The sequence below is a fragment of the Tamandua tetradactyla genome, chromosome 2 (assembly GCF_023851605.1).
Source record: "Tamandua tetradactyla isolate mTamTet1 chromosome 2, mTamTet1.pri, whole genome shotgun sequence".
NCBI lineage: Eukaryota > Metazoa > Chordata > Mammalia > Pilosa > Myrmecophagidae > Tamandua > Tamandua tetradactyla.
Genome location: NC_135328.1, coordinates 117516921 through 117805278, shown reverse-complemented (window position 1 = coordinate 117805278; position 288358 = coordinate 117516921). Strand labels below are relative to the sequence as shown.

General features: G+C 41.9%; 3 protein-coding genes, 3 long non-coding RNA genes and 4 pseudogenes across 19 annotated transcripts; 6 read left to right on the top strand and 4 right to left on the bottom strand.

Moving 5' to 3' along the window:
- Positions 1–26537, bottom strand: part of LOC143657166 (transmembrane protein 132B-like) — a 42138-nt pseudogene extending 15601 nt beyond the window's left edge.
- A 9829-nt stretch (positions 26538–36366) lies between these two features.
- Positions 36367–69926, bottom strand: LOC143657161 (voltage-dependent N-type calcium channel subunit alpha-1B-like). The gene is given in 5 exon segments (XM_077129230.1): positions 36367–36652; positions 37353–37460; positions 37462–38243; positions 38384–38471; positions 69919–69926. Coding segments are annotated over 5 exon segments (1272 nt in total).
- Positions 69927–72698: 2772 nt separating this feature from the next.
- LOC143661735 (ral guanine nucleotide dissociation stimulator-like) lies at positions 72699–76966 on the top strand. Of its 2 annotated transcripts, XM_077135120.1 has the most exons (6): positions 72699–72760; positions 73096–73199; positions 73436–74567; positions 75359–75574; positions 75915–76018; positions 76473–76966. In XM_077135120.1, exons 3-5 carry the CDS (start codon positions 74505–74507, stop codon positions 75918–75920), a joined length of 285 nt encoding a protein of 94 aa, XP_076991235.1. In that variant the 5' UTR covers positions 72699–72760; positions 73096–73199; positions 73436–74504; the 3' UTR covers positions 75921–76018; positions 76473–76966. The 2 variants fall into 2 exon arrangements, with proteins under 2 accessions (XP_076991235.1, XP_076991240.1); XM_077135125.1 differs by lacking the exon at positions 73096–73199.
- Positions 76967–77024: 58 nt separating this feature from the next.
- Positions 77025–83440, top strand: LOC143661709 (ral guanine nucleotide dissociation stimulator-like). 3 transcript variants are annotated; one of them, XM_077135116.1, is made up of 7 exons: positions 77025–78221; positions 78749–78908; positions 79131–79438; positions 79773–79965; positions 80162–80326; positions 81576–81690; positions 83037–83440. In XM_077135116.1, exons 4-7 carry the CDS (start codon positions 79918–79920, stop codon positions 83087–83089), a joined length of 381 nt encoding a protein of 126 aa, XP_076991231.1. In that variant the 5' UTR covers positions 77025–78221; positions 78749–78908; positions 79131–79438; positions 79773–79917; the 3' UTR covers positions 83090–83440. The 3 variants fall into 3 exon arrangements, with proteins under 3 accessions (XP_076991231.1, XP_076991229.1, XP_076991232.1); XM_077135114.1 differs by having other exon boundaries at positions 78749–79438; XM_077135117.1 differs by lacking the exon at positions 83037–83440 and adding an exon at positions 82446–82604 and having other exon boundaries at positions 78749–79438.
- Positions 83441–95167: 11727 nt separating this feature from the next.
- On the top strand, positions 95168–95356 carry LOC143661700 (cytochrome c oxidase subunit 7C, mitochondrial pseudogene; annotated as a pseudogene).
- Positions 95357–101165: 5809 nt separating this feature from the next.
- Positions 101166–109680, top strand: LOC143661689 (uncharacterized). 2 transcript variants are annotated; one of them, XR_013164776.1, is made up of 5 exons: positions 101166–101271; positions 102888–103092; positions 103421–103474; positions 103621–103726; positions 109560–109680. It is a non-coding gene; the product is annotated as an uncharacterized LOC143661689 (long non-coding RNA). The 2 variants fall into 2 exon arrangements; XR_013164778.1 differs by lacking the exon at positions 101166–101271 and adding an exon at positions 102242–102325.
- A 16882-nt stretch (positions 109681–126562) lies between these two features.
- LOC143673730 (uncharacterized) lies at positions 126563–248259 on the bottom strand. 10 transcript variants are annotated; one of them, XR_013170558.1, is made up of 10 exons: positions 248047–248259; positions 246442–246551; positions 143056–143375; positions 142375–142458; positions 140895–141007; positions 138957–139934; positions 136255–136330; positions 134078–134314; positions 130604–131196; positions 126563–130377 (listed from the first exon to the last, which is right to left on the bottom strand). It is a non-coding gene; the product is annotated as an uncharacterized LOC143673730 (long non-coding RNA). The 10 variants fall into 10 exon arrangements; XR_013170562.1 differs by having other exon boundaries at positions 126563–130853; positions 130946–131196; XR_013170563.1 differs by having other exon boundaries at positions 131083–131196.
- On the bottom strand, positions 149117–154856 carry LOC143673729 (retinoic acid receptor gamma pseudogene; annotated as a pseudogene).
- On the top strand, positions 213357–225517 carry LOC143675114 (uncharacterized; annotated as a pseudogene).
- A 56-nt stretch (positions 248260–248315) lies between the features above and the next one.
- Positions 248316–258683, top strand: LOC143661681 (uncharacterized). Its single transcript, XR_013164775.1, has 4 exons — positions 248316–248431; positions 253016–253139; positions 256118–256341; positions 257325–258683. It is a non-coding gene; the product is annotated as an uncharacterized LOC143661681 (long non-coding RNA).
- The last annotated feature ends 29675 nt before the right edge of the window (positions 258684–288358 follow it).

The following is a 288358-nucleotide window of genomic DNA, read 5'->3' as shown; positions in this document are numbered from 1 at the left end:
ATCCAGTTTAACAACCACTCTTGATTAAATCACATCTCCGGGGAGATGATCTAATTACAGTTTCAAACATTCAATGCTGAATAGAGATTAGAAGAAACAGCTGCCTTTACAAAATGGGATTAGGATTAAAACATGGCTTTTCAGGCTGGCCATGGTGGCTCAGCAGGCAGGAATGCTTGCCTGCGATGGCAGAGGACCCGGGTTTGTTTCCTGGTGCCTGCCCATGTAAAACAAACAAACAAACAAAAAAACATAGCTTTTCTAACCAGTACAGGGACAAAGGAGCTCTTCTGTGTGATTGACACAAACCTGCTCAGTGGACTGTACTCTGAGTCCCCAGATCATCTGCATCATAACCATGGACCCCTGGAATGGACTGCCAAGGAATACAGGGTGTGTGATGCCTAGAAAGCAATTTGGAAATGTAAAATCCTAAATCAGAAAGAAAGACAAGGATTATGAAAATGAATTTGATTAGAATTGGGGTGGTATATTTGCAATGTGCATTCCAGGACATTAATGTGCTCTCTCATTTTGTTGACCAACATTGACACAGTAGTCATAACTCAATTGAACCTTGTTGAGGGAAGTTTACCTAGAACTATTGGCCACATACTTGGAGTTGGTTCAATGGTTCAGTGTGCAGGAGGTGGTACCAGGAACACTTCTGAGTGCAAGTGGACTCATTCATGTTCAGTTTACCCAAAATCTGGGTTCAGTTTCTTGGGGAATGGATTATATTTTTTATAGGATCTTTTCAAGATCTCCATTAAATATTTCTGCCACCTCTAATGTCACAAATATGAAAATCAATTGAAGCTTAATATGAAAAAATCTAACTACCCCCATTATTGCACAAAACTATTATTTTCTCTTAATCATTACCTTTTCTCATAGGTAAGTGAGTGAAATCTATGAAAACATCATTGTCATTAGCAGTCTTCATTCTTTTGCAGGAGAAACATTTAAAGAAAATGGACTCTATGGAAAACAACTCAGAAACCACCAAAATCTAACTTAAGAAACTAGCAAAACCAAAGAAGTAGAAATATGTTGAAACTTTTTTTTAAATGCAGATTGTATAAGGCAGAGATATGTTTCCTAACTAGCTAAGGTCAAGTTATCAGTTAAAGGATATTGCATTCTTGGCTAGAAAATTAGTAAGTTCAAATATGTATCAATAATCATAAGTACAAAATCCTTTACATACTAGTGTAAATAATGCCAATATATGGGAAAGAGGGGGCATGATAGATATTTCAAGTCCAAACTTGATGGTTTGAATAGAGCTTCTCAGACACTGCAAAATATAGCTTTACACCTATGGCTTTGAATGAGAGGAGAGAAATGGTATAGTAGCTGGAGGAAAAAAAACAGACTTTATCCTTCATTAATCTGATTTTAAAATATGGTATTTACCTAAATATATTGAAATATGTAGGAAAGCCAGGTAGATGTAAAAGAAAATGTAAAAGATTCAGGTGAGGAAGGAAATGATTTGTGGATAAATTGAAAGAATGATGGGGAAAGGAAACAAGCAAGCAAGAAAGCCTGGTTCACTTTAGAGGGCTCAGTTTAAACAAGGGAGAGATGTGACCCCAGAGATGGATAGAAAGGACTAGCAAATATACAAGACAATTTGTGGCTGTTGGGCTGAAAGTATTGATGATGCCAAAATAATAATATTTGAAGTTTACTGGTAAGAATCAGGGAATGTGATCCTTCTAATCCAATATCCCTGCTCTTAAAGAAGATGATGATCAAGGCTCAATACCAGATGATACATCTATTTCTCTATGGGGAGGATCATCTCCATCTGGTGAGACTGAAAAAAAAGGAATTTTCCAACTACTCAAAGATAGTGAAACTATAATTGCAAAAGAATGAGGAATCCCCAGTGAAATATGCAGAGAGCTGACTGAGACCTGCCCCAAGTCCAACACAGACCTGCTCCAGGTGAGAGAGCCAGGTCCATGCTCAGAAACAGGAATCCTTTTCTAGTCAGCTTTGCCATGACAGTGTAATGTTACCTGCACGTGCCATCCCTCTCAGCTGAGGGCTACATGCCCTTTGACTTCCATGATTATGCTTGACCAATTGCTTTTTTCTCCATATCCTGGTAGCCTTTGAAGTATTTGCATTTTTTGATAGCATAGGATTTATTTTATCTAAATATTTCAGTGTGATCAGGAATAATATCCACACAGGCTGATTTTCTGAAATCAACAAAGTCTGTGATCAAGGGATCTTCAAGATCTTTGGGGGCATGTCTCAATTTTTGTTTCCCTAATCACTATCACCTTTGTTGGCCAATAAGAACAGATAGCTGAGGACATTAAGGCTTTGCCACTTGCCTTGGCAAGATGGTAAGAATTTGATAATGTTTCAATAGCTCAATATACTCCAGAAGTACTTTATTATTCACTTTCCTGTTTTGTTTTAACTATTGTCCAATAGGCAGGCAGCTCCCTGGGAGTAAGAAGGGGAAATGACACTGGAAAGCTGGTCATATGACTTCACTAGGCAGGGTCATTTGAACCCTTGCTTCTTATTTTCACCCTGACAAGGTCATGTTTGTAATTTTTTTTTCAGCTTTTGGTAGTAAAATAGTGTGATTGTTCCTCAGTGAGGACTAAGAAATGTATATTATTTCAGCTAAAATACAAAACAACAAATGAACTAGAGTATAAGCAAAAGTGCAGGAGAACTCTCATGATTCTGATTCTGATTCTGCTCTTTTTTTTACCCCTGCAGGACTTAGAAAACATACTGGAAAGGTGAGTTCATAAGACAATTTCTGATGTTTCAGAAAGTCCATCTTTGTTGATTAAGTGAACATATTCCCTTAGAGTGAATATCATTAATATCTCTGTGACTGTTTCTGATTTTGCTGCTAAAAAGACCCTAAATTCTTTGGGTCCTTGTTTTCAATTGTTTCCTTCTTATGAGGCTGAATTCAAATGTGTTGCAGTGTGGGATTTGTTCCTCTCCTCCTCTCCTTCCCCACACTCCACTAATCTTACTGAAGGGAAGAGGCTAATACATGGCAGAGGATGAAATGCCCCAGAGAGGTGGAAGTTTCTCTTGCTCACTCTTGCTCACATACAGTCCATCTGTCACTAAATAATGTTCTTTCTAGAGTAACAATAAGATCATGTTATTATTTAAAACCTTCCCATTAAACTTATAATAAAATTCAGACCAAAGCTCACATGCTCTAGCTTTCAAATCTCATCTCCCTTCAAGGAAAGACCACCCCCAGAAAGCACATGCAAATCAAATACATGGAAATCAGTAGACCATGATATCAGCTGAGATCACCAGCAAAACACAGGACCAGACTAATCAAAGGGAGGACTTTCTGTACTAAACTCTCCTAATGATATTCAATAACTGCATATGTCTACAGATGGAGGAGGCAGTGTTACATGGGTAATGGCCGAGAAAGCCTCTGGCCCTCTTCTATAATGTTATCCAAGGGTCCCTAAAAGGGAAAACAGCAAAAAAGTAGTATTAAACAATTTTATAATTGGAGGCAGTTATTGAAAAAACTAAAATTATATCATGCTTGCATTCAATGAGATGAGACTCTTTAACTGCTTACTCTTATGGTGCTGATCAAGGACAGTCTAATTCATCATAAGAGCAGTGTAATCCCTATCCATAATCAAACAAACCCCATAATTCCATAAACTATGCTACCAATATTTGTGATCCAGTGTTTATTCTCTGCTCTCTAATTCTCAGATCACCTTGAAAAATTGTTGCCCAGCACATGTCAGCTCTTCTAATGTGTTGAGAACAATTCATCACTGTGACCCTCTAGAGGAACTTTACCTCAGTGCCAATTTTTCTCAAGAAAAGAAAGCAAACACACTGTCATTTAGTTGTTTATTTGTATTGGCTAGATCTCAGGTGTCCTGCTTCCCAGTTTTCTGGAAGCATAACAGAGAACTGAGAATGACGACTTGTGTGAGATCTCCTCATGTAAGAAACATTCCATCTGTCAGTCCAGAACATTGACTCTTACCTCAGACCCAGTTGAGCATCCGTGATGGCCCATTCACTTAGCTGTGATTCTTACTTTGGGGCAAGTACATTGGCAGAGACATAATCCTGTGAAGAAAAATACATCATTACAGGGTCTAAAGATGTCTTTAGCAATCCACTTAAGAGGCTTCATCAGAATCCTCATGATAAGGTTTTCTGTGGTGAATTTGCTGCATAAATTGAGAAACGCAATATTAAATGCAAATGCAATTATTGTTTTCTAACTTGAGTCTCATTACACATCAGATGTACACATCAAGAATGCATCATCTTGATCATAAATGCATTGAGGTGGTCATTTGTTTTCTGTCCACTATTGTATCTTACTTTGTTGAACTACAGCAATGATCAAATTTGATAGATCCTCAAAAATGAAAGACCATTAGGAAATCAATCCTAAAGCATCAAGATTATTTTAGTGTCCTCCTTTGGCATTTTCATAGCACCATTTTTAGATTCGAAGTAAGGAATTAATATTTTTAAATATTGTCTCATTAAATGCCTCCTTATGAAGAGTTTGAGTTCTTTGAAAATATATGTGTGGTTTAATCACTTCTTCAATTTATAGAATTCATGTTTTGTGTTAATGAATGATAAAATTTTTTTAAAATTTAGGCTTTCAAACTCTTGATCTGCCACAATTTCATTTCTAACCATACTTTGCACTTACTGCCTCATATTTCATGTCATCAAGGATAGGAACCACTGTCCCTCAGAAATCTCTGCAATTCTATATTCTTGGAAATCCATAATCTACTTTTCTTTAGATCAAATTTTAATGGATTGAAAAGCTCTTTGCAACATTCAAAGTTTGTAAAGCTCCAGGAAAATCCAAGATTTGCCTTGTTCAAAGGATCATTTCATCACCTTTGTCCTAGTGATTTTTCTTGTGTCTGCTGTTTTAGTGCTTCACATGTATTTGTGGAAAACATCACTAATTTGTTTTAATTAATTCTTAAATTTTGCTAAAAATCATGTACTAAATTGCATAATCTTCAATAATGAAAAATATGAACTCCTTTTCTGTTCATTTTACTCAAGGACATGATTTATCTCAGGATGATCCACCATCAGTTACCATAATATCTACCCATGCTGGTTCTGATGTTACTGGGTCCTCTGCTTTACCTTCCCTACACTGCTTATGGTGGTCTCTCTATTTAGGTTTATTTAAAGGTTTTGGTTTTTTATTTCCAAAAAAATAGATCTAATTTACATTAAGAAGCTCTCTTCCAAATAACTATAAACTGGATATTAGTAGAGTAAATCTTATAGACTTCAAAATTGAAAGTCTGGAGGACATGGGGAAAATGAGATGAAGGAGCACTAAAAAAGCTGTGGTGGCATTGATTTCCCCTGTGAGCATTAATTCTCAAATTTGAGACCCTCATCCAACAAAATGATATTTCCTGAATTTGGAAAATTTGATCAACTTTCTGATGATCCTGACATTGAGTTTATATGTAATTTGGTCAATTTTTAGAAGTGAATCATGTTTCACAATTGATTTTGAAATGCTAGCCCTCATCTGCACATGTTATTTACATCCATCTCTATTTTCACAGTTTTTTAAAATGGAATGAATCATATCATATGTGCACATTTTACAAAGATAAACACAAAATTCACAAAGTTTAGTTTGCCTATATAATGTAATTTTTGGAGAGTTTAGATAAATAATGGCTACAGACAACATTTATGAATGTTAAACTTTGAGTAAGAAAAAGTTTTAAACACTTTGAAGAAATTGTACACTAAAATTTTAATGAAATAAAGCTTTAGAAGAACTATGTTTAGTTCTTGTGTTTGGCAAATATTCTTAGACCCCATTTCTCCAAACTGGCAGACTATTAATCTATCAAGTGTAGTTTACAATACTCTGTTAACTTAATAAACCAGCCCAATCCCCCTTTCTTTGTAATCTAATCAATCGTATCCACATCTATTAGACAATGGCTAAAACTTAAAATAACATATGCCCTGTTACTAAAAGTGATGGTTCTTTTACAGGATAAACTTCTAAAGAGAATAGGAACTTTATGGAAAATGACTCAGGAGGCACAAAACAATTTAAATCAAGAAACTAGCAAAATCCAGGGCTTTGAGGTAAGAATGAAGCTACTTTACCCCTTATTTTTAAAAAAGACTTGCAAATTGTTGAGTAAACTTACTAGCTAAATCCAGGTTACAGGATAATTGCTCCTTCTTTAGAACAGTAGTGGTTTTAAATGGTATAAAGTAATCCTAAATTTACAATCCATCACAGGCTAATGCATAAAGCTATATACCTGGTCTAGAAACACTGTAAATATAGGATCTAGCAAAGAAAACTTAGAGAAATCAGCCTCTCCAAGATTATCAGCCAATTATATATACCCCCTTATCCTTTAATGTTGACACCTCTTCTCATCATGAAAACATCAGAATGTGCATTGCCTAAAGATACCTATTGACTGGGAGAAGGATCAAAGGAGAAGGGGGAGATATAACAAAGAAAAAAGGATTTAACAAATGAATATGACTGCTGAGCCATTATAATGATATTTCTTCTAAAGCCTCCAGCATTTTGGAGCAGCTAGAAGGAAATGTGTAAATAGTAGAATGGTAACCCATAACAAACTCTATAATTTGTTCTATATCTACTTGTTGAAATGTACTTTGAAAATTATTGCTTTTTCTTTCTTTTCTTTACATATGTGGTATATTTCATAGTAAAAATCCTTTTAAAAACTATGTAAAGTATAGGTAGGGCATAATAAATATTATTATACCAACTTTGAAGGTTTAGATAAACTTTCCCAGACACTGAGTACAAGAAACCTTTCCACAAAATTTGCCTGTGAAGTGGTAGCTAGAGGGAATATAGCGTAAAATTTTCCTATTTACTTGAGTACTGTGGTGCATACCTAAATAGTTGTAAATACATAGCAAAATGAGGCTTAGGAAACAGAGCAAAAGAAAATATTTCAAGTGAGCAAGGTTAATAACAGATGCAGAAAAACTCTGAATCAGCATTTTAGGCAGTGAGACTGGGGCCACTGAGGGGGCTTGGCTTCAGCAGATGGGTCAGGAGATGTGACCTTAGGGAAAGGATGGATTTAATTGACTAGGTAATTTTTAAGAAAATCTGCAGGTATCAGGCAAGATTCTTTAGAGTATTTGTTCAGTGATGCCAAAGAAACAATATATGACACTTGAAGTTTCCCACTGGGAGCGAGAATACCTGATCATTCTAATCCAATATCCCTACAGGATTATTTAGATCTAAGGAGGATGAGGATCAAGGCTCAGTGTCAGCAGTTGAATTTATTTCTACATGAAGAAGAGCATCTCCAACTGGAGAGACTGAATAGGGAAGAGATGCAATTTTCCAACAACTCAGGGACCAAGCACAAGAAAGCTAGAATGACTAAACACACAGAAAGCCTGGGAGAAATGTACAAAGAAAGGTCTGAGGCCTGCCACATGCCAAGATGGAGCTTTTTCAGGTGAGATGGGAAGTTCACGCTCAGGGAGATGAATTATTTACTCTTCATGATTTTCAAGGCATTTAAATGATTCCTGTATGTATCATCACTCTCAGCTGAGAGATATATGTCCTTTTATGCCTATCATTCTGTTTGTCCAATCACTTTCACAGCAGGACTTGGGAAAACTACTGGAAAGGTGAGTTTATGCTGACAGCTCCTGATTCTTGGGGAAATCACTCTTATATTGATGAAGAAGATGATTCTGTTTTTAGCCACCAACTTCTTTTTTTTTTTTTAATTTTTTTTTTATTAATCAAAAAAAAGAAAAGAAATTAACACAACATTTAGAAATCATTCCATTCTACACATGCACTCAGTAATTCTTAGTATCATCACATAGATGTATGATCATCATTTCTTAGTACATTTGCATCGATTTAGGAAAAGAACTAGCAAAACAGCAGAAAAAGATATAGAATGTTAATATAGAGAAGAGAATTAAAATAATAATACTAATAAAAATATATATATATATTAAAAAAGGAAAAAGAAAAAAACAAAAACAAAAAACAAAAGATACAAACAAACAAACAAACAAAAAACTGTATTTCAGGTGCAGCTTCATTCAGTGTTCCAACATAGTTACATTACACTTAGGTATTATTGTGCTGTCCATTTTTGAGTTTTTGTTTCTAGTCCTGTTGCACAGTCTGTATCCCTTCAGCTCCAATTACCCATTATCTTACCCTGTTTCTAACTCCTGCTGGTCTCTGTTACCAATGATATATTCCAAGCTGATTCTCGAATGTCGGTTCACATCAGTGGGACCATACAGTATTTGTCCTTTAGTTTTTGGCTAGACTCACTCAGCATAATGTTCTCTAGGTCCATCCATGTTATTACATGCTTCATAAGTTTAGTCTGTCTTAAAGCTGCATAATATTCCATCGTAGGTATACGCCACAGTTTGTTTAGCCACTCGTCTGTTGATGGACATTTTGGCTGTTTCCATCTCTTTGCAATTGTAGATAATGCTGCTATAAACACTGGTGTGCAAATGTCTGTCTGTGTCTTTGCCCTTAAGTCCTTTGAGTAGATACCTAGCAGTGGTATTGCTGGGTCGTAATCCATTCTGCCATTCTATGTCTTTTGATTGGGAAATTCAGTCCATCAACTTTTAGTGTTATTACTGTTTGGATAATATTTTCCTCTACCATTTTGGCTTTTGTATTATATATATCATATCTGATTTTCCTTCTTTCTACACTTTACTCCATACCTCTCTCTTCTGTCTTTTCGTATCTGACTCTAGTGCTCCCTTTAGTATTTCTTGCAGAGCTGGTCTCTTGGTCACAAATTCTCTCAGTGACTTTTTGTCTATAAATGTTTTAATTTCTCCTTCATTTTTGAAGGACAATTTTGCTGGATATAGGAGTCTTGGTTGGCAGTTTTTCTCTTTTAGTAATTTAAATATATCATCCCACTGTCTTCTAGCTTCCATGGTTTCTGCTGAGAAATCTACACATAGTCTTATTGGGTTTCCCTTGTATGTGACAGATTGTTTTTCTCTTGCTGCTTTCAAGATCCTCTCTTTCTCTTTGAGCTCTGACATTCTAACTAGTAAGTGTCTTGGAGAACGCCTATTTGGGTCTATTCTCTTTGGGGTGTGCTGCACTTCTTGGATCTGCAAATTTAGGTCTCTCATAAGAGTTGGGAAATTTTCAGTGATAATTTCTTCCATTAGTTTTTCTCCTCCTTTTCCCTTCTCTTCTCCTTCTGGGACACCCACAACACGTATGTTTGTGTGCTTCATATTGTCATTCAGTTCCCTGATCCCTTGCTCAAGTTTTTCCATTCTTTTCCCTATAGTTTCTGTTTCTTTTTGGAATTCAGATGTTCCATCCTCCAGTTCACTAATTGTAGCTTCTGTCTCTTTAGATCTACCATTGTAGGTATCCATTGTTTTTTCCATTTTTTCTTCTTTGTCCTTCACTCCCATAAGTTCTGTGATTTGTTTTTTCAGATTTTCTATTTCTTCTTTTTGTTCAGCCCATGTCTTCTTCATGTCCTCCCTCAATTTATTGATTTGGTTTTTGAAGAGTTTTTCCATTTCTGTTCGTATGTTCAGCATTAGTTGTCTCAGTTCCTGTATCTCATTTGAACTATTGGTTTGTTCCTTTGACTGGGCCATATCTTTAATTTTCCGAGCGTCATCCATTATTTTCTGCTGGTGTCTGGGCATTTGATCAGATATCCCTGGGTGTGGGACCCGGCTGGTTGAAAGGTTTTTCTGTGAAATCTCTGGGCTCTGTTTTTCTTTTCCTGCCCAGTAGGTGGCGCTCGTGGCACTCGTCTGTCTGCGGGGCCCACCAGTAAAAGATGCTGTGGCTCCTTTAAATTGCCAATCCGAATCTTGCAGTCGGCCCGGCCTGGGAAACCATGCAAGGAGGGGGGGTTGCCGGCGGCTGCGGCTTGGGGGAGTGCCAGTCCAAATTGCCCAGCTAGCCCGAGACGCCAAGCGTGGCGGGAGGGCCCCGTTATCCGACGTTCCCAGTCAGACCGGGGAGCCACGTGCGTGGAGGGGACCCCAGTCGCCAGCCGCCCCGGCCGGGAAAACGCGCGCCCCTTGGGTATCTCACCGCAGCGGATTCTCCCTGCCCGTTCAGCCGTTCCAGAATGGGGTACGCTGTCTTTTTGGTCTCTGTCGTGGCTCCGGGAGCTGTTTTGTATTATTTCTGTTTCTTTAGTTGCTTTTCTGGAGGAGGAACTAAGACCCGCACGTCTTACTAAGCCGCCATCTTCTCCGGAAGTCTCGCCACCAACTTCTTTTTCTGTGGCTGATTTGTTTTGTTTTCCATAAGCACTAAAAGCTTATACTGCATTTTTTCAGATGTTTCCTACTTAAGAGGCCACATTCAAATATACCTAAAATCAGTCTGATATTCTGGGATATTTACAGTATTTTTTCTGTCTCCCCATTATACTTATTGGGCAGATGTTAAAGTGCTTCAAAGGAGGCATTTGCCCTAAAGAGACACAGGAAAGAGGCATGTTTAATAGGAATTGGAATGAAGTGGGATTTTATATCCATGAGACCCAATGACCAGTTTCTTTTCCAACACTTTGTCTCTCACTTATAGGTGCAGCCTCAAAGAGTGGCTGACTACATTTTGGGGCAAGACACTTGGGGCATGTCTTCCACAGTAGAATTGGACTCCATTGCTTGATAGAGAAAAGCAAAAATGACTAGCCTAGAGGACTATTCTCTTAGTTTCAATGATGATGCCTGTAGACCCAAAGGTATGGCCTGAAGTTGACTCTCTCTTTAAAGTTCCCCAATTTTTTTCTTTGAAGTGTGGGATTAGAGGGAAAAAACTATCCCTGGTAATTTTCTAAATTGCACGAATTTTGCTGTGTATGATTTCTTATTTCCCATGAGTATAAGGTAAAATTTATTGCCAATTTAACCAAAACGGGAGAATTCTGATGAAATATATTGTGGTGAAATCCAAGAATTTTGTAACACTGTATAATTAAACCTTGGAAATAAGCATTCTAACTGATGTGTTTCTTCCCAACACTGAACTGTTACAGATGCAGGAGCCACAGTCAGTGCATTCTACCCTCCCTTTTTGGTAATTCCCTGGATCTTTAAATTTCTGAAGGGCCTCAGAGATAAGAGACACCCCTCCTGAGGTTAAGCCTCAATTCCTGTCAGCAGTGGTCTCCTGAGGAAAGGCACTTTCTTGCTATTAATTTTTCTTGCAATTAATTAATTCAAAACCTTCATTGTGAAAAATATGACTAAATATTTGGTCATACTGCAGTGACCAGGACTGAATCCTAACTTAAAGATTGCTAAATATGCAAAACAAGGTAAGTACTTTTAGTTACATCTAAAGCATGGAGAATAGGAGAAAAGCCACAAGTTCCTGTGGTCATAAAGAGATGCAATATTGAGTTTAGGGATTAGCAATCATTTTAGCAGATATTTAAAGAATGCTCCTGTTTGGAAAGTGTAATATTATCACTAGTAGTTTTTAATATGTTTTATATTCTATGAGCATTTATTCATTTTTCAAAAACACTTATGATTCATTAAGTGAGGAATTTTGATGAAAAATAATTGAAATACTACTATTATCAACACATTTTTAAGACAATCTTGTAAATCCCCAAATTGTGTAGACAAGGGGATCTGCCACTTCTTATGATTAGCGACATCCCAGTTTCAAATTAGGTACATTTAACTATGGTAAATGGGCTAGAGGTATTTTTGAATTTATATTTTCCACTAAAGTTTCTTAATAATTGAATTTCTCATAATGAACAATTTAATTGATATTAACTATAGAAAAATTGGTGTGTAAACCAAAAAGACTGTATGCAAATAAAAAGAAAGTTTGTACATCAACTATAAGGCATTTTGGTGGTAAAGGTGGCCTTATCTAGAGCTCCAGTGCAGATCTGAACTTGAAGCATCAGCTTGGTAGACAAAGGAAGATTAGGCCTGAGCTGAAACTAGGTGAAAAGACAAAAAATTCTTAATAGGAAACCTATTTTTAAAAGATATATTCAGATGTTCCTAAATTTAAATTTCCTTGATTAAATGAACTATAAAACTCTAGCAATGCCACACCCTTTATTTAAATCTAGGGATGTTTTTTCCCCTTGAAAGGGGACAGTGGTAAGTTATATTGCTAAGACTTCCTCTGTAAGCACAGGGCTCCAAATTCATTGTATCATGAGTGTAACAATCCAGAGTTTGGCAATATATTCTTCCCCTTTAAAATTATATTTTTTAAAAGAATGTTTTCTGTTGTGCTAAGGAATTTGTTTCATCTGTATGTATACATGTGACCATTAAGTCTGACACTCTCCACCCAGCACTCCCCTTGAAGTCATGGCATTTTTTCCAGTGATACTATTGGCAGTGTCCCTCACATTATAGAAACTTTTAAATTGATTATGAGTAGAACATTCTTTTCTTAATATAAAGAACATTTCCTTCAATAATGAAGGAATCAATCACAGTATCATGCTGTTAGATGATGTGAGAAGCTGTGTTAGATTATCAAGACACAGCTTTTAAATCCAAATGATATTATTTTCCCTGCATGGGGAACACAGGCCTTCATCATTTGCAAGCACTCCTGGGAGCTGGATGTGGGTGACTGTTGGGACTGTGTACTAGTTTGAAAGCTGCCAGAATGTGATATATCAGAAATGGAATAGCTTTTTCAAAGGGGAATTTACTAAGTTACAAGTTTACAGGTCAAAGGAAGTAAAAGTGTGCAAATTAAGGCACTAACAAGAAGTTATCTTCACTCAAGAAAGTCCTATTGGCCTGGAACACCTCTGTCAGCTGGAAAGTCATGTAGCTGGCATCTGCTTGTCCCTTGCATGTTGTCTCTGTTGCTTTCAGTCTTCATCCATGTGGAGGTTCCTCACTGCTTCTCCAAGGCTGGATTCCATCTCTTGCTTTCCCTTGGCTCTCTCCAGTTTCTGGCTTGCTTAACACCTCATGGTGGTGTCTGCTGAGCTCTAAGCATCTCTGAACATCATTTCTCTGTTCTCTCAAGCAACTGTTGTCCAAGTGCCTACATCTGTTCTCTCTGTCAGCTCTGAGGCTTCTGTCATTTCCATAGGCTCTGCATTTCCCCAAAGTGTTTCCTCTTTTAAATTTTCTGGTAACCTAATCAAGACCCACCTAGAATGGGTAGAATCAAATGTCCACCTCATCAAAAGATTATACCCGCAATTGGGCATGTCATGTCTCCACTGAGATAATCAAATCAGAAGTATCCAATATACAGCCTTGAATCAGGGTTAAAGGACATGACTGCCTCCACAAGACTGAATAAGGATTAACGCATGGCTTTTCTGAGGTACATAATATTTTCAAACTGGCACAGACTGGTATCTATGGTTTTCTAGGAATTCCTGGATATGGAAGAATGGCAAACTTGTGGAATTTGAGAGCTTATTTCTTTTGTCTGTGAAGGAGCATAATTGTTCCAGTGTCCTCACCTCTGCTCTAAATACAAAAGTCTCACAGCTGGGTTGGTTTATTGATTTTGAGAGTGGAAAAAAATTGTGAGTTTTAGAATGTCCCCAAATTTCTCTCATTTGGGGCTAACCCAGTGACTCCTTCAATTTCCATGTCATTCCTTTCTTTTACACTGGCCATACATGAGGAGAGATAAGTCAAGAACCTGTGTTTATGTCAAAAATCTTTATATCTGAGAGGGCCCTTTTGAACCCAAGCAAAACAATACAGACTGTGTTGTCCTTTAAGCTTGTTCTAGTTTAATGCAATCACTTTATTTTTATTAAATTTAAGGAGAGTTTGAAAAGCAATATTTGTCTGCTCCATTTTCTTTAAATTAAAATTTTTGCTTTATTCCTGTTAGCAAAAATATATGCTATGATAGTTCAACTGCTTTGGAGCTTGCTGAAATATATGAATATTTATATGTGTGATTCTAACTTAATATTCTACTCAAGGAACAGAGTTTTCACACCACAATCACACATAGTTACCTACAATGTACATGTTAGGATGAAAGATCTTTTTCCTTAAGGAAACCTTCTGGCAACAAACTTCTCTTTTATAGGAATATCTCTTGTGACATGTAGGACAAGTACAGTCCTCTATATAAGTCTAGAGTGGTCTTTTCCCTTTGTAACAACATGAAGTATAAGACATAAAACAAGGGTCTTGTTTTTACTACTGTATACTCAGCAGGGAAAATGATGGCTGTGACAGAGTAGGTACTCAAATTTTAGAAGCATAAGTAAATTAATAAACCAATGAGATGATTACCTTATTTTCAGTAGAATTTGATTAATGCAGCTACTCAAAAATCCCTGTTTTTGGGCTTTCTAAAATAGTATAATTACCAAATCATATTGCTGAATGGGAAAGAGACAGAAAATTAGTTCAGAAACACATTTGTGTTTAGATTTTTCTGATTAATAATTGGCAATAATCATAAGTTGGTAATCCTATAAATAATTGAAAAAGACAAATTACTGGATGAACCACTGGTATAGGAAATGCTGAGGATAATACAGAATTTTGGAAGTTACTTTGGGCAGTAGTTCTCAAAGCACTTTTCCAGTTCTAAAGATCTGAATCATCTGTACCTTGTTAGAAGTGCAAATTCTCTGGTCAAACCCAAGACTCACTCAATCAAAATTGCATGTTGGCAACTGAAATCTGGGGTTTAACAACCCTTTCAGTTAAATCTGATGAAAGTTGAAGGTAGAAAAATGCTCAATTGTATTGATTCCTTTATCCAAAAACCCATTAATTTCTTATATCTGGGGATGAAGATTCAGCAAAAAGCAATGATGACTGAATAATTGTCAATGATGGGCAACATAGTGGACTCTAGGATATTAAAGGTGGAGGATCAAATCAGAAGTCAAAAGTTTGGATATCAGATTATTCTCATGGAAGATATATATAGTCATACATTTTTTGCATTATTCTCTTATCAGTGTAGGAAAAAACCCTTACTTAGAAACGGAAAATATAGGAAACAGAAAATCACCAACCATACAAAACCTACTCCAGTGTAGGCAGAATAAAAGTTAATGCCTTTAATTTGCATTCATAAACATTATCTACTCAGGATATTAATAGGATTTTAGGGGTTTTTTAGTGTATTTAAATCCTTGGGAATGTTATCATATGATGATGAGGTAGCAAGACATTGTTCATTCATGTAAACTTTTTTGCTTAATATGGATGTCAACAATGTTAAAGTTTGTGATTTATGGGTCAAAATATCAAATACAAATTTCAAGCAGAAGCAGATTTGTTCCATAACACCATAGCCAGTCCAGAAATGAAGAGAAATATCACAGATATCATAAAGAAAGCCTGACTAACCTGCTATGTGGATTCACTTTTATGACTAAGCATATAAGCATTGCAAATTGATGCAAAAATAAATAAGTCCTTAGAAATACACTGTGACATCTACCTCACCATACACAAAAATCAATCTTTGGTGTATCAGACATTCAAAATTAAAAGAAAACAGTCCATTTACAACAAATCCAATACAGGAAATATCTTTTGAATTTTTTGCTAGAAAGAGATTTCCTAATGAATACAGAAAACACAAATTAAATAAAGGAAATAATGAGCAATTTGACAACAAAAATGTTAGGGGCTTCTGATAACAACAGATAGCATAATGATAGTGAAATCCTGGTAAAAAATAATCATGGGATGCCTGAAAATTGATCACAAAAATACATCTAGCATTCCTGCTTCCCCCAAAAAACTCTGAAACAATTTCTTCACAAGAAAGGACAGACAATGGGGTGAAAATATGCTCAAACTTATCCATAATCAGCAAAAATAAAAATTATAGGCACATTTATTACAATCAGAGGAACATTTGAGATCTCCTAAATATTAAGCACTGGTGATTAAGGAGAAATGCAGAATAATATTGCATTATTATTCTTATTATTGTATAATACATACCTTATTATTAATATTATGAGACTGGAAATTGGTAACTCCTTTGGAAACTAAGCTCTAATAAAGCTGACGCTGGGCAAAATTCCTCTCATGAATGAATTATCCAGACTAGTTTGGAATAATTCACACCATGAGTGTCTAGTTCAAAATTGGTTATAGCAACACAACTTTACAATTATAAATGTAATTTTTAAATCCTGGAATTAATCTCAAACTGATTTGTAATGAAATGGATACATAAAATTGAGTTATATTCCTCTGAATTCATATATGGCATAAGGAACATGAATACACTATCAGTATACTAACAGTTTGGATAAATCTCAGAAATACATGGTTAAAATATAAAAAATCACAGAAGAATATGTATAATGTGACATACGTATATTTCAAAGCCTGCAAAAATGCATGATACATTGTTTAGGGTTACAAGCAGAGATTCTAAACCACAAGAGCAAGCAAAAAGATGAAAAAAACTTCAGGACAGCTGTTGTTCTGAGCTGGAAGAGAATGTGACATAGAATGGGTAAATACTGTGCTTAGAGTTAAAGCTTATTTATTTTTTAGTGAGAAAAGAACACAGTATTAACTTTGATAATGCTAATTTATAGGTATTCCATAAGTACTTTGTATCTATTAACTACTGAATGAAAATCAGAAACACTATTGTTTTAGCCTTCATAATTTTGTGTTTTATCTCAGCATTCATCTGATGTTGGCTAATCCACTTACCTCAAAGCTGACCTTTGGGCTAGTTAATAATTAGCTTTAGAGCCTTGAGACAAAGTCTCTCCCAGAGTCCAAATCCACATCTACAACCCCTACAAAACCCTCACAACTCAATTAAACCCTTTCTTGGTACCATATGATGAGCTCACCAGACCCACCATCTTCAGACACCCTGTCAGTTTCTGTATCAGGTATGTTTGCTTATAGTAAACAATCCTATGGAAGGGCAGGGAATCTACTAACCTCCACACCTGACCACAATGAAGGCACATGTCAATGGGTCTCTCTCATTCTGACTGTGTGCCCCAGTGGTTGACTGAGCCACCTGAGGTGATTGAGCTTCCCAGTGATCCCTCATGGCACACCTTGTACTCTCTCTTTTCTCATGCGTCATGCCTGACCTTCCAAATTCCTAACCATGCTGCCTATAATTCAATAAATTTTCTATTAAAAAATAAACCACTCAATACTGGCACTGCAGAGATGTCATACCCAATTGATATCATTTCCAAGGATTCCACTTGCTGAGTGGTTATAACCACACTCAAACATCAATTATAGAAACGAGGCTAGGCAATAGCACCCAGTAAAATATAAGGACAATCAAACTGTGTTAAATATGTGGGTATCATTTGGTCTTCAAAAGGCAAACAGATTTCTACCATCACATAATACAAGACCAGCACAGACACAAGGATATGGACAACACTTATTGGGATTATTAATGTTCTATAAGTACTCAGATCATAGTTGCATATATTAGTGGTAAAGAAGAAGTGCCTTTTTGGGGAGAGATTATCAGATTACTAAAAATGACAAGAGATCAAGATACAGATGTTTGAACAATGAAAGGCTTATTAGTTTTAAAATAAAAACTTAGTTTTTCTTTTTAACACAAAAACAGAAAGGGTAATGAAGGAATGATTTAAATAACCAAATTTTTTTGTCAGAAATTTCAGACCCACTGATTTCTATGTGGTTTTCAATATCCCAAAATGGTACAATATGAAGTTATTTCTTAAACACTTCTGAAATGTTTCATTTCCCCTAGGATCATTTTATATTGGTTTTGGTAATTGGTAACAATAAAGTATTGTGAATATTAAGTAAGAGATCATGACCATTAAATAAAAGATAATTTATGAAGAACTTTAAGAATCAAGGAGAGGAATGACATATAAATAGAAAATACACTTTTGGTATCAACTAGGATTCATTCGTTCACACCCACGTTACTATACTGTTTGGCTATACTAATATATTGCATTAATATAGGTATTGTGTGAGTTATAGGAATCATTTCATTAAATCCTCACAACCAATTCCTGATGTAGGTATTAATATTATTAACATTGTACATATAAGAAACCGGGGCATAATAGGTTAAGCAACTTGTTTGGTGGCACAAAAATTGTTAAGTGACAGAGTTAACATTCAAATCCAGGTCTGTGAGCCTGAAAAGCACACTTTTTAAACCACTATGCTACGGTGATTCTGTAAGTTTCTTGTACCAATTGTGATACAATCATTTTCCTTGTCCTGAATTTCACTGGGTGCTAAAGGATTGAGTAAGATCTTTGCTTTAGTAAATATGTTGAGCCACCCCACCAAATAATACTTGATAAATAATTATATGTGCAAGTAAACGCTCATTTTCAAGAAGGGTACAATCTAAAATATTTTGACCTTTATTAAGAAAGAGTGAAAAAACTGGAAATGCTCAGAATCCTATTTTTTTAGTGTAAAATTTAACCAAATAGTGGATGTGGAAGGGTTCTTCTTTATAAAAGAATCACAGCTAATAAATATAAAGCAAGATAATTAGAAAATTATTTTGTAACCCCAATTAAAATGATGGATCTAGCAAAGTCATGAATGACTACTAACTCACCAGGTGAAAAGTTGATGGAAACATTTATAACACACTGATTGCCTCAACTCAATTATGTTAAGTAATCCAAACAAAGTACTAAGCACCCTTTATGAAATATTTTTGACCAAAAAAAAAAAAGGATGTCAAATCTAACCAATCCTCTAGCTCTAACTATCATCAGAGACATACCTACATGTTATAACAACCCAAGGATAAAGTCTTCCTAATCCAGATGTGGGACATTCTACATATTACTGCAGACTTTTCAACAAATAAACAAAACCAAATAGGGAAGACAGTTACTGATTTTAAAGGAACATAAGACATATCCATCAAATGCAAATGACAGACCTCATGTGTATCCCAATTTGAATAAATCAACTGTTAAAGGATATTTCTTAGATAATCAGAAAATATTACATGACATTAAGGGATCATCACTAATACTGCTGGGTATACAAATGATCTTGTGCTAATATTAAAAAAAAGGGGGGAGCTAAATTCTATAATGGTCATACTGAAGAATTTACAGAGGGCTGACATTTGATTTTTAAAAAACATGTTATAAATACTCCAGAAAAAAAGGAGGTAGCAATAAATGAAATAAAAATGGCAGAATGTTAATAAAATATTGAGTCATTATACTGTTCTTTTTACATTTTACATATGTTTGGAAATTTCCTACATATACTGAAGATCAAAGTATGTACTTTGGATTCTGATTCAAACAAGCAAATTGTAAAAGGGCAATTTTGAGACAAATGGGGAAAACTGAATATAAACTGGATTTTAGATTGCTTTAAGGAATTAATAATTTGGGGGGATATATTATAGAATTATGGTTATTTTAAGTCCTTATTAATTAGAGTTAAATTCTAAACTATTTAAGGCAGAATTGATCAAATATCTGGGAATTGCATGCAGAAAAAAAAATGAGACAGAGGGGAAATCTAAGATTTGTTTTAAAATATCCAAGCAAAAACAAATAGAAGTGTGGAAAGAGATTTAATGAGGCAAAAATGGGAGAATGTTTGTAATTGTGAATATGACATAAAACTACAATAATTAAATCAATATAATTATTTCATTTAATAGAATATTTACTCTACTTAACTCTATTATGTTTGAAAAATTCCATAAAAAAATTACCTCCGATATGGTAGAAAAAAATATTAAATATAAGCAAATGATTGGAAACTGCTTTTATCTTCTGAGATTAACACACTTATGAATATGTAGATATATTAACAGAAAAAAAAAGAATGACATGATTTTGAGAAAAGAAATGTATACATTTTAAGACATATTCATCTAATCATGAGAATGAAGAAAGTAGCAATTAAAAGATTCAAAACTGGGTGGGGAGCATAGTAGGCACTCAATAAAAGTTTCTAAATGAATGATACTCTACAAATGATCTTCTCTCTTTCTATTCACAGTATGTAGCAATGTTCAACATCTAAATTTCTCTGAACACTATATTCAATTTTAAAATTTTCTAATTTTGATATACCTTTGAGGTTAAATTGTATACTAAAGAAAGTCGTTATCACAATAAAATCACAAAAACTAAAAGGGAACACCAGATACAATTTACTTCAACCTGCTTGTTGTACATATCAAGATGAGGTCCATAAGATGAGGCACAGAATAATATAGGCTAAACCTCTATTTATATTCAAAACATTTACTCACTTCATAAGACCTGAATTCTTCTTACTAAATGGTCCAATGATTTTTAAAAATCAGTTCCACAACTCCATTTTTCCCTAAGGATACTGAATTCACAGCTGGTAGGGAAATGATGCAAATAATTAAAAACCTCAATAAGTAAAAATCTGTATACTTGATATGCAATAAATGTCACCCGTAAAGTTTTTTTTTTAGCTAATCACTCAAAGAGAGAAATTGTTATGGGAAGTTGCAGGAAAATTCTGAAACAAGTTTTAAAAAAACAAAAAACATATAAAAAATAATTAAGTTGCCCCATTTGTTTATTTGATAAATTCAGTAAACTCCACTAATACCAGATCGAGGGAATGCAGAGACAAAATAAACAAAGACAGTGTAGAAAAGAATGACAGAAACAACAAAAAGATAATTACTAAATTACTTCCTACATAGATTAAGAGTTGTAGGCTATTTAGCCTAAACCATTGAGGAGTCCTTAATACAGAGTAGGACAGAAAGCATTTCTGGAGAAAATGATGCCTGGGCTCACTTTGTAAAAGGGAGTAGGAACTGGCTAGAACAGGGGCCGGAGGAGGTAAGGAGTGGATGTGGCTCTGGAATATCCCTGGAGACAGAGATAACTTGGACAACAAGACAGTGAACACCACGGGTATGAGCAGATACATATTGTTAAAGCATGCAGTGTCAGACAAAGGCATGCTGAGTGGGAAGATGAGGTGGGAAAAGGAGATAAAAAACATTTATGAAGGGCCCCAAGAATTTTAATTCTTTCAGTTAGAGGGAATCACCGAAAAGGAACAAATCATATCTGCATTTTTAAATACCCAGATCAGAATTCACACCACTCTGGGGAAGATGGATTTGAGAGACACACCAGGAGGTTGAAAAAGGGATAAGGAGGACTGTGGTAGGGAAAAAGAGGAAGCAATTTCACTCATTTTCATAGAACATGTAAAAAGTCACCTAATCAGAAAATTCTGCCCAACATTTCGAACTGTTAACAGGCATCATCAAGAAAATTATAAACCATTTGCTAGAATTCTAGAGGATAATTCAATAAAACATTACCAAAAATGTAGGGCCTAAAATTCTAAACATAATTCTAATTTCTACCACTCCATTATTCCTTTTAATTTTATGCTGCGCTATCTTCCTTTATCCTTAATTGGGGAAGGTAGGAATCAGTGGTTTATCTGTTTTATTTTCATCCTATTCAGTTTTATATATACATATATTTTGGTGGGGAGAGGGGGTAAATTACATGGTCTGTGAATTGAACCCGGGTCTCCCATATGGAAGGGGAGCATTCTACCACTGAAACACCCATATACTCCCCAGTTTTATATCTTTAAATGAACATTTTCTGTTTTCTATCACATGTATTGTCATTTGTTCCTTTACTGCATCATTCTTTCTGCTTTTGTTCACTGCTGTTTCTAACTTTTTTTATTAGATGTCTAATTCATTCATTTCCTTGTGTTCTTTTTAATTATATGTGTTAATTACTTGTGTTCAAAATGATTTTCTTCTAGATGGGGGTATAGGGGTATGGGTTTTTCTTTTTGGAGTAAAGAATATGTTATAAAATTGATTCTGGTGAAGAATGCACAACTACAGTGATTACACAGAAAGCCATTGATAGTACACTTTAAATGGACTGTGTAGTGTGAATATATCTCAACAACACTGCTTTAAAAATAAAAAAAAAGCAAAGAAGAAATCACAAAGGACCAATGTAACTGCATAGGAATTTACAATCTATGTAATCTATGTAAGAATTAGAACATAGACACCATGCTGGTTTGAAATGCTGTATGTACTATAGAAAAGTCATGTTTTAATCCTAATCCCATTTTGTAAAGGAAGCCATTTCTTCTAATCCCTATTCAATGCTATATGTTTGAAACTGTAATTAGATCATCTCCCTGGAGATGTGATTTAATTAAGAGTGGTTGTTAAGATGGATTAGGTGACAACATGACCTCCACCACTCGGGTGGGTCTTGATTAGTTTCTGAAGTTCTATAAAAGAGGAAACATTTTGGAGAATGAGAGTGGTTCAGAGAGAGCAAAGCAGAATAACACAACCATGAGAATCAGAGTCCACCAGCCAGTGACCTTTGGAGATGAAGAAGGAAAATGCCTCCCAGGGAGCTTCATGAAACAGGAAGCCAGGAGAAGAAGCTAGCAGATGATGCCGTGTTTGCCATGTGCCCTTCCAGATGAGAGGGGAGCCCTGACTGTGTTCACCATGTGCCTTTCCAGATGAGAGAGAAACTCTGACTGTTTGCCAAGTGCCCTCCCACTTGAGAGAGAAACCCTGAACTTCATCGGCCTTCTTGAGTCAAGGTATCTTTCCCCGGATGCCTTATATTGGACATTTCTATTGACCTGCTTTAACCAGGATATTTTCTCAGCCTTAGAACAGTAAACTAGCAACCTATTAAATTTCCTTTTTTTAAAAGCCATTCCATTTCTGCTATATTGCGTTCCAGCAGCTAGCAAACTAGAACAGGCACTTTACAACAGTTCCTAAAAAAAAAAAAAAAAACTACTCTGTACTTTACAACTTCCTTTTCATCCTACCAAAATTGTAAGGCAGATCCAAGCATGGAAAATGTTTATATTAATATTCTACAAATGTCAGTAAGGAAAACACTAAGGGCTTATAATAAATGGGCAAGGGGTGAAAAAAAAAGGCTTTTCTCAAAAGAGAAAACACAAGTGTGGGAAATATATTCAACCTAGAAATAAAAATATTGACAACACACAAAAAAAGATTTTCTTCTGAGTATACTTTTAGCCTATTGTCAAGGGGTAATAGCAAAGAATCTAAATCCCCATTATCAATCACAGTAAGCAGAACCAGCAGAGATATTTCATATAAATGCAACCCTTACCTTTTTGTCCAATCTTTGCAAGAATAGAATGAATCTGCACCATTAACTCCTCATTTGGGGAAGATTCTTTGCTGGCATTCATAAGTAATTGTAACAGTATTTGTGAACCACCTTTCACAACTAAGAAACTTGATCTTTGGCCACCACCTGTATTTTTAAGAAAAAATTAAAAAGAAAAAATCTTTCCATAACACATTATGTATCACAATTTATTAGCAGCCAAGAAATCTTTAAAGTAATCACTCCCAAAATCAGATTTTGTTTTAGGAAATCAAATTTTGTTTTCGGAAATAGCACAGAAACAGTTGACAGGTTCAAGGTTCTCAAATACATGGGCTGCAGATTAGTATGAGGGATACTCGATACCAAAGAACAGACTCAGTATGAGGTATGACAGTTTAATTGCCAATTTCCAATATACAAAAAAATGTCTATATCAAAAGGACCAGAAATTTTCAAAAACAGTACATATAATACACTGTTGATCACTGTTTATACACAGAAATTAGACCAAAGGAAACAAAAACTTAGCTGACATCAGCTCAACAAGAATGCTTAAGATATTAAGCGCAGTTTGAAGATATTTCATGTTCTGAAATAAATATTTGCTTCACTAAAACATTGTAAATTTGTGATTCCCAAACTTTTTCAACCAACTGGGAACTACCCATATATTATTGTTTTTATTTTTTCTTATTGTATAACATAAAACATATACAAAGCAAAGAAACAAGCAACAGCTTTCAAAGCACTCTTCAACAAGTACTTAAAGACTTTTTCGTGTGTGTGGAAAATGACATACATACAAAAAAGCAATAAATTCCAAAGCACAGCACAACAATTAGTTTTAGAACAGATTTCAGAGTTTGACATGGGTTATAATTCCACAATTTTAAGTTTTTATTTCTAGCTGCTCTAAGATACTAGAGACTAAAAGAGATATCAATTTAATGATTCAGCATTTGTTAAACCCTACCTTCTCTGTATAATTCTATCTTTCTATCTCACTCTTTAGGGATATGTGGGCTATGGCCATTCTAATTTTTTCATGTTGGAAAGGACTGTCAATAACATAGGGTACGGAGATGGAACTGGCTGATGTTCTGGAGAGGCTGGGCCTGGTCCAGGGATCCATCTGGAGGTCGTAGATTTCTGGAAAGTTACCCTAATACATGGAACTTTTGTAGAATCTTATATATTGCCCTAGGTTTTCTTTAGGATTGGCTGAAATGGTTTTGGCTGGCAAGTTATGATAGGTAGAAATGCGTAACTGAAGCTTGCTTAACAGTGACCTCCAGAGTAGGCTCTCGACTTTATTTGAACTCTCTCTGACACTGATGTTTCATTAGTTACATTTCTTTTCCCCTTTTGGCCAAGATGGAATTGTTCATCCCACAATACCAGGGTCAGACTCATCCCCAGGAGTTATCTCCCATGTCACCAGGGAGATTTTCACCCCTGGATATCATGTCCCACGTAGTGGGGAGGGCAATGATTTCACTTACAGGGTTGGACTTAGAGAGAGTGAGGTCACATCTGAGCAACAAAAGAGTTCATCCAGAAGTATCTCTTAGGCATAACTGCAGGGAAGCTAAACCTCTCCACTACCTACATAAGCTTCACAAGACTAAGCCTCAAGATCAAGGGCTTGGCCTACTGATTTGGGTATCCCTAATGTTTGACACAGTATCAGGCAGTTCCCTGATGGTAAAGTTTAACAGGAACTATCTATATTTTACAGATGAGCTTTCAATTTCTCTTAGAGCAAAAGTATTCATGTTTCCACTATTCTCCTTTATCACTCCAGTCTCTTATTCTTGACATGAACAATTTGAGTTACTGTTATTATTTCCTTAGTGTCAATATCATTACAAGAATGAATTTGTCATTTTAATTCATCATCTTTCTATAAATAAATAAGTAAATGAAGCACAGTTTAAAGAGCCCCGTAAAGTGTATGGTGACTCCCCAGCACCCTCTGTGGTCAGTTTCCTGTGTGTTCTTCCAAAAGGACTGTGCACACACACATGCACGTGGACCCTCCAGTGCATGGAACCCTTAGACCTTATAAAATACAGGTTTATTTCTCCAAATGGTCTCTCACTAAAGACACTGTTTGTACCTTGATACTTTGACATATCAATAAATAAAGAGCCTCTCCCTTCTCATCAAGGTCTACATAATAGAAACCATTATATGGCTAGGCCATTGCTTATATAACCAGTTACCGACTGAATGATATCTAGTTGCTTTTAGTCTTTTGCTATTGAAAACAAATTGTAATAAATAACTAAGAATGTATCTTTACGTATGATCAAGTATACCTATATATGGATAAATTTCTAGAATTTCTGGGTGAAAGAATATGAGCATTTATTTTGTTATATATTACCACAAAATTGTCCTCCAAGAAGCTGTTTACATTCCCATCAGCAATGGTGAAGGGTAACTGCTTCTCAAAGCCTGTACAATCTAAAGAAGTGCAAATGATGTACATTCATTACATTTCTTTCATTAAAAGAAGTGTAACTAATAAAGTATCAGTGGCTGGGAGAGGTCCAACAGAGTTGAGAGGCTACCCTGGAAGTGGCCCTTCCACAAAATTCTGTTAGACGTTGCTACCTATCACAACCTGCTAAACCCCAACCACGACCATTCCAGCCACTCCTAAAGAATACCTACGGCAATATATAAGATTCCACAAGGGATCCATGCATCAGAGTTACTTTCCAGAAATCTACAACCTCCAGATGAGTTCATGGACCAGGTAAGTCCTGAAACCTAGAGGGCCCAACCTCTCCAGAACATCAGCTAGTTCCATCTCCCTACCCCATATTACTGACAGCCCCTTTAAACATGAAAAAGTGAGAATGGCAATAGCCCAAACACCCTAAAGAGAAGGATAGAAAAATCAAAGGTGGTGGTGGAGATACACAGGGAAGGTAGGGTTATAGGTAAACACCTAAAATTGTGGAATTGTAATTCATGTCAAACTCTGAAATATGTTCTACAAATAAATAATTGTGCTGCTGTGCTTTGAAATTTACTGCTTTTTTGTATACGTTATTTTTCACAAAAATGAGAGAGAAAAAGTTGATTGTGGTGATAAAAAAAGATTAAAACCTAGCTTCCTGTATTCTGGAGCAGTTAGAAGAAAAAATCTGACAGCCCCGTCCACAGCCCATGAGGAGGCCAGGCTAGAGGAGAAGAAAGTGGCACCCTGAGACGCAGGTGCAGTGCCACCCCATCGGCCACGAGGAAGAGGCAACGGTCAGACAAGGCCACATACACCTGCCAGTGGCCACGACTCTGACCAGTCATGCAGCCCAGGTCAAGAGCAATATGCATGACAAAAACTTGCTCTTAACTCCACTATTAGATGCCAGAGGCATCCAAGTTGTTCTACTTATTCTTTGGGAAGGTACAATAACTCCACAGAGCATTTAAATATAAGTAGTGAACAGCCTAGGGTGACCAGGCTATCTTGTTCTAATTGTAAAATACTTATTTCTTTAATGTACATACAGTAAAGGCATTTTCCCTTCAGTTCAACAGTTCAGGGAGTTGAGACAAATGAAGTCAGGTAATTCAGGCCATAACCAGGATACAGAAGACTCCCTCCCCTGTCCCCACTCTGGGAGTCACTGACCTGGATACTCTCTCTGGTTCTGTCTTTGCCAGAATGCCATATAAACAGAACTATACAGTAAGCAAGCATTTTAGTCTGGCTGCCTTCACTTAGGATAATGCATTTGCGATTCACCACATACTGCTTGTACCAACAGTCATTTTTTACCTATGAGTGGCATTCCACTGCATGAATGCTCCACATTTGTTTATCCATTCACCCACTGGAACACATTTGGGTTGCCTGCAGTTTTTTGGAGATAATAAATAATGTTTCAATAAATATTCAGGTCAGTTTTGTGGGTAGAAACAGGCTTTTATTTCTAAATAAAAGAAAAATTTAGAAATAAATAAATAATATATTAGAATATATAAAAATATAGAAATAAATATATTTTTTATTCCCCCTCATGGGCCATGGCCCCTCATGAGCCATTGACAGGCCTCGATAGAGACGGCGTTTGGCCTGGAGTAGGGGGCCTACCCTGGAGCCCGCAGTGATGCCTGTTCCCTTGTGTGTGGGAGATCTGAGGGTTGGCAGGTCTGTGAGAGTCCTTTTCTCCTCCCCACCAAAGTTATTATTGTGGATCACTTATTTTTCCTTTTGGATTAAAAAACTGTGATAAGCTTAGTCTTGGTGTTTTGTTGCATCTTACTAATTTTACCTGGTATGTGGTGAACCTTCCTTGTTTTTTTACTTTGAGAAACCTTTCCCTGTACATGCCACTTGCTTCTCAGGGGTAGGATTTCTGGATCATATGATGTGTTCATGATTAACTATCATTTAAATTAAGTATAACTTACCTAAGTAAAATTTACCTGTTTCTATGAGTTTGGACAAACACGTACAACCACATAAACAGAACTCCAGTCATGATTCACAACTGTCAAAACACCGAAGCAACCCAAGGGTCCATCAACTGATGAATGGATAAACAAAATACACACGATGGACTCTTATTTAGTTGTAAAAAGGAATGATGTTCTGATACATACAGCAATATCTTGAGCTGAATGAAAACATAACATCAAAACTTGTGATATGCAATGGACAACAGAATGAAAGAGGACACTTACCTTACACCAATACAAAAATTAACTCAAAGTGGATCAAAGAACTAACTATAAGAACTAGCAACATAAGGCTTCTAGAAGAAAACACAGGGAAACATCTTCAAGACCTAGTAATAGGAGGTAGCTTCCTAAACTTTACACCCAGGGCACAAGCAACAGAATCAAAAATAGATAAATGGGAAATCTTAAAAATAAAGTGCTTCTATGCCTAAAAAAGCTTTGCCAAAAAGGTGAAGAAGCAGCCAACTCAATGGAAAAAAATATTTAGAAATCACGTATCAGACAGACAAAGGTTTGTTAACCTACATACATGAAGAAATCATACAACTAAATAACAACACCAAGAACAAACAACCCAATTATAAAATGGGTAAGGCATGAATAGACATTACTCCAAAGAGCAAATACACATGAAGAGATCCTCATTTTCATTAGCTATAATGGAAATGCAGATCAAGACAACTTCACACCTATAAGAATGGCTGCTATTAAACAAACAGGAAACTACAAATGTTGGAGAGGATGTGGAGAAATTGGAACATTTACTCACTGCTGGTAGGAATGTATAATGGTACAGCTGCTGTGGAAGACAGTTTGGTGAGTCCTCAGAAAAATAAATCGAGTTGCCCTATGACCTGGCAATACCACTACTCGGTATATACCCAGAAGAGCGGAGAGCAGTGACACAAACAGACATCTGCACACTGATGTTCATAGCGGTATTATTCACAATTGCCAAAAGATGGAAACAATCCAAGTTCCTATCAAAAGACGAGTGGATCAACAAAATGTGGTTTATACATATGATGGAATATTATGCAGCAGTAAGACAAAATAAGGTCCAAAAGCATATGACAAGATGAATGAACCTTAAGGACATAATGCTGAGTGAAATAAGCCAGACACAAAAGGATAGATACTGTATAATTTTGCTATTATGATCTTGGTAAAGGTAAACTCAGAGGCTTATGATACAGAACATAGGGCACCTAGAGATACACGGAAGCTAGAGGTAGGTGAACGGTTAGCTAATGAGGTTGAACTTAAATGTAAGGGAATGGATAGAAATGTAGGCAAGTTTGTTAGTGGGTCCATAAGTAATATGGCCATATTGAGGGTGAACATGATTGAAAGGGTTTGTATAGACCCATGTGTCCCAACAATTAATACTACAAATGTAAATAAGTTCTTGCATGAATTTCTTCAAAGATATAAATTTTGTAAAAAGAGAACAATAATAGAGAGGTATGGGGGAAAACTACTATTGGATGCTATGGCCTATATTTAGCAGGAACACATCAATAGTATCACAGCAATACCAGGGTAAATAATTGTGAGGAGGGACAAGAATTAAGGGGAGGTTTGGACTTTCTATCTGGTGAGCATGTGTTCATCAGTTACTTTTCTCTTTGGAGCAGTGAAAATTGTCTAAAATTGAGTGTCGATGATTGTACAACTAAGTGAGGATAATGTGAGAAATGGATTGTTGACTTTGCTCATTATCCTTGATGCCCAGTGATGGAGGTAGCTGAAGGATACACTGACTGAGAAGTAAAATGGTGAACTGTGGTGTACACATATGATCGAATACTGTGCAGTTACATAAAGGAACAAAATTGTGAGGCATCCAACGAAGTGAATGTACCTTGGGGACATTATGTGGTACACAATAAGCCAGAAACAAAACAACAAATATTGTATGGTCTCTTTTAGAAGTTACCTATAAGAAAACTGTGGGCCTGGTAACATGGGAAATGACTCCTAGGGATGAGTCTGGCCCTGGTACTGTGGGATCAAAATGCCTTCCTGACCAAATGGGGGAAAACAATTGTAACAAATAAGGTATCAGAAGCTGAGAGAGTTCAAATAGAGTCAAGAGTCTACTCTGGAGGCTATTCTCAGGCAACCTTCCGTTAGATATTGCTATTTACCATGGTTTGCCAACCCCCAACCAACACCATTCCTATTAACCCTGAAGAATACCTACAGCTCTGTTTGAGAGTCTACAAATTTTCATGTACTAAAATGACTTTCCAGAAACCTACCACTCCCAGATGAGTTCCTAGGCCAGATGAGTCCTGAAATGAAGAGGGGTCAGCCTCTCCAGAACATCAACTAGTTCCATTCCCCTACCCCATATCATTGACTGTCCTTTCCAACAAGAAGTTAGAACAGGTATAGTCCAAATACTCCTACAGATTGGAAGAAGGATCAGAGGAGAAGGAGGAGTTATACAGAGAAGGTAGGGTTTAACAAATGAGTACAATTACTGTATCATTATACTGGTATTTCTTTTAGTACCAGTGTCTACAAGCAGCTAGAAGGAAAACCCAAAATTGTGGAATTGTAACCTATACCAAACTCTGAAATCTGTTCTATAACTAATCACTATAACGTATTTGGAATTTATTGTTTTTGTATACATATTATATTTCACAATAAAAATATTTTTTAAAACTTATGATATGCAGTAAAGTTTGTTACCTGCAAACTTAACCCTAAGTTTGGAAGTGGATGAATGTGTAGCCCTAAATTCTTACATTAAAAAAGAAGAAAGCTATATTCAAAGACCTAAATGCATACCTGAAGGAACTAGAAAAAGAATGGCAAACTAAACCCAAAGTAAGCAGAAAAAAATAAATTATAAATATTAGAGCAGAAATAAATTAGAGAATATAAACAATAGAGAGCACCAATAAAATCAAAAGTTGACTCTTTGAAAAGATAAGTAAAATCAGTAAACCCTTAGCTAGACTGGCAAAGAAAAAAAAAGAATACATAAATAAAATAAGAAATGAGAGAAAGACAGCACTATTGACCTCGTGGAAATAAAAAGGACCATAAGAGGATACTATGAACCACCATATGCCAACAAATTAGATAACCTAGATGAAATGGAAAAAATCCTAAAAACACACAAGCAATCTATACCGACTCTAGAAAAAATCCGAAGCTCTGGACAGAGCAATCACAAGAGATTAAATCAATCATCAAAAAAACCTTCCTAAAAAGAAAAGCCCAGGACCAGGTGGCTTCACAGGTGAATTCCACCAACATTCCAAGAAGAAGTAATATCAATACCCCTCAGTCTCTTCCAAAAACTTGAAGATGAAGGAACATTACCTAATTCATTCTATGAGGTCAACATCACCCTAATATCAAAGTTAGAGAAAAATACTACATGAAAATGAAATTACTGACCAATTTCTCTGTTGAATATAAATGAAAAAAATCATCAACAAAAATATTAGCAAATCAAATCCAACAGCACATTAAAATAACTGTACACCATGATCAAGTGGGATTTATCCCAGGTATCCAAGGTATGCAACATAAGAAAATCAATTAAAGTAATACACAACATTAACACAATGAAAGGAAAAAAACCACACGATCACCTTGACTGATGCAGAAAAGGCATGTAGACAATATCCAGTACCTTTTCTTAATAAAAACAGTTTCAAAGATAGGAACAGAAGAAAACTTTCTCATCATGATAAAGGGCATTTAAGAAAAAAACACTGCTAACATCATACTCAATGGTGAAAGACTGAATGCATTTCCCTCTAAGATCTGGAACAAGACAAAGATGCCATGCTCACCACTGTAATTCAGAATTATATTGGAAGTTCTAACCAGAGCAATGAGGCAAGAAAAAGAAATGAAAGCATCCAAATTGGAAAGAAGGAAATAAAACTTTCACTATTTTCAGATGACATGATCCTGTATATAAAGAAAGTCCAGAAAAACTACAACAAAGCTCCTACATCCTGCAAAATGGGGGGAAAGAAGTGTAACAAATAAAGTATCAGTGGATGAGAGATTTCAAATAGAATCAAGAGGCTACACTAGAGGTTACTTGTACGTATGCTGGACTTGGACACTGCTACCTATCATAACTTGCCAACAACATTTAAACAACATATTTAAAGAGAAGGAGGAGTATAACAGAGAAGACAGGATTTAACAAATGAACAAAGTGCTTAATTATTATATTGATATTTCTGCTGGTCTCTAGTGTCTTAGAGCAGCTAGAAGAAAAAATGAAAAATCATGGAACTATAACCTATACCAAACCTTTTTTAAAAAGTTTTTTTAAAAAATCCCCCCCCCAAAAGCTCCTAGAGCTAATAAATTCAGCAAATTGTCAGGGTACAAGATGACCACATGAGAATTACTAGTGTTTCTACACACTAGTAATAAGGAAACTGAGGAGGAAATGAAGAAAAAATTTCATTTGCAATAGCAACCAAAAGAATCAAATATCTACAAACAAATTTAGCCAACAATGTAAAGGGTCTTATATATGGAAAATTACAAAACTTTGCTAAAAGAAATAAAAAAAGAGTTAAGTAAATGGAAGGACATTCTAGGCTAATGGATTTGAAGACTAAATATTATTAATATGTCAATTATACCCAAAATGATTTACAGATTTAATGCAATCCCAATCAAAATGACAACAGTCTACTTTGTAGAAATGAAAGCCAATAATCAAAATTATTTGGAATGGTAAAGGGCCCTAAATAGCCAAAACATCTTGAAAAAGAATAAAAGTGGAAGACTCAGACTTCCTGACTTTGAAGGTTATTACAAAGCTACAGTGGTCAAAAGGATAGACATATTAGACCAAAGGAATCAACTTGAGAGTTTGGAGATAGACCCTCAAGTCTATAGCCAATTGAGTTTGACAAGGCTGCCAGGTCCACTCAATTGAGAAAGAACAGTCTCTTCAACAAATGGTGCTGGGAGAACAGGTTATCCATATGTAAAAGAATGAAGGAGGACCCCTATCTCACACCATATACAAAAATTAACTCAAAATGAATTAAAGACCTAAATGTACAAACCAGGACTGTAAAACTCCTAGAAGAAAACATAGGGAAGCATCATAAGCACCTTAAGGATCTTGTGTTAGGCAATGGTTTCTTAAACTTTAACACCCAAAGCACATGCAACAAAAGAAAAAGATCAATGGTACCTAATCAAAACTTAAAACTTTTGTACATCAAAGGACTTTATCATGAAAGGGAAAAGATAACCTACACAACTTGAGAAAATACTTGGAAATTACGTATCCAATAAGGGTTTAATATTCTGAATATATTTTAAAAAATCCTTCAACTCAACTATAAAAAGAAAACAATCCAATTTAAAAATGGGCAAGAGACTTGAACAGACATTTTTCCAAATGACTTAAAAGCAAGTGAAAATATACTCATCAGCATTAGCTATTAGGGAAATGCAAATCAAAACCATGAGATACCATTTCACACCCACTAGAATGGCTACCATTAAAATAACAGAAAATTACAAGTGTTAGGATATAAAGAAATAGAACACTCATTTATTGCTGGTGGGAGTGTAAAATGGTATAGCCACTGTGGAATAGTTTTGACCTCTTCAGAAAGTAAAGTACAGAATTACCATATGGCCCAGCAACCCCACTACTAAGTATACATACCCCAAAGAATCAAAAGCAGGGACTTGAACAGGTATTTGTATGCCAATATTCACAGTGGAATTATTCACAATTGCCAAAAGATGGAAGAGACCCACATGTCCATCAACTCATGAATAAACCCAGTGTGGTATAGGCATACAATAAAATATTATTCAGGATTAAAAAGGAATGAAGTTCTGATTCATGCAACAACATGGATGAACCTTGAAGAACATTATGTTAAGTGAAATAAGCCAGATACAAAAGGACAAATATTGTATGAGCTCATTGATATGAAATAATTAGAACAAGCAAAACTAGTCAGAATCTAAAACATAGGTTACCAGGGGCTGGAGTGGGGGCAGGGAATGGGTAGCTAATGTTTAAATTTTACAGAATTTCTATTTGGTTTGATTACAAAGTTTTGGGAATAGATGATGCTGATGGTAGCACATCAATTGTCAGTATAATTAACAGCACTGAATTGTAAATGTGAATGTGGTTAAAAAGAGAAATTTTAAGTCATACATATTACTAGAATGAAAATTAAAAGGAAAAACAGGACCATACAACACAATGAACCCTGCTGTGGATGATGAACTATAGCTAACAGTACAAGTATAAAACATTCTTTCATGAATTATAACAAATACACTTCACTAAGGCAAGCTGTTAGTTATAGGGCAGTGTATGAAGACGTCATTTTTGATGTATTTTATGCATGATATTTCTGTAAATCTACAACCTAATAAAAAGAAATCAACAAAAATACATAATTTCTTTAAATGTTTAGCATTTAGACCTTCACCTACTATATGAGACCAAAAGCAGAAAGCTTTATTATGTGCAGAACCTAAATTTTCTGTTACCGTATAATCTAGATCAACCTGTCTGGATAGCGCATTTAAACAACCCAAACTCCTGGAGTCCAGAACAGGGATGAGACCTTGTAATTCTGGACAGTGTAATATAATACCAGGATACATCTCGGACTGTGGTGGACTGATAATTAAAAAGTATTGGTAGAGCCTCTTGAGGTTCTGAAGGGAAAAAATTGAAACTATTAAACCTCCCAACTGGGAAAACCCAGATTCCCTCTCAACCACCGAGGACTCCCTAGAAAATAGGCCAAGCCCTGGATTTTAAGGCTTGCCCTTAGGAAACTTATTTCTGTAGGGAAGAAGCTAAGACCACCTATAACAAGACCTAAGGGTTACTTCTGAAGGACCTCTTTTGTTGCTCAGATATGGCCTCTCTTGAAGTTCAACTCTGCAAGGAGAATCGTTGCTGTCCCCTCTCCGTGGGATATGACATTCAGGGATGAAAGTCTCCTGACAATGTGGGGTGTGACCCCCAGGGATGAGTCTGGTCCTGGCACTGTAGGACTGACAGCACCTTCCTGACCAAAAGGGAGAAAAAAAGTGTAAGGAAATAAGGCATCAGTGGCTAAGAGATCAAATAGAGCTGAGAGGCTATTCCGGAGGCTACTCTTATGCAAGCTTCAGTTAGACAGTGCTAATTGCCATGGTTTGCCAACCAACATGACATCTGTCAACTCTTAAGAACACCTAGAGTGCAAACTGAGACTCTATAAAGGTTTCATGCACAAAATTTTCTTTCCTGGAACACATAATTTCCAGAGGGTTCCTAGGCCATAAATCCTGAAACCCAGAGGGACCAGGCTCTCCAAGATTATCAATTAATTACATCCCCCTATCCTTTAGTGTTGATACCCCTTCTCAATGTGAAAAAGTCAGAACATGCATTCCCTAAAGATCCTATAGGTTGGAAGAAGGATCAAAGGAGAAGGAATTATAACAGACAAAATAGGATTTAACAAATGTGTACAACTGATGAATCACTACATTAACACTCCTTCTAGCTTCCAGTGTTTTGGAGTAGCTGGAAGGAAAAATCTGAAATAGTGGAATGGTAGCCCATGACAAAGTCTGAAAACTGTTATGTTATTTAACTGTTAAAGAGTACTTTGAAAATTATTGCTTTTTCTTTCATTTGTATAAATCTTTTATTTCATAATAAAAAAATTTTTTTAAATGTACAATTTTTATTTGGGATGATGCACAGTGTTGATACTAGATGGTGGTGATGGCAGCACAACGGCGTGAACACAGTTAACACACTGAGTTACCTATCTGAATGTGATTAAATAAGAAATTCTATGTCATATGTACGCAACTAGAATAAAAAATTTTTAGAATCCACTGAACTGACAATGCAAACAGTGAACTATGCTAAACCACGACCTATATTTAATAGTGTGATTTTCTCATCAATTGTAACAAAGGTACTACAACAACGCAAAATGTTAAAAATGGCAGTGAGGAAAAATAAATAAAAAGAAAAAAAATAAATCAATAATGGGGGATAAAGGGTTAAATAAATTAGGCAAATGGAAATACTGGTGGTCAATGAGAGGGAGGGATAAGGTGTATGGTATGTATGAGTTTTTTCATTTTCCTTTTTATTTCTTTCTCTGGAGTGATGCAAATGTTCTAAAAAATGATCATGGTGATGATGTGATGACATTGTGAGCCACTGGCTATACACTATATACAGAATCTCTGTGTGTAAAGATTAATCAATAATTTTTTAAAATATGGGTGAGTATATGGGGACTCTGTATTTTCTCCATAATCTTTCTGAAAACTGACAAGTTCTCTAATAAAACAAATTTTATTTGGGAAGGAAAAAAAGGTTTTTTTTAACAACTTTAGATAACCTTGTAACTCTGGAGCACAACTCTAAAGACCTATGACTGTGGTGCATCTTCAACTAGACTGGACACCCACCTGGCACCCACTGCTCTCTCCTGCTGGGCCCCCAGCACCTCACCATGCAGCTGGCACTTAGCCAGTAACCTACAAATCTTTTGAGAAGAGAAGAATAGAGCCTGAGTTACTTCTGGGCACCTGGAAGCAAAGGACAGAGGAACAGGCGTTGACAGCAAAGGCCTTTCTCTCTCCAGCTGGGAGCGATCACATCAATTCACTGGGTGCCCAGGCAGCTGCCAACGGAGGAGGATGGGGGCCCTGTTGGGGCAGGGAGATACTCACTGGGGACAACAGTACTCTCTCCAGGAGGGCCTGTCAGCATCACTGGGGTGTGTGCGGTAGCACTCGGGTCCAAGGACTGGCTGCCCATCTGAGAGATGTTTCATTGATTGTCAGCATCCTCTGGTTGCTCCATCACCTTCTGAAGAGAGGTGCTGGGCAGCATGTGCACAGGGCCCACAACCATCATCCCATTGGCCTCCATGTCGCAGTGCAGCTCCCTGCAACCAAGAATGACATCCCAGTGTCTGACACTGCCCCAGACTGCTGTTCAGTCTGCAAACCCAGCTCCTTAGTCCCCTACCCAGACTGAGAAAACACTGACTACCTCCTCTGCTCCTCTGGCATTTCGTAAAATTCTTACCATCTGTGCACTTCTGTGCCTTTGCGTGTGGAAGGTGGCAAGAGTGGCATCGTCACACACGTGAGCAGCAAAGCTGTCTGCAGGATGAAGAGGCCTAGAGTTTGATGCTTCCTAAAGCCCAGGTTAGGCCTTGCACTGACCTCCCAGCTATGCCCCGAGCTTATAAGGGCGGCTGGCTTAGCCAGGCCCCCTTGACCCAAAGTGCTCACAGCCAGGACCAGCCCACCGGGGCTCCCTCCCTCAGACTACTTCTTTCCCACCTCTCCCTCCTCCACAGTGTTCCCTCATTTTCTCTTCTCCTGGGCCACTTTATTCTCCTCTCCTACCATTCCCAAGTCAGGGCCTCCCAAGCCAGTCCCAACAATCTCTCCACAAGCCCTCTTTTCCTCCCGGGCTCTTTGCAATGATCAGACCCTTCTGCCAAGCTCCATACCTTAGCCCTGAAAGGTACCCGCAGACCACCGCAAGGGATAGGGCGGGCTGCCTGGAGGTCTCCACCCCACACCCGAGCTGCCCCACTGTCTCCCCGACTCGCCCCTGTGGGCCCAGGGGCTCACCTGGGCTGATGGTTCCGGCCGGCGTCCTGCTCCTCGCCCAGAGCCTCGCCTTCCTTCTCTGCGACCTCCTTCTCCAAGGAGTCATGCGCGGACAACGCCTTGTGCCGGCCGGTGCCGCCGCGCGGACTCCTCGGCGCTCTCGGCCTCCCTGGTGCCCGCCCGCGAGCCGCCGGTGTGCCACGCCTGCCGCTCGGCCTTGGCCCGGGCACCGGGGACATCCTCGCCCCGCTCGGGCGCGTGCCGGTGGGGGCGGTGGCGCCGCGGCTCCTTTTCGGGCGCTTCCTCCGGAGAGCCCCTGCGGTGGTGGCGCCGGCCGCCCTCCAGGCCCGGGCCCGAGCCCCGCGCGCGCTCACCCCTGCGGTCGCGGGAGTCCGCGGCCTCCTGGCTGTGGCTGCGGCGCGGCCGGGGCCGCTCCTCCCGGGCACCGGGCTCCCCGCCCTCCTCCCTGGGGCCTTCGCTCCGCTCCTGCTCCCCCGCCGCGGGGGTCGGGGCCTTGTCCTTGTCACGGTGGCGGTGGTGCCTGCGGGGCGGGTCCGCCGGGGTGCACGGCGGCCGGGCGGGCTCGGCAGCGTCGGAGCCATCGGCACCAGGCCGGGCCGTGCCCCCCATGGGAGCGCGCGGGCCATCGCTGCCCGGCTCCACCACCAGGGGCCGGTCCAGGTGCGTCTTCATGTCGGGCCGCAGGTGGAGCGCGGTGGACAAGCGCAGCCGCCCCTCAGGGTCCAGCTCGCTGTGGAGGCCTCGCAGCTGGCGCGCAGGTTCTGCAGCCGTAGCTGGCTGGCGCGCTGTTCCCACACGGAGCGCGCCTTGGCCGAGTTCTGCTGCCTGCTGTGGGGAGGACGACGGGTGAGCGACGGGCACCTGTGCCTGCCGGCTGCCCCGCCGCTCTGCCTAGCGTAGAGAAAGCCGCAGATGGACACACAGCGATGGAGGGATGGAGGGTGGTGCCAGGGAAGGAGGGAGGAGGGGCAGCAGGAGCCCTCAAGACCCCTCCTCAGAGTCCAGGCAGAAGAAGATCTAGAGAGGCCCACCCAGAGCTCTGGGGAACCGGCTTCCAAATGCACTTTATGGAGTCCCTCACCACCTCCCAGACTGACTGCCTGGCTCGGTGGGTGCAGGCTGTGGGGACAGCAGGCACCAGCAAGATGGCACAGACTGGCTCCCAGGGTTCGCACCCTCAGCCCAGAAAAGACAAAAGGGGGGAAGGAGGGAGAGCACCATGCAAATGGGGCAGAATGATGGAGAGGCGGGAGGCAGTCGCCCTTTCCCAGCCTGCCAGGGCGACCTGAGTGGAAGGGCCCAAAGACGCAGCCATTTCTCCAAAAGGCACTCCCCCATATCCACCCCCCAGGAAAAAAGCCAGCTACCCTCCAGTGCTGACCACATGTGGCAGCTGCTGTGTGACCCACTGACACCAATGCCTGCATCTTATTCTACCATGTGACTTAGTTATTCAGGATCCAACACATGTCCTTACCCTGGGAGGGCACCCGGCCCCTCTGTCCAGGAGCCTGACCCTTCAACCACTCCTCACCTGAGCACCTGGCCTCCTCCTAAGCAGTCAGTCACGGGGGACGAGCCAACTAGGAGCAGCTGCCCAGTAGGAGTGTCTAATCAGGCAGCTTGCCAGCCAGTCTGGGCCATTGCCAGGGGGGCACCCCAGGGCACCTCTGGCCCCAGCTTGTCTAACACTAGCCTCGAAGTTGCCCAGCTGCTCTACACCTCTAAAACAGAGGCTTCCCAAGAACCACAGTTGCAGTTAGGGAAGGAAGGTAGGGCAAGCAGGGCTGGGAGGGCCCACAAGTGTCATCAATGAGCCCCTGGCCAGTGCTATCTGCCACCCCTGCCCTCTGAGGGCCCTTGGCTGGGTAAGCAGGGTCCCCAGTTCCATGTGAGCCACAGAGAGATGATGAGGCCAGCGGCAGCCTAAGCAGTCAACTCAGGAGAGGCAGACATGCTCGAGATATGAGTGATGGCACATGGACAGAGAGCAGACACAGGACAGACAACGCAAGTGAAAGAAGAGGAGGGGCTGAGGCAGGGGGCATCAGGATGCCAGGACGTGGGAAGGCTGCCCGGAAGCCGCCCCGTTAAGCAGATGAGTCAGGGGAGGAGGGAAATGTTTGCAGTGTGTTCACAAAGCCACGTTGGGACATCGCAGCAGAGCGACTCACGGTGAGTTCACGCTGGAGATGGATGAGCTGTGAGATACAGTACCTCAATCTTGCTTTACAAAATTGCACATGCAAGAAATAAAACAGAACACAGGTGAGAAGACAGAGAGAAAGTCCCAGGAAACAGGAGGGGCGTGCGCCATGCTGGGCTGGGCATGTCCATTGGAAAGCACACTGCTGTGTCCTCTAGGCCAGATGCATTCAGAGGGAGAAGGCAGCCAGCTTCTTTCCCCACCTATGCAGAGAAGTTGAACAAAGCAAGTGAGCCCCACATGTGCCAGCCAGCACACACAGCCAGCTCAAGCCTACCCCTGTCTACATGGGACATGACTCCCATAGGTGTGGACCTTCCTGGCAATGTGGGATAGAAATCCTGGAATGAACTGAGACTCAGCATCAAGGAATTGAGAAAACCTTCTTCACCAAAAGGGGGAAGAGTCAAATGAGACAAATTATAGTGTCAATGGCTGAGAGATTCCAAACAGATTCGAGAGGTTATCCTGGAGGTTATTCTTATGCATTAAATAGACATTGCCTTGTTAGTCAAGATGTACTGGAGAGACTGGAAGGAACAGCCTGAAAATGTGGACATGTGTTCCAGTAGCCATGTTTCTTGAAGATGATTGCATAATGATATAGCTTTCACAATGTGACTGTGTGATTGTGAAAACCTTGTGTCTGATGCTCCTTTTATCTACCTTATCAACAGACGAGTAAAACATATGGAATAAAGATGAATAATAGGGGGAACAAATGTTAAAATAAATTTAGAGTGAAATGCTGGTGGTTGGTGAGGGCAAGGGGTGGGAGGGTAATGGTATGTATTCATTTTTTTCTGCTTTCTTTTTATTTCCTTTTCTGAATAGATGCAAATGTTCCAAGAAATGATCATAATGATGAATATGCAACTATGTGATGATATTGTGAATTATTGATTATATATGTAGAATGGAAGATCAAAAGTTACAAATGTTCACATTTGGTGTTTTTTTTTGGTATTTAAAAAAATTAAAAATTAAAAAAATAAACTACAAAAAGTGGTTAAAAAAAAAAAAAGAATTCCTCTCTTCTGAGCAGAGAATAAACATGTATTTGCAAAGTCCCCTTGAGGGGCTTGGGAGAAAGGAGGAAATATTCAACTTCCCCAATCTGGGGAATTTCTGATATACTCACAAGCAGTGGGGACAGCCAATTCAACAGGCTGAGCCCTCGATCTTGGGGCTCACCCTGATGAAGCTTATTCCTGCAAAGGATAGACTAAGCCTACTTATAATTATGCCTAGGAGTCATCCCAAGAAAATCTCTTTTGTTGCTCAGGAGTGATCTTTCTCTCTAAGACAACTCAGCAAGAGAATTCACTGCCCTCTCCCGTAGTGGGTCATGACTCCCAGGAGTATAAATCTTGCTAACTACATGAAACATGATTCTCAGGGAGAAGTCAGGACCCAGCATCATAGGATTGAGAAAGACTTCCTGACCAAAAGTGGGAAGAGAGGAATGAGACAAAATAAAATCTCAGAGGCTGACAGATCTCAATCACTGTCAAGAAGTTATCTTGAAGGTTATTCTTATACATTATACAGATATCCCTTTTTAGTTTACAGTATATTGGATTGGCTAGAAGGAAGTACCTGAAACTGTTGAACTGTATTCTAGTAGTCTTGATTCTTGAAGATGACTGTATAATTACACAGCTTTTACAGTGTGACTATGTGATTGTGAAAATCTTGTGTCTGAAGTTCCTTTTTATCCAGGGTATGGACAGATGAGCAGAAAATATAAGGACAAATATTAGTAACAGAGGGGGACTAGGGGTTAAAAAAATGGGGTGGATTAACATACTAGTGGTAATGAGAGGGCGGGGTAAGGGATATAGGATGTATGAGTTCTTTCACCCAACATTCAATCCACCAGGAAGTCCTAATAGTTGTGCTTTCAAAATACATCCACAATCTGATCACTTCACCACACTTACTACTACAAATTGGCCCAAGCCATTGTTGTCACTAGTCTCCCCCTGAGCTGGTTATAATCTATTCTGTATCCCAGAAAAACCATATTCTATTAATTCTAATCCTATTGTGTGGGGGCATACCCATTGTTTCGGGTAGAACATTTTGATTCGGTTGTTTCCAGAGGTCTACTCAATTGTGGATGTGACATTTTGATTAGATTATTTCCATGGAGGTTTGGCCCCACCCATTTAAGTTAGGTCTTAACTTACTACAGTCATTAAAAGAGCTGACACAAAGAAATATTTGAGTAAAAGCTCGACACAGATACTTGGAGATGCCTGGGATGCCGACAGAGATGCTTACAGTACCAACAGAGATGCTTGGAGAGATGTTAGAAATCACAGCCCAGCAAGGGTCGCTCTATACCTTCCCATGAGATGCTAAGCAAGCCAGAACCTGGAGAAAGCCCATATAGAGTAGCTAAGTGAGGGCCCACAGATGCTCAGAGAGGAAGCCACTGGAATCAGAAGCAAAGAAATGAACAGGGAACAAGAACCTCAGGTGCTAGCCTTATGCCTTCCCAGCTGACAAGAAATCTCTAGTGCCATTTGGCCATTATTTGGAATCAAAATATCTTTCTTGAATGCCTTAGTTTTGACATTTTTATGGTCTTAGAACTTCTTCTAGTTTCCTAGCTGCCAGAATGCAATATACCATAAACAGAGTGGCTTTTAAAAAGGGGAATTTAATCAGATGCTAGTTTACAGTTCCAAGTCTGAGAAAATATCCCAATTAAAACATGTCTATAGATATGTACAATCTAAGGCATCCAAGGAAAGATACCTTGGTTCAAGAAGGCTGATGAAGTTCAGGGTTTCTCTGTCAAGTGAGAAGGCACATGGTGAACACAGTCTCATCTGGAAAGGCACATGTTGAACACGGTCTGGGTTCCTCTCTTATCTGGAATAGCACATGGCAAACATGGCATCATCTGCTAACTTCTTCTTCTGGCTTCCTGTTTCATGAAGCTCCCTGGGAGACATTTTTCTCCATCTCCAAAGGTCGCTGGCTGGTGGACTCTGTTTCTCGCGGCTATGTCATTCTGATCTGCTCTCTCTGACTCTCCCATTCTCCAAAATGTTTCCTGTTCTATAGGACTTCAGAATCTAATCAAGAGACACCCATATGGGTGGAGACATGCCTCTACCTAATCCAGTTTAACAACCACTCTTCATTAAATCACATCTCCAGGGAGATAATCTCATTTCATTTCAAACATACAATACTGAATAGGGAATAGAAAAAACAGCTGCCTTTACAAAATGAGATTAGGATTAAAACACGGCTTTTCTAGGGTACATGCATCATTTCAAACCAGCACAGAACTGTAAACTTCTGACTTAATTAATCCCCTTTATTAAAGCCAATTCATTTCTGGAATATTGCATTCCAGCAGCTTGAACAAACCAAAACAGATTTAAACACATTTTGTACCAGAGAAGTGAGATGCTGTGGTTTGCAAAAACAAAACATGTTGGAAAGGCTTTTGAAGTGGAAAAGGGGAAGATTCTGGAAGAGTTGTGAGGAGCTTGTCAGAGAAGGCCTAGAATGCTTTTAAGAGATTGTTGGTAGAAATACAGACATTGAAGATACTTCTGATGAGGGCTTAGAAATGAGCAATGTGCCACTGTAAACTGGAAGAAAGGCGATCCTTGTTTTAAAGTTGCAGAGAATTTGGCAAAATTGAGTCCTGGTGCTAGATGGAAGGGGGAATTTGAAAGCAACCAGCTAGGATATCTAGTTGAGGAAATCTTCAAACTAAGTATGGAAATGCAGCCTGACTTCTTGTAGCTTAGATTAAAATCCAACAGGAAAGGGATAAATTGAGAACTGAACTCTTGGGTACAAAGTATCCAGAAATTGATGGTCTGAAAAGTTCTGAGTTTTCAGAAACAGACCCCAGCAGCAGCATCAATGGTGCACATGAGGATTTAACCAAACATGGAACCAGTCAGCCATGTCAGGACAAGCCAGGATTGGAGATGGGAGTTAAGCAGAAAAGATCTCTGTTAAGTCCTATGGTCTGACGGCTTTAACCCCTGTATAGTACATGCTAAACCAACATATTTTTTGTGAGATCTGTATAAACAGAACCACTGCCAATCTGGACTAAAAGGGACAAACTGAAGGGAAAAAAAACTTCAGCAGTAAAATCATGGAAGTTAAGGTCTGAAGCCAAGAAATCTTGGACCAGGAGAAAGGACCTGCACATCCACATTGAAAGGGTGAGTTTACCCTGGAGGCAGGTGACAGGCAGAAGAGTTTCATCTCCATGATTCTCAGAGAAAGTAGAGCATGTCTCTGAGCATGTGCTTCAGAGATGGAAGAGAGTCAGAGTGCTGCACAAATGCTTGGAGGGGGTGGAGTTGAGAAAAAGGTGGACTCCCCAATGTTCCCCAAGGTTGCAAGCATCATTCCCACATTGGAGAGAACAGGGCCACTGCAGAAACCCTTGTAAAGGGTAGGACTGCTCCTTTCCCAAGCCCTGAGGGTGATAAAGGGTCTGTAGACTTTGAAATCCAAGGAAGTCTGCCCTGCAGTTTTTTGGAAATGTTTGGGTCCAGTGACCTGTTTTCCTTCCAATTTCTCCCTATGGCAATGAGAATGTTCATCCTATGAGTGTCCCTCCATTGTGTACTGGAAGCAGACAACTTGTTCTAAGCTTCACAGGTCCACAGGCAGAAGAGAATTTTGCCTTAGGACAAATCATGCATGTGGCTTATTTTGATGAGATTTTGCACTGTTTCTGACTTTCTATTATTACTGAAATAGTTTAAGGCTTTTGTGATATTGTGATGTAATGAATATATTCTGTATATGGAAATAACATGCCCTTTTGGGGTTCAGAGGGTGTAATGTGCTGGTTTGAATCTGAGGGTAGAATTGCTGGTTTTCTGTTCTGTTAAAAAAAAAAAAAAGAAAAGTCATGCTCTTTTAATCCTAATCCAATCTTATGGGGTAGATCTAACATTTAGGATGGAGTTTTTCATTGGGTTGTTTCTGTGGAGATATGACACACCCAATTATGGATGAGGCTATTTTAAAGATAGTACATAATTTATTAAAATAGATATGTGATTAATCAAATTTTAACTCATCAACATATCCAAACATTCTTAGAAAACATTTTAAATGCAATGTATAACCATAAAGTCGTAAGACTGACTTTTTTCTTTTTCTCATTTATTTTTTTGTTTTTGTGTTTCTAATTTTAATACAATTTTATTGATAAAAAATAATGTTATATATTTATATATAAATAATATTATATATTCACATACCATGCAACTATCAAGAGTGTACAATCAATGGTTCACAGTCAGAGACCATTTGAGATGAAGAAGGAAAATGCCCTGGGGGAACTTCATGAAACAAGAAGCCTGGAGAGAAAACTAGCCAATGTTGCCATGTTCGCCATGTGTCTTTCCAATTGAGAGAGAAACCCTGAACTTTATCAGCCTTTCTTAAGTGAAGGTAACCTCTTGTTGGTGTCTTAATTTGGTGACCAGTGGCAGTCTGCAAGTCTACACAGTTTGGGTGCCTTAATTTGGACGTTTTTATAGACTTGCTTTCATTGGACTTGCTGACCTGGAAGAATAAAATTGAACAAAATAGTACAGTATTTTCCCTCTCTTTGCAAACAGGTGCAAAACCGGGTAAGAAACCTTCTCTCTGACTCTTCTACTCAGACTAAGAAGAAGGCATCAGGAAGGAAAAACATACACTCAAGATGAGATTTAATGATCTCCTCCTGAAAAAGTTCTGGATTTCTGTGAAACACTAATATCCTATGCCAACCATAGGAGAGTAACGAAATTTTGCAGCAGGTTTTTAACTTCCTATGTGCACAACCAAGTGTCAAGAACCTTGATGCTTCCTAAAACAGCATCAAGAACAAGGTGGAAATCATCTTGCATCAGTTTAATATGAAATCTGTACATAGTTATCTACAAATTCAACAAAGCAAAAACAGGTTAACCTGGAGGTTATTCTTACACATTTTACAGAGTTCCCTTTGTTAGTTTGAGGTGTATTAGAGAGGCTAGAGAGAAGTGCCTAAAAATGTAGAGCTGTGTTCCAGTCGCCATGTTTCATGAAGATGATTGTATAATGATATAGCTTTTGCAATGTGACTGTGTAATTGTGAAAACCTTGTGTCTGATGCTCCTATTATCTACAGTATGGACAGATGAGTAAAAAATATGGCTTAAAAATAAATAATAGAGGGACAACTGTTACTGCTAGTTACATACTAGTGGTCAGTGAGAGGAAGGGGTAACGGGTATGGTATGTATGAATTTTTTTCTTTTTTCTTTTAATTTCTTTTTCTGGAGTGATGCAAATGTTCTAAGAAATGATCAGTGATGAATACACAACTATGTGATGATATTGTGAGCCACTGATTGTATACCATGTATGGAATGTTTGTACACTAAGAATGTTTGTGTTTGCATGTTAATTATCAATAAAAGTAGTAAAAATAAATAAATAAAAAAACAAACAAAAAATAAAAGTAACTATAATTGTTTTCATTTTAGTTTAACTGCTGTCATTTAACTGATGTTACATTTGATGTTTTTATTGGGCTTTGTTATTTTAATCATGTCCAGCATAATATTTTATATATACATATGTTTAGTATAGACAAACTAAACAATATTATTTCTTTGAATCCTCTGGAATTAGATACTGTCCTCTTATTGTGCTTTAGTTGAAAAAAGGTCTAGCAGTTGTTTTGTTTATGGTAGTCTTAGTCTTATGTTTGGTGTTTAGATTTTGTTTTGATTTGGTTTGATTTTGGAAAATAAAGCTCTTAGAAATCATCACTTTAATTAAATATTCTAAATTATAAAAAAGAACACCAAGGGCATTATATAAGATTCTACAAAAGTTCCATTCACTGTGGTAACTTTCCAGAACCTACAATTTCCAGATGGGTCCCTGGACCAGATAAGTCCTGAAATGCAGAGGGCCCAGCCTCTCCAGAACATCAACAAGTTCCATCCTCCTATCCCATACTGTAGACAGCCCCCTATTACATGAAAACATTAGTATGGGCATAGCCCAAATACCCCTAAAGAGTGGGACAGAAAGATCAAAGCAAATGGTGCAGTTATACAGAGAAGGTCAGGCTTAACAAACTAGTATGATTGCTGAATCAGTATACTGCTATTTCCTTTAGTTTCTAGTATCTTAGAGCAGTTAAAAGTAAATACCTAAAATTGTGGAATTGTAACCCATACCAAATTCTAAAATCTGTTCTACAACTAACTGTTGTCACATATTTTGAAATTTATTGGTTTTTTGTATATATGTTACTTTTCACAAAAAAGTTGATTGTGATGATAAATTTCACATAACAGCTATATGGTGATATGAGAATGACTGACTGTATACTTTTGATGATTACATGGTATGTGAATATATAATATATAATAAACTAATTAATTTTAAAAAAACAATAAAATCAAGGAAACAAAAACACCTAAAGTCAAAACTTAACAGAAAATACCGAAAATAACTATTTTTCTTACATTTTGTGTTAACATGTATATAAACACAAAATTTCTCATTTTAACCATTTTCATGTGTACAAGTCAGAGATATTAATTACATTCACACTACTGCTCTACTATTGCCACTATCCATTATCAAAACTTTTTCACCACCCCCAACAGAAATTCTGTACCCATGAAGCAATGACTCCCCTTCTCCCCACAATTATACAGCACCCTGTAATATACTTTCTGTCTCTATGAATTTACTTTTCTCTAGGTATAGTTAATATTTAAAAAATTGTATAGCATTAAGGAGAAAAACAAAAGTATTTGCAACATATCCCAGAAAAATGTGGACAGTGAATAAAGCAGTATTTGTAAAGTCCCTTTGGGAAAATGGGAAGAAAGGAGGAAATGGTCAACTTTCCCACTTGAGGAATTCCTGATATTCTCACAAGCAGTGTGGACAACCAAATCAATAGGCCGAGCCCTCGATCTTGGGGTTCACCCTTATAAATCTTATTTCTTCAGAGCACAGGCTAAGTCTACTTGAAATTAGGCCTAAGAGTCATCCCCCAGATAACCTCCTTTGTTGCTCAGATGTGGTCTCTCTCTCTAAGCCAACTCGGCAGGTGAACTCACTGCCCTTCCCTCTTGGGACGTGACTCGCAGGGGCATCAGGTTCTCTGACAATGTGGGACAGAATCCCAGGATGAGCTAGGACCCGGCATCAAGGAATTGAGAAAGCCTTCTTGGCCAAAACAGGGAAGAGAGAAATGAGACAAAATAAAGTTTCAATGGCTGAGAAATTTCAAACAGAGTTACAAGGTTATCCTGGAGGTTATTCCTATGCATTATATAGATATTCCTTCCTTAAAACTCCAGAGAACAGTTAATGGGTTGCAGGACCTAAGCAAGTGATGAATTAAGAAATGTAGTTTTAAAAGTGGTAGATCATGGTGTCATTCTTGGCTCTTACCCAGTATGTTGTAGAACCAGTGGTTGCTCCCAATGTGGGTCTGTGTAATCCCTATGCATATACTAATTTGCCTGTGTTTGGTGCCAATATATCAGGTGGCAGCCTGATACACTAAACTAGGAAACTATTCTGTGGCTCACCTCTCCAAAATGTGTCCTGCAAGCAAAACAGCAGTTTGCAGACAGCTAAAGCAGTACAAGATTAATTATGTCAAAGTGGCCTGCAGGAAAGAATTGCCTATTTAAGTCCTATGACAGAGCACCCAGGGAGAAACTCTATTTCACAAAGCATAGAGGGGGCATTTGATTTCCTGTAAATGGGGGGACACCTAAGGCCAAGAGCAAACATTTCTGATGCCCAGAACAAGACATCAGAAAAGACGGAGAGGAACCTGAACTTCACATTCACCTCAAGTTGATCTTGATAGGAGAACAACAGTCTGAAGGAGAGCACCAGCCAGCACAGAGTCAAGTTAAAAACACTTGGAGAGGTGGTTTTTTTTGCTTGTTTGTTTGGTTTTTTTTCTTCATTCCTGGTACACAGGGAAATCTCTGTAATTACAGTACCTCCATATAAACTTAAGGAACTGACAGATCAGGGACTACATCCCAGAGTTACACTTTAAAATACCAAGAGTTCCACATTAAACAAGAGTGTGCAACTAAAGATTAGAAGACAAGCAAAGAAAAAGAAAATGACTCATGGAAAGGAACAAGATAAATATCCAAATATCATCAACTTTGGACATACTGGACTATATGTTCAAACAGATCAAAGTAAAATTCAGAAAAAGAACTAGAGGGTACCAGGTAAATAATAAATATGCAATATGAGAATTTCAATATAGAGACAAAATTTAAAAAAGAAAGCAAATACTGGAAATGAACACCATGTTAACTGAAATGAAAAATTCCCTAGAGGGTTTCAACAGATTTGGACTAACACAAAAAATAATCAGTGAACTCAAAGACAAGACAACTGAAATGCTTCAGGCTGAGAAACAGAAGACAAAATCATTTAAAAAGTAAACAAAGCCTTACGAGACATGTGGGACACCATCAAGTGTACCAATCATATGCATGATAGAAATCCCAGGAGGAAAAGAAAGAGAGGGGCAGAAGAAACAGTCAAAATACTCCCAAAAAGAACTTAATTTTTTGGCAAAAAACTTCCCAAATTTAATGAAACACATTCAAGAAGCCCAATAAAGTCCAAATAGGATAAATTCAAAAAGAAACGTACCCAGACATATAGTGGTGAAACTGTCCAATCCCAAGGACAAGGAGAGAGTTCTGAAACCTACAAGAAACATCCAAATCAGAAAGGAAGAAGAAAAACTTTCCCTACTCTCAAATGACATAATCCTTGTTACAGTTTGCTAATGCTGCTGGAATGCAATATACCAGAAACAAATTGGATTTCATAAGGGGGGTTTACTAAGTTACAAATGTAGTTCTAAGACTATAAAAATGCTCAAATTAAAGTATGAACAAGAGGGCGGGCCACAGTGGCTCAGCAGGCAAGAATGCTTGCCTGCCATGCCAGAGGACCCGGGTTTGATTCCCGGTGCCTGCCCATGTAAAAAAAAAAAAAAGTGTGAACAAGAGAATACCTTCACTCAAGAAAGGGAATATTGTCCATCATTTCTTTTTCACATGGGAAGGCACATGGAAACATCTACCGGCCTTCTCTCCTGGCTTGAGGTTTCAAACGGCTATCTCAGCTTCTGATGTCTACTGCGGTATTTCCTTCTGCATCTTTTAAGGAGTCCAATAAACTAATTAAGACCCAACTGGAATGAGAGGGGGTCACATCTCCACAGAAATAATCTAATCAAAAGGTTCCAACTGCAGCTGGGTACATTGCAACTCCATGGAAATAACCCAATCAAAAAATCCCACCCACAATAAATCTGCACGCAGAGATTGTATTAAAAGACCATGGCATAAGAACAAGATGGGGGCTTGGTGAGGTGCAGGATTTAGTGATTTTGCCTCCTGGCCAGAGGGACATCTGTGCCTGGGAATAAAGTAATTCCCCTATTTCCCCTGTCTTGAGAAGTTGCAGGCATTCATGAGGTTAATCTTGGGCAAGTTCTTTTGTAAGTTCTTTTGTAAGCCTTTCTGTAAGCTCTTTTACAAGCTCTGTTGAGCAAACAGCTAACAAATGTTCCAGTTGATTTGCAATTGTTGTTTACCCTCGGGCCAGAGGGAGTAAAACTCCCTGGAATATTGCATGCAGAAGTTTCTGAGAAGATTGCCCCCTGTCAAGGGGGTAGGGAGGAAACGGGTGTGACCTGGGGGTGGTGACCCGCTAGATAAGGGAAGCTCTGAGGATAAAAAAGGAAGGCAAGAAAACATAGGAGGACTACTAAGATGGGGAACTACTAAGAAAGAACTAATAAAGGACTGACTCCCAAGAAGCAGGGAGCCCTGAGTGATGGAACCATACTTGTCTCCTGAGTGCTGATTTTTTAAGTCAACCTCAACGCCCCTCTCCTGACTCGGCTTCAAGAGCCAGACGCGGCATAGTGACACACTATGTACACCAGTCTGGAAAAGCTGGACCAGCTGCAAGCCCACCCAGAACCATGAGTACCCTAAGCTGCCAAGGCTGGTACCCCTTTCACACAGGTTGAATCCCAGAGGGGAAAGGAAAGACATTTTACTAACAGCAAGGGGCTGAGTGCAACCAAGATCCAAATGCAGAATTAATTAACAAATACTGACTAATGAAAAAAAGGCCTCCAGACAACCAAATCAATAGGCAGATCCCCAAATCCTGGGGCTTGTTCAATGAAACTTAACCCCACAAGGGATAGGTTAAACCTACTTAAAACTAGAGCTGAGAGTCACCCCCAAGAGAACTCTTTTCTTGCTCAGATGTGGCCTCTCTCTCCAGACAACACAACAAACTCACCACCCTCCCCCTGGATAAGTGGGACATGACTCCCAGAGGTGTGGACCTTCCTGGCAATGTGGGACAGAAATCCTAGAGTGAGCTGAGACTCAGCATCAAGGGATTGAAAAAAACCCTAGAATGAGCTGAGACTCAGCATCAAGGGATTGAGAAAACCTTTTGACCAAAAGGGGGAAGAGTGAAATGAGGCAAAGTGTCAATGGCTGAGAGATTCCAAACAGAGTGGAGAGGTTATCCTGGAGGTTATTCTGATGCATTAAGTAGACATCACCTTATTATCCAAGATGTAATGGAGAGGCTGGAGGGAACTGCCTGCAAATGTAGAGCTGTGTTCCAGTAGCCATGTTTCTTGATGATTGAATAATGATATAGCTTTTACAATGTGACTGTGTGATTGTGAAAACCTTTTATTTATAAAAAGGATTGTGATGCTCCTTTTATCTACCTTCTCAACAGATAAGTAGAACATATGGGATACCAATAAATAATAGGGGGAACAAATTTTAAAATAAATTTAGCTTGAAATGTTAGTAATCAATGAAAGAGAGGGGTAAAGGGTATGGTATGTATAACCTTTTTTCTGTTTTCATTTTATTTCTTTTTCTGAATTGATTTAAATTTTCTAAGAAATTATGAATATGCAAAAAATATAAATATATTCCTGCCAAATCTAAAGCTTTGAAATTTGACACAACCTTTGATCCTCTTACAGGCATTTATTTACCTTAAGGAAATTACCAGAGAAGCGTGCAAAGATTTAGTTATAAAGATGGTTACCCAAAGTGGTTTATAGTAACATTTTAAGTGTACAGCAGAAAGTACCTGGGTAAAACATAGTACAGTAGATTACTAGGAATTATTAAAAATCATTTTGTTCAACAGGGTTCTTCACCTGGAGCCCAGTGGGTTTACTTTATGAAAAGACATGGATTTACCTTGAAGCAAATGAAATGAGGGATGAAGACAACTCCTTAGTTGAGCAGGCTCCTGTGAGTAGCTTAATTGCTGAAAGTTATTGAATTTTCTAGGGGGGAAGAGGAAGCCAGATTGTAATCATGAAGCATTTCTACATAAGCATTTCTGGTAAATTTCAGGAACAGATCTCAGAAGAAAAGGAAGTGAATCTCCAGATCTCCAGCAAGATACTGTGATTTTCCATTCTAATTATATTTATATGTAATTTTTTGCCTCACCCCCACCCCCACCACAGTTCAAGGGAAAAGAAACTTACTATCATTTTCAGGTCTGGTTCTCAATCCTAGAACCTAGGCAAGAGTTCTATTTTAACAAAAATCACAAATATATACTGCAAGTACTTCCTTTTCCTATTTAACATTCAGCATTTCCAAAAGACTACCTGAATAACTGATACTCATAACAGCTAATTGTTAATTAGGTAAAAGACAAAAATAAAAAGGCAAAATTAAGTTTTTCCTCTCACATGAGAAATACCCTACAATGTCTAGCATATTATTAAAAAGCAAACAAGTCAATGAAATATATGGATTATATGTCCAATGTTTAGTTTTGAAACAATGATACTATAAAGTGCACTTACAATCTCAAACAATTCTGTAAGGAAAAATGTCATGCTAATACTAAAATTGCTTGAGTCAAGGTAGGGTAGGTGCTGTCCACTTCAGTTGTTTAAAATTCTTTAAAGTAATAATGCAAACTAAAAAAAAGAAATTGAAAACAAAAGAATAAACAGTATACCCAAATTATATATCTGCAAGCCCCACAAAACCTACATCTACCTCTGTTGATTGAGTGATAAATTTGATTTGTGTAGCATAGGTGCTGCTTCTTGGACTTAGTGTAGATGGCTTCCATTTTTTAAAAGATGTCCTGATCCAAAAGGACCTAAGAAATATGGTTTAAGAGGAATATCTAATGATGTAAAAACACAACATACTGTTAGTTGCATTAGCAAATTACATTCAACATGATCCCAGTTTTATAAAAACATAGTCTTTAAGTGTATAAAAATATGACTGGAAGGATATACATTAAAGGTTTAATAATAGTTATCACTTGGTGAAATTAAAAGTCATTTAACATTTATTCCTTTGGTTATCAGTATTTGTTAAATTTTCTACAAAGACATAATATTTTAAGAAAACACTAAAAGCTATATTATTTAAATCCCTCATAACTAGCATTCAAAGTTCTTGAATAGATTAAAAGATATAGTCTATGTGAAAGTATGTTGCACATCATAAAGCACTTACAAATGTTAACTATTGTTTTTCTCCAGCTTTGAAACAGTCACAGAACACAGATGGCAATACATTGCATTGGCCTAAAACCAGTGGTGAGTAATGGAAAGCTTCCTTCACACATGATTGCTTCTGTCTGAATCAACATTGTGGATAACTTTTTAAAACAACAGTTTATGAGAGTATAAAATATTTGGATTTTTAAAATGACAACTAAAAGCCATCCAAAATTATCTTAGTTCATTTGGCTTCAGGTGACTAATACAAGAAATAAATTTGCATAAATTCTTGACATAGCATTATTTACTATTTTAAAGTATATAAAATTTGGAGATACCTTCATCCTCTGAGAACTAGACCACACTTGATTCTTGTGATCACAGCAAGATGAAAATTTCAGGACAATATTCAAATCCATGCAAGACTTTATTTGTTCTGTTATTTGTACATCCTTAGGGTTGAGATTTGGAATCTGATAGAAAAAGGCACAGCCATGGTTCACAAGATGGTAGAGAAGACGCTGTGGTGCTGCACCAGTGGAACTTGCTGGAAATTTGTCCTCTGGAACATGCAGAAAATCTGCTCCCCTATGGTGCTGGAGAAAGCTGTTTACAGGGAGGTATCTCATCAGAAGTGCTGGCCACGGGGTGCTGGTAGCCACCGTATATTTCAGCCACTGTATAGATTTCACTGTATATTTCAGCCTTATAAGGATAGGTCCCTGTTGTTGAGTTCATGCATGTCTCCGTCCCTGCCAGCATGGCCACTTTGTTCATGGGTCCATTAACCAAACCAACCACGAGATGTCTGGTGAAAGAAACCAGCATCTGCAGAAAGCATCATTTTGTCCATCTTATTTCTATTATTATTATTATTATATATGTACATGTGTGTGTATATATATATATCTTATTATAATATATATATTCACCACTTCTGGTCATCTTTCATTCCAAAAATGGACAGCCAAATATGCTGTCACCAGCATTCTTGGTGGTGCACTCTGCACACCAGAAGGATTTTCCTTCACCATTGTCCTTCAGGGTCACCCCTGAGTGGGGTGGGAATGCTGCAGCTAGCCACTTTTAGGTGATGCCAGCATATTATGCAAACTGAACTGTAAGCCAGGCTTGATATTTTTCTTCCTCAGTCAACTTATCATATATATGATGTTCCCCAAATATAAAAAATTTCTACAATGCTTTCAGCCTTCCTATAATAGGAATCTTAATTTTCCAAAGGGCTATAGACCTGTAGTTCTCATCTCAGAAATTGAAGTCAGACAACAGCATGGTTTTCCATGGCCTTTCTTTTGAGTCTCTCAGGCCAAACAACCTTTATGTTATATTATTTGTTTAATTCAAGATGTTGTGGGTCATTGGGATTCCCAAGTCAATAGGCCAATTGCTTGATCTTGAGGCTTGCTCTTGTGAAGCTTATTTATGTAGCAGAGAAGCTTAACCTACATATAGTTATACCTAAGAGTTACTTCCAGAGGACTGCTTTTGTTGCTCAGATGTGGCATCTCTCTCTCTCTCTCTCTCTCTCTCTAAGCCCAGCTCTGTGAGTGAAATCATTACCCTCATGCCTATGTGGGACTTGACATCCAGGGATGAAAGTCTCCTGAGCAATATGGTGTATGACTCCCAGGGATGAACCTAACCCTGGCACCATGTAATCAACAAGGCTATGCTGACCAAAAGGAAGGGAAGAATAGTTTAAAAATAAGGTTCAGTGGCTGTATTAGTTTTTAAGCTGCCAGAATGCAATATACCAGTATACCAGAATTGGGACAGCTTTTATGAAGGAAATTTATTAAGTTACAAGTTTACAATTTGAAGCCTATAAAAAAGTCCAAACTAAGGCATCCAGGGACAGACACTTTAATTCAAGGAAGGCCAATGGGTCAGTAACACCTATGTCAGCTGGGTAGTCATGTGGCTGGCATCTACTGGTTTCTTGCCCCTAGGCTCCATTGGTTTCAGCCTCTGTTCTTTTGGGGGTTCTTCACTTTCTTTCTGTGAGGCTGGATTTCATCTTTTGGCTTCTCTTGGTTCTCTCCAGGTTCTGCCTTGCTTAACATCTCTGTGACAATGTCTGCTGAACTCCAAGGACCTCCAGATGTCCATATTTCTGTCCTCCAAGTGTGGGAATCTTTGTCAGCCCTGCTGTGACATTTCTGTCACCACTGTTGTGTATGTCATTTCTAACTCTCTACAAAACATTTCCTCTTTTTTTTTTTTTTTTTTTTTTAAAGAGAGAGGGAGGAAGGGAAGGAAAGACAGAGAGAAGGAAGGAAGGATAGAAGGAAGGAAAGGAAACATCTTTAAACATTTTCTTGTTTTATTGTATTTTGTTTGTTTGTTTGTTTTTTACATGGGCTGGGGCCGGGAATCGAACCGAGGTCCTCCGGCATGGCAGGCAAGCACTTTGCCCGCTGAGCCACCGCGGCCCGCCCAACATTTCCTCTTTTAAAGGATTCCAGTAAATTTATCAAGACCCACCTGGAATGGGTGGAGTCACATCTCCATCTAATCTAATGTCACACCCACTTGTGGGTATGGGTGTCGCATCTCCATGGAGATAATCTAATCAAAAGTTTCTACCCTACAATATTGAATCAGGATTGAAAGAAATAGCTCTGTACAAAGAGTGTATAATTTGGGGGTACAGTGGGGGATATGCTATTGCATGCTATGGGCTATGTTTCACAGGAAAACACCAACAGTTCTGCAACAACACTAGGGTTGTAGGATTGAGAGAGAGACAAAAGTTAGGATGAGGTTTGAATTTCTTGGCTATCTTTCTCTTGGGATAATGAAATTATCTAAAATTGAGAGTGCTGATGGACTGTTTACTTTGGACATTATGCATGAGGCCCAGTAAATGGAAGTGGCTGAAAGATGCATTGACTGAGAAGTAGATTGGTGAACAATGATGTAAATATAAGATCAAACACACTGCTGCTATAAAAAGGAATGAAGTTGTGAGGCATTCACTCAATGATGTGAGTGAACCTGTGGGATGTTTGATGATGCAAAATAAGCCTGAAACAAAAAATGATCTCATGTAGAAAATGCTTATAAGGAAATCTGGGACTATATTGTAAGCCCTTATATCAGTCACATATCCGTCCACAGTGGTAACAGTTATTTATTGATTTTGATGGGCTCTTTTATATATGTATTGTCTGGTATTTAGAGATAAGAATGAAGCTGATCAGGTCAGGATTAAGGTAATTCAGAATACAGGGGTAAGGAAGACATTGTATTTTAAAACTTCACCTATTCTTTGAAACCAAAAGAAGATAGTTTTATTATGTCCAGAACCTAGGTTTTCTGTAGCACATAATCTAACTCAACCTGTCTGGACATCACATTTAAATAATTGAAACACAGGGAGCCCAGAAAAAGAATGAGGGATCTATGTAGTTTAATGTAATGCCTGGATACAGTCCAGAGTATATTAAACAGGTAATCAAAAAGTACTGGCCAAGTCCCTTGAGGGATGGGAGGAAAAATGGGAAGCTATTAAACTTTACCACCGGGGAAACCCTCATACTGTGTAAATCATTAGGGACATCCAAATCAATAGGCAAAGCCCTTGATCTTGAGGCTTGCATTTGTGAAGCTTATGCTGCAAATAAGCTTAGCCTACCTATAAATATGCCTAAAAGTCACCTCTAGATGACGTCTTTTTTTTTAACTCATATGTGGCCTTTCTCACTCTAAGCTCAACTCTACAAGTGAAACCATTGTCCTTCTCCTCTACGTGGGACATGATATCTGGGGATGAAAGTCTCCCTGTCAGTGTGAAAGATGACTCCTAGGGATGAGACTGGCTCTAGCACCATGGGATCAACCATGCCATCCTGACCAAAAGAGGTAAAAGAAGCATAACAAATAAGATATCAGTGGTTGAGAGAGTTCAAATGGAGTCAAGAGGCTACATATGCTTCAGTTAGCTACCTATTATAACCTGCCAACCTCCAACCACAACCATTCCTGCCAATGCTAAAGAATACCTAGGGCATTATATAAGATTCTAAAAAGGTTGCATACACTAGGGTAACTTTCCAGAAACTACAACATCCAGGTGTGTCCCTGAACCAGCTAAGTCTTGAAACCTAGAGGGGACAGCCCCTCCAGTACATCACCTAGTTCCATCCCCCATCCCATATTATCAGCAGCCCCTTCCAACATGAAAAAGTTAGAGTGGGCATAGCCCAGATACCCATAAAGAATGGGAGAAAGATCAAAGAAGATGGTGAAGTTATACAGAGAAGATCAGGTTTGACAAATGAATGTGAGTGCTGAATCACTATACTGATATTTCTTTTGGTCTCCAGTACCTTAGAGAAGCTAGAAATAAAAGTCTAAAGTTATGGAATTATAACCTATACCATCCTCTAAAATCTTCTCCGACTAATTGTGGTGACGTATTTTGAAATTTGTTGCTTTTATGTATATAAGTTTTTTAAAGAGAAAGAGGATTATAACAGAAAAGATAAGATTTAACAAATGAGTATAAAAGAAATGGTTGCCCCCACAAGATTGGATCAGGATTAAAACATGGCTTTTCTGGGATACATAATATCTTCCAACTGGCACATATGCCTGAGGGTCACCCCGGAGAACTTCTTTTGTTGTTCAGATGTGGCCTCTCTCTCTAAGCCAGCTCTGCAGGTGAACTCACTGACCTCCCCCTCCCCCATATGAGAGATGATTCCCAGGGGTGTAAATCTCCCTGACATTTTGAGACAGAAATCCTGGAATTTGCCAGGACCTGGTATCATGGGATTGAGAAAACCTTCTTGACCAAAAGCATGAAGAAAGGATTGAGACAAAATAAAGTTTCAGTGGCTGAGAGATTTCAGAGTCGAGAGGTTATCCTAGAGGTCACTCTTACACATTATTTGTATATATCCCTTTTTAGTTTATGGTGTATTGGAGCGACTAGAGGGAAGTACCTGAAACTAGAGCTGTGTTCCAGTAGCCTTGATTCTTGAAGATGATTGTATAACTATATAACTTTCACAATGTGACTGTGTGATTGTGAAAACCTTGTGTCTGATGCTCTTTTATCTAAGTTATGAACAGATGTAAAAAAAACAATAAGGATAAAAAGTAAATAAATAATAGGGAGATAAAGAGTATAAGTTGGGTAGATGGAAATACCGGTGGTCAATGAGAGGGAGGGGTTAGAGGCATGGGATGTATGAGTTTTCTTCTTTTTTCTTTTTTTTCTGGGTTGATGCAGATGTTCTAAAAATGATCATGGTGATGAATACACAACGACATGATGATATTATGAGCCATTGATTGTATACCATGTATGGCCTGTATGAGTATGAAGATTTCTAAATAAAATATTTTTTTAAAAAGAAGCAGTGCAAGAGTTCATCACATGCCTTTACTGTATCAGTTGCAATGATCGTGTGGGTTTTTTCTCCTACATTGTGTTAATATGATGTATCATATTGACTGACCTTTATGTGGAGCCACCCTTGTATACCTGAGATAAATCTCACTTGATCTTCATTATCATAAGTGCAGGAGAAGGTAATCCCCCCTCTTTTATATATGTCTCTTCTCTCATCTTTGGATCATACATACTTCAGTGGCAGCTAATTACTGATATTAGAAACAGCTATGCTTAGAGTACCTCATGTTTCCTCAAAAAAAAGCATTTTCTGTATTTGGGAAACTAGCCATGTCTTCATCATTCTTTCTCTTTGCATGGGAAGGATGACTGTGTGATGGGCCACTCTACACGTCAAGTCCCACCAAAACTCTTTGGTGTACCCCAGGTTCTTAACCTCCTTTCATGGAAGGACTTACCTCTGCAATTATAGAGAGTCAGCACTTATTAAAGCTTGAAAGCACATTAAATGATGTCTCTGCAAATCCTTCATGTTCCTAGCATGTATTGCTGCATCTGCTTAACAAACCATCCCACAACTTGGTGGCTTAAAACAAGAACATTATTTCTCATAGTTTGGTGGGTTTACTGGATGCAGATAAAGGTTCTCATGTGACTGCAGTCAGATGTGGGCTGGGGCTGCATCTTCTGAGGTCTGAACTGGGCTGAACATCCATAGTGACTCCCTCACATGGTGGGTGTTTGGAGCTGGCTGTCCACTGAAAGTGCAGCTGGGACTGGAGACCTCAGTGACTACGCACCCTTCTCCATGTGGCTTGGGCTTTTCATAGCCTGGAAACTGGGCTGCAAGAGAGAGTGTCCCCACATGATTATGAAAACCTTGTGTCTGATGCTCCTTTTATCCAGGATATGGACAGATGAGTTTAAAAAAAATAAGGAAAATAAATAAATAATAATGGGTAAGGAATAAAATAAATTGTAATTTCATTTTTATTGAAATACTAGTGGTCAATGAGAGGTTGGGGAAACGGATATGGGATGTATGAGTTTTTTTTTTATGTCTTTCTCTGGAATGATACAAATGTTCTAAAAATGATGGTGGTGATGAATACACTGCTATGTGATGATATTGTGAGCCACTGATTATGTACTGTGGGTGGACTGCATGCGTTTGAAAATTTCTCAATAAAGATATTTAAAAAAGAAAAGAGGGAGTGTCCTGAGAGTGAGCTTTCCTAGAGCCCCACACCAAAGCTGCAAGGCATCTTATGACTCAGCCTCAGAGGTCCCAGAGCACCACTCCCACATTGGGGGGGGATCGGTCATGCAAGTTACTAGAGCTGGTCCAGAGTCAAGAGGGGTAGAAATGAGCTCTTTCCTCTTATTGGGAAGAGTAGCAAAGATTCTGTAACCATCTGCAGTCCACCACACTTTGTTTTATAAATAAGGAAACTGAGGCCCAGGGAGGTCTTATCCATACCCACTCAGGCTTTTAATGGTAGATTCTGAACTGATAACTAATTCTAACCTATCCCCACCCACAGCCCAGCAATCATCGCCATTTCTGGTAATGGAAATGCAGTTGTTTTGTTTGCTGATTAACATGGGCATTATTCTAACAAGAAAGAAAAAATCCTCCTGCGGGTTGAAATTCCAACTTGTGTTTTAGGAAATATTCATTGAACTTCATAAAACTTCACCAGGTCCCCCTATTTCAAATCTGATAAAAAGATATGGCTGTTCCTAAAAGTAGATTACCCACCTGTAATAAATATGAGCACTAATAACCTCTTGTGACCCTCAACTCAAAACTAGATCCTAGGTAAACTCCCAAAGTATCTTTGAAAGGTATTTACTGAGCTCCCATATGTTCTGAGTATTTTACAAAATAGACCATAAAGGACTTCTCTACTTTGGGGAGTTTATATTCTATGGCTGAAAACAGAATGGGTAAAGCAGTCTTACAAGGCAGACTGTCTTCACTTACCACATCTTTCCCAGACATTCCAATATCAGCCAAAAGCAATAGAAATGATCATTTCTGCCCAAGTGTTATCCTAGCAATCTGTATGGTAGAGACTGTAAGATGTTCCAAAATCCAGTTAACAATTTTCTGCAAGTTTTGTCTGGTTATATAGCCATTATCATAAAGACTGCAATTCTCAGATTCTCAGGCAGCTAGACTGGATCTGGCACCACATTGGGACCAGTGGATTTTCTTTAAGGTGATGGGTACAATGTCTGAGTCATGAATTTAAAGGGAAAGAGCATGCTCTCCAATTCTCTTTTGCCCCTACTGCTGGCTGGAATGTATATGTGCTGGTGAGAGCTTCAGCAGCCATTGTAGACCTAGAAGGTGGAAGTCTGCTATGAATGGTAGAATATGGTAGCCACTGGTGCTGCTGGCCAGTATTTAGTTCTCATTTCCCTCCTGGCTTACCTGTAGGATTTCACATCCTGGCTCCCTTTTAGTGAGATAGGGCCAGATAACTAGATCTGCTGATTGCGTTGTGTGTGTCACTTCCAGCCTGAGCATTTAGTTGCTGATACGAGGCCTCTACCATGACCACCAGAAATATTCCAGGTAGTGGCTAGTCCACAAGCCTGAGTTTCAGATGAAGACAGCACCCCTTCATTGTTACTTAGAGGACAGGTACCAAAAGGAAGAAAGAAATTTTTGTTTTTTTAAGCCACTGAGATTTGGGGACTGTTTATTATTGCAGCATAATCTAGCCTTTCCTGATTAAAAGACCAAGCAACAAGATAAAAAGATCCTGGGTCCCTGAAATCTTATCATCACCATCACTACGAAATTGCTCACATTGCTGAGAGTAAAACCATCTTTATCTTTCTGAAAGCCACTGTTATTTTCGTGTTTCAGCAGTCAAATCATTTCCTTACAAATATAATCATCTATAAAAGATCACATTTTGGAAGTTTGGGCATCCAGTGATTTAAAATTTTCTTTAAAAATGGTACTGGGAAGGTGAAATTTGTGTTCTAAACACATTTGAATGTGCAAGTTTATGCACATTGGGTTTAATCCCATAGGAAAACTCTGAAAGTCAGTAATGAACACTTCAGTTTTCCCTCTCAAGGTGGCAAAGGAGCTGGGGTATTTAGTCACCCCCTCCTAAGAGTCACTAGTTGAGTGATGCTTTGGGGGCATTAATTTTTTGGCACTTCCAATCTGACATATTTGTAGCAAAGGAAGTTTGAAAGACAAAGAAAGAGCTCATGTGAAGCAGTGCAAATCTGGACATTGTTGAAAGTTGAGGCAGTAAAGACAAGAAGCTATAGATGGAGCATTTGTCCCATGTCTCTGACTCCCATGTTTATCCTGTGTGAGGGTACTGATGGGGAGGGCATCTCAATCAAGCTGGCTCAGCAGTGTCTGGGTAGAAGCCTTATGTGATCAGCCCCTGCTTCCCTCTCCAACCTTTTCCTTTACTCTTTATGCATTCTGCACTAACTAGACTGAGCATTTGTAGGCATCTTCAAAATGCTGTTCCTTGACTCTCCTCCAGAATTTTGCAAATTCTATTTCTATTCCTACACCTCTTGTCTGGCATCAAGTTTGAAGTTCATCCTATACGTCACCAACTACACTTCTCCCAGAAAGACTTCCCTAACCTTTCAAGTCCACTGAGGTGTCCATCCTCTGAGCTCCCTTTGGGTCTCCCAGGGTCCACTCAAGCCTGGTTCACCATTTTTCATTAGCGCTTACCCCCTATTTGCCTACATCAGTGGCCTAAGACTGCTACTCGGCCATCAGGTGAAGCAAGCAGGTCTGGATATAAATGTTAGCTGTAGACAGGAGCATCATTCTTAAAAGAATAGGCCCTTTTCCTACTTCTGCTCAGCACCTGCTTGAATCACTCTGCCCTCAAGCTGCTCCGAAGCACCATGATTGGTCATTTCTGAGACTCTTTCATACAACAAAATCACTGGCCTGTAGCTGCTATATGAGCAGTGAATAGAAGACAGGAGGTAGCTGGGTCTGTTTCTAGATTTTGTATGACAGTAGAGAACTGATAACCCCTCACCCCCACCCACTCTCCCACTCCTGCCCAGAACTGAACCAATGCTCCCCCTGAAAGGAATGGGCAGGTGTGACTTCCTGTTCTGAAAGCAGAGTCTTGTCTCTCCCACTTGGTGCCTGCCTCTCTTCCTTCTGCCTCAAGAGTTTCCTAAAAAGTAATAATTTCCCCCTAAAGTGATCATCAACTGTCTCCAGTCTCCCCATTTTAAACAAATAAAGAAGAAAATCAGACAAGAGAACAAAAGTGAAATAACATTAGAGAACATGATTCTCACAAAGAGGCCCGTGGATGTCCCAGAGGCTCCAAGGCATCCAGTTGCCTCAAACATAAATACCAGAGCAAGTTGCTCTGGGAGTTACTGGCCAAGAACAGTGACCTTCCTCTATTAGGCAATTTACAAGCTAAAATGAAAAATCCGCCCCCAGATTCCCAAACCAGTGCATGGACTATGTCACTTATCTGCCAATAAAACCACCATTTCATGTGTAAAGGTGAGCCATAACTCCCAACGGGAGCAGGAAAAAAATGACAATTATGCTCTTTCCCTCCTGTCCCCACATACTGCCATGACTTTATTTCTTCTGTGTTCTCTTCTTCACTCAAAGGCATTAGGTTAGGAGGTCTTGAGGGGGGGAGGTGTCTTTTTAACATTTATTCCATAGTAAAAAATGTGGGACATAAAATGTGTTCTTCGAAAAGACAAGGGAGAGAAGGGAACAAATATTACTTAATACCTACTATGTTGTATGCACTGCAATAGTAGATTTCATTCGTTATTTTTTTCATTACCCACAACAACCTTCTGAGGTAGGTAGTATTCGATTTTACATATGAGATGATTGAAAATCAGAAAGGTTTAGAAACTTGCCCAAGATCACACAGTAGAGTCAGGAAATCCTGACTAGGATCACTTTAGTATGGCTGGCCTTTTGCTGTTCTGTGAGCAAGTCCATCCCCTATCAGGAGACAATCCCTCCTCCTCTACCACTAGCTCATGCACTTTGATCAAGTCTGTTGGCTTGCAGGAATTTTCACATCTGTTTGACAAGTCACAGGAGACAATGCAGCCCTGGGCACAGTTCAAGCTGCAAAGCCTTCTGGATTGAGGGATTTAAAATTCAACTTTTTTTTGAAAGAATCACAACTCTGAAAGAAACTAATAAAAACAAGAATTCTTCAGCTGTGGTCTGATTGGAATATTTGGACACTCTTGCCAGTATATGACATCATTTTCCTTCCAGACTCTAATGTTAAAAATAGCCCAGCACACATTCTTCAGAGATAGTAATATGTCAGCAGCCCCCAGAGAGGCTGAAAATAAATGAATCAGTGCTAGAAAGTGAGGGATACCATCCGCACTGAATGGTGAAAAGGACTCCTGAACAGTATCTTCATTGATTTTTTCCTGTAATTGGCACAGCATCTTGGTTTGCCTTCAGGCTTCAGAAAGAGAAAACGGGGAGCCCATGTACACAGAGGTTCCTTGTGTTGGAATTTAATTTAAAAAAATCCCCCTGAAAAAAAAAGTAGCCCAGCAAACTCTCTGAACCAGTTGTCTTCTTCAAACACAATATTGATTATATGTTTATTTACTGCTTTAGAGAAATGCTTTGTAACATGAAACCTGCCGACTGGCTGTTTCAATGGCCTGACTGATCTCTAAGGGAGAGCCAAAGATTTGTTGAACTTGCACCAAACACACACACACATACACATGTGCATACAGGCATCCCATCAGGCTGCTCTTTTGTGGTACAGGAATTCCAAACCAGCTGCAAATGCTCTTTTCAACAAACTGTGAGGTGATCTGATCTACCAAAACTCAGTATGAGGCCCCCATTTTCTCTCTCTGATTCGGGTAGATAATCTCTCTGATTAGGTAGAATTTTAAGAAATTGCCATCTTAAAATGTCTGACTGCTTCTCTGTCTAAGCAGACCCAACACATTTTGTTGGAGAGTCACTTAGGTGACCTTTCCCGGTTATGCAAAGTTGAGGTGAGTCGGCCTCCCCTGCCCTGAGGCCTTAAGAAGCACCCTTTGTAATGACCATTTTGCATTATTACTGTAAAGGCAATACTTTCTTCTACCATTTTGCCTTTTGGATTTTAGACATCATATCAAAGTTTTTTTTCTTTTAAGCCCTCCTGAGGGTCTTCATTTTTACTCTCTTCTGAAGACCCCCCACGCCTGCCTTTTCCTATCTGCCTGTAGTGTTCCCTTTAGTATTTTTGGAAAGCTGGTCCCTTGGTCAGAAATTCACTCAATGATTGACTGGAAATGATTTAATTCCCCCTGATTTCTGAGGGATAATTTTTTGGATATAGAATTTTTGGTTGGCCATTTTTCTCTTTTAGAAGCTTAAGTATATCATACCCCTGCCTCCTCGCCTCCATGGTTTGTGCTGATAAATTCACAGTTTCTTTTTAGGCTTTCCTTGTATGTGATGGATTGCTTTTCAGTTGCTGCTTCCAAACTTCTCTCATTCTCTTTAACTTCTGACAGTCTGATTTGTAAGTGTCTTGGAGTATGTCTGTTTGAATCTATTCTGTTTGGGGTATGCTGGACTTCTTGGATTTGTAAGTTTGTGTTTTTCATAAGAGATGAGAAATTTTCCATGATAATTTCCTCCATTAATCTTTTTCTTCCTTTTGCCTTCTCTTCTGCCTCTGGGATGCCCACAACATATATGCTTATGTACTTCCTGTTTTCATTCCATTCCCTGAGATGCAGCTCCTATTTCTCCATTCTATTCCTGTATTTCCTTTTGGTGTCAGACTTCAGATGTCCATTCCTGTAGTTCATTAATCCTTTCTTCTGCCTCTTCAAATCTATTGTTCTAGGTGCCCATCTTTTTTTTCTTCTCATCTCTTCCATTGTGCCTTTCATTCCTGTAAGTTCTGTGAGTTTTTTTCAAACTCTTGATTTTTTCCTTCTTTTGGTCAATGCTTTCTTTATATCCTCCCTCAAGTTATTGATTTGGTTTTTGATGAGATTTTTCATGTCTGCTTGAATATCCTGAATCAGTTGTTTTCACTCTTGTACCATATTTCAGTTGTTGGTATGTTCCTTTGACTGGGCCATATCTTCAGGTTTCTTAGTATGACCCATTATGTTTTGCTGGCATCTAAGCTATTGATTTCCTTAATTAGTTTCTTGTGGAGATTGTTTTCTCTCTTTTCCTGTGGATTTTCTGGCTGGATGGTTTAGTTCTCTATCTGTTCTTTGACATTCAATTCAGCTTATTGTAAACTTCTAGCACTGGTTCTATTAACCTGATCAGAATTTCTTAGTTCTTGTTTTTCTGTTTCTTGCACAGCATATATGGGGCCTTTTTTTTTTTTTTTGAGGACTGTCTACTCAGATACCAAGTCCCATTTTCCCAGACTGGACTGTCCTCCTGTCAGAAGAAGAGAGTCACCTGCATCAGTTATTCCTGAGGGTGAGAGCCAGCAGGTTGACAAATTATCCTATGGAGCTCTTCAACTCTGTGTTTTTCTTATCCTGGCCAGTATGTGTTGCTTGGCTGCCTGAGGTACCCTACTAGGGTAAAGTGATGAGGTGCCTTTATCTTCATCAAATTCTCTCTGTCGAGGTCTTGGTTGAGACAGAGATGAGGTTGTAGGTTGGCATTAATTGCTTCAGTTTTCCAGGAACTGGGGCCTGAGTTTCTTGAGGGAGGGATTCCGCTTGATCTGGGCCCCACCTTTCTGTTGGGGAAGGTACAGCTTTCAGGGAATTAACTCCTTTCACCTGACTTGCTATTTTTTCTCTTAGACAAGCTTAATTTTCCCCTTCCCTTGAACAGTTGTAAGCTGAGCAACTTCTTCTTTCTCCTTTGATGTGCAAAGCTTTGATGCACTTTGTGTTTTGGAACACTGTGGGACTGTGGACCTTGGGAAACCTCTGCTATAACTTGTCAGCAGACTCCCCATGAACTCATATGTCTTTCAAGCCCTTGTAGCACTAATCTGGAGAGACAGAATTTCTTTGTGTTGGGGTTCACTTAATGGCAGGGGAGCAGCATAGACAAGATAAGCAGGGGCTATCACAGGGCTATCCTGGCAGAACAAGAAATCAACCAAAGGCTCCTTGACAGGATGAGAGCCACTTGAACCTCCCCTTCATCTCTCAGAAGCCTCCAAAGTACTGACCATGAGTACCCCTTGGGTAGACAAGAGCCCCTTTCCCACCTGTCTGAAGCTTATGGGCTTTTCCACATTGTTCAAGTATGTCCATTGCCTAAGGAGCTGATGGGAAAGTATGGGCTGCCAAGGACTGGGGTCAAGATACCTGCTGCAAGGAAACCCCAGCAGGGCCAAACTATTCCAAGGATTCTCTTCTCAAAGCCTTAGTTGGGGAGGAGGCCAGGCATGTTAACCTCAGACCCAGCGTGGTTAAACTGTAAAAGTCTAAAGGGTGCCAGTATAATGAGAAACCAAAAATGGTTAGTCAGTAGGGGGGGAGAACAGAAGTGAAGGCTGCCAGGGCCATAACACACATCCTAGAGTGAAGGGCCCTTGGGGTTGAGGCCAGGAAGTTGACGGTCATCTCCAGCAGTCCTCAACATCCTTCCACTTGAGTCCCCACTCTTGTTGCATATGGCCCAAAGAGGCGAACTTGAACATGGATCTCTGAAAGGGATTCAGACCCCTTCCTGTAATTGGAGGGCTCCAGAGAACTGTGAGGCCCCAGGCTACAAATGGCCAGCACTTTGTCCAGGGGCCAGGAATCACCTTTGAAAGGGGCAAGATCTGGACTTTCCTTGGTGTTGAGTCACACCTGCACCCCACGTGGAATTAGAGGCCCTTGCTCTGACCACTGCCTTTGGAAGAGCACTGAAACAGGTTTCCATTTGAGGTCTTAGGCTAGGACAATAAGCAGGGCTTTGTCCACCTCACATTAGAGGGTTTGTTGTGATATGCAGTGGTAGTGCAGATTGCCTGTCTTTCAAACACACACCCTTGCAGGAGGCTGCAGATTCAATAGTTACACAACCCTGATCTCCACAACAGCCTGGGGAACTGACTACTGTTCCTCCAGGAGGACTGGGTGATGTGGAAGCACCCTGATTATACTCACTTCTTGTAAGTGAAAAGAAGCAAAACCCATCAGCTGGAGAACCGTGAAGATTTGGTCTCCCCCTCTCTGAGTGCATACTCAGTGTGCATGGGGGTTATGCTCAGTCCCATAAGGCCACTGGTGGGCAAGACCCTCAGGTGGAGTTGAGAGCTTAGCATAGAGGAGCTGGAGCAGAGGAGAAGCCTGAAGGCACACTGTCTCAACTGTACTCAGTTGAGAAAATCAGCATTCAGTCCCGTCCACTCATCCATCTTCCTCTTCCCACCCTAATCAAGAAATTGGCAGGAGCCTTTGCTTCAGGGAACCATCTACAGTGAGACAAATCCCCTGCCTTGCACTGATCCATCTGATGGACCCCCCACTAAGCACAATCCATGGGGAAAAAAGAAACAAGAGCAGAAACAGGGCTTTATCCATTTATTGTCTGATGTACAGATGAAGCTTCATGATTTGGCTGTCAATATCTTTTGAAATTGTCTTAATCATGTATTTCAACAACTTCAATCATTTTTTATCAGCTCAACATTGCTTTTGTCATGGGGAAGACTTAAACATCTTTGCCTTGGGTTGAGAGGTCTGAAAAGAAGAGGTCAGCAAATGGGTGGGAGGGGATGGGGCAGAATCCAAGGTAGAAGACCTTCAGCCTGTTTCTGGAGGAGAAGGGCAGAAGCTCATAAAACAAAGGTGTCAATCTAACCAGGGCAGGTCAGTGTTTTGTAGTACCTAAAGCTTTCCTCTCTTGGGAGGTACCACTTTAATGAATGTCATGCAAAATTACTCCTCAAATCTTTCTGCCGTACCCCCTGGCAGTGGGTTGCTGCATCTTAATCTTCATGTCATTTCTTTAGGTTCAGTTGAATCCCTTCCTGCCTTTGCAGTCTAATATTGTCACATGAACTCTAAGGCCTGTTGCAGAGCACATGTGCTTACCCGGCCCACCTATCATTCATTGTATTCCCTCGATGTCTGTGTCATTCCCTGAACAAGACTCAGTCCCTCTTTTCTATAATCACCTCTAGAAAGCCTGCTTGGATTTTTGCAGTCCCTGGTGAGGAGGCCTTTCGGTGTCCTCAGAAAATGTCCTTCTCATCACTAGGTCAGAATTTAGCACGTTGATGTGCCTTCAAGCTACAAGCTCAAAGAAGTCATGGATGATGCCCCAAGCCATCTCCATGTTGCTGAACATGCCGAAAGCATTCCATAGTTTTTAGTTGAAAGACTGCATGAATGTGAGACAGCTGAAAGGAAAGAGCTTTGGGTACTGTTCTAGTTTGCTAGGTGCAGGAAAGCAATATACCAAAAATAGAATGGCTTTTAAAAGGGGAATTTCATACATTACTAGTTAACAGTTCTAAGGTGAAGACAATGTGCCAATTAAAGCAAGTCCATAGAAATGTCCAGTCAAAGATATGCAGAGAAAGGTGCCTTGGTTCAAGAAGGCCAATGAAGTTCAGCATTTCTCTCTCAGGTGGAAGGACACATGGTGAACACAGTCAGAGTTTGTCTCTCATCTGGAAAGGCACATGGTGAACACAGTCAGGATTCCTCACTCATCTGGAACAGCACATGGCGAACAAAGTGTCATCTGCTAGCTTCTTCTCCTGGCTTCCTGTTTCATGAAGCTCCCTGGGAGGCATTTTACTTCTTCATCTCCAAAGGTGACTGGCTGGAAGACTCTGCTTCTCGTGGCTATATCATTCTGCTCTGCTCTCTCTGAATCTCTTTCATTCTCCACAAAGTTTTTTCTTTTATAGGACTCCAGAAACTTATCAAGGCCCACCCAAATGTGTGGACATATGCCATCACCTAATCCAGATTAACAACCACTCATGATTAAATCACATCTCCACGGAGATGATCTGATTACAATTTCAAACATACAGTATTGAATAGGGATTATTCTGCCTTTATGACATGGGATTTTGATGAAAACATGGCTTTTCTAGAGGACATGCATCCTTTCAAACCAGCACAGCTGTCAACAGGCTAAGCCATTTTTCTCACCTGTGTCTGATTCTGATTATAATATGAAACCATGTGAAGGTGTCATGCCACAGAGCCATCCTATCTCAATTCCATTTAATTTCAACTTCTTCATGGTGCTGACCCAGAAATGAGAAAAAACAGGAATCTAACTTTCCATGGATGGCAATGCCACAACCAATCCACAAGAGTGTTACTACTTGTAATGCTGTCATGTCTGTTTGCATGTCAGCTACTCGAAAACCAGCCATGGCTTTCACACTGATTATCTCACATCGACATGTTGACCCAGGAAGTAGATGGGAGAATGACCCTGTCATGTAGGTGTGGAAACTGGGGAGACTGAGATGAGAGTAACAATGACTACACCATGGTCACAAGATTTCTAAGAAAGTTCATCTGTGTTAGAATTAAGTTCTCCCTCCTCATGGTCGGGGCCCAGTCTGCACCCAGGCCTTCCCAGGTAGCTGTGGGGAGTGATGTGTTGAGGAAACTTGGTCCAATGAACAGGATAGCATGTTTAAGGAGGATGAGCAGTCAGGAGTCAAGAGGGGCTTTCACGGAGGACCTAACGGTTGAGAAGTTTCAGTTAAGTGGCCTAGGGAGATGACCTCACTTCCCTTGAGCTGCAGTCCAGTGGAACATAGAACCCTGGTAACCAGGCACCTAGATTCCACAACAGCCCACCACCAGGCTCATTTAGACAGAGGCGGTCGACAGATCAACATGTTCTCGTGTTGCATTTGTAGAGCACAAGTTTCTGGCATGAGAAAAGCTAGGAAAGAGACATTTTTCAATAGATGCAGGCGTTGGCTGAACCCTCCACCTCGCCGCCACTGTCAGTTGGTCAGGGAGTTCCCGAAGGTAAGTCAAAGTGGCACAATGTCAGACAATTCAGGAAATACCAGCGTTGTCATCCTGCCTCTGCAGCCCCATATCAGTTCTGCTTTCAGTATGAGGAGGAATGAGGAACGGGTTCATCCACAGCCAGGTTGGGAAACCTCATGGGCATTTTTTGGTCACAACTGAAGTCATAGATGGCTGTTGGGAAGGCAAGTGGTGATGGTGAAGTAATTCCCATGCAACATGTTAATCCTGGGCCCAAGAGTTGCCATCTCCTATCAGTGTGGACTGGGCAAGTGTGCAGACACCTGTCCACCTGATCAGGGTGGCAGGGATGGCTGGGGCACCCCCACGGTGATGGCCAGGAGGCCCCTGAACCTGGGCCAGCAGTGTGATCAAGTGAGAACAGAACCTCTTCTGTGTGTCTTAATGGACTGGGCTCATATCCCACCCCTCTGGTAGGAACCCTTGTACTCAAATGGGTATGTCACACACATACAGGGAATACTAATAGCTGGAGCCACGGAATCTCCATAAGTGTGCAGCAGTTCAGTGGCCACCAACAGTCTCTTACCATAGCTGCTTCCTTGTTTTTTCCTGGCCCTGCTGTGAACATGCTGTTCTTTGGCCAGACTGGTGTCAGGGGGGCTAATGGAATCCCTTTAGTGATTTGATTTCCAGAGGTCCAGTGCAAATTGGATTCCCATCCACATCAGGTGACCATTTGGGATTGCTCTTTTTGAGACTTCTGTTCAAGTCATAGTCTTTGGGGGTCTTTCTCCCACCGGGGTCTTTCTGGCACTTGGCTTTTGCCTGAGCAGGGATCACCATGGTTGCAGGCTCTCAGAACTTCCTTTAGGGAAAAAGACATTCAAATCTGGCTGTTGGTGTGAAAACGAAGGCGTTTCACCATCTCGGTCTTCTCCATGCACTGCCTCTAAAGTGGGGAAGAATGAGAGGGGAGCAGACCCTTCCTCTCCATGTCTGGAGCAGAGCCTCTGCCAGAGGATCGAGGGAAGATCATACACGTCCAGTGTGTATGGTTATGGCTTCTGTCCTACAAAAAGTTGAGTCCCCCCTTGAAGTTTCCTTATCTCATGAATGGGGGTGGTTGGTGAGGATTCACGGGAACAAAGCCCTTTCCACGCATTGCTGCACAGCTTCCACTGCTACTCAGCCCCCTGAATGACCACAACATCTTCCTGACTTCATAATTCCTTCACCAGAATTTTTATTTGGATTGTGGAACCTTTTTCTGCTAGATGAATTCCTGCCCCACTTCTTGTACCAAGGCAGGGGGGCCACGGAAAGGCAGGTCTGCATTCACCTCTGAGCCCTGCACCTCTCCTTGTTTCCCAGTTCCTTGGTTAACCACCTGCTACTGCTCTTCCAGTCTCAGGATGCAAAGGTGTCACCAGCCCAGAGTGACCTGGAGGAGTACACCAGCAAGGTGGGAGCATGGGAGAATTTCCTGGAGCACATGGTGGCAGCTGTCGAGGAGGGCAATCAGGCCGGCGTATCCCTCCTCGTGTTCCATTACCGGCCCTTCCTTTCCACCCAACAGGTCCTGGACCGAGTGTCCAAAAGGTGAGCACATGTTCATCCTCAATCTCACAAGAGCTCTGGATTGTATGAGCTGAATAGCTGAAGGAGGTCATTGCAGCGTCTTGCCTCCGTTTCCTTCTTTTGCTAATGGGGTCATAGAAGGACCAACCTGCTGAGGGCAGAGTCAGAATTGCATGATGCAGACCTTGGAAAGTGCTTCCCCATGCCAGGCTCTCTGGAAAGGAAGCTCGGTGGGGAGGGCTTCTCAACATCTAGAAATTTCCTTTCCATGTCCAGAAGCTCTGCTCCAAAGTGATCTTTGGAGTCCTGTATTCCCATTCGAAGGAGGTTTGAGATTGCATCTCAGTGCATTTGGTCCTCAGTGTAGCCTGAGTCCGGAATGCTGGGGGCTGGCAGAGGAGCCCCAGGCCTCACCAGTTATCTGGGAAGATGGAGCTCAGGGATCATTCATATATCTTCATCAAAGATCTATGGAGAATAGTCTAAGGGCAAGCAATTTGAAAGGCACTTAGCCTACTTCATTGAAGGAAACTGCAAAGTGCTTGTGGCCTTGTGTTTGCCTGAATCGGGGGTCCACAGTAGTGATAGATGTCATCAGTCGGGATGCAGCCAAGAAGCTACATGTGACACACCCATAACCCCTCTAGGTATGGCGATAGCTGCACTTTGCATGACAGGGATGGAGGAGGCCAGGAATGCCTAAAAAAGTGAGTGAGGTCTGGGTGAGGAGAGAGGGGCTCCTTCCTGACAACCCAGGATGGGACGTGGGGGCCGGTGCCAAGAGTGACTGGACAGGTCCCTGAGTCCATCTCATGATTCCCACGGGAGTGCAGAGATCTGGGCTCCATCCCCTGCAGGGTGACAGAACTCAGAGAGATCCATGAGAGAGTTCCTGGGGCACTGGGTGCAGAGTGCTCCCCGGGGCTCAGAGCCCACTCTAGACGCACGCAAATTTGCTGCCCCTCCACCACGCCAGCAGCACACAGACAAAGATCAGGAGGTGTGGGGAGAATGCAGCTCACACATCCACCTCACTCCCCAGTCCTGTGAGCCTGGCTGCAGGTGGCTGCAGTGTGCTGTGCCCGTGCCCTTCAGGGACCATGACAGTGGGAAGAGGAGACCCTCACATGGCTGGCAGAGGAAGAGGTATGACTTCGGGGCATGACTGCAGACTGAGGTGACATGATGGCCCAGGGGGACCTGAGGCAGGGGACATGCTCTGTTCCCTCATCAGGCAGTTGATGAAGCTCCTTCTGTGTACAAGTGCAGTGCCATTGACTGAGCAGACACAACCCCTCCCTCTCTTCATGTCAGTTCTGTTCCAGTGGGAGGGTGCCCAGCAGAGACAGACAGTAATAGAATGTCTGGCTGGTCTTTCCCAGGAGCCCCGCACCCAGGAGGGTGGTCGCCAGAGGACAGTGTGACAGGAACAGTCGTTCCGCACTCTGAGGCCCCGTCCACCCCCAGCATCCTCTGCCTCCTGCTCACCTGGCTCCATGAGTTTCCTGATGATTTCTGCGAGCCCCCGGACTTTCCCAGTCTCAAACAGCTGGTGGCCTTCACCCAGTTGGCACTGCCTGGGTCTACCCTGGAGAGGCAGGCTCAGCTCCTCCTCTCTGAGCTGGAGCTGTCAGAGCCCACTGAGGCCCAGACACAGGGTGAGGAGCATGCTGGTAGGGATGGGTGGGGTGTAGAGGAGGAGGTGGGGGTCTCAGGGGCAGAATCCCTCTTTTGCCTGTGAGCAGGAAGTCAAGAGGGGCATTGGCCCCGTCCCCTGAGCACTTGCAATCTGGAAGACTTTCTGAGAGTGGCGTCCTTGGGGGAAGTGGTGCAGGTAGAGGCGGTACAGGCTCTTCTGTGTCGAGAAAGGTCCAAAGAAAGCCAGTTCTGTTGTTACATCTTCCACCTCTTGGGGCTCTTTTGTGAGACCCAGAGATTCAAACCACTGTAGTGCCCCTTCCAGGGTCAGTTCCATCACTGGCAGCAGAAATCCTGTCACCTACAGAGCAAAAGGCACTTGTGACAGCGCCTCCAATGCCACCTACCGATGTGGAGCCATCGTGGCCTCCAGAGCTATTTCCACCTTCTCTGACAATCATCACTCCAGTTCCAGAGAGGGAGGCAGCTCTGATCCCACCTACTTGGCCATGTCCAGAGGCTGCATCATCCCCAGATTGGGAGCCAAATCTGGAGACATGACCTGCTTTACCAGCAGAGCTGGCGGTGGCTCTGATGCCAACTCAGTTGCCACCCTCAGACCAAAAACCTGTGGCTTCTCTTGATCTGGCACCTGCTGCCTCACCATCTGAGGCACCCACGGAGCAGCAGTAGGCAGACCAGGTACCACCTGCAGTACCATCTGTTGAGCTGCAGTCAGCGCCAGCTGTCGCTCCACCAGAAGATCATTCTTGCTCCTCACGTGGACGCCGAGAGCAGGGGTTGAGGGAGCAGATGGCCCACGTCTTGGCATTCCCTCCCAGTCTGCTGGCAGAGCAGCTCACCCAGATGGACGTGGTGAGCAACTGGGCTCCTAAGGGGGGAATGTAGTGGACCTTTTCTGGCATCTGCTGTCCCTGAAATGCCATTCGCAGACCTGGGGTCCAATGATCTGGGTCCAAATCCCAACTCCACCATTTTCCATCCTGGTGACGTGGGCAAGTTCTCCATTCCTAAGGCCTCATATTCCCAGCTGGAGAGGACATCAGAGGACACTGCCCTGACCATGCATGTCAGAGCATGGGAGTGCAGACAATCAACATCTTAGGACCAAGGGGAGCTGGTCAGAGACTGGCACGTTGTGAGCAAGAGGGGAATATCAGATGTACAGCAGAGTCCAGGGCTAGCCCAGACATCTGTCCCAGTGGCCTCCATGGCCTCCACATGCATCAGACATGATGTGTTCTGGACATGAGGACCGGCTCCACACTAAGCTCTGGGATGTAGCAGCAGCAGGGGACATGCATGTGAATGAGATTAGAGGGAGTCAGGCAGTTGTCAGGAGCACAACGTGCTCCCTGGGCTGCTTCCTCAACATGTGGGGTTGGAGTCCCTGTCCTGTGCTTGGCGGTGGTGAGGGAGGACTTGAAGAAAATATAGCTCTCTCCTGCCAGCCATCATAAGGGTCCTGGGTTTTGCAAATGCTGAGCACCCTCAAGGAGTGGAGAACCAAAGCCAGAGGCCCCTTCATGACCCAAATCACAACATCCACCTGCAAGGCTGCTGCTTAGAACATTGGGCAGTGGCCTGTGGATTGTGCGTGTTGCCTTGGGTGGCTCAAGGCAGTGTGACACTCCTTTTCTCCCCAGGAGCTGTTCAGGAGGGTGGTAGCTTTCGGTTGTGTGCAAGCCTTCTCGACCCTGCGCTCAGAGAAGGGTGAGGAGCACCTGGCACCCACCATCCGTGCTGTCATCACCCAGATGCACCGTGTCTCCAACTGTGTAATAACCACCTGCCTCGGTGACCAGAGCACCACAGCCTCGGACAGGGCCAGGATCCTGGAGCACTGGGTAGAGGTGGCCAGGGTATGCTGTGGGCGAGCAGGACCTCCCAGCCTCCTGGGACTTGGGTGTCACTCTTGGCTTTGATCAGCTCTCAGGATTGGAATCTGTGGTCCAAGTCGCTCCCTGGGCCCCAGCCCTGCTTGTTTCCTGGCACAGTCCTTTCCTTGCCTGTCCCAGGAGTGTGGCACTCACTTTCTACCACTTCTCCTTCCTCAGCTGGAGCTAAAGCTCTCCTCCCTGAATTTTGTCATGGACTGTGCACAGGCTGTGCCCTTGGGGTGTTTCTGCATGTCAGGGTCATCCAGAAGTGGAGATGCCAGCTCATTCCCCCTTCTCAGTTCATTCCTTTCTCCTTCCCCAGGAATGACAAGTGCTCCTGAACTTCGTGGACCTGTATGGCATCCTGTCTGCTCTATGGAGCAACTCCATCCAGCACCTGAAGCAGACATGGGAGGAAGCTTCCAGGTGGACTGGCCCTCTCCACAGCAGCCCCTGGGAGAACCAAGGATCTTGCCAAGGGCAGGGCATTGTCTCGCCAGTGGCCTTAGCCCTGCTGGATGGCAGCACCTCCTGTGGCTGACAATGGCATGGGTGGGGCGTCTGAGTCCCCATGTGACCTCAGCAGTCCTACCTACAAAGAGAGTGACTGACCTGTCCAGTGAAAGCCAAGCTGTGGGGGAATCTTTTGAGGGTTTTCTCCAAGGCACTGCATTGCTTTGCCCAACCAAAATCAAAATGAGATAAGGCACCTCATTTGACATGGGAAATGGGTCCCATATGGTATGGAAGGTTTATAGCCCCTCACTTTCCAACCCATTCATCCAGGCCATCGGGATCCCTGAAGTCTAAAATCAAATGGATTTGCACTCACACCCATTCTTACCATCCCCCAAACATTCTTTCTTTCTCCTCCCCAAAGGGACTGCATTGATCATTTGGAAATGATGAGTAAAACCTCCCAGAAAAGAGAATAGCCAGGCCAGGTAAAGTGGAGGCAGGTGGTGGCGTTATGGTGGGAATACTCCTTGAAAAATTCCAGGCCGGTGTTGTCTAGACTAAGAGGGAGAGGTATTTGTTTGCCTAGCCACTGCTCAGCGGCAGTTCGATGGCAGGGGCACTGGTCCTTGGGTATGGTAGAAGTAACTAAGGCATTTCAGGAACAGATAATAAATGGAAAGGTTTAGCCGGTGTCCTTCTCACCTGTAGGATTCTCCTCTGTTCCCACATGGATGGTGACATATGTCCCAGCTTGGGATGCGAATTGTTTGGAGAATTTATGAATTTATGTCCATTGCTGTGTGGTCATAAACATTTCTGGGCAGAGAGAATTTCCTAAGGGTCTCCTTGGTGAGAACAGTCATCTGGCATGGCCTTTGGGAGCAATGGCAGTCAAAGACTCCATTGGACCCAGGATGGCAGGACTGGACATCCACAGCTCCACCCTTCTCCCTGCATGACTCACCCACTGGGTTGTCAGTCACAAAGCATGAGGGTGGGAAAACCAATCCCTGGGCAGTGGTGCTGAGTGCTGAGTTGACTTCAGCTCGGACCAAGCTGGGCAGAGCCATTCACTCCTCCGACTCCCAGCAGGACCAGGGGCAAGCGACAGCCCTGTGGGGCCTCTGTTCCTCATGTGCAAATGCTGTGAGACCACGCCGTGCTGCCTTCCTCACAAGGGAACCCACAGGGTTTCAAGAGAGCACAGGAATGTGGTTGAGCTTTCCTCTGGTTCTGATGGGAGAAGGTGCTGGAGACAGCATCCTTTTAACGTTATGGAACACTCAGTTATCTGAGTCACAGTTCATGCCTGCACTTGGCACACAACACAGGAGACTCGGGGTGGCCAGTCCACTTGGTCAATGTCACACCACAAGGAGTGCTGTTCCTCAGTTACCTTCCAGTCAGGGCTGACGATTGGTGACAGCAGCATTTCTGTCAACTGACACCTCCAGGCTGCACAAACCCCAGTCAAGTAGGTGGGCTGATGGGATGAAGGGAGGATGGCTTCCCTGACCTTGTCCACCCTGGTAGGAGGGGATCTCTACAGAGTCCAGCAGGGAGGTAATAGCAAGGAGAGAGCAAGAGAGGCCAGTGTGGAAGAGAGTGAGGGTGCCTGAGGACACCGAGGGTCAGGGTGGGGTTGTCATCCGTGACTGTACAGGGCTCACTTCTTCTTTCACCACTGCTTTCTGTGCCACTGAGCCTGGGGAGCCTCCATTAGACATGCCATCATCTGGACCCTGAGATGGAGGCTTGACCAGGTAGTATATAGGAGGCCCTGATTGTTCGCAGTCAAAGGAAGGCCTTGGCAGAGCCCAGTTGAAGGTGGATCTGGGAGAGATGGTTGAGCAACCTCATAGTGTTTTGTGATTTGCCAAGAGCCATCACTGGGAGGTGACAAGCAGTGCTCTTGCGATCCAAGGGGTTGGAGGGAAACTCAGTAGGAGGTGGCTGAGGGCACCAGATGTCGGCTGGGTGAGGTCTGGGTGGGGGAAGAGGACTGAGAGAAAGAGGCTTCAGGGTGGGGGCCTTGGGTGGGTTCCAGCGGGCTTTGGCACTTCATCCCACACCTGATGCCAGTGTTTTCCCCCAGCCCACAGTTCCAGACCTGTGGACGCTCCTGTCAGAGCTGGCCTCCCTTCAGTTAGCTCCCACGGACTCTCGGGAAGTGAGTAGGACTTTGGGCCAGGAGGAGGGAGTCGAGTCCCATTAACATAAGGAAGAGAGCCCCTCCCTGAGCTCTGCACTCTCAACCCAGGGCCTAGCTTATTCATAGGAGCCCTGGGAGCTAAGGCATCATGTCCCCCTTCCAGCCACAGAAGCAAAGGGTTCCCAGAAGTCATAGGCCTTGTCCCTCTCCCACATCCCCTCTAGCTGAGCTGGGCACAGACTGTCCCTCAGGTGTTGGCATGGGGGGAGAGTGGAGTCGGCCCCTCCATTGTGAGACTGCTGCTGAGTCCCTTCCTTCCTGACCCACAGGCTCCCCATCTGCATTCAGAGATGGTTAGGCTGGAAGGTCCCTGTGCTTTTGCCCAGGGCCCGCTGTTCTGGTGCCCATATCCCTGAATAGATCTGAGCCCTGCAAGGGCTGGCCTGGCCCTGGTGGCCCCTCCCAATAGTGCACAGGAGAGAGTGAGGGAGTAGGTCAGGGCCTTTTGGGGCCTCTGCTGATGGACATGGCTTTGTGTCTTGCAGGGGAGATTGAGAAATTATGACAAAGGATTGAAGATGAGGAGCTGGGGGCATCACTGCAGGGTTGAGGTATGGGATGATGATCTGAGACTCACAGGGCATGACGTCCCATTGCTCCATCCACCTTCAGTTTCTCACCAGGAGAGTGTTTCACAGAGATGAGGTAGAACTTCCCCACGGAGGTTGGGGAGGTGCTGGCATCAAGGACATTTCCCTGTAGGAGGGTCTGTGAGAATCCTGGGCTGAGATCAGGGAGGACTTGGATGAGAGTGCAGGGCAGGAAGTGGCTCCTGTGACCAAATCCACAGACCCCAGCTGCAGCTCTGATCCCACCCAAAAAGGCCACCCTGCCCTCTTCTTCATCTTCTCCTTCCCTCTGCCCCAGGAATACAAGGTCATTCCCAAGATTGAGCGCTTCCAGGCAGGATGCATCTATATCTACTTTTGGCCCATGGAGGAATTTAGGGCCTGGTTTGGGGCTGTGGAACAACTCAGCGCTTCTGAGTGGTAAGGCCAGGGCAGAAGGTAGCAGCAGCAGGGTCCCGCCATGAGCTGTGGCTTTCTGTAGCCTCACAGCAGCCCTCTCCCCTGTAGCTTCCATCTGTCTTGTGAGCAGGAGGTCCTGGTCCTGTCGGCCAGCAACATCCTCGATGCCCCAAACCTCCCAGATGTTGGCAAGCCTTGGAGCACAGGGTGAGTTCCCTTGCCAGGCTGGCAGGTGCAGCTGCCTCGGGGCTCAGTGCTTTTTGGACTCAGCATCACCTCAGGGAATCTACACTTTAGTATTGGGGACTCTTCTCCTCTCCTGACCAGCCGTATGAGAGCATCATGGCCTCATCGTACAGGGCCAGGTTGTGCGATGATGGAAATAGGAAATGCTGAGTGATCTCTCTCGTGCCTGGGCTTCAGGGTTCCCGTGGCCTGCAGGAGCCCTTGACAGGGTGGCCAGAGCGCCAAGGGCAGTAGCCACAGGAGGGTGTGGATGGGTCTCTGGCATCAGCCCCAGCTAAGGTGCCCTTCTATCCAGCCCCCAGGAACTCAGCGCTGAGCCCAGCTGCAGTGGTGCCCCCCTGCCCAGTGTCTGGCTCCAGCTTGTGCGTGACCGCAGCAGTGGAGTCACAGCTGTCTCACTCCCCGGACATGAGGCCGATGCCTCCAAGTCTGACCTGGACATGAGTGTGGGCCTCATCTCCAAATGCTCTGATGGCCAGGAGAAGCAGGTGCCTGCCCATTTTTTCTCCCTGAAGGTCTGTCTTCTGGGCCCCTTTCCAGTGCGGGCCTTCCCCTCTCCACACCCACAAAAGGGGTCAGGAGTCCTGACTTGGAAACAGGTTCTCAAAATCCCTAAAGCTCATCTTCAGCTGAAAGTGTCCCACAGGCTCTGGGGTTGACCCTGCTCTCACCATCCTCCCACAGATTGGTGACTCAACCTTCGACGCAGATCACAAACAGCCCGGGGCCCCTCTGAGTACCCACAGAGCCTCGAGCCCCCTGCAGTTCTACAGAAAGCAGGTGGGCAACTCCTGCATCATCCACGTCAGCCTAGATGGGGACCATGTCAACGTGCCAAAGAGCATAGTGGTGAGCTGGGCGGGCGGCTGACCCCGGGGGCCCCTTGTCTGAGAGGCAGGAATGCAGAATGATTGACATGTTCTTTCCCTGCCCTCCTGGAACCACAAGCCTAGTGGGTTGAGAAGGACAGACAGCCACATAGATCCACAAGTAGTAAAGAAAGGTGTTCGGTGTGGGTCAGGGCTGAGGACAGTGGACATAGATGTGAGGCTTCCACCTTGAGGTGGGCCAGCCTGGGAAAACCTCACTGAGGCAGCCCCTGGAAGAAGGGAGGGAAAGGACTGCACGGAGAACCCCAAGCTCCACATGGGCCTGGCCCAATGGAGGACACTCATGGGGTCATAGGTGAAGAAACAGGGCCCAGGGGATATGATTGAGGTCACGGAGGCCTCAGGGGTTGAATCCCATCTAACTGCATGTAGGGAAGAGGTAGGGAAGCCAGTTAGGGTGTGCTGCCACCACCCAGGAATGGAGGGTAGGAACTGATGCAGGGAAGAGGCCATGAGGGGAGCAGATTCTGGAAAGATCTGCTGATGGAGCCACCTCATCCCCGACCTGCACAAAGGCTGCCTGAGGTGCTGGATTAGACATATGCCCAGCTCTGCAGTTCAGTTTTAGACTGGAGTTTGGATGGGTGTATTGAGATGTCGATAGTATGACTCTTTATCTGAGCCCTGCCCAAGCTCAGGGCTTGGCACTGGTGTGGGTCCCCTCAACCACCACATGCCTGGCATGCAGTAGACTTCTGGGCATCCAGCTCCTCTTCCTTGCTGCCATCCAGGCTTAGACTAGATGTCTGTTCTCAGAGTCACTAATTCTGTCATCTTTGAGTGGCCTGTTCAAGAGGACAAATCTCAGGGAGAAAGAGATGCCCAAGAAGTGGTGGGAGGAGCTGGCCCTGAGTGGCCACATCTGTCCCCAACACCCTGTTATAGGGTGACCTCTGGAAGCCAGTAGGAGCTGAGCAGGACAAGGATCAGAGACAAGGGGCTCAGCCCTAGGTCAGTGACCTGTAAGGGAGACATGCCTTTCTTGCAGGAAATGGGATGGAATGATTGGAAAGGGCCCTCCTTCCATGGAGGCCTATGAGGAGAGCAACAGAGGGCAGTGGGGCCACTCTACACCCAGACCCAACTGGGGTGGGTCTTTGAGCCCTGTGCTCCCTGCTGAGACAGCTCCAGCAGGGCCCCTGCCACTGCCCTTGTGGGAGCCAGCTCCAGAACCCATGTCCTGATGGCCTGTCCCCCAACATGCCTAGATCACCTGCCATGACAGGGCTCCGGCTGGGATCTTCAAAGCCCTGGACGAGTACCACCTGGATCTGGAGGCAGCAAAGGAATACAAGCTGGTGCAAATCATCTCACCAGATCAAAGTAAGTCAGGGAGCTGGTCCAGGAGTTTCTCTGTGAGGGTCTGCCTCAGTACTCTCTTCCTAGCCCCTGCCACCTGGGGTGTCTGCCCAAGACAACCTCCAAAAGGGAGATGTTCAGCATTTCGGGGTCCTCAGTGTCTGAAGTGTCTCCCCCTGTGACTTGCATCTCCTTTCCATGTATCATCCCTGGGTGTGGCCCAAGCACTGAAGCCCTAGTGCAGACTGCGGGATTGAGATCCAAGACAAAGGCCTCTCTTCTTGCCCCAGGAGCTCTGTGGGCAGGGCACCCTCTAGCCAGGATGGGCTGAGTTGTGCATCGCAAGCAATCATGGGTCTGTGGACACCAAGAACAAATATTGAAGTCCATGTTTTATGATGCCAAGGCAAAACAAAAGCCTCTTGATTCTCTTTGGAGGCTCCAGGGACCAATTCAATATTCCCAGGAGTGACACGGAGCCAGGCAGCCTGGGGTCTGAGCCCATAGAGAAGTTACTCACGTGCTCTCTGCCTGTTTCTTGTCCCCAGTGGGAGAGGTAAATACTCCATGTGAGAGCACAGAGCCTCCCCATACCCTGTAGGGGTAACTTTATTATCATTATTATTTGTATTTTTATTTTTGGTGAGCGACTCATGGCTTCTCACCGATTAACCCAGGCAATCAGTTCTGACTTCCAGATCATTGTTTCCTATATCCTACCTTATCTTCCATCAGCATTTTGTTGAGATGAGCAGAGCAAGTGGGGCTTTGTCTTTCAGAAAAGGAAATCTGAGTTCCCACAGAAGTAGGCAGACAACTGAGGCCGGAGCAGGAAGTCTGATGAGCGTTATGGTACAGCACTCTCTAGGCTGGAACAGTCAGATGGCAAAGAGGATCAGAGCAGAAATCAGTGTTCGCTTGAGGGACCTCAGGCTGTGGAGGACTCCCTGGCCCCATCAAAGGCCTGTACTTGGTCTGCCATGCCTTGGGTCTCAGTTACCCTTTCCCCAAGCGTGCGGTATTCAGGGACATCTGCATTCGAGAATGCTTCTTATAGCACCTACCTCCCCATCAGGAAGGCATCAAGCACTTGGCCATAAGATGTGCTGGTGGGAGGACCCTCTGTTAGCTCTAGGCTGAGGTTGCCAGGGGTGCAGTCAGAGTCACGTGTTAACAAGATTTGTTGAGTTCAGTGCTTCTTGAGTTTTGCCCTTGGGCAGGCATCAGTCCAAGGACTCTTTGGTGGTCCTGGAGCTAATTGGGGGACTCATGTCTCTGGGAGAGTCTGACTTTGTGTGCTGCCCAAGGGGTGGAGTGGTTTGGGAAACCCCATAAGCACAGCTGACTGTGCCTCTGTCTGTCCCCACCAGGGCTCATCATTCCCGATGACAGTAATGTATTCTACACCATGGACCCTTCATGAAATTACCACTTAGTTCTAACAAAACGGACCTTCCACGTGGTGAAGAAAAGAACCCGCTCCACCCTTTTTCGCAGGAAGAAGACGGGGCTCAAGTGATCAAGGGGCTGCTTCTAAGTGGCCCTGATGCCTGTCAGCCTTAGGGTCACCCTGCCTGTCTCCAGCTGGTCAGGTGGCTTAGCTGACCCCAGTGGGAATAGGCCCGTCCAGGCAGCCTCTTCCCTCCCACCAGTGACACGGGGCCTCCCAGCCCCAGGCAAGTTCCAGCCCTGAGCTTTTCCCCCTGCCTGGCGTGACCCTGCCCCTTGACAGGCTCACCTGGGCTCCAGATATTATATTGCCCCCCAAAAATAAAAGATGTAATTCTATATGAATTTTGAAGTCCATGATGGTATTTCGTTTTCATACTTTTGTCAAAACCTTCCGGGGCATGTTAGCCCGCAGTGTATGGGCATCTTCATACTAGCATAGGGCACTGAATTAGTGTCAAGTAGGGACTAGCTCACAATTTTGCATCATAGTTATCAAAGTAGAGTAGTTGACAGGGATTCCTAATGCCTTTGTCCACCTTTATGCTCATTCTTTTAATGTAATCATAAGGCAATTTCCTCAGCAGGTGTGGAAATTTTGGGCACATACAGGCCAAAATATCTTGTTCTTGGCTGTTAGATGAAGTTGTTCCCGATTTAATGAATTCCCCTGCAGAATATTCCTTTACAATTGTAGTTTCACTTGCTGGCTAAGTAGGGCTTTTAGAGAGCACAGGTTTGACAGTTTGCCCTTTTGCTAATACTTTAATTGCATTGGCTGTGTCTCAATGTTCTTCCAAGGATTTCAGGATTTTGGATCCTCATCTTTTATTTATTGATTCATTTTTTTGCTAGCATAGCTGTCACATTTGGTTTGGTCTCTCTCTCTCTCTCTCTGTCTCTCTCTCTCTCTCTCTCTCTCTGTCTCTCTCTCCCTCTCTCTCTTTCTCTTTCTCACTTTACCTTAGTTCATCATTTTGAAAACTGTCAGCCTACCACCTCTATATTATTATCTTATTTAGTGTTTGTACAAGCTGGTTATTATACTAGAGGTGGAAATCTGCGTACTTCTATTTCGCTGCACCTTCAATTCTTTTGTTTTTGTAACATGTGCTCCATTTCCACCACCATTTCAGGTAGTTCCTTTACATACACACTTAAAGGGTGGTTTGCACAGTTAAGCAATCCAGTGTCCTCTCCTTACTGCAAAGAAGCAGGCCTCCCCGGATTACTCCTGCTGGACCCTACCCTCTCTAATGCTGTGGACCCAAGAAACAAAGGAGTAGTGAGCATCTGTGATTCTCTGCTGTTCTTCATTTCAGTTCCCTTAGATTTGAGTTTAAGGTCAGGAAGAATATTTGGGCTGGGTCTGATGGCTAATATTTAAGGCATTAGGGGGTCTGAGCAGGAGGTCGAGCTTGAGGAGGGGAGGTGAGAATGCAGAAAGGGTTTTTAGCAGCACTGCCAGAAACAGAGAAAAGCAGCCAGCACAGTAGAGGGGAGGAAACTAAAGCAGCCAGTGGAAGTACAGGCTTTTCTTTCATTTTGCTGAACTATTAGCTATTTGTCAAAATATCTCATTTAGCAAATAATATTTTTTATACAGAAAAGAATTTATTAGAGGATATCAGATAGCTCACAGAACCCCTGGGAGGTCTATAGAATGCCATTCTGAAGTGCTGCGTCAGGAAAAATGTCCAACCCTATGGTAGGGACAGTTTCTGAGCCACTGCCATGGCTATCAGCCCCCGTGAACATGCAGAGCCAGTACCAGGGCTCCTTCTCTGCAGCCCCTGCCAGGCAGAGTACCTTGACCACCATGCTTACCAGAAGAGCAGGCTGTCTTCAAGGAGTCACTTCCTCATGGTGCCCACTTCTTAGTACAAGGCTCCCATGGATGCACCAAAGTTGCAGAACCCAGGTCATGTTCCAGAACACAAGGGTGCCTAACACTGTGAGTCTTCTTCCTTCTATCTTGATAGGACAGGACTCAAATGTGAGAAATTATCCAAAATGTAGGGAAAGGGTTCCAGGGTGATGGGCAGCTTCCAATGGCCAATACCTGCTCTCAGCTACACTGTCTCTCAGGATGTGGGTACATTTGGCTTAAACCTCTGTGTCCCATCCTGTGTGATTCCAGGACCCTACCCTCAAATTTGGTGCATTGCCCACCTTCTCCTTCTGTTTCTACTGTGCCAGTTCAGTTGACCCATACATGGCCCTCTCTGCCCCTAACCCTTGCCTCACAAGAAATCCTGTTACATGTGGAGATTTCATCTTCCGGAAGTCTTGAGGAGTCACTAGGAAGGGTGGCCCTGTACACAGCCAGCCTTCCATTCTCTCACTTCTATTACCTTCCAAAAGCCCAGGGTTCCAACCCATGCACTTCCTGCCTCAAGCAACCTCGTTGAAAGTAATAGCCCAGTCTCCCTCAATATTTCATGGAGAGCAGTCCACCTGGCTGGCTGCCCACCCCCATCTCCGCACCCAATAATTCTGGCTGATTCCATTTTCTCCATCTTATAAATTGCTGCCATTATTTTCATTCCTGCCATCATCTTCCCCTAAGACATTGGATCATTTTTTGAGAGCATTCATAGTCTTCAAATTTTCCCATTTGGTCTAAGACTAGCTACACATCAGACCTTCCATTTGTGATCACATAAAGGAAACAGCAGGAAGAGAGAATGGTTGCCATCTTATTATCATTCCATTTTAATTTGGGGGCTGTTAACATTTCTCCTTTAGATAATTCAATTTAACTTGACCAAAACATCCCCACAGGGGCTAAGTAAATTTGGGGTTATTAGAGCACACTCCTTTCTCTCAGAACAGAATGAGAGCTAGGACCAAAATCAGAAAATGTGAAGTGAGAAGCCGTTCTTCACAGATATGCTTCCTCAGAGTTGACTGCCTGATTATTTTTCAGAATAGCACCAGGACAACTGGAGAGAAATAGTAGAGAATTCTTTTACCTGATGGCCAGAAAACTCCATACCAGCAGGCCCGACAAAATTTTAGCTCAACAAACAGATATGACATTAACCACAACTCGGCAGGAGTTCAAAGATCCAGAGGGGCTAGCCAAGGCAGTCAGGCATTAAACAGAAGATGGAACACAAAGAATCCCTGCTGGCACCAAGCCCTTCCCCAAGCTGCCATCCTGGCAGCATCCTGGTGTTCCCCTTTGGACCCATTCTTCTCATGCCCACTGAGTCCTTAGTTTTGGAGTTAGTGTTTGATTGCTGTGTAAGAAATTACCACCACATTTCAAACAACACAAACTGATTACCTCAGCATTTCTGCAGGTCAGAAGTCTGAGCAGAGTGGTCACGTACTCTGCTCAGGGTGTCAAAAAACAGATTAAACTATTGGCTGGCTGAGAGTTAACTGGAGTCTTTAGGAGGGAAGCTCCCACACCTTCTCAGGCTATTGGTAGACATAATTCTTGGTGGTTAGACAACTGACATCTTCCTTGTGTTGTTACTTGTCGACCAAATTCTGCTTTTGGCCCCTAGAGGCCACTCTCAGAGCCTTGCCATTTGGTCCTCTCTTTATGACCTCTCCTATCTCCAAGCTGTGACTTCACAAAGGATCCAGTCCCCTTTCCAGGCTCACCTGATCAGGTCAAGCCTACCCCAGACATTCTCCATACTGATGAACTCCATGTCAACTGAGTAGACATCTACTCATGGTAGTGACATCCCATCCAGTCATAAGTTTCTCATGCAGTAAAGGCTAGGAGACCATACAAGGATCAATCACCAAAGGATGTAAATAATGATGCCATATTAGATTTCTGTTTCCAACAGTATTTATAAGGAATGCATTCTGGTGTGCCAAAAGTGGATGTCAGGAGACTCAAGCAAAGCATTGCTGGGATTATTTAAGGAAAGTGGGACAAATGTATTTTGCTGAACAGAAAAGTTGTTAGAAGAACAACAAAAAAGCAGTAATAAGATCGTTAGGCTAAACTTAATCTGATGAGAGGCACTCTGGGGAGTGTTTCTTAGGAGCTCACTGAAGAAGCCTTTAGGATTGGATTCAGACACAAACTGAAAGGGCAGGTGAAACCTCCAATTACCAACCCCCCTTAGCACCGAGGTCACCCCTCTCTTACCAGTTTGGAAAAGTTTTCATTTGTTTTGCATTAACTCTCACCTCCTCATGTTTATTCAGAAAAAGCTTGCTTCACTGCCAGAAAAGTGGGTTCCTATGACTCTGCAGTTCCTACCTTGGCCAGTCCTGGTGGGTTCTAGCCACACTGAGCATTCTAAGCCTCTATTTAAGTTCAAGCATTTTTGGCTGAAAGATGCTCTGCTTAACCCTCCCCCTTAGGCCTTCCTTCCCCCAGACTGATTAGGCCACAGCCTCTCCCCCAATTTGTCACCACCTTTTTTGCCGGCCTTCTCCAGGCAGTAGAAAAGCCCAGACTCTATTTTGTTCATGGAGCTGATCTAAGGTTTCCTCCAGTCTCCTTATTAGTCAATGGAGCAATAAACCCTTTCTCTTCTCAGAATACATTGTGACTAAAAGTCGCTTTGGTGCACATCAAGCTGATGAGTTCACTTTTGGCAAGAGTCCAGGTCCAGAAAGTGCAACCATGGCTGGCTGAGAGCATTAGGGAGTATTTACCTATGTGAAAGGTGCAAAGGGTCAAGAGGAGCCATATATTTGGGATAACTTCACCACCCCTTCTGCCCCAAGGTAAATTCCTTGAGGGCAAACCAGTGTCCCCACTCACTCCCTAGGATCCACCACAGCACAGTTCTTACTCTGCACAAAGTTAAATCTCAACAAATAACTGTTTAATGAATAATACTTTATGTACCTGAAATAGCACCTTGAGACATTATTTTGTCTTCAATTGTTTTATGATTTGGACAAAACATCAAACCTAGGTGCTCTCTGAGGAGTGGTGTGTTCATGAACCTGCTCCTTCAAGTTTTTCATTGCTCTTATCCTGCCAAAGAAAGGATTTGTCATGTATTTCAAAGGTTAAAGGCCTCCCCTTTCAAAGGTTGGTTTGTACCTCATAGTGCTTTCCTCCTTTCTCTCTCTGATTTCTCTTATTGTCCCAGCCCTCTAAGACTGTCTATGCATGGGAAGTCCCGAGTGCAGAGCACCTGGAGGCCTGAGTTAGAGATCAGGGCTAGTAGTGTTCATGGTTCAACTACCAGGACCAGGGACAGGGTGGCAGGCGCGGGGCCTTCCTGCAGTGACTGACTGAGCCCACATTTGTTAACTGCCATGTCACCAGCCCAGGACCCTCCCGGCCCCCCACCGCAGCCCTGTCCCCCTCCCGCCCGCCCCCACCCCAGCGCCCCCAGAGTCCCCCTTGTCTCCCGTGCAGGGGGTGCCATTGTCAAGGTGGCCGCAGCCGGGAGGCTCCACAGAAGCGCCGCCATCGCAGCTGTGGGACCCGCTGAGGCCGAGCTCCTGGCGGCTGCCCAGGGGGCCTCCGGGTGCCGCGGGGGCCTCCCACTGGGGCCTGACGAAGCAGAGAGCAGGCACCAGAGCAGGAGGTGGGCAGCACCAGAGAGGCCGGGGTCCCCGTGCCACGGTGGGAGCTTGGGGGCAGCGCCGTGATGAGGCCACAGCGGGCCAAGGGCAGTTTGGGGGTCAGAGCTGGTCCCCCAGGGCTCAGGGGCCGGGGGTGACTGTGGTTGGCCGGGGGCGGCACTTTGGGAGTCAGTGGGGTCCCTGCTGTGGGCTTTTTGTGTTTAGAAGGTGTTTTCTAATTGGGGTGTTTTTGTGGGCCCCATTGTTTTAAAAAGCAAAGGTTACACATTCCTAATTTCTAACAGTCTCTTACAAATTTATCAGAAAAGGATGAACAGATCAATGAAAAAAAGAAACTTGGCAGAAGGAAACCTATCAGTAAAGAAGATTTTGCCCAAACCAGTAAATCCCAAAGAATGCAGAATGATCCAAGGACAAGTGAAAGCCAAAATGAGGTAACATTATTTTACTTACTGATTGAAGTAAAGAAAAATCAATGATCATTGGAGACGTTGTGAATACAACAAAAGATGCTCCCAGGTACATAGGTCTGTGATAGATGCTTTTGGTAGCCCCTTGAGGGAAAGCAGCTGAGTGCATGAATCAAATAGGTTTACTACCTCTTCCAGTGAAAAATGTCCTCACGGATACATCCCTAAGTGTTCCATGTCACTGTTCATTTCAGTATTGCTTTAGATTAACACAAAAGGATTGGAAATCTGAATACAAACTGTTAGGTTTTAAACCGTAGCTGACTGAAAAATCAGAGAAACTGAGTCCGAGTTTAAAAAGTTTATTGTCCTGGGGTGAGGTTCCCGGGTCCGGGTGCTTAGGATGCGGGCCAGGGAAGTCCCGCCCCCCTAGGAGCGGCGGGGCTAGATATAGACTGGCTAGTGGGGGTGCTGATGATGCCTACAGGGCCTTCTGTGGTAGGTTAGGAGTGTCACGTGCTTTAGGGCTGGGGGCATAGCTAGGGGCCGTGTGCAGTGTGGTCCTTTGTTTGTCAGGGCAGGTCCTGATTGGCTGAGTTTGCACAGCTGTATGCCCAGATGTTCACGGGTTTTAGTTCGAGTGGGGGCCTTCCAGCCAGAGGCGACCGGGCCAGGCCTTACACAAACTAGGGAGGAAATTTGTATATGTTTTCTTAAGATGGAATGTTATGAAAGTATATTTTGAAGAGATGGCTTTTTCAAACTATTTTAATGTGAAAGAACATACACATACTAATAATGTTTAGGTGAATTTTGTGCCATAAACAGCCAGATTCAAATTGTAAATCTTAGATGTTTTAAATGACATGTGTAGTAAATACTATGTCCACATGTAAATTTATCTTATTTATTAATCAAAATATATTGAAAAATAAGAAACTAAATATTAATAGTAGATGTATTCAATGATGGGATTGTGGGTTACTTTTAGTTTCTGCTTTTTGTTTCATAGATAAAGTATCTGTAGTGCTCATAGAATGCATTTGTGAAGTGAAAAAGATCTATCTTTAGAAACATAATTCAACAAAATTGAGGTTAATTTTAACCCCAAAATACCATGCTACCCGGGCTTGAATTTATTTTTCTTTTCATAAGAAATATCTGGAACCCATTGCACTTTTTAAATTATTATTGTTTTTGTATCAAATAAGCATTTTTGATTTAGTCTCACACATAAGGTAAAATTCTAAAATATTAATTACCATCTATCTTCAGCACCCTGAAGTAATGACATTCCTTTGTTCTTCCTCATGCAAAAACATTTTTTATGTTTGTACATTTAGTCACTATCATTATACACTCTAGGCATTCCTAGATTATAACATCTCAGTCTTTATCATCTATCTTTCTTTCTGATTTCATTTGTGCTCCCAGTCCTCCTCCCTCTATCATTCTCACATTCAGCTTCATTCAATGTTTTAACACAATTGTATTATAGTTAGGTAGTATTGTGCTGTCCATTTCTGGGTTTTTACATTCTGTCCTGTTGCACAATCTCTATCCCTTCAGCTCCTATTACCAATATCTTACCCCATTTTTGCCTCCTGATGGCTTGTGTTACCAATGAAATTCTCCAAGTTTATTCACTGATGTCAGTTCATATCAGTGAGACCATACAATATTTGTCTTTTTGTTTCTGGCTAATCATACTCAGCATAATGTCCTCAATTTATTCTGTCTTACGGCTGCATAATATTCCATTGTATGTATACACCACAGTTTGTTTAGCCACTCATCTGTGGATGGACATTTTGGGTGTTTCCATCTCATTGCAATTGTAAGTAATGCTGCTATAATCATTGGTGTGCAAATGCCTGTTTGTGTCCTTGCCTGCATATCATCTGAGTAGATACCTGGCACTGGTATTGCCAGCTCATATGGGAATTCTATATTTAGCTTTTTGAGGAACTGCCAAACTGCCTTCCACAGTGGTTATACCATTTGACATTCCCACCAACATTGGATAAGTGTGCCTCTTTCTCCACATCCTCTCCAGCATTTGTCATTTTCTGTTTTATTGATAATGGCCATTCTGGTGGGTGTGAGATGATATCTCATTGTGATTTTGATTTGCATTTCCCTAATAGCCAGGGAAGTTGAGCATCTCTTTATGTGCCTTTTGGCCATTTGTATTTCTTCTTCTGAGAAGTGTCTGTTCAAGTCTTTTGCACATTTTGTGATTGGGTTGTGTGTCTTTTTGTTGCTGAGTTGAGCAATCTCTTTATAAATTCTGGATACTAGACCTTTATCTGATATATCATTTCTGAATATTTTTTTCCATTGTGTAGGCTGTCTCTTTACTTTCTTGATGAAATTCTTTGATGTGCAAAAGTATTTAATTTTGAAGTGTTCCCATTTCTTTCCTTCTTTCTTCAATGCTCTTGTTTTGGATGTAAAGTCTAGAAAACCACCTCCTAGTATATGATTTATAAGATATTTCCCTACATTTTTTTCTAACAGTTTTGTGGTCTTAGACCTAATGTTTAGGTGTTTCATGCATTTTGAGTTAATTTTTGTATAGGGTGTGAGATATGGACCCTCTTTCTTTTGCGTATGGATATCCAGTTCTCTAGGCAACATTCATTTATTTTCTTTAAATGTTTTTTATTTTAAAATGTTAAATATATACAAAGGAAAGAAAAAAAATCAATGATATTTGAATCACACTTCAACAAGCAGTTACAGAACAGATCCCAAAGGTCAAATAATTATAAATATGAAGTACTAATAAGCAGAAATAATATTTTAGGATACCTAAACCAACTGTAATGTGACAGGAAAATATCTGGGATTGCTATTGGTGATAAAGTCACAGATACTGTTAATACTATTGAGGTTTATTGCCTATGTTTTATATTTCAATTAGAGGTTAGTGAAAATAAAGATGCAATTTTTATTCCATTCAAATTCATGGATACCCTGAGTCCTTGGATCTCTTAGGGATGGAAAGAAAATTTTTGTGGACCCTAGTTTAAGAATACATGAATTAAAATTTGAAAGCAGTCTTCTTTAATATCAGCAAGAACAACTGGCAATCTTGATATTCATTTCCATTATTGCTTACAGACACAAGGGTAGAGAATACAGTGATCACTTGTTAAAATTTTGTATTTATAAAGAATAGAATTCCAATTAATGTTTTATGGCATTTAACTCCTACACTGATATACGTAACAGTGGATGGCAATAAATTAACAACTCTCATGACTAGTCAATACTGAACAACAAAAAGCATAAAAGTTCTATAGAATGAGACTATTCTTGTCCTTATACATTAAACTACAAAATGGTTTATGATCATGATTATGAATCATGATACTGAATTCTCTCTGAACTCATAATTAATTAAATTTTATGTATACTGAATTTTAGAAGAAAAAGACTACCTATTTAGAAGAATATATTTGGCAGGTGTAGTTAAATAATCAAATTTAACTATAAGTAGGTCTTTTAAATATATGTAACCAGAGTTTACTGATTAGCCATTTAATGTGTGTAGCTATCAACAAAATAAAAATTTTTTTGAAACACAATTCCTGATTCTAAACCCTCTTAACCTAGATAGCTGATACAAGTACTATAGTAATTCACATTGCTTATGGCTGAGTTAAAAGTAAATCATTATTCTTTACATGTAATAGGAATTAAGATTACTAAAAATAGCACTCAAAATATGAAGATATTTCACTAAAATTTCATTCAAAAATCAAAATGAAAAGAAGCAAGATTTTTACAATTTGAAACAAATAATATTAGATGTGTAAATTAATTAATTTTAAAAATGCTCTTGGATGTCAAAATCTGTGTCTTAACCCTAATTAATTTAATTGAGTTTAATAGTAAGCTATAACTTAACAATAGAAGAATACAAATTTATCCCACCTAGTTACTTTGCAGCTCGATTCAATTAAGTCATTTTCAAACTCAAGAAGGCTGGAAGGCAGATCATATTCCAATGGGGATGTCAATCTTTCCAAGCATAATAAACCAACACAAAATTTTGCTCCCATCTCTTCCAATTCTTGAGTACAATCTGTAAACCCTAGGAATAAAGCAGTATTACAGATGTAACTAGAAAATTTGCCATCTTTTGGTTGCATTTCATTAAAATTATATAAAAGAAACATAACAATATTTAAAAAATTAAAAGTTTGGTATTTTGTATGGAACTAGGTCTCAACAAGTACAATATCTTAACAATATACAATTATTTTAGTTCACAAAGGAAACAAAATGTCCTCAAAGACTATTTCTAAAATGTCTGTTCTCATTCACTAGAATGCAAACTATTTTCACAAACACTCTGGGAAGAAACAAAAGCCACTTAACTGTGAAAAAGATCTTTGTTGGTGGCTTTAAAGATGACACTTCAGAGCATCACCTAAGAGATTATTTTGAGCATTGTGGGAAAATTGAAATCATTGAAATTATGACTAACTGATGCAGTGGCAAGAAGAGAGACTTTGCTTTTGTAACCTTCAAGAATCATAACTCTGTGGATAAGACTTTAATTAAGAAACACCATAATTAGAATGGCCACAACTGTGAAGTAAGGAAAGGCCTGTCTAAGAAAGAGATGGCCAATGCTTCATCCATCCAAGGAGGTCAAATGGTTCTGGAAACTTCAGTGGTGGATGTGGAGGTGGTTCTGGTGGGAATGACAACTGTGGTCATGGAAGAAACTTCAGTGGTCGTGGTGGCTTTGGTGGCAGCCAAGGTGGTGGTGGATATGGTGGCAGTGGGAATGGCTATCATGGGTTTAGTAATGATGGAAGCAATTTTGGACATGGCAGGAGCTACAATGATCTGGGCAATTACAACAATCAGTCTTCAAATTTTGGACCCATGAAGAGAGGAAACTTTGGAGGCAGAAGTTCTGGTCCTTATGGCAGTGGAGGTGAATACTTTGTGAAACCACAAAACCAAGGTGGCTATGGTTGTTCCAGCAGCAGCAGTAGCTACAGCAGTGGCAGAAGGTTTTAACTATTTCCAGGAAACAAAGCTTAGCAGGAAAGAAAAGCCAGAGAAGTGACAGGGAAGCCACAGGTTACAACAGATTGTGAACTCAGCCAAGCACAGTGGTGGCTATGAAGAAAACATGTTTTAGAAAATATTCATTTGTATGGGTAAAAAAAACCCCACAAGGGCTGTATTTGTGACTAATTGTATAAAAGGCTATTTTAGTTTCTTTTCTGTGGAAAGTGTAAAGTATTTCAACAAAGGGTTTTAATGTAGTTTTTTTTCTTTTTTTGCATCCATGCTGTTGGTTGCTAAATGTAATAGTGTGATCATGATGCTGAATAAATATGTCGTTTTTAAAATGTGCTGTATAAAGTTAGTCTACTCTGAAGCCATCTTGATAAACTGCCCCAACAGTGTGAAGTTAGACTTCCTTCAGGGTGATGTCAGGCTCTATTCAAAATTCATTTATGATCTTAGAAGACTGCTCATGTGCGGAGAAGCCTTTTTGTCTTCAGAAACCTTGGTGTAGTTGAATTGACAGTTACTGTGCTATGACCTGGAGTTCATCAGTAAAAAGGGTCACCCAATCAAACTTACAGAATTTCATTTGGTTATAAAAATGATTGTTGGCATACCCTATGCAATATATCTAAACTGAATAACGGTACCAGTTAAAGTTATAGATGGGAAATGAACCTTTTGTGTCATCCATTATCACATGTAATAAATAAACAATACAATATCCCCTTTAAAAAAAGTCTCAGTGAAGAAAAAATTTAAAGGGATATACATTTAAAAATCAAACACAGTATTCTAAATTTAACAAACTAGGTGCTTTAGGAGGAAATATGATGTGTTTATTTTTAAAAGCACAAATGTATATACCTACATCTAATATATTAATAACAGAAAATTTTTAACAATGTACTTCTTGTACAGTTCTTTGTAAATTACTAATCAGTATTTAAATTTATGTACTGGAATGTGCATTCCCAAAATGATGACTGCAGAGACAAGGTTAGGAAAGTGTACTGCATTGGTGTCACCATTTCTCCTGCCTTCAGTCTCTGAGCTTTCTGCACGTCCCCACCAGGGCCATGTTGGGGCAGAGCATCCAGAGGCTCACGACCTCTGTGTCCACAGGAGCCATGAAGGAGGGGTCTGGGAAGAATTTGCCATTTTCAGTAGAAAACAAGTGGCGGTTACTAGTTATGATGACTTGGTACTTTGGATCTGGATTTGCTGGACCTTTCTTTATAGTAAGAAGCCAATTGCTTAAGAAATAAGGATATTTTAGTTTTATTCATGAAACAGCTATGAAGAGGAGCATTTTAAAAGGCACAATCCTGAAATAGGGCTTAAACTCTGTTAAACACATAGCATGATGGATATGTTTATAAATAAACTTACTACATGAACCAAAAGAAAAATTATGACCTTAAAAAGACTCAAATAATTAAGAATTTTGTAAGGAGTTTAGGCAAACTATTTGCATTCAGATGATTAAATTCATTATTGCAAAGTACATATAACTCAGTATTACAAACCTATCATTTATTAAATACTTGAAAATGCTTTTAGTACTTATGGTAGGAAAGTCTTCAAATATTTTTTGTAGGTAGAAGTTCTGAGATGGTTTACCTTATACTTTCCTTGATCACAGCCACACAGAGTACTCTCCATGGTATAGCTTCTCTGTACTCCTATTTCTCTCCATACTACAACATGGGCTGTTGACTCTAGATTTTTCTGCTATGAAACTACAGCTGCTCATGCAAAATGCTGGCATAATATGACTCAGTATCTTGGGCAAAGTCTGGAAAGATAATAATGATAAAAGTAATTTTTTTTCATTTTAAAAAATGCAATAAAACCACAGAGCAGGGCCAATTATAAGATGGGCTAAAGATATGAATAGGCATTTTTCTGAAGAGCAAGTACAGATGGCTGAAAATCAAATGGAAGGGAAATTTTTTTGAAGAGAAAATTCAACTTCACTCATATCTCTAATTGAAGTCTGATCTCTTTATCAGCTGCTTTGACAATTACTGTATGGAGTAATGCTGAGTTTCACATTTACTCTAACCCTGAGTCTTAGGCATCACTAGGTATCCAAAGGTCCATGGAGATGCCAGGGTGCACACATAGAGCACAGCATCTCTGAATCTAGAAATAACACTTAACACTCAAGAATAACTTACTGCCCTAATTTTCTTATATGTATTTTCTAAAAGAGACCATGCAATATTTATCCTTTTGTTACTGGTTTATTTTGCTTAAAATAATGTCCATAAGGTTCATTCACATCGTTGCATGCCTCATGGCTTCACTTCTCTCTACAGCTGCACAATATTCCATCGTGTGTGTACACCACAGTTTGCCACTCCATTCTTCCATTTGTACCCTTCAATCACCTCCATCCTTTTACTATCATGAATAATGCTACCATAAACATCAGTGTACAAATGTCTATTAGAGTTCCTACTTTAGTTCTTCCAAATATACTCCTGGTAACAGGAATACCTAATCATATCATGACCCTGTAGTTATCCTGTGAATATGCTACTTTATTATGTTTTTTTTAAGTCTTATGTACCCCAGAAAAGCCATGCTTTAATCCTGATTCAATCTTTGTAGAGGCAGCCACTTCTTTAACCCTAATTCATCATTGTAGGTCAAAACTTTGATTAGATAAACTCTATAGAGCTGCAGCTCCACCAATTCCAGGTGGGTCTTGATTAGTTTATTGGAATCCTTTAAAAGAAGAAGATTTTGGAGAGAAACTTCAGAGACAACAGAGCGAGAGCCAATAGAAACTTCAAAGCAGAGCTGACACAGATGCCAATACTTGGAGAACCGAGACACAGATGTTTGGAGAAGCTTGGAGCCCCTCAAACATGGCCATGAGATATTAAAACAAACCAGCACCTGGAGAGAACCACAGGGAGCCAAGAGACAAAAGGCAGGCCCTGAGAAGTGAAGTGAGGAGCCCCCACAGGATGAGAGACTGGAAAATGGGAGCCCAGGAGTAAGGGACCAGCAGATGCCACCTACATGACTTCTCCTAGACATAGTGACTTCCCATCTGACAGGTGTTTCAGATCCATTGGCCTTCCTTGAATTAAGATTATCTTCCCTGGATGACTTAGTGTGGACATTTTATAGGCTTAGAACAGTAAATTTGGAACTTATTAAATTCTTTTTTAAAAAATCTTTCCATTTCTGGTATCTCACACTCTGGCAGCCTTTAAGAAACAAATGCAATTACACTCCAGAGAGACTCCACCCTTCTGCTATCCTCTCAACATTGAATAAAGATGACTCTCTCCACATTTTCTCTTGGATTTGAATCTTTCTATTTGTTTTATGTATTTTGTATTTGTAGATATCCTTGAGATATAACCACCTACCATATATCCAGAAGATATTGACATGTTCCTTCCCATTCGATGCTGAGCAAGCCAGAATCCAGAGTTGTGTCTGGGAGAAGCTAAGTGAAGGCCCACATATGCTTAGAGAGTAAACCACTGGCATCAGAAGCTGGAAGCAACAGAACCAGGAACAAGGACCAGCAGACACCATCCATGTGTCTTCCCATGTAACAGATATCAGTATTTCTTGAGTCAAGGTATCCTTTCCTGTATGCCTGAGTTAGGTATTTTTCTGACCTTAGAATTGTTAACTTGTAACAAAGTAAATTCCCTTTATAAAAGCCATTCCATTTTTGGTATGTTGCATTCCAGCAGGTTTTGCAAATGAAAACTGCTGGTGTCCTTATGAGCAGAGAAACCTTAAATAGAGCTAGTGTGCTGGTTTGAAGGTTTCCATGTACCGCAGAAAAACCATGTTCTCATGATCCAGTCATATGGGGGCAGTCCTACTGTAGGGTGGGACCTTTTGCTTCAATGGTTTTCATAGAGGTATGACCTACCCAATTGTGGTGGGATCTTTTGAGTACATTATTTCCATTGAGATGTGACTACACCCATTCAAGGTAGGTCTTAATTAGCTTACTGGTATCTTTAAAAGATCTGACACAGTGAGCAGAGAGATGCAACCAGATGGACATTTGAAGACGTTAAGCTAAGAGATGAAATCCAGAGTTTGTCCCAGAGAAGCTAAGTAAGGTCCCACAGGCACTTATGGAGAAAGCCACTGGAATCTGAGCCTGAAAGCAACAAACTGGGAAGGAGTAGCAGATGCCACCTATGTGCCTTCCCAACTGAAAGAGTTTCTCCAGATGTCAGCATCCTTTCTTCAAAGTCAAGGTATCTATGCCTTAAATTGGACATTTTCATGGCCTTAGACCTATAAATGTATAACTTAATACATTCCCTCTATAAAAGTGATTCCATTTCTGGTATATTGCAATCCAGCAGCATGAGCAAACCCAAACAGCCAGTAAGAGAGAGGCAGGGAGAGATGCCCATGGCATAGACCTAGACTTGGATTTCTGCTTCCAGGAGCCAAGGAAACCATGGAATCCAATCACCCATCAGAAACCAGGGAAGAGGCCTGGGGATGGTTAGTATATGTGTTAACCTGGACAGGTGATGGTGCCCAGTTGTCTGGCCAAGCAAGTACTTGCCTGACTGTTGCTGTATGGACATTTCATAGACTTGAATCACCAGTGAGTTGATTGCATCTATCCCCCTTTGTATCTGAAGTCAACTAAGGGGAGTGTCTTCCACAATGAGGAACATTTAATCCAATCAGTTGGTTGCTTTTAAGGGAGAAGTGATGAACTCAGCAGTCAGAAGAGAGAACTTTCATCTCCACTTCAGCCTTCAGGTAAATTCATTGAAGACCTACAGAGTACCAGATTACAGCCTTCCCTATGTAATTTGGAATTGTACCTCTGCAGTGACATGAGGCACTTTTTAAAACCTCATACTATTTGCAGATATATTCTGTTGGTCCTGTCTCATTAGAAAACCCCCAGGGAGTAGAAAGCATTTCCAAGGTGCTCAGAGCACGGCAGGTCATTGATGGAAAAACCAGGACCAAAGATATTTATCTTAGCCGGAGAATCCTAAGGGTCATCTACTCAAACAAAGTATCACAATTTATAGAGGTGGAAATTAAAGCCTTTCCTGTATCCTCCTTTCAGAGTGGAGGAGGAAGGGAAGAGTTCTATATTTCTATGTCCACTTCAGGACCTCAAACTGGGTATCATTTAAATGTGTTCAATAAAGTAGAAGCCCTCAGTTGTCACACCGTGGAAACCCAGAGTATTCAAGACCAGCTTCTCCTACACCTTGTGGCTAAGTCATATGAGTCACATCCTCCTGAGCAATGCTCTGCCCTTGACATAGGCTAATGCCATGAAGGGCTTCAGCAAGACACACGCCATAGAGAGGAGTGAACTTCCTGAATTCCAAACCCACACAGATAAGTGAGTGCACTTATGAAGACAAAAACCCTGCATGTTATCTGCTCCTTCCCTGCAAGTATTGCACACAGGTCACCACCCGTGAGAGACCCCATTTCAAGTCTAAAGCTGGTTGGGTCTCATGCAGGCTGCAGAAATTCCTCAATTTCCCTCTTCCTGCCCTAGAAGAAATTGAGGTGGAACAGGAAGCCTGCTTAAAAGACTGCCTGGTATGATGGTGGCACAATATTGTGGATGCAGTTAACAGCACTGTAGTATACTTGTGAATGTGGTACAAAATAGAAATTTTAGGTCGTGTATATGTTACTAGAATAAAAAAAAAAACAAAAAAACATGCAGTTGTCCAACACGGTGAACTGTATTGTAAAGGATGGATTATAGTTAATAGAACAATTATAACAATGTTCTCTCATGAATCATAAATGTGCCACACTAATGCAAGGTGTTACTATAGAGTGGTATATCGGAACTGTATTGCTTTTTTAAAAAGTAAACGTATTTAAAAAAGGACCACCTGGTAGGTACACCTGAGACATGGTGGGACTTCCTCTACAAAGCTGATGTCAGCTCTCTCACTCCATGTTCCTCATCCCTGCCAATCTACCATTTCATGGACTCGCACCTGACACACTGCTGGGTTACCTCACATCAGGGTCTCATCAACAGCTTTAGCTAGAAACACTCTGGAAATCACATGGACTCTTGAAATCATTCCCAGTACAATTCTAAAATAGAGTTATTATTCCCACTGTTAAAAATAGTGAAGTTGAGGGGATTTTCTCGAGTGATGAAATAGTTCCAGTATTTTGATAGGGGTGTGAATGGCAGGGATGATAATCAGGTAAAACTCAGCTAACTGTGCATAGATGCGTGATAAAGTGGAGCAAAACATTAGGGGTAGACTCTAGGTGGTGGGTATACCGTGTTCACTGTTACATTCTTCCAGCTTTTCAGTATGTTTGAAAATGTTTATTATATAATGTTGGAAAAATGAACGGAACTCTGCACTTTAGGGCTGTACGTTACATTATGTGTAATTGATACCTCAAAAAAGGAGTAGTACCAGAGCTGAGGAGGGGTTGGGTTAATAATGGAATGAAAAGAAAACAATAATCCTATTGGTTGACAGACGTGATTGTTTATTTCTTCTAAACATTTTTTAAAAGAAAAAAATTCCTTTTAATATCCTGGGCAACTCCAGTTCTCCTGAGTAGATTGGTAAGAACTATCCTAGGTCAAGACGGCTTTGGAGTACAGCGCTGCTTTCTCCTTAAAATTTTCTTTTCTCATCCAAGACCTCTCGCTCCTCCTAACCTGAATCCCGAAGAAGAAAATCCCCCGTGGTCTGCAGTTTCCTGAAGCACTGAGGACCGCGGCACCCGCACCTCAACACGGCCCGGGAACGCGACCCGGGTGCGCCCCGCCCGGCCCCCAGTGCCCAGCCCGCCTGGACCTCGTTCCGCCCCCGCCGCTCTGCGCCCTGCGAACCTCCTGGCAAGACCCCGGCGCGCCCTGCACCCCGCCCGGCTCCAGCTCTGCTCACACACCTGCGCCCCGCCCCCGGGGTCCCGTTCCGGGCTTTGCGCCGACCCCCGAGCACCCAGGAGCCGCTCCTCCCGCGCGCCCCGCCCCCCGGACCCGTCCCGCCCCTTAAGCCCCGCCAGGACCCCGCGACCCACCCCGCCTCGCGCCGCAGGTCACGCGGCAGGTCAGAGGTCACACAACCCCGGCGCCGAGCGACCCTGAGCGCGGGCAGCCCCTGGGTCCGCAGTGGGCGAACTTCCGGTGCTGGACGCCTCCGGGAAGCAGGTTCTGTTGGGTGCGCTGTTCCGGGAGCGCCGGGCCGTCGTGGTCTCCGTGCGGTGAGTGCGGGCGGCGGGGAGAGCGCTGCGGGGTGGCAGGCGCAGGGTGTCTCCCCCGCCCGGGGTGCGCGTCGGGGCCCTCGGAGAGTTTGGAGCCTGTGAGGGAGGGTCCGCCGGGCCGGGCCGGGCCTTTCCCACCCACTAGAGGCTTGGGGGATGGGAACTGCTCCTCCCGTTTCCTTTAACAGGAATGGGAACCAGCCCCCAGAGCCGAGGCCCTTTTGTCAGGCAGAGGAGTGGCTCAGCCTGGATTGGGTGCAACCGGATTTTAATGCAAATCGGGAGCCTCGGGCACTCACCCCTCCATTCCCCACCCTGTCTTGGCTATTAGCATCAAGCATGAAGAAATACTGGGTCCCTTCTGATCCTGGAGGATGTTATGTTGCTAACTTACCCTCTTTGCCCTGTTGTAATTTCAGCATTTTCAGTTTAATATCTGCAAGGAATATGTAGAAAATCTGGCCAAAATCGCCAGGGTTTTTTTACAAGTAAGTTTTCTGAGAGTGTAGGGTCTCATGCCCATTTCAAGGGGACCTTCTGAAAGTACCTGTGGTTTATAAGAAGGGCAGTAGGTGTGTGTGGAGTGCACAGACACCCAGAGAGCCCGAGTTTTAGCTCCTCACCCCCTTTCACCTCTCCAGCACCTCCATAAAAGAGGACAGACAGCTTAGCAATGGACTTCTGTCTGAGTTTATCAAGGCTGCCTGCTTATAAATCTACTAACCATGGTAGTCATTTTCATCTTAACAGTGTGTTTTCAAATGTCAAAAAATAAGGATCAAAAACATAAATTTTGGAAATTGCTGATGTACTCTTCCTTTTGCTTCTTTTTTTTTAAATTTTGCTTCTTTTGTTATGCTACAAATATTTGTTCACTGTAGTAAATATTTTTTTATCTTAAAGGTGAAAATGTGCAGTTGTAAATAGATGTGCATGCCTCGTCCTCATGACAGCCAGGTATCTATAGTTTCCTTCAGGCACATATATAAGTTTATCTCCAGGTGAGTTTTTTTGTTTTTGTTTTAATATTTTTATTGAGATATTTTCATGCACATGCAGTCCATTCCAAAGTAAACAGTCAGTGGCACAAAACACCATCCCATGGTTGTGTAGAACATTTCTATCACTGTAGAAAAATACAAAGAAAAAACTTGTACATCCCAGACCCCTTAACCCTCCCTGTCATTGACCACTAGTATTTCCATCTACCTAATTAATTTTACCCTCTGTCCCCCAATTATTTAGTGTTTTATCCATATTTTTTTACTCATCTGTCCATACCCTGGCTAAGAGGAGCAACAAACACAAGTTTTTCACAATCACACAGTCACATTGTAAATGTTATATGTTTATACAGTCATCTTGAAGAATCAAGGCTACTGAAACCAGCTCAACAGTTTCAGGTACTTCCCTCCAGCCACTCCGATACACGATAAACCAGAAAGGGATATATGTAATGCATAAGAATAAACTTCAGAATAACCTCTCTGCTCTGTTTAAAATCTCTCAACCACCGAAACATTATTTTATCTCATTTCTCTCTTCCCCCTTTTGGTCAAAAAGGCTTTCTCAGTCCAATCATGCCGTTTCCTGGCTCTTCCCGGGGAGTCCTGTTCCACATTGCCAGGGAGATTTACACCCCAGGGAGTCATGTCCCACACAGGGGTGAGGGCAGTGAGTTCATCCAGTTGAGCTTTGTGTGAAGGGACTGGGCAGCATTTCTAAGATCTGTGTCCAACAGAAGATGTCAACTGGAATGTAAAAGAAGGTAAAATTGTCTGATTAAATAACCCTGCTTTAATAGCTTTTATCCTTTTTTATGTATACCTTTGGGGAAAGTGAAGAGAATTATTATCTATATCATTTTGAAATTCTTGGCAAAAGAATTATCTAAATTAATTGAACATTTTAGCATATAATTCTTTGCTCTGGCTCATGCAATTTTGCTGCTTTAAAAGCCTATAGGTGGCATTAGAATGGAATAAAAAACTTGGGTTGAGGGAAGTTGTATAAAACATAATTTCTTTTCTATTTTTTAGTTTTTAAATGTATATAATCTCTAATCATCCATGTCTGTCCTTTTTTTTTCTTTGAAGGAAGGAAATGTCACCCTTATAGTGATTGGACAGTCATCCTGCCATTATATTGAGGTAAATATTAACATTAAATCTGTTCCAGAGATAAAAATCTTATTTGAGACACTAGGTGTAGGTAAAATTTGCCCAAATTGCATTAGATGTTGTTACTTTTCTCTTATTTGTTCCTGTTAAAAATCCCAGCTGTTTTCGTTCTTTAGCCTGTCTGCAAACTGACTGGATATTCTCAAGAAATCTATGTTGATCCTGAGAGAGGAAATAATAAAAGATTGGGAATGAAAACAGGTGAAGAAATTGCCTCCTCAGGTAAGACATGACATGTTATGTAGAAAAGCTGATGGTATGTTTTCATGTTTGCATGTTATACTCATAGGGAAGCAAATTCATAAATCAGGCTTCTTTTTGTGATTCCAATAAGTGGTGTAGACAGATACACCAGACTCTTAAAAGATTCCATTTCCTGGGTGTAATGACACAGAAGGCCATAGTGAAGTTTAGTACCCCATTGTGGTCAGTGAGAGGGAGGGGTTAGGGGTTTAGGATGTATGGGTTTTTTCTTTTTATTTTTTTTTCTGGAGTGATGCAAAAGTTCTAAAAATGATCATGGGGATGAATACACAATTATATATAAATATATACATATATATTATGCATATATATAAAATACCAACTGTGCCAGAAAGGTGAGAGGAAGGTCTGGGAAGGCTTTACAGAGGAGGTAAAGTCTAAGCTGTCCCCAAAAGGATTTAGCTGAGTGAAGACAAGGGTGGGGAAGCGTGACAGAAAGTAGCATATGAGGCATGAAAAGACGGGACTCATGGCAGGTGGTATCTCTGACTGGAGTCTGGGAGCCAGTTGGGAGGTTGGTGTGAACTGACAGAGAGGTTGTGTCCAACTGATGTCAGGTCTGGTGTGACAGACCAAGAGGTTTGAGTTTATTCTGAAGGCTGTGTGGGAGACAGACAAGTTTGATGTGGAAAAGAGATAGAGTTACATACACTCTGTGGAGGAGGAATTGGAGCAGGTGAAACGCAAGCCAGTGAGTTGGGTTGTAGTTATAGGCTAGAAAGAAATCCCAGGGCCTGCAGTGGAGATGGAGGAAGGAAGTATGTCTGGGGCCTATTCATGAGATGAAGTTGGCATGGCCTCTTGGCAGATGTTGTTAAAGAAGGCAGTCTAAACTGATGATGAGCTGGCGTAAACACAGTGTTTGCATTCTCTCTCTATTTCTCTCTCTCTCTCTCTTTTCTTTTCTCTTTTCTTTCTATCTATCTATCTGTCTGTCTGTCTGTCTATCTATCTACCCATAACAGGACAGATTGCCAACCTTACTTACTTTTTGGTATACTATTTTCATGTGCTATTATGGAGACTCAATATTTGTAAGTTCTGCATATCATTTAGCACTTTAGATATAAATTGCGAGTTTTCACACTAATTAAATCTCACTAGTCATTGCCAAAATAAAGTTATAGACTTGTAAAGAAAACAGATGAATTCTAAGCAAAATACATGCTTATAAATTATTAGAGAGGGTATATCAAAATCTTTTAAACTCTGTTGACTTCTATTAAAGTACTATATTTCCAAACCAAAAACATTAGGTTTTCATAGAATAATTTTTAGCAATACCTCAACGAAAAGTATAAAGGCATAAATCTCAGGATTAGTAGTATCAGAATAGTCCTACTTGAAATTTCAGACAGTGAAAAGATATTATATAATTATAATTTAAAATAACCAAGTTTTATAACACTTTTTAAAAATTTTCAGTGAAGGTAAAGATTTCAAAATAGGGAAGAATCATCAAGAGCTTTTTTTTTACATCAACAGAATAATGTTGTATATATATATTTTTTAACTTTTTATTTGGCAGTAAATAATTTGGCAAAAATAAGTTATTTATTTGGCAATAAATAATATTTTAAAACTTACAGGACAGCAACAAAATTAATACAAACCCCATATATAGAGAACACCAACAAACCCCCTCCACCAGATACCCAGATCTGCCATTTTTTTTTTTTTTTTTTTTAGAGGGAGGAAGGGAAGGAAAGACAGAGAGAAGGAAGGAAGGGAGGAAGAAAGGGAAACATCTTTAAACATTTTCTTGTTTTATTATATTTTGTTTGTTTGTTTGTTTTTTACATGGGCTGGGGCCGGGAATCGAACCGGGGTCCTCCGGCATGGCAGGCAAGCACTCTTGCCCGCTGAGCCACCGCGGCCCGCCCCGGGATCTGCCATTTTTAATGTTTTGCCTCCTTTGCCCTGTCCGTCTGTCTGTCCATCTATCTATCTATTTTTCTGAACATCTGAGAGCAAGTTGGCCACATTTTACTCCTTGGCACATAATACTTCCATGTACATTTCCTATAAGCAAGCATATTCATTTATGTAATCACCTTAAGTGTACTTTATCAAGCTCCAAAAACTTAAATCTATGAAGTTAAGATACATAGGTTACAATCTATATTCCACTGTTTTCTTACATCCCACTAATGTCCTTTTGAGCCATTTTACCTCCATTCTTAGCTTCCATCTGGTTTCATGTATTACATTTAATTGCCATTATCTCTTTAGCTTTTCTTTTCTTTTTTTTTTGTAGACTCATGTATTCAATGTAAACCTTTCCATCCCAGCCCCCCAGTACACAATGCAGTAGGAGTAATCACATTCAGTGTTGCAGGGCCTCCACCAGTATCCATTACTGTAACTTTCCCTTCACCCCAGATGAAACCCTGCACTCACTTTGCATTAATTCCTTATCGCCCTAACTCCCACCCCTGCTAACCTGTGCTCTACTTTCTGTCACTATGAGTTTGCATATTCTCTTATAATTAAGTTTCTTCATGGTTACCATAATCTTAAATTTAACACACCAAGTTTCTAACAATCTCATTTGCTTAGCTACCAATTTAAGAACTTCAATACCATCATAAACTATGCTCCCAAACCCCTTCACCCACCCAATTCTATGTACCTCGTATCACAAGTTACATAGTTACACATTATGAGTCCCGGACATTGATTTATCGTATCTTATGCATGTGCCTTTTAGATCCTATAGGAAGTAAAAAGTGGAGTTACTAATACAAAATACAAAAGTACTGGTATTTATATTTGCCCATGATATTAATTTACTGGAGATCTTTATTTCTTCATGTGACTTTGATTTCATGTCTAGGGTCGTTTCCTTTCAACCTGCAGGACTCCCTTTGGCATGACTTGTAGGGCGAGTCTGATGGTGAAGAAGTCCCTCAGCTTCTGTTTTTCTGGGAATGTCTTAATTCCTCCCTCATTTTTGAATGACACTTTTGCCAGATACAGACTCATGGTCAGCTTTGGTTCCTTTTCATAATTTCCATCTCAATATCGATACTCTCTTTGTACTCATCTGTCAATTCCTTGATTTCCTGTAGTTCTTTGTCCATGTTTTCCTTTAACTCTTTGGGCATATTTAGGACCATTTTTTAAAATGTCTTTGTCTGGAATGTCCCAGGTCTGAGCAGCCTCACTGGTGGTTTCTGGTGCTTTAATCTTCTCCTTCACCTGGGCCGTCACTCCCTGTTTCTTTTTGAGTTGTGCTACTATGAATAAACTTGAAATTTTTGATATTTTAATGCATCATTGCTGGAATTTCCATTCTGAGGCATGCATTCCTTAAACTTGTATCCCGCTACTGTTATGACAGAGCTTTACTTGAATGCCAGGAAATAACAAAAGAAAGGAAGACAGAAAGAAAGGAAAAAGAAAACACATTTCCCAGTCTGTGCAGAAGGCCTGGGCAAGTTCTGTCCTTCAGCACTTTTCCATACAATGAGTCTGGAGAATAGCTCCAGGCCAAGCCCTCCCTGGTGCTTTCTTCAGGGATGTCTTGTCCTGGGCATGCAGGTTTGGCCCTAAGAAATCCCATCTGCATGGGTGTGAATGTTCTCTCTTCCCTAGGAAATAGTTTCCTTGTGGCCCTGGCCACTGCACTGCTCATCCTGCAGTCAGCAGCCCCTTCGCCCCAGGCAGCCACTTGCCTGCTCTCTGTAGGGGGCCAGCTCTGGGAGAATAAGCCCCTTGGGCCATGACCAGACAGACGGCCAGACACACATGTTCCCAGTGTGTGCACGAGGGCTGCTCTGCCCCCTCTGGATCTGGGGCCAGGGATCTGCACTGGGGACCTGAGTGGCTCCACACTAAGCTAGTTGGGGAATAAGGGAGAGGCCAGCTAGGGTACCATGAGATCCCACCACTTTTAAGGCTTTTTTCTTGATTCGGGGCTGACTTGCCATGATACTGAAATTCTTTTTTTTTTTAACTTTTTTTTTATTGTATAGTATAGCAGATACACAAGCAAAGAAATGAAAAAGAATAGTTTTCAAAGCACTCTTCAAACAGTGGTTACAAGGCATATCCCAGAGTTTGTCATGGGCTACCATACGATCCTCTCATATTTTTCCTTCTAGTTGCTCCAGAATATAGGAGGGTAGAGGGTATATTCCCATCTCTAGCTTCTATGTATCTCTAAGCCTCTTGTATTCTGTATTATAAGCCTCTGATTATACCTTTATGCTGGTCATAAAAGTGGACTCATATAGTATCTATCCTTTTGTTTCTGGGTAACTTCACTCAGCATTGTGTCCTCAAGGCTCATGCATCTTATTGTGTGCTTCAGGGCGTCATTTTGTCTTACTGCTGAATAATATTCCAATGTTTGTATATACCACATTTTGTTGATCCACTCATCTGTTGCTGGGCATTTGGTTTGTTTCCATCTTTTGGTGATTGTGAATAATGCTGCTACAAACATTGGTGTGCAAATGTCTGTTTGAGTCATTGCTTTCAGCTCTTCTGGGTATATACCAAATACTGCTATTGCTGGGTCATAGGGCAACTCGATATTTATTTTCCTAAGAAATTGTGAAACAGTCTTCCATTATACATTCCCACCAGCAATGCAAATGTTTGCCAGTTTCTCCACATCCTCTCCAACATTTATAGTTTCCTGTTTGTTTAAAAGCAGCCATTCTTATAGGTGGGAGGTGGTAGCTCATTGTAGTCTTGGTGTGCATTTCCCTTATAGCTGATGAAAATGAGCATCTCTTCATGGGCTTTTGAACCATCTGTATTTGCTCTTCAGAAAAATGCCTATGCATATCTTTAGCCCATTTTATAATTGGGTTTGTTCTTTGTTGTTGAGTTGTATACTTTCTTTGTATATACAAGAAATCAAACCTTTGTCCAATATGTGATTTCCAAATATTTTCTCCCACTGAGTTGGCTGCCTCTTCACCTTTTTGACAAAATCTTTTGAGGTGCAGAAGCATTTGATATTGAGGAGTTTCCATTTATCTGTTTTTTGTTGTTGTTGCTTGTGCTCTGGGTGTTAAGTTTAGGAAGCTGCCTCCTATTACTAGGTCTTGAAGATGTTTCTGTACATTTTCTTCTAGAAGTTTTATGATGCTAGTTCTTATATTTAGTTGTTTGATTAACTTTGAGTTAATTTTTGTGTAGGGTATAAGATAGCGGTCCTCTTTCATTCTCTTGGCTATTGATATCCAGTTCTTCCATGCCCAATTATTCAAAAGACTATTTTGTCCCAGTTCAGAGGATTTGGGGGCCTTGTCAAAAATCAGTTGACCATAGACTTGGTGGTCTACTTATGTACTGTCAATTCCATTGGTCAGTGTTTCTATCTTTGTGCCAGTACCATGCTGTTTGACCGCTGTGGCTATATAATAGGTTTTAAAGTCAGGGAGTATTAACCTTCCCATTTCGTTCTTCTTTTTTAGGATGCTTTTAGCTATTCAGAGTCTCTTTCCCTTCCACATGATTTTGGCAGTTTGCTTTTTCCAAATCTTCAAAGTAGTTTGCTGGAATTTTGATTGGTACTGTATTGAATCTGTAGATCAATTTATTCCAGAAATGGAACAAAATGAAATAAGAATGACTGAAAGATAGAACCACTGATGCAACTGTCTGGCCCTAAGGACATCCTAAAATCATGAGGTCAACACCAACCTTGTGATTGAAGAGTAGGTGTCAATTTATAACCCAGAGCTTATAGAAAATGTGGCTACCATCTGATATTTCAAGAGGATGAAGCCTGGTGTTTGAATGGGCCTTTACTATAATATGACTGTTGTTTTAGGAAGAGTGAACTTGGACATAGTAAGAGTGAAATAGAGAGACAGCCATGTGATGGAGTCAGAGATTGAATCAGACTGCCACAAGCAAAGGAATTTCATTGTCACCCATTAGAAGCCAAGAGAGAGGTATGTAATGCATTCTCTGCTTTAAGAGGAGACAAGGCCCTGATAACACATTTATTTTAGACGTCTAGCCTCCAAAAGTGTAAGACACTAAATGTGCTGTTTTAAGCCGGTCCATCTGTGGTACTTTGTGCAACAGCCCCAGCAAACTAAGACAGATACCAAAGATTTGTTCTTTGAAACAGCAACAATATTGACAAACTCACTACAGTAACCATAAAAAAGAGAGCAGACTCAAATTTTAGTAATTTTAGAAATGAAAGTGAGAATATTACCCTCAACTATAACATCTACAAATTAGATAACCCAGATGAAATGGACAGATTTCTAGGAAGACACAAACTACCTAAACTGACCCTGAAGGAATAGAATTACTGAGCAGACCCACATCACGTAAGGAGATTGAATCAGTAATGTAAAACCTTCCAAAAAAGAAAAGTCCACAATTGCTTGGCTTCGTTGGTGTTTTACCTAACCTTTAGATAATTAGCATCTGGCCTTCTCAATCACTTCAAAAATATAGAAGATATGAGGGAACACTTCCTGACTCATTCTGGGAGACCAGTTTTTCCAAGACACCAATACTAGCCCAAAATATTAAGATAAAATACAGACCAATATTTCTTAGAAATATTGATCCAAAATGCTCCATAAGTAGCAAATTCAAACAAGCTGCATTTTAAAGATATAATACTCTGTTATAAGCAGAATTAATTCCAGGAATAAAGGGTAACTCAACTTGCAAAAATAAGTCAATATAATGTGCCATGTAAATAGAATGCAGGGAAAAACCCATGCTAATCATAACTGAGACAGAAAAAACATTTGATAGCACAACACCCATCCATGATAAAATCACTCAGAAAACTGGAACTATAAAAGAAATCTCTCAACATCATGAAGGACATTAGTAAAAAACACACAGCTATCATTTAAAAGAAGTGTTTTTGTTGACAAATCTTCACACAGATACAGTCCACACATTGTGTACAAGCAATGACTCATGATATCATCACATAGTTGTGAATTCATGACCATGTTAATTTTTACATTTTCATAACTGCAGAGAAAGAAATAAAAATAAAGGAAGAACTCATAATTCCATACCCCTAACCCCTCCCTCTCCTTGACCACTAGTTTTTCCATCTACCCAATTTATTTTATCCCTATTATTAGTTTCATTTTTTCCATTTTTTCTATACTTATCTATCCATACCCTAGATAAAAGGAGCATCAGAAACAAAATTTTCATAATCACACAGTGATATTGTAGAAGTTATATCTTCATACAATTATCTTTAGGAACCAGGCCTTCTGGAACACAGCTCAACTTTTCAGGTACTTCCCTCTAGCCACTCCAATAAACATAAACCAAAAAGGGATATCTATAGAAAGCATAAGAATAACCTCCAGCATGATCTCTTAACTCTGCCATGGAAAGTGTATTTTGTTTCATTTTTCTTTTACTCCTTTTGGTCAAGAAGTCTTTCTCAAACCCTTGATGCTGGGGCCCAGCTTTTCCTGGGATTTCTGTTCCACATTGCCAGGGAGATTTACACCCCTGGGAGTCACGTCCCATGTAGTGGGGAGGGCAGTGAGTTCACCTGCTAGTTGGGTTAGAGAGAGAGGCCACATCTGAGCAACAATAGAAGTTCTCTGGGTATGAAACTTAGGCTCAATTTTAAGTAGACTTAGCCTGACCTTTGCAGGAATAAGTTTCTTTGGGACTGTTCTAGTTTGCTAGCTGCCAGAAAGCAATATGCCAGAAATGGAATGGCTTTTTAAAAGGAGAATTTAACAGGTTGCTGGTTAACAGTTTTTAGGCTGTGGAAATATGCCAACTACAGAAAGTCTATAAAAGTGCCAAATCTAAGGCATCCAGGGAAAGATACCTTGATTCAAGAAGGCTGATGAAGTTCAGGGTTTCTTTCTAAAGTGGAAGAGCATGTAGTGAACATGGACTCATCTGCTAGCTTCCTTTCCAGCTCCCTGGGAGGCATTTCCCTTCTTCATCTCCAAAATTTGCTGGCCAATGGACTCTCTGCTTTGTGGTTCTGTGACATTCTGTCATCTTTCTCTGCTCTCTCTGAATCTCTATTTTACAGGAGTCCAGTAAAGTAATCAAGACCCACCTAGAATGAGTGGAGACGCATCTCCATCTAATCCAGTTTAACAACCTCTCCTGATGGAGTCATATCTCCAGGGAGATGATCTAATTACAGTTTCAAGCATGCAGTACTGAATAGGGATTAGAAGAAACAGCTGCTTTTACAAAATGGGATTAGGATTAAAACATGGCTCTTCTAGAGTATGTACATCCTTTCAAACCAGCGCAGGAGCAGACCCCAAGGTCAAGGGCTCAGTCTATTGATCTGGTTGTCCTTATTGCTTATAAGAAAAAAAAACACACAGTTGTCATCTTAATGGTGAATATCTAAAGTCTTTCTTACTAGCAGGAAGATGGCAGAATAAGATAGGTTGAGGTCACCCCTGCTCCAAAGAACAGCTAGAGAAGTGACAGAAATGACTGGGACATTGATTCCAGGGTGTAAGTGACCTGGGACTGTCTTCTATACCACTTAGGGTGGCCCTGGTTGCAAAAACTGAAGAAGTGAGACCCATAGAACCAGAGTTCAACCAGCTAGTGCAGAGTCTAATGTGCCGCTTTCCACACAGAGGCCCAGAACCCTCAGGAATGCAGAGACAGGGAGACAGGGACTAGGAAATAAGCCAAGCCATGTTTCTTTTTTTTTTTTTTAAACGTTTTTATTAATTAAAAAAATTAACAAAACATTAAGATATCATTCCATTCTACATATACAATCAGTAATTCTTAATACCATCACATAGTTGCATATTCATCATTTCTTAGAACATTTGCATCAATTTAGAAAAAGAAATAAAAAGACAACAGAAAAAGAAATTAAATAATAGAGAAAAAAAGATTATGCATACCATACCCCTTACCCCTTGCTTTCATTTACCACTAGCATTTCAAACTAAATTTATTTTAATATTTGTTCCCCCTATTGTTTATTTTTATTCCATATGTTCTACTCTTCTGTTGATATAGTAGCTAAAAGGAGCATCAGACACAAGGTTTTCACATTCACAGAGTCTCATTGTGAAAGCTGTATCATTGTTCAATCATCATCAAGAAACATGGCTACTGGAACACAGCTCTACATTTTCAGGCAGTTCCCTCCAGCCTCTCTGCTACATCTTGAACAACAAGGTGATATCTACTTAATGCGTAAGAATAACCTCCAGGATAACCTCTTGACTCTGTTTGGAATCTCTCAGCCATGACACTTAGTCTCATTTCACTCTTCCCCCTTTGGTTGAGAAGGTTCTCTCAATCCTTTGATGTTACTTCTCAGTTCATTCTAGGGATTTACTCAGTCCCTTGATGCTGAGTCTCAGCTCCTTCCAGGATCTCTGTCCCACATTGCCAGGAAGGTCCACACCCCTGGGAGTCATGTCCCACACAGAGATGGCGAGGGTGGTGAGACTGCTCATCATGTATGTTGGCTGGAGAGAGGGGCCACATCTGAGCAACAAAAGAGGCTCTCTTGGGGGTGACTCTTAGGCCTAAATTTTAAGTAGACTTGACCTATCCTTTGTGGGGTTAAGTTTCATATGAACAAACCCCAAGACTGTAGGCTCAGCCTATAGCTTTGGTTGTCCCCACTGCTTGTGAGATTATCAAGAATTCAACTTGGGGAAGTTGAATTTCCCCCCACTCTCACCATTCCCCGAAGGGGGCTTGCAAATACTTTTCCAGCCACTGATCAAATCACTCTGGGATTCATCGGGGCATCACTCCGGACAAACCAACAAAATCTCATGTCCTACATGAGATTACGAGTACTTATGACATTCAATCAAACTATCTACATGAGTTATATTAGGAAATGCTCTAGTCAAAATAAAAATTTTGTAACAAATAAATATTTTTTCCTTTAGTCTCACACATAAGGTGACATTTTAAAGTATTAATTATCATCTATTTTCAGCACCCTGCAATAATGACATTCCTTTGTTCTTCCTCATGCAAAAACATTTTTAAAATTTGTACATTGTACATTTCACTATTATTATACACTCTAGGCATTCCTAGATTATACCATCTTGATCTTTACCATCTATCTTTCTTTCTGATTTCATTTATGTCCCCAGCCCTCCTCCCTCTGTCATTCTCACATGCAGCTTCATTCAGTGTTTGAACATAATTACCTTACAGTTAGGTAGTATTGTGCTGTCCATTTCTGAGTTTTTATATTCAGTCTTGTTGCACAATCTGTATCCCTTCAGCTCCAATTACCCAATATCTTACCCTATTTCTATCTCCTGATGGTCTCTGTTACCAAGGAAATATTCCAAGTTTATTCACTAATGTCAGTTTATATCAGTGAGACCATACAGTATTTGTCCTTTTGTTTCTGGCTAATCACACTCAGCATAATGTCCTTAAGGTCCATTCATGTTGTTACATACTTCATAACTTTATTCTGTCTTACAGCTGCATAATATTCCATCTTATGTAAATGTCACAGTTTGTTTTAGTCAGCTGTCTGTTAATGGACATTTTGGCTGTTCCATCTCTTGGTAATTGTTAATAATGCTGCTATAAACATTGGTGTGTAAATGTCCATTTGTGTCCTTGGCCTTGTGTCCTTTGAGTAGAGACAGCATATAGATGGGTCCTGTTTTTTAATCCATTCTGCCAGACTATGTCTTTTGATTGGAGAGTTTAATCCATTAACATTCAGTGTTATTACTGCATGGGTAGTACTTTCTTCTACTATTTTGCCTTCTGGACTTTATATGTCATATCGAATTTTCCTTCTTTTTACCTTTACTCATAGTCTTCCTTTCTACACTCTTCTCCATACCTCTCTCTTCTGTCTTCGTATCTGTCTCTAGTGTTCCCTTTAGTATTTCTTGCAGAGCTGGTCTCTTGGTCACAAGTTCTCTCAGTGATTTTTTGTTTGAAAATGTTTTAATTTCTCCCTCATTTTTGAAGGACAGTTTTGCTGGATATAGAATTCTTGGTTGGCAGTTTTTCTCTTTTAATAATTTAAATATATTATCCCACTGTCTTCTTGCCTCCATGGTTTCTGCTGTGAGATCTGCGCATAGTCTTATTGGGCTTCCCTTGTATGTGATGGATTGCTTTTCTCTTGCTGCTTTCAAGATCCTCTCTTTCTCTTTGACCTCTGACATTTCTGATTATTAAATGTCTTGGAGTATGTCTATTTGGATCTATTCTCTTTGGGGTACACTGCACTTCTTGGATCTGTAATTTTAAGTCTTTCATAAGTGTTGGGAAATTTTCAATGATAATTTCTTCCATTAGTTTTTCTCCTCCTTTTCCCTTCTCTTCTCCTTCTGGGACACCCACAACACGTATATTCATGTGCTTCATATTGTCTTTCAATTCCCTGAGTCCCTGCTCATATTTTTACATTTTTTTCCCTATAGTTTCTGTCTCTCGAAATCTACCATTGTAGGTTTCCATTGTTTTTTTCATCTCTTCTACTGTGTCTTTCATTCCCATAAGTTCTGTGATTTGTTTTTTCAGACTTTCAGTTTCTTCTTTTTGTTCTTTTCTTGCCTTCATGTCCTCCCTCAATTCATTGATTTCGTTTGTGATGAGGTTTTCCATGTCTGTTCGTACATTCTGAATTAATTGTTTCAGCTCCTGTATCTCATTTGAATTGTTGGTTTGTTCCTTTGACTGGGCCATATCTTCAATTTTCCTAGTGTGGTTTGTTATTTTTTACTGGTGTCTAGGCATTTAATTACCTTAATTAGTTTATTCTGGAAATTGCTTTCACTTCTTTTATCTAGGGTTTTCTTGCTGGATAAATTTGTTGTCTATCTGTTCTTTGACATTCCGTTCAGCTTTATCTGGACATTTAGCTTAAGTTTTGTTTAACAGAGGAGAATTTTTCAGTTCTTGTTTTCTTGTTTCTTGCCCTGCTTGTGTGGTGCCTCCCCCCCACCACTCTTAGGAGGGTCTGCTTAGATATTATAGACCACAGCCAGATTTTCCCAGTCCAAACTGGCCTCCTATCAGGAGGAAAGAGTCACCTGCATTTGTTTTCCCTGAGGGTGAGACCCAGCAGGTTGAAAGACTTTCCTGTGAAGTCTCTGGACTCTGTTTTTCTTATCCTTCCCTGTGTGTGGCATTTGTCTGACTGCAGGTCCCACCAGCATAAGATGATGCGGTACCTTTAACTTTGGCAGACTCTCCCTGCTGGGGGTGTGGTGGAGACAGAGGAGAGGTTGTAGGCTGGTTTTAATGGCTTCAAATTACCAAGCCCTGGGGTCTGAATTCCTTGAGGGAGGGATTCCACCTGAGTTGGGCTTCACCCCTCCCCTGGGCAAGGCACAGACTCCAGACAAGCCCCCAAAAGAGCTCACTTCTGCCTATGCCTGGGGCAGTTGCAGCCTGAAAAGTCCTGTCGCTGTATCCAGAGGCAGTCAAGCCTTTGTAGATACACAGCCACAAAAAACTCTGTTTCTTCCTTTTTTTTTTTTTCCTCTTTTTCTGTCAGTCCTGCCCCCTTGGTGCCGGGGCAAAAATGAGCAACCTCCGCTTTGATCAGGTTCACCTAAGCTGGGGGCCTATTTTTAGTAGTCAGAATTTGTTAATTAGTTCCACAGTTGTTGTTTGATTGTGCCCAGTCCCTGCTGCTGGTAAAGTCCTTTCCTTTCTCCTCTGGGAAGCAGCCTGTGGGGGAGGGGTGCAGGCCGCTGCAGCTTTGGGAACTCACGGTTCTGGGGGGTGCTCACAGCTGGTCCAGCTGGTCCAGACTGGGGTATGCTGTGTGTCCATTCACTGACATGGTTCTGGGAGCTATTCTGTACTGTTTCTGGTTTTTTAGTAGTTGTTCTGGAGGACGAATTAAAACAGCACGTTGTTAAGCTGCCATCTTGACCCAGAAGAAGCCAAGCCATGTTTCTTGAACATGCTACACTCAAACATGTGGCTCCTGCCGTGTGCTTCCCCCATACCCAGGTATCTGAACCCCATCACCTGTCCTTTCATTGCCCTCCAAGCATGCCTGCCTCAAAGCCCCCACACATCCTCATCCCACACAAAAACACTCACATACTCCAGAATGACACACCTCTCGCATGCAAGTATACAGTCTCAACCCACCCCTCATGGGAACTGTGAACCTGCTCCCAGCCCCTAGCACCCCTCTCCTCTGTAGCTCCTAGCCACTCTCCCCTCCCTACCCCCTGTGACTAATCACCTGCACATCAAGGCTGCAAGTGCTCAGCTTCATAGCTGGGCAACATCTGCCCCCAAACCTTAGAGACATACAACCCCCCCCAAACCTTGTACAAACATACATCAGTGTTTGGCCTCCCCTGACCCACACATGTGCATGTGTGCATTTCTGCCAACCCTCCCAACTCTGGGCAACTGTGGTCCTGTGCCTCTAGGCACCCCTGGCCCCATGCCATGTGCATGCAACCCCACTGCACTATCTGTGAGCTCTTGACACATCTGGAAGGTAGATTTTAAATGCCACGCCACTTGGATGTTTAGCAGAAGAGATCTCCAAGTGAAATATTGAAAGTGCAGGCTGGTTTCTCCTCAACCCTTATTGTGAGATGCGACCAGGAGAGATTCACTGAAAACTGAACTCTTGAGTATGAAGCAACACAAAGTAGATATTGTGGAAACCTATTGGCTTCCAGGAAGGGAGACCTCAGAGAATAGTGCTCCCTGTGAGGATGGCACCAGTCAGCCTTTTCAAAGAATGCCAGGATCAGACATGGAGTTATCCAGGAAGGATACTCCTTATATCTGAGGGGCATGGTCCAAGGCTACTGCCTAGAAAGCCAGCGAGAGTGCTGTGTGAAATGTATCAACAGAGCAACTGACAGCCTAGACTGTGGGGTTCAGACAAGGGACCTAATATATGAAAAACAACTTCAGAGGACAAACCATGGGGGCTAAGGTCCGAAGTGAAGCAGCCTGGGGCCAGGAGAGCGGACCCACCCGAGCAAGTGGAGAGGGCAAATTTAGCTCAAAGGCCAAGGATGGACCTTGCACTCTGTTGCAGTGCAAGATTCGTTCCGCCTCAGGATTTGCAGAGAGTGGGGCACATTTCCAGAGGAGGGGGAGAGGCTGGCTGCCACCACAAGGTGGGGTGAGCATGTGCAGCAGAGATGGCACAGAGCCTGCGTGCTGCCCCCATGCTGGGAGAGGGTGGTGCCAAGAAAAAGGTGTTCCCCCGGTGTCCCACATGGTTCCCTTTGGAGAGAGGTATAACTCTGCAGAGGACTTTGTTACAGGTGGGCCTGCTACTTTCAGATCCCCAAGGACCAGTGATTGTCAGACTTTGAAATCCAATGGATTTTGTCCTGCATATTGTCGAATCTGCTTGCGTCCTGTGTCCCCATGTTCCCCCCACCCTATCGGACAGCACATGTGTATCCCAGGACCGTTCCTCCTTCGCATGTTGGCAGCAAATGACTTGTCTTGGGATTGTAGAAGTCCAAAGCCAGAGTGTAGTTTTGCCATTCAGAGACCGTGCCCTAATGATCTTTGAAAGGACTTTGTTCATTTCTTGCTTTGTGTTTCATGTCTGTTGCTAGGGAAGTGGTCTGAGGTTCCCTGATCCTGTTATGGAATGAATGTGTTTTGCACATGGGAGAAAGAGGTCCTTTTTAGGGTCCAAATGGTGAAAGGTGCTGATTTGAAGGGATGCCTGTCCCCTAGACAAGGTGTGTTCTGATTTCACTCCCATTTCAAAAAGGCCGAATAATCCCCACCCAATAGGGTATGTTTCAAACTGGAATCAGATCCTCTCCCTGCAGGTGTGTTTTAATCAAGTGATTTTGTTTTGTTTGATTAGGTGACGACATGACTCCGGTCATTTCAGTGGGTCTCGGTATGGTTCTGGAGTCCTGGGAAAGAGGACACATTTTGGAGAATGATAGATGCCCAGAGAGCAGAGCAGAACGACCTGGCCACGAGAAGCAGAGTCTAGCAGCCAGCGACGTTTGAAGATGAAGAAGGAACATGCCTCCCAGGGAGCCTCCTGAAACCGGAAGCCAGGAGGGAAAGCTGGCAGATGAGGCCGTGCTCACCGTGTCTCCGTCCAGATGAGAGAGGCACCCTGACCGTGTTCACCATGTGCCTCTGCAGGTGAGAGAGAAAGTCTGACTGTGTTCCCCATGTGCCTTCTCAGTTGAGAGAGAAACCCTGCCCTTCATTGGCCTCCTTGATCCGCAAGGTATCTTTCCCTGGATGCCTTAGATTGGAATTGCTATAGACTTGTTTTAATTGGGTCCTTTGCTCAGCCTTAGAACTGTCAACTAGCAACTTATTAAATTCAAACAAAATTAAATTCACACAGGAAATATATGTGTACTGTCTCCAAATATCTTGATGTTGTTTTCATGTATATGTACATGAACAGTTATGCTTTTAATCAATAAAAATCTAATTTCTCATAAAATGTGCAAGTAACCTATTTTCCCCTACAATTTATGGTTAAAGAAGAGTTGTTACCCAGATCCATTTGTAGAGTTTAGATTTAAAACTGCTGGATCATAGCTTACACAAAATTTGTAAATATGTATAAACATTTCTGAGATACATAGGTTTTCTTTATATGACTGCAGGGAGGTACAAACTGAACCTCAGTTTTTGTATTTCCCTGCAGTGCATATACAGTGATAAACTGCGTAACCACACAAATGTGGTATTTTAGTTTGCTAAGGCTGTCAGTAAGCCATGTACTAGAAATCAATCACTTTTATAAAGGGGATTTATTAAGTTACAAGTTTAAAGTTCCAAGGCCTTGGGTGGGCCACTGTGGCTCAGCAGGCAAGAATGCTTGCCTGCCATGCCAGAGGACCCAGGTTCGATTCCTGGTGCCTGCCCATATAAAAAAAAAATAAAAAATTCCAAGGCCTTAAAAATGTCCAAACCAAGACATCCACAGAAAGATACCTTGACTCCAAAGAAATACCGATGTCCATCACATGGGAAGGCACGTGGCTGGTATCTGCTGATCCTCATTCTCGGTTCTGTGGCCTTTAGCTTCTGAGTCCAGTGGATTTCTCTTTAGCTATCTGTGGGTCCCGACTAAGCTGCTCTGGGGCAAAACTGTTCATTTCATCTCTTAGCTTAGCAACTCAAGAAAAGGCACATGGCGACATCTGCTGGGCTCTGGTTTCTGTCTAGCTTCAGCTCGCCTCCTGGCATCCCTTGTAGCTTCTGCTTTGTGAAGCCATCTGCATTTAAGCTTTCTCCTAAATGGTTCCCTGTGTTGGTTCTCTTAAGGACTCCAGTAACCTAATCAAGACCCACCTTGAATGGAGTCACATCTTCTAATCAAAAGATCACACCCACAATTCAGTGTGTCACATCTCCATGGAAACAAACTAATGAAAATACCAATTCAGGATTAAAAGAACAAAGCTATTCTGGGGTGGCTAACAGTTTCAAACCAGAACATGTAGATAGCATAAAAATTACGTATAATATATGCTGTAAAATTTACAACCATACTTGCACATCTAGTAATATATTGACTAAAAATTCTGAAAAACATAGCTGTGGCAAATATATAAAATTACTATATAAAACTATAATAAAAGCTAAAACTTTTATGTTGCTAATAATTTGTCAGGCTTTACAATTTTTTTTTTACCTTCTACTTTTGCCAAGTGCTTTACATACATTAACTCTAAAATTGTTATTATTATTTTTTCCATTTTACAGAGAAGGAACGACATCTTTTTTCAAGTTGAGCTTGCAAGAAAGTGAGGTCCAAAAATAGAAAGCAAAACCAGGCTGATGACTTTGCATTGAAGTCATGGGCTGCCAGGACAGCTCTACCCATTCCAGGAACTAAAGAAGGTGGTTAGTTCCATGGCAAACTCGAAGGCCTTGCACAGCAGAGAATTAAAACTAAACCCTTGCATAATACCTGAGACCTGGTGCTTTGTCTAAGAATGGGGTGCAGTCAGTCAAATCCACCCATAGGCCAAGGAAATGAAAGTGTGTGTTTACTCAGTCAGGTGCTTTTGTGTCTCCAGAAGACTGTTCCAGAAGAGAGTTTAAGACACATAGTGGCAGAAGGCATATTTACAAGTCAGTCTGTGAATAATTTTTAATTTAGATCAAAGAATTATTCTTTCAAATTAATTTGACTCATTTTCATACAAAGTTTTCTTGTCACATGGAAAAAGTGAAGCAGTAAATATTCTGCTAGCAGAGGACTTTAAAAACAGTGACAGAATGCCAGTTGTATATCAGTATTATCAGACGCCTCAAATAGAAAATCAGATAAGTTAATTCCAATAACAGTTCCTTTTTGAATTCAGTTTACAAAATCAAAGCTAAGTCTTTGGAAGTTCATTCTCTCACAGATGAATTATCTGACATTCTTAACTGTCATATTTAACTGACTTTAGGATTCTAAAGCCAGTTAAAAATTCAACATTGAAGGGAAAATTGTTTTTGGCTTGATTATAATAGTACAAATTTGGATGGGTACATATTTTGGTAAAAATAGCATTCAAACTAATTTTAAAAACCCATTAGCAGTAATGTACTTGGAATTGGTTTTGATGCAGATTAATTCATAACTGAGTCCAAACAAACTGTTGATCAAAACAGGTCAATCAAAAGTACCACTTTTTCTAAGTAGGCACAAAGTAATTGATCTGCAAAATTTCTTACAGTGACTGATGTTAAATGATACCATTTTATAAAGCACTTTCTTTGTCATCCATAATGGATTGGATATTAGAAACATCTTAACCACAGAAGAACTGCTTTGTAAATCAGCTTGTGTTGAGGGGCAATGGGTATGAGACGTATAAGTTTTTCTGTATTCTTTTTCTTTTTCTGGAGTGATGCAAATGTTCAAAAATGACCATAGTGATGAATGCACAATTATGTCATGGCATTGTGAGCCACTGATTGTATCCTGTAGATGGACTGTATGTGCTTGAAGATTTCTTAATAAAATTGTTTTTTTAAAAAAATCAATGTGTGTTTCCTCAATAGTAATTAATAACACTTTTTTTGGTAAGTGAGTCCTGTATTTTAGCTTATTCATTCAAATAAGTTGTGAATCTTTAATGAATGTGTTCAATGAATGATGTACAAGAAAACTTTTTTTTAACTCTTGAAATTTTGGCAAGTTGCATAACTGGCAACAAACCTAAAAATAAGACATTTTAAGAAGACCCTTACAAAATAGAAGAAACCAAACGAAATAAATAATTGAGAGCTCAAATAGAACATGAGTTAATTTTAAACTTCTATTACTTTGCTTTACCATAATATCTGTACTTAGGGGAAGAATCTTTTAATAGAGCACATTATTTTAAATTGGATAAATGTGAATTCTACATCAGAAAGGACTGAAGTGGAAAAAAAGAATGGAATAAAGACATTCCAAAGACTTTTAAATAATTTATTGGGCATAGTTTATCTTGTAAAAATTATGCATTGAAGAAAGGTGCTCTAAATGAAGGTAAAAGAATCTGTGAAAATGTGGGATGAAATATTTAAGTTTTTCACATGAAAACATTGGAGGTAACAATGTCCTCCACTTAAGCACAATTTGTTCAGACTACCAGGCACTTCAGTGCTTACAGATAAGGAATATTCTCAAATTAAAATATGAACTACAATGAAAAGTCAAATGAAGGGTCAACAAATTCAGAGCATGTAAGTGTAAAATTCAACTCCAAAAATATTGTCAGAAATCATACTTAAAAATAAAACCATATTGAAAAATTGTCTTCAGAAGAATACCAATGACATACTATTGAAAAAGCTAAGTATTGGATTAAAGTACCTAGATAAGTGATGAGATAATTCTGCTTAGGTTATTTGTAAATTTCAGACAAAATGAAAACCTTTTAAATTTAGGAAGAAATTTATTTTAAAAAATAATTGTAAGAAAGTAATAATAATTGTTAAATAGACACTTCCATAGCCTTCTGTAGTTGGTCCCTCTCTATATTGAAACAATTGTCAGTCAATAAATATTTCAAGGAACTATGGAGTGTTAATTACTTGTGCTTATTTTCATTCTCAGGTGTTCTGGTTTGGACCATAAATTTAATGGCCAACTCACTGATAGAGGAATTTGAAAGAATCAGGTACATACAGATCATATTCTGTGACCATAATAATGTAACTGCATTAGAAATCAATAACATAAAAAAGCCACAAACACAACAAAAACTCTCCATAGATATTTAAAAATTTAAAATACACTAGAAACTGATAGCAGAAATAGGAATTGTGAGGAATGTTAAGAATTAGTCAGAACTCAAGAATATAAGCATACTATGCTTCAAAAACAATGTTTTAATGAAATTTATACCCTTAAAATATTGATATCAGAAAGAAAAATGAAAATTATTGGACTGTGTTCATCTTAAGAAGTTTAAAAATGCAGCAAAATAAACCCATATTAAAGAAATGAAAGGAGGTAAGGAAAATAAAAGTGGTAATTTACATGTAGAAGACAAATAATAGGAAGATGCAATAAGACACAATTTCATAATCGACAAACCTATGGCAACATTGATAAAGGAAAAAGGAGAGATGGCCAGATTTAGAAATAAAAAAGACATAAGTACATATCACAGATTTTTTTGTATTTTTAAACTTTTCTTATTGCCTAGCATAACATACATAGAAAGCAAAGAAATTTAAAAAGCAATAGTTTTCAAAGCACTCTTCAACAAGTAGTTACATGACAGATCCCAGAGTTTGTTATGGGCTACCATGCCATCACCTCAGATTTTTTCCTTCTAGCTCTTCAAGAATATAGGAGGCTAAAAGGCTTAAATATTTCTTTATCACATAATCGATTTTTTTCCTTTTTAACATATACATAAAAAATAAATAACATATACATAAAAAAGCAATAAATTTCAAAGGACAGCACCACAATTAGTTGTAGACACATTTCGGAGTTTGACAGGGTTACAATTCCACAATTTCAGGTTTTTATTTTAGCTGCTCTAAGATACTGGAGACTAAAAGAGATATCAATAAAATGATTCTGCATTCATACTCATTTGTTCAATCCTACCTTCACTGTGTAACTCCACCATCACCTTTGATCTTTCTATCCCTCTCCTTAGGGGTGTTTGGGCTATGGCTGTTCTAACTTTTTCATGTTGGAAAGATCTGCCAGTAATATGGGGTAGGGAGTTGGAACTATCTGATGTCCTGGAGAGGCTGGGCCCTCTAGGTTTCAGGACTTATCTGGAAAGTTATACCAGTGCATGGAACCCTTGTGGAATCTTCTGTATTGCTCTGGGTGTTTTTTAGGATTGGCTGGAATGGTCCCTGTTGAGAGTTGTCAGGTTACACAAGAGGAACTTCCAGAGTAGACTCTTGGCTCTATTTGAACTCTCTCTGCCACTGATACTTTATTAGTTGTACTTCTTTTGCCCCTTTTAGTCAGGATGGAATTATTGATCCCATGGTACCAGGGTATTGTGTTCATCTTAGCTTCCTGCTATTGTATTTATGATTTACCTCTCTGACCCCAGGGATCCAGGTAGGTTCCTTCTGGTCTATCCTTTCACATCTTCTCCAGCCTTACTAATCATCACACTCAGATGGTTGTTTTCACTCAGGAAAGCGTGGGGGCTCATGTATCAATATCTGCCTCACCTCTTATGACCCTGTAAATGTGGCAATCCTAGTTTTCCTTTTGTATGGGAGATTTGCGATTCCATCTAGGGGTTCCCTCTCCCAGGTGTTGTGAGAACACAATCCCACAGGGTCTGAACAGTGCTCAGGTGCACTCAGATACCTGCAATGTCTCTGGTGGTGTTCATTCAATCAACACATATTTTTGAGCACCTACAATGTGCAGGCACATTTCAGGCTTTGTAACACTGTGAGCCAGACAAAGACCTCTGTCTCCAGGGCTTCCATTCTAGTTGGGGAATCAGACAGAGACCCCAGACTGCGTGAGCTGAAAGAGGCACAGCACATTGGAGGGGACCCTTCAAGGCCCATGTAGATATAGATGTGTCCCCCAAATTGTGATAGTTCAGGTAACCTCTAGGATAAACTTAAAAGGAGAGTGGGCTTTGTGTCAGGGAGCGGGACCCCTGTTTCCACAGACCATGTAGGGAACCTGGAGGACCGTCTCTGAGAGATGCTGTGCAGGATCCATTCCCACATATCGTATGATTTCACTACAGGCCTGAGGTCTGGGGGCTTCCCCTCAGGGGGAAAGGAGTCAATGAGAGCTATGAATGTGGTCTTAGCCCCTTGGGCACAGAGGGGAGTCTGGGGAAGTAGAGATAGCCCATGAGGATACGTGTCCTACATGGACCCCACCATGCCAGCTCTGATATGAAGCACTGTGCCCACCTTCTCACTGCCAAACTACAGTGCCTGAAGCTCACTGAGACAGAGCATATGGGGAGGGCTCAGCTCAAAGGGTAGGGCAGGCACAGGAGCCCAGCCCACAAGGTGTCCTCAGATGGCAGAGATGGTGACAGGACAGGCATCTGGTTCGGGTTCCAGCTCACCTCCCCCATAGTACCATGCCCTCCATCCTGGGCATCTGGCAAGATCATTACTCAGGACTTCTGCCAGCCCCACATACTGCTGGTTTCAGGGGGCACTGGGTTGCATCCAGATTGAATGTCTGGGCCAAGGCTACACCACCATGCAAATCATTTCCATTTTAAGCCTCTGGATTCAGTGGAGATCAGAGTACCTGTGCCAGGTTCAATATTTTGTTTCCAAGCTTTGGATTCTCGATTCAGTGGGAGCCAAGTCAGAGGGTGAGGAGGGCTGGGGTTGGGCGCCAGTGAGCCAGAAGGGAGGGCATGGTGGCAGCACTCAGAGACAATCCTGTTGGGTAGAGTGGGCCAGGAGCAATGGGGTACTTCAGAAGAGTCCTCTGTGGATTTCTGTATTATGGTATTGAAGGTCTATCTTGATGACTTGCGTGTAGTCTGAGAATGTGTATCTGCTGTTGTTGGATGTAGTGTTCTTGAAATGCCAATAAACACAGTTGATTGATGATGATGCTCACTTCAATTATGTCCTTACTGATTGTCTGCATTTTGGATGTTCCCATTACCAAGAGAGGAGTGTTGCAGTCTCTAACTACATAGAGGGTTTGTCCTTTTCTCTTGTAGTTTTATTTGATTTGCCTTATGTATTCTGATGCTCTGTTGGCAGGTGCCAAATCACTAAGGATTACTATGTCTTCTTGGATAATCCAACCTTTAACCTTATGCAAGCCTTTCTTCAACCCTGATAGTTTCCCTGTTCAGAAATCTGCTCTGAATGAAATTAATAAATCTTCTCTAGCTTTCCTTTGATTAGTTCTCACATGATTTATCTCTCTAATCACTTTAAGTATAAACTGTCTTTTGATAGCTTTTTAGATTTTTAAAATAACATTTACATTTTTTAAGTTAATTGTGCAATATAGAAAACTGAAGAGTACAAGAAGCAAAGAACACAAAAGTCATCCAGAATGACAAGCAATGAACAGTTTGACATATTCTTCTAGGTCCTTTATGTGTTTTCATGCTTAATGTACTTTCTTTTAATGTTTTAACCCTTTTTTTTTTTTTTGCATAGGAATCGAACCTGGGTCTCCAGCATGGCAGGTGAGAACTATGCCTGCTGAGCCATTGTGGCCCACCCTGTGCCTTTCTTTTACATTACACATTTCAGTATGGGTGGGGGTCTTAGTTTTCTTTGCTTTGTTGTGTTTTGTTTATCTCCACTCTGTCAATGTTTGCTTTTAAGTGGAGTGTTTATACCATTGGAATGTAAAGTGATTATTAAATATGCCAACCATATTTTAACAGTTTTCTATTTGTTGCACTTGTTATTTGTGGCTATCTTCTGCATTTTATCTGCAAAACTTGGTTTTAATTGAACATTTTATATGATTCAATTACTCTCCTCTCTTGGCATGTCAATTAGATACTGTTATCAAATTTTTATACTAGTTGCCCTAGAGTTTGCAATGTAAATTCACAACTATATCACCTCCTGGTAAGCCTTCTCACCTGTGTTAGGGTTCTCTAGAGAAACAAAATCAACAGGATAGACTGATAAATATAAGATTTATAAAGGTGTCTCACACAACCATTGAAATGGAAGAGTCCAAATTCCATAGGGCATGCTGAGAGGCTGGTGGCACCAATGAAGTGTCTGGATAAACTCCAGAGGAGAGGCTCACTGGCTAAAGAAGCAGCAACTGAGTCTCTCTTCTCTCTCAAAAGCCTTCTACTGATTGTACTGTCTCATTGTAGGAGAAAACGCTTAGATGATCACATATGTAATCAGCCACAGATTCAATCAACTGACTGATGATTTAATACACCTACCTTCCAGTTTATCAACCAGCCATGGAATATCCTTGCAGCAAGGGTCAGACCACTGTTTGCCTGACCAGACAATTTGGTATAATCATGTGGCCAAGTTGACAGCAGAACCTAACTGTCACAGTTCACTCCTTTTCAATTTCACAACTATACACATCACCATGAAACATCCTTAATTTCCATATAAAACAGTATAACAGACATATGTTTCACCTGCAATACTCAGCTGCCCTGCATACAACCAAAAATGTGCTATCTTTCTCCAGAACAGGATAACATCCTTTGGTAACATTCACTCTTAAAGTTCATGTCCTATGACTTAAATGTTATAAAATGAACAATAAAACTTGTGTCAAATGATAAGAGGAAAACAAGAGAGTTCCTCATATAAAAATGCAAACATATCTATAACAATACAGATAGGAAATATTCATACACTCGTAGTTATTGTTTCGGTATCTGGTCACTTGAGCATAGTTCATATTTATTACTATCTTCTTCTACTACACATTCCACATTCCCTTTACCCTCAGTAAGCACTTGTCATGGTTCTTTGCCAGGTGGAGGCACCCAATCTTTCATTTCTGAAGTTTCTGGAATGCTGGTAGCCCTGCCTGGATTGGGTTGTTGCAGCTTTCCATCGACTTTAATCACAGGGTATGGTAGTACTAAGAGACACCCAATGTGATCTCCAGCATTCCAGGAAAACCCTTGTGTGTGGCTTTGAAATAAAATGCATGATCACAGGGTGAGTTTCCTTGCTCTTAGGGGGAGAAGGAGGTTTCAGGAGAATTCCCTCCATCACATGGGCAGACTTAAACTCAGGCAGCACAGAGGGGACATTTAGCAGCTGTAGAGTCAGAGTTTTCTGGTTCTGACCTGTGTCTTCCAGCAGCCACAGTTTTTGTTTCCTCTTCTATAGAATGGGACAGCTTTGTGAGGACTCAGGTGATAATACCCTTATGACAGGTTATTTATAAAGGAAGGCTACTATTTCTCAGGTAACAAAATATCCTGAATGCACTAAGGTTTAAAACTTTCTTCTGCTAAGGACACCCATGTCCCACCTCTTTCCACAGTCCCTGAAGACTTGGGATTTCCATGTTTGAGCTACTTTTCTAACCCTTCTGGTGTTCCTGGTGGGACTGCTGACTGTATTTTCCTTCCCCTGATAACCTAGTGTGAAGAGGAGGCTCCTGGCATCATGGAAGACAGCACCCATGCAGACCATCCTCGGGAATTGCAGCCTCATGGAGCTGGTGCAGTGCATTGTGCCCTCTCCCCAGGGCAGATAGTTCTCTCTCTTGTATCTATTCCAGGGGAACATGAGCCATGGCATTCCCCAACCACTACTTCTTATACAGTTGGTCATGGTCATCAGCTCAGTGCCATGCCCCATGTCACCTGTGATTCTGCCAGCACTCACCATGGGTCCCAGTATAGCAGAAGATACTGTATCAAAGGATAAGAGGACTGTGATGGGCTCCTTGAGTCTAAGGGGAGAATATGGGGGAGAACTCCAGAAGGAGACCCCAGGGCTGGTGTTGGTCTAGGAGCAAATGGAATGTCAGAATATTTGTCTGCTGGGCCCCTGTCTTGGAAGGACTCCTGGACTGGGAATCTTGGGTTTGGGCATCTCATATTTAGTGGGATATTTTCTGACTTTGGAGTGATCCCTGTGAAGGCTGTCATGATGGTGGTTATACTCCTTCTTTGCAGCTCCAGCACCACCTGCACTGCCAGCTCTACCTCCTGCTCTCATATAGGCAGAGGTAGAAATCACTTCATGTTTCATGCAAGGTCTTGAGCTGGCACCAAAATGATTGCCAGTTGTGGATTTGGAGCCAACTTCAGAGCTGGAGCCCCTAATGAAACCAGGCCCACTGACTGAGGCAGAAGCTCCAAGTAAAGTGGCAATTCCCCTACACAACCCAGGAGTGACAGAAGAGGACATGGCATTCCTTTCTCCTATGAGGGTATTTGTACGTCTCTTTATAACATTCATAATCATGTTATATGTAATATGTGATTACATTTATTATTCATATTAAAACCCACATTAAATTAAATATTTCATTTTAATATCACGTTCATATCAGCATCATGTGCACATTACAATGCTGGAGAATCATCACCACTGTCACATTCAGAATATTTCTTCTCCTCAAACTGGACTCCCACCCCACTCAGCTATCACTCTCCATTATCACATCCTTAGCATCCTGGGAACAACTAATCTGCTCCTGTCTCCTGTGTTTCTGTATCCTGGGCCCTGTGCTGAGCACGTGAAGGTTCTTAGATCCCAGCACAGAGTCAGGCTCAGTCAGGAAGTCATTGTCCCTACTTCACACTTTGGACACAGTGGCTCAGGATGGATAAGGAGGTTACCCACCATGTTCCATCTGGAAAGTTGGGGAACAGGGGCTGGATCACAGAGCAGGGTTCAGCCAGAGTCAGGTGTCTGTCATTTGTTTCCCCCACTTATGACTTAGACCCTCTTGTGTTATGGCACTGGTCAAGTGCTCAACTCCATGTCCTTTATCTGGCTCTGCCAGAATCAGTTCAGGAGGTGACTTTGGCCTTCTTCTCAGGATATGGCCAGTAGAATGTGTGTGGCAAAGGGCATCCCTGGGGTTGTGTAGATGTTGTCACCATGGTGTCCCCACCAAGTGGAGGAGGTGGGCATCCAGGAGGATGTGAAGACTTGGAGTTCTGGGCACTCCTGAGGTGAAGAGGTGAGTCTGCATAGTTTAACTAGATGCTTATCAGGAGCATATTCCAAGAAGGACCAGAGAGGGGAAGCTGTTGAGAAAGCATGGATGATCTCAGAATTCATCAAGTCTCTTGAGAATAGTTGTATCCCTGTGTCTGTTAAGAGAAAGCTGTGGTTGTGTCACAGGTTCTGCAATCATGTTTGTATTTATACCTCACCCTCACTCAAAGTTTTGAGATATCTTCCTCTAATAATTCAGCATGAAGATAGATTGTGTCAAACCAAGTGAAGTTGTTGTCATCATTTTGTGGGATGATATCTATGTTCTGAGTTCTTTCCTTTCTTTGCTTTGAAAGAAAGCCCAGAGCTTCATATTCTCCTTTCTTGCTTCCAAGCTTCATCCAAGTTTTCTCAATATATTTTATGTATTTACATCTCATGTATTCCAAATTTACTTTAATACAATTGACTATTAAAGTTAATGGAGTCTGTAATATGATCACAGAATGAAGCCCTTTTGAAAGGATTCAAAGCCCTTCAGAGTCATTAAGCAGAGTCAATCCTGCCATGATCTCTACATCCACACAGCATGGGAGCTGGAAAATACGTTAAGAAAGTGTCAGTAGGTTGGAGTGGAGGATGAGGAAACGTGTGCAGGGCTGGATGGGGCAGGGAAATATCAAAGGGTTTGTAGAACCATTGAGCCTGGGATATTAGAAGGGAACTTCTTGAGTTTTAACAGCCTGGCCAAATCAGATGAGGTAAGAACATAGGGGAACATGGGCAAGTCTTTTCAAAGGGTCTCATATGTTTCTGGGTCACCTGTTGGTGATGTCATGACTTGACAGTGAAAGGCGTCTCCTAGTGGCCATATTCTTGCCAAGATTCTCCGGTGGAGTGGCTCAGGGCTGCCTCTTTTAATGGGAACCAGGAAGAGGATGTCATTCCCAAGTCCACCACATCTTCCTACTGGGCTCCTGGGATAGTCTCATATACAGGGTTCATCATCTTCATAGAATGGGACACTGTTGTGCCTGCAACTCTTGGTTATGAAGAGGCTCCTGCCCAGCTTCTAGAAGACCTCATGGCAGGAACGAGCAGGTATGGTAGTGGGATCATCTCACTGTTGCCCCTCCACCCAGCTCCAAAGGGAAGCCTGCTCACCCATGTGTGGCAGGACTGTAGAAGGATATGTGACTCCTGGTTTAACTTCCTTCCTCCCTAATTTGCTCAGGTCCTCTCCTCCAGACATGCCTCCCCAGCTCTCTAAATCCTCAGCAGCCCTACAGCTCCAACCATACCTCTGGAGCTCACTGTTTCTCAGTGATGGTCCTATTAGCCATGTGGATGGCTGGCATGTTGATGATGACAATCCAGTGCACAGCCATGTGGATTGAAGAAATGGACCACCAAACCTATGGTCAAGCAATTTTCATTATTTTTTTTAACTGACAGTGTACAGACATAGACACATTCTTGACATACAAACATTCTTGATATGGTTGCAATCAGTGGCTGGCAATATCATCACATAGCTGTGTATTCATCACCATGATCATTTTTTTGAACGTTTGTATGTCTCCAGCAAAAGAAAGAAAAAAATAAAGGCTCATACATGCCATATTCCTTTCTACTCCCTTTCAGTGACCACTAACATTTTGACCTACTCAGTTTATTTTAACCTTTGTTCCACCTATTTGTTTATTTTTTTATCCATCCTGTACTCATCTGTCCATACCATACATAAAAGGAGCATCAGACAAAAGGTTTTCACAAGCACAAAGTCACATTGTAAAAGCTATATCTTCATACAATCATCTTCAAGAAACATGGCTCCTGGAACACAGCTGTACAGATTCAGGCATTTCCCTCTAGCCATTCCAATACACCATAAACCAAAAAGGGAATATATATATACATATATAGATACATATATATATATTCAAGTGATTTTTAACAACACTGCAAAATCCACTGTACTGTGACAAAATACTCTTTTTAGAAAAATGGGCATGGGAGAGCTGGAAATCAATAGCCAAAAGAATGAAAAAGGACACTTAACATACACCTTATACAAAAATGCTAACTCAAAGCGATCAAATGCCTAAATATATATGAACTGGCACCATAAGTCTTCTAAAAGCAAATGTAGGGAAACATTTTCAAGACCTACAATTGGAAGTAGTTTCCTAAACTTTACACCCAAAGAACAAGCAACAAAAGAAAAAATAGACAAATGGGCCCTCCTCAAAACAAAATACTTCTGCACATCTAAAGACAACGTCAAAAAGGTGAAGAGGCAGCTGACTCCATGGGAGAAAACATTTGAGAATCAGACATTAGATAAAGGTTTGCTATCCTGTATACATAAAGAAATGATACAACTTAATGACAAAGAACAAACAACCCAATCATAAAATGGGTGAAAAACATGAATGGGTATTTTTCTGAAGAGTAAATTAAAGTGGCTCAAAAACACATGAAGAGATGCTCATTTTCATTAGCTATCAGCAAAATGCAGATCAGTACTACAATGAGATACCACCTCACATGTATAAGAGTGGCTGCTATTCAACAAACAGGAAACTGTAAATATTGAGATGGATGTGGAGAAATTGAGACACTTTTGCATTACCAGTGGGAATGTATAATGTTGCAGCCACTATGTAAGATAAATTGGCAGTTCCTTAGAAAGCTAAATATTGAGTTGCCCTATGATTCAGCAATAGCACTACTTAGTATATACCTAGAAGAGCTGAAAGCAGTGACACAAGCAGACATTTGCACACTGATGTTCATAGCAGCATTATTCACAATTGCTTAAACCTGGAAACAATACAAATGTCCATCAACAGATTAGTGGATTAAGAAAATGTGCTATATACATATGATGAAATTTTATGCAGCAGTGACATAAAATGATGTGCTAAAGCACATGACAAGATGATGAGCCTTGAGGATCTAATGCTGAGTGAATTAAAACAGACACAAAAGGATTGTAAAGGAATGGATAGAAGTAAAGGTGGTTCTCTGGTGGGTCTATAAGTGAAATTACCTTATTGAAGGTCAACAAGATTGAAAGGGGTTGTATAGACCAGTGTCTCACTGATTAATACTAGAGATATAAGCTATTTCTTGCAAAAACTACTTCAAAGTTATTATTCATGTACAAAGAATGTTTAACTCCAGACTACAGGGGGATAACTGCTAATGCATGCTATGGGTTGTCTTTAACAGGAAAACATCAGCAGTGCCAAAACAGCAGCAGGGGGAAGTAAAGGGGGTGAGGGCAAAAGAGTCAAGGGGAGGTTTAGATTTCCCATTTGTTGAGGGTGTGTTTATTGATTAATGTTTCTCTTGGGAACAATGAAATTTAAAATTCAGAGTGTTGATGGGCTGTGGACTTTGGGCATTATGCATGATCCCTAATGAATGCGGGGGTCTGAAGGAGGCACTGATTGAGAGGTAGATTGGTGAACTGTGGTATACACATATGATTGAATATTGAGATGCTACAAAAAGGAACAAAGTCACGAGGCATGAAAGGATGTAAATGAACCTGTGGGACATTTGATGAGGCAAAATAAGTCAGAAATGAAAGAACAATTATTGTACAGTCTCCTTTAGAAAACACCTATAAGAAAACATAGGCCTAGATTGTAAGCTCTTATAACAGACACATTTAGTCCAAAATGGTAATTATTATTTCTGGATTTTGAGAGGCTGTTTTATATATCTATAACCTGGTATATGGAGATCAGAAAGAAGATGATCAGGTTGGGATTCAAGTAATTCAGAGCACAGGGTGAAGGAAGACTTTGTCTATATTTTAGGACTGTACCTAGTCTTTGAGACCAAAGGAAGAAAGGTTTATTTTCTCCAGAACCTAAATTTTGTGTAGACCATAATCTAACTCAACCTGTCTGGATAGTTCAATGAACAATTGAAACACAGAGAAGCCAGAATAAAATGAGGGTCTTTAATCCTGTATAGCTTAATGTAATACCTGGATATATCCTACAATACATTAAGCAGATAATCCAGAAGAATTGGCAAAGTCCCTAGAGGGATGGGAGAAAATATATGGACTATTAAACTTTACCACTGGGGAAAATCCTGATACTATGTCAAACATTAGGGACACCCAGATCAATATGCCAAGCTCTTGACTTTCTTTTCTGGCTTTTAAACAAGGGAAATTATTAAGTTGCAAGTTTACATTTTAAGGCCATGAAAATGTCCAAATTAAGGCAAGGCTATGAAAATGCCCAAATGAAAGCACTAACAAGAGATTACCTTTGCTGAAAAAAGGCCAAGGAAGTTCAGAGTTTCTCTCTCAGCTGGAAGGGCACATGGCAAGGTCTGCTAGCTTTCTCTCCCAGCTTCTTGTTTCATGAAGCTTCCCCAAGGGCTTGTTCCTTCTTCTGCAAAGATCTCTGACTATGTTGCTCTAAACTTTTTCTAAAAGTTAAAAAAAGTTTCCTCTTAAAGTGCTCCACTAAGCAAGCCCACCTTGAATGGGTGGAATCACATCTGCATGGAAACCATATAATCAAATTTACCTCCTACAAGTGGGTGAGGCACATCTCTATGTAAACAATTCAAAAGCTCCCACACAGCAATATTGAATGTGGATTAAATAACTTGACTTTTCTGGGGTTCCCAACAAAATCAAACTGGCCACAGTTCAAGCCCTTCTTGAGTCTTACTCTTGTGAAGCTCATTTAGGTAGCAGTGAAGCTTAGCCTACCTATAGGTATGCCTAACAGTTACCTCTGAAGGATCTATTTTGTTTCTCAGTTGTGACCTCACTCTCCCTAAGGCCAACTCTACAAGTGAAATCACTGCCCTACATTCCTGTGTGGGAGATGACATCTAGGGCTGCAAGTCTCCCTGGTGGCTTATGAGATGACACCCAGGGAAGAACCTGACCCTGGCACCATGGGTTCAACAATCCCATCCTGACTATTAGGGGGGAAAAGTGTAACTAATAAGGTATCAGTGGCTTGGAGAGTTCAATAGAGTTGAGAGGCTACTCTGGAGGACACTCTTATGCCAGCAGCAGTTAGACATTGCTACCTATCATAACCTGCCAAACCACAACTACAACAATTCCAGCCTATCCTAAAGAAGACCTAGGGTAATATATAAGATTTGAAAAAGCTTCCATGTGCTATTGTATTTTCTAGAAACCTACAATTTCCAGTTGGGTCCCTGGACCAGATGATTCTTGAAACCTAGAGGGTCCAGCCTCCCCAGAACATCACCTAATTCCCTCCCCATACCCTATATTATTGACAGTCCCTTTGAACATGAAAATGTGAGAGAGCAATTGTCCAAATACCCCTAAATAGTGGGATAGAAAGATCAAAGATGATGATGAAGTTATACAGAGAAGGTAGAATTTAACAAATGAATATGATTGCTGAATCATTAAATTGATATTTATTTTAGTCTCCAGTATATTAGAACTGCAAGAAGCAAACACTAAAATTGTGGAATTGAAACCCACACCAAACTCTGAAATCTGTTCTACAACTAATAGTCATGCTATGCTTTGAATATATATGACTCTTTTTAGATATGTTATTTTTCATGAAAAAGACAAAAAAATTGCTTGTGATGATAAAAAAAATCATCTGTTCCAGCCTCCTATATTCTAGAGCAGCTAGAAGGAAAAGTCTGAGAGGATCAAATGGTAGCCCATGACAAACTCAGGGATATGCACTGTAACTACTTATTGAAGAATGCTTTGAAAAGTGTTGTCATTTTTTCTTTGCTTTGGATATATATTTCATAGTATACAATTTAAATGTTAGGGTGAGCTATCGTGGCTCAGCAGGTAGAGTTCTCACCTGCTATGCTGGAGACCCAGGTTTGATATCTACTGCCTGTCCATGCAAAAAAAAAAAAAAGTTAAAAAAAATCATTGAAAATAAAAACTAAAGAAGGTTTTTAATTTCAGTCAAAGCACCGTTCTGAACAGGAAAAGTATCAGTAAAGATTATGTAGATCAGTACATAAGGTTTGACGGTGTATTCTCCAAGAAGACATTATTGTCTTTAATGAGTATCTTCTACCAACAGAGCATCAAAATTCATAAACCAAATCAAATGAAGTTACAAGAGAAAAGAACAAACACACTGTGTACTTGGAGACTGCAACATTCCTCCTGTCATAATGGGAACATCCAAAATGCTGGCAATCAGTAAGAAGATCATTGAAGTGAACACCATCAACTATGTTTATTGGCATTTAGAGGATACTTCATCCAACAACAGTGGACACACATTCTCAAGATACAGGTATTTCAACAATATAGATCATCAAAACCACAAAACAGAGGTCCACAGAGGACTCTTCTGAAGTTCCTTATTGCTCCTGTGCCCACCCTAGCCTGGAAGTTGGTTTCTGGGTGCTGAGCCCATGTCCTCCCTTCTGGATCACCGGCACCCAGCCCCAGTCCTCCTCACCTCTGACTTGGCTGTCATTAAATTGAGAATCCAAAGCTTGGAAGCAAAACGTGGAGCCCAGCATAGCTACTCAGACCTGCAATAAATTCAGAGACTTAAGATAGACACAGCAATCAAGTGCATGGCGGTGTGGTTCTGACCCAGATATTTGAACAGAGTGCAGCCTAGCAGCACCTGGAAGCAGCAATATGTGGGGGTTAAGAGAAATCCACCGACTAGTGATCCTGCCAGATGTGAGAATGGAGGTCATGGCACTGTGGGGAGGCAAGCTGGAAGCCAAGTCAGGGGCCTGTCCTGTCACCATCTCTGCCCTCTGAGAGTACCCTGTGTGCTGGACTCCTGTGCCTGCCCTGCTCCATGAGCCAAGGCCTCGCTAAGTGCTCTTCCTCAGTGAGCTCCAGGTGCTGTAGCTGGGAAATGAGAAGGTAGACAAGATGCTGCAAGTCAGAGCTGGCATGGGGAGCTCCATGTAGGACAGGCTCCCCCAGGGGCTCTTTCCTGATCACCAGCCTCCCCTCTGTGCCCAAGGGGCTGAGACCCCATTCATAGATCCCTTTGACTCCTTCCTTCCTGAGAGGAGTCCCAAGACCTCAGGCTTGCTGTGGAAAAAAAATATGTGGGAACAGAGTCCTGAACAAACTCTCCCAGGGAGAGTTCCCAAACTAACACACCTGGTGGAGACCAGGGACCCTCTTCCTGATGCAAAGGTCACTCACCTTTCATTTGACCCTAGATGTTGGCTGAACATGGGTGGACACATACTTATCTAGATGGATCATGAGATGTCCCCTTTAACATGCTGTGCATCCTTCATGCTTATGTGTTCTGGGATCCTTGTCTGACTCTCTGATGAGAAAGGAAGCCCAGAAGGCAACAATCTTTATCTGATAGGCTCACTGTGTTATGCTCAGAGCCTGAAATGTGTCTGCACATAGCAGGTACTCAATAAATCTGTGCTGATTAAATGAACCACAACCAGAATCATTACAGTTACCTGAGCGTACCCGGGAAATTTGCCAACCAACAGGTGTTTGTTCTCACTCCACCAGGGATAGGGACCCCCTAGATGGAATCTCAAATCTCACATACAAAAGAAAATGTAGATTTGTGCACATTTGCAGTTTTGTGAGGAGAGGTAGATATTGATACATGAGTCCCCAGCCTCTCCTGACTGAAAAGAATCATCCTGCATGGCATGAGTACTAAGGTTAGAGAAGGTGTAGAAGGGCAAACCAGCAGATTGCTACCTAGATCCCTAGGATCAGAGAAGTAAACCATAAATATATATCAAGAGGGAAACCCAGAGGTGGAGCTCAGTGGGGACTCCAGGTGGCATCTGGACCAGGGGCCATTCTTGGCACCTGAGGGCTCCGGGTGAGGAGACCTCAAACCACCCACACTCACCCTGTACCAGGACTGCATCTTTGGTCCATGTGGGGCCCCATGCCTGTACAGGGGCTTGTGAAGACCACCCTGTCCATCAGACCCTCATTGACCTTCTGTGTGGAGTTCTGCAAATAAGAGCCCAGCAGTGGGGCCACAAGGCACCAGGGGAGACTTGGCCATGGCTTCAGTGGTGCCCCCAGGTGACCATCTCTACCCAGGGCTGGCTGGGAACTATATCATGCTAGCCCTCCAACTTGGGGGCCAAGAGCTGGCAGATGGAGGTTCGAGAAGCCACGTAGGGCACATGTCTCCCACCAGCATCATTTGCAACCTGCTGGATATATTCTGGATGTGGAACTGTTATTCAGCCACAAGTACATGGAGATCAATGTGCCCACACCTCCAAGGATGTACCAACCACCATTTAAATGTGGAGTCCAGATCCCAAGGCCCTGAAGTGGTCACCTGAACCGAGCAGACCACAGCCCACCAGAGAAGAGAATTTCTCCATAGCACCAAGCCCTGTGGCCATCCACATACTCACCCCTCATCTGTCCACATGGGGACAAGCCAGGCTTACCAAGGAGGCATGTGCATTGCTCCTGGCCAGACAGTCCAGACCTGGGTCAGCCTGATGGGTCAGAAGCATGGGTGGGGTGTCCCCAGCCCTGATACTTGCTTTACTCCTCTCTGCTCACAAAGGCCCTCAGGCTCATTTGGCTGCTTTGATAGTTTCCAGGTTCAATACATCACAAGATATGGGTGGGGTGTGAAATGTGACAGTGATCTGGTCCATTTGATGCCTTGAAGTTTTGAAGACTACCGCAATGGGGTGGATCTCCATTACATGTCCTCTGGTTGTCCCGCATATCCTTGCACAGAAAGGAAAGGCTCTGGTTTGGAGGCATCCACTCTACCATTGAGCAGCCAGGCTGGGGCTGTGTCTTTAAGCCCAGACCAAGACCACAAGCAGACAAGTGGAATCAGGTCTGCTTTATACTCCACAAAGCTGCAGGTCAGCCCTGAACCCCACTGGCTCCCTCTTATCCACAGCCAGAACACTTTGACACTAAACTTGCAACTGTCTGCCAGCAGAAAAGAAAACAATCTGGGCTATAGGAAAATAAATAACTTCAAAGATGAGCTTTTTCTAGTGCCCCATTCACCCCTGACTCCTTGCAGAAATAAAGGAGATAATGAGAGGATAATATGAGCAACTGTATGCTATAAAGAACTAGACAATATAGACAAAATGAACGACTTCCTAGAAAAGCATGAACAACAGAAAACCTGATTGGTGAAGGTGGAGCACATACCCAGGGGCTTGTGGAGAGCCTGTCCACCATGCTACTCTTCTGAAGAAGTTGAACATGTGCCCTGGAGATGGCAGAGAGTCCAGGTACCACCCACATGCTTGGGGAGGATGAAGTCAAGAGCAAGGTGATCTCACCTATTTTCTGCAATGTTGCAATTCTCATATAGGTGTTTGAAGAGAAAGAGCCACTGTGTAAGGCCTTGGAAAGAGTGTGAGTGCTGCTCTTCCAAGCTCCAAGATGTCCCTGGAAAGGATAAAGCATCATTCTGTAAATGATTCTCAGGGTTTGAAATCTAATAGTGGTTTCCCTGCTGGTTGTCAGATGTGTTTGCTCCAGTGACCCCTGTTTTCCTGTAAACTTCCCCCTATGAAAATGGGGGCCTTTATCTCATGACTATGCCTCCTTTGTATCAGATAACTTATTGTGAGCTTCACAAGTCAACAGCCAGAGTGAAGTTTGCCTTAGTGGAGTCCATGAGTTTGTACCGCTTTTGACTTTGTATTGAAACCGAAATGGTTTACAACTTTTGTAATATTGTGCTGGAATGAATGCATTTTGTATTGGTAAAGAACATGTCTTTCTCAGTTGAGAAGTGGGATGTGCATGTTTGAAACTGTTATGGACCCCAGGAAAGGCATGCTCTTTTAATCCCATCTTGTGGGTGCACACCTCTCCTGGGAGGGGTATTTTGATTAGGTTGTTTCCATGGAGATGTGTCATCACCTATTCACGGTGGCTCTTAATCCACTTACTGCTGTCTTGAAAGAGAGGGACATTTTGGAAAGGACACAGATGTTTGGGGAGGCAGACAGGAAACATGATAGGACATGCCAGAAGCACATACAGGAGCTGAGAGAGCCAGGTGAAACCAGGAGCCAGGAGAGAAAGACAGCAGATGTTACCATGTGTCTTCCCATGGGACAGATGAGTCCAGATACCAGCTGCCTTCCCTCCAGGAAGGTGTCCTCTTGTTGGTGCCTAAATTTGGACAATTTCCTGGTATTAGAACTGTAACTTGTAACTTAATAAACTATAAGAAAGAGAGCACACAACCAAAACACAAACACAGTGACTAATTATGGGGACAATGCTAGTGTGAGGCAGAAAGGGAGCTGGAACCAAGGAGGTGACAAGGAGCAGAGGACAAACATGGGAGGCAGCTCTGCCATGGGGCAGTGGAACCAGCCTCTGGAAAACATGCCCAGGGGCCCCAACAGGAGTAGGAGGAGGAGATGCCAGGTTGAGGGGCAGGGGATGCCTGTGGCCCCAAGGGATCTATCTGCCATGGCCATCTCTGGGGCATCCTGGCCAAGAGAATGCTGCATCCTGCCACATTCTCTTTGGGCACCTGGAAAGAGAATGAGCCCCTAGTGTTCAGGGCAGATACAGGAAATGCCCCAGTTTCTACCTCCATATATTGGGGTGCTTGGAGTAGAGGACTCTCAAGATTTCACAGGTTTAGATAAGTGTCTTTAGTCTCAGTTTTCCATCAATGACCTGCTATACTCTGAGCACCTGGGAAATGCTTTCTGTTCCCTGGGGTGCTACTGAGCACTATCAGGCCAAGAGTTTTGGGGAGAGGGGTCTTGGGAGAGTGTAGAGCATGTCTTCTTCTTTGCTCCATGTGGTGGGAGTGGGGCTACTTTCTGACTCAAGGTGTGAGGTTTCAGTAGGTGATTTTCTTGCCTGGAACTGCAGTGATAGGTCTAGTTACAATGGAGCAGCCCCTTTCCCAACTGTGCCCAGGAGGCTTCTGGAGATGCAGGAGCCAGGAAGGAGGCACACTTGGGTCTTTCTGGCTATCCCCCTGCCTAAGATTATACATCCTGTTATTAGCACTCATCTCTATGCTCTAAGCTTGTCAGAGGTGTATGTGTTTGTCTGGGGGCCTCTGATGATCTCATCTGTCCCTTCATCATCTGTGCCCCAATTCCTCACCTGAAGCAGTGGTAGCTTGGACCTTGGTTCCAGTGCTGAAAACCACTGACATGGCTTCTGCACCCAGGTACTCAAAGTCCACAGGGGCCATTGGTAAATGCATGAAAAAGAACCTTAGAAAGGAAAAGAGCAGATGTTCTAGTGAAAACAAAGCAGGGGCTGAGAGGACAGACTGGGGGCCCCCAGGTGGGAGGGACCCAAAGGTTCCCTGTAACGTGACATCTCTGCTGTGAGCAGAATGATCAGAGAGGCCAGCCCTGCATAGGAAATCTGCTGAGAGGAGGCACAACTGTGTAGACTCAGAGGCAGAGGGGGTGTGGCCAGAGGAGGTGAGAAAGGCAGATGATATTGCAGGAGCAAGCTAGGAGGGGAAGAGGGAGAGAGAGAGAAGGGCAAGGCCAGGTCCTCCACCCTGAAGATGATTTAGGTGCCTGTGAGTGTGAGGCTGTGTGGACCAAGAATGTGGACAAGGCTTGGCTGGGGCTGCTGCCTCCAGGCCACACTTCAGCCTTTGGCTGTGATGTCACCTGCAGCTCCACTGGGAAGGAACTGCTTCCATCCCCTTCCTGGGGCTGTGTCAGGGTCCAGTCTGGATGGTGGGCCTGAGATCCTTCCTGCCTGTGGCCCATGTCCTCCCTCAGCTTTTGTGGATGGGCCTCTGAATAAGATACTTCTCTGTGTGGCAGCTTGCTTCCCAAGAGTGCAAGTGAGCAGAAGAGACAGAAAAACAGAGACAGAGACAAAGAAACACACAGAGAGTTAGGGAGACAGCAAGAGAGAGAGAGGGAAACATAGAGAGGGAAAAAGACTGAGAGTGACACAGAGGTAGAAAATGACAGAGAGATATTGGGGCAAGGGAAAACCACCAAAATACAATCAAAAACTCCTTTAGCTATAGCTTGGAGGTGAAATTGCATCAATCCCTTCACTTCTGCCATGTTATATTATTGAGAAGCGAGTCACATAGTCCAGCCCACACCCAAGAGGAATGGATTACACCAGGATGTGGAGGAAAGGACTCTGGGAAGGCACTTGGAGCCATCCCAGCATGCTAGCTAAGGTGAGGCACTTGGATCTGATTCTAAACGGAATGGGAAGGCTTTGGAGGGTTTTCACCCCAGGGTGAGAAGCTCCGATTTTCACTGAATTTCCAGCCCATCCTGGAGGGAAAGGGAAATGAAGCCAAGAGTGTTCATGACCTTCCCAAGAACACAGCCCCAGTGCTCAACCATGATTTGAGTTGTGTTTCCTGCTTCTTCCCACCCCAGCTGGCAATTCCTCCTTCTTTAAGCCCAAGACTTAGCTACAGGTCACACCAGCCCTGCAGACTTATAGGAATTGTTGCACATCCATCTGATGATGTCCTTGGGAAGGAGAAGCTAGAACTGTCCCCTCAAGCAGAAGGGGGTAAATGGGGGGCCCTTTGAGGCACAAGGAGTGTCAGGGTCACAGAACTGGGAGGAGGAGACACAGGCCTCACCTAAGCTCTGACACCTCAGTTGTTTTCTGATGTCCCCAGGCCTCAGAGGCAGCATGGAAGGCTGTGTGAGTGACACTGTGCAGTCTGGAGATGACAGGGAAGAGGAGAGGGAAGGTAAGGAGCTTTCACCCAGGGAGGGGAAGAAGGATGGGCACCCAGGAAGTGACCTCACTTCTTGGAGAAAGACCCCTACAGAACTTGGAACCCCAAGAACTAGGAACCCACATTCTAGAGTCAACCCCTACCCACTCACTTGGGCAGAGAGGCTGAAGAGAGCAGCATGTTCTCTTGCTGTCTACTGGCTTTACAAGGCCGTGGGTCCAGGAAACTCCACCATGAGAGCCTTATCCAATGCTGCAGGTGCTGGCTCAGCTCTCACCCTCAGAGGCTCTGGCCTTTTCCAAGGTGGAACCCAAGGGTAACCCAGGGGTCCCAGAGAGGGGATGCCCCAAGCTGACCTTGTGGCCCTGCATGGGTAGTCTCAGTAGCACCCCTCCCTCTGTGGGTGCATGAAGGGAGGGACAAGAGTGGGGACAGGCCCTGGGTAGAAGCAGGTAGCTGGGAATGGACATCTGGTGGGTTCATCATGATCCCAACAGGTCCAGGCTCTAGGGTGGGCAGGGAAGAGTTGGCGTGGCACCACCTGCCCAGGTCTTAAACCCAGCCCTGTGTGGCTGTCACCTCCTTTCCTCCTTGCCTGGTTGATGGTCTTGTCTTTACAGATCTCCTCCCAGGATGTAAGCACAGAGCTTGATGATGGTGTTTTCAATACCTCTATGACCACAGTGCTGGCAGGCCAGAGTACCCAAAGGGACAGAGCAGGCTGGCGGTGAGATGGCAGCAGTTGGGTCCTCACCCAGGTCCCAAGTCAGCCAGGGGCTCTGGGTCTCAAATCCTGCCCAGGCAGCACTCCCAGACTCCTCTCTGAACTTCCCCTGTGTTGGTCCTCTATTCCAGGGGGTTCTGCATCCAGCCTCTGCCTTGACCAGTTGCAGTGATTCCTGGAACATCACAAAAGAGGCGACCATAGTGATTCCTCCTCATGATAGACGATGACAGCCTTTCTTAGTGACACACCCTTGGTTATTTGGTCTACCTGCCCCCAGGTGCTCTAGCACCTAGGTGTCCCACCTGCTGTCAGCATGACAGTCCCTCCACACCTCTCCATCCTTATGCATACTCAGTCTTCCTGAGTTGTTTTACCTAAAAATGTGGGGAGAGTAAAATTATATGATAATACATGTGTTTCTGCAAGATGCCATCATATCGAGCTCACCTCCATGATCCATCCATGTCAGGTGACAGGGCTGTGTGAAGGTTCAGAGGGAGGACAGAGCTGACAGGTACCACCTGTCGCTACCCTTGGTCCTTAACATGGCTCTTTCTGCTAATTTTTTCAACCAGGCTGAATGGACATTGTATGTCCCTGAATACCCTAATGTGTCCCAGTCACCCAGAGTAGATGCCAAGGAATGAGATGGTGAGGCTGAAGGTTAAGCAGATTTAAAGTTTGAATGGCAGGGGCCAAATTACTTGAAGCCCTCAAGCATCCCAAAGCATTTTGATGGTGGTGGCTACTTCCATGCCATCCATCCACCCTGCATATGATCTAACTTTCTAATGTTGTCACTCTGGTGTCCACGAGGAAAAAAACATCACATTGCTCTTATAATTTAACATTGCCCCATGAGATAATGACCCACATTTCAGTTCATTAAAGGCCATATGGAACTTCTCTGTACTGAGTCATCAGCTTCTATCCTTGGACTTTCCAGAGGCTTTCTTCCACCCTGGAACTTCCAGGCACTTTCCCCTTTACAGGATCAGGGATAGCTCAGATTCTCAAAGCTCCCTTTATTATGAAAGAGAAAAGACAAGTGTATGGCTTTAAAATAAAATACAGGATCCCAGGGTGAGTCTCCCTGAGCATATCTGGGGGAATAGGGAGGATTCAGGAGAATTTCCTACATGACAGGGGCAGACCTAGCCTCAGGCACCACAGAGGTGACATTTAGCAGCTGTAGAGTCAAAGGATCCTGGGTCTGACCTGTGTATTCCAGCAGCCACATGGTCTTGGCCAGCCTTTGTTTTTCTCTTCTATACAATGGCACATATTTGTGAGGACAAAGGGGATAATACCCTTATGACAGACTATTTATAAAGGAGGGCTGCTATTACTAAGGTTAAAAAATAACCTGATTCAACTCAACAACAAAAAGACAGCCAACCCAATTACAAAATGGGAAAAAGCCTTGAACAGACACCTCTCAGAAGAGGAAATACAAATGGCCAAAAGGCACATGAAGAGATGCTCAATGTCCCTGGCCATTAGAGAAATGCAAATCAAAACCACAATGAGACATCATCTCACACCCACCAGAATGGCCATTATCAACAAAACAAAAAATGACAAGTGCTGGAGAGGATGCGGAGAAAGAGGCACATTTATCCACTGTTGGTGGGAATGTCAAATGGTGCAACCACTGTGGAAGGCAGTTTGGCGGTTCCTCAAAAAACTCAATATAGAATTGCCATACGACCCAGCAATACCATTGCTGGGTATCTACTCAAAGGACTTAAGGGCAAAGACACAAATGGACATTTGCACACCAATGTTTATAGCAGCATTATTTACAATTGCAAAGAGATGGAAACAGCCAAAATGTCCATCAACAGACGAGTGGCTAAACAAACTGTGGTATATACATACGATGGAATATTATGCAGCTTTAAGACAGAATAAACTTATGAACCATGTAATAACATGGATGGACCTAGAGAACATTATGCTGAGTGAGTCTAGCCAAAAACTAAAAGACAAATACTGTATGGTCCCACTGATGTGAACCGACATTCGAGAATAAACTTGGAATATGTCATTGGTAACAGAGACCAGCAGGAGTTAGAAACAGGGTAAGATAATGGGTAATTGGAGCTGAAGGGATATAGACTGTGCAATAGGACTAGATACAAAAACTCAAAAATGGACAGCACAATAATACCTAATTGTAATGTAATTATGTTAAAACACTGAATGAAGCTGCATCTGAGCTATATTTTTTTTGTCTGTTTGTTTGTTTGTTTGTGTCTTTTGTTTTTTTTTTTTTCTTTTTCCTTTTCTTTTTTTATTATTATTATTTTTATTTTTTTCTCTATATTAACATTCTATATCTTTTTCTGTTGTTTTGCTAGTTCTTTTCCTAAACTGATGCAAATGTACTAAGAAATGATGATCATGCATCTATGTGATGATGTTAAGAATTACTGATTGCATATGTAGAATGGAATGATTTCTAAATGTTGTGTTAATTTCTTTTTTCTTTAATTAATAAAAAAAATTTGTAAAAAAAAAAATAACCTGAATGCACTAAGGTTTAAAACATTCTTCTGCTAAAGACATCCATGCCCCACCTCTTTCCACTGCCTCTGAGGACCTGGGATTTCCAGGTTTGAGCATTTTTGCCAACCCCCTTGGTGATCCTGGTGGAACTACTGACAGCATTTTCCCTCCCCTGACCCTCCAGTGTGAAGAACAGACTCCTGGGGTCACAGAAGACACCCTCCAAATGCAGATCATCATTGCAGACAGCATCCTGGAGGAGCTAGGGCAGTACCTGGTGTACACCCCCCTGGGCAGGGAGTTCTCTGTAACATGTTCCCTTCAGGGGAACATGAGCCAGGGCATAGCCCAACAACAGCTGGTACATCTGATCCTGGCCACCAAGCCAATACCCTGCCCTTCCTCATATGTCATCCTGCCAGCACTCACCATGGGTCCCAGGACAGAGGAGCCTGTGCCAGAGGGTAAGAGGACTGTGCTTGGTTCCTTTGAACCTGAGGGAATGATATGGGGGAGAACGCAAGGATGAGGCCCCAGGGCTGGTATCGGGCTAGCAGAAAAATGGACTGTCAGAGTATTTATTTGTTGGACCTCTCCCTGGGAAGGATTCTTGGACTGGGAATCAGGGGTTTGGGCATCTCACAGGTGTGGGATATTTTCTGACTTTGAAGAGGTTCCTGGGAAGGCTGTCATGCTGGTGAATATACCCCTCCTTTTGTAGCTCCAGTGCCACCTGTACTACCAGGGCTACCACCTGCTCTCCCAACAGCACAGTTAGAAAGCCCTTCAACTCTGGATTTGGGATGAGCTCAAGAGCTGGAGCCCATAATTAAAACAGATCCACTGGGTGGGACAGGAGCTTCAAAGGATGTGGCAGTTCCACTTCAACATCCAGGAGCTGCAGAAGAGGACCCAGTGTTCCCCTAACTGACAAGACACCTCCTATATTTTTTATGTATTATTTTATCATGCTTCATATTATTTGTGAATTTTTTATTATTAATTTTAAATTCATATTAAATTAAATATTTTAATACTGTATTGACTTGTTTATATCAGCACCCCGATGCATACATTACAATGCTGAAGAACCATTAGCACTGTCGCATCCAGAACATTTCTTCTCTGTAAACAGGACCCCCACTGACTCTGCAGCCGCTCTCCATTTTCACCTCTTCAGGACCCTGGGAACAACTGATCTGCTTCTGTCTCATGTGTCTCTGCATCCCAGTCCCCGTGCCGAGTATGTGAACCCAGCACAGAGTGAGGCTTAGTCAGGGAAACATTGTCCCCTCATCATACTTGCCCACCATATTCCAACTGGTAGGTTGAGGAAAAGGTAATGGAACACAGAGCAGTGCTCACCCAGAGTCAGGTGTCTGTCACCTGTTTCCCCCATTTGTGGCTTAGACCCTCCTGCCTTGTGGCCCTGGTCAAATGCTCAACTCCACATCCTTTATCCATTTCTGGCCGAGTCAGTCCAAGAAGTGAATCTGACCTTGTTATCAGGACAGGGCCAGTAGAGTGTGAGTAGCAATGGGTGAACCTGGGATTATGTACATATTGTTACCATGGTGTCCCCAACCAAGAGGGGCAAGTGGGCATCCAGGAGGATGGAAGAATGTGCAGGTGGAGGTCTTGGCATACTTAAGGTGAATTGATGAGTCTGCATAGTTTAACCAGACCCTTACCAGGAGCACATCCCAAGAAAGACCAGGGAGGGAAGCTGTGAAGGAAGGACAGGTAATCTGAGAATTCTTTGACTTTTGAAGATAGTGGGATCCTTGTGTCTGGTAAGACAAAACTGGGGCCAAATCACGTGTTCTGAAAATATGTTTCTATTTATACTTCACTCTCACTCAAAGTCTTGAGGCATCTTCCTCCAATAATTCAGCATGAAGAAAGATTGTTTCCTACCAAATGAACCTGTATTCATCACTTGCTTGAATGAGATCTGTGTCCTGAGTCCTTTCCCTCTATTGACCTGAAAGAAAGCCCAGAGCTTCTTTTCCTCCTTTCTTACTGTCAAGCTTCATCCAAGATTTTTAGGTACATTTTATGCATCTACATTTCAAGTATTCCAAATTTATTTTATTTTATTCTAATTGAACATTAGCTCATGGAGTCTGTAATGTGATCATAGAATGAATCTCTTTTGAAAGACTTCATTGAAAAATGAAGCCCCTAAGAGTCATTAACAAAAGACAATTATGCCATGATCTCTCTATTCATGCAGCATGGGGGCTTAAAGATACACTTAAGAAATTTCCAGTAGGATGGACTGGAGGATGAGGAATGTGTGCAGGGCTGGGTTGAGCAGGGAATCAGGGAAGGGTTTGTAATTCCATTGAATGGGGATATTAGAAGGGGCCCCTCTAGTTCTGTCATGCCTGGACAAATAAGAACATGGGGGAATCTGGGTATGTCTTTTCAAAGGGTCCTGTATGTTTGTGGGTCACCTGTTGGTGAGGCCATGGCTTTACATTGAAATGCATCTCCCAGAGACCATCTGCTTGCCCAGGTTGTCCCATGGTATGACTCAGTGCTGCCTGCTTTCCTGGGATCCAAGAGAAGAATGTCATTCTCAAATACAACACATCTTCCTACTGAGCTCCTGGGACGGTCTCATGTACAGGGTTCAGTGTTGTTATAGATTGTGCAATTGTTGAGTCTACAACTCTTGGTTAGTGAGAGCTTCATGCCCAAATTCTAGAAGAGTTCATGGCAGGGACAAGCAGGCATGGGGGTGGGGTCATCTCACTGTTGCCCCTCCATCCAGTTCCAAAAGGAAATCTGCTCACCTGTGTGCGGAAGGACCATGGAGGGATACATGATTCCTGCTCAAACTTCTTTCCTCCCCCATTTGCTTATGTTCTCTCCTCCAGAAATGCTTCTCTACTTCTCTTCACTCTCAGCAGTGCTACAGGTTCAACCATGCCTCTGGAGCCCATTGTTTCCTCAGTGATGGTCCTATTAGCCATGTGAGTGTATGGCATGTCAATGAGGACAATACTGTGCCATCCGTGTGGTTGGTGCCTGTCAGCTGTGGACACATCTCCAGCACATTGATACTCATGTTGTCAGGGTCTCAGGATGTCATTACCCTCAAGGACAATGATGAAGCACAGAAAGATAGCATGTGGCCTGCATGTGAAATCCAACCAGATCTGGTCTTTCAGTGCCCTCCTGTTCCTTCTTTGGGCTCTTGGGCCTGGAGGTGAACCCATCCCTTGAAGCTGCAGTTGACTCCCCTTGCTGGGTGACCTTGAGCATGGCTTCTCATGCCTGTGCTTCTCATGTTTTGGACTGGACACTTCTCTGTAGGCTGTTTAGCAGCATCCTGGGTGTCTAACCACTAGATACAGGCCTAAGTCCATCTAGTTGTGAGAAGTATTTCTCCTGCCAACTTCTGTGTCTCTGGGTCTTCACACCAAAATGTGTGTCAGGTGGAGTCTTAGTTGTGCTCTCAACTGCCCAAAGATTGTCAGGTGGAAAGTTACTGAATGAATAAATGAACAAATTGTGGTAGGACAGCAGCCCTATGCCAAATTGTGAGGGAAAATTCTCCTTTGGTTCCAGTAATACCATATGGATGCCAAATCCATAGGGAAAATTGATTTAATGATGACAATTCCAGCTGAGCCTGAGCTTGGCCAAAGCTAGCCCTAATAGAAGGGACCCAAACCCAAGATCTGTCATTGGCCTTCTATGATCATAGATAGGGTTTTGCAGAAGGTCCATGCCTTAAGTGTCCTGACACTTAAATCAAACCAACCCCTTCCATTGTTGCACTGCTTCCACCTCCAGTTCTGTACTGTGTAGCTAGGGACAGGTAGTGAGTCCCAGCTCAGGCTTTTGGAAAATAGGGTCCATGGATGTTTTCTTCAAGGCCCAACTCTTTTGAACCAACCATGCAAGGGCATGTGACAGTAACAAGCATGAAGTCACTACCAAGGCCAGGATATTGCCAGTTTGTTTACCTCCCAGAATCTCTGAGGGCCTCCCAGAACCACTTGGGGGCCTGCAGGTGTCTCTAGGGAATCCTGATTTATGCCACCATACCCAGTTGTTCCAGACACCCGCCTGATCTGGGTGAGAAGATCCTGGCCATTGGCCCAGGGCACTGTCACACAGTGCTTTAATTTCTTTGGCTGTGGAAAGCAGATACCATAAAATGGGGTGCCTGAAACAATGAGGATTTTTTAGCTGATTGGTGGCTGAGAGAATCTCCAAGTCAAGGCATCAGATAGGTGATGTTTACTTTCTGCAAACTGGCTTCTGGTGAACCATGGCTTCTCTGTCACATGGCAAGACACCTGGCTGCATCTGTTGGTCTTCCTGCTTTCCTCTGGAATCCACTGATTTCAGCTGCTTGCTCCACTGGGCTTCTCTCTCCCTTTCTCCATATTTGTCCCTTTTTGGAAGGACTCTACTAAAAGGATTAAGACCAATCTTGGGCCATACCTTCATGGAAGTCACCTTATTAAAAGGTCTTACACTTACTGAGCACAGGAAAAGTTGCTCAACATTATTAGGTATTAGGGAAATCAAAACAACAGTGAGATACCATTTCATACCCACAAGAATGGCTAGTCCTCAACAAAATGGAAAACTACAAATGTTGGTTAAGATGTGGAGAAAAAGGAACACTCAGTTATTGCTGGTGGGAATGTGAATTGCTGCATCCACCATGAAAGACAGTTGGGCAGTTCATCAGAAAGCTAAGTATTTAATTACCATATGACTGGTAATCCCACTACTAGGTATGTATCCCACAGCCTTCAGAGCTGGAACTCAAACAGATATTCAGATACTGATGTTCACAGTGGCATTATTCACAGTTGGCAAATGATGGATGAAACTCGAGTGTACATCACCTGATGAATTGATAAAGAAAATGTAGTATTCCAATATAATGGCTGCTCCGTAGCATGGCAAGACACATGGCTGCATCTGTTGGTCTTCCCAACTTCCTCTGGGATCAATTGATTTCAGTTACTTGCTGCAGTGGATTTCTCTCTCCTCTCTCCATATTCACCCCTTTCAGGAAGGACTCTACTAAGAGGATTAAGATCAATCTTAGTCCATACCCTAGCTGAAGTAACCTTATTTTTAAAGCCAATCCTGGACATACATGACAATCTGTTGAACAAAGAGAGAAGATGTGACAGGCAACCAGGGAAAGAAATAATTACCTACCAGCAACAACAGATTGAAAATGGATTTTTCAGCAATGTTGAAAGCCTGAAAAAAAGTTGTGCTGAGAAAAATAAAAGTTGGTATAGAATTCTGTACCTTGTAAATGCTTTTCACTTAAGTGAGGGTTGGATGTCCATCAGAAAACTATTTTTGCTTGTCAAAAAGTCCTTGAATGGAATGGTCATATGGTAAGAATATTTGTGTTTATATGTTTTTATGTTTAATGAAATTTTTTAAAAGTGTCTCTATTTCACTCAGGTTCTTGAAAAGAAGGAAGATTAAAAATGATTGGTGAGTAAAGACAAGGCAAGACATTTTAAATATAAATGCTGATTGTATGAACCTGCCTAGTTTGGTAGCCACTCATCAAATGTGGCTATTTAAAATAATGAAAGTTAAAAGTTCACCGTCTTTGTTGCATGAGCTGCATTTCAAGAGTTCAGTGGCTGCATGGCCAGTGGCTATGATATTGAACCATGCAGGGAAGAGACATTATTTCCATATTGCAAAAAAGTGCTAGTGGTCAGTGCTTGGATAAAACAGTAACAGGGTTTTGTATTTTTGAAGCTTAAAGAAAGTCAAACTATATCTAAAATACAGGACAAATAAGGCAGATGTACCATATAAGGAAGTGATGAGTTGAAATCTAAGGTTATTTGTGGGAAGGGTAAGAATTAGAATCTAAGTTAAATATGCTTAGTAAAAATTCTAAGATAACCATTACAGATAGAAGCAATGTATACTAAACAAGAAAAAAAAATGGGGTGAGGAGGGCTGGAGCCCAATATGAAAGGCCAGAAAGAAGAAAACCTAGAAAAAGTGAACAGAATGGAAGGCAAAAGTAACATGGTAGGATTAAATGTAAATCCAAGTGAAGCTGATGAGGCATGGGTGAATTTTATGGTGTGTGAGTTAATATCAATAGCGCTATTAATAAAATTTTTATATTTACTAGACTCTCCGGTTAGGAGACTGTGATGGAATTTCCAACAAAGCAGCTTAGTACTGTTTGTAGGCAGCACCACAAAACCATCAGGAGACAGGCTGAGAGGAAAAGGGTGAAAGTCCACAAGCCAGTACTGACCAGAAGGAACAACAGACAGGACACTTCAAGGTCAAAAGCACTGCCAAAGAAAATCATTTATCAGTGAGAGGTCAATTCAACTTAAAGTCGAACCCTTAAACATTCACCAATATCATTGCTTTGAAATCTGTAGCAAAACCATCCACAGTCACAGAGAAAATTGAAAAGTCACAGTAAAAGTCGGAGGCTCTTAATTTCTAGGAATTATGGCCAGCAGAGAGAAATCAGGTGGCTGTGGAAGATTCAAATGATATCTTTCACAAGCTTGACCAAGGGACCCCGAGCAGTGAACCTGCTGTGGACAAGAATGTGCCCTTCTAGCTTTGGAGTTTTTATGATGATTGATCACCTGCTAGTCCGGAAAGCAGGGCTTCACAGATTCAAGAATCAGCATCATGCAAACTACATTATCAGACCTTGTCACAATTTTAAAATAAGTTTTTAAAATACAGTTTTATTGAGATACACTCACACTCCGTACAGACCAACTGAAGTATACAATCACTGGCTCACAGTATCATCGCGAAGTTGTGCGTACATCCCCATGATCAATTTTGGAACATTTTCATTACTCCAGAAAGGAAACAAAAATAGAAAATAAAACCCAAATCCTCCCATACTCCTTATCCGTCCCTGCTCCATTTACCGATGGTGTTGGTGTGGTACATTTTTAACTGTTAATGAATGAATATTAAAGTACTAGTTAGCCATAGTCCGTAGTCTGCAATACATACATTTCCCCCATGTATCCATTATTTTTTTAACACCTGCTCCCCTACTATTTATTTATTTTTAATCCATATGTTTTAATCATCTGTACATACCATAGATAAAAGGAGCATCAGACACAAGGTTTTCACAATCACACAGTCCCATTGTGAAAGCTATTCCATACAATCATCTTCAAGAAGTGTAACAGCTCCACAGTTTCAGGTACTTCCCTCTAGCCTCTCAAATACACCTCAGACTAAAATGCGAATATCTATATAATGTGTAAGAATAACCCCAAGGATACCTCTTGACTGTGTTTCAAATTTCTCAGCCACTGACTTTTTATTTTGTCTCATTTCCATCTTCACATTTTGGTGGAGAAGATTTTCTCAGTCCCTTGATGCTGAGTCCCAGCTTATTCTAGGATTTCTGTCCCATGATGTCAGGGAGGTTTACACCCCTGGGAGTCATGTCTCATGAAGAGAGGGGGAGGGCAGTGAGTTTGTTTGCAGTGTTGGCTGAGAGAGAGATTGGCCACATCGAAGCAACAAAAGAGGTTTTCTGGGGGTGTTGATGCCCTGGAGGTCAGTGATCTTCATGAGTATCCTTGGGAACATACAGGGCTGGCTGGGCTGCCGGCACCAGGCACATAGCTTCAAGCCTTCCAGAAGTGGCTCCTGCAACTTGTTCACCTTTTCAGGTTTCTCCAGGTCCATGCGAGCTTCACAGTTGAGCAGATGATGCTGAGCAGCCCTGTCTGAGTATCATCCATCTCCAGAAGGAGGAGTTGCCCTGCAAAGGCAAAGATGAGATCTGTGAGGGACCCAAAGGTGGCATTGTGCATCTGGGTCTGGTTCAGGGTTACCTCATCACAGAAGATCATGACACCCCGCTCTGGGGTATACTGTGTGCAGATCTTCAGCATCAAGATGTCCAGGCAGGCAGCCTTGAGCAGAGTGATCTGGCTGGCAATACTGAGTTCTGTAAAGTCAGACAGTCACTTGGCAAACTCCACCGTCTTAATGAGGCACTTGGTAGCCAGCTCACTGAACTTGCCCCGCAGCCCCAAACCCAGCTGCACCCAATGATCTTCACTGGAGTTTGTGGTGTATTTGCCCTGCTGGCACTGTGAGGGAAAGGCCTCCTGATGGGCTTTGCTGATCTTGGTGATGGACTGTTCTATCTGGGGGCTCAGTTCATAGCTGTCAGGTGACCATTCTTCCTTCACTTGTTTCTTATTATTTAAGTCATTCCACACAGTTTTCTTGGACATGCCCCCTTTGAAGCACTTCTGTAGCCAGCAATGCTGACAGTAATTCCAGGTCACCTTGTTGATTATACCATTTCTGTCATGGTGACATGTACATCATGTTCTCCTGGATACTGCAGTGGAATAAGCCCTTGCAGCCTTTACAAGAGCTGATCCCATAGTGGTAGCCAAAGGACTTGTCATTGCACATGAAGCATGGCTTGTAGACCTGAGGAGGTAGAGGGGTGAGGGTGAGCTGGGCATCATCTCCTCTGAGCTGGTGCTCTGCATTACACTGACAGAGGGGCCATCTCCTTGGGGAGGTCAGGCTGGCCCAGGCCCTGGAAGCTGAGGCTCAGCATATGGAAAGGCAGAGGTCCCCCTGAGTGTCCATGGAAAGATAAAGGAGAAGTCAGCTCCTGGGTAGCCAGATCCAAGACCCAGGACACTGGTTGCAAAGAGTCACTTCTTATTGACGGCCATGGCAGCTGCAGTGTGGTAGGCTGAGTCTTCTAAGGTCTGCAGCGGACATGGGAGGTCTTCAGCCACCTACTGTGTCCATGCCTACTGCCCTAGCTTGTGGGGTCCAGGCCTGCCCTACCTGGCCTGTCCACTGGCTTTCCAAGAGTTATGGAGGAGGGGGAAGGGAGAAGGGAGGCCACAGAGTCCCAAGGTTTTGGCACTGCACAGGTACTGGGATGGAGCATCACAGTGTCAGGAATAATGGGGACTCTGGGGAGCCATGGCTCTAGCCTGAGACCTTTCTGGGGCCTCTGCAAGCCCCCCTGCTCACATGACCACTCCAAAATATCTGACACATTTTCTACTGAACCACACTGACTCTACAGGTGGTGACATGGAAAATATTTTCCTTCTTTTTCTCCTTCCTGCTCCCAATCTCCCTCCCCATTCCCCATCTCCCTCCTACCCTTGCCCCTCCCTCCCCTTCCACCTGTCCCTTCCCAGCTCCCTCTTAGGTTCCTGGGGACTGGGGATTTCTTTGATCTGATTTAAGTTGATTTTGTAAATGGTGGAGGAAGGGGGTCCACTTTCTTTCTTTTGTAAGTGGAGATACAGTTTCCTCAACACCATTTGTTGAAGAGACTATTCTCTCCCCTCTGTGTGGTCCTTGCCACATTGTCAAAAATAAGGTGACTATAAATGTGGGGGCTCTCAATTCAGTTCCATTGGTTCACATGTCTGACCTTGTGCTGGAATCATGCTCTTGATTACAGTGGTTTGTAAAAAGTTTTAAGATCAAGAAGTATGAGTCCTCCAGCTTTTATTTTTCTTTTACATGATGGTTTTAGCTATTCAAGGTCCCTTACCCTTTCATTTAAATCTGATTATTGGCAGGGAGGGAGAGAGTTGAGTGGGCCTAGCCATCCTGTCCTCCCTTTCTGCCTCCTGCTGGCATGGGGATGGGGGATTGAGGTAGGGGTGCTGCAGTAGGGGCAGGGCCTCTTCCTCAGGGAAGAGAGGAAGGTGCTTGTCCTGATGTACTAGGCAACTGCTGCCAACACTGCCTGGCAAGGCTCAGTGTGCCTGGCTATAAGGAGAGGGGCATGCCATGCTCCATTCTGATCCTTCAGGGGAGGTTTAACAAGTTTGTAAACTTAAGGGCTCCACCCCCAGCAATGCACACAGCTGTAGTAATTTTCACCACATTTCACAGGGATAATGGACCCATAAGCCACCCATAGACAGGGTCGCAGATCCTTTGTATCAGATGACCCTTAGTTTTTAATTCCTTCCTGCAGCAAACTCCCATTGAATGCCCATGGGAGCACCTGGTTCTTCCAGCCCTAATATTCTGGCCACTGGGAAGGCCTGAGGGTCCCTGTCAACCAACTCCATTAAAGGACAGTTTCATTAGCCCATAGCCTGGGATTGGGCCTGCTCATTCTTCTAAGGCAAAGAACACTGGGGACACATTTGCTCCTTTAAGTTTAGGGAATTAAACTATAATGGTCCAGCAAAAACAAAATCAACAAATAATTTCATGCAAATTGGCCCCAAATGCAAAACAACAATTTTACTTGGGACTCACCCAAATGAACAAAAGCTATCCTGACCCTGCCTGGAGGAAAAGCAGCTGCATGGGACCTAATGAATGTCCCTACAAGTCCATGCCCCAAGACAGCTAGGGGGGCTTTAGGAAACAGTTCAGGCATTCTGGATATTTGACTATAGCTCCACCAGGGGACAGGTGCAATGTGAGTGAAGATGTGTGGTTCTCACAACCAGAGGGCCTATGCCAGCATTTAGTGATTAGAGGACCAGGATACTGTTAAACACCCTACAGTGCATGGAACAGTGCAATACAAAGCTGTCCAGTCCAAAATTCCAGGAGTGCAGGCACTGAGAAGCCCTGCTCCAGGCCACATAGGAAGGGGTGTCCACTGTAGCCTCACAGGGATGGAGTCACCTCCAGTCCCCAGAGCTCAAGGGGAGAGGCAGGAGGGCACTTGTACATAAGATCCTCTTGGCTTTCCCGTGCACACCCCTTGTTAATCCCTTTCTGTGCTTCATCACTTTCATCAATGGAGATGACATCCTGGAACCCTGATAAAATAAGCATCAATCTTGGGTATGTGTCCAAGCTGGCAGGCACCAACCACATGGATAGACGCAGCATTGTCATCATCAACATGCCAACCACCCATACTGCTAATAAGGCCAACATAGTGGAAACGCTGGGATCCAGAGACCATGGTTGGAGCTGTAGAGCTGCTGAGGGGGAAGAGGTTGGGGAGGCAGTTCTGGAGAAGAGGACAGGAGCAAATGGGTTAAAAGTTAGAAGGGAACAGTTTAGTCATGTGTCCCTCCATGGTCCTATCCTGCATGGGTGAGCAGGCTTCCCCTTTGGAATTGGGGGGAGGGGCAACAGTGAGCCTATCCCACTCCCATGCCTGCTTGTCACTGTCATGAGGACTTCTAGAAGCTCAACAGGAGGTTCTCCATAACCAAGGGTTGCAGACTCAACAATGGCACATTTTATGACAACATTGAGCCCTGTACATGGGACCATCCCAGGAGCCCTGTAGGAAAATGTGTGGAATTGAGAATGACATCCTCTTCCAGGTTCTTATAAAAAGAGGCAGCACTGAGTCACACCATGGGAGAACCTGGGAAAACAGGTCACCTCTGGGAGATGTATTTCACTGTCAAGCCATGGCCTCACCAACAGATGACCCACAAGCATATGGGAACTTTTGAGAAGACTTGTCCAGGTTCCCACAGTTCTTACCTCATTTGATCAGACCAGGCCTGACAAAACTCAAGAAGACCCCTTCTAATATACTTGTCTCAGTGGTGTCATAAACCCTTCCATGATTCCCTTCCCAACCCAGCCCTGTACACATTTCCTTATCCTCCAGTCCATCCTACTGGAACTGTCTTAAGTGTATCTTCCATCCCCATGCTGTGTGGATGGAGAGATCATAACATGATTGTCTCTGGTTAATGACTCTGAAGGGCTTCATCTCTGAATCCTTTAAAAAGAGCTTCATTCTGTAATCACATTACAGACTCCATAAACTAATATTCAATTAGAATAAAATAAGTTAAGAACTCTTGAAATGTAGATACACTAAAAGTACCTTAAAATTTAGGATGAAGCTTGGAAGCAAGAAAGCAGAAAGTGAAGCTCTGGGTTTCCTTTCAGAGCAAAGGAGGGAAGCAATTCAGGACATAGATCTCATCCAACAAAATGTTGAATATAAGTTCATTTGGCATGAAACATTCTTTCTACATGCTGAATTATTGCAGGAAGATGCCTCAAAACTTTGTGTGAGGGTGAGGTAGAAATGCAAATATATTTGCAGAACCCATGATATGACCATAGCTTTCTCTTACAAGACATAAAGTTCCCACTATCATCAAGAGACTTGAAGACTTCCCAGGTCATCCATGCTTCCCCAATGTTCTCCCTCCCTGGTCCTTCTTGGGATATAACTCTGGTGAGCATCTGGTTAATAGAATCTGATTATGTAGACTCATCTCTTCAGCTCAGGAATGCCAAGTCCTCCACCTACATGTTCTCCCATTCTCCAGGATGCTCACCTGCCTTACTTCGTGGGGGACCCCATATCCCCAGGGTCACCTATTGCCACACACCTTCTACAGGCCATGTCCTGACAACAAGGCCAGAGTCACCTCCTGGACTGAATCTGCCAGATCTAGATACAGGATGTAGAGCTGAGCACTTGGCCAGGGACACAAGGCAGGAGGGTCTAAGCCACAAATGGGGGAAACAGATGACAGACACCTGACTCTGCCTGAGTGCTGCTCTGTGCTCCAGTCCCCATTCCCCAACCTTCCAGATGGAACATGTTGGGCAAGTGCCTTATCTTTCCTGAGCCAACTCTGTTCCCAAATGTAAAGAGGGGGCAATAGCTCCCTGACTGACCATGACTCTGGGCTGGGACCTAAGAATCCCCATGTGCTCAGCACAGGGCCCAGGACACAGAGACACTTGAGACAGAAGCAGATCGGTTGTTCCCAGGGTCTTAAGGAGGTAGGAATGGAGAGTGACAGCTGAGTGGAGTGGAAGTATTGTTTGCAGAGAAGAAATGTACTGCATGTGACAGTGCTGATGGTTCTTCAGCATTGTAATGTATGCATGACGCTGATATGAACACTTCAATACAGTATTAAAATATTAAATGAGAATGTTAAAACTAATAATAAATAAAATCACAGATAACATGAAGCATTATAAGGTAACATGAAAAAATAGAAGGACTCTTATCAGAGAGAGGAACATTGGGTCCTCTTCTGTAGCTCCTCGTTGGTGTAGGGGAACTGCCACCTCACATGGAGCTCCTGCCTCACTCAGTGGGCCTGTTTTCACTAGGGGCTGTAGCTCTAGAGATGGCTCCAAGTCCATAGCTGAAGGGCTTTCTACCTCTGCTGGTGTGAGAGCAGAAGGTAGATCTGGCAGGGCAGGTGGCAGTAGAACTGTAAAAGGAGGAGTATATTCACCAGCATGACAGCCTTTCCAGGGACCTCTCCAAATACCCACTACCTGTGAGTTGCCCCAGCCCCTAATTCCCAGTCCAAGAACCCTACCCAGACAGAGGTCCAGCAGATAAATATTCATGACATCCCACTTTGATTCTAGCACAACACCAGCCCTGGGGGCTCCTCCCTGGGTGCTCCCCGATATCCTCCCCTCAGACACAAAGGCACCCACCACAGTCCTCTTACCCTTTGGCACAGCCTCCTCTGATATCCAGGGGCCCATTGTGAGAGCTTGTAGGATCGCAAGTGAAGAGGGGCAGGGTACTGACCTGGTGACCAGGACCAGCTGCAATAGGAGCTGTGGTTGGGGTATAACCTGGCTCATGTTACCCTGTAAGTACTTATGAGAAAGAACTCCCTGCCCTGGGGAGTGGACACCAGCCACTGCCATGGCTCCTTGAGGCTGCTGTTCCTGAGGACAGGCTGCATCTGGGTGGTGTCTTCCATGACCCCAGGAGCCTCCTCTTCACATTGGGGGTTCAGGGGAAGGGAAATGAAGTCAGCAGTTCCACTAGGACCAGCAGGAGGGTTGGAAAAGGAGCTCAAACCTGGAAATCCCAAGTCCTCAGGGATTGTGGAAAGAGGTGGGACATGGATGCCTCTAACAGAAGAAAGTTTTAAACCTTAGTACATTCGTATTACTTTGTTACCTAGGTAACAGCAGCCCTCCCTTATAAATAGCCTGTCATAAGGGCATTATCCCCTGAGTCCTCACAAAGCTGTCCCATTCTATAGAAGAGAAAGCAAAGGATGGACAAGGTCATGTGTCTGCTGGAAGATACAGGTCAGAATCAGAACCCTGTGACTCTACAACTGCTAAATGTCCCTCTCTGTGGTGCCTGAGGCTAGGTCTGCCCTTGGCATGTAGGGAATTATCCTGAGACCTCCTTCTGCTCCAAGGTAAGCTCAGGGAGACTCATCCTGGGATCCTGTGTTTTATTCCAAAGCCATGAACTTCTCTTCTCTCTTTCATATTAAAGGGAATTTTGAGAATCCGGGTTTTCCCAGATCCTATAAAGGGTCAAATGTCTGGAGATTCCAGGGTGGGAGAAAGACCCTGGAAAGTCAAGGACAGAAGTTGATGACTCAGTAGAGAGAAATTCCATATGACCTTTAAGGAACTGAAATGTAGGTCACTATCTCATGGGACAATGGTAAATTAAAAGGGTAATGTGATGTCATTTGCCTCACTGACACCAGAGTGGCAACCTTAGAAAGTTAGATCATATGCAGAATGGATGGATGGCAGGGAAGCAGCCACCATCATCACATGTTTTGGGGTCCTTAAGGAATTCAAGTGATCTGGCTCCTTCCCTTCAAACTTTAAATCTGCTTAGCCTTCAGCCTCACTATCTTTCCTTGGCACCTACTCTGGGTAAGTGGGAGACATTAGGGTATTCAATGACACACAATATCACTGCAGCCCTGTTGGAATCAAGGACCAAAGGCAGTGACAGGCTCCACCTCTGAGCTCTGGCATCCCCTCTGACCCCTCACACAGCCCTATCACCTGACATGGATGGGTCATGGAGGTGAGCTCCATGAGATGGTAAGTTGCAGAAACACTTGTATTATAGTATTCACTCACCTCTCCCCCCATTTTTGGGTAAAAAAACCAAGGGAGACTCAGGATGGATATGGATGGAGAAGTGTTGAGGAACCAACATGCTGACGGAAGATTGGACACCTGGGTGCTGAAGCATCTGGGGGCAGATAGACCAAACATCCAAGGAAGTGTCACTAAGAAAGACTGATATGGGCCAGGGGTCCCTGAAGATGGGGAGATTAGTTCAGAAGACTGATCATGAGCCATCTATGATAGAACCAGAGTAAGTGTCAAGTACAGACAGGCAAATACTAGGACCTGCTCTTGCACCAGATACAAAACCTGAGTCAGCTCCAGTTGCAGCTCAAGTCTTATTCCAGTGTTAGACACATCACCAGCTTCTGATAACAACCAGCTGCAAAACAATCTGAGCACATATGCAGACAGAGAATAAGTTTCTGAATCAGGTCTACCACCAAGTCCAGTGCTAGAGCCAGCTGCACTGCATTTGTGCCAACTATAGCAGCAGCTCTAGCACCAGTCCTTGGCCTGGATCAAAATAGAGCACCAATTCCTGTGCTTTAGGCAACAAATCCTGAGCACATGTCAGCACATGTGGTTCAAGGTAGAAACAACTCCAGCTGTGACCCCAGCTCCATGTAGAGCCTTCCTACTTGCTCACTTCCAAGATAAAGGCAATGTCAACTCAAGTGATAAAGCTATGTGACAGCCAAACTCTTGCACAAATTCTAAAGATATAGTAAGTGATAGAAGTGAGCCACATGCAACACCAACTTGAGAGTCACAGCCAACTTCATACCTGATCCACAGAGAAGGTGGCCATAGCACCAGCTCCAGAGCTATGAGCATCTCAAACACCAACTCTGAATTCCAAAGTGGTTTTAGGAACCATCCTTTGAAGAGTTTGGCTCCAAGATGGTGCCTTAGTGAGGTGTTAAACTTAGTTCATCCTCCAGAGCAGCTAGCAAATAGCCAGGAACAGTACAAAATAACTGCTGGGGCCACATCACTGACCAGACACACAGTGTTTATCAGTCTGGACAAGCTGGACCAGCTGCAATCCCACCCAGTACTGTGAGTCCCCCAAGCCACAGAGGCCAGCGCCACTCCCTCACAGGCTGGTTCCCAGAGGGAAAAGGAAAGAAACTTTACTAACAGCAGGGTCTGAGCTCAACCAAGCTCCAATTGTGGAATTAATTAACAAATTCTGATAACAGAAAATAGGGCCCCAGCTCAGATAAACTTCGAATAAGAGCTAAGATAGTTTTTGCACTGGTGCAGAGAGGGCAGGGCTGACAGAAAAAAACAAAACAAAACAGAATTTTTTTAATGGACAGCACAAAATACTTGAAAAAGTCTGGACTCGAAAAAATGCGGGAATGGGCACATAGGACCTGGAGAAACATAGAACAACATACTAACTTAAGCTCTTGATTAACAAGCTGGAGGAATGGGGGTCCTGCTCTGAAAAGGATTTTTTTGCTTTATTTCTACTGATAACTGCTCATTAGATAAACTGCAAGGCTTCTCAGACTCCAACTGACCCAGGAAAAAGTGGAATTAGGCTTATATGAAAGACAAAGAATCTGGTCAGGTGAAAGGAGTTAATTCTCTGGAGGCTCTGCCTTCCCCAGGAGAGGGGTGGGGTCCAGCTCAGGTGGAATTCCTCTCTCAAGGAATTTAGAACCCAGGGACTGGAAAACTGAGACAATTAAAACCAGCCTACAACCTCTTCTCTGTTTCAACCATGCCCACAGCAGGGGGAATCTGCTGAAGTTAAAGGAATCACATCACTTTATACTGGTGGACTAGCATGCAGACAAGCACCACATACTGGGAAGGATAGGAAAAACAGAGTCTAGAGACTTCGTAGGAAAGTTTGTCAACCTGCTGGATCTCACTCTCAGGGAAAACTAATGCAGGTGGCTGTTTCCTCCTGAGAGAAGGCCAGTTTGTTCTAGGAAAATCTGACTGCAGTCTATCATATCTAAGTAGAATCTCCTAAGAAAAAAAAGGGGGGTGCTCCATATGGGCAGGACAAGAAACAAGAAAACAAGAACTGAAAAATACTGTGTTATGATAGAGGTCTAGGATAAGCTGAACTGAATATCAAAGAACAGATAGGGAACAAAGCAATCCAGCAAGAAAATCCTAGGCAAAAGAGAGAAAACAATCTCCAGAATAAAATAATGAAGGAAATTAAATGCCTACACACCAGCAAAAAAATGAGTCATACTAGAAAAATTGACAATATGGCCCAGTCAAAGGAACAAACCAACAATTCAAATGAGATATAGGTGTTGGAACAGACTTTTCAACTTTTCAGGATTTTCAAACAGACATGGAAAATCTCATCAAAAATCAAATCAACAAATTGAGGGAGGATATAAAGAAAGCAAGAGATGAACAAAAAGGAGAAATCAAAAGTCTGAAAAAACAAATCACAGAATTCATGGGGATAAAAGGCATAGTAGAAGAGATAAAACAATGGAAACCTACAATGCTTGATTTTAAGAAGCAGAAGAGAGGATTAGTGAATTGGAGGATGGGACATCTGAAATCTGACAAGCAAGAAAAATCCTTTTTCAGAAGGAGATGAGAAGGAAAAAGGAGGAGAAAGTCTAATGGAGGAAATTATCACTGAAATTTCCCAACTCTTATGAAAGACTTAAAATTACAAATCCAAGAAGTGCAGCATACCCCAAACAGAATAAATCCAAATAGACACACTTCAAGACACTTACTAATCAGAATGTCAGACATCAAAGTGAAAAAGAGAATTTTAAAAGCAGCAAGAGAAAGGCAATCCATTACACACAAGGGAAGCCTAATAAGACTGTGTGTAGATTTCTCAGCAGAAACCATGGAGGTGAGAAAACAGTGGTATGATATATTTAAGATTCTAAAAGAGAAAAATGCCAACCAAGAATTCTACATCCAGCAGAATTGCCCTTCAAAAATGAGGGCGAAATTAAAACATTTTAAGACAAAGAAATCACTGAGAGAATTTGTGACTAAGAGACCAGTTCTTCCAAGAAATACTATTGGGAGCATTAGAGGCAGACAGGAAAAGACAGGAAAGAGAGGTGTGTAGGAGAGTGTAGAAATGAAGACTATCAGTAAAGGTAAAAAGAGAAAAAGTTAGATCTGAGATATAAAATCCCAAAGGCAAAATGGCAGAAGACAATACTGCCCTTACAGTAGTAGTGCTAAATGTTAATGGGTTGAACTCCCCAATCAAAAGACAGAGACTGGCAGAATGGATTAAAAAAAACAGGACCCATCTATATGCTGTCTACAGGAGATGCATGTTAGACCCAAAGACAAGCATAGGTTGAAAGTGAGAGTTTGGTAAAAGATATTTCATGCAAGCAGCCATTCGAAAAAAGCAGGAGTTGCTATACTAATATCCAACAAATTAGGCTTCAAATGTAAAACAATTAAAAGATACAAAGAAGGACACTATGTATTGATAAAAGGAACAATTCAACAAGAAGACATAATAATCATAAATATCTATGCACTGAACCAGAGTGCTCCAAAATACATGAGGCAAACACTGAAAAGAGAAATAGACCCATATACCATAATATTTAGAATCTTAATTCCCTGCTCTCATCAATGGACAGAATATCTAGGCAGAGGATCAATAAAGAAACAGAGAATTTGAATTATACAACAAATGGACTAAACTTAACAGACATTTATATAACATTACACTCCACAACAGCAGGCTACACCTTTTTCTCAAGTGCTCATGGATCATTCTCAAGGATAGAACATAGGCAGGGAAACAAAGCAAGTCTCAATAAACTTAAAAAGGTTGAAATCAAACAACAGGTATGGCATGTATGAGTTTTTTCTATCTTTTTCTGGAGAGATGCAAATGTTCAAAAATGTTCATGGTGATTAAATACACAACTATGTGATGATATTGTGAGTCATTGATTGTAGCCATGTCAAGTATTTTCATATGTTGAGAATATATGACAAGAATGTTGACATATTGGTTCATTCTTTATAATAAAAATAGAAAAAAAAATATTCTTTGCCTTAGCTCTCTCTTAGTCTCAAGTTTTCTCTCTTTTCCCATCTCATTCCTTTTTCTCCAGACACCAAAGTCTTGGGCAGGTCACTACTCAGTTCCAGCTTTGATGCTCTAGGGGTAGCATTCTGGAAGTTTTGTATGAACTGGCATACATTTTGCAGAGCATACATTTTCTATGACTCTTAGGAGTTGCTTTGTTAACAGGGGATCTGAGAGTGCCCCGATGTGGGATCAGAGCTCATGTGACCAGACCCTCAAGCCCCCAGGCAGAGGGCATGCCTGCATGGCCTGAGGGAGGTGCACCAAGGACTGCCATGCAACAGGCTTGGGGACCACTATGCGAACCCCTCCTATACCCCATTCCTATCTCTGTGCTTACTTAAGAAAGTTCAGCTTTGGTGCTTCCACACACCAACAACAGGGCAGGGCCTGTGTTTCAGGCTCTGGTGCAGTTCCTATAGGGAGCAGGGGGCTGGAAGGGAAGGGGTGGGTGAGCACGACCTTGCCTTTTTCCCAGAGGACCCAGTATGGTTGTCCATGAAGTCCTCATTCTCATATGTGTTGCCCTTGATGATGGAGGGTTGCAAGCATCACTCCTCAAAGTCCTTGTCCTAAAAGGTCCCTGCAGGTAACAGGAGGACCTAGTGTGAGGTCAGTTCCCTGACACCTCACCCCACCATGAATCCCTGGAAAGCACCACCAGTTCACCCCTTACCAGTTGGAGTGTCCTTTGGCTTTCTGCTGGGATTGGGGGGTGGTAAAAGGGAGGACTTTGCAGATGTGGTAATCGATCCCAAAAACCTGAGACCCTATTGATGTCTACCTGAAGCCTCATTCCCTGTAAATGGGGCCCACCTGCATGGCTGGGCTCTGGGCTCACACCTTATTGGGAGTGGTCACCATGACAGACAAAGGGGCTCCTCAGATGCTCCCCAAGGATGGCAGAAGGTGCTGGAGGGGGGTGTCACATGGATGAATTCACATTTAAGATAAGGCATAGACACTCTGCTTGCACAACAGCTTGTGGATGTGGCTGCAGCCTTTTCCCTCCTTGGGGTCCTGCTCACTGAACCTCAGAAAAGGCCTCTTCAATCATTTTCATCATTGGAAAAGCTTCAGGGAGGGAAGGAGAGGCCCATGGGGGTTTGGGGCCTGCCTCTGGCTGCCTGGCTGTGACTTAAGCCTCCATTTCTTCTCCTGTAGGATGGGGAATAACAGCCTCTACCTCCAGACCCTGTTTTCCACCACTGGTAGTCTAGTCTGGCTGCCCCCAGTGGTAGTTGTTCAGTGGGCATTGTCTGAGTGGGCCCACAGGTTCTGAGGCAGAGCAACAGAAGCTTCCTTCTCATTCTCCACTCCTGGGATGAGGCTGACTGGACACGGAGTCAGTGGCCTGATGCCCATGTCCTCCCACCTCCTGTGCACCCTACTAGAAAAGACCCCACAGGTAAGTTTCACATCCCCACACCTGGAGCATTACAAATGCAGCAGGGTACCCTCTCCTCACTCAGAGCCCCTGCTCAGTGCTCCCCCCATGTCTGGTCCCCCATCCATGCTGTCTCACCCTCAAGGCTGGGCTCAGGAGGCAATCGTCAGGGCTCTCGTGCAATGCAAAAGTTGCCTCATTAACATTCAGTGTTTTTAATGTAAAGGTAGTATGGACTTCCTATATTTTGTTCTTTGATTTTTATATCCCATTGCTTTTTTGTCTCCCTTTTCCTTTATTGCAGCCTCCTTTTCTGTATAGTTGATCTCTTGTTATGCATTTAATCACTTTCTCATTCCTTTCCCTGTATATTTTTAAAATTTACTCTTTGTGTTTATCCTGGAGTTTGTATTACACAACCTATGCTTATAACCTACTCATCTGAAAAGATACCAACTTAGCTTCAATTATACATATTCTCTGTTCCTGTATCCCTCAGTTTCCCATCAGTATATTGTGTTTGTCCCACATTACCACTTTATACTTTGTGTATCCTTTATGAGAAAATATGACTTTTTTTGGTTCTACTGCATTCTGGCTCTTATAAGAATTAAAGAGTAGAGTCGTATATTGAAGATAAAGAACTATTGGGTTTTGCATTTATACTTTTAGTTATCCATACTGAAGATATTCACTCTTCCACAGTAGTCCATGCCACTCTCTCCTGTCTTTTCCTTTCAAACTCATGCACTCCCTTCACTCATCCTTGTCAAGCAGATCTTTTGTTGACAAACTCAGTTTATGCTCACCTGTGAATATTTTAAACTCTTCCTTTTTTTTGAAGAACGATTTTGCAGATAAAGAATTTTTGACTGGCTGTTTTTCTCCATGAGTACATAAAATATATCATTCCATTGCCTTCGTGCCTCCGTGGTTTCTGATGAGAAATCAGTGCTTAGTTTAATCGAGGGTCCCTTGTATATGACCAATTGTTTTTCTCTTGCTGCTGTTAGAATTCTCTCTTTACCTTTCTCAACTGACATTCTGACTAATATATGTCTCAGAGTAGGTATATTAGTATTTATTCTCTTCGGAGTATGTTCTACTTCCTGGTTGTGTCTATTTATGTCTTTCATAAGATTTGGGAAATTTTCAGCCACTGATTTCCTCAAATATTCTTTCAGACACGTTAATCTTGTATTGTTATTTTCCTGGGACACTCATGCTACATTTGTTTTTGTGCATCAAACTGTCACTCAAGCCTCTGAAATACTGCTCCATTTTTTCATTTCCTTTCTCTATCTGTTCTGCTGACCATATGATTTCTATTGTCCTATCTTCTAGTTTGCTGATATGTTTTTCTCCCTGTTCAAATCTGTGTTGTATATCTCTAGTGTGTTTTTTCTTTTTTTAAATATTTTTATTGAGAAACATCCACACACATACAGGGTAGCCATCTTATACCTTCCTGCACTTGTCAATATATCTAGTGTTTTTACAATCTACATTGTTGTGCCTTTCATAATTCTGTTATGCTTCTTTTTAATCCTTGAAATCTTCTTCATGATCACATATTGTATTATTAATATTTAGCTTTATCCTCACTATTAGTTTATTTCTATCCTTATTTCCCCTCATGTGCTTGAATTTAAATTTCTTTCATCTTCTTTGTTTACTTGCTTCAAATTCTGTATCTCCTCTGAAGTTTTAATGCGTTCCCTTGACTGAGCTGTAACTTCCTGTTTCTTAGTCTGACTTCTAACTCTTGCTGATGTCTACACATCTAATTATCTTGATCTGGACACCAGAAGGTCAGCATTTCACTCTTGCTTAGGGATTTATTGTTGATTTGCTTTGTGTTAAGGCTCTTCTTTACTGCTTGATCCAAGTTGCTTTGGACATTTAGGATAGCCTGTGATGAGATTTTCTCAGCTCTTCTGTACATGATTCTTGCCTTGGATTTCTAAGTACAATTTTTAAGATTGCCCTTTTGGCATACAATTGTTTTACCTCCTGGAGAAAGCTTTCTTTACTCTGTTCCTCAGCAATATATATATTGTAAACAACAAACATGCAAACATCCTTTTAAAAATATTTTTATTATAAACAGAGAACAAATATACAAACATCCTTAACATACAAATGTTCTTGATATGGTTATAGTCAATGGCTCACAATATCATCATCTAGTTGTGTATTCATCACCATGATCATTTTTTTAAACATTTGCATCTCACTAGCAAAGGAAAGAAAAAAGAAAAAACTCATACATATCAGGCCCCTTACCCCTCCCTCTCATTGACCACTAGTATTTCAATCTACTCAATTTAGTTTAACCTTTGTTTCCCTATTATTTGTTTATTTCTTCTCTATATTTTCACTTCTTTGTCCATACCGCAGATAAAAGGAGCATCAGACACAAGGTTTTCACAATCATAAATCAGATTGCAAAAGCTATATCATTAAAAAATCATCTTCAAGAAACATGGCTACTGGAACACAACTGTACAGATTCAGGTACTTCCCTACAGCCATTGTAATACAACATAAACTATAAAGGGGATACCTATATAATGCATTAGAATAAACTACAGGATAACCTCTTGACTCTGTTTGACATCTCTATTTTGTCTCATTTCTCTCTTCCCCCTTTGGGTCAAGAATGTTTTCTCAATCCCTTGATGCTACATCCCAGCTCATCTTATGATTTCTGTCCCATGTTGCCAGGAAGGTTTACATCCCTGGGAGTCATGTTCCCTGTAGAGGGGGCATGGCAGTGAGTTAGCTTGCCATGTTGGCTGAGAGAGAGAGAGGCCACATCTGAGCAGCAAAAGAGGCTTTCTGGGGGTGGCTCCTAGGCCTAATTTTAAGTAGGCTTAGCCTATCCTTTGCATGGATAAGTTTCATAGGGACAACCCCCTGATTGAGGGCTTGGTGTGTTGATTTAGTTGTCCCTACTGCTTGGGAGAATATCAGGAATTCTCCAACTGGGGAAGTTAAATTTTTCCTCTCTCTCCCCATTCTCCCAAGGGGACTTTTCCAACTACTTCTTTTTTCACTGTTCAAATCACTTTGGGATTTGTTGGGGGATCACACTAACCTGGACAAACCAATAAAATCTCATGCCCTATTCAAGGTTCCATGTACTTATGGTGTTCACTTAAACCGTCCATATGAACTAAATTAGGAAATGCAGTAGTCAAAATATAAATTTTGTTCCAAATAAATATTTCTTGCTTTAGACTCACACAGAGGTTGAAGTTTTAAAATATGAATGACCGTCTATTTTCAACACCTGCAATATTGATATTCCTTTGTTCTGCCTCATGCAAAAACATTTTTTTAATTGTATAGTTAGTCACTATCATTGTACACTCTAGGAATTCTTAAATTATACCATCTCAACTTTATCATCTATCTTTCTTTCTGGTTTCATTTGTGCCCCCAGCCCTTCTCCCTGTATCATTCTCACATTCAGCTTCATTCAATGCAATTATATTATTATACTACAATAGGGGAGTATTGTGTTATCCATTTCTGAATTTTTACAACCAGTCCTGTTGCACAATCAATATCCCCTCAGCAACAATTACCCAATCTCTACCATACATCTATCTCCTAAAAACCCGTGTTTTTAACTGAAATTCCCCAAGTTCACTCATTAATGTTAGTTCATATCAGTGAGACAATACAGTATTTGTCCTTTGGTTTCTGTCTAATTTCACTCAGCGTTATGTCCTCAAGGTCCATCCATGTTGTTACATATTTCAGGAGTTTATTCTGTCTTACAGCTGCATAATATTCCATTGTATGTATATGCCACAGCTTGTTTAGCCACCCATCTGCTCATGGACATTTGAGCTGTTTCCATCTCTTGGCAATCGCAAATAATGCTGCTCTAAACATGGTGTGTAAATGTCCGTTTGTGTCCTTGCTGTCATGTACTCTGAATAGACACCTAGCAATGGTATTGCTGGATCATATGGCATTTCTATACTTAGCTTTCTGAGGAACTGCCAAACTGCCTTCAACAGTAGTTGGATCATTGTACATTCCCACCAACGGTGGATAGGTGTGTCTCTTTCTCGAATCCTCTCCACCACTTGTCATTTTCTGTTTTTTGATAACGGCCATTCTAGTGGATGTCAGATGATATCTCATTGTGGTTTTGATTTGCACTTCCCTCACAGCCGGTGAAGTTGAACATCTTTTCATATGTCTTTTAGCCATTTGTATTTCCTCTTCTGAGAAGTGTCTGTTCACGTCTTTTGCCCATTTTTGAATTGGGTTGTCTGCCTTTTCATTGTTGAGTTGAAGAATTTCTTTATATATTCTGGATACTAGACCCTTATCTGATGTGTGATTTCCAAATATTGTCTCCCATTGCGAAAGCAGCCTTTTTTACTTTCTTGAGAAATTTCTGATGTACAAAAGTTTTTAATGTTGAGGCGTTCCCATTTATCTATTTCTTTCTTCAATGTTTGTGCTTTGGTGAAAGATCTAGGAAACCACTTCCTATTACAAGTTTTATAAGATATTTCCCTACATTTTCTTCAAAAACTTTTTTGGTCTTATCTCAATGTTCAGGTGTTTGAGCCATTTTGAGTTAATTTTCGTATGAGGTGTAAGGTATGGATCTTCATTCTTTTTTTTTTTTTTTTGCATGCAGTTATCCAGTTTTTCCAAGCACAATTTATTGAGGAGACTGCTCTGTCCCAGGTGAATTGGTTTGACTGCCTTATCAAATATCAATTGTCTATAGATGAGAGTCTCTATATCTGAACACTCTATTCAATTTCATTGGTCAGTATATCTATCTTTATGCCAGTACCATGCTTTTTTGACCACCGTAGCCTTGTAATACACCTTAAAGTCAGGTAGTGTGAGACCTCCGTCTTCATCTTTCTTTCTCAAAATATTTTTTAACTATTTGGGGCACACTGCCCTTCCAAATAAATTTGGTTATTGGTCTTTCTACTTCTGCAAATTAAGTTTTTTGGACTTTAATTGGTATTATAATGAATTTATAAATCAATATAGGTAGAATTGACATGTTAACTACATTGAGTCTTCCAATCAATGAACACGATATGTTCTTTCCTTTATTTAGGTCTTCTGTGATTTCTTTTAGCAATTTATTGTAGTTTTATTTGTATGTCTTTAGATTCCTTAGTCAAATTTGTTCCTAAATATTTTATTCTTTTGGTTGCAATTATAAATGGATTTTTTTTCTTGGTTTCCTCCTCGGATTGCTCATTACTGGAATACAGAAACACTACATATTTTTAGTGTTGATCTTGTTCTCTGCCCCTTTTCTGTACTCATTCATTAGCTCTAGTAGTTTTCCTGTGGATTTTTCCTGAAGAAAAAAACAGACACACATGGGGTGTGTGCACCTCTTGTGGACAGCTCTTCAATGGTCTCCTTTTTCCTTGGGAGCTCATTTGTATGTGGCTCTCCTTACCTGGGTTCCACCCAGAGTCTCTGTGGCCTAGGGCCCCTGTGCCTGGGTATGGATGGGGTTCTAAGTGCTGTGGTTGGCCCTGTGGTCTTTATTCAGGGCAGAAGGGACCTGGGCTGTGCTGTCTCTGTGCAACTCCCAAACTTCCCAGGACTGAGGGAAGGGGAGGAGTCCAGTCTGGCAGGTCTGGAATGAAATCTCCTACCAGGTTTCAGTGTTTATTTTTCTTTGTCTTTGATTCAGTATTTATGGAGTCCTTCTCTAAGCTCCATGGTACTCCAGAGATGAAGGGAGTGGGAGTTTTCCCATTATTAGATGATTCTATGGTGAAACTTTTCCAGAGGAAGTCTTATGTTGCTATGTTGATTACCTCACCTATGTATCCATCCTCATGTCAGTACCATGCTGTTTTGATTACTGCACCTTGTCATAAGTCTGAAAATGGGAATTGTGAGAACTATAGCTTTGTCCTTGTCCAAGATTATTTGGTTATTCTGAGACCTTTATATTTCCATGTGATTTTTAGATTTTTCTCACCAATTTCTGGACAAAATGCTGAGATTTTGATAGGGATTTCACATTAAATCTGTAGATTAATTTGGGGAAACCTGCCCACTTAACAATACGTAGTCTTTCAGTCCATGAATAAGGTAGACCATTTATTTAGGTCTTGTTTGATTTCTCTCAATATATTTGTAGTTTGCAGTGTAAAAGTCTGGAACACTTTTCCTAAATTTATCCCTAAGTGTTTTGCTAATTTGATAGTGTTGTAGAATGAATGGTTTTCCTGCTTTACTTTTCAGACTCTTCATTGATGACATCTACAAAAAAAATTGATGTTTTCACATTTATTTTGTATCTCCCAACGTTGTTGAACTCATTAATTTGTTTTGAATAATTTTGTTTCTTGCTTGGGTATTCTATGTACAAGTTCAGCACTTTTGGGAATAAGGGTAGTTTCATACCTTCCTTTCCAATCTGATGGCCTTCAAGTTCATTTTCTTGCCTAATTACCTAGGCTAGAACCTCCAAGACCACGCTTGATAGAATTCATACAGCTGACATTACCCTTCTTTTCCTAATCTAGGGGCATATTCAGATTTCACCATGAAACATTCTGTTTGCTATGGTCTCTTTGCAGATGTCCTTTATCAGGTTAAGGAATTTCCCTTCCAATTTTAGTACTTTGAGTGTTTTAAACACAAAGTGTTGTTCAATTTTGTCAAATGCTTTTTATGCATTTATTCAGGACCAGCTTTTATGTGAGATTTTCAACCAAAGCGTTCATATCCCTTTCCTTCCTACCCCCCTTATCTGTATTCCTGCAGAAACTCTTGAAACGGAAAATGGCCCATACAAGGCTCAGGAACAACTACCATTTACTTGAGCTTCTAGTGTGAGGCTAACATTGTGCTAAGAATCTTCATGTGATTTTCACCACATTTCATACAAATGGCCAATAAGTATACGAAAAGATGGTCAACATCATTAAACATTAAGTAAATGCAAATTGAAATCACAAGATACTATCTCATACCCAATAGAATGGTTGTTATTTTAAAAATGAAAAATAACATGTCAGCAAGGATGTGGAAAAATAAGAATCCTCAACGTAGAAGAATCCTCAAATGTTAATGGAAATGTAAAATGGTGCAGGAGCTGTGGAAAACAGTTTGGGAGGTTCTCAGAAAGTTAAGTATAGAATTACCATTTGATCTGGTAATCTCACTTCTAGGTATATCCCCTAAATAATTAAAAGCAGGGACTCAGACAGATATTTGCACAATGATGCTCTTAGCAGCATTGTTCACAATTGCCAAAAGATGGAAGCAACCCAGTGGTCCATCAGCAGATGAATGGATAAACAAAACTAATGGAATTTTATTCTACCATAAAAGGAATGAAGTTCTGACACAGCAAGGTGAATCCTGAAACCATTGTTTTCAGTGGAATAAGATAGGAACAAAAGGACAAATTTTATATGAGCTCACTTATATGAAGTAATTGGAATATGCAAATTTATAGAGTAAAATTCAAATACAGGTTACCAGAGGTGGGCCCAAGAATGAGCCTGGTCCTGGCATTATATGATGAAGAATGCTTTCTTGAACAAAAAGGGGAAAAGAAATGAAACAAAACAAAGTTTCTGTGGTTAAGAGTTTTCAAATAGAGTTGAGAGGTCATTCTGGAGCTTATTTTTATGCATTATTTATAGATTTCCTTTTTATTTTCTAGTATATTAGAAAAACTCAAAGGAAATATCTGAAATTGTTGAGCTGTAATCCAGTAAACTGGATTACTGATGATAATTGTATAACTATAGAGCTTTTACAGTGTGACTGTAATTATGAAAACCTTGGGATTGGCACTCCCTTTATCCAGTGAAGGGCAGATAAGTAAAAAAATAAAGAAATAAAGACCAAAAAAATAAATAATGGGGGGGACAAGGGTGTGAGATGTTTTGGGTGTTCTTTTTCTTTTTCTTTTTCTTGGAGTCATGTGAATGTTCTAATACTAATTGTGGTGATGAATGCACAACTATAGGATGATACTATGAGCCATTGATTGTGTACTTTGGATGGACAATTTAGTATGACTATATCCCAATACAGTTGCATTTCAAAAACAAAACTTGAGGGGTGGGCCAAGATGGCAGCTTAGCAATGTGCACATTTTAGTTCATCCTTCAGAACAACTACTAAATAACCAGAAACAGTACACAACAGCTCCCAAAGCCATGATAGTGACCGGACACACAGCATACCCCAGTCTGGACCAGCTGGACTGGCTGTGAGTCCCCAGAATAGTGAGTTCCCCAAGCCGCAGTGGCTGGCACCCAGTGCCCCTCCCCCACAGGTGGTTTCCTGGAGGGAAAGGAAAGAGACTCTAACAGTAGCAGGGACTGAGTCCAAACAAACACCAATTGTGGCATTAAGAAGCAAATTCTGACTACTAAAAATAGGCCCCCAGCTCAGGCGAAACTGGTCAAGGCAGAGGTTGTTTATTGGGCTAACTGAAAAAGAGGAAAGGGGATGAAACAGGTTTTTGTGGCTATTTCTATGGAGGCTTGGCTGCCTCTGGATTCAGTGGTGGGACTACTTGGGCTGCAACTGCCCCAGGAATAGGCAGAAACAGACTGCTTTCAGGGCTATCTCCCACATGTGCCTTCCCCAGGAGAGGGGTGAAACCCAACTTAAGTGGAATCCCTCTCTCAAGGAATTCAGACACCAGGGCTTCGCAATTTGAAGCCATTAAAACCAGCCTACAACTTCTCCTCTGTCTCCACCACGCCCCCAGCAGGGAGAGCTTTCCAAAGTTAAAGGAGCCACAACATCTTTTGCTGGTGGGACCCACAGACAGACAAGCACCACATACTGGGCAGGATAAGAAAAACAAAGACCAGAGACTTCACAGGAAAGTCTTTCAACCTGCTGGGTCTTACCCTCAGGGAAAACTGACACAGGTGACTCCTTCCCCCTGATAGGAGGCCAGTTTAGTCCGGGAAAACCCGGCTAGAGTCTGTAATACCTATGTAGACCCTCCTAAGGCTGGGGATGGAAAAGGCACCTTACAAGCAGGACAAGAAACAAGAAAACAAGAACTGAAAAATTACCCTCTGTTAAACAAAACTTAAGCTAGAGGCCCAGAAAAAGCTGAACTGAAGGTCAAAGAACAGATAGAAAGCAAACTCATCTAGTAAGAAAACCCTAGCTAAGATAAGTGAAAGCAATCTCCAGAATAAACTAATTAAGGTAATTAAATGTCCAGACGCCAGCAAAAAATAACAAATCACACCAGGAAAATTGAAGATATGGCCCAGTCAAAGGAACAAACGAATAGTTCAAATGAGATACAGGAGCTGAAACAACTAATTCAGAATATACGAACAGAAATGGAAAACCTCATCAAAAACCAAATCAATGAATTGAGGGAGGACATGAAGAAGGCAAAGAATGAACAAAAAGAAGAAATGGAAAGTCTGAAAAAACAAATCACAGAACTTATGGGAATGAAAGATACAGTAGAAGAGATAAAAAAAACAATGGAAACCTACAATGGTAGATTTCAAGAGACAGAGGTTAGGATTAGTGAACTGGAGGATGGAACATCTGAAATCCAAAAAGAAACAGAAACTATAGGGAAAAGAATAGAAAAATTTGAGCAGGGACTCAGGGAATTGAACGATAATATGAAGCACACAAATATGCATGTTGTGGGTGTCCTGGAAGGATAAGAGAAGGAAAAAAGAGGAGAAAAATTAATGAAAGAAATTATCACTGAAAATTTCCCAACTCTTATGAAAGACCTAAAATTACAGATCCAAGAAGTGCAGCACACCCCAAAAAAGAATAGATCCAAATAGGCATTCTCCAAGACACTTACTAGTCAGAATGTCAGAAGTCAAAGAGAAAGAGAGGATCTTGAAAGCAGCAAGAGAAAAGCAATCATCACATAAACATACAAGGGAAACCCAAGAAGACTATGTGTAGATATCTCAGCAGAAACCATGGAGGCAAGAGTACAGTGGGATGATATATTTAAATTACTAAAAGAGAAAAACAGCCAACCAAGAATTCTATACCCAGCAAAATTGTCCTTCAAAAATGAGGGAGAAATTAAAACATTTTCAGACAAAAAGTCACTGAGAGAATTTGTGACCAAGAGATGAGCTCTGCAAGAAATACTAAAGGGAGCACTAGAGTCAGATACGAAAAGACAGAAGAGAGAGGTATGGAGAAGAGTGTAGAAAGAAGGAAAATTAGATATATGATATATATAATACAAAAAGCAAAATGGTAGAGGAAAGTATTATCCAAACAGTAATAACACTAAATGTTAATGGACTGAACTCCCCAATCAAAAGACATAGACTGGCAGAATGGATTAAAAAATAGGATCCTTCTATATGCTGTCTATAGGAAACACATCTTAGACCCAAAGATAAACATAGGTTGAAAGCAAAAGGTTGGGAAAAGATATTTCATGCAAATAACAACCAGAAAAGAGCAGGAGTAGCTATACTAATATCCAACAAATTAGATTTCAAATGTAAAACAGTTAAAAGAGACAAAGAAGGATACTATCTACTAATAAAAGGAACAATTAAACAAGAAGACATAACAATCATAAATATTTATGCACCAAACCAGAATGCCCCAAAATACGTGAAGAATACACTGCAAATACTGAAAAGGGAAATAGACACACCTACCATAATAGTTGGAGACTTCAATTCCCCACTCTCATCAATGGACAGAACATCTAGACAGAGAATCAATAAAGAAACAGAGAATTTGAATATTACAATAAATGAGCCACACTTAACAGACATTTATAGGACATTACACCCCACAACAGCAGGATACACCTTTTTCTCAAGTGCTCATGGATCATTCTCAAAGATAGACCATATACTGGGTCACAAAGCAAGTCTCAACAAATTTAAAAAGATTGAAATCATGCACAACACTTTCTCAGATCATAAAGGAATGAAGTTGGAAATCAGTAATAGGCAGAGTGCCAGAAAATTCACAAATACGTAGAGGCTCAACAACACACTCTTAAACAACCAGTGGGTCAAGGAACAAATTACAAGAGAAATCAGTAAATATCTCGAGGCGAATGGAAATGAAAACACAACATATCCAAACTTATGGGATGCAGCAAAGGCAGTGCTAAGAGGGAAATTTATTGCCCTAAATGCCTATATCAAAAAAAAGAAGAAAGGGCAAAAATTAGGGAATTAACTGTCTGCTTGGAAGGACTGGAGAAAGAACAACAAACTAACCCCAAAGCAAGCAAAAGGAAAGAAATAGCAAAGATTAGAGCAGAAATAAATGAAATTGAGAACATGAAAACAATTGAGAAAATCAATAAAACCAGAGGTTGGTTCTATGAGAAAATCAATAAGATTGATGGGCCCTTAGCAAGATTGACAAAAAGAAGAAGAGAGAGGACGCAAATAAATAAGATCAGAAATGGAAGAGGAGATATAACCACTGACCTCACAGAAATAACGGAGGTAATAACAGGATACTATGAACAACTTTATGCTAATAAATACAACAATGTAGATGAAATGGACAAGTTCCTAGAAAGGCATGAACAACCAACTTTGACTCAAGAAGAAATAAACGACCTCAACAAACCAATCACAAGTAAAGAAATTGAATCAGTCATTCAAAAGCTTCCCAAAAAGAAAATTCCAGGACCAGATGGCTTCACATATGAATTCTATCAAACATTCCAGAAAGAATTAGTACCAACCCTGTTCAAACTCTTCAAAAGAATTGAAGTCGAGGGCAAGCTACCTAATTCATTCTATGAAGCCAGCATCACCCTCATACCAAAACAAGGCAAAGATATTACAAAAAAAGAAAACTACAGACCAATCTCTCTAATGAATATAGATGCAAAAATCCTCAACAAAATTCTAGCAAATCGAATCCAGCAACACATTAAAAGAATTATACATCATGACCAAGTAGAATTCATCCCAGGTATGCAAGGATGTTTCAACATAAGAAAATCAATTAATGTAATACACCATATCAACAAATCAAAGCAGAAAAATCACATGCTCACCTCAATTAATGCAGAGAAGGCATTTGGCAAGATTCAACATCCTTTCCTGTTGAAAACACTTCAAAGGATAGGAATACAAGGGAACTTCCTTAAAATGATAAAGGGAATATATGAAAAACCCACAGCTAATGTCATCCTCAATGGGGAAAAAATGAAAACTTTTCCCCTAAGATCAGGAACAAAACAAGGATGTCCACTATCACCACTGTTATTCAACATCGTGTTGGAAGTTCTAGCCAGAGCAATTAGGCAAGAAAAAGAAATACAAGGCATCAAAATTGGAAAGGAAGAAATAAAACTATCACTGTTTGCCGATGATATGATACTATACGTCGAAAACCCTGAAAAATCCACAGCAAAACTACTAAGCTAATAAACGAGTACAGCAAAGTGGCAGGTTACAAGATCAACATTCAAAAATCTGTAGTGTTTCTATACACTAGTAATGAACAAGCTGAGGGGGAAATCAAGAAACGAATTCCATTTACAATTGCAACCAAAAGAATAAAATACTTAGGAATAAATTTAACTAAAGAGACAAAAGACCTATAGAAAGAAAACTACAAGAAACTGTTAAAAGAAATCACAGAAGACCTAAATAGATGGAAGGGCATACCGTGTTCATGGATTGGAAGACTAAATATAGTTAAGATGTCAATTCTACCTAAATTGATTCACAGATTCAACACAATACCAATAAAAATCACAACAACTTACTTTTCAGAAATAGAAAAACGAATAAGCAAATTTATCTGAAAGGGCAGGGTGCCCCAAATTGCTAAAATTATCTTGAGGGAAAAAAAGAATGAAGCTGGAGGTCTTGCGCTGCCTGACTTTAAGGCATATTATGAAGCCACAGTGGTCAAAACAGCATAGTATTAGCATAAAGATAGATATATTGACCAATGGAATCGAATAGAGTGCTCAGATATAGACCCTCTCATCTATGGAAATTTGATCTTTAATAAGGCAGTCAAGTCAACTCATTTGGGACAGAACAGTCTCTTCAATAAATGGTGCCTAGAGAACTGGATATCCATATGCAAAAGAATGAAAGAGGACCTGTATCTCACACCCTATCCAAAAGTTAACTCAAAATGGATCAAAGATCTAAACATTAGGTCTAAGACCATAAAACAGTTAGAGGAAAATGTAGGGAGATATCTTATGAATCTTATAATTGGAGTCAGTTTTATGGACTTTACACCTAAAGCAAGAGCACTGAAGAAAGAAAGAAATAAATGGGAGCTCCTCAAAATTAAACACTTTTGTGCATCAAAGAACTTCATCAAGAAAGTAAAAAGACAGCCTACACAATGGGAGACAATATTTGGAAATGACATATCAGATAAAGGTCTAGTACCCAGAATTTAAAAAGAGATTGTTCAACTCAACAACAAAAAGACAGTCAATCCAATTAAAAAATGGGGAAAAGACTTGAACAGACACTTCTCAGAAGAGGAAATACAAATGGCCAAAAGGCACATGAAGAGATGCTCAATGTCCCTGGCCATTAGAGAAATGCAAATCAAAACCACAATGAGACATCATCTCACACCCACCAGAATGGCCATTATCAACAAAACAGAAAATGACAGGTGCTGGAGAGGATGTGGAGAAAGAGGCACACCACACTTATTCACTGTTGGTGGGAATGTCAAATGGTGCAACCACTGTGGAAGGCAGTTTGGCAGTTCCTCAAAAAGATGAATATAGAATTGCCATATGACCCAGCTACACCATTGCTAGGTATCTACTCAGAGGACTTAAGGGCAAAGACACAAATGGACATTTGCACACCAATGTTTATAGCAGCATTATTTACAATTGCAAGGAGATGGAAACAGCAAAAATGTCCATCAACAGACTAGTGGCTAAACAAACTGTGGTATATACATATGATGGAATATTATGCCACTTTAAGACAGAATAAATTTATGAAGTATGTAACAACATGGATGGACCTTGAGAACATTATGCTGAGTGAGACTAGCCAAAAACTAAAGGACAAATACTGTATGGTCTCACTGATATGAACTGACACTAGTGAATAAACTTGGAATATGTCGTTGGTAACAGAGACCATCAGGGGATAGAAATAGGGTAAGATAGTGGGTAATTGGAGCTGAAGGGATATAGACTGTGCAACAGGACTGGATACAAAAACTCAGAAATGGACAGTACAATACTACCTAACTGTAATTCAATTATGTTAAAACACTAAATGAAGCTGAATGTGAGAATGATAGAAGGAGGAGGGCTGGGGACATAAATGAAATCAGAAAGAAAGATAGATGGTAAAGATCGAGATGGTATAATCTAGGAATGCCTAGAGTGTATAATAACAGTGAAATGTACAAAGTACAAATTTTTAAAATGTTTTGGCATGAGGAAGAACAAAGGAATGTCATTATTGCATGGTGCTGAAAATAGGTGATATTTAATACTTTAAAATGTCACCTTATGTGTGAGACTAAAGCAAAAAATGTTTATTTGTTACAAAATTTAGATTTTGACTAGAGCATTTCCTAATATAACTCATGTAGATAGTTTGATTGAATGTCATAAGTACTTGGAACCTCAGGTATCACATGAGATTTTGTTGGTTTGTCCAGAGTGATCCCCTGATGAATCCCAGAATGATTTGAGCAGTGACTGGAAAAGTATTCGCAAGCCCCTTCGGGGAATGGTGAGAGTGGGAAGAGATTCAACCTCCCCAAGTTGAATTCTTGATAATCTCACAAGCAGTGTGGACAACCAAAGCTATAGGCTGAGCCCCCAGTCTTGGGATTTGTTCACATGAAACTTAACTCCACAAAGGATAGGTCAAGTCTACTTAAAATTTAGGCCTAAAAAAGAGTCACCCTCAAGAGAGCCTCTTTTGTTGCTCAGATGTGGCCCCTCTCTCCAGCCAACACGACGAGCAGTCTCACCACCCTCCCCCTCTCTGCGTGGGACATGACTCCCATGGGTGTGGACCTTCCTGGCAATGTAGGACAGAGATCCTGGAATGAGCTGAGACTCAGCATCAAGGGATTGAGAAAAACCCTAGATTGAGCTGAGAATTAACATCAAGGGATTGAGAGAAACTTCTCGACCAAAAGGGGGAAGAGTAAAATGAGACAAAGTGTCAATGGCTGAGAGATTCCAAACAGAGTCAAGAGGTTATCCTGGAGGTTATTCTTATGCATTAAGTAGATATCACCTTGTTGTTCAAGATATAGTGGAGAGGCTGGAGGGAATTGCCTGAAAATGTAGTGCCATGTTCCAGTAGCCATGTTTCTTGATGATGATTGAACAATGATATAGCCTTCACAATGAGACTCTGTGAATGTGAAAACCTTATGTCTGATGCTCCCTTTAGCTATTATATCAACAGAAGAGTAGAACATATGGAATAAAAATAAAGAATAGAGGGAACAAATGTTAAAACAAATTCAGTTAGAAATAGTGGTAAATGAAAGCGAGGGGTAAGGGGTATGGTATGTATAGTCTTTTCTTTCTCTATTATCATTTTACTTCTTTTTCTGTTTTTTATTTCTTTTTCTAAATCAATGCAAATGTACTAAGAAATGATGAATATGCAACTATGTGATGATATTAAGAATTACTAATTGTATATGTAGAATGGAATGATATGTAAATGTTTTGTTTGCTAATTTTTTTTAATTAATAAAAATAGTTAAAAAAAACTTAAAAAAATAACTTCTGATCAGAAATCACAAGAGTCACGCTCACAAAGGCTTTTGGAAAGTGTCTTGTTTAGCCAGCCTTGTTCTTGACACATATCTCTGTTCCCTTTACCAGAACAGAAATTGTACATTACTGATCACTCTATGGGAAAATATGCCAGAAGGTGGCTTCTGGGAGAGAGCTGCAGTATCAAATGTGTGGTGACTGCTTTTCTATTTCTTTATTCCTCTTTTTTAATAAGCAAAACCTATTAGACTTTTCTAACTTTTCAATAAAATATAGGCAAAAACAAACCACTTCAATATATTACCCCCAATTCTTAGTGGATTATTTTGAAGCAAATCACAGACACCAACCCATTTCATTTGTAAACATTTCAGTATGCTAAGTAAGATCACTTACAAATCAACAGCAGTGCAACAAATGGAACCCTCACTGCACACCTGTTACAATGGTGAGAATAAAGAAAAGTTGACAAAACCCATTGCTGGTAAGGATGTGGTACAGCAGCAGCAGTTTCTTGCAGAACTAAACATTGCCCTACCATAAAATCCTGTGTGTTTACCCAACTAATTTGAAAATTTCTGCCCACCCAAAAACCTCCACATTACTATTTATAGCAGTTTTATTCATAAGTGCCAGAAACCAGAAGTAACCAAGATGTCCTTCAATGGATAAACAGTGGGATATAAATATAAATGTACAACAGGATGTTATTTGGCAATAAAATGAAACAAGCTAGCAAGTCACAAAGTCATGGGAATTTTAAAATATATATTGCTAAGTGAAAGAACCAGTCTAAAAAAAGTTAAATACTGATGATTTCAAGTAGATGACATTCTGGAAAAGGCAAAACTATGAAGATGGTAAACAGATTAGTGGCAGCAGTTTATGAGGAAAGACAATGATGAATAAGTGAAGCATGGGGAAATTTCTTTAGGGAAGTGCAATTATGCTGTGTGATGCTGTAATGGTGAATAAAATTCTGTATGATGCTGTAATAGTAAATAAAAGACATTAAGCATTCATCAAAACCTACAGAATTTTCCAACTTTATAGCACAAGTAATTTATTGCACAGATCTACAATACACAAAAAAATTTATTGGAGGATGTTGCAGGATGGAATACAGAATATGGAAAACATGCCTCAATGTTTTACAAATATGTGGAGCAAAGAGAATAAGGTGCTGACCTTAGCAACTTTGGAAATGAGTAGAGTCTATCAGACAAAAGGCAAAAGGAACTATACTTAAGGGTACATGAGCACATTACTCTAGTTGATGGAGTTGTTTCTCATGGGGACATGGGTTCACACTTCTGAAACCACTATACATATATACAGAGAGTGAACCCTTAAGTAAATGGATGACAGATGGTGAAAACCAGCTTTCCCACTGTTGGAGTAGAAAGTTGCAGAAAAGCAAGGGGAAGAGGCTAGAATGAGTCAAGCATAAGAGAAGAGAGTTGAAGACATCACTGAATTCATGTTTAATTTAATGTAGATACACATACACATGGTACATATAAAATTATTTATACTATGTGTGTATATACGCATATTTCTTTGCTTCATCAGCTGAGGGCTTAGAAGCAACTACACCCCAGTATCAATATATCTAGTGCCCAGAACTTGATTTCTTATACTGTTCTCCAACGAAAGGAGCCAGGGATCCTTGGATAAATGGCTGGTTTTAGGACTAATGCAGAAAGTTTGCAAGATGATCCTGGAGCATCTTGTAGTGCCAGAATAAAGAAGCACTCAGAAAAAAAACAACAAACTGCACTGTTAAGGGGGTATGTAAAAGCAACAAAGGAGCCAATTGAAAGAGCTCTAATGGCCAGTCATGGAATAGCATAAGCAACAAAATAAGGTTGTGCTGGTATAACACAAAATATAGAATAAATACCCATGAGTCTCTGCTGAAAATTAAATGATAGGGTGGGCAACAGAGGCTCAATGGCAGAGTTCTCACCTGCCATGCTGGAGACCTGGGTTCAATCCCCAGAGTATGCTCATGCCAAAAAAAATTAAACAATGGAGGGTGATGCGGTGGTGGTTCAGTGGCAGAATTCTCTCCTGCCATGCCAGAGAGTGGGGTTCCATTCCTGGTGCCTTCCCATGAAAAAAAGAAAAACAAATTAAATGATGGAAGACAGAGGTGGGGCAGTTGAGAGATAAAACAAAATTTAAAAATCTTCCTCGTAGAATTCCAAATAATTTACTTAGATACCCCACCCTAAAGGAGGGGAGCATAAAAATCCCACTCCTTAAATATGGTCTATAAAGAGTGACTTCCTTCCAAAGAGGTTAGTATGGAGAAGGAGAGAAAAGAATAACAGTGGAGAAATCTGAGAATCACCTCCTCAGCCCATGTGATCAAAGTGCATGTCATTGGTGATAAGTCCTGTCAATAGCAGGTGGCCTTGCTATGGTAAGAATGACACTGCACCCCTGTGATATTCCTCCCCATGGTTTTCTCTAACCATGAAAAAAAACATCAGGCAAACTCCAGATGAAGGATATTCAAAGCTGACTAGTATTCCTCAAAACTGCCAAGAATATCAGAAAGAAGAAAGTCTGAGAAATGTCACTCAGGAAGAACTTAAGGAGCTCTGAGGACTAAATCTAATGTTCCATCCCAAGTTGGATCCTGAAGCAGGAAAGGGATATCAGGTAACAATTAAAGAAATCAGAATAAAGTCTGGACTTTAGTTAATAAAATGTATCAATCTCGGTTCACTAATTGTGACAAATATACCATACTATTATAAGATTCCAATAACAGGGGAAATTTGGGTTTGGGGTATATGGGAATTCTCTGTACTCTCTATGTAATAACACAGTAAATCCAAACCTGTCTTGAAATAATCCTATTAAAATAAAAGCCAAAGTTTGGCCCTTCTGTATTATGAAGTGTTGGTGCATTTTCCTTCCCAGGCCTCGTGCCCCGTTCTCATGGCCTCTGCAGATGGAGCTTTAGCCCTGCAGGGACTAGCTCAGGCCCTGCTGCTGGGAGAATGGCAATGCCAGCACATTCCTTCCTCCTTCTTGGCATCTAGCTTGCAAGAGCTATGCAAGCTCAAGGCCAGGAATATGGTAGGGGCCATATATTAAGAAGTTCCCTTTCGCAGGGCCTGTCTCATGTTGGGGCAGCCCTGGTCAGTCACTGTCTTCTCAAAAGCCCCTGTGGCCAAGTTTCAGCTGAGTCTAGCTGACACCATCCATGTCTGAGGCATGTCACTTACACTGCTCTCATGGTGCATGAACTGCCTTTACACATCAGGAGGTAGGGGGACATGAAACTAAGGGTCTTCCTGAGATGCATCACAGGCCAAACCTTGGTCAACTGGGACGCATAGCCACCCACCAGAAAGGCCCAATGAAATCATGAGGAAACTGACCTCAGATGGCTACAGCTAATTAAGCATTTGACTGAGTTCTATATAAACTGACATGCAGGAAATGGATATGCAGATTATTCTTTCAAACATCTAGAGCTTCTTACTAATGTGCACATCTAAAAATTCACCATAAGTTTCTGGACTGCTAAGTTGCGAGATTTTCACCCTTCTGTCCTTTTTTCTCAACTGTAATTCTTCAGAAAATACTTATGGGCACCAATGACTAAGAATGTCTTGAGGCTGTATTAACAAAATCAACAACTCCTGTGTTTCCTACATTAACATGTAAGAATCACACGTTAAAACTTTATTTTTTAAAAACTGGGACTGGGTCACTATGCTGAGAATGTTGTATGGGGGCTGTTTGTATTAAACAGTTGTCATTTTCCTTTCAACATTTTCCAGTTCTCATATTTGTACGAGTCTTTTGCAGAATATACAACAATGGCACATTTATTTGCCTTTGCTCCCCTCTGCAGATAACCCAAAAGCTTGTGACCAGCATTCTGGAAAATGTTCCTGCCTCAGACCAGTACCCACTTCTGGTCTTTTGTAAGGCAAATATCATTACTTTCACAGCTGAAACATACTGCCGGAGGGGAGACTCATTAGGATACTACTCTGGTTACTTTACAGCCAACCTCTGACAACAGACTAGAAAACAAAATAGGAAACCCAGGTGCTTTATCTTGAAGCTAACAGAAATGTTGTTTTTTAGAGATGGAATGGTTAGGTCCTTTGAACACAATGAGACAAATCTCCATTGGCAAATGTCAATATGCTTTCTCTTCTGCTTTCATTGCAGATGGCTCCAACTAATGAGATAATGCATGAGAGTATTGGCTTTCTTTACCAACCTTATACAGATGGAACCATCTTTGCATGGAAGTTTCCAGATCAAGAGAACTGGCAAGGGAGCTCCTTGAGGAACTGAGGAATCAAGTCTAACAGAAGACTTGGAGAATTTGTGGCTGCAGTGACACTGGGCCAGACTCCTGCAGCCATGGCCAGCTTGATGGAGACCACTCCTTATGTCAGGAAGGTGTGGATGAGAACCCTCTCTGAGCTGTGAGAATGAGCAATAACCATCTTGGAAAGACCCGGTCATACACAATTTACAAAGTGAGAAGATGGGATGCTTTATTCTAAAGTTAGTCAGATGTACTCATTAGTGACTGAATTATGCCTAGGCATTCCCTGTACCTGCTCAGGCCAGGGCATCAATTAGAGAATCACTAAAGGAAAAGATCAGATGAGAGAAGAGATTTATTTTTCTTTTTCCTGAGCTAAGTCAAGATACACAACTATTATTTGAATGTTTCAGTCTTAGTTAGCTATAACCCACTGATTAATAAAGAGATTAATTTAGCACCTTTCTACAAATCTATATTTTTTAGATACTGGGTAATTGTTATAATGTCTTTTAAACCACAGGGATCTAAAGCAGTCTCTCTATAATGTAAAACCTGACTCTCTTGCTTCTCTAAGAAGGTCTTCATCCAGGAAAATCAGGATCCCTCATTTCCTTTGAGATCAATCCCCCAACCTGCCAACCAGCCAAGGGGCAGTAGATCACCCCCAGCCTCAAGATGCTGATGGGGGCCACAGGTGAAGGGTGGACCCCTGCTCTTGCCCTCCTTTGGGGAGCACCACTACTCAGGAAAGACATGGAGCCAGCCCAGCACCACCTCCATTTGCTTTTGCTTTGTATTTCCTAAAAGTCAACTACTGTCAGAAGGGTTCACATTACATCAAACATGAGAGCCAGATGAGAGAATAGTGTATGTTTTAGAAATACTAGAAGTTATAACAATTGTATTGCTTAACTGGAATAGGAATCAGAAATTCCTAATAAAGAATTAGTAATTCCAAGGTTAGTATTTTAATTTCATATCACTTGAGGATATTTTTTCCATTCAAATTTATTCTGAACTTTTATTGACTATATATTCCTTTGTGTAATTTGTGTTTGTCAAGTGAGTCAAGACTTTTTTTATGTTCACCGTGATATATGTCTTATTAGTCTCTGAATCTCACTCAATTATGACTTCTGTTTGAAGTGTGAGTGGAGTTTTGTTGAATTGGAAATTGGGCTTTGGGGTAAATTACTGGTTTTGGCATATGGCAGTGCTGATGGAACCACCTACAGTTTCAGGAAATCCCACACCTTTGACCTCAGCCTTCTGAGAAATGTTACAGCGTGAAAGGTATTACCTTAAGATAGGTACATTTTATCTGGAGTTGAGAACATCTTTGCTATGTTGACTTCCAACCAGAGCTCTTCCCAACCTCTGCAGATGCCAAAAAGGGGCTGAGTTTGGTGGTAGCCCCTATAGAGGATGGATACCAGGAATCAGACAAGCCTGTGATGGATCTGACTCCACATGAAAATCCATTCATGACTTTAATGCAGTTGCGTTTATTGGTGTCTTCTCACCCTGAACATCTCTTCTGTTCAGACTATTTTACATAAAAAAAAAAAGGTCACTAACCAACTCAGTCTTGGCCATATTTCTGGAAGTTTCCTTCCTGTTCTGATCATATCTCATCCTCCTTATAGCATCTCCCAATTACTTTTTCTTAATTTTTAATTGATGTATATTATTCACATACCATGTAATCCTTCAAAGTGTACAATCAGTGATTCACAGTATCATTATATAGCTGAGCATTTATCATCACAATTGACTTTTTGTCCTTTTTTGTGAAAAGTAGCATATATACAAAAAAGCAATAAATTTCAAAGTACATTGCAACAATTAGTTGTAGAACAGATTTCAGAGTTTGGTATGGGTTACAGTTCCACAATTTTAGATTTTTGCTTCTAGCTATTCTAAGATACTGGAGACTAAAAGAAATACCAATATAATGATTGAGCAATCATACTCATTTGTTAAAACTGACCTTCTCTGTATAAGTCCACCATCACCTTTGATCTTTCTCCCACTCTTTAGGGGTATTTGGCCTAGGCCCCTTCTTACTTCTTCCTATTGGAAGAGGCTGTTGATAATATGGGATAGGGGAATGGAGCTAGTTTATGTTCTGGAAAGGCAGAGCCCCCTGCATTTCAATACTTATCTGATGCAGGGGCCCATTTGGAGGTTGTAGGCTTCTAGAAAGTTACCCTAGTGCGTGAAACTTTTGTAGAATCTTCTGTAACATACCATATGTTCTTAAGGAGTGGCAGAAATGGTTTGGTTGGGGGTTGTCAAACTATGATTCTAGCAATGACTAACTGAAGCTGCAAAGGAGTGACCTCCAGAGTAGCTTCTCAACTCTATTTGAACACTTTCAGCCACTGATAACTTTTTGTCATACTTCTTTCCCCCTTTTGATCAGGAAGGCATTGATCTCACAGTGCCAGGGCCAGACTCATCCCTAGGAGTCATCTCTCACACCACCAGGGACACTTTCATCCCTGGATGTCATGTACCACATAGGGGGTAAGTAAATGATTTCACTTGAAGACTTGGGCAGAGAGAGAGAGAGGCCACACCTGAGCAACAAAAGAGGTCTTCCAGAAGTAACTATTAGGCATAACTATAGGTAGGCTAGGCTTCTGCACTACATACATTAGCTTCACAAGACAAGTCTCAGAACCAAGGGGTTGGCCTATTGATTGGGTGCCCCTAATTCTTGACACAGTATCAGGAGTTTCCCCAGTGGTAAAGTTGAATAGTTCCATATTTTTTCTCCCATCCCTCAAGGGACTTTGCTGATACATTTTTTATCATCTGCTTAATGTATTCTGGAATGTATCCAGGCAATACATTAAACTACACAGGATTAAAGGACCTCATTCACATTTTGGGCTCCCTATGTTTGGATTGTTTAAATGATCTATCCAGACAGGTTGAGTTATATTATGTGCTACAGAAAACCTAGGTTCTGGACAAATTAAACTTTTCTTCCATTGGTCTCAAAGAGTAGATGAGGTTCTAATATACAAAGAATGTCTTCCTTACCCCTGTATTCTGAATTACTTTAATCCTGACTTAATCAGCTTCATTCTTATCTCTAACTACCACATTATACATATATAAAACAGCCTCTTAAAAAAACAGAAATAACTGTTACCGCTTCAGACTAAATGTGACTGTTATAAGAGTTTACAATCTGGGACACTATGTTCTCATAAGCATTTTCTAAATGAGACTATACAATATTTGCTCTTGTTTCTGGCTTACTTTGCCTCACCAAGTGTACCACAAGTTCATTCACAATGTTGCATGCCTCATAACTGTTCCTTTATGTAGCAGCATAATATTTGCTCACATGTATACACCATCATTTGCCAATCTACTTCTCAGTCAGTGCATCCTCCAACCACCTTCATTCTTTGGGCATCATGTATAATGTACAAAGCCAACAGTCCATCAATACTCTCAGTTTTAGATAATTTCCTTGTTCCCACAAGACAAATAATCAATAAACACAATTTCAAAAAATAGAAAATCCAAACCTTCCCTTAACTCTTTTCCCTCCCTCCATTAATTACCCCTGGTTTTGCTGTGGTACTGCTGATGTTTTCCTGTTAAACATAGTCTATAGCATGCAATAGCAGTTTTTCCCCTGTAGCCCAAACATATACTCTTTGTACAAGATTCATACTTTTGAAGTAGTTCATATAAAAACTTATTTATATTTGTAGTGGTAATCAGTGGGACACATGGGTCTATACAACCCCTTTCAATCATGTTTGCCTTCAATATAGTGAACCGCCTTCACTTCTATCTATTCCTTTACATTGGAGTTCAATCTCATTCACTAACTGTTCACCCATCTCTATTTTTCATGCATCTCTAAGCTCCTGATATTTTGTATTATAAGCCTCTATTTTACCTTTACCATGGTCATTACAGTGAAATCTTACAGTATCTATCCTTTTGTGTCTCACTTATTTCACTCAGCATTATGTCCTCAATGCTCATCCATCAAATGTATATACCATATTTTGTTAATCCTCTCATCTGTTGATGGGCACTTGAATTTTCCTATCTTTTGGTGATTGTGAGTAATGCTGCTATGAACATTGGTGTCCAAATGTCTGTTTGTGTCACTGTTTTCAGCTCTTCTGGGTTCCCCTAATTCCGTTATAAAGCCTCTCTGCCTCCCACACTCTAGACATTTGGTTGAGTCACCAACTAAGAGAAGATCTTAAGATGGTGGAATCTCAGTGTTCTTTCTAATGAATTCACAGACATTCCAATAGGTTCAAGCGTCTTAAATGAATCCTCATTGTACATGGATACTTTTATCAACTGTGAACAAGGCACAGATTTTATTTTATTTTTCTCCCCCTGCCTCTTCCCACTCTGATAAAGTACTAACAAGTGGAGAAATGTTCAAACATGGGAAACAAAAAGGAAATAAATGCAGGTGTAAAGCATGTACCTCCAACTAGATGAGAAATTCCAAAATCTCTTTCAGATTAGTCCTTGTGTTCTCAGTATGGGTGTGTACAGACTTTATTAGAGGTGAACTCATTCGTGTCTGGTTATTCTATCATTTCATTCACTTTAGTCAAGTAAAAAATCTCCTAAATCATGTATGGATGCGGGAGTGTCACCTGAGAAATGAAGAGGGTTGCAGATACTCTCACCTTGAAAAACAAATAAGCAAATACATTGCTTCCTCCACTACCAGGCAAGCCAATATGCAGCCACCAGGAAAAACCCAGCCAGGCCAGAGAAGGTTGGGGCAGGGCAAAAAAGTATGTAATAAACTATACTTCTACTTCCAGTGGCCTTGTGTTGTTGGGTAAGTCTGAACTCATAGGCTTATTGAGTTTTTTAAAGAAGTATAAGTGGTAGAGATCAGCTAAAAATGGGTTCTGGTGAAATGCCCAATGGAACCTAAGAATAGTGAAGGCCCTTGAGGACCACTTACTGGCATTCTCTTATTTGAAGTACAAGAATATAGCATGTGAAGAGACAATGATGAAACTAGAAGCCCGCTGAATGAAGCTGCATCTGAGCTATAGTTTTTTTTTTCTTTCTTATATATTTTTGTACTTTTTACTTTTATTTTTGTTTTCTCTCTGTGTTATCATTTTATTTATTTTTCTGTTGTCTTGCTATTTCTTTCTCTAAATCGATGCATATGTACTGAGAAATGATGACCATACACCTATGTGATGATATTAAGAATTACTGATTGCATATGTAGAATGGAATGATTTCTAAATGTTGTGTTAGTTAATTTTTTTTAATTAATAAAAAAAAAAAACTAGAAGCCAGATTTAGATTTACTAGTTGTGAGGCTCCTTTTGTTTCACCAGTATATGTACAGGTCAGGCTGCTTTCAACTTCAACCAACAGAATATCCAAATAAAAGTGGCTTAAATAATGAAGACATTTGATGATCTCATATTCAGAAAATCCAGAAAAGTGGTTAATTAAATGTCTCCACGATGTCATGGCTAGGGGTTGGCCTTACTGAAGCTCCCCTAGCTTTTACCTCTGCCTTACAAGAAGGTTCCAAGCCCATCCTTTCATGAAAGGAATAGTAGTCTCTCCCCTCTTTCCCACTAGCTCTCACCAGGATCACCCTCACTTACATTGGCAGAACCTGGCCACATGATAATGAGATTAGGCAACTCCCTGAGGGTCAAGACAATAGGGACTCTAATGAGGCTTAACCCTTAGAGCCCTTCACTGACAAGCCCTTATCAAGGTCATGTAAGAGGCCCTGGCAGTATATTCACATGGACATATATTTTTGAAAAATTAGTCAAATAAGGATCAAGATGGCAGTGTGAGATGCTGCAAGGCTCCTTCCTGCCCTCCTACCCTCCCAACCCACACAGAAGCTTTGAACAGCCAGCAAGAACTAGCAGAAACATCCTTCTTGAATCTCCAGAAAACAGTGAAGTGATTGCTGGAACAAGAGAGTGCTGAACGAAGAAAAATGGCAACTTAAGAAATGGTAGGTTTGGTTCTTGCTTATATGTATCTTTTAGCACAGTATAATATTATCACAATAACTAGCACTGTAATAAATACTTTACTCTTTATTTATCACAACAAATCTCTGTAGTTAATTTATATTACAGATGAGGAACTGGAAGTAAAAAATAAAATTAACAAAATATGGTGTGTCAGTTTGAAACTGTTGTGTACCCTGAAAAAGCCATTATTCAGTATTGCTGAGTGGGAACTTTTTTATTAAGATGTTTCCATGGAGATGGGACTCATCCAATTGTGGGAGGGACTTTTTGATTATGTTGTTCCATGGAAATGGGTCTACATTCATTCAAGGTGGGTTGCTTACCAGAGTCCTTTAAGAGGGAACTATTTTGTAAAAAGCTTCAGAGCTGACACAGACAAGAGACTTTTGGAGATTCAGAAGGAAAACACCACCAGGAAAACTTGAAATGAGAAGTCAGAGAGCTACAAGACATTGCCATGTGCCTTCGCAGCTGACAGAGAAACCCCAAATGTCATTAGCACTTTCCTGAGACAAGGTATCTCTCCCTGGATACTTTAGTTTGGACATTTTATGGCCTTAGAACTATAAGCTTACAAATTAATAAATTCTCTTTTAAAAGCCATTCCATTTCTGATATATTGCATCCTGCCTGCTTTGCCAAACTAATACATATGGTAAGATCCTCTGATTCTTTTGTTAGACTCTTCCTCCATCCCCTCACTAGCTCTGTATGGAGCCAGACGGTATGCCAAGAACTAGCCTCCAGCTCTGGCTCAGGAGGGAACAGAGTAACCCTCATGCACAAACTGGGAGCATGTATATCTGTTCCAGTTTGGTGGGAGCCTGAAGGACTGAACCAGGATACATATTTTGGGCTCTCTGTCACTGAAATTGCCTTGTGTGTAAAAAACAGCTCATATAGCTCTCTTACAGGACACCAGGAAAACTGTTCAATCAAGATTCTTAGGACAAAGTTATATAGTGCCCAGGATTATGAGGAAATACTGCTTCTTAGGGAAGAGGGACTTTCAAGATTATGTAATGAAGAATTTTTAGGGTCATGTATACATGCCTAGGACAAGACAAGTGCAGAAAAAGGAGCAGAGAGGACCCTGTATTTTCATTGAGCTGCTCTCTACACTCATTTTAGGGATAAATATATGTCTTTGAAGGAGGGCAGTTGCACAGGGCCAAACTGCAAAGAATTGGGAATGATGTTTTGTTTATTTCCCTTCCGTCCTTTTGTTAGTTAGCTCCTGGCATTCAAAGAAATCTCTGTCATAACATTAGTTTGATACAAGCTTAAAGAACAGATGCCCCAGAGCCAAGATTCCAGTAGATTAGACTTGGCGAAAGTCCAAATTTCAACAAAGGATTACAAAAGATTACAAAACATACAAAGAAGCAGGAAGGAATGGCCCATGTAAAGGAAAGCATTAATGCATTAGAAATCATCAATAAGGAGGATCAGACCTGGTATCTGCCAGATAAAAACACTTTAAATAATGGTCTTAAATTTATGCTTAAAATGCTAAAGGGAAACTTAGACAAAGAACCAAAAGACATTAGGAAAATGATAGATGAACACAGAATATTAATAGTGATACAGAAATTATAAAAAGATGGAAACAGATCTAAAAACCACAGTAACAGAAATTGAAATTCCATAGAAGGAATCAGTAGTGGATCAGATCTGGCAGAGGAAAAAAATCAGTGAACTGAAAGCTAGGACAATTGAAATTATCCAGGCTGAAGAACAGATATAAAACAAAAATGAAGAAGAGTTTGGGAAAATGGTGGATTGGGGTGGATTAAATTCACCCCTGCTGTGTGGGACAAGATAGGAGATGGAGAAAGAAAAATTAGAAAGACTAAATTGAACAATGGGGTTTCTCATAGAGATAAAAAATACAGTGGACCAAAATTAAAAACATACTAGAGAAACACAATAGTAGATTTGTAGAAGTAGAATGAAGAATAAGTGAGCTAGAAAACAGAACAATTGAAACAGAGCACACCAGGGAACAAATGCCAAGAAAGATGGAAAAAAAATTGAATTCGATCTTAGGGAAATGATGGACAACAAAGACACACAAGTCTAAGAATACTGGTGTCCGAATAGGAGAAGAGTAAAAGGATGGGAAAATTCAGTTGAACATATTATCTGGAATAACTTCCCAACCATTACAAAAGACATAAATACACAAGTCAGAAAGACCCACTGAATTCCAAGTAGAATAAATCCAAATAGGCCTACTCCAAGATGCATACTAATCAAACTGTCAACTGTTGAAGAGAAACAGAAAGTCCTGAATGCAGTATGAGAAAATCAATCTGTTATACAATAGAAACCACATAAGATGGAGTTCAGACTTCTCAATGGACATGACAGAAGAGAAAGAGAATGGTATTATGTATTTAAGATCCAGCATGAGAATGGTTTCCAGCCAAGAATTCTTTATCAAGCTACATTGTCCTTCAAAATTGAGGGAGAGATTAAAAATTTTAAAGGCAAAGACTGAGAGAACTGGTCAACAAGAGGCTGCCTTACAAGAGATACTAAAGAGAGCCCTGTCAGCTGGGGAAAAAAAAGACAGGAGAGGGAAATCTGGAAGAAGGCACAGAATTGAAGAGAAGCAATAAAAGTAATTTTAAGAATAGAAAGTGAGAGAAGGAAAAGAATATATAAATCTGGTAAATAAAATCTAAAGGGTAAGATGGCAGACCCAAGAACTGTTTTTACAATAATAACTTTGAATGTTAATGAACTAAACTCACCAATTAAAAGATACTGACTGGCAGAATGAATTAAAAAATATAATCCATCTATATGTTGTTTACAAGAGATGCACCTTAGACCCAAGGAAGCAAGTAGATCAAAGACGAAAGGATGCAAAAAGATGTTCTGTAAAAACTATAACAGAAAGAAATCAGGAGTAGTTCTACTAACAGCAGGTAAAATAGACTTTAAATGTAGAGATATCATAAGAGACAAAGAAGAACACTACATATTAGTAAAATGTAGGTAGTGGAAAAGTAAATAACAATCATAAATCTTTATGCTCCTGATCAAGGAGCTCCAAAGTACATGAGGCACACAGGAAAAACTGAAGGGGACCATAGACATTTCAACAATAATAGTGGGAGACTTCAATACACCACTCTCCACTATAGATAGAACAACAAGAGAGAGGATCATAAGAAGATAGAGAACCTAAACAATGTAATAAATGAATTAGACCTAATAGACATATATAGATCGTTACCCCCCAAAACACAAGGATATACATTCTTCTCCAGTGCTCACAGAACATTCTCCAGGATAGATCATATGTTGGGACACAAAATAGTTCTTTACAAATTTAATGAGATTGAAATTACCCAAAGCACTTTCTCTAACCACAATAGAGTGATACTGGAAATTAATCATCACCAAAGAACCAGAGCTTTCACAAATATATGGCAATTAAACAACACATTCTTAAACAATCAGTGGGCCAAAAAAGAAATTGCTAGAGAAGTCAGTACATATCTGGAGATGAATGATAGGTATACAATATATCAGAACATATATGATGCAGCATGGGCAGTGTTCAGGAGGAAATTTATTATTCTAAATGCTTATATTAATAAAAAAGAATGAGCAAAAATTAAGGACTTAACTGCTCACATGGAGAATTTAGAAAAACAACAGCAAACTAACCTCAGAGAAAATAGAAGAAGATTAATAATGAAGATCACAGCAGAAATAAACAGACAGGAAAACAATAAAACAATAGAAAGAATCAACCAAACTAAAAGTTGGTTGGACCCCTAGCTAGTCAAGAAAAAAAGAGTGGACACAAATTTTAAAAAACAGAAAGGAGAGGGAGGTCATTACCATGGATCCTGAAGAAATTTTATAAATCATAAGAGAGCACTAGGCTCAACTGTTTACCAAAAGATTAGACAACTTAGTTGAAATGGACGAGTTCTTAGAAACACATGAGCTACTTATGCTGACTTGTGAAGAAACAGAAGATTTCAACAAACCAATTAGAAGTAGAGAGATTCAATCAATCATCAAAAATCTTCCCATAAAGAAAAGCCCAGGACCAGATGGCTTCAAAGGGGAAATTTATCAAACATTCCAAAGAGAACTAACACCAATCTTGCTGAAACTCTTCCAAAAAATTGGGAGAAAAGTAATGCTGCTTAACTCATTTTTTGAAGCTAACATCACTCTAATTCCAAAACTGGATAAGGATGCTACAAGAGAGGAAAACTAAAGATAATCTCCCTAATGAATAAAGATGGAAAAATTCTCAAAAAAGTACTAGCAAATCTAATCCACCGATAATTATACATCATGACCAAGTGTGGTTTATACGAGGAATGCAAGGGTGGTTCAACGCAAAATATCAATCAACATAATATCGTGCATTAACAAATCTAAAGGGGAAAATCACATGATCTTCTCAATTAATGCTGATAAAGCTTTCAACAAATTTCAGCATCCTGTTCTGATAAAAACATTTCAAAAGGTAGGAATCAAAGGAGACATCCTTAATATCATATAGGGCATATACAAAAAACCTATAGCCAGCATCATACTTAACAATGAGAGACTGAAAGCTATCCCCCCTGAGATGGGAAATGAGACAGTGATATCCATTGTCATAACTATTATTCAACACTGTATTAGAAGTCCTACTTGGAGTGATTACATAGGAGAAAAAAATAAAAGGCATCCAAATTGGAAAGGAAGAAGTAAACCTTTCATTATTTGCAGATGGCATGAGCCTATACTTAGAAAACACTGAGAAATATATGACAAATTCAGCAAAGTGGTGGGGTACAAGATTAATGTACAAAAATCAGTAATGTTTCTGTACACAAACAATGACCTATCTGAGCAGACAATTAAGGAAAAAAAAATCCATTCAAAACTGAGACCAAAAGAATCAGGTATCTAAGAATAAGCCTAATCAGGGATGTCAAGGACTTGTACACAGAAAACCACAAAACATTGCTAAAAAAAAAAATAAAAATGACCTAAATAGATGGAAAGACATTCCACACGCATCGATAGGAAGGTTAGATGAAGTTAAAATGTCAATTCTACCCAAATTGATCTACAGAATCAAAGCAATACCAATAAAAATCCCAACAACCTACTTTGAACACATGGAAAAGCTAGTTATCAAATTTATTTGGAAGAGATAGAGACTGCAAATAGCTAGTGATGTCCTAAAAAAGAGGAACAAAGTGGGAGGACTATCACTTCCTGACTTTAAAGCTGACTAAAGCCGCAGTAGTGATAACAGCATGGGACTGGCACAAACATAGAATTATCAAACAATGGAATTGAAGTGAGAGTGTGGAGCTAGACCACCAAATCTATGGAAAATTAAGTTCAACAAGACTCCCAAATCCCCTCAACTGAGACAGAATAATCTTTTCAATAAATGGGCATGGGAGAACTGGATATCAATAGTCAAAAGAATGAAAGAGGACTGCTATCTTAATCCTATACAAAAATTAATTAAAAATGGATTAAAGACCTAAATGTAAGAGCCAGTACCATTACACTTCTAGAAGAAAATGTAGAGAAACATCTTCAAGATTTAGTAATATAAGGTAGCTTCTTAAAATTTTCACCTAAAACACAAGCAGTGAAAGAAAAAAATGACAAGTGTGAACTCCTTAAGATCAATAGCTTCTGTGCTTCAAATAACTTTGTCAAAAAGGTGAAAAGGCAGCCAACTCAATGGGAGAAAAATACTTGGAAACCACATATTGGATAAAGGCTTGATATCCTGTGTATTTAAAGAAATTAAACAGCTCAAAAACAAAAGAAAAAACAATGCAATTATTAAATGGACAGAGGATGTGACTAGACACTTTTCTGAAGAGTAAATACAAATGGGCAAAAAGCACTTAAAGAGATGTTCATTTTCATTAGCTATAAGAGAAATGCAAATCAAAACTACAATGAGATATCACCTCATACCTGTAAAACTGTCTGCCATTACAGAAGTGGTAAACAACAAACACTGTGGAAAAATTGGAAAACATTCACTTTTGATGATTGTATAATGGTGCAGCCATGGTGGAAAACAGCTTGGTGAGTCTTCAGAAAAGTAAATATTAAATTGTCCTATGACTCAGCAATACCAATACTCAGAATATACCCAGAAGAGCTGAAAGCAATGACACAAACAGACATTTGCACACCAATGTTCATAGTGACACTATTCACAATTGCCAAAAGATGGAAACAATCCAAGGTTCTATCAACAGATGATTGGATTAACACAATGCGGTTATATACATATGATAGACTGTTATGCTACAGTAAGATGAAATAAGGTCCTGAAGCACATGACAAGATGGATGAACCTTGAGGTCATAATGCTGCATGAAATAAGCTGACACAAAGGGATAGATACTGTATGATTATGCTATTATGACTCTGGTAAAGGTAATCTCAGAGGCTACACTGTAGAACATAACTATCCTGGAGGTACACAAAAGCTGGAGTTGGGGGAAATTATACCCAATGAGGCTGAACCCAAATGCAAAGGAATGGATAGAAGTGGTGGTAACTAATTAGCTGGGTAATAAGAAACATTGCCATATTGAAAGTAAATATGAGTCAAAGAGATGTATTGTACCATGTATCCCATGGATGAAATCTACAATTATAAATAAGTTCTCACATGAGCTATTTCCAATGTTCAATAATGGACAAAAAAATCTATTGTAGAGGGGTAAAAGGAGAAAAATAAAATTGCATGCTATGGCCAATAGTCAACAGGAAGACATCAACAGTGCCACAGCACTACCAGGGTCAACTAATTTGGGGATGATGGAGAAGTTATATTTGATCTGAGGGTTAGTGATACTGCTTTGTTGCTTCTTTGTCATTACAGGCCTGTGAAAATTGTCAAAAATTGAGAATGTTACTGATTGTACAACCCAAGTGAAAATACTGTAAGACATGTTTTGTTTATTTTGAACATTATCTGTGATTCCCAATAGATGTAGGGAGCCAAAGGGTACAGTGACTGTGAAGCAAAATGGTGAACTGTGATACATTTTTATGATGGAATATGGTGTGACTACAGAAAGGAAGGATTTCAAGAGGCATATAACAAACTGAATAAAACCTGGAGACAATGTGTTATGCAAAATAAGCCAGAAACAATAGGCGAATATGCTAAGGTCTCTTCAGAAAATATTTATAGGAAAATTAAAGCCTAGATTGTAAGTCTTATAGCAACCACACTTAGTCCGAAGTTGTCAATGTATTTCTAGATTCTGAGACACTAAAGCTATATGTGTATCATCTGGTACTTCCCTGGAACATTGTGTAATTCGTTGACACCTAAGACCCAGAAATGGACTGATGCAGCCCTGACAGTTAGTATAGCTATGCACAGGAGCTATGCTATTATAGCTATAGGCTAAAATAGTTGAAAAAGAGATCAGGCTTCAATTAAAGTTAAAAACAAAGCCAAACTGGATAGGTTTAACATAAATCAGAATGCAGGATAAAAGATGATATTGTATGTACTTTAGTCCTTCACCTACCTTATGAGACCAAAGACAGAGAGGTTTATTATGTCTAGAACTTAAATTTTCTCTAATTCATAATCTAAATCAGCCTGTCTGGATAGCACATTTAAACAACCAAAGCTCCTGGAGTCTGAAGGGGAATGAAGTCTTGTAATTCTGTGTAGTTTAATTTAATATTAGGATACAGTTCAGAGTATGATGGACTGATAATTAATGAGTATTGGTAGAAGCTTATGTATGTACCAGAGAAGCTTAGCCTACCTATAGGCAGGTATAGGAGTCATCTCCAGGGGACCTCTTGTTACTCAAATGTGGCCTCTCTCTCTCTCTAGGCCCAACTCTGAAAGCAAAACCATTGCTCTACCCCCTACAAGGGACATGACATCCAGGGATGAAAGTTTCTCTGGTGACATGGGCAATGACCCCCAGGGATGAACTGGGCTCTGGCACCATGGGATCAGTAATGGCATCCTGACAAAAAGGGGGAAAAGAAGTGTACTAAACAAGATATCAGTCACTGAGAATTCAGAGAGTCAAGTGGATACACTGGAGGATCACTGTTATGCATGCTTCAGCTAGACATTGCTACCTCTCATAACCTGCCAAACCTCAGTCAAAACAATTCCTGCCAATCCTAAAGAATACTTAGAGCATTGCATAAGATTCTACAAAGGTTCCATGCACTAGGTAACTCTCCAAAATGTATAACTTACAGATGGGTCCGTGGACCAGATAGGCCCTGAAATGCAGAGAGGCCAGTTCTTCCAGAATATGAACTAGTCCCACCCCCGATCCATATTATCAACAGCCCCTTCCAAAAGGAAAAAGTTAGAATGGGCATAGCCCAAATACCCCTAAAGAGTGAGAAAAAGATCAAAGGTCATGGTGAGGCGATACAATGAAGATTGGGTTTAACAAATGAGTATGAATGCTGAATCATTATACTGATATCTCTTTTGGCCTCCAGCACCTTAGAACAGCTAGAAATAAAAAACAAAATCTGTGTAAACCATACCAAACTCTGAAACCTGTTCTACAGCTAATTGCTGTGATGTACTTTGAAATTTATTGCTTTTATGTATATACATTACTTAAAGAGAAGGAGGCATATAACAGAGTTGATAAGATTTAACAAATGAAAAAAAGAGGGAGAGATCACCTAGGATATAAACTGAGACTCTATAGAGTAGTTTCATACACTACATTTGGCTTCATGAAACCTGTAATTCCCAGAGGGCTCCAAGGTCAGATAAATCCTGAAACCCAGAGGGACCATCCTCTCCAAGAGTATAGAGTGATTACATCCCCCTATCCTTTAGCGTTGACACCCCTACTCAACATGAAATTGACAGGCATTGCTTAAAGATCCATACACATTGGGAGAGGGATCAAAGGAAAAGAAGGAGGTATAACAGAAAATAGGATCTAACAAATGGATATGCCTGCTGAATCACTATATTAATATTTCTTCTAGCCTCCAGGGTTTTGGAGTAGCAAGAAGGAGAAAATATGAGATGGTGGAATGGTAGCATATGGCAAACTCTGAGATCTGTTCTGTAACTGCTTGTTGAAGTATACATTGAAAATTATTCCTTTTTCTTTCTTTGCTTTGTATATATATGTTGCAATAAAAAATGCAAAAAAAAAAAAGAATGAAGAAAACTGAACAGAGTCTTAGGAACCTGTGAGACACCAATAGCCATACCAATATATACACTGTGGGAATTCCAGAAGGAGAAGAGGGGTGGGGCGGAGAGACTATTCAAAGAAATAATGACTGAAAACTTCCCTGTTTTAATGAAAGACATGAATGTACACAGACAAAAGGTCAATGAACTTCTAAACCAAATAGACACACACTGTGGCATTTTATAAACATATTGTTGAACGGCAAAGATAAAGAGAGAATTCTGAAAACTAGAAGAGATAATATGTGACATACAAAGCAGCCTCAATCAGATTAAATGTAGTTTCTCATCAGAAGTCATGGAGGTAAGAAGGTAGTACAATGACATATTTAAAGTTATTAAAGGAAAAAATTATCAGCAACCAAGAATTCTGTATTTGGCAAACTGTATTCAAAAATGAGGGAAAGATTAAGACATTCTCAGATAACAAAAGCTGATGGACTTTGTACTACTAGACTAGCCCTACAAGATATGCTAAAGGGAGTTGAAAGGAAAGGACACTAGATGATAAATAAAAGCCACATGTAGAGGGGAAAGACAGCAGCATAGGGATGTGTGGAATTTACTTAGTCTCCTAGGGAAGTAGAAAATAGTCAGGAACTGTCTGGAATAACAGCTTGGCGGGCATTCATGACTGGATACACCTTGTACACCAGTTTGTAAAACGTGGAAGGGCCCAAATCACAACACAGAACTGCAAGTAAACCTCCAAAACTGTGGAGGCTGACACCCTACCCCACTGGCACAGCAGGTTGTTTGGAGACACTCCCCAATGGGGAAAGAAGCAATCTCAAGTAGGAACAAGGGAAGGTAATTCAACCAAGCTCCAATTGTAGTTCTAATTAGCAAATTTGAGCTGTTGAATGCAAAGCACAGATAAACCCAGAGCAAGCATTAAAGGAACTCTGAGGTCTCTCCAGGAGAGAGGAGGCAGGGCTGAAGGAAAACACACACCAAACACAAACAGAAGATTTTGGAGTCAGCTGAACTCAGAATACTGGAAAAATGTTGTTCCCCAAGAAAAGGGTACCAACACCAGCTCTTAATTATTGAAATGGGGGGGGGGGGTTCTGAGGATCATTTCTGAAAAGGAATTTTTTTCTTCTTTTTAACTATTCTTAAAGGCCAATTAAAGAAAACTTCATGGGTTTTCATTTGTCAGTATTGACCCAGGCTGTGGCAGAGTTAAGGTCTGTCTGAGAGACAAAGTAACTAGTCAAGTGAAGGATATAATTCCTTGAAGGACATATCCTCCTCAAGAAAATGGGGAGTGGGCAGGGCTTGGCACAAGTGGCAATTCTCATTCAGAGAATGCAAACCCCTTGGGCTATAAAAGAGAAGCACCTTAAGCCTACCTTCTACCTCAGCCTCTGTCTCAACCAAGCCCCTGGCAGGCAGAGAGTCTCCTGAGTAGTGAAGACACCATACTACTTTACACTGGTGGACAACTTCAGACACATGAACACCACCTGCTAGGCAGGATAGGAAAAGCACAGAATCAAAAATTTCACAGGGAAAACTGGCAACCTGTTGGGTCTTGTCCTCAGGGAAGCCTGATAATAATAATTAAACCTTCCTCCTGAGACCTGGGTCTGTCTTGTCTGGGAAAATATGATTGGGGTTGATCATATCACAGGCGATCCTTTTCATAAAAGTGTCCCATATATGCAGGGCAAGCAAGAACCCCCCCCCCCAAAAAAAAGCTGAAAAATTCTGACCAAAACAGAAGCTATGCTAGAGGTCTATAATAAATTGAACTGAATGTCAAAGCACAGAAAGAGAACAAAGCCAATCAACTAGAAAACCCTAAGTAAAAGAGAGAAAATGAACTCCAGAATAAACTAATCAAGGAAATCAGATACCCAGAAAACAGCAAAATATCATGACTCACACTAGCAGCATGAAGATATATCCCAGTCAAAAGAACCACTAATACTTCACATGAGATACAGCAGTTGGAACTAGTTAAAGATGTTCAAACAAACCTTCTAAATCAAATCAATGAGTTAAGGAAAAATAAGGCAAAAGAGAAGAAGGACATAAAGACAAAATTGGGCAACCATAAAGAAGAACTTATGAAAACTTGAGAAACAAATGGCAGAACATATGGGAAATAAAGGCACAATGTAAGAGATGAAAAACACCATGGAGACCTACAATAGCTGATTTGAGGAGACAGAAGAAAGAATTAGTGAACTAGAAGACTGGACATCTGAAATCCTCACACAAAAGTACAAACAGGGAAAAGAATGGAAATACGTGAGCAAGGTCTCAGGGAATCGAATGACAACATGAAGTGCATGATATACATGCTATGGGTGTCCCAAAAGGAGAAGGGAACAGAAAAGGAGCATAAGGAATAATGGGGTAAATAATCTCTGAAAATTTCCCAATTCTTACAAAAAAACATAAAATTAAAAATCCAACAAGCACAGCATAACCCAAGCAGAATAGACCCAAATAGACCTACTAAAAAACACTTACTAATCAGATTGTCAAATGTCAAACACAGAGAGAATTCTAAAGGCAGTAAGAGAAAAGCAATCCATCACATAAAAGGGAAGCTCAGTAAGGGTATGTGTGTATTTCTCAGCAGAAACCATCATGGTGAGAAGCCAGTGGTATGATATACTTAAGATACAGAAAAGAGAAAAACTGCCAATCAAGAATTCTGTATCTGCCAAAACTGCCCTTCAAAAATGAGGGAGAGTTTAAAATATTTTCAGAGAACTAGACACTGAAAGAGTTTGTGAACAAAAGACCTGCTGTACAAGAAATACTAAAGGAAGCAGTACAGGCAGATTAAAAAAAGACAGGAGAGAGATGTCTGGGAAGAGTGTAGAAATGGAGACTATCAGTAAAGGTAAAAAGGGGAGAAATTAAATGTGTCACATAAAATTCAAAAAATAAAAAGATAGAAGTACTGCTTTTACAGTAATAACATTAAATGTTAGTGAATTAACCCCCCAAACAAAAGATGCAGACTGGATGAATGGATTAAAAACAGGATTCACCTATATGCTGTCCACAAGAGACTCACTTTGGACCCAAGAACAAAAATAGATTTTTCTTCTATTTTTAGAACACAAATCTGATTTGGTGGAATGATAAACCTTAACAAACTCTGAAATCTGTTCTGTAACTATTTGTTGAAGTGTACTTTGAAAATCATTAATTTTTCTTTGTATATATGCTAAAATTAAGAATAAAAATTGCTTGAAAATAGGTTGAATATTGAAGATTAGAGAAAGATATTTAATACAAGCAACCAGAAAAGCATGGGGGTGTTGTGTTAATATCAGACAAATTAGACTTCAAATGTAATACAATTAAAAAAGACAATGGACACTATGTATTAATAAAGAGAAAATTCATCAAGAAGACATAACAATCATAAATATTTACATGCCTAGGCAGAATTCCACAAAAATACATCAGTCTCACACTGACAACACTGAAGAGAGAAGTAAACACTTCTACAATAATAATTGGAGATTTCAATACACCACTGTCATCAATAGATAGTTCTATCTATTGATCAAACAGAAAATCAATAAGGAAGTAGAGATTTTGAGTAGTATGATAAATGAACTGGACTTAACAGATATCTACAGAACACTGCCCCCTAAAACAACAGGAAACACATTTTTTGCAACTGTTCATGGATCATTCTCCAGGATGAACCACATGCTGGGTCACAAAGCAAGTCTCAATTAATTTAAAAAGATTGAAATTAAACAAAACACTTTCTCAGTTCATAATGGAATAAAGTTAGAAATCAAGGTGGAAAAATTCACAAACATATGGAGGCTAAACAACATGCTCTTAAACAACCAATGGGTTAATGAAGAAATTGCAAGAGAAATCAATTAAATGTCTCAAGGCAACAGAAAATGAGAACACGATATATCAAAACTTATGGGATGAAGCAAAGGTGCTTCTGAGAGGCAAATTTATTGCCATAAGTATGTACAGTAAAAAAGGAAAAAAAGAGCAAAAATTGAGGAATTAACTGTTCACCTGGAGGAACTAGAGAAATACAGCAAACTAACCTCAAAGCAAAGAGAAAGAAAGAAATAACAAAGATTATAACAAAAGAAATAAATGAAAGTAGTGACATGAAAACAATAGAGTGAATCAACAAAACCAACAATTGGTTCTTTGAGAAAATCAATAAAACTGATGGTTCATTAGCTAGGCTGATGAGAGAGGGGAGGCAGGGAAGGGATACAAATAAATAAAATCAGAAATGGAAGAGGGACATAACTTCTGATCCCACAGAAAAAAAAAGAGATAATGAAAGGATACTATGAGCAGCTATGTGCTTAGAAACTAGACAAAATGGACAACTTCCAGAAAATCATGACCAACTAGCATTGGCACAAGAAGAAATAGATGGCCTCGATAAACTAATCACAAGCAATGAGATGAAAAAAGTCATCAACAACTCCTCTTTCTCCCCCCAAATAAAGTCCAGGATGAGATGGTCTCACATGTGAATTCTACCAAGCATTCAAGAAAGAATTAGTATCAACCCTATTTAAACCTTTCAAAGAATTTGAAGAGGAGGAAAAACTACTCAACTCATTCTGAGTCCAGCATCACCCTAACCCAAAACCAGACAAAAATACTACCAGAAAAGTAAATTATAGACCAATCACTTTAATGAATATAGACAGAAGAATCCTTAACAAAATCTTGCAAATTGAATCCGGAAGCATTTTCAAAGAATTATACATCATGTCCAAGTGGGATTTATTCCAAGTATGCAAGGGTGGTTCAACAAAAGAAAATCAACTAGTGTAATAATCCATGTTTGGGTTTGAAAGCTGCCAAAAACACACCAGTTGATGCAACACACCAGAGATGGATCAACTTTTAATAAGGGTATTTATTTAGGTAAGAATTTATAGTTCTTCAGAGACAAGGCAGCTAGCTTTCATCTGAGGTTCTCTGCTACACAGGAAGGCACACAGTGACATCTGTTGGTCTTCTATCTTGGCTTCTAGGTTCCAACAGCCTTTCCTGGGGAATTACTTTCTGCACCTCCAAACACCTGGGCTGAGCTGCAAGTGTTGAGATGAGGTGTGCTGAGCTGCTTGGGCTGTGCTGTGTTGAGCTCCCTCCTATCCTCTCTCTTTTAGGCCTCCAGCTAATTAAATTAAACCTCACTCATTGTGGAAGGCACTCTCCTGAGCCAACCACAAATGTAATCAGCCATAGATGAATTTCACATACAGATGGTTTAAGTCCACAGAAACAGAGCAAGTTTTCATCACCTGGCCAAATTGATACCTGAACTTAATTACCACACTCCACATCAATAAATCAATGCAAACTAGAATCCATAGCTAATAGTAACTTTGTAATATACTTCCATTAATTGTTATGAAGGCAATATAACAAAACTAAATGTTAATGAGAGGGGGATATAAAGGAGGGGTATGGGATTCTTGGTGGTGGTGGTGGTGGTGTGGTGCTGTTTCTCCTTTTTATTTAGTTTTAGTTGTTTGTCCATCTTCTTCTTTCTTTGCAGAAGAAATGGAAACATCCTCACATAGACTGTGGTGGTGAATGCAAAATATATGTGATTATACCAGGAACCACTGATTTTTCACTTAGGGTGGATTGTATGGTGTGTGAATAAATCTGTTTAAAAATAAACTGAAAAATACTAGTATTGGAGAAGATGTGACTAGAGAGATATAAAACTGTTCACTCTTTGTGGGGGAGTAGAATGGTGTAGCTGCTCCAGAGGGCAATGCGGTGATTCCACAGTAGTGGATTCATATGATCCTGCAACTGCACTGTTAGGTATCTAATTTCAAGGACTGAAAGCAGGATCAAGGACATTCACACACTGATATTCATGGCACCAGAATTCATGATTTTCAATAGTTGGAGGCGGCCTAGGGGTACATAGACTGATGAATGGAAGGGAAATGGTATATACATACAATGGAATATTGAGTGGCTACAAGAAAGAATGACTGTGAGGCATGCAACTAGGTGAATGAAAATTAAGACATTATGTGGAATGAAATAAGCAAGAAATGAAAAACACAAATATTATAATGCCTCACTGAGATGGACTAACCTTAATGTATAAATGCTGAGAATTGAATCTGAGAGCATAGGCTATCAGGGGAAGGCTTATAGCAAAAGCTCCTAGAGCAAAATTTCTTACAGCAGTCACAGCTATTTCTGAGTTGTAAATGTTTTTCCAAATTATGAGATGCTGAACTATTTATGTATAAGCTAGGTCATTCCCTGGAATTTTTATCTATGTGGCACCTGGGGCTCAGAGTTACAATTCTGCAGCTCTAAAAGTCAGCATTATCCCATAGAGCAACTGTTAAAAAAGCTGAAAAAGAGACCAGATTTCACTTAAATATATGAATGAAGCTGATCTGGTTAGTACTAAGTTAAATACAGGGTAAAGGATGATATTGACTGTATTTTTAAAATTTTATCTTCTGTGTGAGACCAAAGGAAGAGATGTTTATTAGGTGCAAAATGTATATTTCCTGTAACACACTATCTAATTTAACCTGTGCAGTGAATTTATTCAAACATATAAGTACATGGAACATTGAATAGGGAATGAGATAATGTTACTTTGTGTAGGTTAATGTAATACCCCAATAAATCCTCAAGTAATTTGGGGAAAAAATAAAAAAGAAATATTTGCAATGTCCCCTTGAGAGACTGGGGAAAATGTGGAAATATTAAACTTCCCCACCTGGGAATTCCTGATATTCTCACAGGCATAGGAACTACCAATTTAATAAACAGTGCCCTTGATCTTGGGGCTTGCTCTTATGAAACTTAATTCTGCAAAGGAGATGTTAAACCTACTTATGATTATGCCAAAAAGTCATCCCCAGAGAACCTCTTTTGTTGCTTAGTTGTGGCCTCTCTCTATAAGCCAACTCTGAAAATAAATTCACTACCCTCACCCCTACATAGGATATAACTTCCAGGAATGTAAGCCTCCCTGGCAACATGGGACATGACTCAAAGGGGTGAGTCTGGCCCTGATATCATAGGATTGAAAACTCTTCTTGACCCAGAGGGGGAAAAGAAATAAAATGAAATAAAATTCCAGTGGCTAAAAGATTTCAAATAAAGTTGAAAGGTCATTCTGGAGGTTATACTTATGCATTATATAGGTATTTATTTTTACTTTCTTGTGTGTTAGAATAGCTAGAAGGGAATACATGAAACAGTTGAACTTTGATCTAGCAGCCTTTAATCTTGAAGATAAATGTATAACTATATAGCTTTTCTGGGAAGATGTTGTGATTGTGAAAACCTTGTGACTAACACTCTCCATATCCAATGTATAGGCAAATGAGTAAGAAAATAAAGACAAAAAAGAAATAAATAGCAGGAGGGATAAGAGGTATGGGATGTTTTGGGGATTCCCTTTTTATTTTTAATTTTTGGATTAATAAAAATGTTCTAAAATTGATTATGATGGTGAATGTACAACCATATGATGATACTCTGAGAGAAAGATTGTATATTTTGGATGGTATATGAAAATATCTCAATAAAATTGCATTTTTAAAAGCCCCACAAACAAATAAATTCCCTGCTAATGGTAACACATGGGTGTTACATACATACTAGTACTATTGTAGCATTGTAATTTTGCTTCATAAACCCACTTTTTACTTTCTACAGGGTCTAAAAGGTAAATGCGTGAAGTGTAATGATAAATGAATGGTTTGGGACTTAAAATGTGTAAACATGTTAATTCATGATAAGAACTACATAAAGGTGGGGGGATGGAGGGATAAAAGAATATAGTTTGTGTATGCTATCGAATTCAAGTTGTTATCAAACCAACCAAGATTGTTAATGTATTTAGGATGTTAAATTTAAGCAGCATAGTAACCACAAGGAAAATACTAGCTATTTTGTAAACTCATGGAGACAGAAAGTAGAGTAAAGTTTACCAGGGGTGGAAAGCAAAGGGAATGGGAGTTAATGATAATGGGTATAGGGTTTCTTTTGAGGTGATGGGAAAGTTCTAGCAATAGCTGGTGGTGAGGGCAGCATACCACTGCGAATGTGATTAATCCCACCGAAATAATAAACTTGGAAGTGGTTGATATGGGACAGCTTATGCCTTATATAAGGTTTTACAATGAAAAAAGCATCTAAGGAGACAATGAGAATGACAATGATTCTGGACAGAATTTAAAAATGGAGGAGAAAAGGTTCAAAATGACATTATTGTGACATATTTTTAAATTATAATATAAACTTTAAGCTTTATATCAATGTGAAAATATTTTGAATGTAATAAACTGCACTTAAAAGTGGATAAACGGGGGAGAGGTGTGCAAGGGTAGTTCAGTGGTAGAATTCTTACCTGCCGTGTAGGAGACTCAGATTCGATTCTCAGTCCACCCATTTCCCAAAAAACAAGCAAACAAAACCAAACAAACAAATATTCAGCAAATGGTGCTGCAATAATGGGATACTCGCATAGACAAATAATGAAATGTGACTCCACCATGCAGTGTACAAAAAACAGTGGATTCTGAGAGAGTGGACACATGAGTTTAAAATATATGGATAAAAATAAATAGATAATAGGGTGGATAATGGGGTAAAATAAATTTTTAAATTGAATCACTTGAGGTCAATGAGAGGAAGGGGTTAAGGGGTATGGGATGTATGAACTTTTTCTTTTTCCTTTTTATTTCTTTTTCTGGAGTGATGCAAATGTTCTAAAAATGATCATGGTGATGAATACACAATTATGTGATTATATTGTGAACCATTGATTGTATACCATGCATGTGTGCTAAGATTTGTCAATTAAAGTATTTTTTAAAAGTGGATGCATAAGTAAATATCCCTGTTCTTATGAAATGTACATGAAACTATTAAGTTTTAAAGGAGCATGATGCATACAACTTACTCTCAAATTTTCAGAAAGCAGATAAATAGGTGGATAGGTGGATGGATTGATAGATGGATAGATAGAATGATATGACAAATGTAGCAAAGTGTTAAAATGGTGGATCTGGGTGTCAGGGGTGGCATATGATGGAGTTCTCCACATAGGGTTTGCATTGCTTTTGGAACTGTCCTGTAAGTTTGAAATTATTTAAAAATAAAAAGTTTTAGAAAAAATTATTATTTTCAGGATGGTGTTACATTCTGTGATAATGTCCAGGGGACTTTTCTAACTCAGTTTGAGAGGCAGAATGTCATTTCCTTGGATATTAAGGGTTAATGCTAATTTTGATCATCAAGCAATAGTACATGGGAGAGAATCAATTTTGCTGGTTAAACACGGGCACAGTTTTGACATTTCTTTTGTATTTTATGAAGAACTATGATTTCAGCATAAATAAATGTTTTAACATTAAGCCAATCTATACTAAAATTTTAGTAAGAGGAAGATTCTGACTTCCAGATTTATCACATCAAAATAAAGCAAGTGCCCAGACTTTGACAAAAGCAAGACACACTAAGAAATAGGAAGAGATAAACCATTCAAGAGAAAACAACAATGATAGCAGAAAGAGGAAACCCAGACATTAGAACAATTAATCAAAGACATTAAGTCAACCCTCCTGAATAAATTAAAGTAACATAGCTATAGAACTATATAAAACTAGAAACACAATGCCTCAACAAAGAAACAGAACTATGGGGGATGAAGAATACAACATTGATTAAAAATACACTAGAGATATTCAACAGCACATTTGAAGAGGCAAACAAAGAATCAGTGAACTAGCCACATTCTCCACCAAATAAAAAAGAAAAGATTAAGAGCAAAAAAGAAAAAATTAGCAAGCTAGAAGCCATGATTATTGAAATCATTCAGTCTGAAGAGCTAATACAGAAAGGATTAAAAAAAAGTGAGCAGCACCTACAGAACCTTTGAGACAACATGACGTGTTACCAACATACACATTAAGGGCATTCCAGAAGTGGAAGAGAGAGAGAAAAAGGGCAAAAAAATATGTGAAACAATAAAGGCCAAAAGTTTTCTAACATTCTATAATATACAAACTCACAGAGCTGACGTGGAGGGTATAGGATATCAGATTAAGGTCTATTTTAAAGGGTCCTAGGTTGTAAGCTCTCACAGCCATCACATATTCTAGAGTTTTAACTGTTATTTTTAAATTCTGAGATGCTGAGCTAATTGTGTGCAACCTGGTCTTTCCCTGGAACTTCAGGTATTTGTTTGGCACCTGAGACTCAGAGTTAGAACTCTGAAGCTATGAAAGTCAGCAGTACCCTACACAGGAGCTGTTTTTTTTAAAAGTTGAAAAAGGGACTTCTGGGAAGATGGAAGAATAGGATATGCTGAGTTCACCTTTGCTCCAAGAAACAACTAGAGAATTGATAGAAAAACATCCAGGAGAGCAGTTCCATGGTGTGCAAGAATGAGAGGATCTTCTACACAGTACAGGGACATCCTGGATGAAAAAGCTGAGGAATTGGGAAGCAGAGAATAGGGTGAGTGTGCTTTATCAGGACTCCACTGGGAACAAGAGGCCATGCCCGACAAAGTGTCTATTCCTGCAGTGAGCTTGGAATACCAACCCCCTTAGCCCCACAGCCTGGAGCTCCCTTTGGGACCTGGAAGCTATTAAACTTGATTTCCCTGTTCATAGAGACCATCCACCTAGTGCACAGAGCATACTGCTCCCCTTTCCATACATAGACCTGGGCCCTCAATAGTGCACAGACAGAGAGGAGAAAGCAAGCTATGGTGCACCTCTAGGCCCCAGCACTAATGCTTGCTGCACCCCCATGTAACCCACCCTACCCCATGCCTCATACTCCTGTCCCAGCACCTTGTTCCCCCGCACACCCACACTCTGCCCAATGCTGCATCTCACCCTATGCCTCATGCCCCTGCTCCCACATCTTGCATGCCACACCACACCCCACACTCCCATGCCCCCACTCACCCCACCACACTCCCTCAAGCTGCACCCTACCCTGCATCCTGGGCCCCATGTCATGCCTAGCCATCAGGCTTTTCCAGGTAAGCTTTGGACAGGGTCAGCTAACACACCTAGTTCCACAGTCCAAGGTCATTTCAAAAAAGTGTTTCTGGGAACCATCATTCCATCAGGCCTACAGGCATAATGTCTGTTGAGGTGCACACTTCTCACTGCCCAGCCCCAAGGTTGGAGGCCTTCAGTACACACTGGGACCAGTAGACCTGGCTGGAATTATACCTAATCTCCATCCAGCTCACCCAGCAGTCACAGTCAGGGAGAAGTGGGTCTCAGGGGAAGAAGAGGCCCAAGAGCACTACCTGCTGGGAAGAAATGGAAAATGCAGTCTGGCAAACTGCCTATCTGTCCAGCTTCAATCAGATACTCAAGTAGAACTGCATGCCCTGTATGAGCTCTGGGCTTTGGTTTGGTGGGGAGTTACTGATGAACTAATTGCAAAATGAGACCTTCAGCACAAATCCAAGCAAATACAAAACCTTAGATGACTGAGGGAAATCAACTTCCAAAACAATCTTCTCAAGATAATCAAATGCCTCAAAGCCAACATAAAATCATGAAGCATATGAAGATAAAGGCAGATATAGCCAACCCAAATTAAAACACCAGTGGAGACATAGAATCTGGCACAACTAATCAAAGATGTTCATGCAACTCTCCTAAATAAATGTAATGGGTTGGCTAATGACTTAAAGGATATCATGAAGATATTAGAAGAACATAAAGTACAATTTGAAAGAATAAGTAGAAAAATATCAGATAACACAGAGATGAAAGACAATGTAGACAAAATTAAATATACTACAGAATCCTGCCCCTCTTGGCCCAGCTCCAGGCACCAGGTGCCAGGTGTCTGCCTCTGGAGTGAGCAGCTCTGGGCTGAGCTCAGCCCACAGGTCAACTCTGGAATGAGTCCTAACCTCCTGGGGACCTCTATAGACTTGGGGGTGAGATGTGTCTTCCCAAGATGTTGTCCGTGCCCAAGGGAAGAATCCAGAAAAAAGACATGGCTACTGAACAGGGGGAAGTAAGTTCTCAGGTGTCTGTCAGCTTCAAGGATGTGGCTGTGATTTTTACTCGAGATGCATAGAGAAAGCTGGATCCTTCTCAGAGAAACTTGTACCAGAATGTTATGCTGGAGAACTATAGGAACCTAATCCCAGTGTGATTTCCATTTTCCAAGGCAAAAGTGATTTCCCTGTTGCAGTAAGAAGAAGAGCCATGGAAGGCAGAAAAAGAAAATCCTGGAGGCTCCTCTCTAGGATGGATGAGCAGTCATAAAACCACAAATTCAACTCAAACACAAGACTCATCATTTCAGGGACTGATAATGACAAAATCCAAAGGGTATGGGCTTTGAGATTTTAAATCAGAAAACCCCTGCATATATGAAAATAAATTAGCAAAACTGGATAAAAAGGAAAAAAATCTCACTATAGAAAGAAGCTACAGTAATATGAATTTGATCAAAACTTAAACCCAAGGCCAGTACCTGATAGGCAACACATAGTTCCTAGGAAACAAAAAACATTGCCAAAATATGAAATACAAGGAAATAGCTTCAAACGGAATTCAAATTTACTTGACCAACCAAAAGTCAATACAACAGAGAAACACTATAAGTGTAGTATGTATGAGGACACCTTCATTGACAATTCATCCCTTCAAGAACATGAGAAAAACCTCAGTGGAGAGAAATTATTTAAATGTAAAGAATGTTTGAATGCATTCAACCAAAATTAATTTCTGGGTCAACATCAAATAACTCACACTGGAGAGAAACCCTATGTATGTAAACAATGTAGCAAATCCCTCAGCCAAAAGTCAGGACTTTTTATACATCAAAAAATCCATGCTGGTCAAAATCTCTATAGATATAATCTTGGTAGGAGGTCCCCTAGTTGCAGCATGTCCCTTCCTGGATGCCAGAGAATTCATTCCAGAAAGAAGTCCTATTTATGTAATGAATGTGACAACACCTTTAAGTTTAATTCATCCCTCCGTTATCATCAGAGAATTCACACTGGAGAGAAACCTTTCAAATGTAGTGAGTGTGGGAGAATCTTCAGTCCTAGTGCATCTGTTATTCAACATGAAAGAATTCACATTGAAGAAAAACCCTATAGATGTAATGGATGTGGAAAATGCTTCACTTCTACATTATGACTTAATAGGCACCAAGTAATGCATACTGGTGAGAAGTTTTATATTGTAATGAATGTGGCAAAGCCTTAAATTCCCATTCAACATTTATTATTCATGAGATAATTCATACCAGGGAGAAACTATGCAAATGTAAAGCCTGTGGAAAAGCCTTCAAACAAAGTTCAGCTCTCATTCAATATCAGAGAATGCAAACTGGAGAAAGACCATATAAATGTAATGAGTGTTGGAAAACATTCAGACATAACTCACCCCGTAATTATCATCAGAGAATTCATATGGGAGAAAAAACATATGGATGTGAGAAATGTGGGATTTCTTTTGGCCAAAGTTCAGCTCTTATTTAACATTACAGAATTCATATAACAAGGAAACCCTTTAAATATAATACACGTGGGATAACTTTTAGACAAGGTTCATCATGTATTGCACATCAGAGAATTCATATCAGAGAGAAATCCTATGAATGTAGTGTGGGGGGGAAACTTTTCAACTGTAGGTCATCCTTTACTAATCATTATGAAATTCATATTGAAGACCAATCCTTAGAAAGTAGATTTTCATGTGCAAAAGCCTTAAACCAAACTTATCAGAGAATACATAGTTGTGGTGATATAATAAATGTAATGGATATGAGAAAATATTTGATAGGAATTAGTCCTCCTCAGATATTAAATTCCAAGGATAAACCATGACTATGAAATAGAGACAAGGAAAGCATTCATGTCTGTCAGAAAAACTTAAAATAACCTGAGATGAAGAATTTAGAACAGGAGACAATGACTTTCGGTGTTCGCAGATTAAGAGGTTTTTTTCCTCTCCCTTTCTGCAACATTATACATTAGATGTCATGTGTGATTGTCATAAACACCTGGGTGGGTGGGGAGGTTTACATTGGATTTCTCACTAGAAAATATCAAACCATATAAACTGGCAATATATAAATGTTACATATTCTATGTAACATTTAAATAGAATACAAAAGTATTGCTTTTAAAAAGCTACATTTTTAGAGAAAAAGACTAAATGAAAGATATATACAGTAGAGACACAGAACAGCAGATTTGAAGAGGCAGAGGAAAGAATAAGTGAACAAGAGGACAGGACAATTGAATTCGGAAACATAAAAGAACAAATGGCAAAAAAGATGGAAAATTTTAAATTTGATCTCAGGGAAATAATGGACAATATGAAGCAAACATGTATAAGAATCATCGGTGTCTCAGAAAGAGAAAAGGAGAGCAAAAGTCTAGGAAAATTATTTAGAATTGCCTTAGCCCAAACATCCCTAAAGTGAGGGAGGGAAAGATTAAAGGTGATGATGGAGTTATACAGAGAAGATAGGATTTCATAAATTAATATGAACACTGAATCATTAAATTGCTATATCTTTTATTTTCCAATATTTTAGAGCAACTAGAATTAAAAATCTAAAATTGTGGAATTGTAACCATGCCAAACTCTGAAATATGTTCTACAACTAATTGTGGTGCTGTGCTTTGAAATTTATAGGTTTTTCATAAATGTGTTATTTTTCACAAAAAAGAAGGAAAAAAGTCAATTGTGATGATAAAAAAATATTTAAGCCCTCTAGGCTCCTATATTCTGGAGCAGCTAGAAGTAAAAATATGAGAGGGTTATATGGTAGCCCATGACAAACTCTGGGTTCTGTCCTATAACTACTCGTTGAAGAGTGCTTTAAAAACTATTGCTCTTTTATCTCTTTGCTTTGTGTTTATGTTATACTGTGCAATAAAAAAAAGTTTTATAAAATGGCTAGGGAAATTAGTTTAGAAGATAATGGGGGGAAATTTCCCAACCTTTATTAAAGACATATATATGCAAATCAAAGACTCCCAATGAACCCCAAACAGAATAAATCCAAATAGGCCTACTTGAAGGTACATTCTAATCATTCTGTCACATGTTGAAGAGAAGCAGAAAGTCCTGAAGGCTGCAAGAAAAAAATGACTCACCATACAAGGGAAACCACACATGACTGAGTTTAGACTACTCAAAGGCACCATGGAGGTGAGAAGGCAGTAGCATGATATACTTAAGATTGTGAAAGAGAAAGACTTCCAACCAAGAATTCTTTATCCAGCCAAATTATACTTCAAAAATGAGGGAGAACAATTTTTCCCCATTTCTAAAATGTTGTCCTTTTAAGGATGCCATATAAATGGAATCTCGGTCAAAAAAAAGTGAGGGAGAGTTTAAAATTTTCAAAGATAGACAAAGGCTGAGAGAATTTGTCAACAAGAGACTTTCTCTATAAGAAATACCAAAGGGAGTTCTGTTGGCTGGAAAAAAAAAAAAAAGACAGGAGATGGAGGTCTATAGGAATGTACAGAACTGAAGAGTACCAGTAAGGGTGCCCTCAAGGATAAAAGGAGAAAGAGGGAAAAGAACATGTAGATCTGACAAATAGAAGCCAAAGGATAAGATGGCAGGTTCAAGAAATGCCTTTACAGTAATAATTTTTAATGATAATGAGCTAAACTCAGAAATTAACAGATACAGATTGGCAGAATGGGTTAAGAAATATGATTCATCTATATGCTGTTTACAAGAGACTCACCTTAAACCCCAGAACACAGATAGATTGAAAGTAAAAGGATGAAAAATGATGATGCATGCAAGCTGTAACCAAAAGAAAGCAGCTTAATTAAGCATATTAATTAATTATGGTAATATCAGAGAAGTAGACTTTAAATGTAAGTGCATTTTAAGAGACAAGGAAGGACACTCATATTAATAAAAGGGAAAATTCTCTAAGAAGAAGTAATCATAAATGTTTATGCTCCAAATCAATGAGTTCCAAAATACATGAAACAAACATTAGCAAAACTGAAGGGAACAACAGATGTTTAAACAATAATGATGGAAGAATTTAACACACCAAATTCTGCTATAGATAGACCAACCACAGATAGGATCAACAAGGAAACAGAGAACTTTAATGATGTGATAAATGAATTAGACCTAACATAGATATATAGATTGTTATACTCCAAACCACAAGGATATACATTCTTCTCTAGTTCTCAGGGAATGTTCTCATAGATCATATGCTGGGGCAACAAAGCAGGTCTTGATAAATTAAATAATATTGAAATTCTTCAAAGCACTTTCTCTGATTAGAACAGAATGAAGCTAGATATCAATAACCATCAAAGAACGAGAACTATCAGAAATATATGGAGATTAAACAACACACTCTTAATCACTGGGCCAAAGAAGAAATTGCTAGAGAAATTCGTAAATATTTGGAGATGAATGACTTTGGGAATACAACATATCAGAACTTATGGGATTCAGCAAAGGCAGTGTTGACAGGGAAATTTATTGCCCTAAGTGCATATATTTCAAAAAGAAGAAGGAATAAAAACCGAGGACTTACCCACTCACCTGGAGAAATTAGACAAAGAAAATCAAACTAACCTCAAAGCAAAGAGAAGTAGAGAAATAACAAATTTAAAGTAGAAATAATTGAATTGGAGAACAAAAACAATAGAAAGAATCAACAAAACCCAAAGTTGCTTCTTTGAGAAAATCAATAATATTGATCGAACTCCAGTTAGGATGACAAAGAAAAATGAGAGAAGATATAAATAAACAGAAACAGAAATGAGAAGGCAGTCATTACCACAGACCCTGAAGAAATGGGGAAAAAAACTCATAAGAGGATATAATGCACAACTCTATGCCCACAAATGAGACGACTTAGTCAAAATGGACAAACTCCTAGAAACACACAATCTACACTAACTCAAGAAGAAATAGAAGATATCAGCAAACCAATCACAAGTGAAGAGATTCAATCAGTCATCCAAAATCTTCCTACAAAGAAAAGCCAGATGGATTTACAGGGGGATTTTATCAAACACTTCAAAAAGAACTAACACAAATTCTGCTGAAACTCTTCCCCAAAAATGGAAGAATAAGGAGCATAACCTAACCCATTTAATGAAGCTAACATCACTCTAATACCAAAACCAGGTAAATGTACTACAAGAAAGAAAAACTAAAGGCCAATCTCACAAAGAACACAGATGCAAAAATTCTAAACAAAAATACTATTAAATCCAATCCGACAACACATTGAAAGGACTATACACCACGACAAGATGGTCTTTTATACTAGGAATGCAAAGGTGGTTCAACACAAGAAAATCAGTCAATGTGATACAGCACATTAACAAATTGAAAGGGAAAAAAATCACATGATCATTTCAATTCATGCTGAAAAAACATTCAACCAAATTCAGCATCCTTTTCTGAGAAAATCAATTCAAAAGGTACGAATGAAAGGAAACTTTCTCAATATCATAAAGGGCCTACATGAAAAACCTATAGCCAGTCTTGTACTCAATGGTGAGAGACTGAAAGCCTTCCCCCTAAGACTGGGAATGAGACAAGGATGCCTTCTGTCATCACTATTATTCAGCATTGTATTAGAAGTTCTAGATTGAGGAATCAGGCAGGAAAAAGAAATAAAAGACATCTAAATCAGAAAGGAGGAAGTAAAACCCTCATCATTTGCAGAGGACATTATACTATACTTGGAAAATCCTGATAAATGTTTGATAAAGCTTCTTGAAAAATAAAACATTCAGCAAAGGGGTGGGATACAAGATTAATATACAAACACAGTAATGTCTCTATGCACATGCAATGACCTATCTGAGAAGACAATTAAGGGGAAAATTCCATTCAAAATAGCAACAAAAATAATCAAGTGCACCAGCTGGACAGTCTTGGGTTCTTTGTGTTTGGATCTCCTACCAAGTGCCAGATACTGTTCTTCAACATATATTTCAGGAATGTTAAGGGAAATATACTATTGAATAAAAAAGATCAATATCTCCACCCTCTAGTTCACAGAGACAAAAATAAATAAGCAAATATATGAACATATGTATAAACATGTGCATTAAAAAATTAATACATAGGTAAAATAACTATACATCAGGTAAGTGATAGGGAGAAATATAAAGCAGACATAGATAATGTGGAGAGTTGGATAGTGGGGAGGGATTATAATCAAATTTCATTGACTAATGAGGACCTCGTGGGAAAAGTGAAATTTAAGAAGGAACATCAAGGAGTTGTGGGAGAGAACAAAATGTGCTATGAGTGCAATAAGCACAGGAATCAAGCAGATGAAAAGGCCATGGGGCCAAAGTTGTACCTGGAACATTCAAGAATTGAAAGATGGGTGAGGAGGGAGTGAACAAACTGAAGAGAAGAAATATGGTCAGAAAGGAAATGGAGGACCCAGATGGAGTAAGGTTCTGGAGGCATTTTGAAGATATTGACTTTTGCATTGAGTGAGCCATTGAAGAGATTGGAGTGATATAATCTGACATGTTTTATCAGAAACACTGTGGATGCCATGCTGACTAGATACTGCTGGAGAATAAGTACAAGAAGAGCAGGGAGTGATTTACCCAAAGATGTGCCTTCTACTCAACAAAGATGCAGACCACTGTTTCAAAAACTATGGCCTGAGGGCAAAATGTTGCCCTCAGGAAGACTTGTGAGCTAAAAATGGTTCTTACATTTTGAAAGTGTTAAAGGAGGAGGAAGAAGGGAAGCTATAGAAATTGTATATGGCCTGCAAGCCTAAAATATTTAAAATCTGGAAAATATTTGACAGTACCTCATGCAAACAATCTGGCTGAGAACAGGTCCTCAACAAAACTGGAAAGTAGAATACATGAATAAAGTAGTTGTGAAAAGTAATGTAACATTTTAGGTGATAGAAAAACATCTAGGACTTCATCCCATCCTTCAGAAACAATTTCATTTCCATTGAGTTTCTACAGGAAATATAATCTGTAAACCAAAATGTACTTCATCTCATAGACAATGTCAAAGCACTTAGGTGAAGTTGAAATAAAAAAAATAAATAGAAATAAAAAGCATTTTTGAAAAACATCCTACTTTACAAAACATTTTCATAATCATTATCTAATTAATTGCTCAATTCAACTCCGTGGGGGTAAGTATGGCTTTCCCTTTACAAGTCACCATACCCTAGATCTTTAGTGATTCCTCCAGCAATGTTGAAATCAATCCAGAATGTGACGTCTGTCAATGCCAGGGTTGGTGCCTTAGTTTCCGTGCTGCTATGACAAATACCACACAATGGGGTGGCTACACACAAGAATTTATTGGTTCACAATTTCAGAGGTTAGAAGGCTTGTTTACTCCTTGAATAGCAGTGCTTGGGCTGGCTGGCCATCCTTGGGTTCCTTGACTATCCATTTCTCTTCGGGGTTCCCACTAAATTCTTCCATTAAAAGGATGAAGATACATCCTGATTCAATTGGCCACACCTTAAGTAAAAATAACATCTTTCAAATTATCTTGTTTACAATAGATTCACATCAACAGAAATGTGATTATGATTAAGAAGAGAGCCCCCACCCCAACCCAGGGTACATAATTCAATCTGCTACAGTTGGCTTTCTCCTATGGGAATATACGATAAGACCAGGATCCACAGCTTTCCATTCCAAGATGGCACACCAGGGCCATGGATTTACCTTCTTGTTTTCCTGAAATCATACATAAATGAAAGTATAAAAATGAAAAAAAAGAAGACAGACCAGTAAAAGTTGTAAAATGATGAGTGTGAAAGCCATAAATCACAATGATTTTGATACATTCATGGAAGGCAAAATGGACAAGAGGAGTCACAGATAAAATTATCAAGAAAAGATTACCCTACAAAGGAGTTGCACAAAGCAAGACTTTGGGGTGAGCACTGGTTATAGTGAAGGGCAGAAGGGAAGAGAGAGGCTGAAAACAAGGAGACTAACAAAATTATTTGGGGAGGGATTTCATTTAATAAGCTCCAGACACCTCATGGTATGCCCTGACACTAACTCTGTAAGAATTACAGCAGGTAGGTGATAGGGATGGTTGGTGAACAAGACAGTGAAACAGGCTGTCAGCTGTGTTTGTTGTCACTACCACAATCCTGTGTTTGAGCCCTCCTAGGTTCACTTGTTCTGACTAGAGATGGACGAATTACAAATTGCTCAATTAAGAGTAACCTGCCTGGCAACTGTAAATTGTTATTTTTATTCAAATATTTTATTATTAACTATCATTTTCTTCAAAATATTTTGCCTTGGCAAATTTTGTCCCATCTTGTTTTTCTTCTGCCAAGCTGAATTTTCTCAGAATAAACACTTCTCATTTATTTGTTATTTTTGCCACCCAAGGACAAGTAAGATAATATTCCATATTGCAAAAAAAAAACCTCTTGGTCATCGATTTTAGTTTGCTAAGACTGCCAGAATGCAATACATCAGAGATGGACCACTTGTATGAAGGGGATTTATTTAGTTACAAATTACAGTCCCTCAGAGGAAAGGCAGCTAGCATTCATCTGGGTTTCTCAGTCACATGGGAAGTCAAATAGTGACCTCTGATGGCCTTCCTTCTGCCATCTGGGTCAAAAGATGTTCCCAGGGTGATTCCTTTCTGGATTTCCAACATTTGGGGCTGTGTCGGCTCTGAGCTGAGTGGTACTGGGCTGTTGAGCTGTGCTGGGCTCTCTTCTGACCTCTCTCTCTTTTAAGCCTTCAGCTAATAAAATTAAACATCACTCATTGCAGAAGGCACTCCCCTTAGCTGACACAGACATAATCAGCCATACCTGAATTTCACATGCTGATGATTCAAGTCCACAACAACAGAACTGGGCAACACCACCTGGCAAAGTTGACATTTAAACCTAACTACTACACCATCTATTTCCATTGGACAAGAAAAATGAATAGGTGGATTTTTCTGGGATACTCTTGTACTATTTCCCTTTAATTGTCCTGGGGCATCAATACCCTTCATATATTGAATGTTTCTTTTCACCCTTTGGAAACATAAAGGATGGAAAATCATGCTTGTAATTTATTGTTCTTACATAAGATTGAGGAAGGTATGAGACTATGTTTTCTCAGAGTTTCTTTAAGACATCTTTGTCCAAAAATTGGGCCAACTTGGCATTTTTTTCACAAGCAAAATTAAGAAATTATTCTTTACTGAACTCTCCTCAAATTACAGCAAGGAATTATGGTTAAATATCATTACTATAAAACATTTCTGATCATGGCAAGGTTAGAAAGGGCCTATAATAGTTGACCTCTTTCAAGCAATTTGAGCTTGACTGAAATCGTCTATTTCCTAGCAATCTCAATGTTGGAATGTGCAAATTTACTCTGACATATTAAAAGAAATCTCATGAACAGACAGTTTTGTAGTATATGAAGTATGCCCAGTGTAATTTTAAATATACAAGTAGAAAATATATTTGTATTTTTCTATTCCTCTCATGATTCTTGGTTCTGAAACTTTTCTAGTCATATGCATGATACATATCAGTGCATGAGAGAAAACCACCCCAATGATGTGAACCAAAGATACAAGATTCAGACTTGATAAAGATATGTTTAGTGCATGATTCTTTGTATCTTTCCTGTGATGTGGAAGGTTCAGGCTCCTGAACAAAAATACATATCTTCTTGCCCTAGAGAACAAAGGGTGTGTGTCCTTTTTTCAGCAGAACAATCTCTGAAGTTATGTTCAGAGGCCAATTATGCATGGGCAAGAGTGGACCTAAATGGCTTGCTTACAGTGTCCACATTGTGCTGACATTATTTTAATCCAACACATTGCTCTGCTATTAACTTGAAAAGACATATTCATTTCTGGTCACAGATGGGATGCCTTGCTAGTCATATTCTGCAAGGGCCAGAGGAACGGGCCTCTTCACCATAAGGAATGGTCCTTATAAAATTTCTTCCAGGATTGGTCAAGTTTTATCTAGAATAGAATTCACAGAGGCTTGCATCTTTCAAATCACACCAAAAGAAACTGTGCAGCTAGGCTCGATTGGAAAAGAAATGCCCAATGGGGCTATGGTAGCAACTGAGCATCCTTACACCACATCTTCTGAGGAGACTAGAACAGACCATTGTGAACCAAGATGGGCCTATGAGTTGAATCAAAGAAGAGCACCTAGTAAGCTAGTGCATGTGCTCATTAGAGGTGTATCCTGGTGCTAAATACACTATGTATTTTTTTTTAATACCTATGTGATGAGAAGGTACTACAGTCTCTTGGTTAAATGAATGAGCTCTAAACCATGCATTCTGATTGAACTCCTTGTTTGGGCACTGCCACTTGTGTGACCCAAGAAAAGGTGCTATTTTAGCTGAATGGATTAAAAGAAGTGAAGAAAACCTAGTGTGCCAGAAAAGGATGTTGTGGAGTGCAGCATCTGGGCAAGTCAAGGAATGGCATGTCCTCCCCAGAAACCTTCACAGCCCCACGGGTTAAGGTTATTAACAAGATGACCTCATCCTAGCTAGTGGGTTGGGCCTTAGCTTTTGCCCTTTGGCATCTTTGCTTCCACCCCTTCCCTCACACCCTTCCTAATCCATCACACACCCTCCTGCTGTCACATGTACTCCTCCTACCACGCATCCTGCCTCCCATCACATGCCCTCCCCACGTCATGCGCCCCCCTTTGTTAGGTGTCCCAGTGATGCTGCTGTCACACGGATCTGGTTGAACAGTGCCATTGTGGTCTTTTCCTTGGAGGAGTTGGACACTAGGAAAACGCTCTCACGTTTCATACTCCACTCCCTCGATCGAAAACTGTGCCAATTGCCCTTCATGGATAATATGTTGAGCAAGCTATGCCCTGTGCCCTGCAGTGGCTGCCCTGGGCCCAGCAGTCACCCACCTGTTCATCCTTCTCGCTGTGTTTCCCCGGTAGCTCGGGAATACCTGCTGGCCCTACACCTCCCCCTGGCCCTGTGCACAGGCTTATTAACCCAGGTCGCTGGAACTTAGTCTGGGTTTTACATCACCCCAAAGAAGATCTATCCGATCTGGCTGAGTCAATGTTTCTCTCTCTGGATACTTCCTTCTCTGTCCTGAGGGAATCTTCAGAGGAAGCCGATGTTGTCTTCTAGAAACTTGAAGATGTTCGGCCCCTCTTCTGGGACAGTGAGGATTCCTTGCCCAGGGCACAGATGAACTCCCATGTGTTTGCCACCTGCACAGCCTGACATAGCCAGTAGACCAGCACCACCCGGCCACCTCCTACATCCCTGCCTAAAGGAGAATGGACTGAGGAGCCCAGGAGTCAGCAGTGAAGGTTTTGCCAAAGGGGAGGAGGATAATACAGAGACCAGAGAGAAGGAAGGCCAGAGAAGGGGTCCCCATAGCAGTGAGGATGTACCATCCACATCCCAGACCATGGAGACAGATGGAGTGGTCACTTCCTTCCAGTGCAGCTCTGGGCCTCTCAAGAAAAACTTTCCATCCCAGCCTACAGAAGACAGCTTGTGTCAGAAAGACCAGGAGTTTCCTGTGAGCTCAGTTGTCAACGACTGTGCCAGCACGAGCTCACCGAGGCCGGCTGCTGGTATCCTACCTCTTGCAAGATGTGATCCAGGTGCAGCAGGGCTCCCTGGTTCAGTCTCATTCTGCTCCCTGCTTCCAGAGAGGCTGCCAGGGGCAGTGGTGGATGAAGGCCAGCAGCTCAGCTCTCCCAGTTCACAGCCAGGGAAGGAGACATCGGAAGAAAATCCTGTAGCTCTTCCATCAGGCAACACTCCTCCTCCCACACCTGCCAGATGCAGATACTATAAAAGAAAACTGGTGCTGCCACTGCCACTGTCCTGCAGTGGAGGTGAGCTGTCCCAACCTCAGAAGCTTCCATGGGTAGCCAGTGCTGAAGATAGAGACCTGGAGAAGAATGCTGAGCCAAAACAGGAACATAACATCTTGGAGGAGAATGAAACTGAGGGCACATCAGAGAGCAGTGTTGCTAAGCCTGTCCCTTCTTTCTCTCCACCTGCTGCAGGGAATGCAGAGGCCCTGACCCAAGCCATGGCCACCCTGCCAATTCGAGCTAGTTCCTCCACTGCAGTAGCTGATTTGAGTGACCCTCCTGCCTTGGTCCCAAATCCTGTCTAGCAGGATAGATAATGCAATCATTATCATCAGCTGTTTACAAAATTTATAAAGTATTTATTCAAGGTTCACTCTATATTAAGACTCTGTGCTAGGAACAAGGATTTAAAATTAATAGACATCTCTTGCCCCAGAGAAATTTACAACATAGTGGGGAAGAGAGGTGAGTAGACCCCAAATATACCACTGGTGGTGGAAATACTAAAGTAATAGAAAGAAGAAAGGACTTACCACTATAGGGTGAGATGAAACATGGACTGGGCCTCAAAGAAGGAAGAGGGAGGAACCAGGTGTGGAAAGTCTATTTCCAGGTCAAAGTGAAAGCATGTTAAATGGCAGGAAAATAAGAAAGATCACAAGAAAGAGGGCCACTTTAGGAGGTCGCATGTGGCTTGTTAAGGGAAACCAAAGCCAGGAGATGTAGCTACAGGGTTTGGCATTATCATGATATCATATTTGTCCATTTTCTGAAAGTTAGGAAAGTCATGTAAAAGTATTAAGCAAAAGAGTGACAATATAATGTATTGATTTTAGAAATTATGAGAAGGAAGAATTAATGGTCCCAAAATAGAGACAAGGAGACTTATGGAAAACTTGGGAGTGACCCATGAAAAAAAGAGCCAATAACTTCTTGTTCTATGATAGCTGATAGGATAAAGAGGTGAGTTAACAAAGGAGGAAGATAACTGCAACAAGACCAGACTATTCTCGCCATCTTGCAGAGATGAATGTACATGAGTAGTTTGGGAAAAAAATATAAGCGCAACTTTTAACATTGTGGGATGCCTCTGGAAGATCCATGTAATATTTAGAAGGCAGTTCATTCACTCACCAATTTCAAATATACTGAATATCTTGGATGTAATAAGGATTATTCTAGGTAATAGAATGAGAATTGACATTGGTGAAGAGAAGAACATGGGTTTCCACTTAAAGTATGGACTGGGTAACCCTCACTATGATGGTGAGAAATAAGCAAAGTCTATAAAGGGATAATCAAGTCAGACATCTGAGGGAAGAGCATTCAGAGGATGGGTATTCAAGATGTTGGGAATAAACACAGGTGGGACCCACAGATGAAATCTGGCATCTGATGTCTTCAGGGAGCAAGAGTGGAATTTTCAAATGGGAGAATGAGACAGAGGAGGACTGAGAAGATGTGGGATTAATTCTCTGCCCCATCATGCATTGGTTGTGTAGTCACCAACAGTTGACTCACACAGCAAGGGTCTTCATATCTTCAGGGCTTTACAAGGATAAAAAGTCTCTCCATGTCTATTTCTCAGACTGTGGAATAAAATTCAATAGTGTAGGAAAGAGACTTATAATCCATTGTTGCTTTAAGAATGGATGAATAGACCAGATCGTATAAATGGATGGATGACTGGGTGGATGGAAAGCAGATTAGATAGACAGAATGACAGATAGATAGGCAAGCAGATAGAGAATGGGCAGATATATGTATATGTACGAAGATGAAAGAGAAAGTAGATGATGTGTGGTTGGATGGATAGAGAGATAGATAGTAACAGATAGATATGTATATTTAACAAATGACTTCCTTAGGCTGTAGTGCTTTGTTTTTATCAAGCAATTAAAACAGGCGATACTCATTTTAAAGGGAGTATAAAGTGCTTACTTGAGTCATCATGCAGTAAACACATGAAAACACATTCAGTCATCAGCCAGGATCTATGTGCTTCTGTCATGGATTGAATGGTGGCCCTCCAAAACATATGTCCACATACTAATCACTGGACCTGTGAATGCTACCACATTTGGAAAAAGTGTCTAGCAGATGTAACTAAGAAAAATCTTGTGATAATGAGCTCATGATAGATTATTTAGATAGATCTTAAATCCTATAACAAGTCTCCTTTTAGTAGAGGGAGATTGGAGACAGACAGAAGAGAGAACATAAGCACAAGAATGAGAAGGTGATGCAAAGACCCAGGCAGATAATGAATTGATGTGGCCATAAGCCAAGGAGGCTGGCAGTAACATGAATATAAAATAGGCCATGAGCATGTTCTCTTCTTGACCCTCTGGTCTCCAGAAGTGATAATGATAATGAATAATAGATAATGTATTTCTATTATTTTGTGCAACTGAGCTCATGATAATTTGTTATTGCAGCCCTAGTAAACTGATACACTTGATGAAAGACTTTCACCCAGGTCTTAAAATTGTACTACACAAATGTGTCTGACTTACTCAAAATAATCTTCAACCTGTCAAGGCCAAACATCCTGACAACCTAAAAGACCAAGATGCAAAGCCACATTCCCTGGAAGTATCAGATCCATTTCAAAATGGACGTTTTACACTTCCAAATTGACTCCTATTTATTCCTTGATGTTCTCAGACAATATACCAAACACTGAGGACTCTTCAAGGCCTTCCAGTATGTACAGCATTGTTGTTCTATCCCGATTTGGAAGAAGTTAGGAAATACAATTACAGGGTAATTTTGGAGGCCAAATTACCCCTTTTATTTATGGAAACCCTTGTTTCCATAAGAACTTACATTGGAATGAGCATCAAAGTGCGATAACTGAACTCTGAAAATGGGCAAATGTAAGAACTAGTAATTCACAAGGCTGCAGAAACAGAAGAAACCAACTTTCACCCTCAATAGAGAGAAGACAATTAGTCAAGTCAAGCATGCCCAGCTACAACCTCTTCCCATATTTTCAAGGTAAGTCACTCTGCCATTCCAGAGGCAGGTTGAAAAAAGGAAACAGAGCTTGGAATTGCCCTAAAGAGCTCTCTTGGAAGGACCAAAAGCCTTGGAAGAGGGAAGTCACATTCCTGCACTGTCCTGTGCCCCCAAACACAATGCAAAAACAATCAGAAATCTCTTTAAACCTGATTTATGCTTAGTACAGTAATGACTGGAGATGAGAGCAAAAAACATCTGGATTAGCTGCCAATATAACCTTTGAAAGCAGATTCCACCACACACCTCAAAGGGAGGGTACTGACCTCTATTCTTCATGCATTTCTTGCCAAGATTATGTCCAATATTCTTACTGTTTCAGCTATGTATGACCTATGGCCCAGTCATATGTGCTTTTTTGATATTAGTCTAAAATGTACATATAGGAATAAGGAAAAGTATAAGAAGCCATGTATTAAACCTTGGGAAAGTATTCTGACTTGGATCAATCACTGTTACTTCTTATTAGAGGGGAACCTTAGTCAACAGCATGAATGTACATTCTATTCTGTATCTGGAAGGTGATCATAAGTGATGTATCCTCTACCATTTTATTTTGTAAGTTGTATGACTGAGGTCACATTTCAGTATTTTTCCGTGTGAGTATCCCCTTATTGCAGCACTGTTTGTTGAATTTTTGTTTGGTGTTTTGCTTGTTAGTTTGTTCATTTGGGAAGTGAATGGGTTCAGAATCAAACCAGAGTCTTCTGCATGGCAGGCGAGAATTCTGCCACTGAACTACCCTTGCAACCATACTACTTTTTTGCTTACTCAAATCTGTTGTTGATAGCTAACCACTGTTCATCAAGCACCATCCAAAGTCAATTCCAGTAAAGAAAATTAGGTGATCGTGAGCCTCCAGGAACTGTCTAGAAAAGAAGAGAGATATGTAAAAAGCATAATTTCAGTTCTGTGCAGCAAAGGCAGCAGTCGCTTTTGCAAAACTGCACTGGGGGCAAAAAGAAGAGTGTGATTGAAAGGTGAAAGAGAAGACTTCACAGAAGGGATGATCTGTAAATCAAATTTCAAAGTGTGAATTGGAGTTTTTCAGTTGCTCAACAGGGAAATTAGGATGCTTGCTGGAGGAAAAGCATAAATCAAGTTAGTAAATTGTTTATGTAACCCTGGAATGTGAATGAGGAATGGCAGCAGGGAAGGTTGGATGGAATTACATGCCTCATGAGTATCTATAAATGCAGAGGACTTGATATATTTCAACTGATAGGATCACATATGCATTTTAGCAAGCTTACTCTAGTGGAAACTTTGAGGACTAAATCAAGGGGAGAGAAAATGGAATTAGTAACTCCAGTACAATACAATATGGGTGGGCTGTGAAAACCAGAAAACTGTTGAGAAAGATTCTTAAGTAGTAGAACCCAATGGGTTTGATCATAAATAAATTAGACTTTGATGGTGAATACTCACTAGGACTAAGTTACAACATTTTTCTACCTTGAGTAAATGCACCTCATATGATCTTTTTTCACCAGGAGCTTACTATCACTCTGAGGATGAGAGCTTAAAGCCTGTCCCAGCTCACAGAGACCATTCTTTGCATATGAATATAAAGGCCTAAATATATTATCCAGAATATACCTTATCTGGCATGCACTTCAGAGAGCAAAAAGTGAACCTCATGAGGTTCAGAATCTTAGAGACGCATCCAGAAGTTCAGATGATCACCTGGCACTGATAAAACTTGCCTGAAGTGAAAACAGGACTGTGTATCTCACAAGATTAGTTGATCTTTTGAGAATTTCAATACTCCCTGCTATCAGCTGGAAATCCTATAAGAATAGCCCCCATTAAAATGCATTTATAATATGATTCACAGCTTCTGGAGCCTCTTCATTCACTAGGCTACAATGAATTCAAGGGCAGAATGATACATGTCTTTTAGTTCCATCCTCTTTGGAGACTTAGTCAAACCATTTTTTTTTACCATGTGCCTCTGTCATCTTTTCTGTAAAATAGAGGCAGCTTTAAAGTTATAGTCTAAAGTCAAAGCTAAAGAGATATTGAGAAGCTTAAGAGTGCCATTGTCTGCATTTTTTTTTTCGTACCAGTAACATTTAATGTATCACTGCAAGGAGTTCAGATGTTATTTTGCATCATCAAGGGCAACTGTTCAAATTAAAAAATGGAAAAAGAGGCCTAGACAAACTATTCCCGCCAAGGAGGCACAGTTATCTTTTGTTGTATTTTAGTTTCCTAGAGTGCTATGACAAATATCATACAATGGGTGGCCTTAAGCAACAGCAATATATTTTCTCACAGTTTCAGAGGCTAGAAGGCTTCCTTCCTCCCAGGTTTTGTAGTGCTCCATTTCTGATTGCCACAATTCTTAGGGTTTCTTGCCTTGAATCCCTGCCTCACATCACATGTCAATATCATCTCCTTCTATTTTGGTTTATGTGACATCCTCATTATCCTTATAAATCCTCCAGTATCCATATTAATACCCACCTACTTTCAGTTGGACCATACCTTAACTAAAAGTTGCATCTTCAAGAGGTCCTGTTTACAATGTGCTCAAGCCTACATGAATATAGATTAAGATTGAGAACATGGTTTGTTTTTTTTTTCACTTTTTTTTCACCCTGGGATGCATAACTCAATCAACCACAGGTAGATTTTGGACAAGATTCCAGATATCCTTGAGCCCTCTTCATTGTTCTTTTATTGGATTCTGAACACTGTAGACAAATAAACAAATAAAGTCCTTCTATCCTATGTAACTGCTGCAGCAGTTGGCAAAAATGAAATTGGAGCACTAAGTGTTAAGAGGTATCTAGGAAATAGTGAAATGTAGCGAGATGCCATGTACTGACAAAACAACAGTGTCTGAAGATGATTCTGTGGAGGGAAAAATCTGGTAAATGAAGGCATGTGAGGAGCTCTGATTCCAAACATGCTGGGTGATACCTTGTTTCAGAAAACACCATGAAGTTTTTAGTCCAACATACACCATTAGAATAAAATACATATTTTGAATAGGCCATATTTAATTCTGGACACTCATAATGAGCCATTATTGTCCATGTAGCATTTAATTATTATTTTTTATTTCTCTCTTGATTCCTTCCAAGACAGAGTTAGTACAGGGGTAGATGGGAGAATGCAGAGAACCCTGCTGTCCATGAAAACTAAGATCTTAATTGCTTTGTAGCTGAAAGTATCCAGACCAACGTACCTTCTTTGTATAGGTACGGTTTTGGAAAAGTCAAGATGAAGGACTCCTAATTACCCAAATATCCTGCATATATGGCAGTAATTATCATTGATATTATGGGAATTCTTCAGATTGGCTGAGGAAAGAGGCCTCGCTGAAATTTCCCATGACCATAATGCATATGTGATGGTCTCAAGACATTCTGGGGTCCTGGGAGTTCAATCATTTAATTACTCTTGTCAATAGAGGAAAAATTTTAATACTCCCACGGTTTCATATCACCTAAATCACTCTCTCCCTTTCTTAAAATGTACAGCTCATAACTGAGTCTATAATGTGTGCATCATTAGAAGCTGAATACATTTTTGTGATTTACCAGGATCTTGTATGTCATGTGTTTCTAGGGAGGATCTATTCAAAACAGACTTCTTTCTTGTTTCACATCAACAATAAATTTTGATATGACCCTGAGCAAATTGAGTTCAACGATTAAAGGAGACACCTGCTAGCCCTACCTCATGTGGTTCTCATAAAGCATAAGATGAAGTAATAGGCCTAAATGCACATCTCTAATTTTAATGGTATTTGTACACACTTTCCAGAAACTTTATACAGAATGTACTATGGAAATCTTGGTGATATATTTCCCTAAAGTAGTGTGCAATTCCCCCATTAAATCTACTTAAATTTAAAAAATCTCTATATTAAGATAGGTATCATAGAATTCCAAATCTGGGGCCTGCTTCCTTACACTACTCTGCCTCTCCATCACTCCCCTTTCCCCTTTTCCATACGCCCCAATCCAGTAATCTTGATGATACATTCATAAACTTAAAAAAAAAATTTTTATTGTATTATATATGTATACAAAGTAAAGAAAGAAAGCAGCAGTTTTCAAAACACTCTTTAACAAGTAATTATAGGACCCATCCTAGAGTTTGTCACTGGCTACCATACCATCATCTCAGATTTTTCCTTCTAGCTATTTCAGAACATAGGGGATGAGAAGGAATACATATATTTGCATCATCACAATCATCTATTTTTTCTTTTTCTGAAAAATAACGTATAAGCAAAAAAGCAATACATTTCAAATCACATTGCAAAAACCAGTTGTAAAACAGATTTCAGTGTGTGGTATAGGTTACAATTCCACATTTTGTTTTTTACTTCTAGTATCATAAGAAACCGGAGGCTAAAAGAAATATCCATATAATGATTCAGCAGTGATACTCATTTGTTAAACCCTTCTTTCTCTGTATAACTCCACCATCAACTTGTAACTTTCTCCCACTCTTTGAGGGTATTTGGTTTATGCCCATTCTAACTCTTTCATGTTGGAAGGGGCTGTCCAAAATGTGGAGTAGGGAGATGGAACTAGCTGATATTTTGGAGAGCCTGGATCTGCTAGGTTTCAGGATGCATCTTGTGCAGGGTCTAGTCTGGAGGTTGTTGGTTACTGGAAAGTTACCCTAGTGCACAGGGCCTTTGTAGAATCTTATCTGCTGCCCTAAGTGTTCTTTAGGATTGGGTTGGATGGTTGTGGTTGTAGCTTGGCAAGTTATGATAGGTAGCAATGGCTAACTGAAGCTTGCATAAGAGCGACCTCCAGAGTAGCCTCTCAACCCTATTTGAACTCCCTTAGCCATTGTTACCTTATTTGTTACATTTCTTTCCCCCCTTTTGTTCCGATGTCATTGTTGATCCCATGGCATCAGGGCCAGATTCATCTTTGGGGGATATCTCCCACACTGTCAGGGAGATTTTCACCCCTGCCCTGGATGCCATGCCCCACATAGGGGGTAGGGCAGCGATTTCACTTTCAGAGTTCAGCTTAGAGAGAGAAAGAGAAGCCACATCTGAGCAACAAAAGTGGTCCTACAGAAGTAACTCTTAGGCATGCATATAGTTAGGCTAAGCTTCTCTTCTATGTACATAAGACATACAAGAACAAGCCTCAACATCAAGGACTTGGCCTATTGATTTCGGTGCCCCTAATGTTTGACACTCAGGGGTTGCTCAAGTGGCAATGTTTAATAGATCCATATTTTTTCTCACAACCCTCGAGGCTCTTTGCCAATATTTTATGATTATCTGCTTAATATATTCTAGGATGCATTCATCCATTACATTAAGTATACAGGATTAAAGGACCTCATTCTTATTCTGGACTCCCTGTGTTTTGATTGTTTAAGTGAGCTATCCAGACAGCTTGAGTTACATTATGTGTTACAGGAAACTTAGTTTCCAGACAAAATAAAGCTTTCCTCCTTTGAGCTCAAAGAGTAGGTGAGGTTCTAAAATATAGATGAGGTCTTCTTTACCCCTGTGTTCTGAATTATTTTAAGCCCTACCTGATCAGCTTTGACTTTGTCTCTAAACACCAGGTTATATGTATACAAAAGAGCCTCTCAAAATCCAGAAATAATAGTTACCCCTCTTGACTAATTGTGAATGCTATATATGAACCTACAATCAAGGCCCCTGTTTTCTTATAAGCATTTTCTAAGGGAGAACATACAATAATACCTCTTTGGTTTCTGGATTATTTTGCATCACTGCATGTCCCACAGTTTCTTTCACAATGTTGTATGCATCAAAACTTCATTCTTTTTCGTAGCTGCACAGTATTCAATCATATGTATACATCATTGTTCACCAATCTACTTCTCAGTCCATGCATCCTTCAGCCATCTGCATTCATTGGGCATCTTGTATAATGTCCAAAGTCCACAGTCCATAAATGCTTTCAATTTTAGATAATGCCATTGTTCCCAAGAGAGGGAGAAGCAATAAACATACCCTCATCAAGTAGGATATCTATTGGCCCCTCAATTCTTGTTCTTACCCCCAGAATTTACCACTGGTGTTGCCATGGTACTGCTGATGTTTTCATGCTAAACATAGCCCATGGCATGCCGTCACAGTTTTCCACTCTACCCTCAACTTAAATATTCTTTGTACAAGAATCATACCTTTGCAGTAGTTCATGCAAGAACTTATTTATATTTGTAGTGTTAATCAGTAGGACACATAGGTCTATACAACCCCTTTCATTCATGTTCACCCTTTATATGGTAATATTACTTTTATACCCATTAGTGAACTGCCTTCACTTCTACCTATTCCCTTACATTTGAGTTTCAACCTTAATAGCTGACTGTTCACTCATCTCAAGCTTCTATGTATCTCTTAGTCCCCTATATTCTGTATTATAAGCCTCTTATTTAAACTTTAATCTGGTCATAAAAGTGGAGTCATACAGTATCTTTTTTGTGTCTGGCAGATTCCACTCAGCATTATGTCCTCAAGTTTCATCCATCTAGTCATGTGCTTCAGGATGTCATTTTGTCTTACTATTGCATAATAGCCCATAGTATGTACATACCACATTTTGCTGATCCGCTCATCTGTTGATGGACATTTGGATAGTTTCCATCTTTTGGCAATCGTGAATAATGCTGCTGTGAACATGGGTGTCCAAATGTCTGTTCCAGTGCTCTCAGCTTTTCTGGGTATATATCAGGTAGTGCTATTGCTGGGTCATAGGGTAGCTCAATATCTAGTTTCATAAGAAACCACCAAACTGTCTTCCTTTGTGGCTGAACCATTATACATTCCCACCAGCCATGCATAATTGTCCCATTTTCTCCAAATCGTGTCCAACATTTATAGTTTTCTGTGTGTTTAATACCAGTCATTCTTATAGATGTGAGGTGGTATCTCATTTTAGTCTTCATCTGCATTTCCCTTATACCTAATGAAAATGAGCATCTCTTCATGTGCTTTTGAGTTATCTGTATTTGCTCTCAGAAAAGTGCCTATTCATGTCTTTAGCCCATGTTATAATTGGGTTGTTTGGTCTTTGGTTGCTGAATTGTATGCTTTCTTTATGTATACAGGACATCAAACCTTCGTCCGATGTGTGATTTCCAAGTATTTTGTCCCATTAAGTTGGTTGGCTCTTCACCTTTTTGACAAAGTCTTTTGAGATGAGGAACTATTTGATTTTGAGGAGTTCCCATTAATCTATTTCTTCTTTCATTGCTTGTGCTTTGTGTGTAAAGTTTAGGAAGCTGCTTTCTATTACTACTTCCGGAAGATGTTTCCTACATGTTCTTCTAGAAGCTTAATGGCACTAGTTCTTTATATTATTATTATTATTTTATCTTTTGTTAATTCTTATCTTTAGGTGTTTGATCCACTTTGAGTTAATTTTCGTATAGTGTGCAAGGTAAGGGTCCTTTTTCATTCTTTCAGCTATTGACATGCAGTTCTCCCATGCCCATTTATTGAAAAGGCTATTTTGTCTCAGATCAGTAGATGTGGAGGCCTTGTAAAAAATCCATTGACTGTTGATTTGGTTATCTATTTCTGCACTCTGAATTTGACTCCAATGGTCAATACATCTCTCTTTGTGCCAGTAACATGCAGTTTTAACCACTGTGGCTTTATAACAAGTTTCAAAATCAAGAAGTATTAATCTTCTTACTTAATTCTTCTTTTTTAGGATGCTTTCAGCTATTTGGGGCCTCTTTCCCTTCCAGACAAATCTGGTAAATAGCTTTTTCAAGTCATCAAAGCAAGTTATTGGAATTGTGATTGGTACTGCATTGAATCTATGGATCAATTTGCATAGAATGGACATCTTAACTATAATTGACCTTCCGATTCATGATCAGGGAATGATTATCCACCTATTTCGATATCTTTTGATTTCTTTTAGCAATGCTATGTAGTCTTCTGTGTACAAGTCCTTTATGTCCCTGGTTAACTTCATTTCTGGGTACTTGATATTGTAGTGGCTATTTTGAATGGATTTTTTCCTTACATGACTCCTCAGCTACGTTATGGCTTGGTGTGTATAGAAACGTTACTGATGCTTGCACATTAAGTTTATGTCCCACCACTTTGCTGAATTTATTAGCTCAAGTAAATTTGTTGTAGATTTCTCAGGACTTTCCAAGTATACTATCAGGTCATATGCAAATAATGAAAGTTTTACTTCTTCCTCTCCAATTTGAAAGCCATTTATTTCTTTTACCTCCCTGTTTATTCTAGCAGAACTTCTAGTACAATATGGAATACTAGTGGGGACAGAGGGCATCCTTGTCTCATTCCCGAATTTAGGGGAAGCCTTTCAGCCTCTCTCAATAGAGTACAATGTTGGCTATCAGTTTTTCATACATGTCCTTTATCATACTGAGGAAGTTACTTTTGATTCCTATCTTTTGAAGTGTTTTTATCAAAAATGGATGTCAAATTTTGTCAAATGCTTTTTCAGTATCAATCGTGTGATTGATACTGAAATTGATGATCGTGTGATTTTCCCCTTGCAATTTGTTAAGGTGCTGTATTACTTTTATTGTTTTTATTCTCTTGAACCATTCTTGTATTCCCGCTGTATACCCGAGTTGTTCATGGTGTATGATTCTTTTAATGTGTTGTTGGATTCAATTTGCTTTTATTTCGTTGATAATTTTTACTTCAATGTTCAGTAGGGAGATTGTCTTGTAGTTTTTCTTTCCCCTAGCATCTTTACCTAGCTTTGGTGTTAAAATGATGTTAACTTCATAAGATGAGTTAGGTAGTGTTTCTTTATGTGCAATTTTTCAGAAAAGTTTGAGCAGGATTAGTGTGAGTTCTGTTTGGAATGCTGGATAAAATTTCCCCATGAAGCCATTTGGCACTGTGCTTTTCTTTGTAGGAAGATTTTTGATGACTGACTGAATCTGCATAATGGTGTTTGGTTTGTTGAGATCTTCTATTTCTTCCTGAGTCAGTGTGGCTTGCTTGCATGTCTCCAGGAATTTGTCCATTTCATAGAAGTTGTCCGGTTTGTTGGCGTATAGTTGTCAATAGTATCATCTTATGATTCCTTTTATTTCTTCATGGTCTGTGGTAATGCACCCCTTTCATTTCTGAACTTGTTTATTTACATCCTATCTCTTTTTTTCTTAGTCAGACTTGCTAGTGGCCCATCATTTTATTGACTTTCTCAAAGAATCAACTTTTGGTTTTATTGATTCTTTCTATTGTTCTTTTCTTCTCCCATTCATTTGACTCTGTTTAACCTGAGTTATTACTCTTCTATTTGATTTGGCATTAGTTTGCTGTTCTTTCTTAAGTTCCTTCAGGTGAACAGTTAAGTCCTTGATTTTTGCCTTTGTGTTTTTTTAAAATAGGCATTTAGGGCAATAAATTTCCCTCTCAGCACAGCCTTGGTCACACTCCAAAATTTCTGACATGCTGTTTTCATATTTTCATTCATCTCTAGATAGATACTTATTTCTCTACCAATTTCTTCTCTGACCAACTGGTTGTTTAGGAGTGTGTTATTCAATCTCCATATATCTGTGAAAGTTCTCATTCTTTGGTGGTTGTTGATATCCAGCATCATTCTATTGTGATGAGAGAAAGTGCATTGAATAATTTCAATGTTTTTAAATTTATAAGGACCTGCTTTATGGCCCAGCATATGTCTATTCTGGAGATTATCCCATGAGCACTAGAGAAGAATGTTCATCCTAGTGTTTGGGGATGTATCTGTTAGGTCTAATTCATCTATCAACTTGTTTAACTTCTCTAGTTCCTTGTTGATCCTCTGTCAGGTTGTTTGGTCTATAGAGGAGAGAGTGGTGTACTGAAGTCTCTTCCTCTTATTGTTGAACGATCTGTCACTTTCTTCAGTTTTGCCAATGTCTGTCTCACGTACATTGGAGCTCTTTGATTCGGAGCATTAACATTTCAGTTAGTTATTTTTTCGTGATGAATTGCCCCTTTTATTAATTATGGTGTCCTTCTCCATCCTTTATGACATCTTATACTTAAAGTTTGTTTTGTCCAATTTTAGTATAGCTGCTCTTGCTTTCTTCTGGTTATAACTTGCACGGAATAACTGTTTCCATCTTTTCACTTTCAATCTATTTGTTTTCTTGTGTCTAAGATGAGTCTCTTGTAAACAGCATATAGCTGGATTATATTTCTTAACCAATTCTGCTAATCTGTATCTCTCAATTAGTAAGTTAACATTCAAAGTTATTGCTGAAAATGCGTTTCTTAAATCAACCTTCTTATAAATTTGATTTTATGTGTCAGATTTATATATTATTTTCCCTCTTTCTCTTTTTACCCTTTAGAATTTCCCATACTGATACTCTTCAGTCCTCTGCCCTCCTCCAGAACTCCTTCTCCTGTCTAATTTTTTTCAAATGGTGGAACTCCCTTTAATATTTCTTGTAGGGCCAATCTGTTGCTGACAAATTCTTTCAGGATTTCTTTGTCAGTGATAATCTTACTCACTCCCTCAGTTTTGAAGGACAATTTGGCTCGGTGGAATAATCTTGACTGTCTTTTTATCTCAGGATCTTAAATATATCATACCACTTCCTTCTCACGTCCATAGTGCCACTTGAGTTGTCTGAACTCAGTCTTTTATGGTTTTCCTTGTATGTAGTAGATTGTCTTTCTCTTGCTATTTTTAGGATTTCCTGCTTCTTTCAACATTTGACATACTGTTTAGTATGGGTCTTGGAGAGGCCTACTTGAATTTGTTCTAGTTGGTGTTTGTTGGGCTTCTTTGATTTGCATATTTATGTCCTTTATAAGGGCTGGGAAGTTTCCCCCATTATAATCTCAGCTAATCTTCCTAGCCCTTTACTCTTCTCTTCTCCTTCATGGACACCAACAATTCTTATATTTGTGTGCTTTGTTTTGTCCACCAATTCCTTGAGAGCCAATTCCAATTTTTCCACCTTTTTTGCCATTTGCTCTTTTGAGTGTTCAAAATCAGTTGTCCTGTCCACTAGTGCACTTATTCTTTCTTCTGCCTCATCAACTCTCCTTATGTGTGTCTTTAGTATGTCTTTACTTTGGTCTACAGCATCTTGAACTGTGAGACTTGCTATTTTTCTATTTATTATTCAAATTCCTCTTTATGCTCTTGTAGTGTTGACTTGACGTCCTTTACATCATCAGCCATCCATTTGCTTTCTTTAGTAGTTATATGAAAATCTTTGATGATATTTTCCAAAGTCTGTGTCTCCTCTGGTGTTTTAATTTGGTCATTAGGCTAGGCTATATCGGTCTCCATCAGACATGCTCAGTGATCTTTACTTGACTTCATGGCATGTACATATTTTATGTGGTTTGCTTTGAAAGTTGGTTTTTCTATGTAGTCTGATGTTTAGTGTCGGTGGGATGGAGAAGAGCAGGATGTGGAGGACTGGGCAGGGCACAGTGTGGTGCTGCATTGAGATCAAGAAGTCAATGAAGGAATACATAGATGCTGGGTTGAGGAGGATACAGCTGTGCAAGTGTGTGGTCTGGGGGTAAAGTCCTACCCTGGTCTAGGGGACTGGAGCCCTGTGTGTGTGCTTAGAACCCAGGGGCAACAGGCCGGGTTTTACCTGCCTAGGCAGGGGATGGTTGTGGCTTGTCTGCACAGGTCCGCATAGAGCAGAGCTGGGGGCCATGACAAGGGGCCATGTATGTGCAGGGATCTGGGAGGCCTAACAACTGATGTACACATGCACAGACCTGGGAGGGGGGGGGTCAGTGGTGTGACTGTACCTGGTGTGGGTGGGTGTAGGCTAGGCATAGGTGAATATTAGCAGCCTTTATGTGCTGGTGAAATCCTGAAAGAGGCTGTGAGAGGAAGGTGGGTCACAGGAGGGGCAGGTGAATCTGCACTTTTGCAGGAGAGTTGGGTTGGGCTAGGGCAAGCATGCTCACCCTCCAGGTGATGTGTGGGGCACATATGCATGGAGAGGAGGTAGCAGCGTGCAGCACTAGCAACATGGGGGTTGGGAGAGTGGGTGGTGGCATTCAGGTGCATGGGGTGTGGGGTTAGTCTTGGGTCATGGGGTTGCTCTGATGAGGCTGCTCTGGTGAGAAAAAAATATGGTCTGAAAGGAAATGGAAGACCCAGATGTAATAAGGCTCTGGAGGCATTTTGAAGAGATTGTCTTTTGCTCTAAATGAGCCATTGAACAGCTTGGAGTGATATAATCTGGCACGTTTTATCAGAAACACTGTGGATGCCAGGCTGACTAGAGACTGCAGGAGAGTAAGTCTAAGAAGAGCAAGGAGTGGTTGACACAAAGATGTGCCTTCTTCTCAGCAAAGATGCAGAACAGTGTTTGGAAAACTATGGCCTGAGGGCAAAATCAGGCCCCAGGAAGACCTGTTAGCTCAGAATGGTTCTTACATTTTGAAATTGTAAAGGAAGAGGAAGAGAGGAAGCTATAGAAACTATAAAAAGGAAGGCTAAAATATCTAAAATCTGGAAAATATTTGACAATACCTCATGTAAAGAATCTGGCAGAAAATAGGTCCTCAACTAAACTGGAAGGTGGAATACGTGAATAAAGTAGTTGTGAAAAATAATGTGACATTTTAGGGGATAAAAAAAAATCTAGGACTTCACCTCTGTGAAATCCAGGGTCATGGATTTACCTTTTTGTTTTCCTGAAATCATATTTAAATGAAAGCATAAAAATGAAAAGAATGATATACCAGAGAAAGCTGGAAAACTATGAGTATGAAAGTCATAACTCACAATAATTTTGATACATTAGTGGAAGGCAAAAATGCACAAGAGAAGTTATGGATAAAATTATCAAGAAAAGACTACCCTATGAAGGGGCTGTACAAAGCCAGACACTGGTCATAAAGAAGGGCAGAAAGGAAGAGAGAGGCTGAAAACAAGGAGACTAAGAAAATTATTTGGGGAAGAGTTTCATTTAAAAGTTCCACACACCTCTTGATATGCCCCAACACTAACTCTAAGAATGATAGCAGGTAGGTGATAGGGATGTTGGTGAACATGACAGTAAAACAGGTTGTCAGCTGGGTTGATTGTCACTACCGCAATTTTCATCCTGTATTTGAGCACTCCTAGGTTCACTTGATCTGACTAGAGATGGATGGATTACAAATTGCTCAATGAAAAGTAATCTGCCTGACAATTGTAAGTTGCTATTATTATTCAAGTATTTTATCATAAACTATTGTTTTCTTCAAATATTTTGCCTTGACAAATTTTATCCCATCTTATTTTTTTTTCTGCCAAGCTGAATTGTCTCAGAATAAACACCTGTCACTTAATGCTATTCTTCCACACAAGGACAAGTAAGATAATATTCCATATCTCAAAAAAACCTTTTGCTCATCTGTTTTAGTTTGCTAAGGCTGCCAGAATGCAATACATCAGAGATGGACCACTTGTATGAAGGGGATTTACATAGTTACAAATTACAGTTCCTCAGAGGAAAGGCAGCTAGCATTCATCTGGGTTTCTCTGTCACTTGGGAAGTCACTAAGTGAACTCTGATGGCCTTCCCTCTGCCTTAAGGGTCAAAAGGTGTTCCCAGGGTGATTCCTTTCTGGATTTGCAACATTTGGGGCTTATTGGGTCTGAGCTGAGTGGTGCTGGGCTGTTGAGCTGTGCTAGGCTCTCTTCTGACCTCTCTCTCTTTTAAGCCTCCAGCTAATTAAATTAAACATCACTCATTGCAGCAGGCATTCCTTTTAGCCTACCACAGACATAACCAGCCACACATGAATTTCACATGCTGATGATTTAAGTCCACAGCAACAGAACCAGGCACCACCACCTGGAAAAGTTGATGCTTAATACTAACTACTACACCATCTATTCCCATTGGACAAGAAAAATGAATAGGTGGATTTTTCTGAGATACCTTTTTCCTATTTCCCTTTTATTGTCCTGGAGCATCAATACTTTTCATATTTTGAATGTTTCTTTTCTCTCTTTGGAGACAAAAAGGATGGAAATATCATGCTTCTAATTTACTGTTTTCAAATAAGATTGACCAAGATATTGGACTATTTTTTTCAGAGTTTCTGAAAGACATCTTTGTCCAAAACTTTAGCCAGCTTGACATATTTTTCACAAACAAAATCAAGAAATTATTCTTTAATGAACACTCCTCAAATAATAGCAAGAAATTATGGTTAAATATCATTACTATAAAACATTTCTGATCATGACAAGGTGAGAAAAGGCCTATAATAGTTGACCTCTTTCAAAAAGTTGAGTTTGACTGAAATCGTCTATTTCCTAGCAACCTCAATGTTGGAATGTGCAAATTTGCTCTGACATACTATGAAAGAGATCTCATGAACAGACAGCTAAAACATCTTTGTTGTATATGAATTATGTCCAGTGTTATTTTAAATATACAAGTAGAAAAGAATATATGTATTTTTTTACTGCTCTCATGATTCTTGGTTGAAACTTTTCTATGTCATATGCCTGATATATATCAACCCATGAGAGAAAACCACCCCAATGATGCAAACCAAAGATACAAGTTTAAGACTTGATAAAGACATGTTTAGGGCACGATTCTTTGAATCTTTCTTATTATGTGGAAGGTTCCAGCCCCTGGACAAAAATACATATCTTCTTGTCCTAGAGATCAAAGAGCATGTGTTCTTTTGTAGGCAGAACAATCTCTAAAGATACATTCAGAGGCCAGTTATGCATAGTCAAGAGTGAACCTAACTGGTTTGCTCACAATGTGCATTGCGCTGACCTTATTTTAATACAGTACATTGCTCTGCTATTAAGTTGAAATGACATACTCATTCCTGGTCACAGATGAGATGTCTTACTAGGCATATTCTGTAAGCACCAGAGAAACTGGCTTCTTCACCATAAGTAATGGACTTGATAAAATTTCTTCCAGGATTCATCAAGTTTTATGTAGAAAAGAATCCTTACAGATTTAAATCTTTCAAATCAGATGAAAAAGAAACTGTGCAACCAGGTTTGATTGGAAGAGAAATGCCCAATCGTGCTATGTGGGCAACTGAACTTCCCTGCTCCACATCTTCTGAGGAGATTGGAGCAGGCCATTTTGCACCAAGATGGGCTTATGAGTTGAATCAAAGAAGAGCACCTAGTAAGCTAGTGCACATGCTCATTAGAGGTGTGTCCTGGTGCTAAATGCCCCACATACTATTTTTTTAATGCCTACATGATGAGAAGGCAGTACAGTCTCTTGGTTAAATGAATGAGCTCTGGAACCATACACCATTGTTGAACTCCTGGTTTTGGCATTGCCACTTGTGTGACCCAAGAAAAGGTATTGTTTTAACTGAATGGATTAAAAGAAGTGAAGAAAACCCGGCTGTGCCAGGAAAGGATGCTGTGTAGTGCAGCATCTGTGCAAGTCAAGGGATGGTATGTCCTCCCCAGAAATCTTCACAGCCCCATGGGTTAAGTTCATTGACAGGATGACCTTATCCTAGCTAGTGGGGTCATTGGGTCTTAACTTTTGCCCTTTGGCATCATTGCTTCCACCCCTTCCTTCACACCCTTCCCTGTCCATTGTGCATCCTCACATTGTCACGTACCCTTCCCCAGCACACACTCTCACCCCAGCTTGAGCACTCCCCAGTCACTTGCCCTCCCCGTGTCACACACCCTGCTTTGTTATGTCTCCAGGGGATGCTGCTGTCACAGGGCTCTGGCTGAACAGAGCCATTGTGGTCTTTGCCTTGGAGGAGTCAGATGCTAAGACACTGGTCTCGCGTTTCATACTCCACTCCCTCTATCAAAAACTGTGCCAATTGTCCTTCATGGGAAATACACTGAGTAAGCTATGCCCCCTGCCATGCAGCCGCTGCCCTGGGCCCAGCGGTCACCCACGTGTTCACCCCTCCCACTATGTAGGTCAGGAAAACCCTGTTGTCCTTGCACTGCTCCCCAGCCCTGTGCACAGTCCCTTCAACCTGGGTCACTGGAACTTACTATCTGAGTTTTCCATCACCCCAAAGAAGAACTATCCAATTTGGCTGAGTCAATGCTCCTCTCTAGGGATACTTCATTCTGTGTCCAGAGGGAATCCTCAGAGGAAGCCGGTGTTGTCTTCTTGAAACTCCAAGATGTTTGGCCCCTCTTCTGTGATGGTGAGGTTTCCTCACCCAGGGCACAGATGCACTCTCACATGTTTGCCACCTGCACAGCCTGACATACCCAGAAGGCCAGCACCAGCCAGCCACCTCCTGCATCCCTGCTTAAGAGGATGAACTGAAGGGACCAGGAGTCAGCAGTTAAGGGGTTTCCAAAGGGGAGGAGGATCACACAGAAGCCAGAGAGGAGGAGGATCAGAGAAGGGGACCCCACAGCATGAGGATATACCATCAACATCCAAAACTCTGGAGACAGATGGAGTGGTCACTTCCTTTTTCTGCAGCTCTAGGCCTCTCAAGAAAAACTTTCCTTCCCAGCCCTCAGAAGACAGCTTGTATCAGAAAGACCAGGATTTTCTTGTGAGCTCAGCTGTCAATGACTGTGCCAGTATGAGCTCACCCAGGCCTGCTGGTGGTGTCCTACATCTTGCAAGATGTGATCCAGGTGCAGCAGGGCCCCCTGGTCCAGTCACATTCTGCTCCCTGCTTCCAGAGAGACTACCAGAGGAAGTGGAGGATGAATACCAGCAGCTCTGCTCTCCAGGCTCACAGCCAGGGAAGGATATTGGGAGAAAACCCTGCATCTATTCCAAAAACCTCTACATTTCCTGTCACACCTGCCAGATGCAGATGCTATAAAAGGAAACTGGTGATGCCACTGCCACTGTCATGGGGTGGAGGTGAGCTGCCCCCACATCAGAAACTTCCATGAGTAGCCAGTGCTGAAGATACAGACCTGGAGAAGAATGCTGAGCCAAAACAGGACCATACTATCTTCAAGGAGGATGAAATTGAGGGCACGTCAGAGAGCAGTGTTACTGAGCCTGCCACTTCTTTCTCTCCAACTGCTGCAGAAATGCAGAGGCCCTGACCCAAGTAAAATCATCCTGCTGATTCCAGCTAGCTCCTCCACTATAGTAGCTGGTTTGAGTGACCCTCCTTTCAGGTCCCAAATCTTGTCTAGCCATGTACCTCCCCTTATACAAACTGGTATTGACCAAATACCAATTCCTAACTCTCCTCTGCCTGTTCCCACTCAATTTCTGTCTCCGTTTAGATTCAATCCCTTCCCTGAGGTTCCCCTTCCTGAGAACAGTGGCCCTTCACCTTCACTTGCAGTTCCAACACCTTATACTTCTGACCTCCCTACACCTACTAACACCTTAACCCTGTTCTCCAATCACACCACCCTCAGAAATGAGTCACCCACTCATATGTGTGAGGATCCCCTTCCTTTATTCTTACCAATCCCTCCCATAGTCTCTTGCACCAGCACCTCTGGCTTCACCAGCCAGCTCATCTTTACTACCATGGCCACTTCCACCACCACAGCCAGCACATTTCCACACTGGGCCTCCCAGCCTGCCTCAGCTCTTGGTGCAACATATATAGACACCACTCCCCTTTCCATGGCTGTCATTTTCAGGTCTCCCCCAGGCCCCATTTTGAATTCCCTCCAAATTCCCTATGCCCATTATAGTATGGACTGGACACCATCTGCAAAGGCCCCTGGCTCCATCAGCCCACGTGCATCCCTGGGAAATGCACCCACCTCAATTGTCAACCATCCTTTTGGCTCAGGAATCAGGTCTCAGCCCACATTTGGGGCCCCTCAAGGACAGTAGCAGAGAACCAGTTTTGTCATGGCTCCTGTCTTCACTGGCTTCCCCATCACTGCATCTGGGGCCACCTTCCCTCCAGGGATAGCATTCTGGAAATTTTGTATGAGTGGTCATACATTTCACAGAGCATTTTATAGAACTCTGAGTTGCTTTGGGAACAGGGGATCATGAGATTGTCTCCTTGTGGGATCATAGCTCATGTGACCAGACCTTCAAGCCCCCAGACAGAGGGTGTGCTTGTATGGCCTGAGTGAGGTGCACCAAAGGTCTGCCATGCAATAGGCTTGGGGAACACCATGAAAATGCACCAACCCCCCCCTGCACCTCATCCTTGTCTCTGTGCTGACTTTAGATAGTTCAGCTTTGGAGCCTCCACACACCAACAAGAGGGCAGGGTCTGGGTTTCTGGCTCCTGGTCCAGATCCTATAGGGAACAGAGGGCTAGAAGGGAATGGGGGATTATCATGACCTTGCTTTTTGCCCAGAGGGATCCAGTGTGGTGGTTCATGCAGTCCTCATTGCCCTTGGTGATGGAAGGTTGCAGGCATCACTCTTCAGAGTTCTTGTCCTACAAGGTCCCTGCAGGTGACAGAAGGACCTGGTGTGAGGCCTGTTCCCTGCCACCCCACCTCACTGACAGGCTGTGTCAAGCATGACTTGCTCTCACCTTACCAGTTGTTGTGTCATTTGGTTTAATGCTGGGATCTGGTGTGAGAGGTGGCAAAAGGGAGGACTTTGCAGATGTGGTCATTGGTCCTAAAAAGCTGACTGCCCTGTTGCTGCCTCCCTGAAGCCTCCCTCCTTGTACATAGAACCCACCTGTGATGCAGACACGGTGTGGGTTAGGCTGGGCTCTGAGCTCACACTTAATTGGAAGAGGTAACCATGATAGGCAAGGGGACTCCTCAGATGCTCCCCAGGGAGAGCAGGAAGGTTCTGGGGTGGCATCACATGTTTAAGTCCACATTTAAGACAAGGAATAAATATGCCACTTGCACAACAGTTTGTAGATGTAGCTGCAACCCCTCCCCTCCTTTGGGGTCCTGCTCACAGAATCTCAGAAAAGGCCTCTTCAATCACTGTCATCATCAGAGAAGGTTCAGGGAGGGAGAGGCCCATGGAGGTTTGAGTTCTGGCTCTGGTTGCCTGGCTGTGACTTGAGCCTCAATTTCCTAACCTGTAATATTGGAATTAATAGCCTCTACCTCCAGGCCCTGTTTGCCACCAGGTAGTGGAATGTATGGCTCTCCGCAGGGGTAGGTGCTCAGGGATCACTCACTGGGTGGGCTGAGTGTTTGTTTCCACCCAACCACAAGTTCCCAGAGTGGCAGCAGTTTCTTCTAATTCTCTCTCTTCCTCCTGGGATGAAGCTGGCTGGACATACAGCTGGTGGCCTGATGCCTACATCCTCCTACCCTGTGTGCACCCTGCTAGTAAAGACCCCACAGGCAGGTTTCACACCCCAACACCTGGAGCATCAGAAATGTGCAGGGTATTCTCTCTTTACTCAGACCAACCAGATCAGTGAACCCCCTAATGCCTTGCCCCCTATCCATGTCCTCTCACCCTCAAAGCTGGGCTCATGGGCCCATACCCAGGGTTCCCTGTGCAAAGCACAGGATTTGGGGCTCAGAAACCCTGCTCAGCTCCATCATAACCGGAAGCAATATGGGCGTACCAGTGCCTCAGTTTCCTCCATGGCAAGGTGGGTACAGGGATGAAATCTAGGCAGTTGAGAGCCTGTGGGGTCTGGACTCAGGAGGCCTCTGGGATTCATGGCTCCAGCCCAAGATGAGCCCCTGAGGTTCAGCACAGGTCCAGGAATGGCAAAGAGCAGGGACTTTGGGTCCCACTTTCAGGCTGCACTCAATTTCCCAGACCTCGGGGCCCTGAGGGCTGGAGCCTGTGGCCCCTCTGCAAAATGGGCAATAGCATTGGGATGGGAGGGGCTCCCCAACCTCAGAAACTGTGTCCCAAACGAGAACACTACAGGGGCTTCTCTCCTCCCCTGGATATCCTCCCTCCCTTACAGAGCTGCTATGGGGAGAGGTGCAAGGGAGGGGAGGGTCCTGACCTGCCTCCTCCTGCACTCCTGGGCCATTGTCCCCAGCAGGTACGCAGAGGCCCCACCACAAGCTCCCATGTACGCCAGCTCCAGCCCCTAGCGTCCTTCTGGGCTCCCCTTGTCATATTCCGTGGACTCAGGGAGAGAGGAGGACACACATCAGGGTGTGGGGGGCAGGGATCCGTTGGCACCTGTGGGACAGAGCCGTTGGCGCAGTGCGCATGCGCGGGTGGGGGAGGGACCCTCTACGTCACCGTCCTCTGGTCAGCATGGGCAGGGCCCCGCCACCGAGCACTGGGTTCGCTGTGTCCCGCGTTAGGGGAGCCCAGGCCTGTGAGCGCCCTTAAAGCGCACCACCCCGCTGAGGGTGAGGGAGCCAGGCACCCCAGCCCCGGTGAGCACATCTAACCCCTCAGTGTGGAATTAGAAAGTGAGACCCAGAGAGGCAGGGACAAGCCCAGGGACCTGGCAGTTTCCAGCAGATAGACCAGAGTTCAGCCCCCTCCCGGGTGGTTTGCTTTGGAAATGAGAGCCCCTAAATTCTGGGAACCCCCTGCCTGCTCCTGCCCATGTGAGGCCATTATCTCATCAGTAGACTCCAAGCTCGTTCTTGTGGCACACACCCACCATTTAGAGAGGGTATATTAAAATCTTTTAAACTCTGTTGACTTCTATTAAAGTACTGCATTTCCAAACCGAAAACATTAGATTTTCATAGAATGTTTTTTAGCAATGCCTCCATGAAAAGTATAAAGGCATAAATCTCAGGGTTAGTATCGGAATAGTCCTACTTGAAAATTAAGACAGTGAAAAGATATTACATAATTATAATTTAAAATATCAAGTTTTATAACACTTTTTAAAAATGTTCAGCGAAGGTGAAGATTTCAAAATAGGGAAGAATCATCAAGAGGTTTTATTACATCAACAGAATAATGTATGTATTTTTAACTTTTTATTTGGCAGTAAATAATTCGGCAATAAATAAATTATTTGGCAATAAATAATAATTTCAAACTTACAGGACAGCAACAAATTTAATACAAACCCCATATACAGAGAACACCAACAAACCCCCTCCACCAGGTACCCAGATCTGCCAGTTTTAACATTTTGCCTCCTTTGCCCTGTCTGTACATCTACCTATTTTCTGAACATCTGAGAGCAGGTTGTCCACTTTTACTCCTTGGCACATAATACTTCCATGTACATTTCCTATAAGCAAGCATATTCATTTATGTAATCACCTTAAGTGTATTTTATCAAGCTCCAAAAACTTAAATCTATAAAGTTAAGATATGAAGGTTACAATCTATATTCCACTATTTTCTTATGTCCCACTAATGTCCTTTTGAGCCTTTTTACCTCCATTCTTAGCTCCTATCTGGTATCATGTATTACATTTAATTGCCATTATCTCCTAAGCTTTTCTTTTTTTTTGTAGACTCATGTATTCAACATAAACCTTCCCATCCCAGCCCCCCCAGTACACAATGCAGTAGGAGTAATCACATTCAGTGTTTCAGGGCCTCCACCAGTATCCATTTACTGTAACTTTCCCTTCACCCCAGATGAAACCCTGCACTCACTTTGCATTAACACTTATTGCCCTAACTCCCACCCCTGGTAACCTGTGCTCTACTTTCTGTCACTATGAGTTTGCATGTTCTCTAATAATTAAGTTTCTTCATGGTTACCATGATCTTAAATTTAACACTCCAAGTTTCTAACAGTCTCATTTGCTTAACTACCAATTTAACAACTTCAATACCATCATAAACTATGCTCCCAAACCCCTTCACCCACCCAATTCTATGTACCTCGTATTACAAATTACATAGTTACACATTATGAGTCCCAGACATTGATTTATCGTATCTTATGCATGTGCCTTTTAGATCCCATAGGAAGTAAAAAGTGGAGTTACTAATACAAAATACAAAAGTACTGGTATTTATATTTGCCCATGATATTAATTTACTAGAGATCTTTATTCCTCCATGTGACTTTGATTTCGTATCTAGTATCCTTTCCTTTCAACCTACAGGACTCCCTTTGGCATGACTTGTAGGGCGAGTCTGATGGTGAAGAAGTCCCTCAGCTTCTGTTTTTCCAGGAATGTCTTAACTCCCCCCTCATTTTTAAAGACAGTTTTGCCAGATACAGACTCATGATTGCTTTGTTTCCCTTTCATAATTTCCATCTCACTATCGATACTCTCTTTGTGCTCATCTGTCATTTCCCTGATTTCCTATAGTTCTTTGTCCGTGTTTTCTTTTAGTTCTTTGGGCATATTTAGGATGATTTTTTAAAACATCTTTGTCTGGAATGTCCCAGCTCTGAGCAGCCTCATTGGTGGTTTCTGGTGCTTTAGTCTTCTCCTTCGCCTGGGCCATCACTTCCTGTTTCTTTGTGAGTTGTACTGTTTTGATTAAACTTGGAAATTTTGATGTTTTAATGCATCTTTGCTGGAATTTCTACTCTGATGCATGTGTTCCTTAAACTTATATTCCGCTAATGTTATGACAGAGCTTTCCTTGAATACCAGAAACTGACAAAAGAAATGAAGAAAGAAAGGATAAAGAAAACACCTTCCCCAGTCTTTGCAGAAGGCCTGGCCAGGTGCTCTCCTTCAGTTCTTTTTCATACAGTGAGTCTGGAAATAGCTCCAGGCAAGCCCTCCCTGGTCTTTTCTGCAGGTGTGTCTTGTCCTGGATATGCAGTTTTGGCCCTAAGAAATCCCATCTACATGTCTGTGAATGTCCTCTCTTCCCTAGGAGATATTTTCCTCATGGTCCTGGACACTGCATTGCTCATCCTACAGTCAGTAGCCCCTTGCCCCAGGCAGCCACTTGCCTGCTCTCTGTATGGGGATCAGTGAACGACCTTCCATGTGCAGAACCAGCTCTGGGAGGGCGAGCCCCTCATCCATGGCCAGAAAGATTGGGCCAGACACAAATGTTCCCAGTGTGTGCATGAGGGCTGCTCTGCCCCCTCTGGAACTGAGGCCAGGGATCTGCACTGGGGACCTGAATGGCTTCACGCTCAGCTGGTGGTGAAATAAGGAAGAGGCTAGCCAGGGTGCTGTGAGATCCCACCACTTTTAAGCCTTTTTTCTTGATTCCAGGCTGGCTTGCCCTGATACTGCAATTCTTTTTTTTTTATTGTATAGTATAACATATATGCAAGCAAAGAAATATAAAAGCAATAGTTTTTAAAGCACTCTTCAACAGGTGGTTACAGAATAGATCCCAGAGTTTGTCATGGGCTACCGTGTGATCCTCTCATATTTTTCCTTCTAGCTGCTCCAGAATATAGGAAGCAAGAGGGCTATATTCCCATCTCTAGCTTCTATGTATCTCTCAGTCCCCTGTAGTCCATATTATAAGCCTCTGATTATACCTTTATGCTGGTCATAAAAGTGGATTCATATAGTATCTATCCTTTTCTGTCTGGCTAACTTCACTCAGCATTATGTCCTCAAAGCTCATGCATTTTGTGTGCTTCAGGATGTCATTTTGTCTTAGTGCTGCACAATATTCCACTGTATGTGTATACCACATTTTGTTGATGCACTCCTCTGTTGATGGGCATTTGATTTGTTTCCATCTTTTGGCAATTGTGAATAATGCTGCTATGAATGTTGGTGTGCAAATGTCTGTTTGTGTCATCGCTTTCAGCTCTTGGTATATACCAAATAATGCTATTGCTGGGTCATAGGGCAACTCAATATTTAGTTTCCTAAAGAATTGCAAAACAGTCTTCCATCGTGGTTGCACCATTATACATTCCCACCAGCAGGGCAAAAGTGTCCCAGTTTCTCCACATCCTCTCCAACATTTAATAGTAACCATTCTTATAGGTGTAAGGTGGTATCTCATGGTACTCTTGGTCTGCATTTCCCTTATAGCCAATGAAGATGACCATCTCTACATGTGCTTTTGAGCCATCTGTATTTTCTCTTCAGAAAAATGCCTAATCATATCTTTAGCCCATTTTATAATTGGGTTGTTTGTTCTTTTGTTGCTGAGTTGTATGATTTCTTTGTATATACAGGAAATCAAACCTTTGTCCGATATATGATTTCCAAATATTTTCTCCCATTGGGTTGGCTGCCTCTTCACCTTTTTGACAAAGTCTTTTGAGGTGCAGAAGTATTTGATATTGAGGAATTCCCATTTATCTATTTTCTGTTGTTTTTGTTTGTGCTTTGTGTGTAAAGTTTAGGAAGTTGCCTCCTATTACTAGGTCTTAAACATGTTTCCCTACATTTTCTTCAAGAAGCTTTATGATGCTAGTTCTTATATTTAGGTGTTTGATTAACTTTGAGTTAATTTTTGTGTAAGGTGTAAGATAGGGGTCCTTTTCATTATCTTGGCTATTGATATCCAGTTCTCCCATGTCCAGTTATTGAAAAGACTATTTTGTCCCAGTTCAAAGGATTTCAGGGCCTTGTCAAAAATCAGTTGACCATTGATTTGGTGGTCTACTTCTGCACTCTCAATTCTATTGGTCAGTGCTTCTATCTTTGTGCCAGTACCATGTTGTTTTGACCACTGTGGCTATACAATAGGTTTTAAGACAGGGAGTATTAATACTCCCACTTCATTCTTCTTTTTTAGGATGCTTTTAGCTATTCAAAGTCTCTTTCCCTTTCAGATAATTTTGGTTGTTGACTTTTTTGAAATCTTAAAAATAGGTTCTTGGAATTTTTATTGGTACTGTGTTGAATCTGTAGATTAGTTTGTTCCAGAAATGGAAAAAAAATGAAATAAGAATGCCTGAAAGATAGGACCATTGATGCAGCTGTTTGGCCCTAAGGACAACCTCAAGTCATGAGGTCAACACCAGCCTTGTGACTGAAGAGGTGGGGTCAACTCCCCAGAGCTTAGAGAGAATGTGGCCACTACCTGGTATTTCAAGAGGATGAACCCTGGGGATTGAATGGGCCTTTAATAAAATATGATTGTTGTTTTAGGAAGAGTGAACTTGGACACAGTAAAAGTGAAATAGAGAGACAGCCATCTGATCAAGTCAGAGATTGAATCAGAGTGCAAGAAGCAAAGGAATTTCATTGCCACCCATTAGAAGCCAAGAGAGAGGTATGTAATGCATTCTCTCCTGTAAGAGGAGACAAGGCCCTGATAACACACTTATTTTAGATGTCTAGCCTCCGAAAGTGTAAAACACTAAATGTGCTGTTTTAAGCCAGTCCATCTGTGGTACTTTGTGCAGCAGCCCCAGCAAACTAAGACAGATATTAAAGGTTTGTTCTTTGAAACAGCAACAATATTGGTGAGCTTTTGCTACAGTAACCATAAAAAAGAGAGATGACTCAAATTACTACAAGCAGAAATGAAAGTGAGAATATTACCCTCAACTATAACATCTACAAATTGGATAACCCAGATGACATGGAAAAATTTCTAGGAAAACACAAAATACCTAAACTGACCCTGAAGAAATAGAAATATGGAACAGAGTCACATCAAGTAAGGACATTGAATCAGTAATGTAAAACCTTCCAAGAAAGAAAGGTCCACAATTGCTTGGCTTCGTTGGTGTTTTACCTAACCTTTAGATAATTAGCATCTGGTCTTCTCAATCACTTCAAAAATATGGAAGATATGAGGGAACACTTCCTGACTCATTCTGGGAGACCAGTTTTTCCAAGATACCAATACTAGCCCAAAATATTAAGATAAAATACAGACCAATATTTCTTAGAAATGTTGATCCAAAATGCTCCATAAGTAGCAAATTCAATGAAGCTGCATTTTTAAGATATAATACACTGTTATAAGCACAATTTAACCAGGAATAAAGGGTAATTCAACTTACAAAAATAAGCTAATATAATGTGCCACGTAAATAGGATGCAGGGAAAAACCCATGATAATCCTAATTGAGACAGAAAAAGTATTTGATAGAGCAACACCCATTCATGATAAAATCACTCAACAAACTGGAACTATAAAAGAAATCTCTCAACATCAAGAAGGACTTTAGTAAAAAATACACAGTTATCATTAAAAACAAATATTTTTATTGACAAATATTCACACAGATACAGTCCACATATAGTGTACATGCAATGGCTCATGATATCATCACATAGTTGTGAATTCATCATCATGATAATTTTTAGAACATTTCCATAACTCCAGAAAAAGAAGTAAAAATAAAGGAAGAACTCATATTTCATACCCCTAAACCCTCCCTCTCATTGACCACTAGTTTTTCCATCTATCCAATTTAGTTTGCCCCTATTATTAATTTCTTTTTATCCATTTTTCTTTACTCACCTGTCCATACCCTAGATAAAAGGAGCATCAGAAACAAGGTTTTCACAATCACACAGTGACATTGTAGGAGTTATATCTTCATACAATTATCTTCAGGAATCAAGCCCTCTGGAACACAACTCAAATTTTCAGGTACTTCCCTCTAGCCATTCCAATACACCATAAACTGAAAAGGGATATCTATAGAAAGCATAAGAATAACCTCCAGGATAACCTCTTAACTCTGCCATGAAAAGTGTATTTTGTTTCATTTCTCTTTTCTCCTTTTGGTCAAGAAGTCTTTCTCAAACCCTTGATGCTGGGGCCCAGCTTTTCCTGGGATTTCTGTTCCAAATTGCCAGGGAAATTTACACCCCTGGGAATCATGTCCTCTAGTGGGGAGGGCAGTGAATTCACCTGCTAGTTGACTTAGAGAGAAAAGCCACATCTGAGCAACAGTAGAGGTTGCAACAATAGGCTAAACTTTAAGTAGACTTAGCCTAACCTTTGCAGGAATAAGTTTCTTAGAGGCTGTTCTAGTTTGCTAGCTGCTAGAAAGAATATGCCAGAAATGAAATGGCTTTTTAAAAGGGGAATTTAATAACTTACTAGTTAACGGTTTTTAGGCTGTGGAAATAATTTGCTTGCCAATTAAACAAGTCTATAAACATATCCAATCTAAGGTATCCAAGGAAAGATATCTTGATTCAAGAAGGCTCATGATGTTCAGGATTTCTTTCTCAAGTGGAAGGGCACATAGTGAACATGGCATCATCTGGCAGCTTCTTTCCAGCTCTCTGGGAGGCATTTTCCTTCTTCATTTCCAAAATTTGCTGGCCAGTGGACTCTCTGTTTTGTGGTTCTGTGACATTCTGTCATCTTTCGCTGCTCTCTCTGAATCTCTCTTTTATAGGATTCCAGTAAAATAATCAAGACCCACCAAGAATGGGTGGAGACACATCTCCATCTAATCCAGTTTAATGACCTCTCTTGATGGAGTCACATCTCCAGGGAGATGATCTGATTAAGGTTTCAAACATGCAGTATTGAATAGGGATTAGAAGAAATGGCTGCCTTTATAAAATGGGATTAGGATTGAAACATACCTTTTCTAGGTTAAATACATCCTTTCAAACCAGCACAGGAACAAACCCCAAGGTCAAGGGATCAGTCTGTTGATTTGGTTGTCCTTATTGCTTATAAGGGAAAAAAAGCACAGCTGTAATCTTAAATGGTGAGAAACTGAAATCTTTCTTACTAGCAGGAAGATGGCAGAATAAGATAGGTTGAGGTCACCCCTGCTACAAGCAGCAGCTAGAGAAGTGACAGAAAAATGATTGGGACATATATTCCAGGGTGTGAGTGACCTGGGACTGCCTTCTATACCACTTAGGGTGGCCCTGATTGCAAAAACTGAAGAATTGAGATACATAGAACCAGGTGTGGAGGGCCAGGAGCAATTAATCAGGCCCAAGCAGGGAGAGTCCCCACACCAGTGGGGCAGAATGTCCCTGAGAGTTAAACAATAACCAATGCTAAAAAACTGTGGGAATGGGATAGGTTTTGGCAATGGCTAATGGCATTCTTCTGCTTCTATGAACTGCTTGCTTGCTAGCAACTGCAAAAAAAAAAACCAAAAAACCACAGCATGGTTTTAGCCTTTATAAGCACACCTTGAAAACCTCTAGGGGCTGCTCTCTGAATCCTCTTCTTGGAGGTTTCTGAGGCAGTCACCGGCCGGCTAATAAAGACTCCAAATTGGTGTGTCGTTTTGATTTGTGTGGTCTCTCTTTCAGTGCACCCCACAACATTTGGAGGCCCCAGCAAGATTGTCCCTAATGGGACATCTGGTGACCACAGGTCCTGGGGATCGCACCCGGAACTGAGGTCCAGCCTAGGGGAAGTCCTCGGAGAGACGTTCCTCTGCCTCAGGCAAGGACCAGGAACCGGACCGGTTCTACGGGACCCTCCAAAATTATACAAAATCTGGTGGAGTCATCTGTTTATGGAAACCTCAGCGGTGAGTACAGGTCTGTTACTGGATGCAGTGGGGACCTCTGGAAGGCTGGACGCAGCATTACTTCCAGGGTCTGGTCCCAGAGCAAGACATTGCCTGGGATTCTGGTTAGGAATCTGTTAGGGATAAGGCTTTTGTGTGTCTTAGTTCATTTTGTCCCTCCTCTTAATTGTTGGTCTCATCACATTTTGTGTTGTTTTTGTTGTAATTGTCATGGGTCAGTCAAGTTCATCTGTCTGTACTCCGCTTCAATGTTTCTTGAAACATTTCCAGGAATTTCAGCGGAAGGCTGGAGACTACAGAACCCCTGTCAGCACCTCCGACTTGGAAAAATTCTGCTCACGGCTGTGGCCGACTTTTGGTTCTGGGTGGCCTCCTGAGGGAACCACAGACCTATCTATAGCTTATAAAGTCCAAAGGGTGATTTTTGGTGATCCAGGCCACCCTGACCAAATCCCCTATACACTAATTTGGATTGAAATTCTAACAGAAAAACCCAAGTGGTTATGGTCTTGCCTGGAGTTCCAAAAAGAAAGACCCCCCCCCCAGAGCCAAAACGGCCCTCTTAATAAAAACCTCTCAAAAAGAAAAAACCAATGGGATCCCAGTATTGACAGGACCATCAGAGGATCCACTCTCGATGGACCCTCCCCCATACCCAACAGCCCCTCCACCTCCGGAGGGGAGAAACGGACAAGAAGCGGCAACCAGCTCCTCTAATAGCCGGGAGGTGCCCTTCAGCCCCCACCAGAAGTGGCTCTGCTCACCACCCTTGTTCTTGTTCACAATCACCGAATTCTTCCAGAGTTCCAATTTTACCCTCGAGGCAGGTTGGCCCTGCCCTGGGGGACGACCGCCCACCCTTCATAGTCTATGTCCCCTTTTCCTCTAGTGATCTGTATAATTGGAAAAACCAGGATCCCTCTTTCTATGAAAAGCCCCAAGGGCTCATCTCCCTCCTGGAGACTGTCTTTTTTACCCACCAGCCAACCTGGGATGACTGCCAACAGCTCCTCCAGGCCCTCTTCACCTCCGAGGAATGAGATTGAGTCAGGAGAGAGGCAAGGAAATTAATTCTCGGACCTGACGGACAGCCTACTACTGAATCAACCTGATTAGAGGCTGGGTTCCCCTCCACCCGCCCCAAATGGGACCCCAACACTGATAGAGGTAAGGAGGCTCTCAATTGGTATTGCCAGACTCTGCTCCAGGGGATACAAGCAGCGGCCAAGAAGCTGACCAACTTGTCTCAGGTGAGTGAAACCATACAAAAGCCGGCTGAATCTCTGGCTGCTTTCCTTGAGTGCCTCCTTGGGGCATACTGCTTATACACCCCTATAGATCCAGAGGCATCTGAAAATAGGTGAGCTGTAAATATAGCATTTGTCACCCATTCGGCACCAGACATAAGAAAAAAATACAGAAGTTAGAAGGATTTGAGGATAAAGTGTTGTCCGAACTGATAGAGATTGCCCAAAAGACTTTTAATAACAGAGATGACCCCGTGACCATGCAGTCCAAAAACATAGCCAAAATTTTAGTATCCTCAATGGCTGAACAGGAAAAACAAAAAGAAAGATGGGGAATTATTGAAAAAAGAAAGGGAAACCAAGGAAAAAGGTTGGGCCTAGGTGCAAACCAATGTGCCTACTGCAAAGAGAATGGACATTGGAAAAATGAATGCCCTAAAAGAGGGCTTAAAGGAATGAAACTGGCCCCTGTTCTGGTTGAACAGGGGAATTGATGGGGCCAGGGCTCCATTCCATTGAGCCCCTGGGAGCCCAAGGTCACATTAGAAATCAGGGGCAAGCCTATAAATTTTCTTGTGGATACTGGGGTGACCTTCTCCGTCCTCCAGCAAGCAGAAGGGCCCATATCTGAGGAGAAAATCCCCATACAGGGAGCAATGGGAAGACAAAGTCTTACCCATGGACTAAGGCTAGGATCACTAACCTTGAGGAAGGAACTATCACCCACATATTTCTTGTAGTGCCTGAGTGTCCATACCCCCTTTTGGGGAGAGATCTTCTCCAGAAATTACAAGCCACCAACTCTTTCAAAACGGTTCGGCTGAGCTCTCCTTCGATACATACCCCTCAGCAATCCTCCTCACTTGCCCCTTATCAGACGAGTATTTACTTACCCCAGAGGTGGCACTGCTGGCCCCAGGTCCATATTTGTGGGAGTTTAAAGAAAAAATACCAGGCATATGGGCAGAAACCAACCTACCAGGATTAGCTGCCCACTGGCCCCCCATCATTGTCCAGCTAACTAGCATCGCCACCCCAATCAGAGTCCGATAATATCCAATAAGCTTAAAGGCTAAAAGAGGCATATGAAAAGACTCCTGGAGGCAGGTATTCTGGTCCCCTGCCATTCAGCCTGGAACACCCCCCTTCTCCCAGTCCAAAAACCTGGGACCGATGATTACTGGTCAGTGCAAGATCTCTGAGAGGTAAACAAAAGAATTGAAACTATTCACCCCACTGTGCCTAATCCATATATGCTTTTGAGCCTGTTACCTCCCAGCCAGTAGGTCTACAGTGTTCTGGACTTAAAGGACCACTTCTTTTCACTTCCTCTGGCTGCAGTAAGTCAGCCCATCTTTGCTTTTGAATGGGCTGACCCCGAGGGGGATTCTCTGGACAACTAACCTGGACTCAGTTGCCACAAGGTTTTAAAAATTCTCCCACCCTGTTCAATGAGGACTTAAGCCAGGATCAGGCTCATTTTAGACAAGAGTATCCAGAAATAACCCTCCTACAATATGTGAATGACCTCTTACTGTCAGCTAATAATCTGTCAAACTGCAAAAAGGCAACTGAAAACTTGTTACAGGAACTAGCCCAGTTGGGCTATTGGGTCTCAGCCAAAAAGGCCCAACTCTGCACCAGCTCAGCAACATACTTAGGGTATGAATTAGAAGGGGAAAAAGAGCTCTGTCTTCTAATAGGATTGAAGTTATCCTAAAAATACCCCAACCAAAAACAAAAAGGCAGGTATGGGAGTTTTTAGGAGCAGTTGGATACTGCCAGCTCTGGATTCCTGGATTTGCAGAAATAGCAAAACCCCTGTATACTAGCACAGGGGAAATGAGGAAGCTCTAACCTGGACTGAGGCTGAGCAAAAAGCTTTTAAAACATTGAAACAGGTGCTTGTGAGTGCCCCTGCCTTGACTTTGCCTGAGCTGTCCAAACCTTTTCAACTACATGTTGCTGAAACCCGAGGAATAGCAAAAGGAGTCCTCACCCAAAGGCTAGGACCATGCAAAAGGCCAGTTGCCTACCTGTCTAAAAAACTAGACTATGTGGTGGCTGTAACTCTGGGACAGGACTTACACATAGTGACCCCACATTCAGTAGAAACATTATTAAGGAGCCTGCCCGAGAGATGGCTCTCAAATGCCTGGATAACTCAGTATCAGGTATCGCTACTGGGTCCCCCAAGATCCACTTCCTAAAAACTGTGGCTCATAACCCTGCCACCTTGCTTCCAGATGATGACCAGTCTGAGCCCATTCATGACTGTCACGAGATCTTGGAATCTTTCACAAACCTGAGGGCTGATCTCACTGACAACCTCTGGCCAAATCCTGATGAAGAATTATATACAGACAGGAGCAGTTACATCCCAGAGGGAATCAGGTATGTGGGGGCAGCGGTGGTAACTGTGGACCGGGTCATCTGGGCTCAGGCCCTAGGACATGAGACTTTGGCCCAAAAGGCTGAACTAATAGCTCTGACTCAGGCTCTAAGGTGGGGAAAGGGGAAGGTTGTCAACATCTACATGGACAGCAGATACGCCTTCGCAACTGCGCATGTCCATGGGGCACTGTATCAGGAGCGGGGACTTTTCACATCGGGAGGAAAGGAAATAAAAAATATACCAGAAATACTCACTTTGCTAGAGTCTATCTGGGTACCAAAAAGGGCAGCCATTATACATTACAAAGGACATCAGACTGCCAAAACTCAAATTGCCAGAGGAAATGCCCTGGCTGATAAAATGGCAGAAGAGGTTGCCCAAAAACCAGTGGGGACACTGCAGATACTTCCTGTTTTACAGGGGCAAGTGCTGCCAAGCTCTCCAGAATATACCAGGGAAGAAATTAAACTAGGTGAAACACTGTGCACCAAAACAGACCCGGATGGTTAGAAAATTCTCCCGGATGGGAGAATCCTAGTGCCAGAGTGCCTGGGGCACAATTTGGTTGCCCAGGTTCACCAAAGTACACATCTGGGCAATACAAAACTAACTGAACTCTTACAGAGGAATTACTACATTCCCCAATTGCAACAACAAGCCTGGCAGATATCTTCCAGATGCCACATCTGTGCCCAGGTAAATCCCGGCCAAGGGAGAGAAATGCCCCAAGGAACCAGGCTGAGGGGACAAGCCCCAGGGGAACAGTGGGAAATAGACTTCACAGAAATACTATCTGGTCCATATGGATACAAACACCTGTTAGTCTTCATCGACACCTTCTCTGGATGGACTGAGGCATTTCTTACCAGAACCGAGACAGCACAAATAGTAGTAAAAAAAACAGTTTCTGAAATTGTCCTCCGATTCGGCCTCCCAACTGCAATGGGGTCCAACAACGGGCCGGCGTTCATCACCCAAGTTACCCAATTGTTAGCAAAAATGTTAAATATCAAATGGAAATTACATTGTATTTCTGGGCCACAGAGTTCAGGGCAAGTTGAAAGAATGAACAGAACAATAAAGGAAACTTTAAATAAACTAAAGCTCGAGACTGGTGAAAACTGGGTGAGTCTCCTTCCATTTGCCCTCCTAAAAACTAGATAGGGCCACAGTGGCTCAGCAGGTAAGGATGCTTGCCTGCCATGCCCGAGGACCGGGTTCACTTCCCGGTGCCTGCCCATGTATTAAAAAAAAAAATTTAAAAAAACTAGATGTATTCCTTATGTTAAGGGAACTACCCCATATGAAATCACGTTTGGATGACCACCTCCACTAATCCCTAAATTGGGGGAAGAAAAAATAGCTGAATTAAATAGCCACTCTCTTCTAAAATCATTACAGGCCCTGCAGTCTACCACTCAGCAAACTGGGGAACTGGTGAAGGCAGCCCATCCGGGACCAACAAATCCTGCCCCTAAAAAAGATTTATTTCAGGTGCAGCTTGGAGACCTAGTCTGGATAAAGCAACTTCAGCCAGCCACCTTGGAAGCCTGGTGGACAGGACCCCTGCCAGTGATCCTCTCAACTCCAATGGCAGTGAAAGTTGCGGGAAAACGGCACTGGATTCATCACACCCAGATGAAAAAGGCCACCCCAGCCCAGATCCCTGAAAAATGGACCATCCAGCGAACCGAGGATCCACTAAAGATAAGACTTCCCAGAAATCCCTCTGGGTCCGCTTAATATCCCTGGTGGGGGGTCGTGGGAAAAAACCCTCACCAGGTTATAAACTATACCTGGGAACTCACAAAAACGGTGGATGGAGCACTGGTGGCTACACCCTCCACTCCCTCCCAACCAACGCTCCACTCTGATCTCTGCCAGCTGTCTGGACACCTGGGGAAGGGGAGTTATGGTAACATGCTCAGATACGGGTGTGCTACCCCCCACCAAGAAAAAGGCTTATGGCATACCCAATACTATGCCTGTCCTGTGGAGGGAAGTTCTAACTGCCAAGGGGGAGGCCAATATTACTGTGCCAACTGGGGTTGTGAAACAATCACAGAATGGACTAACCGAGACCGTTCACAACTTTAACAAGGGCACTGGCCCATAACCCCAACAGCTGCACCCAAGGCCCTGTAACCCAATGATTATTACTATCCCTTCCTGGCGTAGCCAAACCTGGGCGGGTGGAAAAACTTGGGGATTGAGATTATATGTCTCAGGTCACAACCCAGGCACCATTTTTACAATTCAAAAGTTCTGTCCCCATAAAGCGGGCAATCCCATAGGACCTAACTGAGCTCTCAACCCTGGCATAAAACTGGCACAGCCCCCAGACTCATAAATTCCTCTCCCTCCCTTAAGAAACCCCTGCTTGACATGTTAATTCAGTTTTCCAGTTTATGAATCAAACCAATCCACTTATTACTAAACACTGTTGGCTTTGCTTAAACCCTGTACCCCCTTATTACATTGGAATAGGAGCTAATCTCTCCCTAGGCCCCACAGACACCCACATCAGAAACCTCTCAGTCCAGGAAGCACAAGGCCAGCAGGCCAGCACCTACGCAGGTGGGGACAGGAACCGAAACTCCCCCTAAGAGATCTCCAAGGGCAGGGAACCGGTATTTATTCTGAGAATTTTAATCTAGCTAAACCCCCCTATAGTGACTCCTGTGGTCTCATCATGTCACTAAAGGGCATTTTAGCTTCAACCCCAGGTGGATGGGACTGCCTCCTTATAGCCCCTGATGGTACTTGGTTTGCCTGCACATCTGGCATTACCCCCTGTGTAACTCACCCACTAAAGACAGTCGAGGAGAAGTTTTGCATTTTGGTTCATATTATCCCCCAAGTATATTATTATTCTAGGGAAGGAGGTAGGGAACATTTAGAACCCACTTACTGGGTCAAGTTAGCCCCAATCTTAGTGCCCCTCCTTGTCAGACTGGGCATTGCAGGATCAACTGCAGTCGGGACTTCAGCCCTTATCACCAGGGACCAAAATTTTAAAACTCATAGTAAACTAGTTGATCCGGACCTTAGTGAATTAGAAAGCTCCGTCAGCTGTTTGGAAAACTCCTAAATTCACTGGCTGAGGTCGTCCTCCAAAACCGCAGAGGCTTAGCCCTCCTATTTCTGAAACAAGGGGGTTTGTTATGCGTAGCCCTCGGAGAAACCTGCTGTTCTATGCCAATCATTCTGGAATAATTAGAAATAGTCTATCCCTAGTCCATAGCAGGTTATGAGAGCGGGAAGAACGCAGACAAACTGAAACCAACTGGTGTGAAACCTTATTTTCCTGGTCCCCATGGCTAACTACGCTCTTGTCCACCACAGCAGGGCCCCGAATTCTCATATCATTAGGCTTAATGTTTAGACCCCGTGTAATCAACTGTCTGACCTCATACGTGCAAAGAAAAACACCAACTGTTAAACTGTTAGTTCTTGGATCCCAATATCAACAGATTTATAATCAAAATGAAGAAACAATGATTTGATTCTCTCATAAAACCAGTGGGGACTGGAGGGCCAGGAGCAATTAATCAGGCCCAAGCAGGGAGAGTCCCCACACCAGTGGGGCAGAATGTCCCCGAGAGTTAAGCAATAACCAATGCTAAGAAACTGTGGGAATGGGATAGGTTTTGGCAATGGCTAATAGCATTCTTCTGCTTCTATGAACCACTTGCTTGCTAGCAACTGCAAAAAAAAAAACCAAACCACAGCATGGTTTTAGCCTTTATAAGCACACCTTGAAAACCTCTAGGGGCTGCTCTCTGAATCCTCTTTCTTGGAGGTTTCTGAGGCAGTCGCTGGCTGGCTAATAAAGACTCCAAATTGGCTTGCAGTTTTGAATTGTGTGGTCCCTCTTTTGGTTCACCCCACAACAAGGCTCTCCCGAAGCTGTCACTCAGGTATCTGAGCTCTTGCAGCCCCATTTTCTCAGAATCCTTCACTTCCAGCCATGCAGGCTGGGGTAGGCGTATATGGGACTAATTCCCTTGGCCACAGCTCAGTCACATGGCCCCAAATGTTTTCCAAGGGCAGCTGGGAAATGCAGTTCTCCTGTGGGTCCAAAGAGGACATGGCCCTGGCTCTGCCACAGCCTGCCCTCCAGGCACCAAGGTCCTTTGCATTTTCTCTGCAGTACAGATAACAACGCAACGCCCCGCCCAGTCTCTGTTTACAGCTTCAAGTCCAGGCTCTCCAGGAGCAACTGGGTCTTCTCCAGCTGGTCTGGATGGTGACCTGTGATGAACAGGGCATGCTCTCTAACCTCCACCCATGCCAAAGGGGAGACAGCCAAAGGGGAACCAGGAGGAACAGGGCCAGGCTCCTGTTCAGAAGAGAAGACATCAGGAGATGAGTGGCCTTCACAGAGCCAAAGAGCTCTTTAAAGGATGAATCAGATCTCACCCTTTGCTGACTCAGAATCCTCCAATAGTTTCCTAATGCACTTAAAATAAAATCCCAACTCCTAACCTCAGCCTCTGGGAATAGCCTGATGAATCTGGACACAAATTGGACCACAGAAGCTTCCATTTTTTACCTTGCCCACTCCAAACAACCTTCTGCTCCCACATCAACATTCTGGTACTTGCTGTTCTGGCTCCAGAAATCCACTCCCCCTCCAGGAATACCCTCCCCCTCCAGAACACCCTCCCCCTCCAGGAGCGTCCTTCTACTTCCAGGAACACCCTCCCCCTCCAGTAACACCCTCCCCCTCCAGAACACCCTCCCCCTCCAGGAATACCCTCCCCCTCCAGAACACCCTCCCCCTCTAGGAGCATCCTTCCACCTCCAGGAACACCCTCCCCCTCCAGGAACACCCTTCTCTCAGATATTTTCATGTCCACTCCTTCTCATTAATTTCTGTCTCCTCCAGAGTTTCGTCTCTTTACCAAGGTCCCCTGTGACCACCTGATCTACCACAACCTCTCTGGCCCTTTCCGTACCCCTTGAGCTTGCTCCCTTTGTGCCTGTGGTGTGTCCACGCTGCTCACCCCGCGTCTCCCCCACCGAAAAGGCCTGTTCCTCACCCTTCACAGCTGCAGTCCTGGCACCTGCAGCATGTCTGACACATCGTAGCAACTATCATTTGAGCGAGTAAATAAAGAACAGACTGGGCTTTACTAGGCCAGCATTTCCCGATCTGCTGAACTCTACATATTCAAACCACGGCTTCTGCAGTCAGTAAGTCGGAGGAATGCTGCAGGCTCTTGATACGAGATGCCAGAGGGTCCTATGAGAAAGAGAATTGCTCCTCTTGATTGGCCCAGAGTTCCCCAATTTCATTGGGCATACCACGATTTCATATTATTTTGCATTAAACCTATCCTGCACCCTACCATTCCTTTCAAAAACACTACACTGATTCCCTTTCACCTCTAACATTCCCCTAGGTGGCAGGTGCTGGGTGACAAATTAGTGAATTGAATGGGCCTGGCTGTGCTTCCACAGAGTTCCTGGGCTGGAGCTCCTTTGTCTTCTGGAGGATTTAGGATTGTTATTTTCAGTTTTATGGAAGAAAAAGCCTGAGGCTCAGATTAGGTCACACAATCAGTCCTTGCTTTCACCCCACTGCCAGCACATGTTGTGGGCTCCCCCAACCCTGCTCCCTCAGCCCTACAGCTGTGTTGCGGGGACCTCCAAACTGAATGAACATAAGCACAGCAGGCAGAAAGGTAGAAAGTTTCACATTTCTCCTTCTGAAATTGTATCCACAAGGCTCTCAGCCATGCCCCCCACCCCCCATCAGCAGCTATACTGGAAGGGGATTAAAAATCCTGCTCCTGTCAGCAACTGCTTCCCTTCAGGTCTGATGTCTCGGGACTGTCAGGGACTGATTTGAGGGTGGGGGGAGAACCTAAACTGTCATGCCACCCTTCTCCTCCTGCTGCCCCCTCCCCTTCCCCCAGTCTGCCCAGGGATCCAAGCAGCTGCTTTCATAGCCCACACCACCAGCTGGTGCCACAGCAGTCACTGCAGCAGGCATCCACTGGCTCCCCTTTCCTGCTGCCCCTTCCAAGACAGGGAATCTGAAGAACCAGCATCTTCACCTGAGCCTGGGAGCTCCTCAGCTCAGAAGAGCTGTCGGGGGTCCCTGGCCAGGGGATGTGCCATTAGACCCAGGGACACCAGCTTCAGCTGCTCTGGGACCACCCCTTACACCCCCTGAGCTTCCACCCCTCCTGGTCACTCATGCAAGGCATAGCCTTGCCCCTCACGTTCCCTTAACAGGGAAGCCCATCCTGCCCCAGGCCTCCTCAGGAAAGACAACTCAGATTGCTCAACACCTTTGCTTTGTCCAGGGATAACTGGGGCTCCCCCAATGCAAGTATCCCAGCCATACCTGCTCACAGGAGGCCACTGGGGTCCACCCAACTGAACCATGGGCCCTAGGAGGCCAGGCTGCAAGATCATCCCATCATTTGCTGACATCCCCGCAGCCTTCCACAAATGTTTGCAAAGTGAAATTCACACATCAGTTTCTCCTGGCAATTAGCAAGCAAATGTCTGAGCCAGGCCTGCCTTGGGTTTTTCTCTGTTGTTGCAACTTTACTTTCTTATAGTCTTCAGTTATCATTTGCAGCTGAGATTCAGCTCCTTCCCACATCATCACAGATAAGCTAATATTTTCTCCAATATATGGCCCATTTGTCTTGAAAGAGAGACAAGAAATCACAAGCCACACTTCCATGGACTTCCAACCTACCACAGGCTTGTGCCCACACCAAGGCTCAGGGGCCTCCTCACCCAGGGCAGGCAGTGCAGCTGCTATCCCCATCCCCGTTTTACAGATGATGAAGCTGGGTCTCAGAAAGGTTAAGTGGCCTGTCCAAGATCCCAGCCAATTAGGGAGGACGGAGCTGGGTCTGAGCCGCTACCCCCTCCCTTCAGGGCACTCACAAGCTGCTGCCACCTAGGAGATTGATGTGAAGTGTTCTGAGTCTCCCTCAGTGTGAGAAGCTGGAGCTGCCTTCCAAAAGATTCCCAAGGAGCTCACCTGCTCCAAGGAAGCAATAATTCACCGTCAGACTCCACACGGCGGGTACAAGCTGCCTATCCATCTCACAAGGTTACTCAAATGCTGGTGTTTTTCCAAATTGGGGACTGAAGACAGCTGTTGTGCCTAGGTCACCTCCTGCTCATTTCCACTTTTCCAGCTCATTCCACACCTTTGAGATATTGCTAAGTGGTGGGGCGGCAACCAAGGCATGTTTCCAATGAGTTAAATGCCCCGTGAATGCTCCTCCACACTCACTGAAACAAGACTCTGGAAACAAACTCAGTGAAACAAGTTCAGTGTCTGCCTCAAAGTATGTCAAGGGGTATTATGATATTTTAATCTCAAAGACATTACATTTGCATTCAGACCCCTCAGTTCTGTCCAAAAAGATCAGCCGCTAGGCAACATCCAGCCCCAGCCTCCCGGAGAATGTACTTCTTGGGAAAACGGGAAAGTGTTGCCAGCAAGGATGATGGTCTGGACACCTCTCGATTAAAAGCTGAGGCCAGCGTCCCCCACCTCTCTGCTTTCAGGCTCCCATTAGAGTGCCTCCAGCTCTCCAAGAGCCCTTCTGCCACCGCCACCTTGTTAAGTGTCTGAAATACTGATTCCGCTTGAAAGGCTCATGTCAAGGAGCCCTCCAGTGCCGCGGTGCTCTGAAAGCTATCGATTTGTATTCCATAGTTCAAGAAACCTAATCTGGATCATGAAAGCACAAGTGCCAGACTATAAAGCACAAAGTGCGGTTTTTTAACAAGGCCCTCTTTTATCTGAGAATCAGCCATCGATCTTCCCCAAGACGTCTCAAGGAAGGGTCTTTTGTGAGATGATCTGAACTTGTGATGTGGCAAGGAACTCAGCACACTGGCGGGTGGCCGGGGCCAGCTCAGTGGAAAAGGCAGAATTCCATCTTCTGCCCTGTGAGCCATGGCTTAGCTGCAGTTTAAGCAACGTGCCCCATCACAGAGAGACCAGAAGCAGGAAGAGGCAAGGAAGGGTAGAGACTTCGGAGGGAGCACAGGCTTGCCTTCACCTTGGTTTCAGACTTTAGGCCCCTGAACTGTAAGAGAATAAATCCCTATGGTTTTAAGTCCCCCAGTGCTTTACTACAGCAACCCTGGGACATTGAGACAAGGGAGGGGGCTTTGCTCCTTGTGATGAGCTTCTGGTCCTCATTTAGGGGTCTACTTGGAAGTCAGTTCTCACATTTTTGCCAACTCTTCTTAGCAGCATCCTCCGGTTAGCACCTTATCTTGCCTGCCACTCTGAATGCCATTCTTTGGTACCATGTCTGTCCATCCTCAGGATGGAGAGCTTCCCAAGACAGGGAAGGCTGTCCCCAGACTGGCAAAGGGATACAGACACCATTCACATCACCTTGACTGTGACATCTGGAATGGGGGCAGAGACAATGTGCTTTTCTCTGAAATTCATCCCCAAAACTGCAAAGGTAAAGCTGCAGACACAACCACAAATTCTCACAGGAGGAATCTGACCTCATTTGCAGGGACTGAAAGAGTCCTGATGAATCACTACAGGCAGAGATGTTTCTCTTAACCCAGACAGGTAAAGTGTGCTCCATAGAACTGCTCCTTCCACTTAATTAGCCATCCCCACAAAGGCCAGTGCCTTGTATTACAGGTTTGATCAGCAATTTCAAGACCATCTGGAAAGCAAGGCAGTAGAAGCTCCCACTGGCTCTTGAAATAAATCACCCTGGCTTCATCTGCAATGAACACAGCCATGCCAGCATCCCAGGACCCAAGACCAGGTGGATTCACAGAATTAGGTCATGAGCAGGGTTTGGGGTGACTGTGCATCATGACTTTGCATTTCCTCTGGCCCTCAGAGCTTCACTTCAGAGGGGCAGATGCAGGCAGGTGCCAGCCTACACTATGGGGAGCTAGGAGTAGGTGTCAAGTGCTCAGTTCATGTACAGAGCTGCCTGGCTCCCTCCACTACCTTTCCTGGATGCAAAGACTTCCCAACACTGCTCAGCAGAGTTCAGTATCTTTCAAACTGACCTTCCATCCCTAGCTCTGTGCTTCTCTCCTTCCCTGGCTCTCTCCACCTTCTTCAGCCCCACACAGCCTCCCTTCCTCCTTATCTTATGCACAAGAGTTGGAACAACTTTGGAGTCAGACAAGCCTAAAGAATAAATCATCGTGTCCCAACTAAATGGCAGAGTGACCTCATCTTACTTTCTTGGTCACCTGTACAATGAAGTGGGGACCCAGATGTTTTACTTACACATGCAGTACTTGGTAAAGTATCAGATGTTATCATTCTTGCTTTGCAAACTTGAGGGGACTACACTGATGTAAAAGGTTGTTTGTATTCAATTATCAAACACTCAAGGTGCCCCTGACATGTGCCAGACACTTCTTAGGCCCAATAGTGAAAACCCTTCCTTGCCCATCACCTTCCAAATAAAGACCTCTGCCTTGCCTTCTCCACTCAGAGTCAAAGACCTGGCTTAGGCAAACAGCTACAAGGTGAGTGCTCTCTGCATTTGAGTCACCCCAAACTAAAACTTCCCTAGTGATTGGAAAGAGTAGAACTGCAAAAGAGGGGCAGTAATGAGGGGAGATTCTAACGACAGAGTCATGGCTCAAGGGGCTGGAAAAAGTGAAGGGCACTGGCCTGTTCTATGCTCACAAAGCCTGTCAAGACCCCAACTGGGAGCTCATCAATTCTTTAGGAATCACAGGCAGTCCTGAGCCCTTGACAAGGCGCTTTGCAGAATACACTGTACTGGTTCTCTGGAAATTTGCAGCAGAAATTTCTCTGAAAAATTCATAAGTTAATTCAGGTCTCACCTGCCTAAGTCCATGTGGATCACAAACCAAATCATGGTAAAGTTAATACCATTGTTAGCAGTTACAGTATTTAAAAATAATGGAACGTTTTCATTAAATATGATGGAGTTTTAAAAGGAATTTTTTCATGTCAATTTCAAGCTAGCATCTGCTATACCCTTCAGCCATGAGTTCTGCTGAAGGTAAGTATAATAGTCAGCTGTTCTGTAGTAGCAAACAACCCAATATCTCAGGGACTAACAGCAAGCATTTATTTCTTCCTCATTTTACCTGAGGGTTGTAGATTTTCTGTGGACTCTGCTCTCTTCCACTGGATCTGCAGAGCTCTGCTAAGCTCCATGTGTCTTTTTATTCTATAACCCAGGCTGAAGTAGAACCAAAATCTGGGACATGCTTTGGTCATATGGAGAGCTGGAGCAAAAGAGACAGAGCCAAACTCTGCCTGCACAGAAAGCTTCTGAGTGGAGGAGGGCTTTATCACATCCACTCAGCTTCCTCCCATCGAATAGCCAAGCCTGAAGTCAAATTTGGCAAGGAAATACACTTGCCATAAAAGGAAGATGGTGAAGGTGAGAAGGGAATGAACAAATATGAGAAAATAATGCAATGCCCACATTTGAGTGTCCAGAGGAGAGACTGAGACAGGGGAACAGCATCCTGTCTGTGCCACCAGCACTGGGACTGCTAGAAGTTCATGTGGGTAACTTCTGATCTCTAAACAGTAAACTTTGATGTCAGATGCTGTGTTTTCATTCCAGAGTTATTACTAACAGTTAGTCCCTCTAAGTTTTTTAAAATTGTTGTTATCTTGATGGTTGCTCTTGGTACTTAAAGGTTATTCCATTAGGGGTACTTCCTGCCTTTGCTAAGGAGATGTTCTATCCCAGCAAAACAAATAGGAATTTTAGAACTCAAAAATACAAAAACTTTAAGTTTTAAAAATCTCATTGGGTGGGTGCAATAAAGCAGAATAATGATGACAGTGAGAAAAGTGAACAAACAAATATGGACTTTTCATTTTGGGGGGGTGGTTAGGGGTCAACACATTCTCTCACTAAATCCTCATAGCAACCATTTGACATAGATATAGGTAACTGTAACTTCATTTTACAAGTAAGAAATCTGAGGTTGAAAGTGGTTAAAAAGCTGTTTAGGTAAGTGGCAGTGGTGGGGTTTTAACGTTATGGGACAGCTCCTGAGGCCACATTCATACCATTGAAGGCTATTCGGTTCCTTTAATGAATAGCCATGCTACTGATTACAGGGTGGTGGGATGAGGGTTTCTATTCTGTTTGGCTTAATAAGACGGGAATTTTGTGGGAAATTTTGGAGCTCAGATTCTGGTCCCTATTTCATCACAAACTAACAGCACACCCCAGAGCAAGTAACCTCTCCACTAAGTTTCCTCATCCGTATTATTAAAGGGTCAGGTTATATTATCTTTAAGGCACTGACAACTCTAATAGTGAAGAATTCCATCCATTTTCCTCCAGTTCTCCAGCGACAGGCCGCCATTTTCTGAGTGTAGATGAGGTTTACCAGTCATCAGAGGGCATGGCGCTGTCCTTGGTTCTGAAGGAGAGAATTGCAAGTCTTGAGAGCCAGCAATTTTCTGAGTGCGTGTCTTTCCCTGGGGCTTCCTCCAACCTTTCTGCGTGAGCTCCGCTGTGTGTTGACTCTGTTTATAAGCATATTTCATGCTGAAGGGAGTTGTTCAGGTCAATCCATTTTCCCTGTTAGAATCCTGCCTCTTGCAAGTGTGTTTAAGACTTCTCTGCTCAGCTTTGAAATGCCTTCTCCCTGGAGATTATTGTTTGCAATCATCTCCTTAGCTGCCCTCTGTCCAGCTTCAGTGCTCAAAGTTGTCTTCCTTCAAGGTTAGCTGTTGCTTAGACCATGCTCAAGTCTGCCAGTCTGAGGAAACCTTGGGTTTATGTATGGTAGAATGACAGGAGGAAACTAGCCACACCTTGGCCCCTCTCTTTGAAAGCTCTTCTGGCCTCTGATTATGGGGAAGAGACCAGAGCTGATGCAGATCCAGATGTAAATTCAAGTGGGAAACATCTTATTTACCCAAAGCTCAAGTTTTCTAAGATTCCTAATTCTGGTGACTTGACTAAGTTTGAAACTCAAAGAGGAATTGGTCATGGATCCAGGGAAGCATTATCTTGAGCAGGAAAATGGGAGGTGAGTACTAAGATTCACCTGGGAGCTGAGACTTCCAATCTAAGGTTTCCATCTCCCCACTGTGCCAGTTTGAAGCTGTATGTACCCCAGAAAGTCATGTCCTTTCTCCTGATCCAATCTTGTGGGGGCAGCTATGTTTCTTTAAGCCTGATTCAATATTGTGATTGGATTGTTTCCATAGGGATGTGACATAACCAATTGTGATGTAGCCTTTTAATTTGATGGAGATGTGACTCCACCCATTCAAGGTGGGTCTTTATTAGCTTACTAGAGTCCTTTAATGGGTAAACATTTTGAAGAAACTTCAGATGCAGAGACAGACAGAGATGTTAGAGATGCAGAGCCTAGCAAACATCACCAGATGCCTTCCCATGAGATGCTAAGCAAGCCTGAACCCAGAATTGTGTCCTGGAGGAGCTAAGTGAAGGTCTACAGACACTTAGAGAAGAAACCACTGGCATCAGAATCTGTTTTAAACCAGAAGCCAAAGGACCAGCAGACGCCAACTATGTTGGCCTTTCTTGAGTCATGGTATCTTTCTCTGGATTCCTTAGTTGGACATTTTTATGGCCTTAGGACTGAAAACTGGTAATGACCAATTCCCTTTTTTAAAGCCATTCCATTTCTGGTGTATTGCATTCTAGCAACATTTAGCAAATCAATACAGATTTTTGGTATCAGGAGTGGGGTGCTGCTGTGGTTTGCAAATACCAAATATGTTGGAACAGCTTTTTAAATGGATAAGGGGAAGATTCTGGAAAAAATGTAAGGCACTTGACAGAGAAGTCCTAGATTGCTTTGAAGAGACTGTTGTTAGAAATGTGGGCTCTAATAATACTTCCAATGAGGTCTTATTGAGAAATAAGAAATGTGTCACTGAAAACTGGAAGGAAGATGACCCTTATTTTCACATGGCAGAGGATTTGTCAAAATAGTATACTGCTATTGGATGGAAGTTAGAATTTAAAGGCAATGACCCAGGATACTTAGCTGAGGAAATTTCCAAATTGAGTGTGAAAAATGCAGCCTGGTTGTTCCTTGAAGTTGACAGTGAAATGTGAGTGAAAAGAGACATGTTGAAAAAAATTAAAAGTAAAAGAAGAGACAAAGTTGAGAACTGATTAGAAATTAGCTATATGGCAAATTCTGGCCTTCCATAAAAGGGAGACTCCAGTGGTTAGTGCCCCATATGAGGACTTAATCAAACAAGGAAATGGTCAGCCATGTCAGGACCACAGCTAGAGAAGAATTCTTTGCCTAGTAAGGATTTATGGAAACTCCTATTGTCTGATAGTTATGATCCCTGTATACTACATGGAAAACCAGCAAATGTCTTGTGATTGATGAATAAACAGAACCACTGCCAGTCTAGACTAAAAGGGACAGAAAAGGGACAAATTGAAGGAAACATTACTTCAGAGGCAGAACCATAGAAGCTAAGGTATGGAGCCAGGAAATTTTGGGCCCTGAGAGTAGACCCACTCATACACATGAGAGGGTGAGTTTGCCCCAGAAGCAGATCAGGCCTTCTGTTTTATTGTTTGGGAGGAGTTTTGCCACTCCAGGCCACAGAGAGAATGAAGCACATAAACCAAGTATTGGTGGGAGTCTGGCAATCACCCCATCATTCTGTGGGGGCTGAGCATGTGTCTAGGAGATGGCTAGAGCCTGGGTACTGCCCTGATGCTTGGAGAGGATGGAGCCAGGAAAAACGTCGTCCATGCAACAATCCTCTATGTTGCAACCCTCACCCAGCATTTGCAGAGAGCAGGGCTGCTGAGAAGTTCCTTGGAAAGGGCAGGACTGCCACTTTCTAAAGTCCCAATGATGAATGATTCTCAGACTTTGAAATCCAATGGATTTTGCCTTGTAGCTTTTCAGAACTATTATGGTCTAGTGACCCCTGCTTACCTTTCAATTTCTTCCTATGGCAATGGAAACATGTATCCTATTACTGTTCCTTCTTTGTATATTAGAAGAAGATAACTCGTTTTGAATTTCATAGGTCAACAGCCATAGGAAAATTTTTTGCTTTAGTACACACCATCCCTGTAAGTGACTTTGATGAGATTTTGTACTGTTACTGACTTTGTATTATATTTATGTTGTTACTGAAATGGTTTAAGGCTTTTGTAATATTGTGATAGAGGGACTGTATTTTGAATATGGACAGAACATATCTTTTGGGCATCTGGAGGGTGGAATGTGCCAGTTTGAATCTGTTATGTACCCCAGAAAACCCATCTTCTTTATCTTGATCCAGTCTTGTGGGGGCAGCTATGTTTCCTTCAATCCTGATTCAATAATGTGGTATGGAAACTTGGTTTGGACTGTTTCCATGGAGACGTGGTGCAGCCAATTGTGGGTGTGGCCTTTTGATTCGATGGGGAGGTGACTCCACCCATTCAAGGTGGGTCAGTGTTAGTTTACTGGAGTCCTTTTTAAAAGGGGAAACATTTTGGAGAACTTCAGATGCAAACATAGACACAGATGTATGGAGATGCAGAACTCAGTAAATGTCACCATGTGCCTTCCCATGAGAGGCTAAACAAACCAGAACCCAAAGTTGTGTCCTGGAGGAGCTAAATTAAGCCCACAGATGCTTAGTGAGGAAACAGCATCAGAAGTAGTTTGAAACCAACTATGTGCCTTTCCAGATTGGCCTTTCTTGAGCCAAGGTATCTTTCTCTGGAGGCTTTAGTGGGGCATTTTTATGGCCTTAGAACTGTAAACTTAAAACTTAATAAATTTTCTTTTTCAAAGCCATTCCACTTCTGGTAAATTGCATTCCAGCAGCAGTTAGCAAACCAACATACCCCATCTACTTCCTCCCTTCTGAATTGGTCAGTGACAGAAACCCAATTCCAAATGACAGAAGCTGAAAGGGGGTTCATTGAAAGGGTCCTGAGGAATACCACAGAATTCAAGCAGGAGTTAGTGGGAAGAGAAGGGATGGAGATGGGCCTCAGGAACTAGCTATTGAGGCTGAGGATTTAACTTGTGTTGTAAGATTCCTGAAGGACACACATATTGGATACAAATGTATCAATATTTAGACACTATCAACACATAGAGGACCCTCCTGGTCAACTGTCATAATGACACACATATTCCCATGCTATCCAGGACAGGGCCAGGCATATAAAACCACCAGCAAATCTCTTCTGCCTTTCATTCAAGTCAGTAAATGGCAGAGTCTGCCCTCCACAGCTTCCCTCTCATAAGATGGAGATAAGGCATGCAGATATTTTACATAGCTCAACTGCTTGTCTGGCTGGATTTCAGAAGAGGAAGAAGATGCCTTCAATCTAAGTCATCATGTTATACTTCCCTGGAGCATTGTGGTAGTTAGAGTCAGTTATCAACTTGGCCAGGTGAACGTGCTTAGTTCTGTTGCTGTGGACATGAGTCAATTGTACGTGAACCTTATCTGTTGCTCATTACATCTGCAGTTGGCTAAGAGGTGTGCCTGCTGCAATGAATGATGTTGGAGTTAATTGACTGGTGTTTAAATGAGAGACTCAACATAGCACAGCCCAAGCAGCTCAGTATACCTCATCTCAGCACTCACAGCTCAGCCCAGGCCTTTGGAGATGCAGAAAGAAATCACCCCAGGGAAAGTTGTTGGAACCCAGAGGCCTGGAGAGAAGGCCAGCAGAGATTGCCCTGTGCCCTCCCACATAAGAAATAACCTCAGTGGAAAGTTAGCCTCTGTATTAGTTAGGGTTCTCTAGAGAAACAGAACCAACAGGGAACACTTGCAAATATAAAATTTATGAAAGTGTCTCACGTGACCGTAGGAACACAGAGTCCAAAATCCACAGGGCAGGCTGCGAAGCCGATGACTCCAATGGATGGCCTGGACGAACTCCACAGGAGAGGCTCACCAGCCAAAGCAGGAATGCAACCTGTCTCCTCTGAGTCCTCCTTAAAAGGCTTCCCATGATTGCATTTAGCATCACTAATTGCAGAAGACACTCCCCTTTGGCTGATTACAAATGGAATCAGCTGTGGATGTAGCTGACGTGATCATGACCTAATCCTATGAAATGTCCTCATTGCAACAGACAGGCCAGCGCTTGCCGAATCAGATGAACAGGTACCACAACTTGGCCAAGTTGACACCTGTCCCTAACCATGACAGCCTCCTTTCATCTGAAGAACTAACAAAATAAATCCCCTTTTATTAAAAGCCAATTCTGTCTCTGGTGTGTTGCATTCTAGCTAGCAAACTAGAATAAGCATTATTTTTTTGAAAAATTGGCATCTGTGGAAAAGGCTTGAAAAGGTACAAAGAGAGAAAAGATTGTTCTTTCTAAGATGGTCCAAAAACACTATAATCTCCTGGTGCTCAAACTGAGTTGATATTCATATGAACCAGGAATTAAGCACAACTATATGAGTCTGCAGGGAAGACTGAAAAACTCATCCTCACTCCTCCATGTGACATTTCTTAGGAGTTTCCAACCAAAATACATAATTTTTGTCCAATATAGGAAGAACCCGTTTTGTCCAGAAAGTCTGCCTTGATGACTCTACACTCCATTCTCTCCCTTTTTGGAACTCCTAGGACTTCCCCCTGGGGTCTGGAATTTCCTGCTGGGAGTAGCCATCCATTGTTTGCCATGGCTGTATTTAGTGTCCCTGATTAGACCATTCATCCCATGGGCGAGGCCTGGGTCTGATTCCAACTCAACCTCATTGGGTGAAAATGAAATATATATGCTTGCTTATCAGAGAAAACCAAGGTGTTCTTGTTTCAGGTGTGGCTAAACCTAGGGGTTCTTTGGAACTTGCTTCTCTCCAGTTCTTGCTTCTTCCTTCCATGTCATGGTCTCATTTTCAGGCTCCAGTTGGCCCCTGACAATTCCAGGCACACCTCACCCCTACTGCTCCAATTCCAGGAGAAAAAAATGCCTACCCCCTTGACAAAAGCCCAAGTTTCTATCTTGTTACCTCTGAGTGACTAAGGTGTGGGCATACACCTACTCTGAGCCCATCCTTGTGTCCATGGACTTGACACTCTTATCTTCCAGACCTGGGTCACACGTTCTAGGGGCTATAAGCAACAGCAAATTTCCCAAAGTTTAAACCCTAAGAATGGGAAAGAGGTGATTGCCCAAAGAAAAATGAGTGTGCCAGGGGCAGGGAGAATGGATGTTGGGAGCAAAGTTGAGAAAGGTGCCTCCAGGCATCACTGAGTGTCAGTTCCCAGACCGCAGATGATCCCAACAAGTCACAGAACTTAGCCTGGGCTTCCAGCCAGCTATTCCTGAGCCTTCATCCTCATGTTCCCAACGCTCGCTCATTACTATGAGCCTAATTTCCGTGTTCTCACTGCCAGGAGCTCTGTGAGCTGCAGATGGGTTGGAGTCCAGGTGCCTGACCTACAAGTACTGTGTGTGAGGTCCCCCTGGATTTTCTGGGAGTCCCACCTCTCCCCTTGCTATCTGCTAAATCACCCAGGCCCCTTCCCTGGTCACGACTTTCTGCTTAACGATAACCCATCTGTTCACCTCTGTTTTTCTCATGGAGGGCATGCATTTTTATGGTTGTTAATACCTATATATTCTGTTTAAAGTGCAGCCACACTCTGGGAGGCTATGGAATTTAATTCCCTAAACATCCACTTTGTGTACTGAGGGATCTCTAGCAAGTCACTGGGAGGCTCTGAGTCTGTCTCACCCACAGCCAGCAATGAACTGCCAAGACCTTGGTTGGGAGGCATTGATGGGCAGTGAACACTCCCTGGGCACTAGGTTGCTGGTGCCAGGAGTCCTTGGGGCTGACCCTGGAATGTCCTCCTCCCGTCTGCCCCATGTCTTCCATCCACACACAGAGGGAGGCAGAGACATGGCAAGGATTTGTGGGTACAGCAGGCTGGACTCAGGGGAGGGAAGACATCCCTGGTCCCTGGCCCAGCTCAAGTGGTCTCTTGCTGTGGAAGTCTTTTGTTTTAAAGTAGGGTAGGCAGCTGCAGTGCATGAGCTGGGGGCACCCACCCCAGTGGAAAGTGACTTTTATCTTCTTGGCTGCTAAAGCAAGTACCATGCAGTGGGTTGGCTTTAACAACAGGAAGTCAAACCAAGGCATCATAAAGGTGAAGGTGCCATCAAGGTGATGCTTTCTTCTGAACACTGTGGCCCTCAGGGGCTGGCTGCTGGCCATCCTCGGTCCTTGGCTCTTTGGTCACATGACAGTGCACATGATGGCATCTCCTGGCTTCTCTGCATTCTGCTGACTCCCAACTTCTTCCCTTGATTTCTCTCTCCTCATGACCTTCCCTGTGAGGCTGCCGGTGGCAGGACTGAGGCCCCATTCTGATTCAGCTGGACGACACCTTAATGGATAATGACCACATCCAAAGATGTCATTTTCAAAGGTCCACACTCACAGGAATGGATGATGTTTAAAAGCGTGTTTTCTGGAGTACACACAGCTCCAAACCCCCACAGCAGCCGTCTGCCTGACACTCAGGTCAATGTCACAGAGAACAGAGGGCGAGGGCCACAGGACCCACGGTGGGGACCTGGCACGTGCCTCTGCTGGGTGACCTCCATCCATCCCGGTCACTTCACAGGTAAAGTGATGACAGCCAGGCCATAGGGAGAACTGGAGGCAAACGGGAGCAAGAGGGCAAAACAGTTTCAAAGAAATGGTCCTCGCCAGTGTCAGTGGGGCTCTGCAGGGAAAGGAAGCTGTGTCCAGGAACTGAGCCACTCACAGAGCAGCCTGTGCAAGTTTGGGCTTCATGTTCACCAGTTCATACGAAGGGAGGGTGTCAGACCAGGGAGCCCCAAAGGGCCCCAGTCTCTGAATTACTGGGCACCCATAAAATGCCTAACCCTGGGACAAAAGACATGTGAGACTCTTGCGGAGCACACTGTCCACTGGGGGGCAAAGGGGAACTCAGCCCAGGGGAGAATGAACTCAGAAGCCCCTGCTCGAGGCCAGAACTGAAGGCCCAGACTGCAGACGTGGTCTGGGGACACCCTGCCCTGTGAGCGCCGGCACAGTTTAGCTGCCTTTTTGGGCTTGGAGGCAGCCCGCCTGGGACCCCTAACCCAGAGAGAGGAGGAGAGGGCAGAAGAAGAGGAGACCAGAGACCTGAGCTGAGGAGGGCTGGGGAGCCCACTGCCCCCAAGGTCGGGACCACCGGTCTCAAAAGCTTCTCAGTTTGCAAATACCCCGTTCCCTCTGCCCCTTGGCAACGCACCCCCAGCTGTGCTCACTGCAGCCTCTGTCTTCATCACCCAACACAGCGTCCTCTTCTACCAGTTCATACACTGAGTCCTACCCTGGGAGGGAGGTATAATAAGGTGTTTGTGATGGTGACACTGCCTGGGCAGTTTCTAGGACTTTCTAGGAGGTTCATTTAAGCCAAAGATGCATGTCCTTGAGCCACAGTGGGCAGTGCCGAGGTCCAGGCCATTGGCAAGCCTTGGTTTCCAGGCAGCCACTCCTCCTGCATCCTCCCCATGGCCCCAGATGGGAAACCAGAGCCTGCAGCTGTTTCCCCAGGTGGGGGACCTTGGCCAGGCTTGACCTTGCACAGGACAGAGAAACCGACCTGGCTTTGTGCTTGCAGCTCTGAGGAGATTGTTCTCAGGGAGGGCCGAGTTTGCCCAGCTCCTGCCCCAGAGGTGGCCAAGCACAGAGAGTGGTGAGCTGAAAACACCCTTCACAGCCAGCGAAGGCCCCTGCAGTGGGCTCACTGCTTCCACCCCACATCTGGTCTGTGGGTGCTGCTTCCTCCTACAGGCAGCCCTCCCTCCTGACCTCCTCCTCTTTGCTCCCAAATGGGCGGCTTTTGGGGGGGACTTGAGACCAGCACTGGCCAAGTCACTTGACCATCCCAAGTGGAGAGAGAACTACTTCCTGCCCACCAGGCTGACTGCAGACCCTGCCTGTGCTGACAGCTGGGTGGGGAGTCATGGTTGAGCTGGGGCTCGGTCATGTTCAAGCTGCATGGTATGAGGCAGGGCCCTTCATCTCTCCGAGCCTGGTTTTGCATCTGGACGGAAGCTCTGCTAAACATGTCCACATGCATAATACATGAGAAATCATTGAGATATTGTGTATACAGAGATGCTCCTTCCTAGGATACTGCTTAGTGCCCATTCTTGCTTTGTTCCTCAGGAACATCACCCCAGCTTTATGTGGGATAGCCATGTGCCCAGTTAAATTCTGCCAGTGCAGTATGAGCAGGTGTAAACATGCTGCTTCTAGGCAGTCACCCTTAAAGGGTGTGGGTGTGCCCCTTTTTCCTTTCCCTTCATTACCTGCAGTTACCTGAAGTATATGACTTCCAGGAAAGCCCCTAAAGTTTAGCTGGATCATTTGGAAGTTGCACCTCTTTTGACCTTCTCCCATCCATCTTCCTCTTTTTCTTTGGCTAAAATAAGAATGTGATGGGTGGAACCACAGCATCCACATTGGCCCATGAGGCAACTTTAAAAATGAAAGTCTTATGTTAAATCTGGCCTAAAGGGAGTATAGAAGGATTGAACGTCCCTGAAGCCACCAGACAGCCTGAGATAGCTGGACAGGCTTGACCCTACACCTCAGAGAGGCCACCTGTACCTTCCAACCCTGCTCTCTGCTGCTCTGCTTCTCAGCTTGGCCATTGCAGGTGCCCACATAGGCCAGCCAGCGAGGGACCCTCTCCCTCCCTGAGGCCCTGCTCAAACACCATCTTGGAGGACAAATGTCAGCTGCTGAGCCTCTCCTACCAAACTGTCACCGTAGGTGTAATTCATTTCATTTCGGAGGGGTTTTGTGTTGGTGTCTCTCTCCTCCAGGGCACTGCAGCCCTGGGAGGGCGGGTCTGTTTTGGTCTTTGACACCACTCAGCAAATACTAGCTGAATGAATGAATGAATGAATAGACAAAGGAATGTGTGGGTACCAGGCCCCCCGCCCAGTGGTGGACACCCAGTGCCCAGGCACCACTGCTCCCAGCAGTCTCAGCCAGACCCTGGGAGTCCACCTTGATACACCTTCCTCTGCATCCCCACCCCCCAATCCATCACCACATTGCCAGGGGATCCCACCTGCCCAAGCCCCCAAATCCCTACCCCCGGGCATCGGCCTTGCAACTCAGGTCCAAGATGCTGCCGTGTCTCATGCCAGCCCACCAGACCTCCCTGTCTCCTGCCCAATTCCCTGCAACCAGGGAGGCTCTGTTCCCCACTCAGTTCCAGGCTGGGGGGCCTCCTCTGGGAGCCTTTCCTCCTCCCCAGCCACCCAGTTCCTGGCCACACAAATGCCCTCCGGACACTGCCCTGAGCCAGGCCACTGGGGCATGTCACCCTCAGTCCTCGGCACACAGCAAAGTTTGGCAGGCACCAAGTGAATGAGTGAATGAATGAATGAATGCATGGGCACCCGGTATGGATCTCACTGTGATTGTTTTTGGAAAAAAGCATGAGGCCCCAGCAGTCTTGGCTACTCCCTGAAGTACCTGCGGGCCTGCCTCCGGGGCTGCCATGATGGAGCAGGGCAGAGGCCTGTCTCCGGGGCTGCTGTAATGGAGCAGCACTGAGGACTGTCTCAGCGCTGTAGGCCACAGCGCAAAGCCAGCAGCCCTGGCTAAAGTCAAGATGCGGACAGAGCTGGCTCCTCCTGGGGCTCTGGGGGAGACTCCCTTTCCCTGCCTTTTCCAGCTTCTAGAGGCCCCCCTTTCCTCGGCGCAGGCCCCCTTTTTCATCTTCAAAGCCAGTCGCCATGCACTTCCAGACCTGTCCAACAGCAGATGCCTGGTGCACAAGGGATCTGCTAGTGGGTGGTGAGCTGAGCAGCTGCACTGCAACACAGACAGACAGACAGACAGAGGGAGAGAGCCAAAGGGAGGCAGGGAGAGAAAGAGGAAGAAAGGGAGAAGGAAAGAGATGGGGGGCAGAGAGGGAGACAAAAAGATGGGTGGGGGAGACAGAGAGAGAGGGAAGGAGAGGAAGGGAGAGGAAGAGAGGGACAGAGGAGGACCAGGGGGACAGAGAGACAGAGGGAGAGAGAAGGGGGAGACAGGGAGAGAAAGAGGAAGATGGATTGGCTTTGATGGTTAATTCCATGTTTGCAGTTTTGATGGTTAATTCCATGTTTGCAGTAAGCAGCAAATCTTGGGGTGAGCCTGTCTCCTTGAGGCCATTAGCATTTTCCTCTGGATCTGTCTCCGGGCGCAAATGGGCAGGATGATTCTGGAGGCGGCAGTGTCAATTAGTTGCAAATTATAACTTCTGAGCTCGCATCACATGCTTCCAAGGTCCCTGCGTCTGGCATGACCTGTCAGAGGCTGACTGCTCTCACCAGAAGAGGCTGGTGATCTGCTTCTTAATATCAATTTATGGCTTATATTTTCAATGCTAAAAAAAGAACCTTTCAAGCTTTTGTTTTCTGAACAGTGAATAAAAAAGTACTTGCAAAGTCCCCTTGGGGGAATGGCAAGAAAGGGGGAATATCTAACTTCCCCATTTGTAGAAGGCCCGATATTCTTGCAAGCAGTGAGGACAACAAAAGCAATGCACCAAGCCCCCAATCCTGGGGTTTGTTCCTATGAAACTTATCCCCACAAAGGAAAGCCGAAGCCTACTTAAAATTAAACCTAAGAGTCACCCCCAGAGAACCTCTTTTGTTGCTCAGATGTGGCTTCTCTCTCTCGGCCAACAGGACAAGCAAACTCACCACCCTCCCCCCTGTCTACATGGGACATGACTCCCAGAGGTGTAAACCTCCCTGACAACGTGGGACAGAAATCCTAGAATGAGCTGAGACTCAGCACCAAGGGATTGAGAAAACCTTCTCGACCAAAAGGGAAAAGAGACACTTTTGAGACAAAATAAAGTGTCAGTGACTGAGAGTTTCAAACAGAGTCAAGAGGTTATCCTGGGGGTTATTCTTATGCATTATATAGATATTCCCTTTTTAGATTAAGATGTATTAGGCTACAGGAAGTGCCTGAAACTGTAGAGCTGTGTTCCAGTAGCCTTGTTTCTTGAAGATGATCGTATAATGATACAGCTTTCACAAGTGACTGTGTGATTGTGAAAACCTTGTGTCTGATGCTCCTTTTATCTAGTATGGAAAAATGAGTCAAAAATATGGATTAAAAATGAAGAAATAATAGGGGGAACAAATGTTAAAATAAATCCGGTAGAGGGAAATACTAGTGGTCAATGACAGGGAAGGGTAAGTAGTATGGTATGTATGAGTTTTTCCTTTTTTCTTTTTATTTCTTTTTCTGGAACCATGTAAATGTTCTGAGAAATGATCATGGTGATGAATATACAACTATGTGATGATATTGTGAGCCACTGATTGCACACCAAGTACAGAATGTTCAAACATTAAGAATGTTCATATTGTATGCTGATAATTTTATTAATAAAAATTAAAAAAGATGCTCAAGAGTCCATCTGGAGGGTACGAAGGGCACAAATAGCCCAGCCTATTCTGGGCCTCAGACGCTGGCTTCCCAAAGAAGGTCCAACCCCAGGGGCCCTCCACAGCCAGCAGCAGGAGGGGGACAGTGGCAGGAGGGGGACGGTGGCAGGAGGGGGACGGTGGCAGGAGGGGGACGGTGGCAGGAGGGGGACGGTGGCAGGAGGGGGACAGTGGCAGGAGGGGGACGGTGGCAGGAGGGGGAGGGCAGCATTAGGGGGACAGCCAGCAGGAGGGGACAGCAGGCATTAAGGGCAGCCCGAGCGAGTGTTTTGGGCCCCTGAACCTTCCATGTGCTCAAGCAGGCAGACAGCAGCTCTGTGTCCTTGGCCACTTGGGCCACTCCGGCCATGGGAGCAGGCAGGCCACAGTCTCCGAGGCATTTCCACATGGGCGGGCGTCCCACCCTCACCCCACTCACAGGCCCTTGGCGAGGACAGGCGGCCTCACCCGGCCACAGGCTGGGGAGGGGGTCTGGGCCCAGGAGAGGCTGAGGTGGGCAACCCACTGCCCACCATCTGCCCAAGGCCTCCAGTGGCAAAGGGGAGCCAGGCTGCCGGGCACGCAAACCCCTTGGAAGGGACAGAGAAGCCAGTAGCCACGGCCTTGGCCTTGGCTCCCATGGGTGCCCCCCCACCCCCCAATTATGTGCGGGGCACAGGCCTGGCCCACGGCCATGGCTGCGAGAGATGGAGACGTCCTTTCATGCGGCGCCTAAGTAGCCCCTATGCCTAGGCCTGGGAGCGCCCTCGGGGTCCCCCGGGCCCGGCAGGACCAGGGAGGCAGAGTGGCAATGCCTCCAGCCCGGGGCCACCCTGAGTCCTGCCCTGTCCCCATCACCAGCCATGCCCCCTGGGGCCAGGGGCAGATGCCGGTGCCCTCGGGGCTCCTGGAACAATGCACCAGGCTGGGTGTCTACACCACAGACGTGGGCTGGAGGCCAGGGTCTGAGGTCAGGGTCCGAGGCCCCCAGGGTAGCTGGGCCACACCATCACAGCCACAGCCTGCTCGGCGCCTCTCCCCAGCACCCCAGCATGTGGGGGTCTTACCTAGAATCTGACCCTGCCCTCGAGGGTCTCTTTGGAAGCAAGTGGGCCCTCTCCCTGGCACCCTGGAGGTTTGAGGGTGACACCATCCCTGAAATCAGAAGAGGCATCCTGAGCCTGCTCTCACCCTGCCCCAGGTCCCAGGGACTGTGGGGACACAGGAGCCCAGGAACACATGGCGTCCACGGGTCAACACGACCACCCGTGGCAGGGCCACTCAGGACCCGCTGACCAGGAGGAACTGAGCCGGGTTGAGATGCAGCTCTGGGGTCCACCTTGCCAAGCCATTGACTGGCCACGGCTTTGAGGGGCAGGCAGTGATGGCTGTGGGGCCCTGTGTCTTCCTGCCCCGGGACGAGCACCAGGCCTCAGGATTCGGGTGGGTGCCGGGTTCTCCCGGGGAAGCGCCTGAGTGGCCACAGATGGCGTCTACACGTGCCACGCCATCTCCGCTTCCACAGCAGGGACAGTCCCCGTCCAGCCTGTGGCCCATCCTGCCCCTGGCCCAGCAGGCTGCGGAGCTGATTTAACGGGACTCAGCAAACGGTCTGCGGGGGGTCGGCACAGCGCAGCCACAGGCAGTCACCACCGTTTTCACATTCGGGAGCGAATGGCTGTGGAGGAACCGGAGGTGGTGTCTGTCCTGAGGTCACTCAGGAGCAACCAGGGAAAGCCCGAAGGGGATGGGCCTCACGTTTCCTCGAGAGGAGATGGGGAGCTATTTGGGGGTTCCGTCTGTCCCCCTTCTCATCCTCCCACCCCCCGCACAAGCCCCTCCACTGCCCACAAGCCAGGCCTGTCCCCAGCTGTTCCCCAGGCCCCGCCAAGGTGCCAAGATGTTGGGTGGGTCCACAGGAAGTGCAGCTCCAGGACCCCTGCCCACCTGCCGGTCACCTTGGGCCGGGTCAGGGCCACGCGGCGAGACCACCGAGGACAGCGGCCAGGTCCAGCGGACACATGTCTCATGTTGGCTGCCTGCGCACGGCGTGCACAAACAGGGTAAAGAAAACATGCGCCGGGCTTGGGTGGGAGCCCCAGGTGAGGGCCGGGGACCAGAAGCCGGAAGTGTGGCCTCATCTGATGAAGGGTCTTTGCAGGCAGGGCTGAGTTGAGGGTCTAAAGATGAGGACAGCCTGGTGGTCCCTAAACCCAAGCGTCCTGACAGGACGCACAGGGAGAAGAGAAGGCCTGCGACCATGCAGGCAGGGACCAGAGGGAGAACAGAGGAGCCCCTGGGCACTGGAAGGGGCCAGGAAGGGTCCCTCCACCAGAGGCTTTGGGGGGCCCATGCCTTCATCTCCGGCTTCTGGCCTGCAGGACTGGAAACAACAGATGTCTGCTTCCAGCCACCGCAGAGGGTGCAGTTTGCTGCAGCAGTGCCAGAAAATGGAGGTAAATAAAGACGGCCGTGCATTCCCACAGGTTCCAAAGGGAAGCGGATGGAGGAGGGAGCAGAGCTGAGGCTGGGTGGGGGAGGGTCACTCCCAGCGCGGTCCTCCAGGGCCTGCACCCAGGGCCCTCCTGCCCAGCCCCAGCCACAGGCAGAGACCCAGCATGCAGCTTCCTACTGTGGAGGCAGCTGCCGGGGCCGCCCCCAGGAACCCATCTCCTGGTGTTCCCTGGATATTCCCTCTTGAGTGTGAGCTGCACCCAGGGGTTTCTTCTAAGGAACAGAACGGCCAGTGATGGGTAGTCCACTCCGGGGTGGCTGGGACAAGTCGCTCAGCCCCTAGCCCTAACCCCAGCATCACAGCTCTGCAGGCTGGACATCCAGCCCCGGGCTGTCAGCAGGGCCATGCACCCGCTGAAGTCGGCAGCATCCGGGAGAACCCCCAGCCCCAGCCACAGGCAGAAACCCAGCCACAGGGTTTCTGCGCCTGCCCCTCGGCCCTCTGTCTCCATTTCCTCTCCTTACAATGACTCTAGTCGTGGGATTAGGGCACATGCAGTCATCCTTCCCTCAGACCAACCAGTCCACACCAGACCAGACTGAGGATGCACACATGCCTTCAGGGGGCTCGCTTCAGCCACTAGGCCTGCTGCGCTCTGCGTCCCGCCTCCCATCTCCTCTCACCCTCCCCCATCACTCCTCTCTTGCTCACTCTGATGAGGCCAGCTGCCCTGTCCTGAGCTCCCAGCAGTGAAGCCCATCAGGCAAGGACCTGAGAGCACCTCCAGCCAAGTTCTTGCAGGGCGCTGAGCCCCGCTGAGCCCCTGCTCAACCCGAACCCCACCCCTGAGGCAGGAACACCCCCCCACAGAAAGGTGTGAAGTGGGGAAGGATCCCCCAGTCTTACCTCAGAGGACAGCACAGTGCCGGTCACACCTGCCTGCAACCGGGGGCCCTGAGCAGAGCCACTTCCAAGTCCAGCCCAGCTCCTGGCCCTCGGAAGCTGTGACACAACAAACGGTTCCGGGCCACGAGGATTTGGGGATACCTGTTAGGCAGCGATGGGTGACGGATACATCTGGCTCCCTGCAGCCCCACCAAGAGGGGTGGGTGTGGAGCAGGTGAGCCCTGGGCCCCGGCCCCCTGGACAGCTGTGCCAGGAAATGCCAGCCTCTCACATGGAGCACATCCCAGCCCCACTCAGGACATATCCCCTGCCCATTTCCCCTTCTGCTCTTCCTCCAGCCAGAAACCTGGGCTTGGCCAATCCTGGCACATCCTTGTCACCCAGCTGGGTGGAGCTTGGTGATGGGGCAGGAGGCAGGGCAAGCCAAGAAGGTCTGCCCTGGGGCAGGGGCAGGAGCTGCCTCTTCCTCCCGCTTCTTCCCTTTTGCACAGATAGCGCTATTATTTTGACTTCTTCACTTTTTTATTTATATTTTTTCCCTTTACATCTGGGTCCCTGATACCCAAGACGGAAGCCCGGCTCAGCTGTGGCTAATCTAAAATGCTATTAATATAAATTGGGGCTAATTACATAGTCCCCTTTTGCAGTCCCATGCCCCACTCCAGCATGACAGAGCCTTCTGGAAAACTCCAGAAGTTTGCTGGGGCTCCCCAGTGGGAGGCTCACCAATTCCCTGCTCCTGTGTCCTGCAGATTTCTCTGGTACAGGTTGTTGGTAGACCCATCTCCTCTTAGCTGCCCAGGTGTCAGTGTGTGATGTGGAAGCCCCATTAAAGAAAAGTGACCCGGCCCCGCTGTGGGATCAGAGATGGAGCTGATGGAGCCCCCTATGGCTGAGGGACTCCCACCTGCTCTGCCATCCTGACACTCCCAAACCCCTGTAATCCTGTATTCACCAGGTCAGTTCTGATGTTGTCCACGAGAAGAATTGGTACACAGCAGCTGTGACAGAGGCCCCACTTCTCCAGTTGCTTCTGGCTAAAGCGAGCTGGGCTTGGAGTAGCTGGCTGGGCTGGGGGGCTCCCCGCAGGGCGCAGGGACCCAGGGGAAGCTGCCAGAAGCCGAGGGGGTTTGTCTGCAGAGGAGTGCTCCCTGCACACCCTAAGGCATCTCTCCCTCAAGCAGTGGGCGCCGGGCTAGGACCGGGGCTCGGCAGGATGCAAGCAGGAGGAGAAAATCCTCCAAGACAGAAGCTGAGCTCACTTGGAGCTGGCCTCTGTCCCCCAGTGTTGGTCTCTGAGGCCATCTGACAGCCATGGGCTCCATGAGAGCAGGGACCACAGCTTCCTGTCCACCGTGTGTCTCTGAGACCAGCACCAGGCCTGGGGAGAAGGTTCTGAGCAAAGGGAATGTCTGGGTGTCCAGCTCAGAGGCTCAGGACAGCAGGTTGTGTCCAACCCGGTGTGATATGAGGAGGACAGAGCCGCGGGGATGTGGGCAGGTTGTGCAGGTCTCCATTCCTTGGCAGGGCAGGGGTCACATGACCCTAAAATAGTCTGGGGAAGGGGGAGAAGAGG

Excerpts from the sequence above, each read along its gene's own strand:
- LOC143661735 (XM_077135125.1), top strand. The coding sequence starts at position 74,505 with ATGGCCCACGTCTTGGCATTCCCTCCCAGTCTGCTGGCAGAGCAGCTC. Across the intron at positions 74,568-75,358 it reads AGCTCACCCAGATGGACGTG|GAGCTGTTCAGGAGGGTGGT; the intron begins GTGAGCAACTGG and ends TTTTCTCCCCAG.
- LOC143661709 (XM_077135116.1), top strand. The coding sequence starts at position 79,918 with ATGAGTGTGGGCCTCATCTCCAAATGCTCTGATGGCCAGGAGAAGCAG. Across the intron at positions 80,327-81,575 it reads ACGTGCCAAAGAGCATAGTG|ATCACCTGCCATGACAGGGC; the intron begins GTGAGCTGGGCG and ends CAACATGCCTAG. Across the intron at positions 81,691-83,036 it reads AATCATCTCACCAGATCAAA|GGCTCATCATTCCCGATGAC; the intron begins GTAAGTCAGGGA and ends TGTCCCCACCAG.